The sequence below is a fragment of the Aythya ferina genome (genome assembly GCF_964211825.1).
Source record: "Aythya ferina genome assembly, chromosome: Z".
Taxonomy (NCBI): Eukaryota; Metazoa; Chordata; class Aves; order Anseriformes; family Anatidae; genus Aythya; species Aythya ferina.
In genome coordinates this window covers 85,337,842-85,590,505 of record NC_140299.1, presented here as the reverse complement: position 1 = coordinate 85,590,505, position 252,664 = coordinate 85,337,842, and the positions used below count along the sequence as shown (strand labels likewise).

General features: G+C 48.6%; 9 protein-coding genes, 3 long non-coding RNA genes and 2 pseudogenes across 22 annotated transcripts; 8 read left to right on the top strand and 6 right to left on the bottom strand.

Moving 5' to 3' along the window:
• Window positions 1-23,442: 23,442 nt before the first annotated feature.
• Window positions 23,443-125,049, bottom strand: LOC311427670 (delta-1-pyrroline-5-carboxylate synthase-like). Of its 9 annotated transcripts, XM_084505211.1 has the most exons (6): window positions 125,022-125,049; window positions 124,833-124,892; window positions 100,198-100,321; window positions 99,561-99,705; window positions 95,523-95,800; window positions 95,116-95,418 (listed from the first exon to the last, which is right to left on the bottom strand). In XM_084505211.1, the coding sequence occupies exons 3-6, from the start codon at window positions 100,270-100,272 to the stop codon at window positions 95,167-95,169; spliced, it is 750 nt and encodes a 249-aa protein (XP_084361337.1). In that variant the 5' UTR covers window positions 100,273-100,321; window positions 124,833-124,892; window positions 125,022-125,049; the 3' UTR covers window positions 95,116-95,166. The 9 variants fall into 9 exon arrangements, 7 of the variants coding, with proteins under 7 accessions (XP_084361340.1, XP_084361338.1, XP_084361339.1 ...); XM_084505214.1 differs by lacking the exons at window positions 95,116-95,418; window positions 95,523-95,800; window positions 124,833-124,892; window positions 125,022-125,049 and adding exons at window positions 23,443-23,548; window positions 100,460-100,607 and having other exon boundaries at window positions 99,574-99,705; XM_084505212.1 differs by lacking the exons at window positions 95,116-95,418; window positions 95,523-95,800; window positions 124,833-124,892; window positions 125,022-125,049 and adding exons at window positions 78,693-78,844; window positions 100,460-100,610 and having other exon boundaries at window positions 99,574-99,705.
• On the top strand, window positions 31,329-56,889 carry LOC311427674 (delta-1-pyrroline-5-carboxylate synthase-like). Its single transcript, XM_084505221.1, has 4 exons — window positions 31,329-31,335; window positions 31,660-31,783; window positions 32,276-32,407; window positions 56,672-56,889. The coding sequence occupies exons 2-4, from the start codon at window positions 31,709-31,711 to the stop codon at window positions 56,756-56,758; spliced, it is 294 nt and encodes a 97-aa protein (XP_084361347.1). The 5' UTR covers window positions 31,329-31,335; window positions 31,660-31,708; the 3' UTR covers window positions 56,759-56,889.
• On the top strand, window positions 33,459-36,868 carry LOC311427676. The gene is made up of 3 exons (XR_014687479.1): window positions 33,459-34,746; window positions 36,184-36,410; window positions 36,566-36,868. It is a non-coding gene; the product is annotated as an uncharacterized lncRNA (long non-coding RNA).
• On the top strand, window positions 39,574-42,631 carry LOC311427677. The gene is made up of 2 exons (XR_014687480.1): window positions 39,574-40,895; window positions 41,032-42,631. It is a non-coding gene; the product is annotated as an uncharacterized lncRNA (long non-coding RNA).
• Window positions 51,654-54,613, top strand: LOC311427671 (delta-1-pyrroline-5-carboxylate synthase-like; annotated as a pseudogene). The gene is made up of 4 exons (XR_014698907.1): window positions 51,654-51,800; window positions 51,921-52,105; window positions 52,336-52,457; window positions 54,236-54,613. The product of XR_014698907.1 is annotated as a delta-1-pyrroline-5-carboxylate synthase-like (transcript).
• LOC311426604 (maestro heat-like repeat-containing protein family member 7) lies at window positions 66,561-76,148 on the bottom strand (the record flags this gene model as incomplete). Its single annotated transcript, XM_084503071.1, has 20 exons — window positions 66,561-67,505; window positions 67,683-67,742; window positions 68,060-68,162; window positions 68,365-68,466; window positions 69,218-69,433; window positions 69,546-69,701; window positions 70,202-70,378; window positions 70,907-71,047; window positions 71,178-71,292; window positions 72,056-72,193; window positions 72,282-72,469; window positions 73,048-73,186; window positions 73,298-73,452; window positions 73,644-73,784; window positions 74,273-74,364; window positions 74,926-75,106; window positions 75,215-75,319; window positions 75,485-75,571; window positions 75,817-75,928; window positions 76,045-76,148. The coding sequence occupies 20 exons, from the start codon at window positions 76,146-76,148 to the stop codon at window positions 67,315-67,317; spliced, it is 2,703 nt and encodes a 900-aa protein (XP_084359197.1). The 3' UTR covers window positions 66,561-67,314.
• Window positions 76,161-77,895, bottom strand: LOC311427675. Its single transcript, XR_014687478.1, has 3 exons — window positions 77,408-77,895; window positions 76,822-77,008; window positions 76,161-76,624 (listed from the first exon to the last, which is right to left on the bottom strand). It is a non-coding gene; the product is annotated as an uncharacterized lncRNA (long non-coding RNA).
• Window positions 102,195-142,679, top strand: LOC311427356 (adenylate cyclase type 10-like; the record flags this gene model as incomplete). Its single annotated transcript, XM_084504667.1, has 17 exons — window positions 102,195-102,219; window positions 126,733-126,856; window positions 127,349-127,480; window positions 132,936-133,040; window positions 135,190-135,228; window positions 135,594-135,737; window positions 135,848-136,053; window positions 136,516-136,609; window positions 136,925-137,013; window positions 137,582-137,773; window positions 137,989-138,110; window positions 138,641-138,717; window positions 139,641-139,830; window positions 140,780-140,832; window positions 141,529-141,682; window positions 141,913-142,105; window positions 142,413-142,679. Exons 2-17 carry the CDS (start codon window positions 126,802-126,804, stop codon window positions 142,677-142,679), a joined length of 2,112 nt encoding a protein of 703 aa, XP_084360793.1. The 5' UTR covers window positions 102,195-102,219; window positions 126,733-126,801.
• Window positions 142,680-142,693: 14 nt separating this feature from the next.
• On the top strand, window positions 142,694-150,610 carry LOC311427355 (adenylate cyclase type 10-like). The gene is made up of 10 exons (XM_084504666.1): window positions 142,694-143,239; window positions 143,907-144,043; window positions 144,696-144,827; window positions 145,396-145,650; window positions 145,795-146,133; window positions 146,351-146,402; window positions 146,650-146,872; window positions 147,243-147,350; window positions 147,488-147,669; window positions 148,332-150,610. Exons 1-10 carry the CDS (start codon window positions 143,028-143,030, stop codon window positions 148,510-148,512), a joined length of 1,821 nt encoding a protein of 606 aa, XP_084360792.1. The 5' UTR covers window positions 142,694-143,027; the 3' UTR covers window positions 148,513-150,610.
• Window positions 150,611-159,723: 9,113 nt separating this feature from the next.
• On the top strand, window positions 159,724-170,034 carry LOC311427354 (maestro heat-like repeat-containing protein family member 7; the record flags this gene model as incomplete). Its single annotated transcript, XM_084504665.1, has 22 exons — window positions 159,724-159,751; window positions 160,061-160,152; window positions 160,379-160,489; window positions 160,762-160,847; window positions 161,300-161,411; window positions 161,657-161,743; window positions 161,909-162,013; window positions 162,122-162,302; window positions 162,864-162,955; window positions 163,444-163,584; window positions 163,776-163,930; window positions 164,042-164,180; window positions 164,759-164,946; window positions 165,035-165,172; window positions 165,936-166,050; window positions 166,181-166,321; window positions 166,809-166,985; window positions 167,486-167,641; window positions 168,721-168,822; window positions 169,025-169,127; window positions 169,445-169,504; window positions 169,682-170,034. 22 exons carry the CDS (start codon window positions 159,724-159,726, stop codon window positions 169,870-169,872), a joined length of 2,700 nt encoding a protein of 899 aa, XP_084360791.1. The 3' UTR covers window positions 169,873-170,034.
• Window positions 170,035-181,564: 11,530 nt separating this feature from the next.
• Window positions 181,565-187,813, bottom strand: LOC311427353 (delta-1-pyrroline-5-carboxylate synthase-like; annotated as a pseudogene). Its single transcript has 6 exons — window positions 187,532-187,813; window positions 186,117-186,321; window positions 185,738-185,859; window positions 183,767-183,953; window positions 183,402-183,569; window positions 181,565-182,228 (listed from the first exon to the last, which is right to left on the bottom strand). The product of its transcript is annotated as a delta-1-pyrroline-5-carboxylate synthase-like (transcript).
• Window positions 187,814-188,318: 505 nt separating this feature from the next.
• LOC311427673 (uncharacterized protein) lies at window positions 188,319-199,656 on the bottom strand. Its single transcript, XM_084505220.1, has 5 exons — window positions 199,505-199,656; window positions 199,243-199,366; window positions 198,619-198,750; window positions 190,053-190,193; window positions 188,319-189,922 (listed from the first exon to the last, which is right to left on the bottom strand). The coding sequence occupies exons 1-5, from the start codon at window positions 199,519-199,521 to the stop codon at window positions 189,875-189,877; spliced, it is 462 nt and encodes a 153-aa protein (XP_084361346.1). The 5' UTR covers window positions 199,522-199,656; the 3' UTR covers window positions 188,319-189,874.
• Window positions 199,657-202,361: 2,705 nt separating this feature from the next.
• On the top strand, window positions 202,362-226,658 carry LOC311427669 (adenylate cyclase type 10-like). Its single transcript, XM_084505210.1, has 25 exons — window positions 202,362-202,368; window positions 208,228-208,332; window positions 210,482-210,520; window positions 210,887-211,030; window positions 211,141-211,346; window positions 211,809-211,902; window positions 212,218-212,306; window positions 212,875-213,066; window positions 213,282-213,403; window positions 213,934-214,010; window positions 214,934-215,123; window positions 216,073-216,125; window positions 216,822-216,975; window positions 217,206-217,398; window positions 217,706-217,792; window positions 218,249-218,532; window positions 219,200-219,336; window positions 219,989-220,120; window positions 220,689-220,943; window positions 221,088-221,426; window positions 221,644-221,695; window positions 221,943-222,165; window positions 222,536-222,643; window positions 222,781-222,962; window positions 223,622-226,658. Exons 2-25 carry the CDS (start codon window positions 208,314-208,316, stop codon window positions 223,800-223,802), a joined length of 3,552 nt encoding a protein of 1,183 aa, XP_084361336.1. The 5' UTR covers window positions 202,362-202,368; window positions 208,228-208,313; the 3' UTR covers window positions 223,803-226,658.
• Window positions 226,659-248,461: 21,803 nt separating this feature from the next.
• LOC311427668 (mitochondrial import receptor subunit TOM5 homolog) lies at window positions 248,462-249,398 on the bottom strand. Its single transcript, XM_084505209.1, has 2 exons — window positions 249,178-249,398; window positions 248,462-248,964 (listed from the first exon to the last, which is right to left on the bottom strand). Exons 1-2 carry the CDS (start codon window positions 249,296-249,298, stop codon window positions 248,930-248,932), a joined length of 156 nt encoding a protein of 51 aa, XP_084361335.1. The 5' UTR covers window positions 249,299-249,398; the 3' UTR covers window positions 248,462-248,929.
• Between the last annotated feature and the right edge of the window lie 3,266 nt (window positions 249,399-252,664).

Below are 252,664 nucleotides of genomic sequence, written 5' to 3'. Positions count from 1 at the left end.
CCTCTTATATGATATGGCCACTGATAAGAGAGGAACATAGAAAGAGGCACTGGGGGACTGAAGCCTTATATAAACATTGGATCAGAGAAATTGTAGCAAGGAACCACTGCGAGACAACTGACTCAGCAGTGTGACCTTTGCCTCCAGACTAATCCCAAAAATACTCCAAAATTAGGGATAGGCCAAATTGGAAAAGGTAACGGGCCTGGACAACAATGGCAGATTGAGTTTTTGGAACTCCCAAGAAAAGGGGGGTACCGATACATGCTGGTATTAACTGACACCTTTTCAGGTTGGCCAGAGGCGTTTCCTACCAGAACAGCCAAGGCTAGGGAGGTGGTAAGAATACTAATACAGGAAATAATACCACGTTTTGGGGTACCAGCTACTATATCCTCTGACAGGGGACCGCCTTTTATTTCAAGAATAGTGCAACAAATCAGCCGCCATCTAGGTATAGATTGACAACTTCATACCCCATATCGCCCTCAGTCAAGTGGCCAGGTAGAAAAGACGAACCACTTGATCAAACAACAGATTGTAAAGTTGGGACAGGAAGCGAATCTGGCCTGGCCTCAGTCTCTTCCTTTGGCTCTCTTATGCATACGAACAAGGCCAAGAGCAAAGGAGGGACTGAGCCCTTTTGAAATCCTGTATGGACAACCCTATGGAATACAGAAGGGGATGTCCGCACAAGCAGGAGACAAAATTATGACATCCTATATGGTGGCATTAGGGAAACAATTAGACAAAATTGGAAAACACGTAGCTGGAACCCGGAGTAGCGTTTTGGATAGACCTATACACAATGTACAACCTGGAGATTATACATCTATATATGTAAAGTCTCTTGCAGAAGAAACTTTGGAACCCCAATGGGAAGGACCCTTTCAGGTGCTGCTTACATCATACACCGCAGTAAAAATTAAAGAACAACCTGCTTGGATTCACCACATGAGAATCAAGAAGTCAACGCAAGGTCCATGGACACTTGAAACGATGGGACCCAATAAGTTGAAATTGAAAAGGCAACACGTATGGACTTTGGTCATTGCTTGTAACTATTGTATCAGCTCAAGCATGGAAGGAAAACTCGTATGTAAACATACCTGAAAGAGTCACCCGATCTTTAAATTTATCTGACTGTTGGATATGTACTGCACTTCCGAGGGGCAATATGGAAATCCCGCTATATGGGATACCCTCCAGAAATTGGAACAATGCATTATATAGACTAATCAGACGTGGTCCGCTCAATGTTGGGGAATGGAAAGGGTAAATTATACCCACCCTGAGGGACCGAAATTTGCTTTACAAGCACGGGAAACGTTACTGTTAAAAGTCGGTGTATGGGGGTCAATGATAGCAGCGAACAAAAGATCTTGCGTGATCTGGGGCTTACTTTTGGTCGGGAACCTGACTGTTCAAAAACGGTAAATGCAGGGGGATATATATAATCTAGCCAATTTAAGGTCATTTTGTAATATTACTATCCAAGTAGCATACAACCCTGATAAGGTGTCTGGAGTGGATGGATCTTTGGAAAGTGGGTGAAAATTAGGTATAGGGTATTGGTAGCTATGTGGTGATGGGAGGGCAAGGAAGAATTTACCACCTAATTGGAAGTATTATATATGGAGTGGTAATTCATGTCAAGAAAATGGTTGATATTAATAAAGAAGGGGAAGATTTGGGAGGGTGGCCATGGGGGTTGGAAAGCCCCACACTAGACACTAACACCACCCTAACACTAGACTCTTCTCAATGAGGCCATCAGGAATGTAAATGAGTTTAGAGGGAACAGAGAAGGGTGATTCAGGAGACTGCATGCAGTCTCGGGTTTCTTGTTCTCCAGCCATTGAGGCATGGAAGTTTCTGGGTGTTTACTGTTACTGTTATTTGCAAAGTTGTTTGACCAATGAAAAGTTGTTTTGAAAAGAACTGCTGTGGAGAGAAGGGTATAGGAGGGGAGCCTGCCCTCAAGATAAAAAAAGCAAAAAGGAAGGCAACACGATGTGACGAAGTTATGTCATCAATAAAGAAGCAGAAAGAAGGAATGAAAAGGAGCAGGTTGGCAGAATGGAGACCAGGATAGGAACAGGCACTTTTCTCAGTCGTTCTTCTTGCCATCTCAGGAGTCGGGAGCACTTGGAACAGTCCTTCCCACTCACGTTGCAGCTTCGATTCTTTCCACATTTGCATCAAAACACGGTCTCCTGCTCCGAATGGATGGATCAGGACTTCCAACGCCTCCAACATTACATGCTGTCGCAGTAGGGGATCTCCAAGTGCTGACTCTAAGGAACGGGATGGGGCACAGAGTGGAGTGGAGACACCACGGACAGGCTCTGTGACGAGACGGGGACCTGATGCTCTTGTGCGCACTGTGACCGATAAGCTGCATGATCGCTACCCTGAGCTAATGGCCTGTCATGTTTTTGAGAAAGCGTTGCACTCTAGTGAGAGAACTGGTGTTTCTCTACAAGCAGCAATCCCCATGCTTTTGCTTCAGCTTTGAATATTGAAAGAACAATATGATCAAGCAAGTAACCGAAACTTTTTCAGCTGGAAGTAGCTCAACCTTTCTTTTACACAGGAAGAAAAATCTAGGAGCATAACAGATTACACACCAAAAACAAAAACATGTAAATAAACAATGTAATAATATCACTCGCAGAAAAAAGAAAAAAAAAAAAAAAAAACAAAAAACAACACGGACAGGTGGCGACTCCCCTTCTCCTGGGGGGCAAGACATCAAGCGGTGTCCATCTGTCCCTGCATGGGAAATGGATGCTGGAAGTGGGCTTCTCACTATCGCTGCTTTGGGTAGTTGTGGAGTAATTGCCTTAACTGTTCCCTCATTAATGGAAATGGTTAACCCAACGAAAGTTAGAACAAATGATGGGGATTCTCCCCTCTAAACACAGGCCAAGAGAGCTGGAGTTGTTCATCACGGAGAAGAAAAAGCTCCAGGGAGAGCTAATTGCCGCCTTTCAGTGCCTAAAGGTGGCTTATAAAAAAAGTTGGAGAGCAACTTTTTGCTCAGACAGATAATGACAGGGCAAGGAAGTTTCCAAACTAAAAGAGAAAGAGGGGAGTTAGATTAGATGTTATGAGACCAGGGGAAAGGATAGAGGAAGACAGACACTGAGAAGGGCAGAGGAATCAAAAAAGATCAAGAGACGAGTGGGACAGAGGAAGGAGTAACAGCGGTAGCTGGACAGAGGAATTGCAGGGAACGCTACTGCAGGCGTGCAGTACTGGGTGCTGCAGTATCAGTGCTTTTATCATTGATGGGCAGTACCAGTTGTGGTTGCAGTGCAAGCAGTTGTCACAAAGTCTCAGGAGAGCATAGAAGCACAAGAGGAGCGTGGGGCATAATGGCTTTCTCAGGGTTGCAGAGTAGAGTGCAATGGTCCTAAATGGGTGAGTGCGGTAACATGGCTACCCAGCAGACACCCAGATGCCCGGATAGGTCCTGTGTGCCACTATGTTGGCTCCTGAGTACCACGCACACGCCAGCAGTCAACAAAGCATGCAGAGGCAAGTTAGCAGCAAGAAACGGATGCACAGGAGAGAATGTCCCTGTGCAGGCTGCACCCATCCCACTCCCTGCCCTGCCAGCATTTGCAGTGTGGCACCATTCCACTCCCTCCCCATGCACCTTGACACTCCAACCACCCTGACCTATGGAGGGCTTCCCTGAGCCCTGGCTGCAGCATGCACATGTGAGTTCCTTTGTTCCAGTACGCAAAAGGCAGCATTTATTCAGAGCTTCTTTTAAACTTCAAGGTAGTATTGCATCTGGATGACGGGTTTGGAGGGATTACATTTCACAGAAAACCCATGAGAAATAAATGTCTGGTGGACAGAGGTAACAAAATTCACACTGTATACAGTTGCGCTATTTATCTACAGTTGTCAAAAATACAAGGAAATTAGATAAAAAAGGTTGCTTGGTCAAAACATTAATGAAATATACGTTCCAAACGCATAGGAATCACAGAGTGATCAAACAAAGACAGTAAGTGTCTTAAAGCTTTAGAGCTTTCAAGAGCTGCTGTGGTCACGTGACTAAAGGAAAGTTACCGAGTTTGTTCACCAAGACAGGTGTTCAGATTAAAGACAGGGAAAAAAATTACACTCTACCACCACGCATCTTTGCTGGAGGGGAGCAAGGGCATGAACAGAACGCAGCAGATATTTCAACTTTTCCTTACGGTATCTGTATGTTTTAAAGAAACCTCTCTGGCAAAAGCAAGGTCAGTTTGCAGATACTATCTAAGGAAACAGTAAGAGACAGCAACAAATAATGCGTGTCACGGATGGGATCACTTCATATTCATTGTACTGCACAATGACCAAGAACAATGATCTCAGAGCTGAAAAGCAAATCTCTTTCCCCAAAGAGTACCCTGAAGCCTGAACGTCTTCAATAAACATTTTATTGATGAGTTTTCTCAATGTACTCGGTATTTCTCTGAGGGAGAGGTAGGCTCTCATGGGGCTACTTCATGCTCCCGTGCTCTGAGAAGTCAGAAACAACATGATTGTCCCCTGTCAATAACCACTTTGTAGTTCAGAGTCCTTCAATTCCCACTGGTTCACGTGCATGGATACGAGAAGTACTAATTCCAACTTCATCACCTGTAGAAAACACACAAGGTAAAGGTAGTTGATCCTCAGAAGATATTCAACTTTGTACTATATAGCCCTGCATCTTTATGTAGAAGCAGTCATTCACCTCCCTTCCTTCACTCCTCCCCAAGTGTCAGAAGTTATTTTTACCTGTTCTGATCAGAGGAGCTTTATTCTAAATTGGAATGTTTATACTTCTGTCAGTTTCAGCTTCACTTTTAGAGAGAAAGAAGCCAGAAAGCTACGTGTGTCTTACATACATCGTACATTTGTTTGAGGGTTTACCCTTTGAACAATAAGAACTAAATTAGTCAGGATTCCATTCTTATATCCTTTTTTGTTTTTCTTTTTCCTCTTCTTAAACAGACTATTGCGTGATCTTATAAAACCCTAAACACAATTTTTTAACACACAGAGCACTGCATGTTCAAGCCTGCTACAGCGATTTCTAGTAGTTTCTACCTCAGGAATTAATGTTTCCCTTGTCTTCTGCACTTCCTAGTATGTGCACCTGTTTACTTAGGTAACTGATACTCAGTTTTGTTCCAGTCTTTCCTTCCTCCCACACTGCTGAGGGAGCAAACGGCTTTCACAGAATCACAGAATCACAGAATTTGCTAGGTTGGAAGAGACCTCAAGGTCATCGAGTCCAACCTCCAACCTAACGCTAACAGCCCTCCACTAAACCATATCCCTAAGCTCTACATCTAAACGTCTTTTGAAGACTTCCAAGGATGGTGACTCCACCACTTCCCTGGGCAGCCTGTTCCAGTGCCTCACAACCCTTTCAGTGAAGAAGTTCTTCCTAACATCTAGCCTAAAACTCCCCTGGCTCAACTTAAACCCATTCCCCCTCGTCCTGTCACCAGGCACGTGGGAGAACAGGCCAACCCCCACCTCGCTACAGCCTCCCTTGAGGTACCTAAAAAGAGCGATAAGGTCGCCCCTGAGCCTCCTCTTCTCCAGGCTGAACAAGCCCAGCTCCCTCAGCCGCTCCTCGTAGGACTTGTTCTCCAGGCCCCTCACCAGCTTCGTCGCCCTTCTCTGCACCCGCTCAAGCACCTCGATGTCCTTCTTGTAGCGAGGGGCCCAAAACTGAACACAGTACTCGAGGTGCGGCCTCACCAGAGCTGAGTACAGGGGGACGATCACCTCCCTAGCCCTGCTGGTCACGCTGTTCCTAATACAAGCCAGGATGCCGTTGGCCTTCTTGGCCACCTGAGCACACTGCTGGCTCATATTCAGCCGACTGTCCACCATCACTCCCAGGTCCTTCTCTGCCTGGCAGCTTTCCAACCATTCCTCTCCCAGCCTGTAGCTCTGCTTGGGGTTATTGCGCCCCAGGTGCAGGACCCGGCACTTGGCCTTGTTAAACTTCATGCAGTTGACCTCAGCCCATCGGTCCAGCCTATCCAGATCCTCCTGCAGAGCTTTCCTACCCTCAAGCAGATCGACACACGCACCTAACTTGGTGTCATCTGCGAACTTACTGAGGGTGCACTCGATGCCCTCGTCCAGATCATCGATGAAGATATTAAAGAGGACCGGCCCCAGCACCGAGCCCTGGGGGACGCCACTAGTGACTGGCCTCCAACTGGACTTGGCTCCATTCACCACGACTCTTTGGGCCCGGCTATCCAGCCAGTTTCTAACCCAACGAAGCGTGCGCCAGTCCAAGCCAAGAGCAGCCAGTTTCCCGAGGAGAATGCTGTGGGAGACGGTGTCAAAAGCCTTGCTGAAGTCAAGGTAGACCACATCCACAGCCTTTCCCTCATCCACCCAGCGCGTCACTCTGTCATAGAAGGAGATCAGGTTCGTCAGGCATGACCTGCCTTTCATAAAGCCATGCTGACTGGGCCTGATCGCCTGCTTCCCCTTCAAGTGCTGCATGATGACTCTCAGGAGGATCTGCTCCATGAGCTTTCCTGGCACTGAGGTCAAACTGACAGGCCTGTAGTTTCCTGGGTCTGCCCTCCGGCCCTTCTTGTAGATGGGCGTCACGTTTGCTAGCCGCCAGTCGATTGGGACCTCCCCCGATAGCCAGGACTGTTGATAAATGATGGACAGTGGCTTGGCCAGCTCCTCTGCCAGTTCCCTCAGTACCCTTGGGTGGATCCCATCCGGCCCCATCGACTTGTGCACATCTAAGTGCCGTAGTAGGTCACCAACCAGTTCTTCATGGATAATGAGGGCCACATCCTGCTCCCCATCCCCTTCCACCAGCTCAGGGTACTGGGTATCCAGAGAACATCCGGTATTGCCGCTAAAGACTGAGGCAAAGAAGGCATTGAGCACCTCCGCCTTTTCCTCATCTCTTGTAACTAAGTTTCCCCCCGCATCCAGTAAAGGATGGAGATTCTCCTTAGTCCTCCTTTTTGTGTTGATGTATTTATAGAAACGTTTTTTGTTATCTTTAACGGCAGTAGCCAGATTGAGCTCCAGATGAGCTTTGGCCTTCCTAATTTTGTCCCTGCACAGCCTCGCTACTTCTTTAAAGTCCTCCTTAGTGGCCTGCCCACTTTTCCAAAGCTTATAAACCCTCTTTTTCCTCCTAAGATCAAGCCACAATTCTCTGTTGAGCCAGGCCGGTCTTCTTCCCCGCCAGCTCGTCTTTGGGCACGTGGGAACAGACCGTTCCTGCGCCATTAAGACTTCCCTCTTGAAGAGCGCCCAGCCTTCCTGGACCCCTCTGCCCTTCAGAACCGCCTCCCAAGGGACTCCACCAACCAGTGTCCTGAGCAGCTCAAAGTCAGCCCTCCGAAAGTCCAATACAGCGGTTTTACTGGTCCCCTTCCTGGCCTCGCCAAGAATAGTGAACTCCACCATTGCGTGGTCACTCTGCCCTAGACAGCTCCCGACGATCACGTCCTCCACCAGTCCTTCTCTGTTTGTGAAGAGAAGGTCTAGCGGGGCACCTCCCCTGGTAGGCTCACTAACCAGCTGCGTCAGGAAGCTATCTTCCACGCTCTCCAGAAACCTCCTAGACTGCTTTCTCAGGGCTGTGTTGTGCTTCCAGGATATGTCAGGGAAGTTGAAGTCCCCCACGAGTACAAGAGCTGATGATTTTGCAACCTCTGTCAGCTGCCTGTAGAATTCCTCATCCGTCTCCTCATCCTGGTTCGGCGGTCTATAGCAGACCCCAACCAGGACACTAGCCTTGTTGTCCCTGCCGATCCTAACCCAAAGGGACTCGACCTTGTCATTCCCAACCTCGAGTTCTACAACCTCGAAAGACTCTTTAATATAGAGAGCCACACCACCACCCCTTCTATGCTGCCTGTCCCTTCTATAGAGCTTATAGCCAGGCATTGCAGCACTCCAGTCATGAGACTGGTCCCACCACGTCTCCGTGATGGCAACCAAGTCGTAGCCTGCCTGCCGCACGATGGCTTCCAGCTCCTCCTGTTTGTTACCCATGCTGCGTGCATTGGTGTAGATGCACTTCAGCTGGGCCATTGCCTTATCCTCCGGCCTTGCCATTGTTCCCCCTGGCACAGCCCCAACAATCCTAGCCTCAGCCCCATCCCCCTTCCTACCTAGTTTAAAGCCCTCTCAATGAGCCCTGCCAGTTCCTGGCCCAGGATCCTTTTTCCCCTAAAAGATAGGGACCCGTCTGCGGCCATCAGGCCAGGTGCTGAGTAAAGTGCCCCATGATCAAAAAAAGCACTTTGTGGTGCTTAGCTGCCTGCACACCACAGGCACATACAGAGTACAAATCTCTATCCATCAGAGAATCGGTTACTGGCATTCCAAGCACTGTCCACATGCTGGAGGAAGAACTCCACTGTTTTCTCTGAAAAAGAGGCAGAGAAGAAAATAGGATACAGTACAGAGTGATCATGCAGTCCAATAGGCACAGCCTCATACCGTGAAGAGATACAAGAACAGAACTTTCACCTGCAACATTATCAGACAGTATTTAACAGCCTGGATTAAAGCATGTTCATACACACCTTCTTTGTAATATGTTTATCACATAGACACAACTGTAAATATTACAAGAAGCTTGCAAAGACAAGAAGTGAAAAGATGTCTAATTCTTACTACAGCCTAGACCTCGCAAACAGGGATAGTTGTATGACTGGGAAGAAGTGACAGCAGCCCCGAGCTACATTTTGCAGTCAGACAGTTAAACTACATGTTCAGCTCTACATTATCTCAATGGATACATGGAACTGTTCTATAAAGAACATGGAAAGCCCTATCATAATGGAATTAATGGAAATTAATAGAAAGTCCTATATTAAGTTTATACTGAAAATAGTATTTGGGAAAGAGAATGCCGAAACACCACATGAAGTCAGCTAACTAACCCAGTTCAACACAGAACATGTGAGACTGGAGCAACCTCAAGCAGAGTTGTACGAGCCTTAGTACTCTGGAGGATGCCTTTCTCTGTAAGGCTGTAAGCTGCAAGTCAGTTGCCCAGAGCAATGGGACGAATGCTAAAGATGAACTCTATCTCCAGTACACACCCAAGTAAATCACTAGTGCACCAGGTAGTGGCTTACAGTATCAAATGCATGCCTTTCGGTGCTACTCGTTTAATTTCTGCAGAAGGTACAGAAACAGATGCCTGCTTGAATCTCACACTGATGAGCCACAAATCAAAATGACCTTACTGTAGCTGACTCTCAGAAGTTTTAGCCTTGTATGGAGAGTCATCCTTTGGCTGGGAGCAGTTCTAGCTACGTTTTGAAGTGGCAGAGTGTTCAAACCTCATGCAGAGGAGTGGAAGAAGCACAGAGTGGCGCATAGAAACAGAAGTTCGCGGCATCAAAGGAGCAAGAAACTGGGAACTGAGATACATGCAGCTTTTACGCTACAGATGCGGAACTGGGAAATAAAGGACTGGGAGAGATGGAGAAAAACACTTGTGGTCCTTGTTTGCAAGGCTTAAAAGCAACCTGGGAAGACAAAACGTATATAGTCTGATCTTTCTTACAGCCCATATTCCCTCTATAGAAGCTCACCTCTTCCTCCTTCGGAGGCCTAAAGACATCTCCAGGATTCAGGAGATGTTTCTGCAAAACTGTCTGATGTGGTAAGTCTGTACAATACAGGAACACAAAGCAATCTGCCTGACAAGAGCATGCGTTGACTTGTCGTTGGCCAGTTGCTCAAACACATGCCTTCACCTCCTGGAATAAGGGCACACAACATGTTTTCCTTGAATTAAACACAACTACAGATAGATTTAGCTCATAGGGTTCCAGCTGATTATGCTCACTACAGAACCAAGATAAGAGAAACTACTGCAATGTAAGTAGTTATGCTAATAACAAGATCCCACAGTGAAACCAAAGCAGAAGCTTAAGGGAACAGATTGGTCACAAACCATTCTCGGTGACGGTAACATCCAGGTGAGAACTTCCATACTTGTGGGTATGTTCGACACTCTCTTGTACACTGTCCACAACCTCAATGCAGCTCTCCAGATCCCCATATTCGTCGTGGAGAGATTTCACTTCTGAGGGGTTGAATGGACCCATAGGGCAAGGGTCTGTGCTTGTAAGTCATTGCAGCGGATGGGGCCTTTCAGGATTGATCAGGTCAGGCAGAGATGATGTGTGGGGAGTTCTGTCACGTACAGCGTGAACACGTGCCAGGCAGGGCAGTCCCAGCTTGTTGTCTGTGCTGTGCTGTTGCTCTTGGTGCTCGGCAGGCCCTGGGGAAGCCATCCTGAGGGTATTGAACACTTGACCTCATCGGAATAACGCTGATGTTCAACTGGGAGCTGAGCACCTCTTGTCTTGCAGTAGGAGCTTAAAGGGATCACTTCTTCCGTGCATGTAACTTTTATTTTGTATCGAATGTTTCCTGATATGATCATTATGTGTTACGCGCTCCTCAGGTTTTGATATCCTCATCGCCTTCTTCCACTGGACAGATTAGATGGGCAACTTGGTAGCCACACTAAAGGTCCTAAATGCTTGTTTCGTCATCAATTCTGTGATTCTGTGATCATAGGGCTGATCCAAGCACTTCTTGTCTTGCAGTCACAGCTTAAAGAGCAGATGCGTTTTGGGTCTTGTGCATATTTGGTTTCAGATTGTGTCTGTTTCCATTGTCGCTGTTGTGGAAGTCATCTGGGCTTCACCAGGAGCTCAGGCTTGGGAATTCATTTCTGAAGCGTTATTCTTAAGGGGTTTGCACTGCCCATCCTTCCGGTCTCTTGTCTTAAAGGCAAGCATTCTATGCGTCCATCATCCCAGTTCTGGCGGTCACTTTCAGTCGCAGGTCATGGCATTTGAGTCTGTCCCTGGGGTGGCCACAGATCATCTGTTCTGACTCGCTGTCACTGTAGGGCTTCCCTCTGGGAGTTGTCATTCTGCCTGGTGTCATTCTGTTACGCTCCTAGATTTTTCTTTCTTTGTAAAGAAAGGTTTGAGCTAATTCCAGCTGAAAAGAGTTTTTTGTTTGTTTGTTTTTATCTGAATAGAGTAAAACGATCTATTGATGCTTCCTTAGCTGGGCGTAGTGCCCAAGAATGGGGAGAGAATGAATGGCCTCCTGAAAGAATCATACAGCATTATGGACCAGCTACCTGGAACTTGAATGAGGTAGTATGGGGGCCCGAGAACCTATTTGTAATTTGAATTGAATAATTACGTTGCAAGCTGTCCTTGGAATTGTAACTATATATAGTTACAATATATATAATCATAAACCATAAAATAGCTGAACTGGGAGCTGCAGGGTTGATGTGGGAATGTTGAGGTGAAACTCTGTGGTTTGTAGCACGCAGGAGGTCAAACAAATGTATTGAATGATCTTTGCTGGTCTAAAAGCACACCAATCCCAGCCATGTAAATCCCAGCTGAAGGTATAATAACATGGTAGAGTAGCATGGCTCTGCTCTGAGATGAGACATAATTTGTGGAAGCAGAGCAGAAAAGATGCTTGTGAGTAGATGAATTACTGATCGTTTTGACTCTAGGAATGGATGACTTCAAGGAGGGAGCTCCTTCAGATATCAAGACATTGCTCTCCGAAGTAAGACAAAGGTTTTGTCTGAGAAAAAGGGAACAAAAAGTTAACCATTCATGTGTTTGGGTTTCTGTGTGGTTTGTTGTTGTTTTTTTTTTTTTTTTTTTATGCACATTTAAAATGAAGTGACTGTTTTTGTGCTGGTTACATGTGGTGTCTTTTATATCCATCTAAATTACGTTTACTCTGGGAAAATGTTAGGCAATAATGGAATAATGAAAGTTAAACTTGATTTTGTTGTTACACCAGACTGAAGCATGATTTGAATCAAGTAATTGGAATTACAGTAGGCTAAAATTGCTGAAAAACGAGTTTGGAAAGTTGAAATGCATTTATTTGCTATTAAACCTTAATGAAAACATTTGGTTGTTTTCAGTTAAGAACTACTGGATTCATAAATGCAATACACAAATGAGAACATTTATGAAGTTTAATATTTAAACCATACCATTTTCAAAATACAGAATTGTTAATTTTATTGAACAAGTTTTCCAGTTTTCAAGCAGTGACCTTGCAAACAGTTCAGGTAATCGGTGACCCTTAAAAGCACAAGCCAGTGTTTTCAAAACAAAACAAATCTCCTACTTAAATATCTCTTTTCTAGTGATCTTCTAAGAGGTTAATTACTAACCACCGTTTGCTGCTTATGTTACCATCCTCATCCTCCATCCTTCACTCCTTATCTCTTCTTCTCTTAAACTTCACGTTGCCACTGTTGTTTTCAACCTTTCCTCTTGGATGGATGGAGCAACATGAAACAACTTTTCTAGCCAGAATAGAATAATTTCTGAATTTTATTTATGTGTTAGCATTCTTCATTCTGGTTGTGTCAGTGGTCCGCTGACTTAACTGACCAGCAGCCTGCATTCTCTGCCACCAGCCCCTAACCACCCCCCCAGAACAGAAGAACTGAGCAACCATTCTGGAAGGTTCTGGTGGTGAATGTTGTCATGAATATATGAACGTTCTTTACCCTCTTCCAGTCTTAATCCTATTTGTACTTTTTTTCTTTTTTTTTTTAATAACCTCATTGGAAGAAGTAGCTCTATACATTTGTACGGGGTCACAGCGGCTGCTGCTCAGCAGGCATTGATCTATGGAGGATGGCACTGTTAGCCCACCGTGTTGCTGGAGGGCAGCCACTAAGCGATGACCTATGAACCAGGTCATCACCTACCAACCAGGTGATTGTGATGACCCATGGTGGCAGAGACCAAACTGTCCTTCAAGAAGGCCCCAGGCTCACTGCATCGTCCGGTGCTGAGGGGTCTTCATCTCCTCCCTCCCAGCTGGGCATGGTTGTCTTCTGCTGAGGTACCCCGGTACCACAGGGCACTGACCATAGCATCTGCCTGGGAGGGGAAGTACCCGTACTCTGAGATGGAGAACAGGAGCGTGCTCCTCCCCGATCTTCTTTCTGAGGACTTCACCTGGGACAGCCAGATCCCCAGGCTTATCGTGGGAGTGCTGTTCTTAGCGGATTTTTCAGGTGGGTTGGGCACGGTAGAGCCTCCCCGGAAACGAGCCATTGGGACACACCAGGCCCTCGGGGGCCCTGGCACGTAGATGGCACAGCTATCTTGTCGCTCTTGAGGACTCCTGCTGTGATGGCTAAAGAGCACGGATTGGCTTCTCTTGCGATGCAGCGACTGATAGGCGCTTAGGCTTGGCAGCATGGGACTGGCTGCCAGGCCCTGTGGCCCACGTAGACATGTCCTGATTTCTGCCTGTTCTTCCTGCAGGTTTCACTTCTTTGTCAGAGAAGTGTGTCCAGCAGAGCGGCACAGACAGAGGTGCTGACGAGCTGGCACAAACACTCAATGACTACATGAGCGACGTTTTGGAGGGTAAGAGCCATGCTGCCAGGCTGTTGTATATGGGGCCCTGAGGTTGCTTGCGGAGGGCAGAGGCAGCCTTGCTGCACCAGCTGCTCCTGCCTCCTTGGAAGGGCTGTGGAGCTCACTGTGGCCTGGGGGGACAGTGGGAGCCGTGGGGCTCCCGTGGCAAGGGAGGAGCGCAGCAGGTCTCTTCTGCTGCCCACTGTGATGAGGGAGGCCCCAGTGGACTGCAGGCTGGCAGACGTGCCTCCAGGCAACAGGAAGGGCTGGAAGGACTTTGCAGGGAATTACAGGCCCATCAGCCTGATGTCAGTATCAGGGCAGGTTACAGAGCTGTGTTTGGGATTTAGTATGAGACTAACGTTGGTATCACCCTGATGTTTTAATTGTTGCAGAGCAGTTCTTACACTAAGCCAAGGACTTCTCAGGTTCTTGCTCCGTCCTGCCAGCAGGCAGGCTGGGGTGAAGAAGAAGCTGGGAGGGGACAAACCCAGGACAGCTGACCCAAATTGGCCAAAGGGCTAATCCACACCATATGGCATCATGCTGAACAATTATATGGGGGGCTGGACGGGGTGGGGGGTCTGGCTGCTTAGGGATAGCCTGGGCATCAGTCAGCGGGTGCATTGTACATCACTTGTTTGTACACAGTATTATTAGTTTTCCTCTCCTGTCCCCTTTCTATTCCCTGTATCTTGCAGTTCACTCTCATTCCTTGTCAAGTTAGAACAGTTGGACCTTGGTGCTAATGACCTGGAATTACTGGTAGGTGAGGCATGGTGGGGAGGGAATATGGGTGGTTGGTAGGGGTAGCATCTGTACCTTTTTGGAAGTGTTTCTTGTTTTGTTTTGTCTGAAATGCAAAGAAGTAGACCCTCAGGTTGTTTGGGAAGATTCTGATCTGCCCAGGATGGCCTAGTCATTGTTCCCAGTGTAATGTTTTCTTTGCGTGTTGGCCCTGTTTCACTTTCTACTACCCTTATACACACCTTGCTCTGCTTTTTCCAAGCCCCTTTGCTCTGAGGCATTCTTTGTTGCTATCTAGCTGCCTAAAGATCTTTCCTTTCCAATGAAATTCTTGTCTGGTACTTTATTTCTCTGCTGTGTTTCACTGCCACCAGCTGTCGTTTTTCACTTCTGCTGGGCTGACTTTCTGCATTTCCCTTCGTAATTTATTTTCTCCTTTAGAAAGTACAGGACCATTCCATGTTGTTCCTGACAGTGATGTCAGCCTAGCATGTGGTGTGTGCCCTCTGGATCAGGGTGCCTCCATGGAGGGCTCTAAACCCAAGCCTAAACCTAAGTACGCTGAGAGCCAGTGCATAATCTTGAATTACAGCTCGTCTTGACACTGGGGGAAATCCAGTGATATTTACCTTTGCAGTTGTGGATCAAGTTGTTACCGAACCCTGTTCTTAATGTTCTGAAATGCTTTTTGGCAGAAAGCCAACTAAAATGGGAGACAGAAGAGATTTTGCAGCTTCCTATGCACAAAGCTGCAGCCTGCTTGTGAGAACAGTTGGCTGATGCTTGAACAGCACTCGAGTGGTGCTTTAACTCCTAAACCAAACACTCATCAGTGTGTGTTGTGTTTACAGGTAACAAAAGGAGCAATACTATGAACACGTCTACCGTTGCTGATAGCGCTGCTATATCATGTTGGGATTGTCAGTGTTAACCAAAAGCTTTTATTCATGTCTGGGAGGAGGGGGAGAAAGACACATTTCTACTGTGGGTCCAGCATTTCCAAAACCTTGCTACTGGACAGTCCTTCCTGTTGTCTTCCATGTTTCCTGTTGGGAGCTTCCGCAGCCAGTATGCTAACCCAGACACTTCCAAACATATTTGCTGCAGTATTGTGGCACACCAAAATGTTAGTTTCATAAACCATTTGGTGAATGGTTGTAGGAGGTGTGAAAGCAGTAACATCGAGTTTTGCAGAGTTTTAGTGTGATTTGGAATATCCTAGAGCAGTTTCTCCCCTGGAAAGGACTGACACTGCTACTGCTGTGACACTGCTACTGCCCTGCTCTGTTACAGCCAGATAACTCTGGGAGTGCTACCAAACTTGTGCGAGCTTTGGTTAGACCAGAATGAAGTCCTGTACCCAGCTGCACACTGTAATAGCAGAGAAGTCCACATCAGATTCTGTGACGTTTTGTTCATGTCCAGCTTGGGCTCTAGTGGTCTGATAAAACATGTCATTTGAACTGATTCAATCTTGAGGTATGACACGTATTCCTCTGATTGTTAAATGTCATGCTCTGCATGAGTGCTTTTTCTTCGGTAGGGCCTACAGCGCAGAGAAACCCCTCATCCCAGTGAGCTGAAGGTTATGAAGAAAGTTGTTGAAGTTCCGTGCAATGAGGTACATGCTGCAAAACCTGGCACAGACCTGAATTCACCTAAGTCAGAAGCGAGCGCTGTTCACTAAGAAATGGATAACTGTACAGAACATGTTGCAGATGGGGGAAATGGAGAGGCAGTGTTTGTAAGCTGGACAGAAAGAACTTAACTTTTGGGAAATGTGAGACTGGACTGAGCATGGATTGCTTGCATTTCATGAGTTATAAGCTACCTTGTGGTGTCTGCTAGGACCACTGAGACAGCACAAGATACAGCAAGGATACAGAAAAGGCCATAACGGGGAATGTGTGCCTCAATGCCGCTTCAGTCACAGAAGAGGGAGAGAAAAAGAAGGCTTTGGGAAATGGTGTCAAAAGCCTTGCTGAAGTCAAGGTAGACCACATCCACAGCCTTTCCCTCCTCCACTAAGCACGTCGCTTTGTCATAGAAGGAGATCAGGTTCGTCAAGGAGGACCTGCCTTTCATAAACCCATGCTGAGTGGGCCTGATCGCCTGGTTGCCCTGCAAGTGCTGCGTGAGGACTCTCAAGATAATCTGCTCCATGAGCTTCCCTGGCACTCAGGTCAAACTGACAGGCCTATAGTTCCCCGGGTCTGCCCTCCGGCCCTTCTTGTAGATGGGCGTCACGTTTGCTAGCTGCCAGTCAACTGGGACCTCCCCCGATAGCCAGGACTGCTGATAAATGATGGAAAGCGGCTTGGCCAGCTCCTCCGCCAGTTCTCTCAGTATCCTCGGGTGGATCCCATCCGGCCCCACTGACTTGCACACATCCAAGTGCCGTAGCAGGTCGCCAACCATTTCTTCATGGATAGTGAGGGCCACATTCTGCTCCCCATCCCCTTCCACCAGCTCAGGGTACTGGGTATCCAGAGAACGACCGATATTGCCGCTAAAGACTGAGGCAAAGCAGGCATTAAGCACCTCCGCCTTTTCCTCATCTTTTGTAACAAGGTTTCCCCCCGCATCCGGTAAAGGAAGTCCATTTTGCATTGATGGATTTAGCTACATATATGGTAAAATATCCTAATTATCTGGGATGTAGACGAGAACCTTGTGAGCAGCAGATGTAAAAAGGAAGATATCGCTCAAGGCCAACGGGTGAGGGAAGGATGAACAACTCATTAGGGAAGGATGAACAACTTGTTGGCAGGAAACAAGGCAAAGACAAGCAAAAAAGGCCTACACTGTCCAACAGAAGGTCAAAGTCCACAAAGGTCAAGAGAGCTTAACCTGCTCTTCCTCGTTGCCTTCATCCTGAAAGACCCCTGCCCACGACCACCAGGCTACATTGCGCAGGCGCAGCCGGAAGGAACTAAGGGCAGGCAGTATAGAAATGAGTACTTGGAAGAGGTCCGCCTTTTTGGGGAAATCAATGAATATGTATGAGAGCTCATGTAATATGTAACAGTATTCGTGTATAAAATTGTGAGAGACAAGCGGGCAGGCGCGCACCTTTTTCAGGGAAGCCATTCCCAGTGTGTCCGGTGCACCAGAATAAAGCGTACCTACTTTACAACCTTATGGTTGTGGAGTCTTTTCCGCGCGTCGGTTAGGGCTGTGCTTAGGGGAGAGAGAAAGCTCGGGCTCCCTTTGTAAGTGGAGCTGTGAAATGGCAGCTAAAGGAATTTGTGGACTATGAAAAGCCTTCTGTTGTGAGCACTGTTAACCGCCATCTAACAGTCACTCGCCTGAGGCGATCGGCTCTGGGGCAGATGTATTCCACAGTGGAGTGGGGATCACAGTGTGCAGCCATCAAAGTAGCTGAGGGAACCACCAGAAGCCGGCAGCCCTCACAAGGGCAGCTAATGAGGCTTTGCTGGAGCCAGGAGTGCCCCCCTAAGTCACACAAAGGCAGCCCCTGAGGACTGTGGCTCCTCACCTAAGGCTTGCTGGACAGCACTTGACGGATGGGCATGAGGAGAAGCTAAAGAACATCATCGAGGGAAAGAAAAAGAGCATCATCACCAGCCTGGGAAGGGAGCCGCAGCCAGGGCAGGGGTCTGGCCCTGTGTCCGCGGTGGCGGGCTCTAGAGCCCAGGCCCTAGGGAACAGCCTGCTGGGGTCCCCGTGCGTGGTGTCCCTGGCTGCCTCCTGCCCTGGTGCCTCAGTGACTGCAGCGCTTCACCTGCCTGCTGGCCTTGGCTGCAGATGAGCAGCTCTGGGGGACCTCTGTCCTGCAGCCCCAGCAGCATGAAGTGCCTGAGCTGGTGGTTGCCCCACACCTCTGCCCGAGCACTGAACCCTCTGGCAGATGCCTTCCCCAGCTGCTGCACCTCCCCAGCAAGGGCCAGGTGCAGCACTGCTACCACTCCAGCCCCTGCGGCCACTCCAGCCCAGTACAGGCACCTGTGTGGTGCTTAGCTGCCAGCCGGGTTAAAGGATCGATGGGCCGAGTTCAATCTCGTGCCACTATACAAGGCTAAGTGCTGGCTCCTGCTCTTGGTTCACAGCAACCTAATGCAGCCGCCTAGGCCTGGGGAAGAGTGGCTGGAAGTGTGCCCAGCAGAAAAGGACGTGGGAATGCTGGTTGATGGCTGGCTGAACGTGAGCCAGCAGCGTGCCCAGGTGTCTCATCCTGGACGGCATGAGAACTAGCGTGGCCAGCAGGACTAGGCGGTGAGATCAGAGCACATGATGACACTAGTCACCCCAGGACTCTGAAAATGTGCCATTTCCAGTTCCAAAGCCAAAGTCACAGGTGTTTTCTAATGTCTCCCTATGGGCAGGATTTTTGGATGTGCTCTAAATTGTTCTTGCTCTCTCTGTCTATTGGATGTGTGACCATGTTTTCAGAAGGACGGAAAATGCAATGTAGAGGCTTTTTTGCAAAGCACTTCCTGGCACTGAAAGAGATTTCAGCGTGAGGGAAAGGATGTAAATGTGATATGCCAAAAACTGCAGAAAGTGGGAGAGAGCATCTGTGCCTCACACACTCAGCGGTGTGGCCAGGGTAGTATTATCACAGGAAGGATTAATGATTAGCAAGAGATCACAAAAGAATTGGTAAGTTTTGATACCAACAAAAGAAGTTAGCCGTGATGGCAACACTTGGCAGGATACTAGGGTGCCATCGCCACATCTGCCTCCAAGCTGAAGGCTGACAGTGTTATTTACTCCTATGTGGCACTAGAGAACTTTCTAGATTGCTCAATAGCAACCAGAAGGCACCCTTGTGTGGAGATCACGTTCCTCACAGGCCAAACAACTCAAATTATACAAGTTTCTCTGCAGACCCTGCAGACAGGGGCTTCTCCCTGTTCTAAAAGCTGTGGGGTCAGGGTAGAACAAGCAGGGAAAGTGGCCCAGAAGGTGTCCATGTCCACACTTTCCCAAAGTATATTCACCTTTTCAGACAATGAAGTGCTGTTAGAGCTCCTCCTTTTTGCCCTTATCAGTGGTCGCTCAGGAGGTTTCTGCTTCTTAGGTGCACAGCCAAAGTTCCAAGGGGCCACTTGGGCCTTCTCAAGGATTAGCAGTTTGCAGGCTGACTGGCAGTTGTGTCTGCCAGTGTTTTAGCAGACCTTTGCTGTCAGAATGTCTCCCAGGATTGCCAGGTCACATCCATGGCTGCTCTGGCCACTGAGTGGGAGAGGCAAGGCTCTGGTGTGCCCATGAAGACAAAGGGAGGTCCTTCAGGCACACTGGCGCTCTGGGAAACGCCACAGAGCCACAGGGTGGTCCCAAGAGGGTGTGAGGGCACACAGGTGACGCGTGGAAAAGACTCCACAACCATAGGGTTGTAAAGTAGGTACACTTTATTGCGGTGCACCAGGCGCACTGGGAATGGCTTCCCTGAAAAAGGTGCGCGCCTGCCCGCTTGTCTCTCACAATTTTATACACGAATACTGTTACATATTACATGAGCTCTCATACATATTCATTGATTTCCCAAAAAGGCGGACCTCTTCCAAGTACTCATTTCTATACTGCCTGCCCTTAGTTCCTTCCGGCTGCGCCTGCGCAATGTAGCCTGGTGGTCGTGGGCAGGGGTCTTTCAGGATGAAGGCAACGAGGAAGAGCAGGTTAAGCTCTCTTGACCTTTGTGGACTTTGACCTTCTGTTGGACAGTGTAGGCCTTTTTTGCTTGTCTTTGCCTTGTTTCCTGCCAACAAGTTGTTCATCCTTCCCTAATGAGTTGTTCATCCTTCCCTCACCCGTTGGCCTTGAGCGATATCTTCCTTTTTACATCTGCTGCTCACAAGGTTCTCGTCTACATCCCAGATAATTAGGATATTTTACCATATATGTAGCTAAATCCATCAATGCAAAATGGACTTCCTTTACCGGATGCGGGGGGAAACCTTGTTACAAAAGATGAGGAAAAGGCGGAGGTGCTTAATGCCTGCTTTGCCTCAGTCTTTAGCGGCAATATCGGTCGTTCTCTGGATACCCAGTACCCTGAGCTGGTGGAAGGGGATGGGGAGCAGAATGTGGCCCTCACTATCCATGAAGAAATGGTTGGCGACCTGCTACGGCACTTGGATGTGTGCAAGTCAGTGGGGCCGGATGGGATCCACCCGAGGATACTGAGAGAACTGGCGGAGGAGCTGGCCAAGCCGCTTTCCATCATTTATCAGCAGTCTTGGCTATCGGGGGAGGTCCCAGTTGACTGGCAGCTAGCAAACGTGACGCCCATCTACAAGAAGGGCCGGAGGGCAGACCCGGGGAACTATAGGCCTGTCAGTTTGACCTGAGTGCCAGGGAAGCTCATGGAGCAGATTATCTTGAGAGTCCTCACGCAGCACTTGCAGGGCAACCAGGCGATCAGGCCCACTCAGCATGGGTTTATGAAAGGCAGGTCCTCCTTGACGAACCTGATCTCCTTCTATGACAAAGCGACGTGCTTAGTGGAGGAGGGAAAGGCTGTGGATGTGGTCTACCTTGACTTCAGCAAGGCTTTTGACACCATTTCCCAAAGCCTTCTTTTTCTCTCCCTCTTCTGTGACTGAAGCGGCATTGAGGCACACATTCCCCGTTATGGCCTTTTCTGTATCCTTGCTGTATCTTGTGCTGTCTCAGTGGTCCTAGCACACACCACAAGGTAGCTTATAACTCATGAAATGCAAGCAATCCATGCTCAGTCCAGTCTCACATTTCCCAAAAGTTAAGTTCTTTCTGCCCAGCTTACAAACACTGCCTCTCCATTTCCCCCATCTGCAACATGTTCTGTACAGTTATCCATTTCTTAGTGAACAGCGCTCGCTTCTGACTTAGGTGAATTCAGGTCTGTGCCAGGTTTTGCAGCATGTACCTCATTGCACGGAACTTCAACAACTTTCTTCATAACCTTCAGCTCACTGGGATGAGGGGTTTCTCTGCGCTGTAGGCCCTACCGAAGAAAAAGCACTCATGCAGAGCATGACATTTAACAATCAGAGGAATATGTGTCATACCTCAAGATTGAATCAGTTCAAATGACATGTTTTATCAGACCACTAGAGCCCAAGCTGGACATGAACAAAACGTCACAGAATCTGATGTGGACTTCTCTGCTATTACAGTGTGCAGCTGGGTACAGGACTTCATTCTGGTCTAACCAAAGCTCGCACAAGTTTGGTAGCACTCCCAGAGTTATCTGGCTGTAACAGAGCAGGGCAGTAGCAGTGTCACAGCAGTAGCAGTGTCAGTCCTTTCCAGGGGAGAAACTACTCTAGGATATTCCAAATCACACTAAAACTCTGCAAAACTCGATGTTACTGCTTTCACACCTCCTACAACCATTCACCAAATGGTTTATGAAACCAACATTTTGGTGTGCCACAATACTGCAGCAAATATGTTTGGAAGTGTCTGGGTTAGCATACTGGCTGCGGAAGCTCCCAACAGGAAACATGGAAGACAACAGGAAGGACTGTCCAGTAGCAAGGTTTTGGAAATGCTGGACCCACAGTAGAAATGTGTCTTTCTCCCCCTCCTCCCAGACATGAATAAAAGCTTTTGGTTAACACTGACAATCCCAACATGATATAGCAGCGCTATCAGCAACGGTAGACGTGTTCATAGTATTGCTCCTTTTGTTACCTGTAAACACAACACACACTGATGAGTGTTTGGTTTAGGAGTTAAAGCACCACTCGAGTGCTGTTCAAGCATCAGCCAACTGTTCTCACAAGCAGGCTGCAGCTTTGTGCGTAGGAAGCTGCAAAATCTCTTCTGTCTCCCATTTTAGTTGGCTTTCTGCCAAAAAGCATTTCAGAACATTAAGAACAGGGTTCAGTAACAACTTGATCCACAACTGCAAAGGTAAATATCACTGGATTTCCCCCAGTGTCAAGACGAGCTGTAATTCAAGATTATGCACTGGCTCTCAGCGTACTTAGGTTTAGGCTTGGGTTTAGAGCCCTCCATGGAGGCACCCTGATCCAGAGGGCACACACCACATGCTAGGCTGACATCACTGTCAGGAACAACATGGAATGGTCCTGTACTTTCTAAAGGAGAAAATAAATTACGAAGGGAAATGCAGAAAGTCAGCCCAGCAGAAGTGAAAAACGACAGCTGGTGGCAGTGAAACACAGCAGAGAAATAAAGTACCAGACAAGAATTTCATTGGAAAGGAAAGATCTTTAGGCAGCTAGATAGCAACAAAGAATGCCTCAGAGCAAAGGGGCTTGGAAAAAGCAGAGCAAGGTGTGTATAAGGGTAGTAGAAAGTGAAACAGGGCCAACACGCAAAGAAAACATTACACTGGGAACAATGACTAGGCCATCCTGGGCAGATCAGAATCTTCCCAAACAACCTGAGGGTCTACTTCTTTGCATTTCAGACAAAACAAAACAAGAAACACTTCCAAAAAGGTACAGATGCTACCCCTACCAACCACCCATATTCCCTCCCCACCATCCCTCACCTACCAGTAATTCCAGGTCATTAGCACCAAGGTCCAACTGTTCTAACTTGACAAGGAATGAGAGTGAACTGCAAGATACAGGGAATAGAAAGGGGACAGGAGAGGAAAACTAATAATACTGTGTACAAACAAGTGATGTACAATGCACCCGCTGACTGATGCCCAGGCTATCCCTAAGCAGCCAGACCCCCCACCCCGTCCAGCCCCCCATATAATTGTTCAGCATGATGCCATATGGTGTGGATTAGCCCTTTGGCCAATTTGGGTCAGCTGTCCTGGGTTTGTCCCCTCCCAGCTTCTTCTTCACCCCAGCCTGCCTGCTGGCAGGACGGAGCAAGAACCTGAGAAGTCCTTGGCTTAGTGTAAGAACTGCTCTGCAACAATTAAAACATCAGGGTGATACCAATGTTAGTCTCATACTAAATCCCAAACACAGCTCTGTAACCTGCCCTGATACTGACATCAGGCTGACGGGCCTGTAATTCCCTGCAAAGTCCTTCCAGCCCTTCCTGTTGCCTGGAGGCACGTCTGCCAGCCTGCAGTCCACTGGGGCCTCCCTCATCACAGTGGGCAGCAGAAGAGACCTGCTGCGCTCCTCCCTTGCCACGGGAGCCCCACGGCTCCCACTGTCCCCCCAGGCCACAGTGAGCTCCACAGCCCTTCCAAGGAGGCAGGAGCAGCTGGTGCAGCAAGGCTGCCTCTGCCCTCCGCAAGCAACCTCAGGGCCCCATATACAACAGCCTGGCAGCATGGCTCTTACCCTCCAAAACGTCGCTCATGTAGTCACTGAGTGTTTGTGCCAGCTCGTCAGCACCTCTGTCTGTGCCGCTCTGCTGGACACACTTCTCTGACAAAGAAGTGAAACCTGCAGGAAGAACAGGCAGAAATCAGGACATGTCTACGTGGGCCACAGGGCCTGGCAGCCAGTCCCATGCTGCCAAGCCTAAGCGCCTATCAGTCGCTGCATCGCAAGAGAAGCCAATCCGTGCTCTTTAGCCATCACAGCAGGAGTCCTCAAGAGCGACAAGATAGCTGTGCCATCTACGTGCCAGGGCCCCCGAGGGCCTGGTGTGTCCCAATGGCTCGTTTCCGGGGAGGCTCTACCGTGCCCAACCCACCTGAAAAATCCGCTAAGAACAGCACTCCCACGATAAGCCTGGGGATCTGGCTGTCCCAGGTGAAGTCCTCAGAAAGAAGATCGGGGAGGAGCACGCTCCTGTTCTCCATCTCAGAGTACGGGTACTTCCCCTCCCAGGCAGATGCTATGGTCAGTGCCCTGTGGTACCGGGGTACCTCAGCAGAAGACAACCATGCCCAGCTGGGAGGGAGGAGATGAAGACCCCTCAGCACCGGACGATGCAGTGAGCCTGGGGCCTTCTTGAAGGACAGTTTGGTCTCTGCCACCATGGGTCATCACAATCACCTGGTTGGTAGGTGATGACCTGGTTCATAGGTCATCGCTTAGTGGCTGCCCTCCAGCAACACGGTGGGCTAACAGTGCCATCCTCCATAGATCAATGCCTGCTGAGCAGCAGCCGCTGTGACCCCGTACAAATGTATAGAGCTACTTCTTCCAATGAGGTTATTAAAAAAAAAAAGAAAAAAAGTACAAATAGGATTAAGACTGGAAGAGGGTAAAGAACGTTCATATATTCATGACAACATTCACCACCAGAACCTTCCAGAATGGTTGCTCAGTTCTTCTGTTCTGGGGGGGTGGTTAGGGGCTGGTGGCAGAGAATGCAGGCTGCTGGTCAGTTAAGTCAGCGGACCACTGACACAACCAGAATGAAGAATGCTAACACATAAATAAAATTCAGAAATTATTCTATTCTGGCTAGAAAAGTTGTTTCATGTTGCTCCATCCATCCAAGAGGAAAGGTTGAAAACAACAGTGGCAACGTGAAGTTTAAGAGAAGAAGAGATAAGGAGTGAAGGATGGAGGATGAGGATGGTAACATAAGCAGCAAACGGTGGTTAGTAATTAACCTCTTAGAAGATCACTAGAAAAGAGATATTTAAGTAGGAGATTTGTTTTGTTTTGAAAACACTGGCTTGTGCTTTTAAGGGTCACCGATTACCTGAACTGTTTGCAAGGTCACTGCTTGAAAACTGGAAAACTTGTTCAATAAAATTAACAATTCTGTATTTTGAAAATGGTATGGTTTAAATATTAAACTTCATAAATGTTCTCATTTGTGTATTGCATTTATGAATCCAGTAGTTCTTAACTGAAAACAACCAAATGTTTTCATTAAGGTTTAATAGCAAATAAATGCATTTCAACTTTCCAAACTCGTTTTTCAGCAATTTTAGCCTACTGTAATTCCAATTACTTGATTCAAATCATGCTTCAGTCTGGTGTAACAACAAAATCAAGTTTAACTTTCATTATTCCATTATTGCCTAACATTTTCCCAGAGTAAACGTAATTTAGATGGATATAAAAGACACCACATGTAACCAGCACAAAAACAGTCACTTCATTTTAAATGTGCATAAAAAAAAAAAAAAAAAAACAACAACAAACCACACAGAAACCCAAACACATGAATGGTTAACTTTTTGTTCCCTTTTTCTCAGACAAAACCTTTGTCTTACTTCGGAGAGCAATGTCTTGATATCTGAAGGAGCTCCCTCCTTGAAGTCATCCATTCCTAGAGTCAAAACGATCAGTAATTCATCTACTCACAAGCATCTTTTCTGCTCTGCTTCCACAAATTATGTCTCATCTCAGAGCAGAGCCATGCTACTCTACCATGTTATTATACCTTCAGCTGGGATTTACATGGCTGGGATTGGTGTGCTTTTAGACCAGCAAAGATCATTCAATACATTTGTTTGACCTCCTGCGTGCTACAAACCACAGAGTTTCACCTCAACATTCCCACATCAACCCTGCAGCTCCCAGTTCAGCTATTTTATGGTTTATGATTATATATATTGTAACTATATATAGTTACAATTCCAAGGACAGCTTGCAACGTAATTATTCAATTCAAATTACAAATAGGTTCTCGGGCCCCCATACTACCTCATTCAAGTTCCAGGTAGCTGGTCCATAATGCTGTATGATTCTTTCAGGAGGCCATTCATTCTCTCCCCATTCTTGGGCACTACGCCCAGCTAAGGAAGCATCAATAGATCGTTTTACTCTATTCAGATAAAAACAAACAAACAAAAAACTCTTTTCAGCTGGAATTAGCTCAAACCTTTCTTTACAAAGAAAGAAAAATCTAGGAGCGTAACAGAATGACACCAGGCAGAATGACAACTCCCAGAGGGAAGCCCTACAGTGACAGCGAGTCAGAACAGATGATCTGTGGCCACCCCAGGGACAGACTCAAATGCCATGACCTGCGACTGAAAGTGACCGCCAGAACTGGGATGATGGACGCATAGAATGCTTGCCTTTAAGACAAGAGACCGGAAGGATGGGCAGTGCAAACCCCTTAAGAATAACGCTTCAGAAATGAATTCCCAAGCCTGAGCTCCTGGTGAAGCCCAGATGACTTCCACAACAGCGACAATGGAAACAGACACAATCTGAAACCAAATATGCACAAGACCCAAAACGCATCTGCTCTTTAAGCTGTGACTGCAAGACAAGAAGTGCTTGGATCAGCCCTATGATCACAGAATCACAGAATTGATGACGAAACAAGCATTTAGGACCTTTAGTGTGGCTACCAAGTTGCCCATCTAATCTGTCCAGTGGAAGAAGGCGATGAGGATATCAAAACCTGAGGAGCGCGTAACACATAATGATCATATCAGGAAACATTCGATACAAAATAAAAGTTACATGCACGGAAGAAGTGATCCCTTTAAGCTCCTACTGCAAGACAAGAGGTGCTCAGCTCCCAGTTGAACATCAGCGTTATTCCGATGAGGTCAAGTGTTCAATACCCTCAGGATGGCTTCCCCAGGGCCTGCCGAGCACCAAGAGCAACAGCACAGCACAGACAACAAGCTGGGACTGCCCTGCCTGGCACGTGTTCACGCTGTACGTGACAGAACTCCCCACACATCATCTCTGCCTGACCTGATCAATCCTGAAAGGCCCCATCCGCTGCAATGACTTACAAGCACAGACCCTTGCCCTATGGGTCCATTCACAACCCCAACTCAAACATAGCACTTGCCCCCCCAGCTTAGCTTGGGAATGCTGGGAGGCAGGTTCCATCCTCATCAAGGAACGCAAAGGCTAGCCAGGACACTGCTTCAAGCCTAAGGCTCCTCTTCACCTGCAGAAATAAAGTGCCATCAGGCACCAGCACGCCAGCCAAACTTCTTCCAGGGAAGCACCCTCCTCAGAAACAAAACAGTAGTCAACTGACCTGCTCTGCTACTGAAATCAGATAGACACCCCCTAGACAACTCCCTGCCTCCCCCTGCCAACACACAAGATTTGCCCCTGAACTTAATTCTCAGGGCTCAGAATCCATCCTCAATGTGGACCACAGAGACCAGCTAGGATGTTCCCAGTACCTTCTTCATCCCTGGAAAAGAGGAGTCACCCAGAGGTGGACCAATAGACTACCAAACCAAAAACAATGCCCGTTTTCCAACTTTTCTCCACTCACCTTCCCAACCCACACCCAGCGCTTCCATTCACTGTGCCAAGCCAAGCCCACGGGGCTTAGATCAAGGAGAAAGAACAGACAAACGTGACAATCCATAAAACGGTCTATACCCACTCCTCTTCTTTCATCCCCTACCGCAAGAGCCAAGAAGCCCCAGACCCGTGTTCCCCAGCCCAGTATCACCGCTTTGCCCACCTAACACCCCAAACAGATGCATCTCCAGCATTTCAGGAACTAGAACTGCTGACGTCTGGCGCGCCTCAGAAACGTGGCAGGAGACGTACTCTGCTGTTGCAAGGTAGTTTGCCCAACAGGCAAAGCAGACTAACACAGTCCACTGACCAACTCAGGGCCCACACTGCTGTCCACTCACCCTCGTGCTTCGTTCAAGTTTCCGTGCCCATGCCCTGGGCTACAAGAAACAAAGAGAGAAGGTCATGCCCACGATGGACACGCAAACAGTACAGCTTCTTGCAGAGGACTCAAACACAGAGACCAGAGCCAGAAAAAAAAAAACACACCCTCAAGTCCACAAATGCCAAAAAGCCATGAATGCACAGCAGTCCCAGCAGGGGTAATTACAGACTTATCCTTTACAGATGAAAAAGGTGACCCTGCTCAGTCTCTTCGTACTACTGCGCTTATGCAGTCGAGCCCCTTGCAATGCGTGCTGAAGCTCTTTGTGAATCCTCTGGACAGTGACACAAATGGCTTGATATACCTAAAGATTGAAATGTAACGCCAAAAAATAGGAACCGTACCCCATGATTTCCCAAAAACAAGTTAGCCAGCAACCCCTCCTAAGCATCCCTCTTCTAAGTGAATTCCAAGCTCTTAAAATCTAGAAAGATGCAAGGTCTAAAGACTCAACAGCCAGCAAAACCACAGGCAAAAGCTGCAGAAATATAACAAACTGTCCCTAACCCTGAACAAGATTACACCTTACATGCCTACTGCTGCTGGTTTCAGATACATGCTTACACAGGGAGCTTCGACAATACCTTTCTCCTAAACCCTGCTCCCTCACTTTGCCACCAAGGTTGTAACTTTGATAATATTTGACACACAGGCAAAGACTCACAGTAAGCCCCGTAATTCTGCAAAAATCCTGAGGGACCCAGAACCACTAAGCAAACACACAAACTAACATTATTGTCCTATCCATGAACATGCCATAACAATGACTCACCTGAGAAAGAACTGCATGCAATAAAGGCACCTAGTACTACATTAGTTTATTCTAACAGATCCTACTAGTTGCTACCTTAAAAAGATGTGCGTACCGCTCTCTACTTGGAAACATAACAGTCCGTAGGCTCTGACCCACCTAAAGAGCCCTGCAACTGACTGAAGGAAAAACAAAGCACTTACCCCAAAGAGCAGCCCAGGCAGAAGGAGCTCTCTGATGGCATACCTGGGGCTCATATACCGTTTGGCCGCGCCCAGCACCCAAGCCCAATCACCTGGGAAAGGGAAGGGGCAAAGCACAAGAAAGTAGAAAGAGAGCAGAAGGAGAAGCAGCAGCTGGCGTGTTTTTGTTTGTTTGTTTGTTTTTAATCTGATTTAGCTCAACAGCGAGCAGAGTGCAGACAAGAGAATCGGGCTGTTTCTAGAAGCAACGTTCCGCTTGCTTAGGCTGCAGCTTTTAATCTTGAAAGGACAATATGACCAAGCAAGTAACTGGATTTTTTTCAACTGAAATTAGCTCAAACCTTTCTTTACATAGAAAGAAAAATCCAGGAGCATTAAAAAAAAAAAAAAAAAAAAAAAAAAAAAAAAAAAAGCACAACATGCCAAAGAAAAACAATTCAATGTAATAATATCACTTTATCACTTGCAGGAAAAATCACATACTTGAGTAGGCTATCTGAGAACCAAAAGGCCATGCTGACGGGTCAAAACACACTAAAGGACACTGGGTCCTGGCCCTCCGCTGCACCGACTTGAAACCCATCCCTAACACAGCATGAAAACTTGAAACCCAACCCAAACACAGACACAGCATTTCAGCCTCAACACAGTTTTGGGAACTGCTGGAAAGCAGGCTTCATCCTCAATGAGGTGTGCTCAGGCTACACAGCATGGGGCTTCGGGCACCTCTTCCCCTACGGAAGAAGACCGCCATCAGGAACCGCCACGCAAGACAACCTTTTTCCTCTACAACACCTTTCTCAGGAACAACGCAGCATTCCAGAGACCTGCTTTGCTCCTGTTCCAAGGGCTATCACAGCCCACCTTGCCTGTGGCACCTGATAAACAGAGGAGAAAGCAACCACAGCAGCAAAACCCACAGCAGCCTTTGGACAGTTACTCTCATCCCCTCCTTAACCTCAGCCTCTTACCTGCCCCACGTGGCAGATGCTTCCACCTGTTCTCTTAAGCCACTTAAAGCACCTCTGAAAGGCAAACTGGAATTTTACTCTATTGGATGTAGGAAAATAACTGCAGTGACAACCGCACCCCAAAAACAACTGCTACCTCTGTTCATCACTCACCAGAGTCACTCCAGAGGCAGCTCAGGTCATGACGTCCTGGACTGCACACTGAGTTTCAGCCTGAACAAAGGAAAACACAGCCAGAAGATAAACTTTCAGCTGCCAGCGTTAGCACCCATCCCTCATCAACACAAGCGACTCCATCTTTAATTGTATCCTTTCAAAACAGCGGTCCACTTGCCTCTGTACCTGGAAATTAAGTCCAAGCTCAGAAGGAGTAGACAGCATCACCCATGCCACCTGGGAACACAAAAGGACAAAATGACCACTGTGCTTGCAAACAACCACCTGCCACACTGCTCCTCTATCCCAAACAGCCTCACCTCAGACCCTGAGGGAAACACCTGAGTGTCTTCCGTTCGCTTTGGATAAGGGATGACCAGGCTGAAAACACTCTCACCTTCCCTCACTGCTCCGTGACATGGGGATTTCCCTTCCCTGTCCAAGACTGCACGAAGCACCTGCAGAGACAAGAGAGAAGCACACCCTGAGGCACCTCACAGCCAGAGTGTACCTGCTGCAATACTCTCTCTTCCCAGCTCCGTTACTCCAGCTGCTCACCAGCTTTAACTGAGATTCTTGGCTCACAGCGCCAAAGCAAACTCTGCCCAGGCCACGCAACACACACTACACAAGCTACGTTATTTAAGACACACGAGCTGGAACGTTCCTGCCCAAGAATCAGTCGCATCACACAGGAAAGATGCCGCATGCTCCTAGAAACCAAACCTACCAGTCCTGAACAGCTTCCCTGCCAGACAGCTCCCCACCTCCTCCTGCCAACCACGCTCAGCACACGCACTATTTGCCTCTCAAAAACAACAACAACAAACAAACAAACAAACAAAAACCCACAAAAAGTAAGAACATACACACACAAAAGCGACTGAGCTCCACAGATGCCAAAAAGCCACGCACACACAGCAGCCCGGCAGGGGTAATCACAGACCCTTTACAGATGAAAAAAGGAAACTCTGATACGACCCTGCTCAGTCTCTTAGTAATCCTGTGCCTACGTGGTCAAGCCTCTTGGAGCATGTAATCAAGCTGTTTTTAGTTCTCTGGAGAGTTACACAAGTGATTAAAATATAACTCAAAACCAGAAGTGTATCCCACCATCCCTAAAACCAGTGATCCAGCAACCTCTGCTAAATATCCCTCTATTAAGTGAATTCCAAGCACTTAAAATCTAGAAATCCATAGACTCCAAGCTGCCTAAAGAAGCACCTGTAGAAACAAGAGAAAAAGCACACCCTGAGGCACCTCACAGCCACAGCATACCTGCTGCAACACCTCTCTCTTCCCAGCTCCTTTACCTCAGCTGCTCATTAGCTCTATCTGAAATGTGTGCCCAGGCAGCGCTGCACAAAATTGTGCCATCAGACTTAAAAAAAAAAAAAAAGGCCCACAGCACAACAGCTGCTGCTCCTTCTGTGCTCTCTTTCTACTTTCTTGTGCTTTGCCCCTTCCCTTTCCCAGGTGATTGGGCTTGGGTGCTGGGCGCGGCCAAACGGTATATGAGCCCCAGGTATGCCATCAGAGAGCTCCTTCTGCCTGGGCTGCTCTTTGGGGTAAGTGCTTTGTTTTTCCTTCAGTCAGTTGCAGGGCTCTTTAGGTGGGTCAGAGTCTACGGACGGACTGATGCGTTTCCAAGTAGAGAGCGGTACGCACGTCTTTTTGAGGTGACAGCTAGTAGGATCTGTTAGAATAAACTAATGTAGTACTAGGTGCCTTTATTGCATGCAGTTCTTTCTCAGGTGAGTCACTGTTACGGCATGTTTACGGGTAGGATGTCAATGTTAGTTTGTGTGTTTGCTCTGCTGTGTCTGTGGGGACACGCTGTGCTTGGCTGGGAACCTGGGGCGGAAGTGATGTCAGGGCCTGTCTTCAATCAGGGCGGAAGCACTGTGTGATTGGCTTGGAGGAAGCCAGGGCAGAAGCAGCATGCAGGGCTTGCCGGCGCCATGGGCAGAAGCTGTCGGGGCAGGCCGGGACGCCGAGGAGGGGTGGCGCAACGAGGTTGGTGGTCGGTGGCGCGCCACGGTGGGCTGGATAGGGAGGGGGCGAGGCGGCGGGTGGTTGGTGGCTTCTGTGGAAATGGCCCTTGTGCGGGGTGGGGGCGGTGCATTCAGAGGAACCTTGACAGGCTGCAGATAGGGGCAGGCAGGAACCTTTTGAAGTTCAGGAGAGGGAAATGCCAAGCCCTACCCCTAGGGAGGAACAACTCTATTGAGCAGCACTAGATATCTGGGTACTAAATAAGCATTTCTTCATGGAAGGGGTGGTTAGGCATTAGAACAGGCTGCCCGGGGAAGTGGTAGAGTCCCCATCCTTAGAAGTATTCAAGAGACGTGTGGACATAGCACTTAGGGATATGATTTAGTGGTAGCATTAGGTTGATGCTTGGACTTGATGGTCTTAAGGGCTTCTTCCAACATAAGAATTCCTGTTGAGGATGGGGATTCAACTAACAAGTGCATTTTTGGGAACTGGCTCTCTCCTTCACTGTAGGTGACAGCAGCTTTGTGGGCCCTGCGAGGAGGCACCTCTGCAGTGATTGCAAATGGAGTCCACCCGAAAATCTCGGGTCATGTCATCACAGATATTGTAGAAGGGAAGAAAGTTGGAACTTTTTTTTCAGAGGTAAGACCTGCAGGTGAGTACGGAAGTAATATGTACGCTGGGAGCAGTAGAGATTCCCTGGAAGTTTAGGGTTGAAATTTGGCTAGGCCTGCCTGTTCAACAAATGGGAAACTATGCTCTGCTTGACAAGCGGCTTTGGAAAGGTAAGTTTCAATGTTGGAACGGAACATCTTGAATCCTCTGCTTGGGTTCCTTCCAGCTGATGACTTGCTGCATCTGCCTTGCATTCAAAGAACTAAGTAGAATTTGTCTTGTTTTCAGTCTTAGAGGTTATCGTCTCTTATTGATGATTTCAGGGTGAAAGCATGCATATAGAATGTAGTGCTGAACTAAGATAGTGTGCGGTTTCATTTTTTTATCCTACGTTCTTCTTATGACTCAGTCTTTTGTTACTGTATGTAGCAATGTTTTCCTGCCTGTGTGTTGCTGTGACAATGTAACAAGGGCCGCAGAAAGTCAGGCCAAAGATCTGTGATCTTAGCAGAATAGAACAAGTATAGAGTGATACTCGTGACTTGCACTGTAAGACAAGCAAATGCCTTGGAGTATAAAAATGCTAAATGGATTTCTTGTTAAAATTGGCCATATCCTTTGGACCCAGGTAAACACTTAGCATCCATGGGTCACAGGAGTCACGAGCCTTAACCAGGTATTGTGTGTAAACTCTGGAGCTAGCACTATGTGAAGAACTGCTTGCTTTACTTTGTGTGTGCTTGTGGGCAGGAGGAGTGAAAGTTGCTTCCTGCTAGCTTTTGATGCCCCCACCTTCTGTATGGAAAGAGAACATGGGTGATCGATCTCTGTTCAACTTCTATGATGAGACATTGTCTTTTCCCTCATTGCTTTTTCACATGAAAAAGGTGTTTTCTTAGTCCTTTTCTACAGAAACTGTTCCAAAGATCTGTCGATCCCTGTTTCTCTTGGCTGAAACGGTTTTTATTCTACTGTGACCTTTTCAAGGTGAGCGAAAATAAAAGTTTGTGTAGCGTCCGAGATGCAAGTGAACCTTCAGTTTATGAGGTAGCAAGGCTAACTTTGAGTTTTGATTAGATTGTGGATGGTTTTTGTTGCCTTTCCTAGGCCTTCTCCAAAAGCTTAAACAGGGAAGTTGCTGTTCAACGCTGATGAGCATTGAAGTGATGTTTTCATAGGATTATGTGCACTACCAAGGCCTGATTTCCCCTTTTGTCTCTGCATTGCTTCATGTTTATCTGCTGTGAATTGTACTTGCTATTTTGTTGCATAGTGGCTGCAAAGGAATCACAGGCTGGTTGAGGTTGAAAGGACCTCCAGAGGTCACGTGGTCCAACACCCCTTTTGTGTTCAAAGAACACAAAAATACACGCCACATTATAAAGTATGACCTTGCTTTAAAAAGCTGTTTTAACAGTCCTTCATTAAGTCTTATTAATCAAGTGTCCCCTAGTTCTTTTCTTACGCTTCCCACTATACCTCCTGTTATTTTCCTTACCGTGGGAATTCCTGCTCTGGCAATTTCTGTAGGACACTTCTTGAATAGAAGTCCGGGCATATTAGTCACATGCCAAGTCATCTGTTCTACAGACAATTTCAAGAGTTAAAAGTGAAAACGTAGCTTATCCAGGAGCTCCTTGAGAACTCCTTAGTGAAATGCTGCCTGAGCCTTTTGACTTGTTACTTCAGTTTCTGTTTCAAAACTTGTTCTGTATCATTTCAGTTTGAGATGGATTCTTTGACATCCGTGCCAAGAAAAAAACCTCTCCTCTGTAGGAGCCCTTCAACGTACACAGAGCAGAGAGAGAGCAGCTATTGTGCAAGCTGTTGCTGAGGCTGGTTTTGGCTTCCTGTATTGTTTGCACATTCCCAGGTTGTTTTGCAATCTTTTCTCTTTTCAGTAGTTATGTAATTAAACTTTTTCAAAGGATGCCTTCCTTTTTTTGCAGTAGCCTCCCACTCCCTGAGATGTAGCTGTCCTTGTATTCTTTTGCTCTTTGTCAAGTCTTCTTGATACAGGTTGTATACTTGTTTGTCCCCTACGACATGGATGATCTTACTGAATCTCTGTGATGCCTTGAAAAGGGCTATGCTCGGGGACCGTGGCAGCATTTTGGTATCTGATACAAATTTTCCTGTTGTGGCATACAGTAAACTTCTTTGATATGTCTCTTAAGACCGTACCTGTTTTTCTGCTTTGAGTAAGGAGTTGAAAGTTGAAAGGTTAGTGTTCATTTCCTTCCACCTTTGTCTGCATGTCTTGTGGTTGCGTGTGTGTGTTTGTTTTGGCAGGCCCTACAGTAGAGCAGCAGGGTGGAATGTCTCGAGCCGGTAGCAGGACGCTGGCAGCTCTGCAGCCTGAGCAGGTGAGAGAACAGTATGTTCTCTCTCTTTAAGGCTGTGAACATGTGGCAAGTTTTAAAATACAGGTTTATAACACAAATGGGTCCTGGAAAAAATCAGCTGGCTCCAAGTATTCAGGGCATCAAGCCAGTGAGAAGATGTGTCAGTAGGAATGAGCTGAAGTGAGCCAGATGTCAAACACCATGGAGTTCGTGTAAGAATGCAGTTCAGACACTTTTCTCTTTCAGAGAGCAGAGATTTATTTATTTTTTTTTATCATCTCGGTGACTTACTAACTGATCAGAGAGAAGAAATTCTCTTGGCAAACAAAAAGGACTTAGAAGAAGCTGAAAATAAAGGTAATATTACGGGTCCTTTCATGGAACACCTATTGTCATGAGCTTTTCTGGGCCTCAAAGGAAAGGAGCAGAACAAGAGTAGTCTGTCACCTGCAATTGGATGTTATGGCCGTCACAGATTAGGGAACCCAGGACTTTGAGAGCTTGTCAGTGTAAGCAGCTGCAGCTTCCGTAAGAGCTGTCTCTATCAGAGAAGATGGAGAAAGAGGCCTTTGAAAGCAGCAACCCACAGCATTGTTTAAAAAACTAAAAATAGAACAGTGTTTTCTTTTGCCAAAGGAGGCTCACTTTAGAAATTAAATCTAGCAAGGATCTTCCCTGTTATCATCATGCATGAAATAGCATGAATATTCTCCTGGGCTGGTTAACGTAATGTTTGGCCCCTGTGGGGAAGGTTGTTACTTAAAACTGATGCTTTCCAGAAAGAACCACCTTACCTTCTGACTGAGGAAAGTACAGTTCAGGCAGCACAGACTAAATCCATTCTTTTGTGTAAGAGTGGTGCGTGAGGAAGCTGGTCTTGGGTTAGAAAATGTGTGGAACTGGCGCATCACAAATTGTAAAGTTCAGTAAAAGGCATACGGCAACCATTTTGTACTGAGGAGAATGCCTGGAGGGACATTTCTGAGTAAACTTCCTACCTGAACGTGTTCAGACTAGAAAACTCCGGCAGCTCTTGCCCAATCTGAAATGCTATGCGTTCCTTTGCTCTTTGGGATTTCTATCTGTGAAATAGAAAGAGGCAATTACTGCGCAAACCTTCCAGGAATATTGCAAGGGTAGAAATTGGTAAGAAATTCAGGTACACGGTTGTGTAACGGTACTAGAAATAGGACAAACTTTGTCTTTGCGGATGTTACTTCATATACAAATCATTCATATCGTATTAGGTGTATATGTGATGGTAGGTGAAAGCGTTGTCAAATTGGAGCAGTTTGATTGTAGCTACTAAACTTAATGCTTTACATTGTTCATCTTAGGTAGGTTTCTTGCTGCGGCGTGGGAAACAGCGGCTTTTTTTCCTGGTTTGACCATTAGGTCACTTTTTCTTGAAACTAGCCAGATAAATCTATCTTGAGCGCAATTTTTTCTTTCTTCTAGGAAGATTGGCACTTCCTTTGTTGAAACGTCTCAGTCTGTCTACATCAAAGCTGAACAGCTTGGCTGTTGGGCTCTGTCAGATTGCAGCATCTTCACAGGACAGCGTCGGCAGCATAGTTCGGAGAGCACGCATAGCAAAAGATCTAGAGTTGGAGCAGGTGACAGTGCCTGTTGGGGTCTTTCTTGCGATTTTTTTGAGTCCCGTCCAGACTGACTGTCTTCCACAGGTATGTGAGGAGGGCAGAGAGATCTTTGATAACAAAAGTGTATTTCTACTGGTGAGTTATTGGAAGGCTGCAAGAAGTCTTGCCTCAAAAGACTTCTGCTTGTATTCTTCTGAAATGAATTCTGCTGTCATCCCATTTTTTTTTTTTTTCTACAGAAAACTACAGTCTTCTTGGGACTTGCTTCTGCAATGCTGAGAGTTATTCAGCGTTGGTTTTTGATACCCAACGTAGAGAAGGAGTTAGCTTACATTCAGGTGGTGCAATTTCTGCCCGTGTCTTATCACATAGCTTCCCTGCTTAACTTGCAACTTACAAGGCTCCTACCAATGAGCACTTTTCTGTCCATGCTGACTACAGCTGAATTGCAGGCTACGATTAAACATCAAATGTTTAATATAGGTCGTTAATAACAAGCTGCAACTGTTAAGAATATATGCTGACAAGATCAGCACGAAGTAGAAGTTCTAGGCTCTGAGTGGTCTGTCCCATACTGATACTGCATGTTTGCACTGAGGCAGAATGATATCTTTCCACAAGCGTGTAAAAGCTAAGTCTAGGCTCTTACTGCCGGTATCTTTAGCAAGACTGATTGAGCATTTCTCTAACATATGAGCAAGTATTTGAGGAGCAAGGGATGGGTATGGGCACTTAAAAAGAGACTCCTCGTTTCATACTGAAGGGGAGTCTGCTCTAGGCAAAGTTCATGTGAAAGGAAAAGGCAGTAGTCTCCCTTTCTGCCATTATTGCTTCCTTGCTGCTCGCTCTGTTCTTCACAGAAAACCAGTATGTTTCCTTGCCAAATTCTAGTCTGCCTTCCTAGACTCCAGCCTTTGCCTCCTGGGTGTCTTGCCTTGCCTAGCCAAACTCTCCCATTCTCCTCTTCTTTATCTCATTTGTTTTATGAGGCTGATTCTTACTGGCTTCCCACCCTCAACCCCCCCCCCCCCCAACCTTTCTTTTTTTTTTTTTTTTTCTTTTTTTACAGACTTAGGATGTCTTGTCTTGTTACTTTTCTTCCTGCCAGCCCCCATCCTCAAGTTCTCCGATGTAACTTCAGAGGATCATCTTTGATACCTCTGCATCTGAATAATATGGTTTCTCTCCCATGCTGTAGCTGATAGTAGGATGGACTCTGAGTGCAGAGGAGAGGTTGCTTCCTCCATAGTTTACTATTGCATCTCATACTGGTTTGGGTAAGCAATTACCGAGGAAATTTGACTTCTCCATGGAGTAGTGTGTGCCTGATAGCTAGCTGGAGATAGCATACACGGAATTGAGTCAGTGCTCAGAGTTCAGTCTTGAGTTGCAGTAAAGGTGAAACAATTGCAGACTAACAGTTTACCTTCTAGTGAGCTGCGAAGCGAGTGCGGAGTTCCGATCCGCGGTTCCGTATTCTCCGTGAGGGGAGCGGCCGGAGACGAACGAAGTGCGTGACAGACCAAAAAGAAGTGCTGTTTTCACCAAGTTTTGATTGGTGGTGCCCAATATGTGGGCCTGGCAGTGTATCTTGTGATCCTATTTTTGCTCTTAAATGCTTTGAGTGTGACAAGAAAAAAGGCGGGAGCATTATCTAAGTAACTAACAGTTTAGAAGTGTTGGTGTATTTGCTGTGGCGTTTGGTCAGTTTGCCAAGTACTGGAGAGGTGGAGGGGGCTGACTGATTATCAAAGCGGTAGAACGGAGAGAGTCCTTTCTGTGGTGGTTTGGGCTTGAGCCCTGGCAATTTGGTAAGAAGGGGGAGAGTGAATTTATTTAGGTGTCAATGCCTTTTTAAATGGTATTTATTGACGGATACACAGGAGTGATTCCTTGTTTTGTATGGGCTTATTAACAAAGTGCATGAGAAAACTTGGCATTTGGCTTGAAATTCGGTCCTGTTGAAATGTAAATTTTGTGGAAAAGGTGGTAATGTTTGTCTAGAAGATGAAAGGCTGAGTGCTTCAGCTCTTTTCCTGAAGTTCCATGGATTTATGATTGGAACATGGAACGGGGCTCCTTAATAACCTGAAATAGTAAAGTTTGTATGCGGGAAGAGGCATTTAATCCCAGAGAACTGGGACATTTGGGAAGAAGATTAGGAAAAGATAGTAAAAACCCACAGTAAAAAGGTTTGCGTGGAAATTGAAACAAAGGACAGTAACTAATAAGGAATAGTAATAAATAAATAAAAGGGAATGGAAAATCAAAGGAATGAGTAATATCCAAAACAAAGATGTTTTAAAGAAAGCCTCCTTGGGTGCACACTGGCACATTCAAAGGATATTGTTAGAACTGGGAGCGCAGAAAGGAAGAGGACTTTCACTAAGTATTGCAATCAGTGGTGGCCACTATATAAGCTAAATGGCCACTTTATGGATCAGTCGACTATAACACTATCTGGCAATTCATGTTTTGGAGGAGAGAAGGAAAATAGGATGAAGTGTAGTATACTGATACGTTGTTTCAGCATCTTGGAGAGAAAAGGAGTGGAATTAATTGGCTCTTGACTGAGCCTTTGGTGTTGGTGTGAGAAAAGTACAGGCTGGAGAAAAATAAAGGAAGCGTTAAAAGAGTTGTCCCCGGTGTTAAAGGTGTGGCATGTAGTATTTAACAGAGCCCTTTGAAGTTGAATGAGCAGGGAAGGAGGATGTAGGAATGTTAATAGTTCTGCCTCAGCAGGAAGCTGTGTGTTTTTGTTTTGTTTGGCTATTAAAAAAAAAAAAAAAAAATTACGCAACGTTGCTTAACTTGTCAGAAGATAAATAAGAAAGTGTTTTGACAAGCAGCCACGGGAGGGACAAAAACAGCTTACAGGCCTTTTGAGAAAGTACAAGTTGATTTCACTGAATTGCCCAAGGTAGGGAGGATAAAATATCTATGGGAAATAGCAGATCATTTAACACAATGGGTAGAAGCTTATCCCGTAGCTCGAGCTATGGCACAAATGGTGGTAAAAGCTCTATTAGAACACCTGATACCTAAATATGGGATAATCCAGTACATTGATTTTGATCAGGGCACACACTTTGCTTCTAAAATAATAAAATTATTATGTCAATCATTAGGTATTCAGTGGGAATACCATACTCTGTGGCACCCACAAAGCTCAGGGAAAGTAGAAAGATTGAATCAAACACTAAAACAACACTTGGCTAAATTAATGATCCAGACACAAATGCCCTGGATGAAATGCTTACCATTGGCACTTTTAAACATAAGAACTAAACCACACAGTGAGAGCGGATTATCGCCATATGAAATGTTATATGGTATGCCTTATTCTCAAGGGATGCCTCTAGGAAAAATGTAGTTGAGGAGCGTAGCATCCAGAAATACGTAATTACCATTGGAAGGAGGTTACAAGAGCTAAGAGAAATTGGAATGATGGCTCAAACACCACCTTTAGGATTTGCTATTCATAAGATACAACCAGGAGACAAGGTCTTAATAAAAACCTGGAGGGAAGAATCATTGAGCCCCCGATGGGAGGGACTGTAAGTAGTAAGTTTTACTTACTACTGAAACAGCTGTGAGAACAGCGGAAAGGGGTTGGATCCACAGATCCAGAATAAAAGGACCAGTAACTACCGAAACCTGGAGGGTTGAGTCCACTCCTGGGGAACTGAAACTAAAGCTAAAGAAGAACTCATATTCTGGCAATGAGGCTCTGCATGAATTAAGGACGCCAAAAAAAGGGGACAAGCCTAAAGGGAGGAAAGGGAGAAGGCAAGACCGGGGCAGGCCCCTCCACTGCAGTGTGTATGGTCTACCGAGGGAGGCGATGGGTATTGACTGCCGAGTGAGAGGGCCTCGACCGGACTTCTCCCACACTAAGGTGAGGTTGTCCCGAGAAAATAACGTAAGAACTTTTCTTTTTAAACCCATATAAAATTGTGATTCGTTTTCCAGGAGCTGGATCACCCCGGCAGGCTGAACGGTATCACAAGCCCAAATTGACCCTGAAAGTGGGCCCAACCCCTTGATTGAAGGCGTCTTGCCTATTATGATCCAGCTACATGGGCAGAAGACGGATCCTGGGGCTATAGGACCCCAATATATATGCTTAATAGAATAACTAGGTTACAAGCTGTAATGGAAATAGTTGTAAATAAAACCGGAGGTGCACTTGGCTTAATTGCAAAGCAAAATACCAAGATGAGGACTACTTATCTACTTATGTATCAAAATCGCTTAGCTTTGGATTATTTACTAGCACAAGAAGAAGTCTGTGGAAAATCTAACCTTAGTAATTGCTGTTTAGAGATTAATGATGAAGGTGTTTCTTCCTAGTAGCTGGTAGAATGCTATGTTTTGGTTTAGGATGAGAAGAGCGCTGATAACATGCTGATGTTTTAATTGTTGCAGAGCCATGCTTACACCAAGCCAAGGACGTTTCAGCTTCTCACTGTCCTGCCAGCGAGCAGGCTGGGGGTGCAGCAAGAGCTGGGAGGAGGGCTGGACTGCTCAGGGTTAGGCTGGGCATCAGACAGCTGGGCATCAGCGGTGGTGAGCAATTGCATTGTGCATCACTTGTTTCATACACATGAGTAGTAGTAGAACTATCATCATTATTGTCATTGTCATTATTATTATTTATGATTATTTATTATTGTTATTTTCTTGTCTTTATCTCACCTCACAGGCTTCACTTTCCCATTTCTCTCTCCCATCCCAGAGAGGGAGGGGGTGAGGTGAGTGAATGGCCGTGTGGTGTTTAGCTGCCAGCTGGGTTAAACCACAACAGAAAGAAAAGCTGTAAATGAACTTGTAAAAGAAATGAAGAAGATTGCACACGTCCCAGTTCAAACTTGGAATGGAATCGATCTAAGAAGATTATGGGAGGGGGCTTTATGGGCAGTGATTGTTTTGCTAAAATGAGGCTGGTTGTATTGGGGATATGTGGAGAATTGTTAATAATTCCATGTTTAATACCTTCTATTACCAGGCTGATACACTCCAGTTATACAAGGAATGCAAATATCTGCAGTACCTGTTGTGGGAATAGGAATGTTGTTTTTGCAGAGTTACGTTGTTTAGAGGGCAGGAATGTGGTACTGAGATATGCTTACAGTGATAAGAAAGCTTAGCAGGCGACCTTGTAAAATGCAGACAACCAGACTTCTTAGGACAATTAGGTGAAAATCACGGTGTCAAGTCAGACAAGCGAAGAAACATTACCTCTCCAAGCAGTAAAAATGTCAAAAGAAATTTGAAATTTAACAGGCCGGCAAGTGAAGGCCATGCATTGTTTGTGAAGCATCGGATAGATGGTGAACCTGGATTACCCAGTCAGTGGGGAAACAGGGGAGGGTCCTGTCATCAAAAAGTATATAAACTGTGTTTTGGAACTAGTAGGTGCGCTCTCCTGCTTGTGGGGCGCCCACCATTGCAATCGCGAACAAATTACTTCTTCGCTGAGATCCTCGCCTGAGCCTAATTACTGGCTACAGAGTTTCTCACACTGTTGACCCAGAACCAGGGAGAAGAGAAAACCCATTGCCTGACGATAATAAAAAGAAAAGAATATCCAAAATTGATACCAATTTGGCAAGTATTGACTCGATTGGAAAGGAAAACACGGATCAATACCATGAAAAAGGAGATGGGGGACTGTGAAATATGTTCATCTGATTCGTGTCAATATGGAACAATGCTAGGGCCTCATAATGAAATGTGACCTTCTGTCTTACATCCCCTTGTATAAATAACCACAAGTCCAAGAGAAACAGAGTGGTTAGTGTATATAGTTCTTGTATCTTGCAAAAGAATGGTCTAGCAGTTCGTGTTGATAGAGGGTTTGAAGGGTAAACCTTGAGACTCGGGTCTGGGAGATAAGAGAATAGGGGGGAGTTTTTTGAGATAACTGCTGACTATTGCATGAGACACGACTTTCTGGCATCTGGCCCAGAGACTACTAAATAAGGGGAGGGTGGGGGGAAGCTGAAGAACAACCGAAGGACAAAACTTGTGAGGAAGACTACGAGCCTTCAGTATGAGCGACCCTCAGAGGGACCACTGGAGACTGATACGCATGCATCCGTGGGATGGTTCGGGTTCTGGGAAACTAATTATAATACCCCTGCCTTTTCCAAAAGTGGTGATGAATATGTATTAGCCTAGGAGCATAAAAACCAGCTGCCTGATGTAACTGGTGTGCGTCTTCGTGGAGCAGAGACTCCCAGCGCACCCAGTGCTGTTTGCTTACCTCTGTTCCTTTAATAAATTGTAAACTTTGATTGTAACCCTATTCGGGACTGAGTCATTTATAACAATATACAATAGCATGTTTGTCTCTAGTACTTACAAGGCGAAGTTCTGAGATCATATTTCACAGACTGCTTCTTACAGATTTCAAGAAATCCAATTGTTCTGAAGTACAGCCGTGCTCTATTACTATCTAAAGGGAACAAACTGTTTTCAAACCCATTACAGATTGGATGTTTTTTATTTATTTAAATAAGCTTGTGTCGTGGTTTAACCCGGCTGGCAGCTAAACACCACGCAGCCGTTCGCTCACCCTCCCCCCTCCCTCTCTGGGATGGGGGAGAGAAATGGAAAGTGAAGCCCGTGAGTTGAGATAAAGACAGTTTAATAAGACAGGAAAATAATAATAATAATAATAATAATACAATGATGATAATAGTACTACTACTACTAATATGTACAAACAAGTGATGCACAATGCAATTGCTCACCACCCGCTGACCGATGCCCAGCTTAACCCTGAGCAGTCCGGCCCCCTCCCCCGGCTAGCCACCCCTATATTTTGTTTAGCATGACGTCAGATGGTATGGAATACCCCTTTGGCTAGTTCGGGTCACCTGTCCTGGGTCTGTCCCCTCCCAGCTCTTACTGCACCCCCAGCCTGCCTGTTGGCAGGACAGAACAAAAGGCTGAGATGTCCTTGGCTTGGTATAAGCACGGCTCTGCAACAATTAAAACATCGGGGTGTTATCAGCACTCTTCTCATCCTAAGCCAAAACACAGCATTCCACCAGCTACTAGGAAGAAAATTAATTCTGTTCTAACTGAAACCAGGACATCTATCCACCCCTTATTCCATACCACTTATGTCATGCTCAGATTACACTCTTTTCCATACCTTCTAATTAGTCACCTATAGTAGTCATGGTAGTGGTAACATACAGTATTATATAGTAATTAACATGGTACAATTCAGTTCATGGGCTATTCTCACCCAGTATTAAATCTCCTTGAGGTACACACCGGACCTCTCCGTTCTTTTGCATCACCCACCAAGTGTATCCAGGTCCCTGAGCGAAAACAATTCCACGAATGGGTTTGCCTTTTCCTGAGGCAGGAGTAGCCCAGACTGTTTTACCCAGCATATTTTTTACATGCACTACAGGAACTTTATCCCCATCTACAGTACGTAACAGGTTTGATTGGGCAGGTCCAGCTCGGTTGGCAGATCCCCTAGTATTGACTAGCCAGGTGGCCTTTGCCAAATGCGTATCCCAGTTTTTGAATGTCCCAGCGCCCATTGCTTTCAATGTAGTCTTTAACAGTCCGTTGTATCGTTCAACTTTCCCGGAGGCTGGTGCATGATAGGGGATGTGATACACCCACTCAATACCATGTTCTTTGGCCCAAGTGTCTATAAGGTTGTTTCGGAAATGAGTTCCATTGTCTGACTCTATTCTTTCTGGGGTAGCATGTCGCCATAGGACTTGCTTTTCAAGGCCCAGGATAGTGTTCCGGGCGGTGGCATGAGGCACAGGATATGTTTCCAGCCATCCGGTGGTTGCTTCCACCATTGTAAGTACGTGGCACTTGCCATTGCGAGTTTGAGGGAGTGTGATGTAATCAATCTGCCAGGCCTCTCCATATTTATATTTCAGCCATCGTCCTCCATACCAAAGAGGCTTTGACCGTTTGGCTTGCTTGATTGCAGCGCATGTTTCACAGTCATGAATAACCTGTGCTATAGCGTCCATGGTCAGGTCCACCCCTCGATCACGAGCCCATCTGTATGTTGCATCTCTACCTTGATGGCCTGAGGTGTCATGGGCCCATCGGGCTATAAATAATTCACCTTTATGCTGCCAATCCAGATCCACCTGAGCTACTTCAATCTTAGCAGCCTGATCCACCTGCTGGTTGTTCTGATGTTCTTCAGTAGCCCGATTCTTGGGCACATGAGCATCTACGTGACGTACTTTCACAGCCAGGTTCTCTACCCGAGCAGCAATATCTTGCCACAATGCAGCAGCCCAGATGGGTTTGCCCCTGCGCTGCCAGTTGTTTTGCTTCCATTGCTGTAACCATCCCCACAGGGCATTTGCTACCATCCATGAATCGGTGTAGAGATAGAGAACTGGCCATTTTTCTCGTTCAGCAATGTCTAAAGCCAGCTGAATGGCCTTCACTTCTGCAAACTGACTCGATTCACCTTCTCCCTCAGCAGCTTCTGCAACTCGTCGTGTAGGACTCCATACAGCAGCCTTCCATCTCCGATGCTTCCCCACAATACGACAGGACCCATCAGTGAACAGGGCATATTTCTTTTCATTTTCTGGTAACTGGTTGTACAGTGGGGCTTCTTCAGAACGACCCACCTCCTCCTCTGATGATATCCCAAAGTATTTACCTTCTGGCCAGTCCATAATCACTTCCAATATTCCTGGACGACTGGGGTTTCCTATTCGAGCCCGCTGAGTAATCAGTGCAACCCACTTGCTCCATGTAGCATCAGTTGCATGATGCGTAGAAGAGACCCTTCCCTTGAACATCCAGCCTAGTACCGGCAATCGGGGTGCTAGGAGGAGCTGCGCTTCAGTACCGACCACCTCTGAAGCAGATCGAACTCCTTCATATGCTGCCAGTATCTCCTTTTCAGTTGGAGTATAGCGGGCCTCAGACCCTCTGTATCCCCGGCTCCAAAACCCCAGGGGCCGACCTCGAGTTTCCCCAGGTTCTTTCTGACAGAGGCTCCAGGTGGGGCCGTTCTCCCCGGCTGCAGTGTAGAGCACATTCTTTACATCTGGTCCTGTTCGAACTGGCCCAAGGGCTACTGCATGGACTATTTCCTGCTTAATTTGTTCAAAGGCTTGTCGTTGTTCAGGGCCCCATTCAAACTCATTCTTCTTACGGGTTACTTGGTAGAGCGGGTTTACAATCAGACTGTAATTTGGGATGTGCATTCTCCAAAACCCCACAACACCTAGGAAAGTCTGTGTTTCTTTTTTGTTAGTTGGTGGAGACATAGCTGTTATTTTGTTGATCACATCCATTGGGATTTGACGACGTCCATCTTGCCATTTTATTCCTAAAAACTGGATCTCTCGTGCAGGTCCTTTGACTTTATTTTGTTTTATGGCAAAACCGGCTTTCAGAAGGATTTGGACTATTTTCTTCCCTTTCTCGAAAACTTCCTCTGCTGTGTCACCCCACACAATAATGTCATCGATGTACTGCAGGTGTTCAGGAGCTTCCCCCTGCTCCAGTGCAGACTGGATCAGTCCATGGCAAATGGTAGGGCTGTGTTTCCACCCCTGGGGCAGTCGATTCCAAGTATATTGGACTCCCCTCCAAGTGAAAGCAAACTGTGGCCTGCACTCTGCTGCTAGAGGGATGGAGAAAAATGCATTAGCGATATCAATTGTGGCGTACCACTTGGCTGCCTTCGATTCAAGTTCGTACTGAAGTTCCAGCATGTCCGGCACTGCAGCACTCGGTGGCGTCACTTCGTTCAGGCCATGATAGTCCACTGTTAGTCTCCACTCGCCATTAGACTTTCGCACTGGCCATATGGGACTATTGAAAGGTGAATGAGTCTTGCTGATCACTCCTTGGCTCTCCAATTGACGAATTAGCTTATGGATGGGAATCAGGGAGTCTCGGTTAGTGCGATATTGCCGCCGGTGCACAGTTGTGGTAGCGATTGGCACTTGCTGTTCTTCGACCCTCAGCAACCCCACAACAGAGGGGTCCTCTGAGAGACCAGGCAAGGTAGATAATTGTTTAATGCCCTCTGTCTCTAAGGCAGCTATACCAAAAGCCCACCGGAACCCTTTTGGGTCCTTGCAATATCCTCTTCTGAGATAGTCTATGCCAAGGATACATGGAGCATCCGGGCCAGTCACAATATGGTGCTTTTCCCACTCATTCCCAGTCAGACTCACTTCAGCCTCCAATACAGTCAACTGCTGAGATCCCCCTGTCACTCCACAAATATAGATGGGCTCTGGTCCTTTATAGCTCGATGGCATTATAGTGCATTGTGCACCGGTGTCTACTAAAGCCTTATACTTCTGTGCGTCTGATGTGCCAGGCCATCGAATCCACACAGTCCAATAAACTCGATTGTCCCTTTCCTCCCCCTGGCTGGAGGCAGGGCTCCCCTAATCCTGGTCAGAATCTTCTTCGTTTCTGTGTTTGAAGGACTGTCTGCTGGAAGTTGGAGCAGCAAACTTTTCAGAGAACCCCTTTTTCCTGATTGTTTTCTTTTGCAACTCACGTACCCGTGCCTCTAGGGTTGCAGTAGATTTTCCATCCCATTTTCTCATGTCCTCTTCATGGTCTCGTAAGTAAAACCACAGGGTGGCACGGGGTGAGTACCCACCATATCGTCTTCCTTGTGTGGATGAACGACTACCCCGATAGCTGAGACACTGCTCTGTACAGGTACGGAGGAGAATAATCTCTCTTCAAGTTGGTGAACCTTTTCAGAAAGTTTCTCCACAGTGTTCTCTTTTAGTCGGTGGACACTGGTTGGTTCAGGTGGGGATGAAGATAGATTCTCTTTAAGTTGGTGGAACTCTTCAGAAAGTTTCTCCACAGCTGAGACGCAGGCCTGTAAGGAAGAGGAGAGACTTTCTTCGTACTGCCGGAGTTGTTTAGCCACTTCATCCACTGTGGGTTCCTCATCCTCTTTCCAGGCCATTATTGCCAATGAGCTGGCACATGATGATGGTGCACTCCGTACAAACTTCCGCCACATGGGTCGCGTACACCTGACTTCATCTGGATCTTTGGATGTTTGTCTGAGGTCTGGATCCTCATAAATCACTACCTGTACGGCTAATTCCCTCAGGTACTGGATTCCCTTCTCCATAGTGGTCCACTTGCCTGGTAGACATAAAAGTTCTTCCTTGAAGGGATACCTTTCCCTCACAGCTGAGAGGAGACGCCTCCAGAGGCTGTGAGATTGTGCTCCATCTGCAATTGCTTTGTCAATGCCTGCATCTCTAGCAAGGGATCCCAGTCGCTTGGCTTCCCTGCCGTCTAATTCCACACAATTGGCTCCAGAGTCCCAGCATCGGAGCAGCCAGGTGACAAGCTGCTCACCTATACAGCGACCAAAATCTTTTCGCACATCTCGTAACTCACGCTCGTTTAGGCTTCGGGTAGTTACTGTTGATTTTTCGGCATCCTCATCTTCCTCCTCCTGAACCCTTGATGGCCCAGCGTCGTCGTCGTCTCTGTCGTCTCTATACCTAGATTTGGCAGAAGATTCTCTGCGTTCTAAACGACCTGAATCTCTATACCATTTTTTCACCTTCTCTACAGGGGCAGCTTGCACTGCTACTGCTCGTTTCTCTGACCTTGTTACAGGGTCTGCCACAGAGGTTGGAATACCCTCCGCAGGGTCAACTTGCACTGCTACAGCTCGTTTCTCTGACCTTGTTATAGGGTCTGCCACAGAGGTTGGAATACCCTCTGCAGGGTCAACTTGCACTGCTACAGCTTGTTTCTCTGACCCAGCTACAGGAGCTGGAGCGGCTGCAGGAGCTGGAACTGGAGCAGCTGCAGGAGCTGGGACTGGAGCGGCTGCAGGAACTGTGACTGGAGCGGCTTCAGGAGCTGGAACTGGTGCGGCTGCAGGAGCTGGGACTGGAGTGGCTGCAGGAGCTGGGACTGGAGCAGCTTCAGGAGCTGGGACTGAAGCGGCTGCAGGAGCTGGGACTGGAGCGGCTGCAGGAGCTGGGACTGAAGCGGCTGCAGGAGCTGGGACTGAAGCGGCTGCAGGAGCTGGGACTGGAGTGGCTGCAGGAGTTGGGACTGAAGCGGCTGCAGGAGCTGGGACTGGAGCGGCTTCAGGAGTTGGAACCGGAGTGGCTGCAGGAGCTGGGATTGGAGCATCTGCAGAAGCTGGGACTGGAGTGGCTGCAGAGTCCACCGTAGGGGTCACAGTGACCGTTGGATCTGTCACGGGACTTGGAGTGGCCGCAGGGTCTGTCACTAAGTTGATAGCAGTATCCATGGCAGCTCGATAGGCATGAGCCAGGCCCCAGCATGTTACGATGATTTGTGTTACTTTGGAACTTCCCGAATCGCGACACCTTTTTTTCAAGCATTCTGCCAGTTTTTGAGGATTTTGCACTTGTTCAGGGGTGAATTTCCAAAACACTGGGGGTGCCAACTGGTCTAGATGCCTGCCCATATCCTCCCATACTCCCTGCCACCCACAACTATACTGCCTCCGGGCAGATCTCCGGATGAGCTTCCTAAGTAGTTGTTTAACTTTAAGCAGAATCTGAAGCGCATTCAGGAGGCAGAACAACAGGACTATGCTGGTCTGAGTATCCCAAGGATATTCAATATCTTGGAGAGCTATTGTAATAAACTCGGAGGATAAGAGGGTGGTGAAGGAGGAAGGGAGAGTGATCAAGGAGGGTACAGGGGTGGTGAAGGAGAAAGGGAGAGTGATCAAGTAAGAAAAATTATCTTCCCCTTTCCCCTCCACAGATTGACTCCCTAATGAAAAAAGGCAACAGATACAATTGCTAATAGTTTCCAAAATACAGTTTCCAAAGTATAGAATCGAAGATGTTACTAAGTACAAATACCAGGTTAGAGTCATGGCCAGATATTTCATCATCTCATAAGCCACTGATACAACACACAGTACCATAATGGTCTGAAACCAGGGCCCGGAGAGGATAAACAACATGACAGAGAGCACATACGGAAAATAGCGTGCTATAATACTCAATTTGGAAAACAGGCGCAGCACAGTTGAGATTAAAGCAATCAGCATTATGACAAGTGACTATTAAGCAGGTCTAATACTTACACCAATTTTAGTTTAACACACTCTGGTCAGATCTGCCGTTATGTCAACCTTTCGAGCCCCACGTTGGGCGCCAAAAAGACTGTCGTGGTTTAACCCGGCTGGCAGCTAAACACCACGCAGCCGTTCGCTCACCCTCCCCCCTCCCTCTCTGGGATGGGGGAGAGAAATGGAAAGTGAAGCCCGTGAGTTGAGATAAAGACAGTTTAATAAGACAGGAAAATAATAATAATAATAATAATAATAATAATAATAATAATAATAATAATAATAATAATACAATGATGATAATAGTACTACTACTACTAATATGTACAAACAAGTGATGCACAATGCAATTGCTCACCACCCGCTGACCGATGCCCAGCTTAACCCTGAGCAGTCCGGCCCCCTCCCCCGGCTAGCCACCCCTATATTTTGTTTAGCATGACGTCAGATGGTATGGAATACCCCTTTGGCTAGTTCGGATCACCTGTCCTGGGTCTGTCCCCTCCCAGCTCTTACTGCACCCCCAGCCTGCCTGTTGGCAGGACAGAGCGAAAGGCTGAGATGTCCTTGGCTTGGTATAAGCACTGCTCTGCAACAATTAAAACATCGGGGTGTTATCAGCACTCTTCTCATCCTAAGCCAAAACACAGCATTCCACCAGCTACTAGGAAGAAAATTAATTCTGTTCTAACTGAAACCAGGACAGCTTGTCTCTGCAGCTTTCCTTCGTGATGCTGATCTTTGGAGAGGCAGATTGTTAACAAGATACAATCAAATTGCATTTTAATGTCTAGTTTTGTATGTTAAAGACACACAGTATCTGGGTACAGCAAGGTTCCACTAAATGACAAGGATCTTTCTGAAGTCTTCCTTATTTTTTCAGTATTCTTTTCAAATTGTGGACAGCAGGATGAGGTAGAATATCAAACACGGTGACTGTTTTTTACCCAGAGGACACTAGTAGGGAAAAGGAGTTGGTCTGAGTTGACCTTGACATGCTTAAGGGGTTGGCACATGAGAACCTCGTGAAGTTCAAGAAGGCTAAGTGCAAGGTTCACCACCGTCATCAAGGCACTCCCAAGAATGAATGCAGGCTGGTTGATGAGTGGATTGGGAGCAGCCCTGCAGAGAAGGACTTGGGAGTGTTGATGGATGAAAAGCTCTACATGAGCCAGCGATGTGCAGTTGCAAACCAGAAAGCCAGCCGTATCGTGAGCCACATCAAAAGTATGACCAGAAGGTCCAGGGAGGTGATTCTCGTTCTCTACTCCACTCCTGTGAGGCCCCACCTGCAGTGCTGCATTCAGCTCTGGGGACTCTAACATAAGAAATAAATGTGTTAGAGCAGGTCCAGAGCAGGGCCACGAAGTTGATGAGGGCTGGAGGACCTCTCCTATGAAGACAGGCTGAGAGAACTGGGGTTGCTTAGCCTAGAGAAGAGAGGGCTCTGAGGAGACCTTATAGTGGCCCTCTAGTACCTGAAGCAGGCTTCGGGTAAGCTGGGGAGGGACTTTTTGTCAGGGAGTGTAATGACAGGACAAGGAGTAATGGCTTTAAACTAAAAGGGTAGATGTAGATTAGAATAAAGGAAGAAATTGTTTACTATGGGTGGTGAGGCACTGGAACAGGCTGCTTGGGGAAGTTGTGAATGCCCCATCCCTGGAAGTATTTAAGGCCAAGTTGGATGGGGCTTTGAGCAATCTGGTCTAGTGGGAGGTGTCATAGAATCATAGAATGATTTGTGCTGGAAGGGAACTTGAAGGTCATCTACTCCCCCCTGCCATAGGCAAGGACACCTTCTGGTTATAAACGTAAAATCAGCGTGATAAAACAAAAGGCTTCTCTATAAGAGAGCACAAGTAAAATGTTCGTCGTAGGAAGAGCTCATTAGCTACTTCCAGCCAGAATGATTAGGGATAAGAGTTCTTGCATCTGAAATAGTTTTATACAGCTAGCGAATTTGTGCCAGAGCCTATGTTCAGGGTTTCCTTTGACTTACTGCAGTCTCCCTTTGCCAGTAGTACCCTGAAGCTCAAGTTTGTTTCTGAAACGTTAAGATACTTCATTTCTGGAGTTACACGTTCTGACTCGGAAAAAATTCTTGGTGCTGTATATTAATATTGAGTAAGTCAGCAGAATGCAAAATCCTGTTCTTACTCTATTTTGCAGATGTTATTCTCCCAGAGGAGTCAGATCACTTTGTTGTTGTCGTTGTTGTTGTTGTTGTTGTTTTAATTCCCTTCTGACAGGTGTCTTCTTTGGCCATAGCTAGCGGAAATGGCTTGCTAATAAAAGGAGGGAAAGAGGCAGCATACAGCAATCAAATCCTTCATCATCTGACTCAAGAAGCACTCTCCATTCATGGAGTCAAAGATGCAGTGCAAGTAGTAAGTGTCTAGAATTAAAGCAACAACTTTTGTGCTGTAGCATGTAGAAAAAGCACAGGCAGAGCTTGAGAATTCAGGCCATTGACTGTTTGTGTCACAACTTTCACGTGTGAATACAAGCAAGGAAGTGGAAGATGTCTGCCATTTGGAGAAGCTGGTAGATCTAATCATTCCACATGGGTCATCCCAGCTAGTCAGGAATATCCAGAAAGCTGCTAAGGGAATTCCAGTGATGGGACACGGTGAATGGATCTGTCATGTGTATGTGGACACAGATGCCAGCGTGGAGAAGGCCACATGAATAAGTAAGCTGTGAGAGGGTGACTTGGATACCATGAGTGTAACTGAACTACACATTTGGAATATGTGGTATGGTTATAATATTATTATTATTATTATATTATATTAATATATTATTATTATATTAATATATATATTAATATACTGTTATAACCATACGTAATAATAATTCACATGCTCTTCAAATTCTTTGTCATAAATGTTACGTAACCAATTGTTTACTCTTAAACCTCAGTCAGAGACTCAAAGTGTGAATATACTGCTGCCTGTGATGCTCGGGAAACACTCCTAATTCACTGAGACCTGCTGAGAACCCCGTTGTTTGATCAGATCATAGACACGTTGAGAGTAGAACAGGTTAGTCATTTATACTTGTGTTGGCTTTTGTTTTGTTTTATTTACTTGTTGTTCATTTTAGGAGCCCTTGGTCTTGCTGACATAGCCCTATGTAGTTTTATGATAACATAGCACTTACGTTACCCACGTCTCTTTGTACACCTTTGTACTCTTTTTGGAGAGCTTTCTTGGCTTCTCCATGCAACCCCAAGCTTTTCCATAGAAACGATCTGCAAGCAGCTTCTTTGGGGTGGCTGCATGCCATTGCTGAAATACGACTACTTCCTTTTACATAGAAAAAAATCATTCTCTGCCTTGGAAGAGCATTTCCCCAACCCTTTCTCTACTACTCTTAATTCTGACTTCCTGGCTGGCAACCTCCCGGACCCAAATACTATTCTGATTAAATCTATTAACTTACCTTCTTACCTCAGTCGTTTCCCATTTTATGTTTCTCCTCCTCTAATCTGCTTCATCCACATATTTTGAACATTTTGTCTCACTTGCCTTTATTCCCACCCATTTTCCCGCCCATTATTTCCCCCTCCCACTGTTCCACAGGAACAAAGGCCACTGTCCTACATAGTTGCTTTGACATGCGTAATGTTTTGTAGCAGAGATGCATCACGAGAGAAATATTTGTGAAGTACTTAAATTACACTTAAAACATGGATTTTTCACATAGCATTTCCATTTGGCAAATAGTGTATACAAGCAGTGATTGATGCAGGAAAACATGGTAAAATAGGTCATGTTCCGATAATGTTAAAGTCATATTAAGAGAAGCTTGCCAGATAGCTAGTCAGGAGCAAGTCCTCACTCGCTTGTGTTTTCTTTTTGTCTTTGTTTTTTTTTTTTAATGTCTGGTTTGGTTGTGTTTTGTTTTGTGTTTTTTTTTTTTTTCATAGAATACCCTGAGTTGCAAAGGACCCATGAGGACTACCAAGTTCAACCCCTAGCTCCACACAGGACCACCCAGAAATCAGACCATGCATCTTGGAGCGTTGCCCAAACACTTCTTGAATTCCAGCAGGCTCAGTGCTGTGACCACTGTCCTGGGAGCCTGTTCCAGTGCCCTGCCACCTCTTGGTGCAGAACCTTTCTCTAACGTCCAGCCTGACCCTCCCCTGTCACAGCTCTATGCCATTCCCTTGGGTCCTGTCGCTGTCACCTGAGAGAAGAGATCAGCACCTGCTCCTCCACTCCTCCCTCTCATTGTTAAGGTGTCTTAGCTGCTACGATTAAATTCAGAGATTGACGATGCATTAGATCTTCTTCATCAGGATCGTAAAATAACTGAAAGTCCTTGCCTTGTTTTGGGCCCAGTAACTCTTTTGTGTCTGAAACATACACTTTGGAGAGGGCTGGTGTCAGTTTACAAAAGAAAAGGATAAAAACAGGTAAAGTCTTTTGTAGGGGAGACTTGCAAACCTGGAAGTATCTGCCTTCCTCGAAACTCCCCTCCCCTCATTTTATATTGCTGACTTTGACATTATATGGCATAGGCTATCCCTTTGGTTAAGTTTGAATCGGTTGTGGGTATGTGCTCTCCTAACTTTTAGCAGACCCTCGACCTTCTCACTGTGGGGGGAGAAGAGAAAGCCTTGGAACTGTGTGAGCACTGTTTAGCAACAGCCAAAACAGTGGTTTGTTTAAGGCAAAAATCCAAAATGTAGCAGTATAGGGACTGCTATGAAAAAAATTAACTCTATCCTAGCTATACCCAGAACAACAAGCTGCACTTTTCACCTGTTACGCACTGGTACAATCTACAGCACAAAATACTTCTGGTATTGCAGGTGAAGATTCATGCTGGCCCAAAGTTTGCCTCTTACTTGACATTCAACCCCTCAGAAGTGAAATCTCTCCACGACGAATATGGGGATCTGGAGAGCTGCATTGAGGTTGTGGACAGTGTACAAGAGGGTGTCGAACATATCCACAAGTATGGAAGTTCTCACCTGGATGTTACCGTCACGGAGAATGGTTTGTGACCAATCTGTTCCCTTAAGCTTCTGCTTTGGTTTCACTGTGGGATCTTGTTATTAGCATAACTACTTACATTGCAGTAGTTTCTCTTATCTTGGTTCTGTAGTGAGCATAATCAGCTGGAACCCTATGAGCTAAATCTATCTGTAGTTGTGTTTAATTCAAGGAAAACATGTTGTGTGCCCTTATTCCAGGAGCTGAAGGCATGTGTTTGAGCAACTGGCCAACGACAAGTCAACGCATGCTCTTGTCAGGCAGATTGCTTTGTGTTCCTGTATTGTACAGACTTACCACATCAGACAGTTTTGCAGAAACATCTCCTGAATCCTGGAGACGTCTTTAGGCCTCCGAAGGAGGAAGAGGTGAGCTTCTATAGAGGGAATATGTACTGTAGGAAAGATCAGACTATATACATTTTGTCTTCCCAGGTTGCTTTTAAGCCTTGCAAACAAGGACCACAAGTGTTTTTCTCCATCTCTCCCAGTCCTTTATTTCCCAGTTCCGCATCTGTAGCGTAAAAGCTGCATGTATCTCAGTTCCCAGTTTCTTGCTCCTTTGATGCCGCGAACTTCTGTTCCTATGCGCCACTCTGTGCTTCTTCCACTCCTCTGCATGAGGTTTGAACACTCTGCCACTTCAAAACGTAGCTAGAACTGCTCCCAGCCAAAGGATGACTCTCCATACAAGGCTAAAACTTCTGAGAGTCAGCTACAGTAAGGTCATTTTGATTTGTGGCTCATCAGTGTGAGATTCAAGCAGGCATCTGTTTCTGTACCTTCTGCAGAAATTAAACGAGTAGCACCGAAAGGCATGCATTTGATACTGTAAGCCACTACCTGGTGCACTAGTGATTTACTTGGGTGTGTACTGGAGATAGAGTTCATCTTTAGCATTCGTCCCATTGCTCTGGGCAACTGACTTGCAGCTTACAGCCTTAGAGAGAAAGGCATCCTCCAGAGTACTAAGGCTCGTACAACTCTGCTTGAGGTTGCTTCAGTCTCGCATGTTCTGTGTTGAACTGGGTTAGTTAGCTGACTTCATGTGGTGTTTCGGCATTCTCTTTCCCAAATACTATTTTCAGTATAAACTTAATATAGGACTTTCTATTACTTTCCATTAATTCCATTATGATAGGACTTTCCATGTTCTTTATAGAACAGTTCCATGTATCCATTGAGATAATGTAGAGCTGAACATGTAGTTTAACTGTCTGACTGCAAAATGTAGCTCGGGGCTGCTGTCACTTCTTCCCAGTCATACAACTATCCCTGTTTGCGAGGTCTAGGCTGTAGTAAGAATTAGACGTCTTTTCACTTCTTGTCTTTGCAAGCTTCTTGTAATATTTATAGTTGTGTCTATGTGATAAACATATTACGAAGAAGGTGTGTATGAACATGCTTTAATCCAGGCTGTTAAATACTGTCTGATAATGTTGCAGGTGAACGTTCTGTTCTTGTATCTCTTCACGGTATGAGGCTGTGCCTATTGAACTGCATGATCACTCTGTACTGTATCCTATTTTCTTCTCTGCCTCTTTTTCAGAGAAAACAGTGGAGTTCTTCCTCCAGCATGTGGACAGTGCTTGGAATGCCAGTAACCGATTCTCTGATGGATAGAGATTTGTACTCTGTATGTGCCTGTGGTGTGCAGGCAGCTAAGCACCACAAAGCCGTTTGCTCCCTCAGCAGTGTGGGAGGAAGGAAAGACTGGAACAAAACTGAGTATCAGTTACCTGAGTAAACAGGTGCACATACTAGGAAGTGCAGAAGACAAGGGAAACATTAATTCCTGAGGTAGAAACTACTAGAAATCGCTGTAGTAGGCTTGAACATGCAGTGCTCTGTGTGTTAAAAAATTGTGTTTAGGGTTTTATAAGATCACGCAATAGTCTGTTTAAGAAGAGGAAAAAGAAAAACAAAAAAGGATATAAGAATGGAATCCTGACTAATTTAGTTCTTATTGTTCAAAGGGTAAACCCTCAAACAAATGTACGATGTATGTAAGACACACGTAGCTTTCTGGCTTCTTTCTCTCTAAAAGTGAAGCTGAAACTGACAGAAGTATAAACATTCCAATTTAGAATAAAGCTCCTCTGATCAGAACAGGTAAAAATAACTTCTGACACTTGGGGAGGAGTGAAGGAAGGGAGGTGAATGACTGCTTCTACATAAAGATGCAGGGCTATATAGTACAAAGTTGAATATCTTCTGAGGATCAACTACCTTTACCTTGTGTGTTTTCTACAGGTGATGAAGTTGGAATTAGTACTTCTCGTATCCATGCACGCGAACCAGTGGGAATTGAAGGACTCTGAACTACAAAGTGGTTACTGACAGGGGACAATCATGTTGTTTCTGACTTCTCAGAGCACGGGAGCATGAAGTAGCCCCATGAGAGCCTACCTCTCCCTCAGAGAAATACCGAGTACATTGAGAAAACTCATCAATAAAATGTTTATTGAAGACGTTCAGGCTTCAGGGTACTCTTTGGGGAAAGAGATTTGCTTTTCAGCTCTGAGATCATTGTTCTTGGTCATTGTGCAGTACAATGAATATGAAGTGATCCCATCCGTGACACGCATTATTTGTTGCTGTCTCTTACTGTTTCCTTAGATAGTATCTGCAAACTGACCTTGCTTTTGCCAGAGAGGTTTCTTTAAAACATACAGATACCGTAAGGAAAAGTTGAAATATCTGCTGCGTTCTGTTCATGCCCTTGCTCCCCTCCAGCAAAGATGCCTGGTGGTAGAGTGTAATTTTTTTTCCCTGTCTTTAATCTGAACACCTGTCTTGGTGAACAAACTCGGTAGCTTTCCTTTAGTCACGTGAGCACAGCAGCTCTTGAAAGCTCTAAAGCTTTAAGACACTTACTGTCTTTGTTTGATCACTCTGTGATTCCTATGCGTTTGGAACGTATATTTCATTAATGTTTTGACCAAGCAACCTTATTTATCTAATTTCTTTGTATTTTTGACAACTGTAGATAAATAGCGCAACTGTATACGGTGTGAATTTTGTTACCTCTGTCCACCAGACATTTATTTCTCATGGGTTTTCTGTGAAATGTAATCCCTCCAAACCCGTCATCCAGATGCAATACTACCTTGAAGTTTAAAAGAAGCTCTGAATAAATGCTGCCTTTTGAGTACTGGAACAAAGGAACTCACGTGTGCATGCTGCAGCCAGGGCTCAGGGAAGCCCTCCATAGGTCAGGGTGGTTGGAGTGTCAAGGTGCATGGGGAGGGAGTGGAATGGTGCCACACTGCAAATGCTGGCAGGGCAGGGAGTGGGATGGGTGCAGCCTGCACAGGGACATTCTCTCCTGTGCATCCGTTTCTTGCTGCTAACTTGCCTCTGCATGCTTTGTTGACTGCTGGCGTGTGCGTGGTACTCAGGAGCCAACATAGTGGCACACAGGACCTATCTGGGCATCTGGGTGTCTGCTGGGTAGCCATGTTACCGCACTCACCCATTTAGGACCATTGCACTCTACTCTGCAACCCTGAGAAAGCCATTATGCCCCACGCTCCTCTTGTGCTTCTATGCTCTCCTGAGACTTTGTGACAACTGCTTGCACTGCAACCACAACTGGTACTGCCCATCAATGATAAAAGCACTGATACTGCAGCACCCAGTACTGCACGCCTGCAGTAGCGTTCCCTGCAATTCCTCTGTCCAGCTACCGCTGTTACTCCTTCCTCTGTCCCACTCGTCTCTTGATCTTTTTTGATTCCTCTGCCCTTCTCAGTGTCTGTCTTCCTCTATCCTTTCCCCTGGTCTCATAACATCTAATCTAACTCCCCTCTTTCTCTTTTAGTTTGGAAACTTCCTTGCCCTGTCATTATCTGTCTGAGCAAAAAGTTGCTCTCCAACTTTTTTTATAAGCCACCTTTAGGCACTGAAAGGCGGCAATTAGCTCTCCCTGGAGCTTTTTCTTCTCCGTGATGAACAACTCCAGCTCTCTTGGCCTGTGTTCAGAGGGGAGAATCCCCATCATTTGTTCTAACTTTCGTTGGGTTAACCATTTCCATTAATGAGGGAACGGTTAAGGCAATTACTCCACAACTACCCAAAGCAGCGATAGTGAGAAGCCCACTTCCAGCATCCATTTCCCATGCAGGGACAGATGGACACCGCTTGATGTCTTGCCCCCCAGGAGAAGGGGAGTCGCCACCTGTCCGTGTTGTTTTTTTTTTTTTTTTTTTTTTTTGTTTGTTTGTTTTTTGTTTGTTTTTTTTGTTTGTTTGTTTGTTTTTGTTTTTTTCTTTTTTTCTGCGAGTGATATTATTACATTGTTTATTTACATGTTTTTGTTTTTGGTGTGTAATCTGTTATGCTCCTAGATTTTTCTTCCTGTGTAAAAGAAAGGTTGAGCTACTTCCAGCTGAAAAAGCTGGAAGTTCGGTTACTTGCTTGATCATATTGTTCTTTCAATATTCAAAGCTGAAGCAAAAGCATGGGGATTGCTGCTTGTAGAGAAACACCAGTTCTCTCACTAGAGTACAACGCTTTCTCAAAAACATGACAGGCCATTAGCTCAGGGTAGCGATCATGCAGCTTATCGGTCACAGTGCGCACAAGAGCATCAGGTCCCCCTCTCGTCACAGAGCCTGTCCATGGTGTCTCCACTCCACTCTTTGCCCCATCCCGTTCCTTAGAGTCAGCACACGGATATCTCCTACTGCGACAGCATGTAATGTTGGAGGCGTTGGAAGTCCTGATCCATCCATTCGGAGCAGGAGACTGTGTTTTGATGCAAATGTGGAAAGAATCGAAGCTGCAACGTGAGTGGGAAGGACTGTTCCAAGTGCTCCCGACTCCTGAGATGGCAAGAAGAACGGCTGAGAAAAGTGCCTGTTCTCGTCCTGGTCTCCATTCTGCCAACCTGCTCCTTTTCATTCCTTCTTTGTGCTTCTTTATTGATGACATAACTTCGTCACATCGTGTTGCCTTCCTTTTTGTTTTTTTTTATCTTGAGGGCAGGCTCCCCTCCTATACCCTTCTCTCCACAGCAGTTCTTTTCAAAACAACTTTTCATTGGTCAAACAACTTTGCAAATAACAGTAACAGTAAACACCCAGAAACTTCCATGCCTCAATGGCTGGAGAACAAGAAACCCGAGACTGCATGCAGTCTCCTGAATCACCCTTCTCTGTTCCTTCTAAACTCTTTTACATTCCTGATGGCCTCATCGAGAAGAGTCTAGTGTTAGGGTGGTGTTAGTGTCTAGTGTGGGGCTTTCCAACCCCCATGGCCACCCTCCCAAATCTTCCCCTTCTTTATTAATATCAACCATTTTCTTGACATGAATTACCACTCCATATATAATACTTCCAATTAGGTGGTAAATTCTTCCTTGCCCTCCCATCACCACATAGCCACCAATACCCTATACCTAATTTTCACCCACTTTCCAAAGATCCATCCACTCCAGACTCCTTATCAGGGTCGTATGCTACTTGGATAGTAATATTACAAAATGACCTTAAATTGGCTAGATTATATCCCCCTGCATTTACAGTTTTTGAACAGTCGGGTTCCCGACCAAAACTAAGCCCCAGATCACGCAAGATCTTTTGTTCGCTGCCATCATTGACCCCCATACACCGACTTTTAACAGTAACGTTTCCCGTGCTTGTAAAGCAAATTTCGGTCCCTCAGGGAGGGTATAATTTACCCTTTCCACTCCCCAACATTGAGCGGACCACGTCTGATTAGTCTATATAATGCATTGTTCCAATTTCTGGAGGGTATCCCATATAGCGGGATTTCCATATTGCCCCTCGGAAGTGCAGTACATATCCAACAGTCAGATAAATTTAAAGATCGGGCGACTCTTTCAGGTATGTTTACATTCGAGTTTTCCTTCCATGCTTGAGCTGATACAATAGTTACAAGCAATGTCCAAAGTCCATACGTGTTGCCTTTTCAATTTCAACTTATTGGGTCCCATCGTTTCAAGTGTCCATGGACCTTGCGTTGACTTCTTGATTCCCATGTGGTGAATCCAAGCAGGTTGTTCATTAATTTTTACTGCGGTGTATGATGTAAGCAGCACCTGAAAGGGTCCTTCCCATTGGGGTTCCAAAGTTTTTTTCTGCAAGAGACTTTACATATATAGATGTATAATCTCCAGGTTGTACATTGTGTATAGGTCTATCCAAAATGCTACTCCGGGTTCCAGCTACATATTTTCCAATTTTGTCTAATTGTTTCCCTAATGCCACCATATAGGATGTCATAATTTTGTCTCCTGCTTGTGCGGACATCCCCTTCTGTATTCCATAGGGTTGTCCATACAGGATTTCAAAAGGGCTCAGTCCCTCCTTTGCTCTTGGCCTTGTTCATATGCATAAGAGAGCCAAAGGAAGAGACTGAGGCCAGGCCAGATTCGCTTCCTGTCCCAACTTTACAATCTGTTGTTTGATCAAGTGGTTCGTCTTTTCTACCTGGCCACTTGACTGAGGGCGATATGGGGTATGAAGTTATCAATCTATACCTAGATGGCGGCTGATATGTTGCACTATTCTTGAAATGAAATGAATATCCTGTCAGAGGATATAGTAGCTGGTACCCCAAAACGTGGTATTATTTCCTGTATTAGTATTCTTACCACCTCCCTAGCCTTGGCTGTTCTGGTAGGAAACGCCTCCGGCCAACCTGAAAAGGTGTCAGTTAATACCAACATGTATCGGTACCCCCCTTTTCTTGGCAGTTCCAAAAACTCAATCTGCCATTGTTGTCCAGGCCCATTACCTTTTCCAATTTGGCCTATCCCTAATTTTGGAGTAGTTTTGGGATTAGTCTGGAGCCAAAGGTCACACTGCTGAGTCAGTTGTCTCGCAGTGGTTCCTTGCTACAATTTCTCTGATCCAATGTTTATATAAGGCTTCAGTCCCCCAGTGCCTCTTTCTATGTTCCTCTCTTATCAAGGGCCATATCATGTAAGAGGGAATAATCATTTTCCCTTGGGGTAAGAGCCCACCCTTCCTCATTATAGGAACCTGCTAGATCAGTAATTAATTTCTGATCTTCCTTGGTATATTTGGGCTTACCTTCTAGGGAGATTTGCCCACTGGGGATCAGGGCCCCTTCTGTTTTTACCTCCCTTTTGGCTGCATGTTTTGCCTCTCTGTCTGCCAGCTCATTTCCTTTTTCCAATTCTGAGTTTGCTTTTTGGTGTGCTCTGATGTGCACGATTGCCACTTTCTCAGGGAGTTGAAGTGCTTCCAACAACTTCAAGATTACTTTTGCATGCTTGATATTTTTGCCATGCAAATTCAGTAATCCCCTCTCCTTCCAGATCACTCAATACGCATGTACAACCCCAAAGGCATATTTTGAGTCTGTATAGACGTTTTTGATTTTGTCTTGGGCCAATTCCAAGGCTCGGGTCAGATCAATTATTTCCACCTTTTGTGCAGAGGTGTTCGCAGGTAAAGGCCCGGATTCTACTGCCTCTTTACAAGTGGTAGCTGCATAACCATTGTGTCGTTTGCCACTTACGACTTAGCTGCTCCCATAAGTGAACCAGTTTTCTGTGTCTTCCATAGGATTGTCTTTCAGATCTGGACGGCACGAATATACTGCTTTGATGGTTTCCAGACAGTTGTGATGCACTGGGTCCCTTGTGTTCCCACTGAGAAAAGAAGCTGGATTGACAATGTTGGTGACTACAATTTCCACATCATCCTGTTCCACCACTGTAGCCTGATATTTCAAAACTCTTTGTGGGGAGAGCTAATGTCCACCTTTTGCTTCCAGTACTGCAGATACCGTATGGGATGCTAACACGGTTATTTTCTGGCCCAAGGTAAATTTTTGGGCCTCCTGGATGTTTAGTACTATGGCCGCAACCGCTCACAAACATCCAGACCATCCCTTTGCAGTTGTGTCCAATCGTTTGGAGAAATAAGCAACTGCCCTACGGTATGGGCCCAGGTCTTGTGCTAATATTCCCAGGGCAATCCCCTGCTTCTCGTGGGAAAAAAGGTAAAATGGCGTACTCACATCTGGGAGTCCCAAAGTTGGAGCTGACATCAGGGCCTTCTTCAGTAGCTTGAAAGCTTGTATTGCTTCCTTGTTCCATTGAAGGCATTTCTGTTCAGTAGTCGTGAGTGCATACAGGGGTTTAACAAGCAGTCCGTAATTCTAAATCCATAGATGGCACCACCCGCTCATACCCAAAAAGGTCCATAGTTCCTTCACTGTTTGTGGTCTTGGAGTTTGGAATATTGCCTCTTTTCGAGCCTGTCTCAAGGTCCTTTCCCCAGCACTGATTTCATATCCCAAATAGGTTACCTGTTCTTGTACTACTCGGGCCTTTTTCTTAGATACCCTGTACCCTTGGAGTCCGAGAAAGTCTGGCAGATTCACCGCCCAAGTCAGGCAGGTGTCCCTTGTTCTAGCAGCAGTCAGAATATCATCAACATATTGCAGCAATTTCCCTTCTCCTGGTGGGGCCTCCCAGGATTCAAGATCTTTCGCTAACCGATTTCCAACTATTGTGGGGCTATTCTTGAAGCCTTGGAGTAACACCGTCCAGGTGAGTTGGGTCCTACGCCCACTCCTGGGGTTTTCCCATTCAAATGCAAATCTTTTCTGGCTGGCTTCATGGAGAGGGAGGCAAAAGAAGGCATCCTTTAAGTCAAAAACTGTAAACCAGGCTAGTTCTGGTGTTAATACAGTTATTTATTGCCCGTAGATCCTGGACCACCCTATATGACTCATCCGGCTTGTGGACAGGTAATATAGGGGTATTAAAATTGGATTCACATTCCCTCAACAATCCTACTTACACTTTTATTATTGGTCAAATTCCTTCCCTATCTTCCTGCTTTAGAGCGTACTGTTCGATCCTCACTGGCTGCTTTCCCTCCTTGAGTCGAATCTCAACACGTGGGGCATTTTTAGCTCTCCCAGGTTCATCAGTAGCCCATACGCCTGGGTATACCTGGTTTACGACTTCTTCATTAACTTGTCCTTCCATTGGCAGGTTGACTAGGGCTAAACTCATTACCTGTATATATTGTTGATCCTTTACCTCCAGAGTAATCTCCCCTTTTTCAAATTTTATTACTGCTCCTAATTGCTCTAATAAATCTCTACCTAAGAGTGCCCTTGGGGAGTTAGGCATATATAAAAATCTGTGTATGCCCCATTGTTTCCCTAACTTGTACTTCAAAGGTTGACAAAAATAAGCCTTTTCAGGTCGATCGGTTGCACCTTTTACCCTAACATAATCATTCCCTAAAGCCATTAATGCTTGATTTAGAACTGAATATGTTGCCCCCATACCAATAAGAAAGTTCACTTCCGTTTCTCCCCTATCTTCATTATAACCAGTGGAGGATCCGTTAGGGTAGATTCCCCAGGTCCCCGTTATTTCTGCCAAAATCAGGGGCTGATTACCCTAGGAAAAGGCTAGTCAGTTTGTTCTCTGAATCCGAGAGATCTGGGTCCGAATTTTTTTTATTTTTTTTTTTTTTCCATTACATTTCAAAGTTGGTCCAAAAATTCCATGGGGGTTTCTTTTGGACCTTGTTGGAAGCATATTCTCAATTCCCAATTCAAACAGATTCGAGTATTAACTTAACTTCATAATTTTCGGGATGATTAGGGTCTCAGTGGGGTCGGTCAGGGGAATGCAATTGTCAACAGTTCCCTGAGCGGTCCCATTGGCAATCTGAGCTTGCACATGAACTCAGGTTGTTTTAAGAGTTAACTGCTTTTCTGTTTCCATAACAACTCTCAGGGACCCATCATGATCCCTTTGCCCCAGAGGGCTAACACCTGTGATTTTGAGATCTCAGCCTGGGGCTGAGACAGAGCTTTTAAAATTCCTGCATCCTCTTTCCCTGCTCATTCAACTTTAAACACCTTTAACACCTTCAACAACCCTTTTATCACTTCCTTTATCTTTCTCCAGCCTGTACTTTTCTAATGCCAACACCAAAGGCTCAGTCAAGGGCCAATTAACTCCGCTCCTTTTCTCTCTAAGATGCTGAAACAACATATTGTATACTACATTTCATCCTATTTTCCTTCTCTCCTCAAAGGACTTTATTGACTGTAATAAAGGACATATTGACCGTAATATGGTGTTATGATTAATAGTTCCATTGTGGGGCCACTCCTCTCCATCCTCTAGTTTATAAAGTGGCCACCACTGATTACAATATTTGATAACAGTTCTTTTACTCTCTGTCCCCCCTCTTCCCATTATATCCCTCCAATGTGTTAGTATACATTCTAGGGGGCTTTTCCGCGGGATTTCTTTGCTTTGACCTTTTCCCATTCTAATCTATAGCAGTTAATATTGCACCATTTTCCTAGGAGCTCTTTACTAGTCAATCCCAATCCCTCCAAAATCCACAATATATAGAGATACACAAGTAAAATCAGACCACTGTAAATTAACTGCCTGTAGACAATTACACTGAGGACATTTAAACCCGACGAGCAGATAATATGCCTGGGCAAATTTCGTTCCCTTAGGCATACACCTCAATGGCAGTTCTTATATTATATTTACATATTCACATATTAACATATGTTTAAAAGAACACTTTAACAAAAATGCCCGGGCCTTTACATATACAACATACAGTTATTATTCCAATTAGAATTATTCCCCAGCAGCTGCAAACATTATGCCAGTTACCATTAAAGCTCGCCTACCCTCCTCCCGTCTCTTCTATGATCTTCAGGATGTTCCTTGTGGTTCCTAGAACCAGGGTATGGCAGCTTCTACTCAAAACCCCTTTTGGCCGCTCTATCGGCCACCTCCGTTTGGCCACTCTACCGGCCACCTCCCAAGACGCCTTCAGGGTTCGTGTTGCATGCTAGACATCTCTATGCGGCTTATCGACCTCCCCGGCCAATTGGCTTACCTTAATTAAGGTGTACCGTTTGCCCGCAACCACAGGAACTTCCTGTATCCCTGCAGTGAGCGGCTGGGAGAGGAGCTCCTCTGAGAGAGAAAAAGGGGCTCGGGGCGCGCCTAGGAGGTCTGCTCCACAGTCGATCCTGCAGCCGAACAGAGTCCTCCTGCCTGGCTCGCCAAACTCATGCGCAGAAAAGACTCCACAACCATGGGGTTGCGATCCTGGGGTGTCATGGCATACCGCTACTTGTGTTTGGGGAGCTGGTCAGAGCACCCACCTCCATTTCTGTTTATGGTGGCTGAGTTTGTTCAAGTAATCCCTGACTTGATACCTGTCCCCTGCTGGTGGTTCTGCGGAGTCCTGCCTTTAGGCACAAAGACCCAGGACCAGCCCTTCAGAAACCCACACTGATCCCTCACTGATCCACTTCTGATCCCTCCGTTGTCCCGCATGTCAGCTGCAGCGCCTTCCCTGGCCCAGGCTCAGTGCTCATCACAGCAATGGCTGACATCCCAGCAGAAGCCAGCCTGCTCTCTTTGGGCGCTACCTCAATGCATGACTTTGCTCACTTTGGCCCCTCCAGCTCTCTCCCCACTCCCGGTGCAAGGACGGAGTGAGAGAGCAGCTGTGTGGTGCTCAGCTGCCCACTGGGCAGCCAGCATGGGGCACGAAGGATTTGAGATAACAGCATCACTGGCGATCACCTGATTTTCACCTACATAGAAGCAAGCAGCTCCAACGCAGCCGTGTACCTACTGCTCCATGGGATGCTACTATGCAGTCTAACCCCTCATGGTTCTGAACTACCCCTGCTGATAAGGATGTGACCTCCTGTAGCGCTGAGGTGATAGAATCTGCCGGAACATTAGTAATTTGCTCCACTGTAGCAGACGTTTAGTAAAGCATGTTGTGTTAAAGGATAAGGAAGTTTGGCAGGACCTAAACCCCCTTGCGTTCCAACTTGTCCTCAGATATCAGAGGGGCTGGGGGTGGCTGGGTTTGGATTCTGAGCGATGCCCTGTTTGGAACTATAAATCCAGTTGTATTCAATAGACTAAATTATCGTGATCATGGATGCACATATCGTGTAATACACTTTCAGTCTAGTAAATGACTGGTGTAGTTTATTGGAGCAACACGAGCACAGGTTCTTTTGGATTGCCGCTGATGAAGACTCTGTCTGCAAAGCACGTGCAAATACCAAGACTATGACTAACGCAACCAGCTGCATATACGTTAACTTGTGGAACAACTCTATAGAGAATGTTAGGTTTCCCAGGGAAGCACTCGCTGTAACTGAGGGTTCAGACCTCACCCTGTAGGCATCCCTGTAGGGGGGAAGAGAGGTTCAGCACGGCAGCCTTCGGCTGATGCCAGGAGTCAGCGACGTCCTCCCTACTTGTCTGTGGTGGTGTCTTCCCCAACATTTTCCTCTCTTGAGCCCTTTTTTTACTATGTTCCTGCTTTTAGGTAGTGAGCGACTCAAGTCATATGCGCCTTTGTTGTGACTGGTATACATTTTCCTGGCTTTTGTTTTTGCTCAGGGAAATTCAGAGCGTGTGCTCAGTGAGAGGTAGTTGCACCTTGGAGGCGGGTAGCCTTGGGGATGGAGGTGTATTTTGGCACTGTAGTGAGATTATAATGAGCAAAGTTCATCCAGAGGACATGAGTAGGTTGTCAGTTAGACTCAGGGCTGGTCATGTAATCTCTCAGTTCCGTACCATCAGGCTCACTCTAAAATCACGCTGTTCCTAGCAAAATGGCCCGACGCCCAGGAAGGACGAGGCAGTGGGTTGCTCTAACACGCTGTGGCCAGGGAAGCAAAAGCTTTCCTTCCTCTTGGTTTCACAGCCTAGCAGAGCAGCTTGGTGCCGTGGAGTTTTCTAACCATTCAGTTTTCACACAAAAAAATGACACGTTCAAGCAGTGAAGAAAGAGGGCTGTTTCTTTGGGGAAAGTCCAGCAGAGAGGTTACTCGGCGGGGCCCGAGGGCTGGAGCTGGGCTCAGCACTGAGCACAGCTGCAGCAGCATAGCCAGCCAGCTCTCGGGACACGGGGCCTCCTCTCCCACACCCTCCGGAGCCGGTAACGTAGTGCTTGCAGGCTGAATGTGGAGGAAGTTCTCAGGACCAGGATGGTTTCAGTCACCAGGGAGGAGACCGAAGGGCTGCTGTAGCCCTCCATGCTTCTCAGGGCTGACATGGAAAGGAACAGAGGGCAGCTCAGAGCCTGTATCACTGGGAAGCATGCCCAGGAACCCCTCCTGCCAAGCCCACCCCACCTCCTCAGCTGGGGCAGGGGTCGCAGCTCACTGCCCAGGGTCTTTTCTCCTCCCAGCCAGTTCGTGCTGATACCCCACTGCCCTCACTCACCCTCGATGATGTTCTCTAGCTTCTCCTTGCGCCCATCCACCAAGTGCTGCCCGGCAAGCCCTAGGTACACACAGCCCATCACAGATCCCGCTGGCCAGCTCGCCCCAGACACAGTCCCCCCCTCAACATCCCTGCCGGCTTGGCCATGTGTGCCCAAGTGTGACACCACCCAAGGAGGCTGCGAGGCACTCGCTAAGCTTCCCACCAGCAACCACTGCATGGGCAGGGGGTGGCCGAGGGCAGCAGGGAGCCCCCACAGGCACTCCAGGCCCACTCTGAGCCGGCAGTGCTCTGCAGCCACGTGGCTGATTCAGCAGCAGCTGGGGCTGCGGCCAAGCTGCTGTGGGGCACAGAGGGCCCATGGGGTTGTGACTCACCAATGAACCTGATGGCCGCCTCTTGCAGGGGCTCCTGGGGGCTCCACAGGTATGGCAGGCTCTGGCACAGGTAGTCATCCACTCTGCTGCTGTGCCCCACCAGCTGGAAGAGAATAGTACATGTGGATGGGGCTGGTGCAGCCTCGCCCCTTGGCCAGGCCAGCCCTGTACGTGGGACTGGCTTCCCCTGCTGGGATAGCCTGATGCAGTGGCTAGAGGCAAGGGTAGCCACCCTGCACCCTGGGCCAGGGCTGGCAGGCCTTGTCTGGGCCAGGTTTTGGGAGCCCTCGGGCAGTTGTCCTTACCAGGCACTTGCCAATCCTCTGTGGCTGCGCTGTCTCCAGCAGGTTCCTGAGCTGCTTCCACTTCAGGAGCTTGGCAGCACCAAGGAGGGCGTCCTGAGAGGCCTGCAGAGCAGCAGAGAGTGGGAGATGAAACCACTGCGCATTGGACAGGCCCTGGTTGTCCTGCACCTTGGCGAGGCTTGGGGGCTTTTCTGGCCCTTGCTGGGGAGGTGCAGCAGCTGGGGAAGGCATCTGCCAGAGGGTTCAGTGCTCGGGCAGAGGTGTGGGGCAACCACCAGCTCCGGCACTTCATGCTGCTGGGGCTGCAGGACAGAAGTCCCCCAGAGCTGCTCATCTGCAGCCAAGGCCAGCAGGCAGGTGAAGCGCTGCAGTCACTGAGGCACCAGGGCAGGAGGCAGCCAGGGACGCCACGCATGGGGACCCCAGCAGGCTGTTCCCTAGGGCCTGGGCTCCAGAGCCCGCCACCGCGGACACAGGGCCAGACCCCTGCCCTGGCTGTGGCTCCCTTCCCAGGCTGGCAGCCATGCTGGCTCCTGCAACCCCTGGCAGGGGCTGCACCCTTCTGCGTGGCCCAGGGCAGCCTGCAGGCCAGGGTTTCTGCAGTGAGCACGCTGGCGGCTCCAGGGTGCTCATGCCCAAGAGAGCAAAGGAGCATTCAGCCTAGGCATCTGGCGGGTCCCTGTGCATAACATGGGGTCGACAGCTGTTGGGCACCTCACCACTGGCCTCAGACACCTGCAGGCACAGCTGGGATGCCCGTGAAAGCTCTAGTGCCTAGGTATCTGTGGCTACGCAGCACTGCTGAGCACAGCTGGGAGCAGGCAGGGCAGGTCTGGAAAATGTCCGTGCCCACCTTCTTGGCCCCTGACAGCTCTGGGGCTGCAGGAAGCCTCCCAGTGGGCTTTTCTGTGGAGGGCTGCATGCGGGGCTGGATGTGGGGCAGGGAGACGCCCCTCCGCTCTGGCCCTCTGTGCAGGCGGAGGTGTAGTAGGGGCAAAATGGCTGTGGTGGGCCTGGTGCAGGCACAGAGGGGCTCTGCACCTTTCTTTTGGATTCGGGAGCTTTGGCCCTGAGGTGAGGCACATTCAGAGGGAGCCTTGCTAACAGCCCATGCCCCTAATGCTCAGGCCCTCCTGAGGGGTGTTGCCCCCTCAAGTGAATGCTCAGCTTAGTGTCCCCACCTCAGCCACACGCTGGTCCTGGTCATGCAGGTGGAAGAAGAGGGGGAGGATGGTGCTCTGCACTTGCTTCTTCATCTCCATCTTATGGGTGCCCTCTGCAACCTCCATGGCATCCTTGCAGAGAAGGATGGAGAGCTCTCTCATGCAGCTGCACTCCTGGTGAGACAGAACAAGGGAGGACCTCAGTCCAGGCTCTTCCGAGCTCACAGTGAGCAAGGGGTCGGTGTGGCAGACAGGGAGACACACGCTCCTGGCTCTCACTCTGCAGTGAGCTGTGGCAGGTAGGCCAAGTGTGTGGGCAGTGCAAAATGGCTCAAGACACAGGAAGGGCAAGGCAGTGGGTTGCAGATGGTCCACCCTGGGGCTGGCAAGGGGACACATGGCAAGGGGAGAAGCGGCCATGGGCAGCAAGGGGCCGAGGAGAAGTTGCCATTGTGGAGCACACATCTGCAGGGCTCTGCACAGGGAGGGGCTGCCCCAGCAGGAGAGCCCAAGAAGCACCAAGCAAAACGTTTCCAGCACGTGCCCAGGGATCGTGGTGGGCGAAGAATTCGCAGGCCCGTGAGACACGCGGAGAGGGACGCACCACCCCCAGGCCACATTCACGTGCCCCGTGGCCACGCTAGCCAAACCTCCTGCTTGCCCACCAGTCTTACGTTTTCAAAGAGGGGCAGGAGCCTGTCAGGCAGCTGCAGAGCGATGGGGCCAGCCACTTGCCCATCTGCTAGGCGCAGAGTGTTGCGGAGGACAGTCACGGCCTTCATACTGATGTCGCTGTTGGCATCCTGCAGTTGCTGCACGACCTCTGGCAGCAGGTCTTGCAGAGTTACTGCCTACGTGAAACACAGCAGTTCTGTTTCAGAAACACCGAAGACCATCCTGGCAGAAGCCCTTTGCTTACAGCAGGCACAGCCCAGAGCAGAGGTCTGTCTCCAGGAGCGTGCTGAGGCCCCTTCAGACAGAAGGCTGCTGCCTTGGGTTGCAGAAGTAGCCACTTGTGTCAGCCTGGCCCCGTGCGGGGCCTCATCTTCCCAACCTCAGCAGGATGACTGCTCTGGGTAGAGTGCTCCTGCAGCTGAGGCAGCCCTGCGCTGGCTGGCCTGGGGCCTGGCATTGACCTCTTTCTGGCACAGCAGGAGGTGCCTTTGAGCGGACACTGGTGCCGCTCTCCTCGTGCTGCACAGTCCAGGCAGGGGCTGCCCAGAAGCGCTCAGGGGCTGATGAAGAAGGCAGTGAGAGCAGTGGAGCCACTACCGCCCCTCCCGATTCTTGGCAAAGTCCAAGCAAGCCTCTGCGGGCAACAGCACCTGCAGCCCAGCCCCAGGCGGATGCCGCCACTTGGCCCAGATGCCCCCACTCACCATCTTGGGTCTCGTAGACAGCGTGACGAGGCTTGTAACCGCCATCCTACGCAGCACCGAGGACTGACTGCGCAGGTGTGAATGAAGAATGTCTGGGATGCAGGCATTGACAAGCTGCTCAAAGTCTACGCAGTCCAGCAACTGAAAGACACCCAGCAGCCCAGTGAGAGCCTGGCCCAGCCGGCAGGACTCCTGGCAGCACGCTGAATCTGCCAGAGAGCCCAGAGTTTCAAGGCACCTTGGAGAGGCACCGCTTGCTGCTAGGCCCTACCTCCATGAAGACAGCCATGGCGGTGATCTCCTTGTGCTTCTGTCTCTGGCGGAGACATATGACTGCCTCTTCAAACGCCGAGGCACCGAAGAGCGGTGCTTTGCTTCGCAGAGCCCTGGCCAGGGGAAGAACGCATTGGTAGTACCAAGCTGGGCAAACAAACCTCCTTGGGACTGTGCTTTCAGCGCTAGCTGTTATCCCATGGGCCAGACCAGGGCAAGGCTTGCATTTCTGCACTCTGCTTCAGCAGCTGGTGCCATCCACTTGAGGAGAGGCCGCCCGCCCTTCACCACATACCTTGCCTTTGCAAACATGGAGGGTGACGAGCACAGATGTGCTCGATTCACTGAGGGATGCCCTGCCTACACACAAGTTGTGGCCTTCCAACAGATGCCATTTCCTGACCACTTTGGATCCCCAGGCCACTGAGCCTTCCCGCGCTCTCTGGCCACCCTTTCGGCTGCTCTGCCACACAGCTCCAGTGCAGGCTGTGGCATTGCCTGCAGAGCCAGCCCCAGCACTCTCCTGCACCACTGGTCCCTGAGGAAGGAGTGCATTGGAAGGTGACAGGTCCTGCGAGTCCTCCTCTTGCACTGGGCAAGAGCAGCCCTTCACCAAGGAGCTCTCAGAGGCAGCAGCATGGAAATCATAGAATGAATCGTAGAATGGCTCGGGTTGGAAGGGACCTTAAAGATCAAAGAGGCCACTTCCCCTGCCGGTCTCTCCTGAGATCCCTCAGTCACCAGCACTGAGGGTCAACGCTGTCCCTCGGACCCCTGGGGACACCTCACCAGCCACGAGGAAGGGGATCACGTGGGGCCCTCCACCTCTGGGGGAAGAGTGCCAGGGGAGACAAGGACAACTGATGAGGCGCTCACCTAGTCAGCACAGCAACACCTGTGTGGAAGGTCTCATGTCTTAAAAGCGTGTCCCAGCCACCCTGCGTCTGGATGTCTTCAACCAAAGTGGCACCCCCCACGTGTTGGAAAAGAGCTCTCATGGTCATCACCGCAGTCCTGCATGCAGAGCACAATGCGCGTCACATGTGGCGCCCCAGCGCTGGCTCCGGCCTGGGGCACAGACCTGGCAGAGGGGATGGAGCACCTGAGAAAGATGCCTGGAGGCCACATGCACTCCCCCATCTGACTGCTGCTCCTGCTGAAGTCCTGCAGTGTGCACTCATGGATGAAGGAGATCTGGAAGAGCACGGCAATGTAGAGCTTGTGGAAAAGTGAGTGCGCAATGTTTTTGCTGGAGGGCAGCTGGAAGATCTTGTTCATGGCACTGGTTACCTGCAGAAAACAGTCAGGTGCAGCTCTCAGTGCACAGGTGTCCCTGCAGCACTGCCAGAGCTTGCGGGTTGGGGGGTGAGGGAGGTGGGGGTGAGGCGTCGCTCTGAGCTGATGGAGGCACCGGGCCAGAGCCCGCTGCCTGGCTGCCTGGCCTGGGGCCCAGCCCCAGCGGCTCCCTGGGTTCGTCTCTGCTTTGTGGCATGGGCAAGCCAGCTTTTCGTGTCCAGAGCAAAGGGCCCAGCAGGCCCCGGGGGTCTTGCCAGCTGTCCTCAGCTCCCTGGGCCAAACCTTGCAGCCTGCTTGGGCCAGGCAGCCGCCCTGCCCGGGGCTGCCCAGCAAGGCAGGAGCAGGCGGGGAGGGAGGAGGACAGAGAGCGGCAGGGCAGGGGTGGGCTGCGTGCCTGTGCGCAGTGGGGCCCCAGCAGTGCATGTGGCCCTGCTGGGCTCTGGCTCCCAGCCCCCCTGACTGGGGAGCCCCAGGGAAGGCTGGCGTTTGGGGACAGAGGAAGAGGGAAGGAGGGGATGGGGAGGGGAGTGCAGCCCCACTGGGGGTGAGCGAGGCCTGGTCCAGGAACTCACAGCCCAGGAACGGACACAGTTGTGGTGTGGGCCAAAGCCATCGTGCCCAGGCCCTATGCGTTGCATCAGCAGCTTTCTCAGCACGTCCTCTGCAACGCAGGGCTCGGAGACCATCGTCTGCCACATGGCCGTGGCAACCCTGCAGAGACAAAGCATGCTGTCGATGGGGCCACCCCAGCCACTGCCCCTTGGCCTGTGCCGGCCCTGAGGGTCCTGAGCTGTGCCAGAGGTGGGTGGGGGGGCCCTGTACCTATCGCACCACGGGAAGACCTCCAGCAGGCCCTGGACCGCGTGCTCAGGGTGCAAGGAGGTGATCTGGAAAAGGGTCCTCTTCAGGATGTCCAGGAGTGATTCCTTGCTGACCGACGCCAGGCGGTCATGGATGATCTGCATGACCCGTGGCACCTGGAGGAGAGACGAGGGAGAATGGAGCGGAGCACAGCCATGGCCCCAGCTGCCACCAGCAAATGCTTCCCTCCTGTGGCTCTTTGCCAGCCCGAATGGCTGTCGGGGACTCCCAAGCCCTGGACCCGGGCCAGGGAGAACGGCCCCCGAGAGGGCAACAGCACAGGGCAATCTGTCTGCAAACTGCTAACCTCCTCCATCTGTGAGTCTGTGATCATATCCAACACGCGGGCAACCACCTTTGTGTCAGAGACCCTGGGGTGTGTCATGCCCTCCAAGATGGTGAGGATGAAGTCCGTCCTCTCGACAGGGAAGAGGAAGCTGCCAAATACCTGCGAGAGGGAAGACATGTCACACAGCCTGCCTTGGTGGCGGGCTGCAGCTGAGCAGCGAGGGCAGCTCTGGAGAGAGAGCCAGGGCAGTGCTGGCACTGTGCCCCCAGCACAGGCAGGAGCAAGAGCTGGCGTGGGCTTGCAAGGGCCGGCCTGGGCTGGGATGACTGTAGCCTCAGTGGCTGCGGAGAGGGAACTGCCCCGCAGGGTGAAGGCAGGTGGTGGAGGTCAGGGTCAGGGCACACTTGGTGGTGTGTAGGCAGCCAGGCCTTGTGGGTGGCCAGGACAGCTGGACCTGCAGTGCTGACGCTGGCCACTGACATTAGCCTTTGGCTGCTCCCTGCTGAGATATGGTGGGACCCTGCAGCCGGCTTGCTGGGAGGCCGTGACGGACCCTGCCTCCTGCCCGCAGTTCTTGGGGCACTGGTTCATCCAGGTCTCCTGTCAACCTCACAGCCAAGAATCCCAGGAAGGGAGGGGCTCATTACCGTTGGTTCGTTAGCAGCGTCCTTGGGCAGGAAGGTGCTTGGGCATTCCCGCTCCAGAAAGAGATACGGATAGGTAGGTGTCATCAGGTGGCCTGGGCAGCAAGGCAAACAGAGAGTGGGTGAGTGGTAGGAATGATGCAGAAGCTGCTGCTTGGAGAAGACAGCTGAGAACACCAAGCAGAGCTCTGATTGTGGCAGGGCGCTGTGTCTGTCAAAGAGGGGCACTCTGTGTTGGGTGGAGGGTAGGGGGTGGGGACAGGAGACATGCCAGGGAGGAAATGGGTCTTCTGTTGCAAGGGGGAGGAGGGCAAACCGCCTCGCAGTCTGCAGAAAGGCCAGAGAGTCTGGTCCGGCTTTCTGCTCTGAAGCAGGAGAGAAGCCCCACGATGCTGCTACTGCTACAGGCTCTCCAGTGCACTGGTTCTCAGGAGGGCTACTAAGCCACTGCCCCAGGGGACATCCTGCTGCTCCAATAGGGGCTGGGGGAGCCCCCTAGGGTTGGTGCAGCACGGCTGCTCCCCTGCTCCACCCTTGGAGGAATGTGCTGCTCTTTCCTCTAGCTGGGGAGGGCGGACAAAGCGGCGTATCACCATGCCTGGTCTTGACCGGGCCCTCGTGTCTGGAAGGTGCTAGCCCACCCCAGCCTCTCTTACTCTGTCGCACCATCACGATCCTGTGGATGGCGTGAAGAGCCTCTGCAGACCCACAGCTGATGTTCTTGTCCTCCTCGGCACAGCACAGGGTGAGGCACCCCATCAGCTGCCCCAGGAGTGGCACAGGCTTCGTCTGGAAGGTGCGAACGCTGACCGTGCCCACTCTGTTTGTGAACGAGTCCTGGGGTTGAGAGGATGGACAGTGGCAGCTTGGCTGAGCTAGTGCACTTGAGACAGCAGGAAGGGGTGAGGGAGTGCTTAGAGGTTGCCTGAACCACCAGCTCCTTACCTGCATCAGAGAAGTGGGGATCAGGGCCTCGCTCAGACTGGCAATCCTCCCCACGGCATACCGACGCTTTGCCACTTTCTCGGATCTTGTGAGGGGCAGCAGGGCCTGAGAAGAGAAAAGCTGCTGGTTTGCCTTGGGATGCAGTGGCAGCTCCCGTAGCGGCAGCTCTGCCAAGCGCCGGGCAGGGTTTACACAGCGTGCCCAGGCTTCTCCTGAACAAGAGAAGAGCCTGGAAAGGGGGTATAGCCCGTCGCGGCCTTGGGGACAGACCCGCAAGATGATCTCCAGCGTAGCGGCAGTGTAGTCCGATGAAGTACACACCAGCACTTCCAGCACGCTGTCCAGAGATTTCAGAATCTGTAAGGAAGACAGAGCGGGTGGTGCTTTTTTGTTGGTCCTTCCTCATGGGAAGCTGGCTTGAATGCCTGCTGCCTGAGGCAGGCCTCAGCTGCCCAGTGGTGCCAGCAACCTGCCCAGTGGTGTCTCAGGATCTCCGTTGTCTTTCTGTTTCTCCCGTGGTCTTTCAGCAGCCAAAGCTAACTAGGAAAAAGTGCGCAGGAACTGACTGGCAGCAGGCTCTCTGTAGCTCACTCGCTGCTTACCTCAGCATAAAGTGAAGCATCCAACTTGCCCCTCTCCGTCTCTGAAGCAAGAGAGCCAATGGCGTTGATGCAGGGGCCGAGGTGCTGTGACAGCAGTGCTAGGTTCTCTTTGCTGCAAGGAGAGGAGAGAAGGTGCCCATTGGAGGCTGGCACTAGGAGCAGTGCCCAGATGCCCTGGGAAGGTGACCGTAGATGTCAGGGCCTGGGGTCACCAGGTGGGTCCTGTACTGGGTGAGCAAGGCTTGTGAGGAGCCTTGTACTGATGAGCCACAAATCAAAATGACCTTACTGTAGCTAACTCTCAGAAGTTTTAGCCTTGTATGGAGAGTCATCCTTTGGCTGGGAGCAGTTCTAGCTACGTTTTGAAGTGGCAGAGTGTTCAAACCTCATGCAGAGGAGTGGAAGAAGCACAGAGTGGCGCATAGGAACAGAAGTTCGCGGCATCAAAGGAGCAAGAAACTGGGAACTGAGATACATGCAGCTTTTACGCTACAGATGCGGAACTGGGAAATAAAGGACTGGGAGAGATGGAGAAAAACACTTGTGGTCCTTGTTTGCAAGGCTTAAAAGCAACCTGGGAAGACAAAACGTATATAGTCTGATCTTTCCTACAGCCCATATTCCCTCTATAGAAGCTCACCTCTTCCTCCTTCGGAGGCCTAAAGACGTCTCCAGGATTCAGGAGATGTTTCTGCAAAACTGTCTGATGTGGTAAGTCTGTACAATACAGGAACACAAAGCAATCTGCCTGACAAGAGCATGCGTTGACTTGTCGTTGGCCAGTTGCTCAAACACATGCCTTCACCTCCTGGAATAAGGGCACACAACATGTTTTCCTTGAATTAAACACAACTACAGATAGATTTAGCTCATAGGGTTCCAGCTGATTATGCTCACTACAGAACCAAGATAAGAGAAACTACTGCAATGTAAGTAGTTATGCTAATAACAAGATCCCACAGTGAAACCAAAGCAGAAGCTTAAGGGAACAGATTGGTCACAAACCATTCTCCGTGACGGTAACATCCAGGTGAGAGCTTCCATACTTGTGGATATGTTCGACACCCTCTTGTACACTGTCCACAACCTCAATGCAGCTCTCCAGATCCCCATATTCGTCGTGGAGAGATTTCACTTCTGAGGGGTTGAACGTCAAGTAAGAGGCAAACTTTGGGCCAGCATGAATCTTCACCTGCAATACCAGAAGTATTTTGTGCTGTAGATTGTACCAATGCGTAACAGGCAAAAAGTACAGCTTGTTGTTCTGGGTATAGCTAGGATAGAGTTATTTTTTTTCATAGCAGTCCCTATACTGCTACATTTTGGATTTTTGCCTTAAACAAACCACTGTTTTGGCTGTTGCTAAACAGTGCTCACACAGTTCCAAGGCTTTCTCTTCTCCCCCCACAGTGAGAAGGTCGAGGGTCTGCTAAAAGTTAGGAGAGCACATAACCACAACCGATTCAAACTTAACCAAAGGGATAGCCTATGCCATAGAATGTCAAAGTCAGCAATATAAAATGAGGGGAGGGGAGTTTCAAGGAAGGCAGATATTTCCAGGTTTGCAAGTCTCCCCTACAAAAGACCTTACCTGTTTTTATCCTTTTCTTTTGTAAACTGACACCAGCCCTCTCCAAAGTGTATGTTTCAGACACAAAAGAGTTACTGGGCCCAAAACAAGGCAAGGACTTTCAGTTATTTTACGATCCTGATGAAGAAGATCTAATGCATCGTCAATCTCTGAATTTAATCGTAGCAGCTAAGACACCTTAACAATGAGAGGGAGGAGTGGAGGAGCAGGTGCTGATCTCTTCTCTCAGGTGACAGCGACAGGACCCAAGGGAATGGCATAGAGCTGTGACAGGGGAGGGTCAGGCTGGATGTTAGGGAAAGGTTCTGCACCAAGAGGTGGCAGGGCACTGGAACAGGCTCCCAGGACAGTGGTCACAGCACTGAGCCTGCTGGAATTCAAGAAGTGTTTGGGCAACGCTCCAAGATGCATGGTCTGATTTCTGGGTGGTCCTGTGTGGAGCTAGGGGTTGAACTTGGTAGTCCTCATGGGTCCTTTGCAACTCAGGGTATTCTATGAAAAAAAAAAAAACACAAAACAAAACACAACCAAACCAGACATTAAAAAAAAAAAAAAGACAAAAAGAAAACACAAGCGAGTGAGGACTTGCTCCTGACTAGCTATCTGGCAAGCTTCTCTTAATATGACTTTAACATTATCGGAACATGACCTATTTTACCATGTTTTCCTGCATCAATCACTGCTTGTATACACTATTTGCCAAATGGAAATGCTATGTGAAAAATCCATGTTTTGAGTGTAATTTAAGTACTTCACAAATATTTCTCTCGTGATGCATCTCTGCTACAAAACATTACGCATGTCAAAGCAACTATGTAGGACAGTGGCCTTTGTTCCTGTGGAACAGTGGGAGGGGGAAATAATGGGCGGGAAAATGGGTGGGAATAAAGGCAAGTGAGACAAAATGTTCAAAATATGTGGATGAAGCAGATTAGAGGAGGAGAAACATAAAATGGGAAACGACTGAGGTAAGAAGGTAAGTTAATAGATTTAATCAGAATAGTATTTGGGTCCGGGAGGTTGCCAGCCAGGAAGTCAGAATTAAGAGTAGTAGAGAAAGGGTTGGGGAAATGCTCTTCCAAGGCAGAGAATGATTTTTTTCTATGTAAAAGGAAGTAGTCGTATTTCAGCAATGGCATGCAGCCACCCCAAAGAAGCTGCTTGCAGATCGTTTCTATGGAAAAGCTTGGGGTTGCATGGAGAAGCCAAGAAAGCTCTCCGAAAAGAGTACAAAAGTGTACTCTTTTGTTTTCTACATGCTACAGCACAAAAGTTGTTGCTTTAATTCTAGACACTTACTACTTGCGCTGCATCTTTGACTCCATGAATGGAGAGTGCTTCTTGAGTCAGATGATGAAGGATTTGATTGCTGTATGCTGCCTCTTTCCCTCCTTTTATTAGCAAGCCATTTCCGCTAGCTATGGCCAAAGAAGACACCTGTCAGAAGGGAATTAAAACAACAACAACAACAACAACAACAAAGTGATCTGACTCCTCTGGGAGAATAACATCTGCAAAATAGAGTAAGAACAGGATTTTGCATTCTGCTGACTTAATATTAATATACAGCACCAAGAATTTTTTCCGAGTCAGAACGTGTAACTCCAGAAATGAAGTATCTTAACGTTTCAGAAACAAACTTGAGCTTCAGGGTACTACTGGCAAAGGGAGACTGCAGTAAGTCAAAGGAAACCCTGAACATAGGCTCTGGCACAAATTCGCTAGCTGTATGAAACTATTTCAGATGCAAGAACTCTTATCCCTAATCATTCTGGCTGGAAGTAGCTAATGAGCTCTTCCTACGACGAACATTTTACTTGTGCTCTCTTATACAGAAGCCTTTTGTTTAATCACGCTGATTTTACGTTTATAACCAGAAGGTGTCCTTGCCTATGGCAGGGGGGAGTAGATGACCTTCAAGTTCCCTTCCAGCACAAATCATTCTATGATTCTATGACACCTCCCACTAGACCAGATTGCTCAAAGCCCCATCCAACTTGGCCTTAAATACTTCCAGGGATGGGGCATTCACAACTTCCCCAAGCAGCCTGTTCCAGTGCCTCACCACCCATAGTAAACAATTTCTTCCTTTATTCTAATCTACATCTACCCTTTTAGTTTAAAGCCATTACTCCTTGTCCTGTCATTACACTCCCTGACAAAAAGTCCCTCCCCAGCTTACCCGAAGCCTGCTTCAGGTACTAGAGGGCCACTATAAGGTCTCCTCAGAGCCCTCTCTTCTCTAGGCTAAGCAACCCCAGTTCTCTCAGCCTGTCTTCATAGGAGAGGTCCTCCAGCCCTCATCAACTTCGTGGCCCTGCTCTGGACCTGCTCTAACACATTTATTTCTTATGTTGGAGTCCCCAGAGCTGAATGCAGCACTGCAGGTGGGGCCTCACAGGAGTGGAGTAGAGAGCGAGAATCACCTCCCTGGACCTTCTGGTCATACTTTTGATGTGGCTCACAATATGGCTGGCTTTCTGGTTTGCAACTGCACATCGCTGGCTCATGTAGAGCTTTTCATCCATCAACACTCCCAAGTCCTTCTCTGCAGGGCTGCTCCCAATCCACTCATCAACCAGCCTGCATTCATTCTTGGGAGTGCCTTGATGACGGTGGTGAACCTTGCACTTAGCCTTCTTGAACTTCACGAGGTTCTCATGTACCAACCCCTTAAGCATGTCAAGGTCAACTCAGACCAACTCCTTTTCCCTACTAGTGTCCTCTGGGTAAAAAACAGTCACCATGTTTGATATTCTACCTCATCCCGCTGTCCACAATTTGAAAAGAATACTGAAAAAATAAGGAATTGTAGTTGGTTTACATGGCAAGGTTTTGGTAGCAGGGAGCCATAGGGGTGGTTTCTGTGAGAAAGATCTAGAAGCTGCCCCATGTTCGGGAAGGGCCTTATTGTTTTCCAGATCTGAGCCAATAAGCGATGTTGTTTTGTGCCTCTGTCCATGCATACTTAAGACAGGGAAAAAAACGCTGCGCCACACAGCAGCCGGGAGAGTGAAGGGAGTGAGAAAACAGCCTTGCACGTGCCAAGGTCAGTGTAGAAGGAGGGGGAGAGGTGCTCCAGGCGCCGGAGCAGAAGTCCCCTGCAGCCTGTGGTGAGGACCATGGTGAAGCAGGATGTCCCCCTGCAGCCCATGGAGTACCACGGTGGAGCAGGGTTCCACGCTGCAGCCCGTGGAGGAGACCACGGTGGAGCAGGTGGCCCTGCACAGACGGAGGCTGCCACCTGTGGAAGACCCCTGCCGGAGCAGATTCCGGGCCGGACCTGTAGCCCGTGAAGAGGAGACCACGCAGGAGCAGGTGACCTGGCAGGAGCTGCTGCCCGTAGGGGAGCCAGGTTGGAGCAGTTTTCTCCTGAGGGATGGACCCCATGGTACAGACCCATATCTGGAGCAGTTCTGGAAGAGCTGCTGCCTGTGGGAAGCCCATGCTGGATCAGTTCATCAAGGACTGCATCCCGTGGGTGGGACCCCACAGCACAGGGGACGAGAGTGACCGAGAAGGAGCGGCAGAGAAGAAGTGCTGTAGACTGACCATAACCCCCATTCCCCCGTGCTGCTCGGGGAAGGAGGTGGAAGAGAGTGGATGGGGGGAGAAGGTGCTTTTGGTTTCTTTCCATTGTTTCTCATTTCTCTAGCTTGTTAGTAATGAGCAATAAATCTTACTATCTTCTTATGCTGAGTCTGTTTTGCCCGTTACAATAATTATTGCGTGATTTTCTCATCCTTATCTCAACCCTTGAGCCCTTTTCACGTATTTTCTCCCCATTCCTCTTTGAGGAGGGGGAGTGAGAGAGCGGCTGTGGTGGAGCTCGGCTGTCCACTCGAGCGGAACCACGACAGGAATACTTCAGAAAGATCCTTGTCATTTAGTGGAACCTTGCTGTACCCAGATACTGTGTGTCTTTAACATACAAAACTAGACATTAAAATGCAGTTTGATTGTATCTGGTTAAGAATCTGCCTCCCCGAAGATCAGCATCACAAAGAAAAGCTGCAGAGACAAGCTTATTTAAATAAATAAAAAACATCCAATCTGTAACGGGTTTGAAAACAGTTTGTTCCCTTTAGATAGTAATAGAGCACGGCTGTACTTCAGAACAATTGGATTTCTTGAAATCTGTAAGAAGCAGTCTGTGAAATATGATCTCAGAACTTCGCCTTGTAAGTACTAGAGACAAACATGCTATTGTATATTGTTATAAATGACTGAGTCCCAAATAGGGTTACAATCAAAGTTTACAATTTATTAAAGGAACAGAGGTAAGCAAACAGCACTGGGTGCGCTGGGAGTCTCTGCTCCACAAAGACGCACACCAGTTACATCAGGCGGCTGGTTTTTATGCTCCTAGGCTAATACATATTCATCACCACTTTTGGAAAAGGCAGGGGTATTATAATTAGTTTCCCGGAACCCGAACCATCCCACGGATGCATGCGTATCAGTCTCCAGTGGTCCCTCTGAGGGTCGCTCATACTGAAGGCTCGTAGTCTTCCTCACAAGTTTTGTCCTTCGGTCGTTCTTCAGCTTCCCCCCACCCTCCCCTTATTTAGTAGTCTCTGGGCCAGATGCCAGAAAGTCGTGTCTCATGCAATAGTCAGCAGTTATCTCAAAAAACTCCCCCCTATTCTCTTATCTCCCAGACCCGAGTCTCAAGGTTTACCCTTCAAACCCTCTATCAACACGAACTGCTAGACCATTCTTTTGCAAGATACAAGAACTATATACACTAACCACTCTGTTTCTCTTGGACTTGTGGTTATTTATACAAGGGGATGTAAGACAGAAGGTCACATTTCATTATGAGGCCCTAGCATTGTTCCATATTGACACGAATCAGATGAACATATTTCACAGTCCCCCATCTCCTTTTTCATGGTATTGATCCGTGTTTTCCTTTCCAATCGAGTCAATACTTGCCAAATTGGTATCAATTTTGGATATTCTTTTCTTTTTATTATCGTCAGGCAATGGGTTTTCTCTTCTCCCTGGTTCTGGGTCAACAGTGTGAGAAACTCTGTAGCCAGTAACTTAGGCTCAGGCGAGGATCTCAGTGAAGAAGTAATTTGTTCGCGATTGCAATGGCGGGCGCCCCACAAGCAGGAGAGCGCACCTACTAGTTCCAAAACACAGTTTATATACTTTTTGATGACAGGACCCTCCCCTGTTTCCCCACTGACTGGGTAATCCAGGTTCACCATCTATCCGATGCTTCACAAACAATGCATGGCCTTCACTTGCCGGCCTGTTAAATTTCAAATTTCTTTTGACATTTTTACTGCTTGGAGTGGTAATGTTTCTTCGCTTGTCTGACTTGACACCGTGATTTTCACCTAATTGTCCTAAGAAGTCTGGTTGTCTGCATTTTACAAGGTCGCCTGCTAAGCTTTCTTATCACTGTAAGCATATCTCAGTACCACATTCCTGCCCTCTAAACAACGTAACTCTGCAAAAACAACATTCCTATTCCCACAACAGGTACTGCAGATATTTGCATTCCTTGTATAACTGGAGTGTATCAGTCTGGTAATAGAAGGTATTAAACATGGAATTATTAACAATTCTCCACATATCCCCAATACAACCAGCCTCATTTTAGCAAAACAATCACTGCCCATAAAGCCCCCTCCCATAATCTTCTTAGATCGATTCCATTCCAAGTTTGAACTGGGACGTGTGCAATCTTCTTCATTTCTTTTACAAGTTCATTTACAGCTTTTCTTTCTGTTGTGGTTTAACCCAGCTGGCAGCTAAACACCACACGGCCATTCACTCACCTCACCCCCTCCCTCTCTGGGATGGGAGAGAGAAATGGGAAAGTGAAGCCTGTGAGGTGAGATAAAGACAAGAAAATAACAATAATAATCATAAATAATAATAATGACAATGACAATAATGATGATAGTTCTACTACTACTCATGTGTATGAAACAAGTGATGCACAATGCAATTGCTCACCACCGCTGATGCCCAGCTGTCTGATGCCCAGCCTAATGATTAAGGAGGTATTGGGGAGGCATTGGGGAGGCAAGGACAATCCCCAGACATGGACTGTATATCTCGAAACAAGACACTGGAACTCATGATAAGGAAGCGGCAGACGGACAGAGAAACAAACGTAAGGACTATAAATCTCAAAACTGGACATTGGAATTCATTATAAAGATACAACAAACGGAAGAATTAGCAACAACCAGCTCTTGCAATTAAGAAACCTGCCAATTCAGCAAATTCCTGACCAAAGGTGAAAAGTACACTGTGAGGAAGACTCGGGGTCTTCCTCCCAAAGACCCCTGCCCACGTCCCAAAGACCCCTGCCCACAATTCTTGGAAGGCTCTACGCAGGTGCAAGGTGCCAAAAGGCTAATTAGCATAAGAAGCGAGGGAAGGCGGGGATAGGTAATGCATATGTATAGGTGCTTGTAGAATATTGATAGATTGATTGTATAAATTCAAGACTGCTTTCCGCTTTAGGTATGCACGATAGGTGGAGAGATCCCCCGTGCATCCAGCGCTGCAATAAAGAATATACCACTTAAAGGAATTACGGCTTCGATCTTTGAATCAATCTGGCACCCCAGATGGGACGACCTCTCTGCCGGACCGCAGGACCCGCTGGGGACAGGACTCCCTAGGGTACCCCCGGGATTTCCCGGAGGGACTCCTCGACTCACCGGATCACTGCAGAGGCAGACAAGGACCCCATCATTGTAAGTGAGTATATTCTTTATTCTGGTTTGGTTTTCTGGTAGACCGGTCATCTGGGACTGTCCAGTAAGTCGGAAGGTGACTTCTGCAGGACAGTATTTGGTATATACTTTGTGGTTAGTACCACAAGTATATCTGGGGACCTTGGGGTCCATCTGTATCTGGAACTGTCTGTAAGTCAGAAGGTGATCTTCTGCGAGGCAGTGTTTGGTATATACTTTGTGGTAAGCACCAAAAGTATATTTGGGGACCTTAAGGAAAGAGCTCGCTTTAAGGTCCATCTGGAATTGTGTTGTCTATTTCGGTTTTCTGACTCATGGAGTATGGTATTTAACTTTGGTTATTGTTACTGTGATTTTGGCTATTTTTCTGGTGGTAATAGTAGGTTCGTGGCATTGTTATAAGAGAGATATCGTTACGGTGTTACACAGTTCGGTTTTCTGACTTATCGCATGTGGAATTTGACTCTGACTATTGTTATTGTGATTTTGGCAATATTGCTGGTAATAGTAGTTTTGTGACATCGCTACTGAAAGATAATGCGTGCCCGTATTTTTGTGAGTGATACGTTTTGTGATACGCTTTTGCAAGTAACATGTGTATTCTGAAACTGTAAACTGGAAAATGGGGGGGCAAACAAGCAGTGAAATTTTAAAGAAAAGTGTGTTAGGATGTGTTTTAAGTCATTGGAAGGATATTGGAGGATCTGCCGGTGGAAGTGTGAACAGGAAAACATTGATAAAATATCGTAATCAGTGGTGGCCGCTTTATAAGCTGGAATGTGGAGAAAAGTGGCCCCTAAATGGAACTTTAAACTATAATATTTTGCTACAGTTAATGTTGTTTTTTGAGAAGCAGAACAGGATGAAATGCTGTATACTGATGTTTCAGCATCTTGGTGGGAAAAGGTACGGAATTAAGTTGGCCCCTGACTGAGCCTTTGATGATGGCATTAGAGAAGTACAGGCTGGAGAAAGATAAAGGAAGTGTTAAAAGGGTTGTTGAAAGTGTTAAAGGTGTTTGAAGTTGAATGAGCAGGGAAAGAGGATGTAGGAATGATAATAGTTCTGCCTCTGCCCGAGGCAGAGATCTTAAAATCATGGGTGTTAGCCCTTTGGGGCAAAGGGACCATGACGGGTCCCAGAGAGTTGTCACAGAAACAGAAAACCAGTTAACTCTTAAAACAACCTGAGTTCATGTGCGAGCTCAGATTGCCGATGGGACCGCTCAGGGAACTGTGGACAATTGCATTCCCCTGACCGACCCCCACTAAGACCCTAATCATCCCGAAAATTATGAACGGTTAAGTAAATACTAAAATCTGGATGAATTGGGAATTGAGAATATGCTTCCAACAAGGTCTAAAAGAAACCCCTATGGAATTTTTAGACCAACTCTGAAATGTAATGAAAATAAATAAATAAATAAATAAAACAAAACGGTTTGGACCTGGCTTTGGAGGACAAATTGACTAGCCTTTTCCTAGGGTAATTGACCCCTGATTTCAACAGGAATAATGGGGACCTGGGGAATCTACCCTAGCGGATCCTCCACTGGTTATAATGAAGTTAGGGGAGGAATGGAAGTGAAATTTCTTATTGATATGGGGCAACGTATTCAGTTCTAAATCAAGCATTAATGCCTTCACAGAATTATTATGTTAGGGTAAAAGGTGTGTTGTGGTTTAACCCGGCCGGCGGGGAGAGAGATGGGGGGTGAGGCCCGTGAGTTGAGATAAAGACAGTTTAATAAGACAAAATAATAATAATAATAATAATACAATGATGATAATGGTACCACTGCTAGTGGTGTGTGCAAACAGGTGATGCACAATGCAATTGCTCGCCACCCGCTGACCGATGCCCAGCCTAGCCCCGAGCAGTCCGGCCCCCTCCCCCTGGCTAGCCACCCCTATGTATTGTTTAGCCTGACGTCAGATGCTATGGAATACCCCTCTGGCTGGTTTGGGTCACCTGTCCTGGGTCTGTCCCCTCCCAGCTCTTACTGCACCCCCAGCCTGCCTGTTGGCAGGACAGGGCAAAAGGCTGAGATGTCCTTGGCTTGGTATAAGCACTGCTCTTTAACAATTAAAACATTGGGGTGTTATCAGCACTCTTCTCATCCTAAGCCAAAACATAGCATTCTACCAGCTACTAGGAAGAAAATTAACTCTGTTCTAACTGAAACCAGGACAAGGTGTAACCGAAAAGGCTTATTTTTGTGAACCTTTGAAGTACAAGTTACGGAAACAATGGAGCATACACAGATTTTTATATATGCCTAACTCCTCATGGGCACTCTTAGGTAGAGATTTATTAGAGCAAGTAGGAGCAGAAATTGTTTTTGAAAAAGGGAAAATGGAATTAAGTATAGGAGAAGAACAACTAACAAATGTGTTAAGTTTGGCACTAATACAAACTGACCCTAAAAGTGAAATACCTTTAGAGATCACAGATCAAGTATGTCCAGGAGTTTGGGCTACTGAAACCCCTGAAAGAGGTAAAAATGTGACCTTAATAATTATTAAATTAAAGCCAGGAGAGAAACCCATTAAGGTTAAGTAATATCCTTAGAGGATAGAAGATAGGAAAGGAATTAAAGAGATAATTGATCAATTTTTACAGTATGGATTATTGATTGAATGCGAATCAGAATACAATGCACGCATATTGCCAATTAAAAAGGCAGATGAAAAAGCTATAGGCTAGTTCAGGATTTGAGGGCCATAAATAAAATCACTGAGGATATACATCCAGTAGTGGCAAACCCTTATACTTTGCTGACTAAATTAAAGAATAGTCAAGTCTGGTTTACCGTACTGGATTTAAAAGATGCCTTCTTCTGCCTAGGCTTAGCCACAGAAAGCCAAAACCTATTTGCCTTTGAATGGGAAAATCCCGATTCAGGCAGAAAGACGCAGCTTACGTGGACATTACTACCTCAAGGATTCAAGAATAGCCCCACTATTTTTGGAAACCAATTAGCAAGGGAACTCGAAACATGGATGCCTCCGGACACTGAAGGTGCTTTGTTACAATATGTAGATGATCTCTTAATAGCTACTGAGACTAAAGGGAGTTGTATTCAATGGACTATAAGTCGTCTTAATTTTCTGGGTTTAAATGGATATCAAGTCTCTTGACAGAAAGTCCAGCTGGCTCAACAAAGTGTGACCTATCTGGGATTTGAAATTTCGGAAGGACAACGAGAACTAGGAACTGAACATAAGGAAGTCGTTTGCCAGACTCCAGAACCTCAAATGGTAAAGGAGCTACAAACCTTTTTAGGAATGACAGGTTGGTGTCGCCTTTGGATTTATAATTATGGACTATTGGTAAAGCCTCTATGTGAATTGATAAAGATTAACCAGTCAAAGTTAGTCTGGACTGGAGAAGCACAAAAAGTCTTTAAACAACTTAAACAAGAATTGATGATTTTGAAATATCGAGCAATATTGGTAGAACAGGACAACGTGGAAATTGTGATAACTAATATTGTGAATCTAGCCTCTTTTCTTAGTGATGCTCCGGCACAGCCTGTGATTCACGATTGTTTAGAAACTATAGAGACTGTGTATTCCAGCTGACCAGACCTTAAGGAGGAGCCCATGGAAGATGCGGAAGAAACTTGGTTCACGGATGGGAGCAGTTTTGTTATGCAAAGACAACGTAAAGCTGGATATGCTATAACAACTACTCAGCAGGTAATCGAGTCTAAGCCTTTACCCCCCGGAACATCAGCTCAAAAGGCGGAGATAGTTGCTCTCACGAGAGCATTGGAACTGGCAGCGGGAAAAAGGGTAAATATTTGGACAGATTCTAAATATACATTCGGCGTGGTACATGCTCATGGAGCAATTTGGAAAGAACATGGATTGCTGACCGCTCAGTGAAAACACAAAGTATGCTGAAGAAATTTTAAAATTGTTAGAGGCTGTAAAACAACCAGAAAATGTAGCTATCATGCATTGTCAGGGACACCAAAAGGGGAACACCGATTTTGAAATTGGAAATCGATTGGCAGAGGCTAAGCAGGCAGCTGAAATAACTGAGGTGAAGGCATTGTCTTTGATACCAGACGGTAAAATCCAAACTATATCCAAATTATACAAAAGAAGACTTAAAATTAATTGAAGATTTGAAAGGTAAAATGAAGCCAGATGGATGAGTATATTTAAAAGATAACCACATAGTAATAGCCTCTAGTTTGACATGGCCCAGAGTTCTTACAGAACACAATAAAACGCACTGGGGAGCTGGCACACTGCATAAGAGCCTGAGTCAGACATTAGTGGGACGATATGATAAAACAAGTAACTCAACAATGTAGCATTTGCTTACACAATAACCCCAATACCAAGAATAGAATAAAATTTGGAATAATCGGTAAAGGAAATTATTCGGGGCAACAGTGGCAAATTGATTTTTCAGAACTCCCTAGAAAAGGGGGGTATCATTATTACTGGTTCTGACTGACACGTTTTCAGGAAGGCCTGAAGCCTTTCCCTGTCGAACAAACAAAGCAAGAGAAGTGGTTAAAGTCTTGTTAAATGAAATAATACCATGCTTTGGGATTCTAGTAGCAATGTCTTCTGATAGAGGTTCACATTTTTGTGCACAAGTGGTACAACAGATAAGTAAGATTCTAAAGATAGATTGGCAACTGCATACCCCTTATAGACCACAGGCAAATGGACAGGTAGAAAAAATGAACCATTTAATTAAACAATAAATAGCTAAAATTGGATAAGAAGCTAATTTGTCATGGCCTCAATCCCTCCCTTTAGCATTACTTGGAATTAGAGTTAAACCTAGAATAAAAGGGAATTTGAGTCCCTTCAAAATCTTATATGGAAGGCCATAGCAATTTCTATTTAGTGGAGAGGACCTAACGCAGTTAGGATCAGAATATTTATATGCTTATATAACTGAACTTCAGAAACAATTAAATAAAGTACATAAATTTGTTTTAGGGACCAGGGCTAGAGGGTTGGATCAACCAATCCACCCCTTTAAGCTCGGGAATTATATATATATATAAAGACTTTTTCAGGACAACCCCTACAGGAAAAATGGAAGGAAAGTGGATGGGACCATACCAAGTATTACTGACAACACACACCGCCATTAAGATTAAGAAGCAAGCAGCTTGGATCCACAATTCAAGGGTGAAGAAGGTCCTGGCGAGAATATAGACCACCACTCCAATTGGACCAACAAAATTACGGTTTTCCAGATCCTAATGATTGCAGGGGTGCGGTTCTCGGATTCGGGGTGGGCAACTTGGGATGAGAACTTACACCTGACCTTAATACAAACAATTTCTCAAGTAACTAATAAGACGAACTGTTGGGTATGCACCCATCTGCCACAGCATGGGAATAAGGGTGTATCGTTAATCGGGATTCCGTTGCCTGCAAACTTATCTTGGACTAATTTGTGGGAAAACACATCTTGGGGTTGAAAATATTAAGAAGTTTTGGAACTAGAAGTGAGTAGCTTCATGCCGTTAGAATCCTATTATGTATGTGTACAAAGGTGTAACTCGCCTAAGGGTATAGGAAAACAGCATTGTATAAATACGGATACTACTTATGTGGGAAATCAGACATCTTGTAATTGAACAATTGATATTAGTACGACTAGCAGTTGGGCAAATCCAACCAGCTGGCCAGTACCAGAAGGAAAAGGGTGGTATTGGCTATGCAATGATACAGCCTGTAAGGTCTTGCCTGAGAATTGGAAGGGAACTTGCACTCTTGGAGCGGTAGTCCCCAATATGACAGTACATGATGTAGTGCCTCGAGGTTACTTGAGAAATCATATGCAGAGAATCAGACAAAAAATTAACAATCCATTGATAGAGAGACACACCGCTTTTCATAGTTTTGTTTGATGGTTTATCCCATGGTTAGGAGTGAGTGAATTGGAAAAGGCAATAGTTAATATTTCTGCAATTATAGAGAAGTTAGAAAACAAAACTCTGGATACTATAAAGGCTCAACAAGAAGAGATATCTAGTTTATCACAGGTAGTATTACAAAATCGGATGGCCCTAGACTTGTTACTGGCCGCTCAAGGGGGAGTCTGTACAGTAATAAACACAAGTTGTTGTGTGTATGTAGATCAGAGTGGAAGGATCTCTACCGACCTGGAAGAAACATGGAAGCAGACAAGGGTCCTACATGAGATCAGTAAAGATGATCTTTCGTGGAGTTTTAGTGAAATATGGAATAAGTTAACCTCCTGGTTGCCCAATTTTCAATGGTTGAAACAAGTGTTCATTGCTCTAATCGCATTAGTAGTATTAGGAATATTTGTGTGCATGTTGTTTAGATGCCTGCTTTGTTGTGTTACTGTAAATAATGAAAGTATCTGATGCAAAAGAATTTGCATGGGAAAAGAAAAGGGGGGATTGATTAAGGAGGTATTGGGGAGGCATTGGGGAGGCAAGGACAATCCCCAGACATGGACTGTATATCTCGAAACAAGACACTGGAACTCATGATAAGGAAGCGGCAGACGGACAGAGAAACAAACGTAAGGACTATAAATCTCAAAACTGGACATTGGAATTCATTATAAAGATACAACAAACGGAAGAATTAGCAACAACCAGCTCTTGCAATTAAGAAACCTGCCAATTCAGCAAATTCCTGACCAAAGGTGAAAAGTACACTGTGAGGAAGACTCGGGGTCTTCCTCCCAAAGACCCCTGCCCACGTCCCAAAGACCCCTGCCCACAATTCTTGGAAGGCTCTACGCAGGCGCAAGGTGCCAAAAGGCTAATTAGCATAAGAAGCGAGGGAAGGCGGGGATAGGTAATGCATATGTATAGGTGCTTGTAGAATATTGATAGATTGATTGTATAAATTCAAGACTGCTTTCCGCTTTAGGTATGCACGATAGGTGGAGAGATCCCCCGTGCATCCAGCGCTGCAATAAAGAATATACCACTTAAAGGAATTACGGCTTCGATCTTTGAATCACTAACCCCGAGCAGTCCAGCCCTCCTCCCAGCTCTTGCTGCACCCCCAGCCTGCTCGCTGGCAGGACAGTGAGAAGCTGAAACGTCCTTGGCTTGGTGTAAGCACGGCTCTGCAACAATTAAAACATCAGCATGTTATCAGCGCTCTTCTCATCCTAAACCAAAACGTAGCATTCTACCAGCTACTAGGAAGAAACACCTTCATCATTAATCTCTAAACAGCAATTACTAAGGTTAGATTTTCCACAGACTTCTTCTTGTGCTAGTAAATAATCCAAAGCTAAGCGATTTTGATACATAAGTAGATAAGTAGTCCTCATCTTGGTATTTTGCTTTGCAATTAAGCCAAGTGCACCTCCGGTTTTATTTACAACTATTTCCATTACAGCTTGTAACCTAGTTATTCTATTAAGCATATATATTGGGGTCCTATAGCCCCAGGATCCGTCTTCTGCCCATGTAGCTGGATCATAATAGGCAAGACGCCTTCAATCAAGGGGTTGGGCCCACTTTCAGGGTCAATTTGGGCTTGTGATACCGTTCAGCCTGCCGGGGTGATCCAGCTCCTGGAAAACGAATCACAATTTTATATGGGTTTAAAAAGAAAAGTTCTTACGTTATTTTCTCGGGACAACCTCACCTTAGTGTGGGAGAAGTCCGGTCGAGGCCCTCTCACTCGGCAGTCAATACCCATCGCCTCCCTCGGTAGACCATACACACTGCAGTGGAGGGGCCTGCCCCGGTCTTGCCTTCTCCCTTTCCTCCCTTTAGGCTTGTCCCCTTTATTTGGCGTCCTTAGTTCATGCAGAGCCTCATTGCCAGAATATGAGTTCTTCTTTAGCTTTAGTTTCAGTTCCCCAGGAGTGGACTCAACCCTCCAGGTTTCGGTAGTTACTGGTCCTTTTATTCTGGATCTGTGGATCCAACCCCTTTCCGCTGTTCTCACAGCTGTTTCAGTAGTAAGTAAAACTTACTACTTACAGTCCCTCCCATCGGGGGCTCAATGATTCTTCCCTCCAGGTTTTTATTAAGACCTTGTCTCCTGGTTGTATCTTATGAATAGCAAATCCTAAAGGTGGTGTTTGAGCCATCATTCCAATTTCTCTTAGCTCTTGTAACCTCCTTCCAATGGTAATTACGTATTTCTGGATGCTACGCTCCTCAACTACATTTTTCCTAGAGGCATCCCTTCAGAATAAGGCATACCATATAACATTTCATATGGCGATAATCCGCTCTCACTGTGTGGTTTAGTTCTTATGTTTAAAAGTGCCAATGGTAAGCATTTCATCCAGGGCATTTGTGTCTCGATCATTAATTTAGCCAAGTGTTGTTTTAGTGTTTGATTCAATCTTTCTACTTTCCCTGAGCTTTGTGGGTGCCACGGAGTATGGTATTCCCACTGAATACCTAATGATTGACATAATAATTTTATTATTTTAGAAGCAAAGTGTGTGCCCTGATCAAAATCAATGTACTGGATTATCCCATATTTAGGTATCAGGTGTTCTAATAGAGCTTTTACCACCATTTGTGCCATAGCTCGAGCTACGGGATAAGCTTCTACCCATTGTGTTAAATGATCTGCTATTTCCCATAGATATTTTATCCTCCCTACCTTGGGCAATTCAGTGAAATCAACTTGTACTTTCTCAAAAGGCCTGTAAGCTGTTTTTCTCCCTCCCGTGGCTGCTTGTCAAAACACTTTCTTATTTATCTTCTGACAAGTTAAGCAACGTTGCGTAATTTGTTTGGCTATTAAAAAAAAAAAAACAAAAACAAAAACACACAGCTTCCTGCTGAGGCAGAACTATTAACATTCCTACATCCTCCTTCCCTGCTCATTCAACTTCAAAGGGCTCTGTTAAATACTACATGCCACACCTTTAACACCGGGGACAACTCTTTTAACGCTTCCTTTATCTTTCTCCAGCCTGTACTTTTCTCACACCAACACCAAAGGCTCAGTCAAGAGCCAATTAATTCCACTCCTTTTCTCTCCAAGATGCTGAAACAACGTATCAGTATACTACACTTCATCCTATTTTCCTTCTCTCCTCAAAAACATGAATTGCCAGATAGTGTTATAGTCCACTGATCCATAAAGTGGCCATTTAGCTTATATAGTGGCCACCACTGATTGCAATACTTAGTGAAAGTCCTCTTCCTTTCTGCGCTCCCAGTTCTAACAATATCCTTTGAATGTGCCAGTGTGCACCCAAGGAGGCTTTCTTTAAAACATCTTTGTTTTGGATATTACTCATTCCTTTGATTTTCCATTCCCTTTTATTTATTTATTACTATTCCTTATTAGTTACTGTCCTTTGTTTCAATTTCCACGCAAACCTTTTTACTGTGGGTTTTTACTATCTTTTCCTAATCTTCTTCCCAAATGTCCCAGTTCTCTGGGATTAAATGCCTCTTCCCGCATACAAACTTTACTATTTCAGGTTATTAAGGAGCCCCGTTCCATGTTCCAATCATAAATCCATGGAACTTCAGGAAAAGAGCTGAAGCACTCAGCCTTTCATCTTCTAGACAAACATTACCACCTTTTCCACAAAATTTACATTTCAACAGGACCGAATTTCGAGCCAAATGCCAAGTTTTCTCATGCACTTTGTTAATAAGCCCATACAAAACAAGGAATCACTCCTGTGTATCCGTCAATAAATACCATTTAAAAAGGCATTGACACCTAAATAAATTCACTCTCCCCCTTCTTACCAAATTGCCAGGGCTCAAGCCCAAACCACCACAGAAAGGACTCTCTCCGTTCTACCGCTTTGATAATCAGTCAGCCCCCTCCACCTCTCCAGTACTTGGCAAACTGACCAAGCGCCACAGCAAATACACCAACACTTCTAAACTGTTAGTTACTTAGATAATGCTCCCGCCTTTTTTCTTGTCACACTCAAAGCATTTAAGAGCAAAAATAGGATCACAAGATACACTGCCAGGCCCACATATTGGGCACCACCAATCAAAACTTGGTGAAAACAGCACTTCTTTTTGGTCTGTCACGCACTTCGTTCGTCTCCGGCCGCTCCCCTCACGGAGAATACGGAACCGCGGATCGGAACTCCGCACTCGCTTCGCAGCTCACTAGAAGGTAAACTGTTAGTCTGCAATTGTTTCACCTTTACCGCAACTCAAGACTGAACTCTGAGCACTGACTCAATTCCGTGTATGCTATCTCCAGCTAGCTATCAGGCACACACTACTCCATGGAGAAGTCAAATTTCCTCGGTAATTGCTTACCCAAACCAGTATGAGATGCAATAGTAAACTATGGAGGAAGCAACCTCTCCTCTGCACTCAGAGTCCATCCTACTATCAGCTACAGCATGGGAGAGAAACCATATTATTCAGATGCAGAGGTATCAAGGATGATCCTCTGAAGTTACATCGGAGAACTTGAGGATGGGGGCTGGCAGGAAGAAAAGTAACAAGACAAGACATCCTAAGTCTGTAAAAAAAGAAAAAAAAAAAAAAAAAAGGTTGGGCGGTGGGGGGGGGTTGAGGGTGGGAAGCCAGTAAGAATCAGCCTGATAAAACAAATGAGATAAAGAAGAGGAGAATGGGAGAGTTTGGCTAGGCAAGGCAAGACACCCAGGAGGCAAAGGCTGGAGTCTAGGAAGGCAGACTAGAATTTGGCAAGGAAACATACTGGTTTTCTATGAAGAACAGAGCGAGCAGCAAGGAAGCAATAATGGCAGAAAGGGAGACTACTGCCTTTTCCTTTCACATGAACTTTGCCTAGAGCAGACTCCCCTTCAGTATGAAACGAGGAGTCTCTTTTTAAGTGCCCATACCCATCCCTTGCTCCTCAAATACTTGCTCATATGTTAGAGAAATGCTCAATCAGTCTTGCTAAAGATACCGGCAGTAAGAGCCTAGACTTAGCTTTTACACGCTTGTGGAAAGATATCATTCTGCCTCAGTGCAAACATGCAGTATCAGTATGGGACAGACCACTCAGAGCCTAGAACTTCTACTTCGTGCTGATCTTGTCAGCATATATTCTTAACAGTTGCAGTTTGTTATTAACGACCTATATTAAACATTTGATGTTTAATCGTAGCCTGCAATTCAGCTGTAGTCAGCATGGACAGAAAAGTGCTCATTGGTAGGAGCCTTGTAAGTTGCAAGTTAAGCAGGGAAGCTATGTGATAAGACACGGGCAGAAATTGCACCACCTGAATGTAAGCTAACTCCTTCTCTACGTTGGGTATCAAAAACCAACGCTGAATAACTCTCAGCATTGCAGAAGCAAGTCCCAAGAAGACTGTAGTTTTCTGTAGAAAAAAAAAAAAAATGGGATGACAGCAGAATTCATTTCAGAAGAATACAAGCAGAAGTCTTTTGAGGCAAGACTTCTTGCAGCCTTCCAATAACTCACCAGTAGAAATACACTTTTGTTATCAAAGATCTCTCTGCCCTCCTCACATACCTGTGGAAGACAGTCAGTCTGGACAGGACTCAAAAAAATCGCAAGAAAGACCCCAACAGGCACTGTCACCTGCTCCAACTCTAGATCTTTTGCTATGCGTGCTCTCTGAACTATGCTGCTGACGCTGTCCTGTGAAGATGCTGCAATCTGACAGAGCCCAACAGCCAAGCTGTTCAGCTTTGATGTAGACAGACTGAGACGTTTCAACAAAGGAAGTGCCAATCTTCCTAGAAGAAAGAAAAAATTGTGCTCAAGATAGATTTATCTGGCTAGTTTCAAGAAAAAGTGACCTAATGGTCAAACCAGGAAAAAAAGCCGCTGTTTCCCACGCTGCAGCAAGAAACCTACCTAAGATGAACAATGTAAAGCATTAAGTTTAGTAGCTACAATCAAACTGCTCCAATTTGACAACGCTTTCACCTACCATCACATATACACCTAATACGATATGAATGATTTGTATATGAAGTGACATCCGCAAAGACAAAGTTTGTCCTATTTCTAGTACCGTTACACAACCGTGTACCTGAATTTCTTACCAATTTCTACCCTTGCAATATTCCTGGAAGGTTTGCGCAGTAATTGCCTCTTTCTATTTCACAGATAGAAATCCCAAAGAGCAAAGGAACGCATAGCATTTCAGATTGGGCAAGAGCTGCCGGAGTTTTCTAGTCTGAAGACGTTCAGGTAGGAAGTTTACTCAGAAATGTCCCTCCAGGCATTCTCCTCAGTACAAAATGGTTGCCGTATGTCTTTTACTGAACTTTACAATTTGTGATGCGCCAGTTCCACACATTTTCTAACCCAAGACCAGCTTCCTCACGCACCACTCTTACACAAAAGAATGGATTTAGTCTGTGCTGCCTGAACTGTACTTTCCTCAGTCAGAAGGTAAGGTGGTTCTTTCTGGAAAGCATCAGTTTTAAGTAACAACCTTCCCCACAGGGGCCAAACATTACGTTAACCAGCCCAGGAGAATATTCATGCTATTTCATGCATGATGATAACAGGGAAGATCCTTGCTAGATTTAATTTCTAAAGTGAGCCTCCTTTGGCAAAAGAAAACACTGTTCTATTTTTAGTTTTTTAAACAATGCTGTGGGTTGCTGCTTTCAAAGGCCTCTCTCTCCATCTTCTCTGATAGAGACAGCTCTTACGGAAGCTGCAGCTGCTTACACTGACAAGCTCTCAAAGTCCTGGGTTCCCTAATCTGTGACGGCCATAATATCCAATTGCAGGTGACAGACTACTCTTGTTCTGCTCCTTTCCTTTGAGGCCCAGAAAAGCTCATGACAACAGGTGTTCCATGAAAGGACCCGTAATATTACCTTTATTTTCAGCTTCTTCTAAGTCCTTTTTGTTTGCCAAGAGAATTTCTTCTCTCTGATCAGTTAATAAGTCACCGAGATGATAAAAAAATAAATAAATCTCTGCTCTCTGAAAGAGAAAAGTGTCTGAACTGCATTCTTACACGAACTCCATGGTGTTTGACATCTGGCTCACTTCAGCTCATTCCTACTGACACATCTTCTCACTGGCTTGATGCCCTGAATACTTGGAGCCAGCTGATTTTTTCCAGGACCCATTTGTGTTATAAACCTGTATTTTAAAACTTGCCACATGTTCACAGCCTTAAAGAGCGAGAACATACCGTTCTCTCACCTGCTCAGGCTGCAGAGCTGCCAGCGTCCTGCTACCGGCTCGAGACATTCCACCCTGCTGCTCTACTGTAGGGCCTGCCAAAACAAACACACAGACGCAACCACAAGACATGCAGACAAAGGTGGAAGGAAATGAACACTAACCTTTCAACTTTCAACTCCTTACTCAAAGCAGGAAAACAGGTACGGTCTTAAGAGACATATCAAAGAAGTTTACTGTATGCCACAACAGGAAAATTTGTATCAGATACCAAAATGCTGCCACGGTCCCCGAGCATAGCCCTTTTCAAGGCATCACAGAGATTCAGTAAGATCATCCATGTCGTAGGGGACAAACAAGTATACAACCTGTAACAAGAAGACTTGACAAAGAGCAAAAGAATACAAGGACAGCTACATCTCAGGGAGTGGGAGGCTACTGCAAAAAAAGGAAGGCATCCTTTGAAAAAGTTTAATTACATAACTACTGAAAAGAGAAAAGATTGCAAAACAGCCTGGGAATGTGCAAACAATACAGGAAGCCAAAACCAGCCTCAGCAACAGCTTGCACAATAGCTGCTCTCTCTCTGCTCTGTGTACGTTGAAGGGCTCCTACAGAGGAGAGGTTTTTTTCTTGGCACGGATGTCAAAGAATCCATCTCAAACTGAAATGATACAGAACAAGTTTTGAAACAGAAACTGAAGTAACAAGTCAAAAGGCTCAGGCAGCATTTCACTAAGGAGTTCTCAAGGAGCTCCTGGATAAGCTACGTTTTCACTTTTAACTCTTGAAATTGTCTGTAGAACAGATGACTTGGCATGTGACTAATATGCCTGGACTTCTATTCAAGAAGTGTCCTACAGAAATTGCCAGAGCAGGAATTCCCACGGTAAGGAAAATAACAGGAGGTATAGTGGGAAGCGTAAGAAAAGAACTAGGGGACACTTGATTAATAAGACTTAATGAAGGACTGTTAAAACAGCTTTTTAAAGCAAGGTCATACTTTATAATGTGGCGTGTATTTTTGTGTTCTTTGAACACAAAAGGGGTGTTGGACCACGTGACCTCTGGAGGTCCTTTCAACCTCAACCAGCCTGTGATTCCTTTGCAGCCACTATGCAACAAAATAGCAAGTACAATTCACAGCAGATAAACATGAAGCAACGCAGAGACAAAAGGGGAAATCAGGCTTTGGTAGTGCACATAATCCTACGAAAACATCACTTCAATGCTCATCAGCGTTGAACAGCAACTTCCCTGTTTAAGCTTTTGGAGAAGGCCTAGGAAAGGCAACAAAAACCATCCACAATCTAATCAAAACTCAAAGTTAGCCTTGCTATCTCATAAACTGAAGGTTCACTTGCATCTCGGACGCTACACAAACTTTTATTTTCGCTCACCTTGAAAAGGTCACAGTAGAATAAAAACCGTTTCAGCCAAGAGAAACAGGGATCGACAGATCTTTGGAACAGTTTCTGTAGAAAAGGACTAAGAAAACACCTTTTTCATGTGAAAAAGCAATGAGGGAAAAGACAATGTCTCATCATAGAAGTTGAACAGAGATCGATCACCCATGTTCTCTTTCCATACAGAAGGTGGGGGCATCAAAAGCTAGCAGGAAGCAACTTTCACTCCTCCTGCCCACAAGCACACACAAAGTAAAGCAAGCAGTTCTTCACATAGTGCTAGCTCCAGAGTTTACACACAATACCTGGTTAAGGCTCGTGACTCCTGTGACCCATGGATGCTAAGTGTTTACCTGGGTCCAAAGGATATGGCCAATTTTAACAAGAAATCCATTTAGCATTTTTATACTCCAAGGCGTTTGCTTGTCTTACAGTGCAAGTCACGAGTATCACTCTATACTTGTTCTATTCTGCTAAGATCACAGATCTTTGGTCTGACTTTCTGCGGCCCTTGTTACATTGTCACAGCAACACACAGGCAGGAAAACATTGCTACATACAGTAACAAAAGACTGAGTCATAAGAAGAACGTAGGAAAAAAAATGAAACCGCACACTATCTTAGTTCAGCACTACATTCTATATGCATGCTTTCAGCCTGAAATCATCAATAAGAGACAATAACCTCTAAGACTGAAAACAAGACAAATTCTACTTAGTTCTCTGAATGCAAGGCTGATGCAGCAAGTCATCAGCTGGAAGGAACCCAAGCAGAGGATTCAAGATGTTCCATTCCAACATTGAAACTTACCTTTCCAAAGCCACTTGTCAAGCAGAGCATAGTTTCCCATTTGTTGAACAGGCAGGCCTAGCCAAATTTCAACCCTAAACTTCCAGGGAATCTCTACTGCTCCCAGCGTACATATTACTTCCGTACTCACCTGCAGGTCTTACCTGTGAAAACAAAGTTCCAACTTTCTTCCCTTCTACAATATCTGTGATGACATGACCCGAGATTTTCGGGTGGACTCCATTTGCAATCACTACAGAGGTGCCTCCTCGCAGGGCCCACAAAGCTGCTGTCACCTACAGTGAAGGAGAGAGCCAGTTCCCAAAAATGCACTTGTTAGTTGAATCCCCATCCTCAACAGGAATTCTTATGTTGGAAGAAGCCCTTAAGACCATCAAGTCCAAGCATCAACCTAATGCTACCACTAAATCATATCCCTAAGTGCTATGTCCACACGTCTCTTGAATACTTCTAAGGATGGGGACTCTACCACTTCCCCGGGCAGCCTGTTCTAATGCCTAACCACCCCTTCCATGAAGAAATGCTTATTTAGTACCCAGATATCTAGTGCTGCTCAATAGAGTTGTTCCTCCCTAGGGGTAGGGCTTGGCATTTCCCTCTCCTGAACTTCAAAAGGTTCCTGCCTGCCCCTATCTGCAGCCTGTCAAGGTTCCTCTGAATGCACCGCCCCCACCCCGCACAAGGGCCATTTCCACAGAAGCCACCAACCACCCGCCGCCTCGCCCCCTCCCTATCCAGCCCACCGTGGCGCGCCACCGACCACCAACCTCGTTGCGCCACCCCTCCTCGGCGTCCCGGCCTGCCCCGACAGCTTCTGCCCATGGCGCCGGCAAGCCCTGCATGCTGCTTCTGCCCTGGCTTCCTCCAAGCCAATCACACAGTGCTTCCGCCCTGATTGAAGACAGGCCCTGACATCACTTCCGCCCCAGGTTCCCAGCCAAGCACAGCGTGTCCCCACAGACACAGCAGAGCAAACACACAAACTAACATTGACATCCTACCCGTAAACATGCCGTAACAGTGACTCACCTGAGAAAGAACTGCATGCAATAAAGGCACCTAGTACTACATTAGTTTATTCTAACAGATCCTACTAGCTGTCACCTCAAAAAGACGTGCGTACCGCTCTCTACTTGGAAACGCATCAGTCCGTCCGTAGACTCTGACCCACCTAAAGAGCCCTGCAACTGACTGAAGGAAAAACAAAGCACTTACCCCAAAGAGCAGCCCAGGCAGAAGGAGCTCTCTGATGGCATACCTGGGGCTCATATACCGTTTGGCCGCGCCCAGCACCCAAGCCCAATCACCTGGGAAAGGGAAGGGGCAAAGCACAAGAAAGTAGAAAGAGAGCACAGAAGGAGCAGCAGCTGTTGTGCTGTGGGCCTTTTTTTTTTTTTTAAGTCTGATGGCACAATTTTGTGCAGCGCTGCCTGGGCACACATTTCAGATAGAGCTAATGAGCAGCTGAGGTAAAGGAGCTGGGAAGAGAGAGGTGTTGCAGCAGGTATGCTGTGGCTGTGAGGTGCCTCAGGGTGTGCTTTTTCTCTTGTTTCTACAGGTGCTTCTTTAGGCAGCTTGGAGTCTATGGATTTCTAGATTTTAAGTGCTTGGAATTCACTTAATAGAGGGATATTTAGCAGAGGTTGCTGGATCACTGGTTTTAGGGATGGTGGGATACACTTCTGGTTTTGAGTTATATTTTAATCACTTGTGTAACTCTCCAGAGAACTAAAAACAGCTTGATTACATGCTCCAAGAGGCTTGACCACGTAGGCACAGGATTACTAAGAGACTGAGCAGGGTCGTATCAGAGTTTCCTTTTTTCATCTGTAAAGGGTCTGTGATTACCCCTGCCGGGCTGCTGTGTGTGCGTGGCTTTTTGGCATCTGTGGAGCTCAGTCGCTTTTGTGTGTGTATGTTCTTACTTTTTGTGGGTTTTTGTTTGTTTGTTTGTTTGTTTGTTGTTGTTGTTTTTGAGAGGCAAATAGTGCGTGTGCTGAGCGTGGTTGGCAGGAGGAGGTGGGGAGCTGTCTGGCAGGGAAGCTGTTCAGGACTGGTAGGTTTGGTTTCTAGGAGCATGCGGCATCCTTCCTGTGTGATGCGACTGATTCTTGGGCAGGAACGTTCCAGCTCGTGTGTCTTAAATAACGTAGCTTGTGTAGTGTGTGTTGCGTGGCCTGGGCAGAGTTTGCTTTGGCGCTGTGAGCCAAGAATCTCAGTTAAAGCTGGTGAGCAGCTGGAGTAACGGAGCTGGGAAGAGAGAGTATTGCAGCAGGTACACTCTGGCTGTGAGGTGCCTCAGGGTGTGCTTCTCTCTTGTCTCTGCAGGTGCTTCGTGCAGTCTTGGACAGGGAAGGGAAATCCCCATGTCACGGAGCAGTGAGGGAAGGTGAGAGTGTTTTCAGCCTGGTCATCCCTTATCCAAAGCGAACGGAAGACACTCAGGTGTTTCCCTCAGGGTCTGAGGTGAGGCTGTTTGGGATAGAGGAGCAGTGTGGCAGGTGGTTGTTTGCAAGCACAGTGGTCATTTTGTCCTTTTGTGTTCCCAGGTGGCATGGGTGATGCTGTCTACTCCTTCTGAGCTTGGACTTAATTTCCAGGTACAGAGGCAAGTGGACTGCTGTTTTGAAAGGATACAATTAAAGATGGAGTCGCTTGTGTTGATGAGGGATGGGTGCTAACGCTGGCAGCTGAAAGTTTATCTTCTGGCTGTGTTTTCCTTTGTTCAGGCTGAAACTCAGTGTGCAGTCCAGGACGTCATGACCTGAGCTGCCTCTGGAGTGACTCTGGTGAGTGATGAACAGAGGTAGCAGTTGTTTTTGGGGTGCGGTTGTCACTGCAGTTATTTTCCTACATCCAATAGAGTAAAATTCCAGTTTGCCTTTCAGAGGTGCTTTAAGTGGCTTAAGAGAACAGGTGGAAGCATCTGCCACGTGGGGCAGGTAAGAGGCTGAGGTTAAGGAGGGGATGAGAGTAACTGTCCAAAGGCTGCTGTGGGTTTTGCTGCTGTGGTTGCTTTCTCCTCTGTTTATCAGGTGCCACAGGCAAGGTGGGCTGTGATAGCCCTTAGAACAGGAGCAAAGCAGGTCTCTGGAATGCTGCGTTGTTCCTGAGAAAGGTGTTGTAGAGGAAAAAGGTTGTCTTGCGTGGCGGTTCCTGATGGCGGTCTTCTTCCGTAGGGGAAGAGGTGCCCGAAGCCCCATGCTGTGTAGCCTGAGCACACCTCATTGAGGATGAAGCCTGCTTTCCAGCAGTTCCCAAAACTGTGTTGAGGCTGAAATGCTGTGTCTGTGTTTGGGTTGGGTTTCAAGTTTTCATGCTGTGTTAGGGATGGGTTTCAAGTCGGTGCAGCGGAGGGCCAGGACCCAGTGTCCTTTAGTGTGTTTTGACCCGTCAGCATGGCCTTTTGGTTCTCAGATAGCCTACTCAAGTATGTGATTTTTCCTGCAAGTGATAAAGTGATATTATTACATTGAATTGTTTTTCTTTGGCATGTTGTGCTTTTTTTTTTTTTTTTTTTTTTTTTTTTTTTTTTTTTTTAATGCTCCTGGATTTTTCTTTCTATGTAAAGAAAGGTTTGAGCTAATTTCAGTTGAAAAAAATCCAGTTACTTGCTTGGTCATATTGTCCTTTCAAGATTAAAAGCTGCAGCCTAAGCAAGCGGAACGTTGCTTCTAGAAACAGCCCGATTCTCTTGTCTGCACTCTGCTTGCTGTTGAGCTAAATCAGATTAAAAACAAACAAACAAACAAAAACACGCCAGCTGCTGCTTCTCCTTCTGCTCTCTTTCTACTTTCTTGTGCTTTGCCCCTTCCCTTTCCCAGGTGATTGGGCTTGGGTGCTGGGCACGGCCAAACGGTATATGAGCCCCAGGTATGCCATCAGAGAGCTCCTTCTGCCTGGGCTGCTCTTTGGGGTAAGTGCTTTGTTTTTCCTTCAGTCAGTTGCAGGGCTCTTTAGGTGGGTCAGAGCCTACGGACTGTTATGTTTCCAAGTAGAGAGCGGTACGCACATCTTTTTAAGGTAGCAACTAGTAGGATCTGTTAGAATAAACTAATGTAGTACTAGGTGCCTTTATTGCATGCAGTTCTTTCTCAGGTGAGTCATTGTTATGGCATGTTCATGGATAGGACAATAATGTTAGTTTGTGTGTTTGCTTAGTGGTTCTGGGTCCCTCAGGATTTTTGCAGAATTACGGGGCTTACTGTGAGTCTTTGCCTGTGTGTCAAATACTATCAAAGTTACAACCTTGGTGGCAAAGTGAGGGAGCAGGGTTTAGGAGAAAGGTATTGTCGAAGCTCCCTGTGTAAGCATGTATCTGAAACCAGCAGCAGTAGGCATGTAAGGTGTAATCTTGTTCAGGGTTAGGGACAGTTTGTTATATTTCTGCAGCTTTTGCCTGTGGTTTTGCTGGCTGTTGAGTCTTTAGACCTTGCATCCTTCTAGATTTTAAGAGCTTGGAATTCACTTAGAAGAGGGATGCTTAGGAGGGGTTGCTGGCTAACTTGTTTTTGGGAAATCATGGGGTACGGTTCCTATTTTTTGGCGTTACATTTCAATCTTTAGGTATATCAAGCCATTTGTGTCACTGTCCAGAGGATTCACAAAGAGCTTCAGCACGCATTGCAAGGGGCTCGACTGCATAAGCGCAGTAGTACGAAGAGACTGAGCAGGGTCACCTTTTTCATCTGTAAAGGATAAGTCTGTAATTACCCCTGCTGGGACTGCTGTGCATTCATGGCTTTTTGGCATTTGTGGACTTGAGGGTGTGTTTTTTTTTTTCTGGCTCTGGTCTCTGTGTTTGAGTCCTCTGCAAGAAGCTGTACTGTTTGCGTGTCCATCGTGGGCATGACCTTCTCTCTTTGTTTCTTGTAGCCCAGGGCATGGGCACGGAAACTTGAACGAAGCACGAGGGTGAGTGGACAGCAGTGTGGGCCCTGAGTTGGTCAGTGGACTGTGTTAGTCTGCTTTGCCTGTTGGGCAAACTACCTTGCAACAGCAGAGTACGTCTCCTGCCACGTTTCTGAGGCGCGCCAGACGTCAGCAGTTCTAGTTCCTGAAATGCTGGAGATGCATCTGTTTGGGGTGTTAGGTGGGCAAAGCGGTGATACTGGGCTGGGGAACACGGGTCTGGGGCTTCTTGGCTCTTGCGGTAGGGGATGAAAGAAGAGGAGTGGGTATAGACCGTTTTATGGATTGTCACGTTTGTCTGTTCTTTCTCCTTGATCTAAGCCCCGTGGGCTTGGCTTGGCACAGTGAATGGAAGCGCTGGGTGTGGGTTGGGAAGGTGAGTGGAGAAAAGTTGGAAAACGGGCATTGTTTTTGGTTTGGTAGTCTATTGGTCCACCTCTGGGTGACTCCTCTTTTCCAGGGATGAAGAAGGTACTGGGAACATCCTAGCTGGTCTCTGTGGTCCACATTGAGGATGGATTCTGAGCCCTGAGAATTAAGTTCAGGGGCAAATCTCGGGTGTTGGCAGGGGGAGGCAGGGAGTTGTCTAGGGGGTGTCTATCTGATTTCAGTAGCAGAGCAGGTCAGTTGACTACTGTTTTGTTTCTGAGGAGGGTGCTTCCCTGGAAGAAGTTTGGCTGGCGTGCTGGTGCCTGATGGCACTTTATTTCTGCAGGTGAAGAGGAGCCTTAGGCTTGAAGCAGTGTCCTGGCTAGCCTTTGTGTTCCTTGATGAGGATGGAACCTGCCTCCCAGCATTCCCAAGCTAAGTTGGGGGGGCAAGTGCTATGTTTGAGTTGGGGTTGTGAATGGACCCATAGGGCAAGGGTCTGTGCTTGTAAGTCATTGCAGCGGATGGGGCCTTTCAGGATTGATCAGGTCAGGCAGAGATGATGTGTGGGGAGTTCTGTCACGTACAGCGTGAACACGTGCCAGGCAGGGCAGTCCCAGCTTGTTGTCTGTGCTGTGCTGTTGCTCTTGGTGCTCGGCAGGCCCTGGGGAAGCCATCCTGAGGGTATTGAACACTTGACCTCATCGGAATAACGCTGATGTTCAACTGGGAGCTGAGCACCTCTTGTCTTGCAGTAGGAGCTTAAAGGGATCACTTCTTCCGTGCGTGTAACTTTTATTTTGTATCAAATGTTTCCTGATATGATCATTATGTGTTACGCGCTCCTCAGGTTTTGATATCCTCATCGCCTTCTTCCACTGGACAGATTAGATGGGCAACTTGGTAGCCACACTAAAGGTCCTAAATGCTTGTTTCGTCATCAATTCTGTGATTCTGTGATCATAGGGCTGATCCAAGCACTTCTTGTCTTGCAGTCACAGCTTAAAGAGCAGATGCGTTTTGGGTCTTGTGCATATTTGGTTTCAGATTGTGTCTGTTTCCATTGTCGCTGTTGTGGAAGTCATCTGGGCTTCACCAGGAGCTCAGGCTTGGGAATTCATTTCTGAAGCGTTATTCTTAAGGGGTTTGCACTGCCCATCCTTCCGGTCTCTTGTCTTAAAGGCAAGCATTCTATGCGTCCATCATCCCAGTTCTGGCGGTCACTTTCAGTCGCAGGTCATGGCATTTGAGTCTGTCCCTGGGGTGGCCACAGATCATCTGTTCTGACTCGCTGTCACTGTAGGGCTTCCCTCTGGGAGTTGTCATTCTGCCTGGTGTCATTCTGTTACGCTCCTAGATTTTTCTTTCTTTGTAAAGAAAGGTTTGAGCTAATTCCAGCTGAAAAGAGTTTTTTGTTTGTTTGTTTTTATCTGAATAGAGTAAAACGATCTATTGATGCTTCCTTAGCTGGGCGTAGTGCCCAAGAATGGGGAGAGAATGAATGGCCTCCTGAAAGAATCATACAGCATTATGGACCAGCTACCTGGAACTTGAATGAGGTAGTATGGGGGCCCGAGAACCTATTTGTAATTTGAATTGAATAATTACGTTGCAAGCTGTCCTTGGAATTGTAACTGTATATAGTTACAATATATATAATCATAAACCATAAAATAGCTGAACTGGGAGCTGCAGGGTTGATGTGGGAATGTTGAGGTGAAACTCTGTGGTTTGTAGCACGCAGGAGGTCAAACGAATGTATTGAATGATCTTTGCTGGTCTAAAAGCACACCAATCCCAGCCATGTAAATCCCAGCTGAAGGTATAACAACATGGTAGAGTAGCATGGCTCTGCTCTGAGATGAGACATAATTTGTGGAAGCAGAGCAGAAAAGATGCTTGTGAGTAGATGAATTACTGATCGTTTTGACTCTAGGAATGGATGACTTCAAGGAGGGAGCTCCTTCAGATATCAAGACATTGCTCTCCGAAGTAAGACAAAGGTTTTGTCTGAGAAAAAGGGAACAAAAAGTTAACCATTCATGTGTTTGGGTTTCTGTGTGGTTTGTTGTTGTGTTTTTTTTTATGCACATTTAAAATGAAGTGACTGTTTTTGTGCTGGTTACATGCGGTGTCTTTTATATCCATCTAAATTACGTTTACTCTGGGAAAATGTTAGGCAATAATGGAATAATGAAAGTTAAACTTGATTTTGTTGTTACACCAGACTGAAGCATGATTTGAATCAAGTAATTGGAATTACAGTAGGCTAAAATTGCTGAAAAACGAGTTTGGAAAGTTGAAATGCATTTATTTGCTATTAAACCTTAATGAAAACATTTGGTTGTTTTCAGTTAAGAACTACTGGATTCATAAATGTAATACACAAATGAGAACATTTATGAAGTTTAATATTTAAACCATACCATTTTCAAAATACAGAATTGTTAATTTTATTGAACAAGTTTTCCAGTTTTCAAGCAGTGACCTTGCAAACAGTTCAGGTAATCGGTGACCCTTAAAAGCACAAGCCAGTGTTTTCAAAACAAAACAAATCTCCTACTTAAATATCTCTTTTCTAGTGATCTTCTAAGAGGTTAATTACTAACCACCGTTTGCTGCTTATGTTACCATCCTCATCCTCCATCCTTCACTCCTTATCTCTTCTTCTCTTAAACTTCACGTTGCCACTGTTGTTTTCAACCTTTCCTCTTGGATGGATGGAGCAACATGAAACAACTTTTCTAGCCAGAATAGAATAATTTCTGAATTTTATTTATGTGTTAGCATTCTTCATTCTGGTTGTGTCAGTGGTCCGCTGACTTAACTGACCAGCAGCCTGCATTCCCTGCCACCAGCCCCTAACCACCCCCCCAGAACAGAAGAACTGAGCAACCATTCTGGAAGGTTCTGGTGGTGAATGTTGTCATGAATATATGAATATTCTTTACCCTCTTCCAGTCTTAATCCTATTTGTACTTTTTTTCTTTTTTTTTTAATAACCTCATTGGAAGAAGTAGCTCTATACATTTGTACGGGGTCACAGCGGCTGCTGCTCAGCAGGCATTGATCTATGGAGGATGGCACTGTTAGCCCACCGTGTTGCTGGAGGGCAGCCACTAAGCGATGACCTATGAACCAGGTCATCACCTACCAACCAGGTGATTGTGATGACCCATGGTGGCAGAGACCAAACTGTCCTTCAAGAAGGCCCCAGGCTCACTGCATCGTCCGGTGCTGAGGGGTCTTCATCTCCTCCCTCCCAGCTGGGCATGGTTGTCTTCTGCTGAGGTACCCCGGTACCACAGGGCACTGACCATAGCATCTGCCTGGGAGGGGAAGTACCCGTACTCTGAGATGGAGAACAGGAGCGTGCTCCTCCCCGATCTTCTTTCTGAGGACTTCACCTGGGACAGCCAGATCCCCAGGCTTATCGTGGGAGTGCTGTTCTTAGCGGATTTTTCAGGTGGGTTGGGCACGGTAGAGCCTCCCCGGAAACGAGCCATTGGGACACACCAGGCCCTCGGGGGCCCTGGCCCGTAGATGGCACAGCTATCTTGTCGCTCTTGAGGACTCCTGCTGTGATGGCTAAAGAGAGCACGGATTGGCTTCTCTTGCGATGCAGCGACTGACAGGCGCTTAGGCTTGGCAGCATGGGACTGGCTGCCAGGCCCTGTGGCCCACGTAGACATGTCCTGATTTCTGCCTGTTCTTCCTGCAGGTTTCACTTCTTTGTCAGAGAAGTGTGTCCAGCAGAGCGGCACAGGCAGAGGTGCTGACGAGCTGGCACAAACACTCAATGACTACATGAGCGACGTTTTGGAGGGTAAGAGCCATGCTGCCAGGCTGTTGTATATGGGGCCCTGAGGTTGCTTGCGGAGGGCAGAGGCAGCCTTGCTGCACCAGCTGCTCCTGCCTCCTTGGAAGGGCTGTGGAGCTCACTGTGGCCTGGGGGGACAGTGGGAGCCGTGGGGCTCCCGTGGCAAGGGAGGAGCGCAGCAGGTCTCTTCTGCTGCCCACTGTGATGAGGGAGGCCCCAGTGGACTGCAGGCTGGCAGACGTGCCTCCAGGCAACAGGAAGGGCTGGAAGGACTTTGCAGGGAATTACAGGCCCGTCAGCCTGATGTCAGTATCAGGGCAGGTTACAGAGCTGTGTTTGGGATTTAGTATGAGACTAACGTTGGTATCACCCCGATGTTTTAATTGTTGCAGAGCAGTTCTTACACTAAGCCAAGGACTTCTCAGGTTCTTGCTCCGTCCTGCCAGCAGGCAGGCTGGGGTGAAGAAAAAGCTGGGAGGGGACAAACCCAGGACAGCTGACCCAAATTGGCCAAAGGGCTAATCCACACCATATGGCATCATGCTGAACAATTATATGGGGGGCTGGACGGGGTGGGGGGTCTGGCTGCTTAGGGATAGCCTGGGCATCAGTCAGCGGGTGCATTGTACATCACTTGTTTGTACACAGTATTATTAGTTTTCCTCTCCTGTCCCCTTTCTATTCCCTGTATCTTGCAGTTCACTCTCATTCCTTGTCAAGTTAGAACAGTTGGACCTTGGTGCTAATGACCTGGAATTACTGGTAGGTGAGGGATGGTGGGGAGGGAATATGGGTGGTTGGTAGGGGTAGCATCTGTACCTTTTTGGAAGTGTTTCTTGTTTTGTTTTGTCTGAAATGCAAAGAAGTAGACCCTCAGGTTGTTTGGGAAGATTCTGATCTGCCCAGGATGGCCTAGTCATTGTTCCCAGTGTAATGTTTTCTTTGCGTGTTGGCCCTGTTTCACTTTCTACTACCCTTATACACACCTTGCTCTGCTTTTTCCAAGCCCCTTTGCTCTGAGGCATTCTTTGTTGCTATCTAGCTGCCTAAAGATCTTTCCTTTCCAATGAAATTCTTGTCTGGTACTTTATTTCTCTGCTGTGTTTCACTGCCACCAGCTGTCGTTTTTCACTTCTGCTGGGCTGACTTTCTGCATTTCCCTTCGTAATTTATTTTCTCCTTTAGAAAGTACAGGACCATTCCATGTTGTTCCTGACAGTGATGTCAGCCTAGCATGTGGTGTGTGCCCTCTGGATCAGGGTGCCTCCATGGAGGGCTCTAAACCCAAGCCTAAACCTAAGTACGCTGAGAGCCAGTGCATAATCTTGAATTACAGCTCGTCTTGACACTGGGGGAAATCCAGTGATATTTACCTTTGCAGTTGTGGATCAAGTTGTTACCGAACCCTGTTCTTAATGTTCTGAAATGCTTTTTGGCAGAAAGCCAACTAAAATGGGAGACAGAAGAGATTTTGCAGCTTCCTATGCACAAAGCTGCAGCCTGCTTGTGAGAACAGTTGGCTGATGCTTGAACAGCACTCGAGTGGTGCTTTAACTCCTAAACCAAACACTCATCAGTGTGTGTTGTGTTTACAGGTAACAAAAGGAGCAATACTATGAACACGTCTACCGTTGCTGATAGCGCTGCTATATCATGTTGGGATTGTCAGTGTTAACCAAAAGCTTTTATTCATGTCTGGGAGGAGGGGGAGAAAGACACATTTCTACTGTGGGTCCAGCATTTCCAAAACCTTGCTACTGGACAGTCCTTCCTGTTGTCTTCCATGTTTCCTGTTGGGAGCTTCCGCAGCCAGTATGCTAACCCAGACACTTCCAAACATATTTGCTGCAGTATTGTGGCACACCAAAATGTTAGTTTCATAAACCATTTGGTGAATGGTTGTAGGAGGTGTGAAAGCAGTAACATCGAGTTTTGCAGAGTTTTAGTGTGATTTGGAATATCCTAGAGCAGTTTCTCCCCTGGAAAGGACTGACACTGCTACTGCTGTGACACTGCTACTGCCCTGCTCTGTTACAGCCAGATAACTCTGGGAGTGCTACCAAACTTGTGCGAGCTTTGGTTAGACCAGAATGAAGTCCTGTACCCAGCTGCACACTGTAATAGCAGAGAAGTCCACATCAGATTCTGTGACGTTTTGTTCATGTCCAGCTTGGGCTCTAGTGGTCTGATAAAACATGTCATTTGAACTGATTCAATCTTGAGGTATGACACGTATTCCTCTGATTGTTAAATGTCATGCTCTGCATGAGTGCTTTTTCTTCGGTAGGGCCTACAGCGCAGAGAAACCCCTCATCCCAGTGAGCTGAAGGTTATGAAGAAAGTTGTTGAAGTTCCGTGCAATGAGGTACATGCTGCAAAACCTGGCACAGACCTGAATTCACCTAAGTCAGAAGCGAGCGCTGTTCACTAAGAAATGGATAACTGTACAGAACATGTTGCAGATGGGGGAAATGGAGAGGCAGTGTTTGTAAGCTGGACAGAAAGAACTTAACTTTTGGGAAATGTGAGACTGGACTGAGCATGGATTGCTTGCATTTCATGAGTTATAAGCTACCTTGTGGTGTCTGCTAGGACCACTGAGACAGCACAAGATACAGCAAGGATACAGAAAAGGCCATAACGGGGAATGTGTGCCTCAATGCCGCTTCAGTCACAGAAGAGGGAGAGAAAAAGAAGGCTTTGGGAAATGGTGTCAAAAGCCTTGCTGAAGTCAAGGTAGACCACATCCACAGCCTTTCCCTCCTCCACTAAGCACGTCGCTTTGTCATAGAAGGAGATCAGGTTCGTCAAGGAGGACCTGCCTTTCATAAACCCATGCTGAGTGGGCCTGATCGCCTGGTTGCCCTGCAAGTGCTGCGTGAGGACTCTCAAGATAATCTGCTCCATGAGCTTCCCTGGCACTCAGGTCAAACTGACAGGCCTATAGTTCCCCGGGTCTGCCCTCCGGCCCTTCTTGTAGATGGGCGTCACGTTTGCTAGCTGCCAGTCAACTGGGACCTCCCCCGATAGCCAGGACTGCTGATAAATGATGGAAAGCGGCTTGGCCAGCTCCTCCGCCAGTTCTCTCAGTATCCTCGGGTGGATCCCATCCGGCCCCACTGACTTGCACACATCCAAGTGCCGTAGCAGGTCGCCAACCATTTCTTCATGGATAGTGAGGGCCACATTCTGCTCCCCATCCCCTTCCACCAGCTCAGGGTACTGGGTATCCAGAGAACGACCGATATTGCCGCTAAAGACTGAGGCAAAGCAGGCATTAAGCACCTCCGCCTTTTCCTCATCTTTTGTAACAAGGTTTCCCCCCGCATCCGGTAAAGGAAGTCCATTTTGCATTGATGGATTTAGCTACATATATGGTAAAATATCCTAATTATCTGGGATGTAGACGAGAACCTTGTGAGCAGCAGATGTAAAAAGGAAGATATCGCTCAAGGCCAACGGGTGAGGGAAGGATGAACAACTCATTAGGGAAGGATGAACAACTTGTTGGCAGGAAACAAGGCAAAGACAAGCAAAAAAGGCCTACACTGTCCAACAGAAGGTCAAAGTCCACAAAGGTCAAGAGAGCTTAACCTGCTCTTCCTCGTTGCCTTCATCCTGAAAGACCCCTGCCCACGACCACCAGGCTACATTGCGCAGGCGCAGCCGGAAGGAACTAAGGGCAGGCAGTATAGAAATGAGTACTTGGAAGAGGTCCGCCTTTTTGGGAAATCAATGAATATGTATGAGAGCTCATGTAATATGTAACAGTATTCGTGTATAAAATTGTGAGAGACAAGCGGGCAGGCGCGCACCTTTTTCAGGGAAGCCATTCCCAGTGCGCCTGGTGCACCGCAATAAAGTGTACCTTCTTTACAACCCTATGGTTGTGGAGTCTTTTCCGCGCGTCACCTGTGTGCCCTCACACCCTCTTGGGACCACCCTGTGGCTCTGTGGCGTGTCCCAGAGCGCCAGTGTGCCTGAAGGACCTCCCTTTGTCTTCATGGGCACACCAGAGCCTTGCCTCTCCCACTCAGTGGCCAGAGCAGCCATGGATGTGACCTGGCAATCCTGGGAGACATTCTGACAGCAAAGGTCTGCAAAACACTGGCAGACACAACTGCCAGTCAGCCTGCAAACTGCTAATCCTTGAGAAGGCCCAAGTGGCCCCTTGGAACTTTGGCTGTGCACCTAAGAAGCAGAAACCTCCTGAGCGACCACTGATAAGGGCAAAAAGGAGGAGCTCTAACAGCACTTCATTGTCTGAAAAGGTGAATATACTTTGGGAAAGTGTGGACATGGACACCTTCTGGGCTACTTTCCCTGCTTTTTCTACCCTGACCCCACAGCTTTTAGAACAGGGAGAAGCCCCTGTCCGCAGGGTCTGCAGAGAAACTTGTATAATTTGAGTTGTTTGGCCTGTGAGGAACGTGATCTCCACACAAGGGTGCCTTCTGTTTGCTATTGAGCAATCTAAAAAGTTCTCTAGTGCCACATAGGAGTAAATAACACTGTCAGCCTTCAGCTTGGAGGCAGATGTGGCGATGGCACCCTAGTATCCTGCCAAGTGTTGCCATCACGGCTAACTTCTTTTGTTGGTATCAAAACTTACCAATTCTTTTGTGATCTCTTGCTAATCATTAATCCTTCCTGTGATAATACTACCCTGGCCACACCGCTGAGTGTGTGAGGCACAGATGCTCTCTCCCACTTTCTGCAGTTTTTGGCATATCACATTTACATCCTTTCCCTCACGCTGAAATCTCTTTCAGTGCCAGGAAGTGCTTTGCAAAAAAGCCTCTACATTGCATTTTCCGTCCTTCTGAAAACATGGTCACACATCCAATAGACAGAGAGAGCGAGCACAATTTAGAGCACATCCAAAAATCCTGCCCATAGGGAGACATTAGAAAACACCTGCGACTTTGGCTTTGGAACTGGAAATGGCACATTTTCAGAGTCCTGGGGTGACTAGTGTCATCATGTGCTCTGATCTCACCGCCTAGTCCTGCTGGCCACGCTAGTTCTCATGCCGTCCAGGATGAGACACCTGGGCACGCTGCTGGCTCACGTTCAGCCAGCCATCAACCAGCATTCCCACGTCCTTTTCTGCTGGGCACACTTCCAGCCACTCTTCCCCAGGCCTAGGCGGCTGCATTAGGTTGCTGTGAACCAAGAGCAGGAGCCAGCACTTAGCCTTGTATAGTGGCACGAGACTGAACTCGGCCCATCGATCCTTTAACCCGGCTGGCAGCTAAGCACCACACAGGTGCCTGTACTGGGCTGGAGTGGCCGCAGGGGCTGGAGTGGTAGCAGTGCTGCACCTGGCCCTTGCTGGGGAGGTGCAGCAGCTGGGGAAGGCATCTGCCAGAGGGTTCAGTACTCGGGCAGAGGTGTGGGGCAACCACCAGCTCTGGCACTTCATGCTGCTGGGGCTGCAGGACAGAGGTCCCCCAGAGCTGCTCATCTGCAGCCAAGGCCAGCAGGCAGGTGAAGCGCTGCAGTCACTGAGGCACCAGGGCAGGAGGCAGCCAGGGACACCACGCACGGGGACCCCAGCAGGCTGTTCCCTAGGGCCTGGGCTCTAGAGCCCGCCACTGTGGACACAGGGCCAGACCCCTGCCCTGGCTGCGGCTCCCTTCCCAGGCTGGTGATGATGCTCTTTTTCTTTCCCTCAATGATGTTCTTTAGCTTCTCCTCATGCCCATCCGTCAAGTGCTGCCCAGCAAGCCTTAGGTGAGGAGCCACAGTCCTCAGGGGCTGCCTTTGTGTGACTTAGGGGGGCACTCCTGGCTCCAGCAAAGCCTCATTAGCTGCCCTCGTGAGGGCTGCCGGCTTCTGGTGGTTCCCTCAGCTACTTTGATGGCTGCACACTGTGATCCCCACTCCACTGTGGAATACATCTGCCCCAGAGCCGATCGCCTCAGGCGAGTGACTGTTAGATGGCGGTTAACAGTGCTCACAACAGAAGGCTTTTCATAGTCCACAAATTCCTTTAGCTGCCATTTCACAGCTCCACTTACAAAGGGAGCCTGAGCTTTCTCTCTCCCCTAAGCACAGCCCTAACCGACGCGCGGAAAAGACTCCACAACCATAAGGTTGTAAAATAGGTACGCTTTATTGCGGTGCACCGGACACACTGGGAATGGCTTCCCTGAAAAAGGTGCGCGCCTGCCCGCTTGTCTCTCACAATTTTATACACGAATACTGTTACATATTACATGAGCTCTCATACATATTCATTGATTTCCCAAAAAGGCGGACCTCTTCCAAGTACTCATTTCTATACTGCCTGCCCTTAGTTCCTTCCGGCTGCGCCTGCGCAATGTAGCCTGGTGGTCGTGGGCAGGGGTCTTTCAGGATGAAGGCAACGAGGAAGAGCAGGTTAAGCTCTCTTGACCTTTGTGGACTTTGACCTTCTGTTGGACAGTGTAGGCCTTTTTTGCTTGTCTTTGCCTTGTTTCCTGCCAACAAGTTGTTCATCCTTCCCTAATGAGTTGTTCATCCTTCCCTCACCCGTTGGCCTTGAGCGATATCTTCCTTTTTACATCTGCTGCTCACAAGGTTCTCGTCTACATCCCAGATAATTAGGATATTTTACCATATATGTAGCTAAATCCATCAATGCAAAATGGACTTCCTTTACCGGATGCGGGGGGAAACCTTGTTACAAAAGATGAGGAAAAGGCGGAGGTGCTTAATGCCTGCTTTGCCTCAGTCTTTAGCGGCAATATCGGTCGTTCTCTGGATACCCAGTACCCTGAGCTGGTGGAAGGGGATGGGGAGCAGAATGTGGCCCTCACTATCCATGAAGAAATGGTTGGCGACCTGCTACGGCACTTGGATGTGTGCAAGTCAGTGGGGCCGGATGGGATCCACCCGAGGATACTGAGAGAACTGGCGGAGGAGCTGGCCAAGCCGCTTTCCATCATTTATCAGCAGTCCTGGCTATCGGGGGAGGTCCCAGTTGACTGGCAGCTAGCAAACGTGACGCCCATCTACAAGAAGGGCCGGAGGGCAGACCCGGGGAACTATAGGCCTGTCAGTTTGACCTGAGTGCCAGGGAAGCTCATGGAGCAGATTATCTTGAGAGTCCTCACGCAGCACTTGCAGGGCAACCAGGCGATCAGGCCCACTCAGCATGGGTTTATGAAAGGCAGGTCCTCCTTGACGAACCTGATCTCCTTCTATGACAAAGCGACGTGCTTAGTGGAGGAGGGAAAGGCTGTGGATGTGGTCTACCTTGACTTCAGCAAGGCTTTTGACACCATTTCCCAAAGCCTTCTTTTTCTCTCCCTCTTCTGTGACTGAAGCGGCATTGAGGCACACATTCCCCGTTATGGCCTTTTCTGTATCCTTGCTGTATCTTGTGCTGTCTCAGTGGTCCTAGCAGACACCACAAGGTAGCTTATAACTCATGAAATGCAAGCAATCCATGCTCAGTCCAGTCTCACATTTCCCAAAAGTTAAGTTCTTTCTGTCCAGCTTACAAACACTGCCTCTCCATTTCCCCCATCTGCAACATGTTCTGTACAGTTATCCATTTCTTAGTGAACAGCGCTCGCTTCTGACTTAGGTGAATTCAGGTCTGTGCCAGGTTTTGCAGCATGTACCTCATTGCACGGAACTTCAACAACTTTCTTCATAACCTTCAGCTCACTGGGATGAGGGGTTTCTCTGCGCTGTAGGCCCTACCGAAGAAAAAGCACTCATGCAGAGCATGACATTTAACAATCAGAGGAATACGTGTCATACCTCAAGATTGAATCAGTTCAAATGACATGTTTTATCAGACCACTAGAGCCCAAGCTGGACATGAACAAAACGTCACAGAATCTGATGTGGACTTCTCTGCTATTACAGTGTGCAGCTGGGTACAGGACTTCATTCTGGTCTAACCAAAGCTCGCACAAGTTTGGTAGCACTCCCAGAGTTATCTGGCTGTAACAGAGCAGGGCAGTAGCAGTGTCACAGCAGTAGCAGTGTCAGTCCTTTCCAGGGGAGAAACTGCTCTAGGATATTCCAAATCACACTAAAACTCTGCAAAACTCGATGTTACTGCTTTCACACCTCCTACAACCATTCACCAAATGGTTTATGAAACTAACATTTTGGTGTGCCACAATACTGCAGCAAATATGTTTGGAAGTGTCTGGGTTAGCATACTGGCTGCGGAAGCTCCCAACAGGAAACATGGAAGACAACAGGAAGGACTGTCCAGTAGCAAGGTTTTGGAAATGCTGGACCCACAGTAGAAATGTGTCTTTCTCCCCCTCCTCCCAGACATGAATAAAAGCTTTTGGTTAACACTGACAATCCCAACATGATATAGCAGCGCTATCAGCAACGGTAGACGTGTTCATAGTATTGCTCCTTTTGTTACCTGTAAACACAACACACACTGATGAGTGTTTGGTTTAGGAGTTAAAGCACCACTCGAGTGCTGTTCAAGCATCAGCCAACTGTTCTCACAAGCAGGCTGCAGCTTTGTGCATAGGAAGCTGCAAAATCTCTTCTGTCTCCCATTTTAGTTGGCTTTCTGCCAAAAAGCATTTCAGAACATTAAGAACAGGGTTCGGTAACAACTTGATCCACAACTGCAAAGGTAAATATCACTGGATTTCCCCCAGTGTCAAGACGAGCTGTAATTCAAGATTATGCACTGGCTCTCAGCGTACTTAGGTTTAGGCTTGGGTTTAGAGCCCTCCATGGAGGCACCCTGATCCAGAGGGCACACACCACATGCTAGGCTGACATCACTGTCAGGAACAACATGGAATGGTCCTGTACTTTCTAAAGGAGAAAATAAATTACGAAGGGAAATGCAGAAAGTCAGCCCAGCAGAAGTGAAAAACGACAGCTGGTGGCAGTGAAACACAGCAGAGAAATAAAGTACCAGACAAGAATTTCATTGGAAAGGAAAGATCTTTAGGCAGCTAGATAGCAACAAAGAATGCCTCAGAGCAAAGGGGCTTGGAAAAAGCAGAGCAAGGTGTGTATAAGGGTAGTAGAAAGTGAAACAGGGCCAACACGCAAAGAAAACATTACACTGGGAACAATGACTAGGCCATCCTGGGCAGATCAGAATCTTCCCAAACAACCTGAGGGTCTACTTCTTTGCATTTCAGACAAAACAAAACAAGAAACACTTCCAAAAAGGTACAGATGCTACCCCTACCAACCACCCATATTCCCTCCCCACCATCCCTCACCTACCAGTAATTCCAGGTCATTAGCACCAAGGTCCAACTGTTCTAACTTGACAAGGAATGAGAGTGAACTGCAAGATACAGGGAATAGAAAGGGGACAGGAGAGGAAAACTAATAATACTGTGTACAAACAAGTGATGTACAATGCACCCGCTGACTGATGCCCAGGCTATCCCTAAGCAGCCAGACCCCCCACCCCGTCCAGCCCCCCATATAATTGTTCAGCATGATGCCATATGGTGTGGATTAGCCCTTTGGCCAATTTGGGTCAGCTGTCCTGGGTTTGTCCCCTCCCAGCTTCTTCTTCACCCCAGCCTGCCTGCTGGCAGGACGGAGCAAGAACCTGAGAAGTCCTTGGCTTAGTGTAAGAACTGCTCTGCAACAATTAAAACATCGGGGTGATACCAACGTTAGTCTCATACTAAATCCCAAACACAGCTCTGTAACCTGCCCTGATACTGACATCAGGCTGACGGGCCTGTAATTCCCTGCAAAGTCCTTCCAGCCCTTCCTGTTGCCTGGAGGCACGTCTGCCAGCCTGCAGTCCACTGGGGCCTCCCTCATCACAGTGGGCAGCAGAAGAGACCTGCTGCGCTCCTCCCTTGCCACGGGAGCCCCACGGCTCCCACTGTCCCCCCAGGCCACAGTGAGCTCCACAGCCCTTCCAAGGAGGCAGGAGCAGCTGGTGCAGCAAGGCTGCCTCTGCCCTCCGCAAGCAACCTCAGGGCCCCATATACAACAGCCTGGCAGCATGGCTCTTACCCTCCAAAACGTCGCTCATGTAGTCATTGAGTGTTTGTGCCAGCTCGTCAGCACCTCTGCCTGTGCCGCTCTGCTGGACACACTTCTCTGACAAAGAAGTGAAACCTGCAGGAAGAACAGGCAGAAATCAGGACATGTCTATGTGGGCCACAGGGCCTGGCAGCCAGTCCCATGCTGCCAAGCCTAAGCGCCTGTCAGTCGCTGCATCGCAAGAGAAGCCAATCCGTGCTCTCTTTAGCCATCACAGCAGGAGTCCTCAAGAGCGACAAGATAGCTGTGCCATCTACGGGCCAGGGCCCCCGAGGGCCTGGTGTGTCCCAATGGCTCGTTTCCGGGGAGGCTCTACCGTGCCCAACCCACCTGAAAAATCCGCTAAGAACAGCACTCCCACGATAAGCCTGGGGATCTGGCTGTCCCAGGTGAAGTCCTCAGAAAGAAGATCGGGGAGGAGCACGCTCCTGTTCTCCATCTCAGAGTACGGGTACTTCCCCTCCCAGGCAGATGCTATGGTCAGTGCCCTGTGGTACCGGGGTACCTCAGCAGAAGACAACCATGCCCAGCTGGGAGGGAGGAGATGAAGACCCCTCAGCACCGGACGGTGCAGTGAGCCTGGGGCCTTCTTGAAGGACAGTTTGGTCTCTGCCACCATGGGTCATCACAATCACCTGGTTGGTAGGTGATGACCTGGTTCATAGGTCATCGCTTAGTGGCTGCCCTCCAGCAACACGGTGGGCTAACAGTGCCATCCTCCATAGATCAATGCCTGCTGAGCAGCAGCCGCTGTGACCCCGTACAAATGTATAGAGCTACTTCTTCCAATGAGGTTATTAAAAAAAAAGAAAAAAAGTACAAATAGGATTAAGACTGGAAGAGGGTAAAGAACATTCATATATTCATGACAACATTCACCACCAGAACCTTCCAGAATGGTTGCTCAGTTCTTCTGTTCTGGGGGGGTGGTTAGGGGCTGGTGGCAGGGAATGCAGGCTGCTGGTCAGTTAAGTCAGCGGACCACTGACACAACCAGAATGAAGAATGCTAACACATAAATAAAATTCAGAAATTATTCTATTCTGGCTAGAAAAGTTGTTTCATGTTGCTCCATCCATCCAAGAGGAAAGGTTGAAAACAACAGTGGCAACGTGAAGTTTAAGAGAAGAAGAGATAAGGAGTGAAGGATGGAGGATGAGGATGGTAACATAAGCAGCAAACGGTGGTTAGTAATTAACCTCTTAGAAGATCACTAGAAAAGAGATATTTAAGTAGGAGATTTGTTTTGTTTTGAAAACACTGGCTTGTGCTTTTAAGGGTCACCGATTACCTGAACTGTTTGCAAGGTCACTGCTTGAAAACTGGAAAACTTGTTCAATAAAATTAACAATTCTGTATTTTGAGAATGGTATGGTTTAAATATTAAACTTCATAAATGTTCTCATTTGTGTATTGCATTTATGAATCCAGTAGTTCTTAACTGAAAACAACCAAATGTTTTCATTAAGGTTTAATAGCAAATAAATGCATTTCAACTTTCCAAACTCGTTTTTCAGCAATTTTAGCCTACTGTAATTCCAATTACTTGATTCAAATCATGCTTCAGTCTGGTGTAACAACAAAATCAAGTTTAACTTTCATTATTCCATTATTGCCTAACATTTTCCCAGAGTAAACGTAATTTAGATGGATATAAAAGACACCGCATGTAACCAGCACAAAAACAGTCACTTCATTTTAAATGTGCATAAAAAAACAAACAAACAAACAAAAAAAACCAACAACATACCACACAGAAACCCAAACACATGAATGGTTAACTTTTTGTTCCCTTTTTCTCAGACAAAACCTTTGTCTTACTTTGGAGAGCAATGTCTTGATATCTGAAGGAGCTCCCTCCTTGAAGTCATCCATTCCTAGAGTCAAAACGATCAGTAATTCATCTACTCACAAGCATCTTTTCTGCTCTGCTTCCACAAATTATGTCTCATCTCAGAGCAGAGCCATGCTACTCTACCATGTTATTATACCTTCAGCTGGGATTTACATGGCTGGGATTGGTGTGCTTTTAGACCAGCAAAGATCATTCAATACATTCGTTTGACCTCCTGCTTGCTACAAACCACAGAGTTTCACCTCAACATTCCCACATCAACCCTGCAGCTCCCAGTTCAGCTATTTTATGGTTTATGATTATATATATTGTAACTATATATAGTTACAATTCCAAGGACAGCTTGCAACATAATTATTCAATTCAAATTACAAATAGGTTCTCGGGCCCCCATACTACCTCATTCAAGTTCCAGGTAGCTGGTCCATAATGCTGTATGATTCTTTCAGGAGGCCATTCATTCTCTCCCCATTCTTGGGCACTACGCCCAGCTAAGGAAGCATCAATAGATCGTTTTACTCTATTCAGATAAAAACAAACAAACAAAAAACTCTTTTCAGCTGGAATTAGCTCAAACCTTTCTTTACATAGAAAGAAAAATCTAGGAGCGTAACAGAATGACACCAGGCAGAATGACAACTCCCAGAGGGAAGCCCTACAGTGACAGCGAGTCAGAACAGATGATCTGTGGCCACCCCAGGGACAGACTCAAATGCCATGACCTGCGACTGAAAGTGACCGCCAGAACTGGGATGATGGACGCATAGAATGCTTGCCTTTAAGACAAGAGACCGGAAGGATGGGCAGTGCAAACCCCTTAAGAATAACGCTTCGGAAATGAATTCCCAAGCCTGAGCTCCTGGTGAAGCCCAGATGACTTCCACAACAGCGACAATGGAAACAGACACAATCTGAAACCAAATATGCACAAGACCCAAAACGCATCTGCTCTTTAAGCTGCGACTGCAAGACAAGAAGTGCTTGGATCAGCCCTATGATCACAGAATCACAGAACTGATGACGAAACAAGCATTTAGGACCCTTAGTGTGGCTACCAAGTTGCCCATCTAATCTGTCCAGTGGAAGAAGGCGATGAGGATATCAAAACCTGAGGAGCGCGTAACACATAATGATCATATCAGGAAACATTCGATACAAAATAAAAGCTACACGCACGGAAGAAGTGATCCCTTTAAGCTCCTACTGCAAGACAAGAGGTGCTCAGCTCCCAGTTGAACATCAGCGTTATTCCGATGAGGTCAAGTGTTCAATACCCTCAGGATGGCTTCCCCAGGGCCTGCCGAGCACCAAGAGCAACAGCACAGCACAGACAACAAGCTGGGACTGCCCTGCCTGGCACGTGTTCACGCTGTACGTGACAGAACTCCCCACACATCATCTCTGCCTGACCTGATCAATCCTGAAAGGCCCCATCCGCTGCAATGACTTACAAGCACAGACCCTTGCCCTATGGGTCCATTCACAACCCCAACTCAAACATAGCACTTGCCCCCCCAGCTTAGCTTGGGAATGCTGGGAGGCAGGTTCCATCCTCATCAAGGAACACAAAGGCTAGCCAGGACACTGCTTCAAGCCTAAGGCTCCTCTTCACCTGCAGAAATAAAGTGCCATCAGGCACCAGCACGCCAGCCAAACTTCTTCCAGGGAAGCACCCTCCTCAGAAACAAAACAGTAGTCAACTGACCTGCTCTGCTACTGAAATCAGATAGACACCCCCTAGACAATTCCCTGCCTCCCCCTGCCAACACACGAGATTTGCCCCTGAACTTAATTCTCAGGGCTCAGAATCCATCCTCAATGTGGACCACAGAGACCAGCTAGGATGTTCCCAGTACCTTCTTCATCCCTGGAAAAGAGGAGTCACCCAGAGGTGGACCAATAGACTACCAAACCAAAAACAATGCCCGTTTTCCAACTTTTCTCCACTCACCTTCCCAACCCACACCCAGCGCTTCCATTCACTGTGCCAAGCCAAGCCCACGGGGCTTAGATCAAGGAGAAAGAACAGACAAACGTGACAATCCATAAAACGGTCTATACCCACTCCTCTTCTTTCATCCCCTACCGCAAGAGCCAAGAAGCCCCAGACCCGTGTTCCCCAGCCCAGTATCACCGCTTTGCCCACCTAACACCCCAAACAGATGCATCTCCAGCATTTCAGGAACTAGAACTGCTGACGTCTGGCGCGCCTCAGAAACGTGGCAGGAGACGTACTCTGCTGTTGCAAGGTAGTTTGCCCAACAGGCAAAGCAGACTAACACAGTCCACTGACCAACTCAGGGCCCACACTGCTGTCCACTCACCCTCGTGCTTCGTTCAAGTTTCCGTGCCCATGCCCTGGGCTACAAGAAACAAAGAGAGAAGGTCATGCCCACGATGGACACGCAAACAGTACAGCTTCTTGCAGAGGACTCAAACACAGAGACCAGAGCCAGAAAAAAAAAAACACACCCTCAAGTCCACAAATGCCAAAAAGCCATGAATGCACAGCAGTCCCAGCAGGGGTAATTACAGACTTATCCTTTACAGATGAAAAAGGTGACCCTGCTCAGTCTCTTCGTACTACTGCGCTTATGCAGTCGAGCCACTTGCAATGCGTGCTGAAGCTCTTTGTGAATCCTCTGGACAGTGACACAAATGGCTTGATATATCTAAAGATTGAAATGTAACGCCAAAAAAAGGAACCGTACCCCATGATTTCCCAAAAACAAGTTAGCCAGCAACCCCTCCTAAGCATCCCTCTTCTAAGTGAATTCCAAGCTCTTAAAATCTAGAAGGATGCAAGGTCTAAAGACTCAACAGCCAGCAAAACCACAGGCAAAAGCTGCAGAAATATAACAAACTGTCCCTAACCCTGAACAAGATTACACCTTACATGCCTACTGCTGCTGGTTTCAGATACATGCTTACACAGGGAGCTTCGACAATACCTTTCTCCTAAACCCTGCTCCCTCACTTTGCCACCAAGGTTGTAACTTTGATAGTATTTGACATACAGGCAAAGACTCACAGTAAGCCCCGTAATCCTGCAAAAATCCTGAGGGACCCAGAACCACTAAGCAAACACACAAACTAACGTTATTGTCCTATCCATGAACATGCCATAACAATGACTCACCTGAGAAAGAACTGCATGCAATAAAGGCACCTAGTACTATATCAGTTGCTTTACTCTACCAGATCCTACTAGTTGCTACCTTAAAAAGATGTGCGTACCGCTCTCTACTTGGAAACGTATCAGTCCGTCCGTAGACTCTGACCCACCTAAAGAGCCCTGCAACTGACTGAAGGAAAAACAAAGCACTTACCCCAAAGAGCAGCCCAGGCAGAAGGAGCTCTCTGATGGCATACCTGGGGCTCATATACCGTTTGGCCGCGCCCAGCACCCAAGCCCAATCACCTGGGAAAGGGAAGGGGCAAAGCACAAGAAAGTAGAAAGAGAGCAGAAGGAGAAGCAGCAGCTGGTGTGTTTTTGTTCGTTTGTTTGTTTTTAATCTGATTTAGCTCAACAGCAAGCAGAGTGCAGACAAGAGAATCGGGCTGTTTCTAGAAGCAACGTTCCGCATGCTTAGGCTGCAGCTTTTAATCTTGAAAGGACAATATGACCAAGCAAGTAACTGGATTTTTTTCAACTGAAATTAGCTCAAACCTTTCTTTACATAGAAAGAAAAATCCAGGAGCATTAAAAAAAAAAAGAAAAAAAAAAAAAAAAGCACAACATGCCAAAGAAAAACAATTCAATGTAATAATATCACTTTATCACTTGCAGGAAAAATCACATACTTGAGTAGGCTATCTGAGAACCAAAAGGCCATGCTGACGGGTCAAAACACACTACAGGACGCTGGGTCCTGGCCCTCCGCTGCACCGACTTGAAACCCATCCCTAACACAGCATGAAAACTTGAAACCCAACCCAAACACAGACACAGCATTTCAGCCTCAACACAGTTTTGGGAACTGCTGGAAAGCAGGCTTCATCCTCAATGAGGTGTGCTCAGGCTACACAGCATGGGGCTTCGGGCACCTCTTCCCCTACGGAAGAAGACCGCCATCAGGAACCGCCACGCAAGACAACCTTTTTCCTCTACAACACCTTTCTCAGGAACAACGCAGCATTCCAGAGACCTGCTTTGCTCCTGTTCCAAGGGCTATCACAGCCCACCTTGCCTGTGGCACCTGATAAACAGAGGAGAAAGCAACCACAGCAGCAAAACCCACAGCAGCCTTTGGACAGTTACTCTCATCCCCTCCTTAACCTCAGCCTCTTACCTGCCCCACGTGGCAGATGCTTCCACCTGTTCTCTTAAGCCACTTAAAGCACCTCTGAAAGGCAAACTGGAATTTTACTCTATTGGATGTAGGAAAATAACTGCAGTGACAACCGCACCCCAAAAACAACTGCTACCTCTGTTCATCACTCACCAGAGTCACTCCAGAGGCAGCTCAGGTCATGACGTCCTGGACTGCACACTGAGTTTCAGCCTGAACAAAGGAAAACACAGCCAGAAGATAAACTTTCAGCTGCCAGCGTTAGCACCCATCCCTCATCAACACAAGCGACTCCATCTTTAATTGTATCCTTTCAAAACAGCGGTCCACTTGCCTCTGTACCTGGAAATTAAGTCCAAGCTCAGAAGGAGTAGACAGCATCACCCATGCCACCTGGGAACACAAAAGGACAAAATGACCACTGTGCTTGCAAACAGCCACCTGCCACACTGCTCCTCTATCCCAAACAGCCTCACCTCAGACCCTGGGGGAAACACCTGAGTGTCTTCCGTTCGCTTTGGATAAGGGATGACCAGGCTGAAAACACTCTCACCTTCCCTCACTGCTCCGTGACATGGGGATTTCCCTTCCCTGTCCAAGACTGCACGAAGCACCTGCAGAGACAAGAGAGAAGCACACCCTGAGGCACCTCACAGCCAGAGTGTACCTGCTGCAATACTCTCTCTTCCCAGCTCCGTTACTCCAGCTGCTCACCAGCTTTAACTGAGATTCTTGGCTCACAGCGCCAAAGCAAACTCTGCCCAGGCCACACAACACACACTACACAAGCTACGTTATTTAAGACACACGAGCTGGAACGTTCCTGCCCAAGAATCAGTCGCATCACACAGGAAGGATGCCGCATGCTCCTAGAAACCAAACCTACCAGTCCTGAACAGCTTCCCTGCCAGACAGCTCCCCACCTCCTCCTGCCAACCACGCTCAGCACACGCACTATTTGCCTCTCAAAAACAACAACAACAAACAAACAAACAAACAAACAAAAACCCACAAAAAGTAAGAACATACACACACAAAAGCGACTGAGCTCCACAGATGCCAAAAAGCCACGCACACACAGCAGCCCGGCAGGGGTAATCACAGACCCTTTACAGATGAAAAAAGGTAACTCTGATACGACCCTGCTCAGTCTCTTAGTAATCCTGTGCCTACGTGGTCAAGCCTCTTGGAGCATGTAATCAAGCTGTTTTTAGTTCTCTGGAGAGTTACACAAGTGATTAAAATATAACTCAAAACCAGAAGTGTATCCCACCATCCCTAAAACCAGTGATCCAGCAACCTCTGCTAAATATCCCTCTATTAAGTGAATTCCAAGCACTTAAAATCTAGAAATCCATAGACTCCAAGCTGCCTAAAGAAGCACCTGTAGAAACAAGAGAAAAAGCACACCCTGAGGCACCTCACAGCCACAGCATACCTGCTGCAACACCTCTCTCTTCCCAGCTCCTTTACCTCAGCTGCTCATTAGCTCTATCTGAAATGTGTGCCCAGGCAGCGCTGCACAAAATTGTGCCATCAGACTTAAAAAAAAAAAAAAAAGGCCCACAGCACAACAGCTGCTGCTCCTTCTGTGCTCTCTTTCTACTTTCTTGTGCTTTGCCCCTTCCCTTTCCCAGGTGATTGGGCTTGGGTGCTGGGCGCGGCCAAACGGTATATGAGCCCCAGGTATGCCATCAGAGAGCTCCTTCTGCCTGGGCTGCTCTTTGGGGTAAGTGCTTTGTTTTTCCTTCAGCCAGTTGCAGGGCTCTTTAGGTGGGTCAGAGTCTACGGACGGACTGATGCGTTTCCAAGTAGAGAGCGGTACGCACGTCTTTTTGAGGTGACAGCTAGTAGGATCTGTTAGAATAAACTAATGTAGTACTAGGTGCCTTTATTGCATGCAGTTCTTTCTCAGGTGAGTCACTGTTACAGCATGTTTACGGGTAGGATGTCAATGTTAGTTTGTGTGTTTGCTCTGCTGTGTCTGTGGGGACACGCTGTGCTTGGCTGGGAACCTGGGGCGGAAGTGATGTCAGGGCCTGTCTTCAATCAGGGCGGAAGCACTGTGTGATTGGCTTGGAGGAAGCCAGGGCAGAAGCAGCATGCAGGGCTTGCCGGCGCCATGGGCAGAAGCTGTCGGGGCAGGCCGGGACGCCGAGGAGGGGTGGCGCAACGAGGTTGGTGGTCGGTGGCACGCCACGGTGGGCTGGATAGGGAGGGGGCGAGGCGGCGGGTGGTTGGTGGCTTCTGTGGAAATGGCCCTTGTGCGGGGTGGGGGCGGTGCATTCAGAGGAACCTTGACAGGCTGCAGATAGGGGCAGGCAGGAACCTTTTGAAGTTCAGGAGAGGGAAATGCCAAGCCCTACCCCTAGGGAGGAACAACTCTATTGAGCAGCACTAGATATCTGGGTACTAAATAAGCATTTCTTCATGGAAGGGGTGGTTAGGCATTAGAACAGGCTGCCCGGGGAAGTGGTAGAGTCCCCATCCTTAGAAGTATTCAAGAGACGTGTGGACATAGCACTTAGGGATATGATTTAGTGGTAGCATTAGGTTGATGCTTGGACTTGATGGTCTTAAGGGCTTCTTCCAACATAAGAATTCCTGTTGAGGATGGGGATTCAACTAACAAGTGCATTTTTGGGAACTGGCTCTCTCCTTCACTGTAGGTGACAGCAGCTTTGTGGGCCCTGCGAGGAGGCACCTCTGTAGTGATTGCAAATGGAGTCCACCCGAAAATCTCGGGTCATGTCATCACAGATATTGTAGAAGGGAAGAAAGTTGGAACTTTGTTTTCACAGGTAAGACCTGCAGGTGAGTACGGAAGTAATATGTACGCTGGGAGCAGTAGAGATTCCCTGGAAGTTTAGGGTTGAAATTTGGCTAGGCCTGCCTGTTCAACAAATGGGAAACTATGCTCTGCTTGACGAGCGGCTTTGGAAAGGTAAGTTTCAATGTTGGAATGGAACATCTTGAATCCTCTGCTTGGGTTCCTTCCAGCTGATGACTTGCTGCATCAGCCTTGCATTCAGAGAACTAAGTAGAATTTGTCTTGTTTTCAGTCTTAGAGGTTATCGTCTCTTATTGATGATTTCAGGCTGAAAGCATGCATATAGAATGTAGTGCTGAACTAAGATAGTGTGCGGTTTCATTTTTTATCCTAGGTTCTTCTTATGACTCAGTCTTTTGTTACTGTATGTAGCAATGTTTTCCTGCCTGTGTGTTGCTGTGACAATGTAACAAGGGCCTCAGAAAGTCAGACCAAAGATCTGTGATCTTAGCAGAATAGAACAAGTATAGAGTGATACTCGTGACTTGCACTGTACTAGGTGCCTTTATTGCATGCAGTTCTTTCTCAGGTGAGTCACTGTTATGGCATGTTCATGGACAGGACAATAATGTTAGTTTGTGTGTTTGCTTAGTGGTTCTGGGTCCCTCAGGATTTTTGCAGGATTACGGGGCTTACTGTGAGTCTTTGCCTGTATGTCAAATACTATCAAAGTTACAACCTTGGTGGCAAAGTGAGGGAGCAGGGTTTAGGAGAAAGGTATTGTCGAAGCTCCCTGTGTAAGCATGTATCTGAAACCAGCAGCAGTAGGCATGTAAGGTGTAATCTTGTTCAGGGTTAGGGACAGTTTGTTATATTTCTGCAGCTTTTGCCTGTGGTTTTGCTGGCTGTTGAGTCTTTAGACCTTGCATCCTTCTAGATTTTAAGAGTTTGGAATTCACTTAGAAGAGGGATGCTTAGGAGGGGTTGCTGGCTAACTTGTTTTTGGGAAATCATGGGGTACGGTTCCTTTTTTTGGCGTTACATTTCAATCTTTAGATATATCAAGCCATTTGTGTCACTGTCCAGAGGATTCACAAAGAGCTTCAGCACGCATTGCAAGGGGCTCGACTGCATAAGCGCAGTAGTACGAAGAGACTGAGCAGGGTCACCGTTTTCATCTGTAAAGGATAAGTCTGTAATTACCCCTGCTGGGACTGCTGTGCATTCATGGCTTTTTGGCATTTGTGGACTTGAGGGTGTGTTTTTTTTTTTCTGGCTCTGGTCTCTGTGTTTGAGTCCTCTGCAAGAAGCTGTACTGTTTGCGTGTCCATCGTGGGCATGACCTTCTCTCTTTGTTTCTTGTAGCCCAGGGCATGGGCACGGAAACTTGAACGAAGCACGAGGGTGAGTGGACAGCAGTGTGGGCCCTGAGTTGGTCAGTGGACTGTGTTAGTCTGCTTTGCCTGTTGGGCAAACTACCTTGCAACAGCAGAGTACGTCTCCTGCCACGTTTCTGAGGCGCGCCAGACGTCAGCAGTTCTAGTTCCTGAAATGCTGGAGATGCATCTGTTTGGGGTGTTAGGTGGGCAAAGCGGTGATACTGGGCTGGGGAACACGGGTCTGGGGCTTCTTGGCTCTTGCGGTAGGGGATGAAAGAAGAGGAGTGGGTATAGACCGTTTTATGGATTGTCACGTTTGTCTGTTCTTTCTCCTTGATCTAAGCCCCGTGGGCTTGGCTTGGCACAGTGAATGGAAGCGCTGGGTGTGGGTTGGGAAGGTGAGTGGAGAAAAGTTGGAAAACGGGCATTGTTTTTGGTTTGGTAGTCTATTGGTCCACCTCTGGGTGACTCCTCTTTTCCAGGGATGAAGAAGGTACTGGGAACATCCTAGCTGGTCTCTGTGGTCCACATTGAGGATGGATTCTGAGCCCTGAGAATTAAGTTCAGGGGCAAATCTCGGGTGTTGGCAGGGGGAGGCAGGGAGTTGTCTAGGGGGTGTCTATCTGATTTCAGTAGCAGAGCAGGTCAGTTGACTACTGTTTTGTTTCTGAGGAGGGTGCTTCCCCGGAAGAAGTTTGGCTGGCGTGCTGGTGCCTGATGGCACTTTATTTCTGCAGGTGAAGAGGAGCCTTAGGCTTGAAGCAGTGTCCTGGCTAGCCTTTGTGTTCCTTGATGAGGATGGAACCTGCCTCCCAGCATTCCCAAGCTAAGCTGGGGGGGCAAGTGCTATGTTTGAGTTGGGGTTGTGAATGGACCCATAGGGCAAGGGTCTGTGCTTGTAAGTCATTGCAGCGGATGGGGCCTTTCAGGATTGATCAGGTCAGGCAGAGATGATGTGTGGGGAGTTCTGTCACGTACAGCGTGAACATGTGCCAGGCAGGGCAGTCCCAGCTTGTTGTCTGTGCTGTGCTGTTGCTCTTGGTGCTCGGCAGGCCCTGGGGAAGCCATCCTGAGGGTATTGAACACTTGACCTCATCGGAACAACACTGATGTTCAACTGGGAGCTGAGCACCTCTTGTCTTGCAGTAGGAGCTTAAAGGGATCACTTCTTCCGTGCGTGTAACTTTTATTTTGTATCGAATGTTTCCTGATATGATCATTATGTGTTACGCGCTCCTCAGGTTTTGATATCCTCATCGCCTTCTTCCACTGGACAGATTAGATGGGCAACTTGGTAGCCACACTAAAGGTCCTAAATGCTTGTTTCGTCATCAATTCTGTGATTCTGTGATCATAGGGCTGATCCAAGCACTTCTTGTCTTGCAGTCGCAGCTTAAAGAGCAGATGCGTTTTGGGTCTTGTGCATATTTGGTTTCAGATTGTGTCTGTTTCCATTGTCGCTGTTGTGGAAGTCATCTGGGCTTCACCAGGAGCTCAGGCTTGGGAATTCATTTCCGAAGCGTTATTCTTAAGGGGTTTGCACTGCCCATCCTTCCGGTCTCTTGTCTTAAAGGCAAGCATTCTATGCGTCCATCATCCCAGTTCTGGCGGTCACTTTCAGTCGCAGGTCATGGCATTTGAGTCTGTCCCTGGGGTGGCCACAGATCATCTGTTCTGACTCGCTGTCACTGTAGGGCTTCCCTCTGGGAGTTGTCATTCTGCCTGGTGTCATTCTGTTACGCTCCTAGATTTTTCTTTCTATGTAAAGAAAGGTTTGAGCTAATTCCAGCTGAAAAGAGTTTTTTGTTTGTTTTTATCTGAATAGAGTAAAACGATCTATTGATGCTTCCTTAGCTGGGCGTAGTGCCCAAGAATGGGGAGAGAATGAATGGCCTCCTGAAAGAATCATACAGCATTATGGACCAGCTACCTGGAACTTGAATGAGGTAGTATGGGGGCCCGAGAACCTATTTGTAATTTGAATTGAATAATTATGTTGCAAGCTGTCCTTGGAATTGTAACTATATATAGTTACAATATATATAATCATAAACCATAAAATAGCTGAACTGGGAGCTGCAGGGTTGATGTGGGAATGTTGAGGTGAAACTCTGTGGTTTGTAGCACGCAGGAGGTCAAACGAATGTATTGAATGATCTTTGCTGGTCTAAAAGCACACCAATCCCAGCCATGTAAATCCCAGCTGAAGGTATAATAACATGGTAGAGTAGCATGGCTCTGCTCTGAGATGAGACATAATTTGTGGAAGCAGAGCAGAAAAGATGCTTGTGAGTAGATGAATTACTGATCGTTTTGACTCTAGGAATGGATGACTTCAAGGAGGGAGCTCCTTCAGATATCAAGACATTGCTCTCCAAAGTAAGACAAAGGTTTTGTCTGAGAAAAAGGGAACAAAAAGTTAACCATTCATGTGTTTGGGTTTCTGTGTGGTTTGTTGTTGTGTTTTTTTATGCACATTTAAAATGAAGTGACTGTTTTTGTGCTGGTTACATGCGGTGTCTTTTATATCCATCTAAATTACGTTTACTCTGGGAAAATGTTAGGCAATAATGGAATAATGAAAGTTAAACTTGATTTTGTTGTTACACCAGACTGAAGCATGATTTGAATCAAGTAATTGGAATTACAGTAGGCTAAAATTGCTGAAAAACGAGTTTGGAAAGTTGAAATGCATTTATTTGCTATTAAACCTTAATGAAAACATTTGGTTGTTTTCAGTTAAAAACTACTGGATTCATAAATGCAATACACAAATTAGAACATTTATGAAGTTCAATATTTAAACCATACCATTTTCAAAATACAGAATTGTTAATTTTATTGAACAAGTTTTCCAGTTTTCAAGCAGTGACCTTGCAAACAGTTCAGGTAATCGGTGACCCTTAAAAGCACAAGCCAGTGTTTTCAAAACAAAACAAATCTCCTACTTAAATATCTCTTTTCTAGTGATCTTCTAAGAGGTTAATTACTAACCACCGTTTGCTGCTTATGTTACCATCCTCATCCTCCATCCTTCACTCCTTATCTCTTCTTCTCTTAAACTTCACGTTGCCACTGTTGTTTTCAACCTTTCCTCTTGGATGGATGGAGCAACATGAAACAACTTTTCTAGCCAGAATAGAATAATTTCTGAATTTTATTTATGTGTTAGCATTCTTCATTCTGGTTGTGTCAGTGGTCCACTGACTTAACTGACCAGCAGCCTGCATTCCCTGCCACCAGCCCCTAACCACCCCCCCAGAACAGAAGAACTGAGCAACCATTCTGGAAGGTTCTGGTGGTGAATGTTGTCATGAATATATGAATGTTCTTTACCCTCTTCCAGTCTTAATCCTATTTGTACTTTTTTTTCCTTTTTTTTTAATAACCTCATTGGAAGAAGTAGCTCTATACATTTGTACGGGGTCACAGCGGCTGCTGCTCAGCAGGCATTGATCTATGGAGGATGGCACTGTTAGCCCACCGTGTTGCTGGAGGGCAGCCACTAAGCGATGACCTATGAACCAGGTCATCACCTACCAACCAGGTGATTGTGATGACCCATGGTGGCAGAGACCAAACTGTCCTTCAAGAAGGCCCCAGGCTCACTGCATCGTCCGGTGCTGAGGGGTCTTCATCTCCTCCCTCCCAGCTGGGCATGGTTGTCTTCTGCTGAGGTACCCCGGTACCACAGGGCACTGACCATAGCATCTGCCTGGGAGGGGAAGTACCCGTACTCTGAGATGGAGAACAGGAGCGTGCTCCTCCCCGATCTTCTTTCTGAGGACTTCACCTGGGACAGCCAGATCCCCAGGCTTATCGTGGGAGTGCTGTTCTTAGCGGATTTTTCAGGTGGGTTGGGCACGGTAGAGCCTCCCCGGAAACGAGCCATTGGGACACACCAGGCCCTCGGGGGCCCTGGCCCGTAGATGGCACAGCTATCTTGTCGCTCTTGAGGACTCCTGCTGTGATGGCTAAAGAGAGCACGGATTGGCTTCTCTTGCGATGCAGCGACTGACAGGCGCTTAGGCTTGGCAGCATGGGACTGGCTGCCAGGCCCTGTGGCCCACATAGACATGTCCTGATTTCTGCCTGTTCTTCCTGCAGGTTTCACTTCTTTGTCAGAGAAGTGTGTCCAGCAGAGCGGCACAGGCAGAGGTGCTGACGAGCTGGCACAAACACTCAATGACTACATGAGCAACGTTTTGGAGGGTAAGAGCCATGCTGCCAGGCTGTTGTATATGGGGCCCTGAGGTTGCTTGCGGAGGGCAGAGGCAGCCTTGCTGCACCAGCTGCTCCTGCCTCCTTGGAAGGGCTGTGGAGCTCACTGTGGCCTGGGGGCACAGTGGGAGCCGTGGGGCTCCCGTGGCAAGGGAGGAGCGCAGCAGGTCTCTTCTGCTGCCCACTGTGATGAGGGAGGCCCCAGTGGACTGCAGGCTGGCAGACGTGCCTCCAGGCAACAGGAAGGGCTGGAAGGACTTTGCAGGGAATTACAGGCCCGTCAGCCTGATGTCAGTATCAGGGCAGGTTACGGAGCAGGTGATCCTGAGTGCTGTGACATGGCACATGCCTCCAATGGAGGGATCAGAAGCAGCTGGCGTGGGATTTTGAAGGCTAGGTGCCTCCTGACTACCCTGATCTCCTACGACAAGGTGACCCACTTGGTAGAGGAGGGAGAGGCTCTGGTCATTGTCTGCCTGGCTTTTTATAAAGCGTTTGACACTGCTGCCCACAGTATTCTCCCAGAGAGACTGGCTGCTCAGGGCTTGGGCAGACATACTGTTTGCTGGGTAAAGAAGTGGCTGGACGGCTGGGCTTAAGGAGTCCTAGCAAGCGGAGTTCAATCCAGGTTCAATCCAGTTGGTGTCTGGACACCAGTGGCCTTCTCCAGGGCACTCTACCAGGGCCTTTTTTGTTTAACATTTTCATCAGTGACCAGGAGGGAGGAGGGGATTGAATGCACCCTCCATCAGTAAGTTTGCAGACAATTCCAAGTTAGGCGGGACAGTTGACTGGCTTGAGGGTGGGAAGGCTTTGCTGAGGTAGGCTGGGCCAAGTCCAGTCACATGCCACTGAACCAGGCTAAGTGGTGGGTCCTGCGCTTGGCACACAGCAACCTAATGCAGCCACATAGGCCTGGGGGAAGGGTGGCTGGAAATGTGCCCAGTAGAAAAGGATGTGGGGTTGCTGCTTGGCGGCCAGCTGAACATGTGCAAGCAGCGTGCCCAGGTCTCTAGAAAGGTCGATGGCATTCTGGCCTGCATGAGAACTAGTGTGGCCAGCAGTGCTAGGGAAGTGATAGCTCTTGGACACGGCAGTGGTGAGCCCACACCTCGAATATTGCATTCAGTTCGGGGCCCCTGACCACGAGAAGGATGTCTGAGTTGCTTGCGTGTGTACAGAGAAGATCATCAAAGCTGCTGAAGGGTCTAGAAAACAAGAGTTACGAGGAGCAGCTGAGGGCATTGTGGTTGTTTAGTCTGGAGAAGAGGAGGCTGAGGGGAGACCTCATTGCGCTTCCCACCTCCCTGCAAGGAGGCTGCAGCGCAGAGGCAGTCGGTCTCTTTTCTCAGGTGACAAGAGAGAGGCCATGAGGAAAGGCTCTCGATTTGGGGCAGGCTGTGCTTGGGTTGGGTACTGGGAAGAATTTCTTCAAGGAGGTTGTGGTTGAGCACTGGAGCAGCCTGCCCAGTTAAGCGATGGAGCCCCAGTCCCTGCAGCTATTTAAGAGATGTGTGGACATGGCACTAAGGTAGATGGTTTAGTGATGGGGACTCAGTAGGCTAGGTGGATGGTCGGACTTGATGATCTTGAAGGCCTTTTCCAGCCTAGATCATTCTCTGATTGTATGAGCAAGGGGACACCTGCTTTCTCAGCATCTGTCTCTGTGCTTGCAGAGAGACCGTTCCAGTTCCACGATGGAACACCGCTTTGGTGCCATTAGGACCGCAGGCAGGCTGGGGGCATCCAGTGAGTGCCAGCGTGCCAGTGACCTAGGGAGGCTCGCACTGACATCTGTGTGTGGCCCTCCTGAGCCCCTTATCCCGGGGGACGTCTCTGACCGTGAGCATGTGGTGGCCACCACTTTGGCAGCATTTGCAAGTGTCCCCGCTCAGAGATCTTCACCAGGCGTCTGGACGTGGCCCCGGGCAGGTGGCTCTGAGTGGCTCGGCTTGAGTGGAGACGGGGTGCGGGACTGGAGCAGATACTCTCCAGAGGTGCCTTCCAGCTTGCACCGTACTGTGCTTGTGTGGCCTCCCAACTCGCTGTACAGGGGCCAGGGCTGTGGCTACAGGTGGCTTGCCCCACGGATTCCGGAAGAAGGTGCCCCATAACTCTGCCTTCCCTTCTTTCTCCACAGTTGTGCTGGATTTTGGAGGAGACATCCTGAAGTTTGGAGGTATGTCCTTAGGAGGAGGCTGCTTCCATGTCCTGCTGCTGTGCAGTGTTTCCCGCGGGAGCCGCTTGCTCTGTGCTCTGGCCTGATGGAGCAGCTCTCTGGCCACGCAGCAATCCCTCCGGTGGTGTCCCTGGGCTGCTGCAGCTGCGGAGGAGTGCTGGGCAGAGGGTCCCCCCGCCACCCACCCTCTTGCCCTGCTGCCCTGGCTGGTGCTGTGGCTGGTCTGGCAGAGGGGAGGGGTGTTGTGGCCAGGGCGCTGTCCTTCAGGAGGATGCCCTCCCACAAGCCCGTCCTCCTCTGCACGCCGGCTGGCCACTTGCTGCTGTCCCTCAGGAGAGCCTTCCCCTTCCCCTCACTTTCCCCAGGGGATGCTGTGCTGGTGCTGTGGAGAGCATCAGAAGCTCAGCTGCCTCAGACCATCAGCCTGGTGCTGCAGTGTTGCCAACAAATCCAGAAGAAGCATGGCAGTCGTGACACACACGTGGGTCAGAAGCTCCACCTGAAGATAGGTATGGGCGCTGCAGGGTCAGCTGTGCCACGTGCACAGCCCTGGCACTCTCCAGTGCTGCTGACTGCTTCTGCTCCCCGGTGTCAATGCTGCTTCTTGCTCTCTCCCCAGGGATCTCCGCAGGGCAAATGACCGTACTGGCTGCTGGAGACAGGTACCATCAGCAGTACTTCATCTGCAGCCAGGCCCTGGAGGAAGTTATGAACGCCCAAAACCTTGCGGTTAAAAGTGAAGTGATTGTCTCGCCCACCTGCTGGAAGCTGTGTGAGCAGGAAAAGATCCAGACCAGGCTTCTTGGTGGCAAACGGGTTCTGAAGGTAGGTGGACGGGTTGGCCTCTAGAGCCTCTCTGAAGACCTGCACCTGAGAGGGAAGGAGGCAGGTGCCAGAAGGCTGAGGCGCTGGACGTGGAGAGAGTTGTAGCTGTAAGGGTTGGTAGAGAGCTGAAGCAGTTGCCCTTCCACCTCAGGGGTAGCTCTGGGTAGTGCTTGCTTGGTGTGACTGGCCAAGGGAAGCACAGGAAGGGTGTGGGCCCCACCAGCAATGTCCCCCGTGGGTCGCGCAGCTGTCCTGGAGAGCTGGGGCATGCTTGGGTGATGCCTGCGTGGCTCTGGTCCTTCTGAGGAGGCACTTCTGTCCCAGCTGAAAATCCAGAGAGGTGGGCTTGCTGCACCAAGAGGTTCTGCCCTTCTCTGGAAAGTGAGAGTGGAGGGGCGGGCTGTGTCTCCCGGGGCTCCTTGGGGAGGCCAGTGGCAGAACTTTTGTTCTGCGTGTCTGCAGGTTCAGAGGATGGAGCACATGTCTGGGTCAGAATGCCAAGATGCTGCAGGCCAGTTTGAGCAACACGCAAAGATGCAGCGTTTGGAAAGGATAGGTGAGTCCCTGCTTCACCGTGTTCTGAGACTGGCTGGAAAAATGGGGCCTGCCTGCTTCAGAGTTCCAGGGAGGAACTCCCCCTGCCCTCTTCCACCTTTCAGTCAGCATTCGTGCCTTTGTCCCTCCTGTGCTTCAGCTGAGGCTGTCGCTGCCATCCCCTCCTTCCAGGGGATGGCTCTGGCCAAGCAGCTGCAGAGGGGAGCAGGAGGAAACGCCAAAGAATCTTTGCTCTGCTTTGCCCAGTGCCAGCCCCGTCTTTCAACCCCCTTGTAGTCCCGTCCTGCCAGTGAAGGCCTGCGTTTGCTTCCCTTAGGGCACCTAAGGCCAGCTTTTCTCGTGTCCAATGGTCCTAAAGTGGCAGCAGAGATGCAGAAGTACATACCAGCAGCTCCTCTCAGGAAGGTAAGGCCACTGCTGCTGGAGGCTGCATTTTGGGAGGGCAGAAGAAGGTGTGCATTGCATGGGTGGAGCTCTCGTGAAAACAGACAAATGGAAGAAAAAGCACCCTGGGGCGGGAACCCAGGGGACCTGATGGCAGGCTTACTGGTGCTGCACGTGCCAGGCAACTGCCCATTTTGTGCTGCTCCTCAAAGAGGCACGGGTGGCAGGAGGTGGACTTGCCTCTGTCTTTTCCATGACTCTTGCTCTGGACGTGCTGTGGGCACGAGGCGAGGACAAGGGGGCGAGTCTGCTCAAGTCCCTGGGACGTGCCAGAGGGTCGCCCCTCGCATCCGTACTTGCCACAAGATGCAGTGTTGCTGGAACATTCCCCTCTGTCGTTTGTGCTATGACTCTGCTATGACCTGCCTGCCGCAGGCTGGCCTGCGATTGGCACCGAGCAGGGGACTTACCCTTCCTCCAGTAGTACCTGGTATTGCCAACATGCCTGCTCTCCCTCGGTACGTGGCACGGGCCCAGAGGAACCGCCGGGAGAACAGGCTGGCAAAGCTGTCGTGCTCTTCACTTCCAGCTGGACGTGGATATGCCGCTGCACCTGTGGTCTGAGCTACGGCCAGTCACCAGCCTCTTTATCCAGCTGCAGTTTTCTGCAGAGGCCAGGTTACTGGATCTTCAGAGGGGCCTCCGTGATGCCAACAGGATGATTTCAACAATCATCAGTCCTCACAAGGGTGAAATCAACAAAAGCCTTCTGTTTGATAAGGTGAGCGTGGGGGAGCAATCCCACCCCCAGAGGGTGGCCTGTGTCTGTTTAGTGGAGAGGGACTGAGGAGCAGCTCTGCCTTGCTGGTGGGATCAGTCCTCTGTGGCTTTGTATTGACCTGCAGCTCTACTGGTCTCCCTGGCGACTGCAATGAAACGGCATTAGCTGCTGGCCATAGGCACTGTAACCAGATGTGTTGCATCTGTCCTCTGCAGGGCTGTACATTCCTCTGTGTGTTCGGAATGTCTGGAGCAAAGCTGCGTGACGAGAGCACCCGTGCCTTGGACAGCGCTCTTCAGATCTTCAGCACGTGCTCCAGATCATTGAGGAAACTTGAGTGAGTGTGTGGCGGTGTTGCAGGGCATGCGTGCTGCCTGGGACAGCGCAAGGGGGCTGACCAGCAAGAGACGTGGCCTCCTGGCTTGGCCTCCTTTGTCCCTGGCAGGATTGAGGCAGCACCCTGAGAGGCAGCAGGTAGCCCCTGGGCTTAGCTCACGGCAGCCAGGCGCAGTCCCTCCAAGCACAGCCTGCCAGGAACAGGGCTCTGGCCTAATCTCAAAGTCGCTGGCATTGTAGGTGCTCTGTGGGTAGCACCTGCTTTCCTCCACTAGTGAGAGGGGCTGTGGCCTGCTGCAGGTCACAGCCATCGGGCCTCAGGGGAAGGGTCCAAGCCGTCTTGCGTGCACCCTCCCCACGTCCCTTGTGTGTGGTGCCCCGAGCTCTCCAAGTCCCCGAGGCACACACCGGCTGTGGGACAGCAGGTGTCCCTGGTTGGTGCCAAGGAGAGACGTGGGAAGTGGCAGAGCGGGGTGAGCAGGACTGCGCCTGGGGCACCACTGAATTTGCACTTCTCTCCCTGTGTGCCAGGGCAATGTCTATTGGGGTCACCAGCGGGACGATGTTCTACGGCCTCTGTGGCCATCCGGAGAGGGCTGAACATACAGGTACCGCACCTTAGTCTGAAGAGTGGGAGGCTGGCGTGGGTGTGCTTAAGCACACCTGTCACACACACATCAGTCATGAAGAGATGGGAAGGCTGGGGCAAGCACATATGCTACAGCCTGCCGAGAGCAGCCCAGATGTCACAGGTCTCGACCTGAGGTGGGAGAATGGGCTCAGAGACTTGCGGTTCCCGCTGGGTCAGCTTGCCCTGCTGCGGGGTTGACCTGTGCCTGAGGGTGTAGTCCCAAAGCTGGGAAAAACAAGGAAACCTTGAAGAATATAGAGAGTCCTGTAGCTTGTGTAGTATTTCTATAGCTTGTATAGTCTTTTAGGTGAGAGAATAAGGGAACAGAGAGACAGGTAGCCTTGAGCTAGCAGCAGCAAGGGAGATAAGGGACAAAAGGTGAAAACAAGGAGGAGAACAACAGCTCCAGACTAATCTGTAGTAACCTTTTGCTCATTAAGGGTCATAAACGTATTAAAAATCATACCCATCAAAATGCTAACGTATGCTAATGTGGGATTTGATGTGTCCCCACTTCCCCAGCCCCCACTCTTTCTCTGTAATGTGCAAACTCAGGAGACATAAGTTAGGTGAGCTGTAATAGCCAATCAGAAGTACCCAAAGAGATAGCTTTCACAAGTTTGCTGTGTACAAGTAACGGTGATTCAAGTCAGAGGTGTGCTGGCTTTGCGGAAGATCGCCAAGCACCTGACTCTGCAGAGTTATATAATAAAATATTTAATTATAATATATATATATATTTATATAATGAATTAATTAAAAGATCTTTGCTGTGTGTGCTCATTGGTGCAGTGCACTAGGCATGCACCTATGGACAACAAGGGGAAGTAGCCCTTGGCCTTAAAGGGTGGGGCAAGACTGCTTTCCTCACCATGTCAATGTGTTCTCTCTCCATGGCAGTGATTGGCCATAAGGTGAATTTGGGTGCCCGCTTGATGGTGCACTACCCCAGGCTGGTGTCCTGTGATGAAGACACCTACAAGGCCTCTCGCCTGCCCAGTTACCTCTTCAAGGAGTTGCCGAAGACAAAGTTGAAAGGTGTTACAGATCCCGGCGCTATCTATCAATATGTGGGGATCACCGACAAGTGGTGAGTGTCTTCTGAGCCATCTGGATGGGGCCACAAGGGGAAGCCAAGGGTGCAACCTTGACCAGTAAAGAGGAGCTGTGCAGCAAGAGACCAGCCTGGCCTCCCACAGACATCCCTTCCCTGTGGCCAAGAAGATCCAAAGGCCTGGCATGGGTCTGCTTTGTGCCTTTCTGCCCTTGTGTCTCCTGCTGCTAAGAGAGCTGCAAGTGACGCCAGTGGGGTGCAGAAGGTTGTCCTGGCTTTGGAGACGCACGCTAGCCATGCAGGCTTTGTCCAAGCGGCTTTCCGCTGGGCTCCCTCCCTGCCCTGTGTTTGCTCCACTATGTGCAAGGCTAAGGCAGAGGTCATTCTGATGCAAGGAGGAATTTTTTCCCAGCTCCTTCTGCGCAGGAAGCTTTGGGTCAGTCATGTCGCCTTGGGGAAAGGTGGGCCACTGGGCCACTCTTCCTCCTGTCTGCCTGCTCAGTTCTCAGCTGTCCCTCCGGGCCAGGGTTGGAGGACCTTTTGGATGTTAACGTTGCTGTCTCTTGAAAACTATCAAAAGACTTGAGCCAAAGGTGCCAGGTGCTTGGTGTCCTGAGCCACTAAGTGACACAGGTCCTCCTTTCCAAGAGGCTTCTTTTGCTTGTCCAGGGTGGCAGAGCAGTCTACTAGCCAACAGCACACCCTGGCTTCTTTGCCGCATCTGGGCTTTCTTTGGTTTTGGCCTCTGGCGAGGGACTCCCAACACCTTCTGCTGTCCCGCCATGGCTGCTGGCCTTCTTCGTGCTTGAAGCTGTCCTGGCATGTCCACTCGAACGTTGGCCGGGGAGCATGCTCCAGACAGCATGCTGCTGGAAAGAAAAGCAGTTACCTGCGGCGGGTCTCCTCCCCTAACACAGCAGGCTCTATATTCCCTGGCTTCTGAACAACTAAGTGAAACTCATGTTTTGTCTTCTCCCGCTTCTAGCATCTTTGACATGGGTCTTACCAAGAAGAGGTCGGACTATGGCCCCTTGCTGGGTAGGTAGAGAAGTCCTCGCTCTTCAGAACCCCAGCTGCTTCCCTTTGCCCAAAGCAGTGCACCTTGCTGGAGGTTAACCCCGGTAGGCAGCTGAGCCCCACACAGCCGCTCGCTCCCTTCCTCCCTCCTCTAGCCTGCTGGCTGGTGGGGCAGCATGAGAAACTGCAGAGGCCTTGACACTGTGCCAGCACTGCTCGGCAAGAGTTCAGTGTGTTCTCGGCGTTCCTTTGGTGGCAAGTCCACCAAATCACAGCACACTCCAAGCTCCTGTGAAGACAAGGAGCTGTATCGCAGCCAAAACCACAACAGACCCGAAGACGCCACCTTAGCTACAGGGTGCTGGCAAGAGCTCTGGGGCTCAGGGTGCAGTGAGATGTTTGGCATGCCTTTTGGGCGCAGCTGCCTGCAGTGCCTCAAAGTGTGCCCTCCAGTCTTGGGCTGGATCAGTGTGGGGAGCTGCGTCCAGCTGGCTGAATCTCATTGCCTGTGGGAGGAGAAGCAGAGGGGAAAGAGCTCCTAGGAGCTGCGCCGTGTGGCCAGCAGGCAGGCGGCTCTGAGATGAGGGGCTTGGAAGGAGGCCTGGGTGTAGGCAGGCTTGCTGACGTGGTGGAGGGAAGCCGCCGTGCCAGCAAAAGGGAATGCTGCCCTGCTTTTCAGCATGCTGCAACAGCTTGTTTCCTGGTTGGTCTTCACAGGTCGGGAGGTGGAGATTGACCTCTTTGAACGCAGCTTGAAGGCCTATGAGACTTTGGGACAGCCGCGCATCCTGGCGTACGCAGGCATTCTGGGCTCTGGAAAGAGCCACTTACTTACTGAGCTGGCCTTTCTGGGCCAGGCCACTGGGCACAGGTAAGTGGGTTTTTTGAGACCCTTCCCATGCCCGTCCCCTGACGTTCGTGGAAGACTGCGATGCCTCTGCCCTGTGCCTGGCCCTCCGCCCACACCCCCGGGACTGTGTACCCTGCGTTCCTTTGCAGTAAGAACCAGGCAGCGTGAGTCTCTAACTCTCCTGTCTAGGCAGGCGTGGGCTACTGGGGGCCTTTTCTGCAGCTCAACTGCCTTTTGCTTTTGCACCGCAGGGTTGTCACCATGGAACTGACCAAGGCCAACATGAGGCAGCCCTTCTCTGCCGTCTGTATGCTGGTGGCCAGGGCCCTGGGACTGCAGGCGGGTGAAACGTGCGAGGACCGGCAGCGCACCCTGCAGGCCAAGCTCCAAGGGGCGATAGAAGAGAGCAGTTACTGCCTCCTCAACAACATTTTCCTCGTCAAGGTGAGAGCGAGAGGGAGGCCTCCTGAGGTAGTCTGGTGGTTGTTTGGGTGTTCTGCTGGGCTGGGAGTTGCAGTGCTCATAGCACCCCGTTCTGATTCCTGGGTCCAGGGAGGCTCCTTGTCTGTGGTGACTTCATGTCCTGTGCATGTGCCAGGTGTCTTGGTCAGCGCCCTGGAAAGGCCAGTGAAGAGAGGCTTGCGCTGACCTCATGCAAAAGCAGAGGCGCTTTGCTCTGCCGTCTAGCTTGGTGGATAGGCATGCCTGGTCCCAGGATGATGTTTCTTTCTGACTCTGCTTTCCTGTCCAGTTTGCCATCTCAGACGAGGTTTGCAAGATGCATGACCTTCAAAGGAAAAGGGAGTTGCAGAAGACTTGTAGGAAAGTGCTACGGAAGGTGAGCGTTCCTCCTTCTACCTGGGTCAGAGAAAGAAAACAACCCTGCCCGCTGCAGGCTCCACATCAGAATAGCCTGAGTGGGCAGCAGGACGATGTGCCAGGGTCACCGCCCTTCAGGGCCCAGGAGCCCCTCCTCCCAGAAGCCCCTCTCACACCCTCCCCATATGCCTCGTCGTAGCTTGCCTCCTGTTAAGTTGGAGGGTATGTGCCCTGGAGGAGGATTGACGCCTTCTGCATTCCTTTGCCCAAGCTCCCTTCTTCAGAAGGGCAAGTGATGTTCCAGGAGGCCTTAAAGTCTCGCAGAAATGAAAAGCCAGTAAGCTTCTGAAGAGGGAAGCGGCTGGGGAGAGACTTCTGAGTATTCTCCGTCTCCGGAGAGAGAGGCTGCATCTCCTCCCCTAGAGGATGCTTGAGAATCCGCCAGACTCCACACAGATCCATCTGCTTTTTTCAGACCCTTGGAGGAGAATTTGGCATATTTGTCATCGACAACGCCCACTTCATCGACCCTGCCTCCTGGACTGTCATGTGGCCCGTGCTCCAAAGCGTCACGCTCTTTATGGTGATGAGCTTAGCTCCTGGCCACGAGAGAACGGAGAGCTTTTTCAAAGCTGCAGCAGACAGCACAACGTCCCAGAGAATCAGCTGTCTTCATCTGGAAGAGCTGAAACCTGCAGCTGTGGTGCAGAAAGTCTGCCAGGACCTTGGAGTGGTCAGCGTCCCCAGGGATCTAGCAAGGTATGTTGCAGGCCACGGAGCTCTTCCGGAGGGGTTGGACCTATGCTGCCACGGAAGGAAGTCGCCCCGCAGGAAAGGAAGCACGGGGCCTTCTGGCAGCATCCTTGACTCCAGCAAGGACCTGGGTTTCTCCTTAAGACTCACCACAGCAGGTGTGAGCTAAAAATAGGCAGCTCCCAGGACGCAGCACGTGGGCAGTGACAGCCCTTTGCTGTTGCAGAGGAGGGAGGGCAAGGCAGGGAGGAAAAGAGAGAGAAGAGGAGAGAGGAGAGCAGAGGGAGATGGGTACCCAAGCCTCAGCGTGGCTGAGGTGTGAAAAAGGCTTTGACCAATGTAGCCAGGCTGCAGTAGGGATTCCCAGGAGCAGGGGTCCAGCCAGCTGCCAGAGCAGATCTGGGCTCCTGAGGACAGGGAAGATCAGGCTTGCTGTGTTGTGCTTTGGACATTGCCCACGACCATTTCCCCATGGACTCCAGCAAACAGTGTAGGGTCAGGGGTCCCAAACGCCCAAGCCAGTGGGAGGACCGCCCCCTTCTGAAGTGAGACGTAGCTGTGACAAAGAGGCTGGTTACCCTGTGAGGCCTGAGTGACTCGCCACCCACCCATCAGAACTGTGTTGCACCATACTTCCCTGGTGTTGGTCACTGCTGGGTCTGCTCCTGCCCAGGTTCCTGATCCAAAGAAGCTCTGGCATCCCATATTACTGTGAGGAACTGCTGCGCTGCCTGCGTCGCAACAACATGCTCTTGTTCAGCACTGGGAGGCAGGACAAAATAGTAGAGGACAACTGGGAGGGCTTGATCGGTAAGCACTCTTGTTGCGGACTGGCTAGATGCTGTTGCACGTCACCCCCCCCACACACACACACACACACGACCGTGTCCTGTGGCTTTCCAGTGAGTCTGGGCAGAGTCCGATCTGGCAGCAGGACAGAACTTGATCTGGCTGAGGTGTGGGCTCCTGCACACCTTGCTGTCACCTTGGCAAGCCACCAGCTCCCTCGAGAAGAAAGCCCTTCTGCAGGAGAGGGTCAGACCTGGGAAAGTGTAATCCAAAACCAGAAATGCCCGCAAAGGCGCTGGGAACTGAGGAGCTTGGCAGTAACGCAAGAGCAGTAATGGCAAGAGCAATGCCAAGCAGAGTGCTGTTGCCCTGGGGACAGCCTGCATGGGCTTTGCCTTTTGGATTATCACTGGCAATTTCCCTGGCTGTGGGAGGGAGCGCTGTCAAAGGTAGCAACCGCTGCGTTCTGTTGCGGGATATTCGTTCAGTACAGCTGGGCAGCTGGTCCAAAGGCAGAAAAAGAGTTGCAAGGGCAATGCAGACAAAACCATTGCAGTGGAAACCGGTTTGCCCTGCTCACTGACCGCATTCGGTGCGGGCCATGAAGCGCACCCAACCGTGACAGGTTGGACTTGCCCCACCTTGTTCATGCTCTCTCTCTCTCTCTTCCCAGCTTCTGCAGTCGAGGCTTCACCCATTGTCTCAGCCACATCAAGCTCCAGTGCTGGGAATAACAGTGGCAGGGTCTGCACCGTCAGAGCAGATGTCAGCCTGGAGACCACCGTGCTGCCGGCTGCCTTGAAAGGTGAGGGGCTGAGTTCGCGGCTGTGCTGGGGTCCTTTCCTGGGGTGCATGTGAGAGAGGGGCTGGGCATCAGCATGCTGCAGAAGCACCCTCTCAGCCTGGGGGGCCCTGCCAGGAAGGCGACTCTGGTCTGAGCAGACAGAGCTCTGTGCTTAAGGACACAGATGTCCCCCTCCGGGCTGTGGGCCGGCTGTGAGGCCCACAGCAGTTGTGGGGAGCTCCAAGTCCAGCTCTGAGGTGGTGAAAGCGCTCTCTGCTCTCTGTGTGCGCTGCTGGGCATCAGCCTAGTTCAGCTCCGGTAGGTCGCATCACGGGTCGCATGTACCCGCAGGATCGTGCCCTCCCCATCCGTGGTGGAGGAGCTCTTATCCCTGGGCCTTGTGGCCTGTGGTTGCAAGAGGAGTGGAGCCATCTTGAAGACATTCCCCTGGGCTCCAATTGCCCACCAGGTGCCACCCTGAGGAAGAGAGGCCAAAGTCTACCCTGTTTCCTGTGGTGGAACTGTCCAGCCTCTCCAAGCTCAGGCTCCGGGACACAAAAGAGAGAGACGATTTGCTTCTTCTTGACAGAGATTGCACTGGCTGAGCTGGACCGGATCACGCTGCAGAAGCAGATGGTTTTGAAGTTTGCAGCCATCATAGGGCCAGTGTTTACCACCCAGCTGCTGGCTCACATCCTTCCCAGTTGCACCAGGCAGCAGATGAATTATTTGTTGGACATGCTGGTGAGCGACAACATCCTTAAGTGGCTGAAGGACACAGGGGTGCCCAGAGACATCCAAGATGCTCGAGAGGGGCCGGCCACCTCTCAGCAGGCAGGGAGCGGTAAGTGGTGGCAGTAACGTAGACCCAGGAGCGCTGTAGCTGAAGGAGGCCTTCCCCCACCAGCTTTGTGCAGAGGGAAATTCCCAGCGGCTGTTGGGAATGTCTCTACCACTCTGGCTGAGGCCACCATCCATTGCCTTGCAGGGGTGGAGAGGCCGTCTACAAGCAAGGAGACCACGGAGCAGCAGGCTGGCGTTCTGGCCTTCTGTGCCCCGCTGCTGCGGGAGGCAGCCTACGAGCTGTGGCCCAAGAGACAGAGGGCCAGCACACAGCGCAAGTGTGCTGCCTTCCTGGAGAAGCACGCGCACAAATGCTGGAGCTGCCACGGAGGGGACTTTGTGGCCTTCCACCGCTTCGCCGTCCCCAGTCCCCAGGATGGGGAAAACTGCCAGGGCTCTGCTGACGAGGATGACTGGCACAGCTGGGAGGCCTTGGTGCTCGCTGGAGAACACCTGAAGAAGGACAGGACTCACACCCCTGAAGGTAGGCTGTGTGCCGTGCAGCGGAGCCCCCTCCCCCTGGAAGTCCAGGCCCATGCAGGCTGGGGCCCACCGGGTCCCCAACACCAGGGATAAGCCAGGGGACAAGGACGATCACCGCAGCTCTTGTGCCCTGGGTCTGCTCGACAGGACCCTTGCAAGCCTGCAGCTCTTAGCCCGGGCTACGTGGGGAGTCCCTTGACACGCTCTCTTCTTCCCAGGTAGTGCAAATGCCCTGCAGCCGCAGCAGGCTTTCTCGGAGGAGGAGTTCAGGTGAGGAGACAAGGTTCTGATGATTGTGGAAACGAGCGAGCTCCAGAGGAGACAGATGGAGCTCTGCCATTTGGCTGCTGGCTGGGACTCCAGCTTTGGGAGGAGGAGGCTGGCTGTGGGGTGGGAGCTGGGATGAGACAGCAGGAAATAGGGGTTTGTTGCTACCCGTAGGGAGAGCAGGGTCATCTCAGGTGATGCTCATCTGCTCTTTGCTCTCTTCTTTTCCTGGCAACCTGCCTCTGACCAGAGCGTCAGAGCGGTTTCCACCAGAGGGCAAATGGACAAGTGTGCAGCCCAGCAGGACCAAAGAGAAGGATGGTGGCGAGTGTTCCTGCAAATGCGAAGCCGTCATTGAATCAGTGCTTATGCCTTTGGCTCGCCACTATGTGGCAACAGGCAATGCTTCCCGAGCCTTCTACTACCTGCTGGAGTGTGCGGCTGCCTACCTGCACGTCTCCAACAGCTACATGGTGAGTGACCCTGCTTGCCAGCACGCATTGCACCTGGAGTCCACTGCAACAGGACACGCCCGCTGAGGGGCCTCCCAAAAGAAACAGTGGGGGCAGAGCCGGACTGTTTCCTGCGCTTTGCCTCTCCCACAGCAAGAGACGCGGGGCACTGAAGCAGGCCCGTCAGCACAAGCTGCAGTACCTGGGAGGCAGTCTGAAGGCTCCCTTGGTGCCTGAGCTCTGAGCCCACGGGGCACTGTGCTAGGGCAGGGATCACATGGGGAGATGCGGGCCCTCCTAAGGCAGGTGCCACAGGAGGCAAGAGGGAAGGGTGGAGCTAGCTGGGGGCTCTGCACCGATGCTCACCTGCTGCCTGTGTGCTTGCTCAAAGGCCCTTATGAAGCTCAACGAAGCGGAGGTCCTGAGGAACTCCATGGGGAAGACAGCAACTGTGTTAGACTGCTTTGAGGAGGCGACCTTCTTCAGCCTCAAAGCGGAGGTAAAGCGGCAGGGTGACGCCCTTCTTGCAGGGGGTGTCCCTGCTATGGCCAGCCCCTTATACATTTCTGCAGCCTCTGCAGGAGGAGAGGCTTGGGAAAGCGGTCCATGTCTGCATGGCTTCCTCTTCCTGTGCAGGTCTGCTGTAATCTAGGACGCGTGGGGCTGGCCAAGAAAACGACCAGGCAGGCGCTGAGCCTTCTGAAAAAGCGATTCCCTCAGACACGCGCCGGAGCCTTTGTCAAGTCTCTGTGGGAAAGGTTTCAGGGTGCTCTTTGTGCCACAAACAGAAGAACACCCTCTCTTCCGCTAGAGGCTCGGTAAGCAGCAGAAGGGAGAGCGTGGGAAAGGAAGAGTATTCTGGTGCCAGGCATTCAGGCCCAGGCCTGCCTGGACTTCAGGCCACGCCTAAGCTGTGCCATAGCTCATTAGCAGGACCGAGGCATTAAGGCACGACACGTGGGTCAAACAGGGGCCAGTGCAGCCTCACGCTGCCCCCCTGTGCAGTCCCTGGGCCTTTGCGTAGAAAGCAGCTTGTGCCGAGGGATGCACCTGCTGGCACGTTTCGGATGAGGCTGGGGTGGCTGGGAACAGAGAAGAGATGTGAACAGGGAGGACGGGCTTAACAGGGGAAGGAAGGCAGTGACCTCAAGGGATGGGATGGGGTTGGGTTAAGGTTGGGGGGGGGAGGGTGTGATGAGGAGAAGGCTCAGAGTTGCGATAGTCCTTCTCCTGCTGGTGCCTGGCATCACTTCCCCCCCCCCCCCCGTGCTGTAGTGCCAGCACACCCTCTGTAGCGGTTGGCTGTCCCTGGCAGCACTTCTTCATTTGCCCACTTCCGTGCCGGCAGCCCTTCCAGCACCAGCTCCCTTCCTCTGAGGAGGTGTACGTGTCTCAGCTGCCACCCCACTTTCCCCTGCCCAGTCTGGTTTGGTGCTCTACAGCCGCGCCTCTGGGCTCAGCAGTTTCTCTTGTGTGTCAGGAGGAAGAAGCTAGCCTGGATGCTTCAGCAGACCCGCTGCCTCTCCTTACTGGGGCACCTCTACAGCCTGGAGGGCACATCAGCAGGACGGAGGTTCTCCCGCCTGGCAGCTCGCATGAAAGCCAACGTGGACAGGAGAATGGACTCCTCTCAGGAAGAAGACTCCCACCCCGACAACTGACTTTCCATCCCTGCTTTTCTCAGTGTGTCTTAGTAAAACATCTGTTCTCTTATGGTGGTGGTTGTCAGGCCTTGCCAGGGAAGGTTCAGGTTGGAAATAAGAAGCAAGTTCTTCTCAGAAAAGGAGAGCTTGCTCCCCCAGCAAGAGACGCGGGGCACTGAAGCAGGCCCGTCAGCACAAGCTGCCTTACCAGGGAGGCGGTCTGAAGGCTCCCTCGGAACCTGTGTGGGCACCTGGAGAGAGACAGCATGGGCAGTTTGGGACGGTGGAAGCTGCCATAGTGCAGAGCGAGCAGAGGAGGGGAGGGCCACGGTGGGGGGGCGTTCCAGAGTCCCCGCAGGGTCAGGTGGGCTGCTCCGTCCCGAGGCGTGCCCACATGGGCTCCGGGGTGCTGGCCCAGGTCCTTGCTGCGCTTGATCGTTGGGCTGCTCCTCGTTGTGAAACATGGGATTAGAAATTAGAGAGCGATGGATTAAGAATGAATATGTAGGCAACACTCCTTGCTTCAAATGTGCTACTGAGATGGGGAAGATGCTAAAACTTCTCCGAATTAATATTTACAGAATCGCAGAATTTCTAGGTTGGAAGAGACCTCAAGATCATCGAGTCCAACCTCTGAGCTAACACTAACAGTCCTCCGCTAAATCATATCCCCAAGCTCTAAGCTAGATTCCCTTTTTGAGTGGGTTTGTGAAAATTCTGCCAAAGAAGGTCAAGGACTATCAAGAGGTTTCTGTTGTGAGCACTATTTTATGGGAGCCTAGGTGGGGTGGGTATTGGAAGAGGGTGTTGACTAGGGCACTGCCTAGGGTTAGGATTAAGGTTTTGAGAGAGAAAGGTCAAACTCTCTCTAGGACTAAGGTTGTGAAAGGGCTGCCAAAGGAAGTTGAGGGCTACCAAATGCTTCAGATGGGAACACTTTTTCATGGGAGCTCTTGCTAGGACGAATGTTTGACCTGGGAGCTGTCTTAGCCCTGTCCTTATGTTTGGAAAGAAAGGAAGCACAGACTCCCCTTGTGACTGAAGTTGTGAGAGTGCTGCCAAAGCAAGTGGAGGGCTACCAAAAGATTCTGTTGCGAGCAATTTTTCTTGGGAGCACTAGGTGAAATGTTTCTTGGATCTAGGCAATGTCTAGGGCTAGGGTTAGGGTTTAGAGAGAGACAGAGAAAGTCCAGACTCCCATTGTGAGCAATTTCATTAAAAGGCTGCCAAAGGAAATCAAGGGCTACTAAATAAATTGCTTCCACTGCAAGCAGCATTTCATGGAAGTGCTGTGTGTGGTGTGTGTTGGACGTGGGCACTGTCTAGAGTTAGGCTTAGGGTTTGGAGAGAGAGAAAACACAGACTCCCATTGTTAGTGTGACTGTGAAGGGACTTTCAAAGGATGTGCCTTTGGGGTTGGGGACACAGCAGCACACATCTTGTGGTTGTGAGCTGAGTGCAGACCAGAGCCAGTCCCACTATGATATGCCAGCAGGGCTCTTGGAGCCTTGGGGCACGTGGGGCCCTGCTGTATGGGCAGCACTTTGGAATCAGTCAAAGTCCACAAATTGTTTTGTTTCACAGAAAGTTCAGAGTTAGGGTTAGGATTTGGAGACAGAGAGAGTACAGACTTCCGTTGTGAGTGAGTGTGTGAAAAGGCTGCTGTGAGAAACTAAGTTGTGTTTTTGCAGTAGAGAACTAGTTTTCTGTATTCAAAGGTAGTTGTGGAGTCATAACAAGGAGAAATGCAAAGTAGGTAAGTGGACAGTAGAAGGCCCCTCACTGTTCCAGAACAAGGTAGAAGCTTGAGAAAAATAGGATGAGCAGTGTGAGAATAGTAAAACAAAGATCACAAATTCTCAAAACATAAGAAAGGAGAAATTAAAGGGTTGGAGAAAAAAAAAAAAAAGAAAGAAAGAAAGGAAAATCGTACATATATGCTATAGAGGAGTGTTGAGTAGCTTGTGAACCTGTAGTACTCAGTCAATGAGGAAACAGGGGAGGTGATCAGGCGTCGGGTAATAGGGAATAAAAGGTTATGATTTGTTTACTAAAATGCACTCTTAATTGACAGGACTTCCGCCATTCCAATCACAAATAAAATAGCTTTGCAGAAGATCCTGTCTGAAGAAAATTAATTGAGATTTTTCTCACACTGCCAAAGGAAGTAGAGATATACCATGAGATATAAAATGGCTTCTGTTGTAAATAACTTTTTGTGGGAGACCTAGGTGGAGTGGGAGTAGGATCTGTGTCACATTAAAAGGTGCCTATCAAAGTCAAACACTTGCCTGTTTAAGAGCCCTGCCAACAACTTTCACTGAGACAGTTTCACAAAGTTGAAAACTTCTAATAAGGTGACAGATGGGACTGGACTAGATGATCTTAGAGGTGTTTTCCAACCTGGATGATTCTATGATTCTATTTTCTATATGAGATTTGGAATTGTTTTTGATAAACACCCTTTCTGCAATAGCGCTCATATCTGATAACAGTGCTAGCAAAATGCTATCTCAGGTATTCCTCTCCAAAAGATGAAGGTGCAGAGCTTACCAACAAGGCATCCCTGTCTTGGTGGAGACGAAGGAGCCCAGCCTTTCACCTACCTCTTCCAGCTTTCCAATCTCTTCTTTCTCCCCCCAGCTCTTTTATGACATTCCTCTCACTTTATCAACTAATGCTAACACCAACGCTTTTTCCTAACACTAAAACCATTTCCTTTATATCCTTACATTATCTGTTCCCTTCCCTGGAGTGATGTCTAGCATGATTTGTGCGGAGAGTCAAATAGTAAAGATATGTATGTTTAGCATGTATTTCATTAAGATTCATTTTACAAATAATCAAATGAAAGGTTTCACTCCAGGCACCATGGCCTTCAAGATTCTCTTCTGCTGCCAGATAAGGACCATCCTCATATGGCAAGACACCGTCCCTCAGTAGCCTCTCATACCAAGCCTACAGACCTCCATCCACAACATCTGTATAAGAGAGAAGTGGAAGCAGGCTGCTCAACTCCCACCTTGCCCAAGGCCAGTGCTTATCAGAGACACTAGCAAGTCTGACTATTCTCTGCATCTACCTCCCGCGATTCCTCTCTCCCACTCCTTTACCCAAACCATTCACCTGCCCCAAGGATAATTCTCCCACACTGAGGACTGGGCATCACCTGTAATACCCAAACGGGAAATACTTAAAACTGCCACACCAGTCCCTCAAATAAATAACCTCTGTTTCAACATGGTGGTCATCACTTAACTTGCTCAGGTAGGCTCTGGTGCTGACATTCCACTTCATGCCCTGCTTTGCATCTTCACAGAATCACACAGAATCACAGAATTTCTAGGTTGGAAGAGACGTCAAGATCATCGAGTCCAACCTCTGACCTAACACTAACAGTTCCCACTAAACCATATCCCTAAGCTCTACATCTAAACGTCTTTTCAAGACTTCCAGGGATGGTGACTCCACCACTTCCCTGGGCAGTAGACCCTCAGGTGGTTTGGGAAGATTCTGATCTGCCCAGGATGGCCTAGTCATTGTTCCCAGTGTAATGTTTTCTTTGCGTGTTGGCCCTGTTTCACTTTCTACTACCCTTATACACACCTTGCTCTGCTTTTTCCAAGCCCCTTTGCTCTGAGGCATTCTTTGTTGCTATCTAGCTGCCTAAAGATCTTTCCTTTCCAATGAATTTCTTGTCTGGTACTTTATTTCTCTGCTGTGTTTCACTGCCACCAGCTGTCGTTTTTCACTTCTGCTGGGCTGACTTTCTGCATTTCCCTTCGTAATTTATTTTCTCCTTTAGAAAGTACAGGACCATTCCATGTTGTTCCTGACAGTGATGTCAGCCTAGCATGTGGTGGGTGCCTCCATGGAGGGCTCTAAACCCAAGCCTAAACCTAAGTACGCTGAGAGCCAGTGCATAATCTTGAATTACAGCTCGTCTTGACACTGGGGGAAATCCAGTGATATTTACCTTTGCAGTTGTGGATCAAGTTGTTACTGAACCCTGTTCTTAATGTTCTGAAATGCTTTTTGGCAGAAAGCCAACTAAAATGGGAGACAGAAGAGATTTTGCAGCTTCCTATGCACAAAGCTGCAGCCTGCTTGTGAGAACAGTTGGCTGATGCTTGAACAGCACTCGAGTGGTGCTTTAACTCCTAAACCAAACACTCATCAGTGTGTGTTGTGTTTACAGGTAACAAAAGGAGCAATACTATGAACACGTCTACCGTTGCTGATAGCGCTGCTATATCATGTTGGGATTGTCAGTGTTAACCAAAAGCTTTTATTCATGTCTGGGAGGAGGGGGAGAAAGACACATTTCTACTGTGGGTCCAGCATTTCCAAAACCTTGCTACTGGACAGTCCTTCCTGTTGTCTTCCATGTTTCCTGTTGGGAGCTTCTGCAGCCAGTATGCTAACCCAGACACTTCCAAACATATTTGCTGCAGTATTGTGGCACACCAAAATGTTAGTTTCATAAACCATTTGGTGAATGGTTGTAGGAGGTGTGAAAGCAGTAACATCGAGTTTTGCAGAGTTTTAGTGTGATTTGGAATATCCTAGAGTAGTTTCTCCCCTGGAAAGGACTGACACTGCTACTGCTGTGACACTGCTACTGCCCTGCTCTGTTACAGCCAGATAACTCTGGGAGTGCTACCAAACTTGTGCGAGCTTTGGTTAGACCAGAATGAAGTCCTGTACCCAGCTGCACACTGTAATAGCAGAGAAGTCCACATCAGATTCTGTGACATTTTGTTCATGTCCAGCTTGGGCTCTAGTGGTCTGATAAAACATGTCATTTGAACTGATTCAATCTTGAGGTATGACACGTATTCCTCTGATTGTTAAATGTCATGCTCTGCATGAGTGCTTTTTCTTCGGTAGGGCCTACAGCGCAGAGAAACCCCTCATCCCAGTGAGCTGAAGGTTATGAAGAAAGTTGTTGAAGTTCCGTGCAATGAGGTACATGCTGCAAAACCTGGCACAGACCTGAATTCACCTAAGTCAGAAGCGAGCGCTGTTCACTAAGAAATGGATAACTGTACAGAACATGTTGCAGATGGGGGAAATGGAGAGGCAGTGTTTGTAAGCTGGACAGAAAGAACTTAACTTTTGGGAAATGTGAGACTGGACTGAGCATGGATTGCTTGCATTTCATGAGTTATAAGCTACCTTGTGGTGTCTGCTAGGACCACTGAGACAGCACAAGATCACAGAATCACAGAATCACAGAATTTTCTAGGTTGGAAGAGACCTCAAGGTCATCGAGTCCAACCTCCAACCTAACGCTAACAGCCCTCCACTAAACCATATCCCTAAGCTCTACATCTAAACGTCTTTTGAAGACTTCCAAGGATGGTGACTCCACCACTTCCCTGGGCAGCCTGTTCCAGTGCCTCACAACCCTTTCAGTGAAGAAGTTCTTCCTAACATCTAGCCTAAAACTCCCCTGGCTCAACTTAAACCCATTCCCCCTCGTCCTGTCACCAGGCACGTGGGAGAACAGGCCAACCCCCACCTCGCTACAGCCTCCCTTGAGGTACCTAAAAAGAGCGATAAGGTCGCCCCTGAGCCTCCTCTTCTCCAGGCTGAACAAGCCCAGCTCCCTCAGCCGCTCCTCGTAGGACTTGTTCTCCAGGCCCCTCACCAGCTTCGTCGCCCTTCTCTGCACCCGCTCAAGCACCTCGATGTCCTTCTTGTAGCGAGGGGCCCAAAACTGAACACAGTACTCGAGGTGCGGCCTCACCAGAGCTGAGTACAGGGGGACGATCACCTCCCTAGCCCTGCTGGTCACGCTGTTCCTAATACAAGCCAGGATGCCGTTGGCCTTCTTGGCCACCTGAGCACACTGCTGGCTCATATTCAGCCGACTGTCCACCATCACTCCCAGGTCCTTCTCTGCCTGGCAGCTTTCCAACCATTCCTCTCCCAGCCTGTAGCTCTGCTTGGGGTTATTGCGCCCCAGGTGCAGGACCCGGCACTTGGCCTTGTTAAACTTCATGCAGTTGACCTCAGCCCATCGGTCCAGCCTATCCAGATCCTCCTGCAGAGCTTTCCTACCCTCAAGCAGATCGACACACGCACCTAACTTGGTGTCATCTGCGAACTTACTGAGGGTGCACTCGATGCCCTCGTCCAGATCATCGATGAAGATATTAAAGAGGACCGGCCCCAGCACCGAGCCCTGGGGGACGCCACTAGTGACTGGCCTCCAACTGGACTTGGCTCCATTCACCACGACTCTTTGGGCCCGGCTATCCAGCCAGTTTCTAACCCAACGAAGCGTGCGCCAGTCCAAGCCAAGAGCATCCAGTTTCTTGAGGAGAATGCTGTGGGAGACGGTGTCAAAAGCCTTGCTGAAGTCAAGGTAGACCACATCCACAGCCTTTCCCTCATCCACCCAGCGCGTCACTCTGTCATAGAAGGAGATCAGGTTCGTCAGGCATGACCTGCCTTTCATAAAGCCATGCTGACTGGGCCTGATCGCCTGCTTCCCCTTCAAGTGCTGCATGATGACTCTCAGGAGGATCTGCTCCATGAGCTTTCCTGGCACTGAGGTCAAACTGACAGGCCTGTAGTTTCCTGATACAGCAGGAATACGGAATATAGATACAGCAAGGATACGGAAAAGGCCATAATGGGGAATGTGTGCCTCAATGCCGCTTCAGTCACAGAAGAGGGAGAGAAAAAGAAGGCTTTGGGAAATGGTGTCAAAAGCCTTGCTGAAGTCAAGGTAGACCACATCCACAGCCTTTCCCTCCTCCACTAAGCACGTCGCTTTGTCATAGAAGGAGATCAGGTTTGTCAAGGAGGACCTGCCTTTCATAAACCCATGCTGAGTGGGCCTGATCGCCTGGTTGCCCTGCAAGTGCTGCGTGAGGACTCTCAAGATAATCTGCTCCATGAGCTTCCCTGGCACTCAGGTCAAACTGACAGGCCTATAGTTCCCCGGGTCTGCCCTCCGGCCCTTCTTGTAGATGGGCGTCACGTTTGCTAGCTGCCAGTCAACTGGGACCTCCCCCGATAGCCAGGACTGCTGATAAATGATGGAAAGCGGCTTGGCCAGCTCCTCCGCCAGTTCTCTCAGTATCCTCGGGTGGATCCCATCCGGCCCCACTGACTTGCACACATCCAAGTGCCGTAGCAGGTCGCCAACCATTTCTTCATGGATAGTGAGGGCCACATTCTGCTCCCCATCCCCTTCCACCAGCTCAGGGTACTGGGTATCCAGAGAACGACCGATATTGCCGCTAAAGACTGAGGCAAAGAAGGCATTAAGCACCTCCGCCTTTTCCTCATCTTTTGTAACAAGGTTTCCCCCCGCATCCGGTAAAGGAAGTCCATTTTGCATTGATGGATTTAGCTACATATATGGTAAAATATCCTAATTATCTGGGATGTAGACGAGAACCTTATGAGCAGCAGATGTAAAAAGGAAGATATCGCTCAAGGCCAACGGGTGAGGGAAGGATGAACAACTCATTAGGGAAGGATGAACAACTTGTTGGCAGGAAACAAGGCAAAGACAAGCAAAAAAGGCCTAAACTGTCCAACAGAAGGTCAAAGTCCACAAAGGTCAAGAGAGCTTAACCTGCTCTTCCTCGTTGCCTTCATCCTGAAAGACCCCTGCCCACGACCACCAGGCTACATTGCGCAGGCGCAGCCGGAAGGAACTAAAGGCAGGCAGTATAGAAATGAGTACTTGGAAGAGGTCCGCCTTTTTGGGGAAATCAATGAATATGTATGAGAGCTCATGTAATATGTAACAGTATTCGTGTATAAAATTGTGAGAGACGAGCGGGCAGGCGCGCACCTTTTTCAGGGAAGCCATTCCCAGTGTGTCCGGTGCACCGCAATAAAGCGTACCTATTTTACAACCTTATGGTTGTGGAGTCTTTTCTGCGCGTCGGTTAGGGCTGTGCTTAGGGGAGAGAGAAAGCTCGGGCTCCCTTTGTAAGTGGAGCTGTGAAATGGCAGCTAAAGGAATTTGTGGACTATGAAAAGCCTTCTGTTGTGAGCACTGTTAACCGCCATCTAACAGTCACTCGCCTGAGGCGATCGGCTCTGGGGCAGATGTATTCCACAGTGGAGTGGGGATCACAGTGTGCAGCCATCAAAGTAGCTGAGGGAACCACCAGAAGCCGGCAGCCCTCACAAGGGCAGCTAATGAGGCTTTGCTGGAGCCAGGAGTGCCCCCCTAAGTCACACAAAGGCAGCCCCTGAGGACTGTGGCTCCTCACCTAAGGCTTGCTGGGCAGCACTTGACGGATGGGCATGAGGAGAAGCTAAAGAACATCATTGAGGGAAAGAAAAAGAGCATCATCACCAGCCTGGGAAGGGAGCCGCAGCCAGGGCAGGGGTCTGGCCCTGTGTCCGCGGTGGCGGGCTCTAGAGCCCAGGCCCTAGGGAACAGCCTGCTGGGGTCCCCGTGCGTGGTGTCCCTGGCTGCCTCCTGCCCTGGTGCCTCAGTGACTGCAGCGCTTCACCTGCCTGCTGGCCTTGGCTGCAGATGAGCAGCTCTGGGGGACCTCTGTCCTGCAGCCCCAGCAGCATGAAGTGCCGGAGCTGGTGGTTGCCCCACACCTCTGCCCGAGTACTGAACCCTCTGGCAGATGCCTTCCCCAGCTGCTGCACCTCCCCAGCAAGGGCCAGGTGCAGCACTGCTACCACTCCAGCCCCTGCGGCCACTCCAGCCCAGTACAGGCACCTGTGTGGTGCTTAGCTGCCAGCCGGGTTAAAGGATCGATGGGCCGAGTTCAATCTCGTGCCGCTATACAAGGCTAAGTGCTGGCTCCTGCTCTTGGTTCACAGCAACCTAATGCAGCCGCCTAGGCCTGGGGAAGAGTGGCTGGAAGTGTGCCCAGCAGAAAAGGACGTGGGAATGCTGGTTGATGGCTGGCTGAACGTGAGCCAGCAGCGTGCCCAGGTGTCTCATCCTGGACGGCATGAGAACTAGCGTGGCCAGCAGGACTAGGCGGTGAGATCAGAGCACATGATGACACTAGTCACCCCAGGACTCTGAAAATGTGCCATTTCCAGTTCCAAAGCCAAAGTCACAGGTGTTTTCTAATGTCTCCCTATGGGCAGGATTTTTGGATGTGCTCTAAATTGTGCTCGCTCTCTCTGTCTATTGGATGTGTGACCACGTTTTCAGAAGGACGGAAAATGCAATGTAGAGGCTTTTTTGCAAAGCACTTCCTGGCACTGAAAGAGATTTCAGCGTGAGGGAAAGGATGTAAATGTGATATGCCAAAAACTGCAGAAAGTGGGAGAGAGCATCTGTGCCTCACACACTCAGCGGTGTGGCCAGGGTAGTATTATCACAGGAAGGATTAATGATTAGCAAGAGATCACAAAAGAATTGGTAAGTTTTGATACCAACAAAAGAAGTTAGCCGTGATGGCAACACTTGGCAGGATACTAGGGTGTCATCGCCACATCTGCCTCCAAGCTGAAGGCTGACAGTGTTATTTACTCCTATGTGGCACTAGAGAACTTTCTAGATTGCTCAGTAGCAACCAGAAGGCACCCTTGTGTGGAGATCACGTTCCTCACAATCCAAACAACTCAAATTACAGAAGTTTCTCTGCAGACCCTGCAGACAGGGGCTTCTCCCTGTTCTAAAAGCTGTGGGGTCAGGGTAGAACAAGCAGGGAAAGTGGCCCAGAAGGTGTCCATGTCCACACTTTCCCAAAGTATATTCACCTTTTCAGACAATGAAGTGCTGTTAGAGCTCCTCCTTTTTGCCCTTATCAGTGGTCGCTCAGGAGGTTTCTGCTTCTTAGGTGCACAGCCAAAGTTCCAAGGGGCCACTTGGGCCTTCTCAAGGATTAGCAGTTTGCAGGCTGACTGGCAGTTGTGTCTGCCAGTGTTTTGCAGACCTTTGCTGTCAGAATGTCTCCCAGGATTGCCAGGTCACATCCATGGCTGCTCTGGCCACTGAGTGGGAGAGGCAAGGCTCTGGTGTGCCCATGAAGACAAAGGGAGGTCCTTCAGGCACACTGGCGCTCTGGGACACGCCACAGAGCCACAGGGTGGTCCCAAGAGGGTGTGAGGGCACACAGGTGACGCGCGGAAAAGACTCCACAACCATAGGGTTGTAAAGTAGGTACACTTTATTGCGGTGCACCAGGTGCACTGGGAATGGCTTCCCTGAAAAAGTGCACACCTGCCCGCTCGTCTCTCACAATTTTATACACGAATACTGTTACATATTACACGAGCTCTCATACATATTCATTGATTTCCCCAAAAGGCAGACCTCTTCCAAGTACTCATTTCCATACTCCCCGCCCTTAGCTCCTCCCGGTTGCACCTGCGCAGCGTAGCCTGGTGGTCGTGGGCAGAGGTCTTTCAGGTTGAAGGCAGTGAGGAAGAGCAGGTTAAACTCTCTTTACCTTTCTGGACTTGGACCTGCTGCTGGACAGCATGTAGAAGTTTTTTGTTTATCTTTGCTTTCTTTCCTGCCAACAAGTTGTTCGTCCTTCCCTCACCCGTTGGCCTTGAGCGATATCTTCCTTTTTACATCTGCTGCTCATAAGGTTCTCATCTACATCCTTATAATTAGGATATTTTACCATATATGTAGCTAAATACTAATTTGGATAAGTTTTAGTATCTTCCCCATCTCACAGCGGCCTTGTGGCATCTGAGAGGAGTCAGGTGCCTGGGCCTCACGCCCTCCGCCCTGGAGACAGCGTCCCCCTTTTGTCCTGGGTGACATCACAGCAGAGCCCTTTTTGACTCACCCCTGGGACAGCTACAACTACCCAGCACCAGCAGGGCAGCCCCACAGTGTCCACGAGGATTACAATGGGACAGTGCACGAGTCGTGCGGCTCCTTGCCAAAGGGGCACTGACGATTTTGCCCTGGCGGGGCTGCTATTACTTGTCCCCGAGATCCTGAATGCTGAGAAGGATAGCAGATCTGCTGCATATTCTACGTGGGAGACCCATGTGCTTCAGAGGGGTAAGTACGCAGGCACTGCTGGGCCCGTCCAGCCTGGCCCCAGGCTCCAGGCTCACCAGCAGGCTGGAGTCGGGGCTCCACCAGGGACGGGTGCCACAGCATGGCACTGCCATGCCACTGCCACAACTGAGGAAGCCAAGCGAGCGAGGGTCCCCAGCGGGCTGGACGGGACCAAAGTCAGCGAGTGCACCCTGTTCTGCAGCAGGAGCCCGTTTCCCTGGAACATCAGCAGAGGGGTACAGCCGGCGGGGGGCATGCCGGTTCCTGAAGGGCAGGGCAGCTGTGAGCCAGGAGCCAGCCCCAGCACAGCCTCCCCTGGCAGCAGGGGAGGCTCCCAGCGGGAGAGAGTGGAGGGGACCCAGCTCTTGCTGTGGGGACAGGCAGCAGAAGGCTGCTCACCCGGCAGGAGTGCTGCAGGACAGGGACCTTTCCTGCTCTGCTGCCAGCGGCAACCTTGAGGAACGGGGGCATCAGTGCTCCGACCCAGGGCTTGCAGTCGGCAGGGCGGTGGGCACAGGGCTCAAGAGAGGGCATGGCTCTTCCCTCTGCCTCCTGCCCCGCCTACAGCTCTGTCCATTCTTTTTTAATCAGATGATGCTTCTGATGCCTCTGTCATGTCTCCGGAGCCCAAGGACGTGGAAGCCTGTGACTACTTCTGGGCTGTTCTCACTGGCACCAAAATGGTAACTGCAGACTTTGTCAGTGCGTGAGGCTCAGCCTGCTTCTCCCAGCTGGGGGCTGCCGTGTTTGCTGCCCACACACAGGCTTTTGGAGGGCTGCTGGCTGTGCTGAGCTGCTGCCCTCCTGGCCCCTTGTACCATCACTGCACCCCTGTGGTGCAGTGGCCCTGCTGGCCATGTCGCCGCCCTCTCACCCTCCCTATTTGTCTCTCTGCTCCCTGACTGTCAGGAAGAGGACTGGAAGCTGAAGTTTCTGGCCTCGATCCGCACCATCTGCAGCACCAGGATGGAGAGGACATACATGTACCTGCCCAGCGACGAGCTGGGAGTGGAGAAGAAGGTGAGGGGATACCCAGTGGGGCGGGGAGGGGGGAAGGGTGAGCTGTCCGGGCACCAGCCCAGCAGTCAGAACAGCACAGGGGTTTCTGCACACAGGGGAGGGTGGGACGGGCCTCTGTGGGCACAGAGCAGCCTGGCCTGTGCCCCCCTTAACCCCCCGGGTCTTGACGCCAATGCTGGTATAGTGCCAGCAACGCTCTGCCTGCCCTGCAGATCAGTGCCAGCCCCTGGCAGCTTCCCGTGTCCCATCCTGACCATGTTGTCTCTCTCCAGATGCAACTGCCTAAGTCTCCCTTCGACCACCTGCGCACTGTGATGCTCCTGGGCTGGCAAGCTGCGTATGCCATCACTGAAAGGAGGTACCTGCCCCATACCCTGGCTTGGCCAGGGCCTCTCCACAGCATGGGCCTGACAGCAGCGGGCTTCCCCGACCCGGGCAGGACTTTGGTGCTCTGTCTTAGGGCCTCAGCTCTCCCCTGCACCAGATAGGAGGGCAGAGGGTGCCATGCCAGCAGAGCCAGCCGGCAGTGCCGGCAGGGGCTCTCCATTGTCTCCCTTCCCAGCTTTCTTCCCTGAAGGGAGAGAGGCAGGAGCTGGAAAGGGCTTTGTGCACTGCATGCCATGACTGCCCTCTATCCCTGGCTCAGCAGCACGGGAGAGGGAGAAGATGCCTCCACACAAGCCTTGCCCACCCAGTACGGGTCCCACCTGGTGACCCCAGGCCCTGACATCTACGGTCACCTTCCCAGGGCATCTGGGCACTGCTCCTAGTGCCAGCCTCCAATGGGCACCTTCTCTCCTCTCCTTGCAGCAAAGAGAACCTAGCACTGCTGTCACAGCACCTCGGCCCCTGCATCAACGCCATTGGCTCTCTTGCTTCAGAGACGGAGAGGGGCAAGTTGGATGCTTCACTTTATGCTGAGGTAAGCAGCGAGTGAGCTACAGAGAGCCTGCTGCCAGTCAGTTCCTGCGCACTTTTTCCTAGTTAGCTTTGGCTGCTGAAAGACCACGGGAGAAACAGAAAGACAACGGAGATCCTGAGACACCACTGGGCAGGTTGCTGGCACCACTGGGCAGCTGAGGCCTGCCTCAGGCAGCAGGCATTCAAGCCAGCTTCCCATGAGGAAGGACCAACAAAAAAGCACCACCCGCTCTGTCTTCCTTACAGATTCTGAAATCTCTGGACAGCGTGCTGGAAGTGCTGGTGTGTACTTCATCGGACTACACTGCCGCTACGCTGGAGATCATCTTGCGGGTCTGTCCCCAAGGCCGCGACGGGCTATACCCCCTTTCCAGGCTCTTCTCTTGTTCAGGAGAAGCCTGGGCACGCTGTGTAAACCCTGCCCGGCGCTTGGCAGAGCTGCCGCTACGGGAGCTGCCACTGCATCCCAAGGCAAACCAGCAGCTTTTCTCTTCTCAGGCCCTGCTGCCCCTCACAAGATCCGAGAAAGTGGCAAAGCGTCGGTATGCCGTGGGGAGGATTGCCAGTCTGAGCGAGGCCCTGATCCCCACTTCTCTGATGCAGGTAAGGAGCTGGTGGTTCAGGCAACCTCTAAGCACTCCCTCACCCCTTCCTGCTGTCTCAAGTGCACTAGCTCAGCCAAGCTGCCACTGTCCATCCTCTCAACCCCAGGACTCGTTCACAAACAGAGTGGGCACGGTCAGCGTTCGCACCTTCCAGACGAAGCCTGTGCCACTCCTGGGGCAGCTGATGGGGTGCCTCACCCTGTGCTGTGCCGAGGAGGACAAGAACATCAGCTGTGGGTCTGCAGAGGCTCTTCACGCCATCCACAGGATCGTGATGGTGCGACAGAGTAAGAGAGGCTGGGGTGGGCTAGCACCTTCCAGACACGAGGGCCCGGTCAAGACCAGGCATGGTGATACGCCGCTTTGTCCGCCCTCCCCAGCTAGAGGAAAGAGCAGCACATTCCTCCAAGGGTGGAGCAGGGGAGCAGCCGTGCTGCACCAACCCTAGGGGGCTCCCCCAGCCCCTATTGGAGCAGCAGGATGTCCCCTGGGGCAGTGGCTTAGTAGCCCTCCTGAGAACCAGTGCACTGGAGAGCCTGTAGCAGTAGCAGCATCGTGGGGCTTCTCTCCTGCTTCAGAGCAGAAAGCCGGACCAAACTCTCTGGCCTTTCTGCAGACTGCGAGGCGGTTTGCCCTCCTCCCCCTTGCAACAGAAGACCCATTTCCTCCCTGGCATGTCTCCTGTCCCCACCCCCTACCCTCCACCCAACACAGAGTGCCCCTCTTTGACAGACACAGCGCCCTGCCACAATCAGAGCTCTGCTTGGTGTTCTCAGCTGTCTTCTCCAAGCAGCAGCTTCTGCATCATTCCTACTACTCACCCACTCTCTGTTTGCCTTGCTGCCCAGGCCACCTGATGACACCTACCTATCCGTATCTCTTTCTGGAGCGGGAATGCCCAAGCACCTTCCTGCCCAAGGACGCTGCTAGCGAACCGACGGTAATGAGCCCCTCCCTTCCTGGGATTCTTGGCTGTGAGGTTGACAGGAGACCTGGATGAACCAGTGCCCCAAGAACTGCGGGCAGGAGGCAGGGTCCGTCACGGCCTCCCAGCAAGCCGGCTGCAGGGTCCCACCATATCTCAGCAGGGAGCAGCCAAAGGCTAATGTCAGTGGCCAGCGTCAGCACTGCAGGTCCAGCTGTCCTGGCCACCCACAAGGCCTAGCTGCCTACACACCGCCAAGTGTGCCCTGACCCTGACCTCCACCACCTGCCTTCACCCTGCGGGGCAGTTCCCTCTCCGCAGCCACTGAGGCTACAGTCATCCCAGCCCAGGCCGGCCCTTGCAAGCCCACGCCAGCTCTTGCTCCTGCCTGTGCTGGGGGCACAGTGCCAGCACTGCCCTGGCTCTCTCTCCAGAGCTGCCCTCGCTGCTCAGCTGCAGCCCGCCACCAAGACAGGCTGTGTGACATGTCTTCCCTCTCGCAGGTATTTGGCAGCTTCCTCTTCCCTGTCGAGAGGACGGACTTCATCCTCACCATCTTGGAGGGCATGACACACCCCAGGGTCTCTGACACAAAGGTGGTTGCCCGCGTGTTGGATATGATCACAGACTCACAGATGGAGGAGGTTAGCAGTTTGCAGACAGATTGCCCTGTGCTGTTGCCCTCTCGGGGGCCGTTCTCCCTGGCCCGGGTCCAGGGCTTGGGAGTCCCCGACAGCCATTTGGGCTGGCAAAGAGCCACAGGAGGGAAGCATTTGCTGGTGGCAGCTGGGGCCATGGCTGTGCTCCGCTCCATTCTCCCTCGTCTCTCCTCCAGGTGCCACGGGTCATGCAGATCATCCATGACCGCCTGGCGTCGGTCAGCAAGGAATCACTCCTGGACATCCTGAAGAGGACCCTTTTCCAGATCACCTCCTTGCACCCTGAGCACGCGGTCCAGGGCCTGCTGGAGGTCTTCCCGTGGTGCGATAGGTACAGGGCCCACCCACCCACCTCTGGCACAGCTCAGGACCCTCAGGGCCGGCACAGGCCAAGGGGCAGTGGCTGGGGTGGCCCCATCGACAGCATGCTTTGTCTCTGCAGGGTTGCCACGGCCATGTGGCAGACGATGGTCTCCGAGCCCTGCGTTGCAGAGGACGTGCTGAGAAAGCTGCTGATGCAATGCATAGGGCCTGGGCACGATGGCTTTGGCCCACACCACAACTGTGTCCGTTCCTGGGCTGTGAGTTCCTGGACCAGGCCTCGCTCACCCCCAGTGGGGCTGCACTCCCCTCCCCATCCCCTCCTTCCCTCTTCCTCTGTCCCCAAACGCCAGCCTTCCCTGGGGCTCCCCAGTCAGGGGGGCTGGGAGCCAGAGCCCAGCAGGGCCACATGCACTGCTGGGGCCCCACTGCGCACAGGCACGCAGCCCACCCCTGCCCTGCCGCTCTCTGTCCTCCTCCCTCCCCGCCTGCTCCTGCCTTGCTGGGCAGCCCCGGGCAGGGCGGCTGCCTGGCCCAAGCAGGCTGCAAGGTTTGGCCCAGGGAGCTGAGGACAGCTGGCAAGACCCCCGGGGCCTGCTGGGCCCTTTGCTCTGGACACGAAAAGCTGGCTTGCCCATGCCACAAAGCAGAGACGAACCCAGGGAGCCGCTGGGGCTGGGCCCCAGGCCAGGCAGCCAGGCAGCGGGCTCTGGCCCGGTGCCTCCATCAGCTCAGAGCGACGCCTCACCCCCACCTCCCTCACCCCCCAACCCGCAAGCTTTGGCAGTGCTGCAGGGACACCTGTGCACTGAGAGCTGCACCTGACTGTTTTCTGCAGGTAACCAGTGCCATGAACAAGATCTTCCAGCTGCCCTCCAGCAAAAACATTGCGCACTCACTTTTCCACAAGCTCTACATTGCCGTGCTCTTCCAGATCTCCTTCATCCATGAGTGCACACTGCAGGACTTCAGCAGGAGCAGCAGTCAGATGGGGGAGTGCATGTGGCCTCCAGGCATCTTTCTCAGGTGCTCCATCCCCTCTGCCAGGTCTGTGCCCCAGGCCGGAGCCAGCGCTGGGGCGCCACATGTGACGCGCATTGTGCTCTGCATGCAGGACTGCGGTGATGACCATGAGAGCTCTTTTCCAACACGTGGGGGGTGCCACTTTGGTTGAAGACATCCAGACGCAGGGTGGCTGGGACACGCTTTTAAGACATGAGACCTTCCACACAGGTGTTGCTGTGCTGACTAGGTGAGCGCCTCATCAGTTGTCCTTGTCTCCCCTGGCACTCTTCCCCCAGAGGTGGAGGGCCCCACGTGATCCCCTTCCTCGTGGCTGGTGAGGTGTCCCCAGGGGTCCGAGGGACAGCGTTGACCCTCAGTGCTGGTGACTGAGGGATCTCAGGAGAGACCGGCAGGGGAAGTGGCCTCTTTGATCTTTAAGGTCCCTTCCAACCCGAGCCATTCTACGATTCATTCTATGATTTCCATGCTGCTGCCTCTGAGAGCTCCTTGGTGAAGGGCTGCTCTTGCCCAGTGCAAGAGGAGGACTCGCAGGACCTGTCACCTTCCAATGCACTCCTTCCTCGGGGACCAGTGGTGCAGGAGAGTGCTGGGGCTGGCTCTGCAGGCAATGCCACAGCCTGCACTGGAGCTGTGTGGCAGAGCAGCCGGAAGGGTGGCCAGAGAGCGCGGGAAGGCTCAGTGGCCTGGGGATCCAAAGTGGTCAGGAAATGGCATCTGTTGGAAGGCCACAACTTGTGTGTAGGCAGGGCATCCCTCAGTGAATCGAGCACATCTGTGCTCGTCACCCTCCATGTTTGCAAAGGCAAGGTATGTGGTGAAGGGCGGGCGGCCTCTCCTCAAGTGGATGGCACCAGCTGCTGAAGCAGAGTGCAGAAATGCAAGCCTTGCCCTGGTCTGGCCCATGGGATAACAGCTAGCGCTGAAAGCACAGTCCCAAGGAGGTTTGTTTGCCCAGCTTGGTACTACCAATGCGTTCTTCCCCTGGCCAGGGCTCTGCGAAGCAAAGCACCGCTCTTCGGTGCCTCGGCGTTTGAAGAGGCAGTCATATGTCTCCGCCAGAGACAGAAGCACAAGGAGATCACCGCCATGGCTGTCTTCATGGAGGTAGGGCCTAGCAGCAAGCGGTGCCTCTCCAAGGTGCCTTGAAACTCTGGGCTCTCTGGCAGATTCAGCGTGCTGCCAGGAGTCCTGCCGGCTGGGCCAGGCTCTCACTGGGCTGCTGGGTGTCTTTCAGTTGCTGGACTGCGTAGACTTTGAGCAGCTTGTCAATGCCTGCATCCCAGACATTCTTCATTCACACCTGCACAGTCAGTCCTCGGTGCTGCGTGGGATGGCGGTTACAAGCCTCGTCACGCTGTCTACGAGACCCAAGATGGTGAGTGGGGGCATCTGGGCCAAGTGGCAGCATCCGCCTGGGGCTGGGCTGCAGGTGCTGTTGCCCGCAGAGGCTTGCTTGGACTTTGCCAAGAATCGGGAGGGGCGGTAGTGGCTCCACTGCTCTCACTGCCTTCTTCATCAGCCCCTGAGCGCTTCTGGGCAGCCCCTGCCTGGACTGTGCAGCACGAGGAGAGCGGCACCAGTGTCCGCTCAAAGGCACCTCCTGCTGTGCCAGAAAGAGGTCAATGCCAGGCCCCAGGCCAGCCAGCGCAGGGCTGCCTCAGCTGCAGGAGCACTCTACCCAGAGCAGTCATCCTGCTGAGGTTGGGAAGATGAGGCCCCGCACGGCGCCAGGCTGACACAAGTGGCTACTTCTGCAACCCAAGGCAGCAGCCTTCTGTCTGAAGGGGCCTCAGCACGCTCCTGGGGCTTCTGCCAGGATGGTCTTCGGTGTTTCTGAAACAGAACTGCTGTGTTTCATGTAGGCAGTAACTCTGCAAGACCTGCTGCCAGAGGTCGTGCAGCAACTGCAGGATGCCAACAGCGACATCAGTATGAAGGCCGTGACTGTCCTCCGCAACACTCTGCGCCTAGCAGATGGGCAAGTGGCTGGCCCCATCGCTCTGCAGCTGCCTGACAGGCTCCTGCCCCTCTTTGAAAACGTAAGTCTGGTGGGCAAGCAGGAGGTTTGGCTAGCATGGCCACGGGGCACGTGAATGTGGCCTGGGGGTGGTGCGTCCCTCTCCGCGTGTCTCACGGGCCTGCGAATTCTTCGCCCACCACGATCCCTGGGCACGTGCTGGAAACGTTTTGCTTGGTGCTTCTTGGGCTCTCCTGCTGGGGCAGCCCCTCCCTGTGCAGAGCCCTGCAGATGTGTGCTCCACAATGGCAACTTCTCCTCGGCCCCTTGCTGCCCATGGCCGCTTCTCCCCTTCCCATGTGTCCCCTTGCCAGCCCCAGGGTGGACCATCTGCAACCCACTGCCTTGCCCTTCCTGTGTCTTGAGCCATTTTGCACTGCCCACACACTTGGCCTACCTGCCACAGCTCACTGCAGAGTGAGAGCCAGGAGCGTGTGTCTCCCTGTCTGCCACACCGACCCCTTGCTCACTGTGAGCTCGGAAGAGCCTGGACTGAGGTCCTCCCTTGTTCTGTCTCACCAGGAGTCCAGCTGCATGAGAGAGCTCTCCATCCTTCTCTGCAAGGATGCCATGGAGGTTGCAGAGGGCACCCATAAGATGGAGATGAAGAAGCAAGTGCAGAGCACCATCCTCCCCCTCTTCTTCCACCTGCATGACCAGGACCAGCTTGTGGCTGAGGTGGGGACACTAAGCTGAGCATTCACTTGAGGGGGCAACACCCCTCAGGAGGGCCTGAGCATTAGGGGCATGGGCTGTTAGCAAGGCTCCCTCTGAATGTGCCTCACCTCAGGGCCAAAGCTCCCGAATCCAAAAGAAAGGTGCAGAGCCCCTCTGTGCCTGCACCAGGCCCACCACAGCCATTTTGCCCCTACTACACCTCCGCCTGCACAGAGGGCCAGAGCGGAGAGGCCTCTCCCTGCCCCACATCCAGCCCCGCATGCAGCCCTCCACAGAAAAGCCCACTGGGAGGCTTCCTGCAGCCCCAGAGCTGTCATGGGCCAAGAAGGTGGGCACGGACATTTTCCAGACCTGCCCTGCCTGCTCCCAGCTGTGCTCAGCAGTGCTGCGTAGCCACAGATACCTAGGCACTAGAGCTTTCACGGGCATCCCAGCTGTGCCTGCAGGTGTCTGAGGCCAGTGGTGAGGTGCCCAACAGTTGTCGACCCCATGTTATGCACAGGGACCCGCCAGATGCCTAGGCTGAATGCTCCTTTGCTCTCTTGGGCATGAGTACCCTGGAGCCGCCAGCGTGCTCACTGCACAAACCCTGGCCTGCAGGCTGCCCTGGGCCATGCAGAAGGGTGCAGCCCCTGCCAGGGGTTGCAGGAGCCAGCATGGCTGCCAGCCTGGGAAGGGAGCCGCAGCCAGGGCAGGGGTCTGGCCCTGTGTCCGCGGTGGCGGGCTCTGGAGCCCAGGCCCTAGGGAACAGCCTGCTGGGGTCCCCGTGCGTGGCGTCCCTGGCTGCCTCCTGCCCTGGTGCCTCAGTGACTGCAGCGCTTCACCTGCCTGCTGGCCTTGGCTGCAGATGAGCAGCTCTGGGGGACTTCTGTCCTGCAGCTCCAGCAGCATGAAGTGCCAGAGCTGGTGGTTGCCCCACACCTCTGCCCGAGCACTGAACCCTCTGGCAGATGCCTTCCCCAGCTGCTGCACCTCCCCAGCAAGGGCCAGAAAAGCCCCCAAGCCTCGCCAAGGTGCAGGACAACCAGGGCCTGTCCAATGCGCAGTGGTTTCATCTCCCACTCTCTGCTGCTCTGCAGGCCTCTCGGGAAGCCCTCCTTGGTGCTGCCAAGCTCCTGAAGTGGAAGCAGCTCAGGAACCTGCTGGAGACAGCGCAGCCACAGAGGATTGGCAAGTGCCTGGTAAGGACAACTGCCCGAGGGCTCCCAAAACCTGGCCCAGACAAGGCCTGCCAGCCCTGGCCCAGGGTGCAGGGTGGCTACCCTTGCCTCTAGCCACTGCATCAGGCTATCCCAGCAGGGGAAGCCAGTCCCACGTACAGGGCTGGCCTGGCCAAGGGGCGAGGCTGCACCAGCCCCATCCACATGTACTATTCTCTTCCAGCTGGTGGGGCACAGCAGCAGAGTGGATGACTACCTGTGCCAGAGCCTGCCATACCTGTGGAGCCCCCAGGAGCCCCTGCAAGAGGCGGCCATCAGGTTCATTGGTGAGTCACAACCCCATGGGCCCTCTGTGCCCCACAGCAGCTTGGCCGCAGCCCCAGCTGCTGCTGAATCAGCCACGTGGCTGCAGAGCACTGCCGGCTCAGAGTGGGCCTGGAGTGCCTGTGGGGGCTCCCTGCTGCCCTCGGCCACCCCCTGCCCATGCAGTGGTTGCTGGTGGGAAGCTTAGCGAGTGCCTCGCAGCCTCCTTGGGTGGTGTCACACTTGGGCACACATGGCCAAGCCGGCAGGGATGTTGAGGGGGGGACTGTGTCTGGGGCGAGCTGGCCAGCGGGATCTGTGATGGGCTGTGTGTACCTAGGGCTTGCCGGGCAGCACTTGGTGGATGGGCGCAAGGAGAAGCTAGAGAACATCATCGAGGGTGAGTGAGGGCAGTGGGGTATCAGCACGAACTGGCTGGGAGGAGAAAAGACCCTGGGCAGTGAGCTGCGACCCCTGCCCCAGCTGAGGAGGTGGGGTGGGCTTGGCAGGAGGGGTTCCTGGGCGTGCTTCCCAGTGATACAGGCTCTGAGCTGCCCTCTGTTCCTTTCCATGTCAGCCCTGAGAAGCATGGAGGGCTACAGCAGCCCTTCGGTCTCCTCCCTGGTGACTGAAACCATCCTGGTCCTGAGAACTTCCTCCACATTCAGCCTGCAAGCACTACGTTACCGGCTCCGGAGGGTGTGGGAGAGGAGGCCCCGTGTCCCGAGAGCTGGCTGGCTATGCTGCTGCAGCTGTGCTCAGTGCTGAGCCCAGCTCCAGCCCTCGGGCCCCGCCGAGTAACCTCTCTGCTGGACTTTCCCCAAAGAAACAGCCCTCTTTCTTCACTGCTTGAACGTGTCATTTTTTTGTGTGAAAACTGAATGGTTAGAAAACTCCACGGCACCAAGCTGCTCTGCTAGGCTGTGAAACCAAGAGGAAGGAAAGCTTTTGCTTCCCTGGCCACAGAGTGTTAGAGCAACCCACCGCCTTTGCCTTCCTGGGCGTTGGGCCATTTTGCTAGGAACAGTGCGATTTTAGAGTGAGCCTGATGGTACGGAACTGATAGATTACATGGCCAGCCCTGAGTCTAACTGACAACCTACTCATGTCCTCTGGATGAACTTTGCTCATTATAATCTCACTACAGTGCCAAAATACACCTCTATCCCCAAGGCTACCCGCCTCCAAGGTGCAACTACCTCTCACTGAGCACACGCTCTGAATTTCCCTGAGCAAAAACAAAAGCCAGGAAAATGTATACCAGTCACAACAAAGGCGCATATGACTTGAGTCGCTCACTACCTAAAAGCAGGAACATAGTAAAAAAAGGGCTCAAGAGAGGAAAATGTTGGGGAAGACACCACCACAGACAAGTAGGGAGGACGTCGCTGACTCCTGGCATCAGCCGAAGGCTGCCGTGCTGAACCTCTCTTCCCCCCTACAGGGATGCCTACAGGGTGAGGTCTGAACCCTCAGTTACAGCGAGTGCTTCCCTGGGAAACCTAACATTCTCTATAGAGTTGTTCCACAAGTTAACGTATATGTAGCTGGTTGTGTTAGTCATATTCTTGGTATTTGCACGTGCTTTGCAGACAGAGTCTTCATCAGCGGCAATCCAAAAGAACCTGTGCTCGTGTTGCTCCAATAAACTACACCAGTCATTTACTAGACTGAAAGTGTATTACACGATATGTGCATCCATGATCACGATAATTTAGTCTATTGAATACAACTGGATTTATAGTTCCAAACAGGGCATCGCTCAGAATCCAAACCCAGCCACCCCCAGCCCCTCTGATATCTGAGGACAAGTTGGAACGCAAGGGGGTTTAGGTCCTGCCAAACTTCCTTATCCTTTAACACAACATGCTTTACTAAACGTCCGCTACAGTGGAGCAAATTACTAATGTTCCGGCAGATTCTATCACCTCAGCGCTACAGGAGGTCACATCCTTATCAGCAGGGGTAGTTCAGAACCATGAGGGGTTAGACTGCATAGTAGCATCCCATGGAGCAGTAGGTACACGGCTGCGTTGGAGCTGCTTGCTTCTACGTAGGTGAAAATCAGGTGATCGCCAGTGATGCTGTTATCTCAAATCCTTCGTGCCCCATGCTGGCTGCCCAGTGGGCAGCTGAGCACCACACAGCTGCTCTCTCACTCCGTCCTTGCACCGGGAGTGGGGAGAGAGCTGGAGGGGCCAAAGTGAGCAAAGTCATGCATTGAGGTAGCGCCCAAAGAGAGCGGGCTGGCTTCTGCTGGGATGTCAGCCATTGCTGTGATGAGCACTGAGCCTGGGCCAGGGAAGGCGCTGCAGCTGACATGCGAGAAAACGGAGGGATCAGAAGTAGCCAGTGTGGGTTTCTGAAGGGCTGGTCCTGGGTCTTTGTGCCTAAAGGCAGGACTCCGCAGAACCACCAGCAGGGGACAGGTATCAAGTCAGGGATTACTTGAACAAACTCAGCCACCATAAACAGAAATGGAGGTGGGTGCTCTGACCAGCTCCCCAAACACAAGTAGCGGTATGCCATGACACCCCAGGATCGCAACCCTATGGTTGTGGAGTCTTTTCTGCGCATGAGTTTGGCGAGCCAGGCAGGAGGACTCTGTTCGGCTGCAGGATCGACTGTGGAGCAGACCTCCTAGGCGCGCCCCGAGCCCCTTTTTCTCTCTCAGAGGAGCTCCTCTCCCAGCCGCTCACTGCAGGGATACAGGAAGTTCCTGTGGTTGCGGGCAAACGGTACACCTTAATTAAGGTAAGCCAATTGGCCGGGGAGGTCGATAAGCCGCATAGAGATGTCTAGCGTGCAACACGAACCCTGAAGGCGTCCTGGGAGGTGGCCGGTAGAGTGGCCAAACGGAGGTGGCCGATAGAGCGGCCAAAAGGGGTTTAGAGTAGAAGCTGCCATACCCTGGTTCTAGGAACCACAAGGAACATCCTGAAGATCATAGAAGAGACGGGAGGAGGGTAGGCGAGCTTTAATGGTAACTGGCATAATGTTTGCAGCTGCTGGGGAATAATTCTAATTGGAATAATAACTGTATGTTGTTGTATATGTAAAGGCCCGGGCATTTTTGTTAAAGTATTCTTTTAAACGTATGTTAATATGTGAATATGTAAATATAATATAAGAACTGCCATTGAGGTGTATGCCTAAGGGAACGAAATTTGCCCAGGCATATTATCTGCTCGTCGGGTTTAAATGTCCTCAGTGTAATTGTCTACAGGCAGTTAATTTACAGTGGTCTGATTTTATTTGTGTATCTCTATATATTGTGGATTTTGGAGGGATTGGGATTGACTAGTAAAGAGCTCCTAGGAAAATGGTGCAATATTAACTGCTATAGATTAGAATGGGAAAAGGTCAAAGCAAAGAAATCCCGCGGAAAAGCCCCCTAGAATGTATACTAACACATTGGAGGGATATAATGGGAAGAGGGGGGACAGAGAGTAAAAGAACTGTTATCAAATATTGTAATCAGTGGTGGCCACTTTATAAACTAGAGGATGGAGAGGAGTGGCCCCACGATGGAACTATTAATCATAACACCGTATTACGGTCAATATGTCCTTTATTACAGTCAATAAAGTCCTTTGAGGAGAGAAGGAAAATAAGATGAAATGTAGTATACAGATATGTTGTTTCAGCATCTTAGAGAGAAAAGGAGCGGAGTTAATTGGCCCTTGACTGAGCCTTTGGTGTTGGCATTAGAAAAGTACAGGCTGGAGAAAGATAAAGGAAGTGATAAAAGGGTTGTTGAAGGTGTTAAAGGTGTTTAAAGTTGAATGAGCAGGGAAAGAGGATGTAGGAATTTTAAAAGCTCTGTCTCAGCCCCAGGCTGAGATCTCAAAATCACAGGTGTTAGCCCTCTGGGGCAAAGGGATCATGATGGGTCCCAGAGAGAGTTGTTATGGAAACAGAAAAGCAGTTAACTCTTAAAACAACCTGAGTTCATGTGCAAGCTCAGATTGCCAATGGGACCGCTCAGGGAACTGATGACAATTGCATTCCCCTGACCGACCCCACTGAGACCCTAATCATCCCGAAAATTATGAAGTTAAGTTAATACTCGAATCTGTTTGAATTGGGAATTGAGAATATGCTTCCAACAAGGTCCAAAAGAAACCCCCATGGAATTTTTGGACCAACTTTGAAATGTAATGGAAAAAAAAAATAAATGAAAAATATTCGGACCCAGATCTCTCGGATTCAGAGAACAAACTGACTAGCCTTTTCCTAGGGTAATCAGCCCCTGATTTTGGCAGAAATAACGGGGACCTGGGGAATCTACCCTAACGGATCCTCCACTGGTTATAATGAAGATAGGGGAGAAACGGAAGTGAAATTTCATATTGGTATGGGGGCAACATATTCAGTTCTAAATCAAGCATTAATGGCTTTAGGGAATGATAATGTTAGGGTAAAAGGTGCAACCGATCGACCTGAAAAGGCTTATTTTTGTCAACCTTTGAAGTACAAGTTAGGGAAACAATGGGGCATACACAGATTTTTATATATGCCTAACTCCCCAAGGGCACTCTTAGGTAGAGATTTATTAGAGCAATTAGGAGCAGTAATAAAATTTGAAAAAGGGGAGATTACTCTGGAGGTAAAGGATCAACAATATATACAGGTAATGAGTTTAGCCCTAGTCAACCTGCCAATGGAAGGACAAGTTAATGAAGAAGTCGTAAACCAGGTATACCCAGGCGTATGGGCTACTGATGAACCTGGGAGAGCTAAAAATGCCCCACGTGTTGAGATTCGGCTCAAGGAGGGAAAGCAGCCAGTGAGGATCGAGCAGTACGCTCTAAAGCAGGAAGATAGGGAAGGAATTCGACCAATAATAAAAGTGTAAGTAGGATTGTTGAGGGAATGTGAATCCAATTTTAATACCCCTATATTACCTGTCCACAAGGCGGATGGGTCATATAGGGTGGTCCAGGATCTACGGGCAATAAATAACTGTATTAACACCAGAACTAGCCTGGTTTACAGTTTTTGACTTAAAGGATGCCTTCTTTTGCCTCCCTCTCCATGAAGCCAGCCAGAAAAGATTTGCATTTGAATGGGAAAACCCCAAGAGTGGGCGTGGGCGTAGCACCCAACTCACCTGGACGGTGTTACTCCAAGGCTTCAAGAATAGCCCCACAATAGTTGGAAATCGGTTAGCGAAAGATCTTGAATCCTGGGAGGCCCCACCAGGAGAAGGGAAATTGCTGCAATATGTTGATGATACTCTGACTGCTACTAGAACAAGGGACACCTGCCTGACTTGGGCGGTGAATCTGCCAGACTTTCTCGGACTCCAAGGGTACAGGGTATCTAAGAAAAAGGCCCGAGTAGTACAACAACAGGTAACCTATTTGGGATATGAAATCAGTGCTGGGGAAAGGACCTTGAGACAGGCTCGAAAAGAGGCAATATTCCAAACTCCAAGACCACAAACAGTGAAGGAACTATGGACCTTTTTGGGTATGAGCGGGTGGTGCCATCTATGGATTTAGAATTACGGACTGCTTGTTAAACCCCTGTATGCACTCACGACTACTGAACAGAAATGCCTTCAATGGAACAAGGAAGCAATACAAGCTTTCAAGCTACTGAAGAAGGCCCTGACGTCAGCTCCAACTTTGGGACTCCCAGATGTGAGTACTCCATTTTACCTTTTTTCCCACGAGAAGCAGGGGATTGCCCTGGGAATATTAGCACAAGACCTGGGCCCATACCGTAGGGCAGTTGCTTATTTCTCCAAACGATTGGACACAACTGCAAAGGGATGGTCTGGATGTTTGTGAGCGGTTGCGGCCATAGTACTAAACATCCAGGAGGCCGAAAAATTTACCTTGGGCCAGAAAATAACCGTGTTAGCATCCCATACGGTATCTGCAGTACTGGAAGCAGAAGGTGGACATTAGCTCTCCCCACAAAGAGTTTTGAAATATCAGGCTACAGTGGTGGAACAGGATGATGTGGAAATTGTAGTCACCAACATTGTCAATCCAGCTTCTTTTCTCAGTGGGAACACAAGGGACCCAGTGCATCACAACTGTCTGGAAACCATCAAAGCAGTATATTCGTGCCGTCCAGATCTGAAAGACAATCCTATGGAAGACACAGAAAACTGGTTCACTTATGGGAGCAGCTAAGTCGTAAGTGGTAAACGACACAATGGTTATGCAGCTACCACTTGTAAAGAGGCAGTAGAATCCGGGCCTTTACCTGCGAACACCCCTGCACAAAAGGTGGAAATAATTGATCTGACCCGAGCCTTGGAATTGGCCCAAGACAAAATCAAAAACATCTATACAGACTCAAAATATGCCTTTGGGGTTGTACATGCGTATTGAGTGATCTGGAAGGAGAGGGGATTACTGAATTTGCATGGCAAAAATATCAAGCATGCAAAAGTAGTCTTGAAGTTGTTGGAAGCACTTCAACTCCCTGAGAAAGTGGCAATCGTGCACATCAGAGCACACCAAAAAGCAAACTCAGAATTGGAAAAAGGAAATGAGCTGGCAGATGTAGTGGGTTTACGTGGCAAGGTTTTGGTAGCAGGGAGCCATAGGTGTGCTTTCTGTGAGAAAGATCTAGAAGCTGCCCCATGTTCGGGAAGGGCCCCATTGTTTTCCAGATCCGAGCCAATAAGCGATGTTGTTTTGCGCCTCTGTGAGAGCATATTTAAGACAGGGAAAAAACGCTGCGCCACACAGCAGCCGGGAGAGTCAAGGGAGTGAGAGAACAGCCTTGCACGTGCCAAGGTCAGTGTAGAGGGAGGGGGAGAGGTGCTCCAGGCGCCGGAGCAGAAGTCCCCTGCGGCCTGTGGTGAGGAGCATGGTGAAGCAGGATGTCCCCCTGCAGCCCATGGAGTACCACGGTGGAGCAGGGTTCCACGCTGCAGCCCGTGGAGGAGACCACGGTGGAGCAGGTGGCCCTGCACCGACGGAGGCTGCCGCCTGTGGAAGACCCCTGCCGGAGCAGATTCCGGGCCGGACCTGTAGCCCGTGGAGAGGAGCCCACGCAGGAGCAGGTGACCCAGCAGGAGCTGCTGCCCGTAGGGGAGCCAGGTTGGAGCAGTTTTCTCCTGAGGGATGGACCCCGTGGTACGGACCCATATCTGGAGCAGTTCTGGAAGAGCTGCTGCCTGTGGGAAGCCCACGCCGGATCAGTTCATCAAGGACTGCATCCCATGGGTGGGACCCCACAGCACAGGGGACGAGAGTGACCGAGAAGGAGCGGCAGAGAAGAAGTGCTGTAGACTGACCATAACCCCCATTCCCCCGTTCCCCTGTGCCGCTCGGGGGGAGGAGGTGGAAGAGGGTGGATGGGGGGGAAGGTGCTTTTGGTTTGCTTTTTCCTTTGTTTTCTCACTTCTCTCGCTTGTTAGTAATAGGCAATAAATCTTACTATCTCCTTATGCCGAGTCTGTTTTGCCCGTTACAATAATTACTGCGTGATTTTCTCATCCTTATCTCAATCCTTGAGCCATTTTCACATGTTTTCTCCCCATTCCTCTTTGAGGAGGGGGAGTGAGAGAGCGGCTGTGGTGGAGCTCGGCTGCCCACTCGAGCTGAACCACGACAGCAGACAGAGAGGCAAAACATGCAGCCAAAAGGGAGGTAAAAACAGAAGGGGCCCTGATCCCCAGTGGGCAAATCTCCCTAGAAGGTAAGCCCAAATATACCAAGGAAGATCAGAAATTAATTACTGATCTAGCAGGTTCCTATAACGAGGAAGGGTGGGCTCTTACCCCAAGGGAAAATGATTATTCCCTCTTATATGATATGGCCCTTGATAAGAGAGGAACATAGAAAGAGGCACTGGGGGACTGAAGCCTTATATAAACATTGGATCAGAGAAATTGTAGCAAGGAACCACTGCGAGACAACTGACTCAGCAGTGTGACCTTTGCCTCCAGACTAATCCCAAAAATACTCCAAAATTAGGGATAGGCCAAATTGGAAAAGGTAACGGGCCTGGACAACAATGGCAGATTGAGTTTTTGGAACTCCCAAGAAAAGGGGGGTACCGATACATGCTGGTATTAACTGACACCTTTTCAGGTTGGTCAGAGGCGTTTCCTACCAGAACAGCCAAGGCTAGGGAGGTGGTAAGAATACTAATACAGGAAATAATACCACGTTTTGGGGTACCAGCTACTATATCCTCTGACAGGGGACCGCCTTTTATTTCAAGAATAGTGCAACAAATCAGCCGCCATCTAGGTATAGATTGACAACTTCATACCCCATATCGCCCTCAGTCAAGTGGGCAGGTAGAAAAGACGAACCACTTGATCAAACAACAGATTGTAAAGTTGGGACAGGAAGCGAATCTGGCCTGGCCTCAGTCTCTTCCTTTGGCTCTCTTATGCATACGAACAAGGCCAAGAGCAAAGGAGGGACTGAGCCCTTTTGAAATCCTGTATGGACAACCCTATGGAATACAGAAGGGGATGTCCGCACAAGCAGGAGACAAAATTATGACATCCTATATGGTGGCATTAGGGAAACAATTAGACAAAATTGGAAAATACGTAGCTGGAACCCGGAGTAGCGTTTTGGATAGACCTATACACAATGTACAACCTGGAGATTATACATCTATATATGTAAAGTCTCTTGCAGAAGAAACTTTGGAACCCCAATGGGAAGGACCCTTTCAGGTGCTGCTTACATCATACACCGCAGTAAAAATTAAAGAACAACCTGCTTGGATTCACCACATGAGAATCAAGAAGTCAACGCAAGGTCCATGGACACTTGAAACGATGGGACCCAATAAGTTGAAATTGAAAAGGCAACACGTATGGACTTTGGTCATTGCTTGTAACTATTGTATCAGCTCAAGCATGGAAGGAAAACTCGTATGTAAACATACCTGAAAGAGTCGCCCGATCTTTAAATTTATCTGACTGTTGGATATGTACTGCACTTCCGAGGGGCAATATGGAAATCCCGCTATATGGGATACCCTCCAGAAATTGGAACAATGCATTATATAGACTAATCAGACGTGGTCCGCTCAATGTTGGGGAATGGAAAGGGTAAATTATACCCTCCCTGAGGGACCGAAATTTGCTTTACAAGCACGGGAAACGTTACTGTTAAAAGTCGGTGTATGGGGGTCAATGATAGCAGCGAACAAAAGATCTTGCGTGATCTGGGGCTTAGTTTTGGTCGGGAACCTGACTGTTCAAAAACGGTAAATGCAGGGGGATATAATCTATAGCCAATTTAAGGTCATTTTGTAATATTACTATCCAAGTAGCATACGACCCTGATAAGGAGTCTGGAGTGGATGGATCTTTGGAAAGTGGGTGAAAATTAGGTATAGGTTATTGGTAGCTACGTGGTGATGGGAGGGCAAGGAAGAATTTACCACCTAATTGGAAGTATTATATATGGAGTGGTAATTCATGTCAAGAAAATGGTTGATATTAATAAAGAAGGGGAAGATTTGGGAGGGTGGCCATGGGGGTTGGAAAGCCCCACACTAGACACTAACACCACCCTAACACTAGACTCTTCTCAATGAGGCCATCAGGAATGTAAATGAGTTTAGAGGGAACAGAGAAGGGTGATTCAGGAGACTGCATGCAGTCTCGGGTTTCTTGTTCTCCAGCCATTGAGGCATGGAAGTTTCTGGGTGTTTACTGTTACTGTTATTTGCAAAGTTGTTTGACCAATGAAAAGTTGTTTTGAAAAGAACTGCTGTGGAGAGAAGGGTATAGGAGGGGAGCCTGCCCTCAAGATAAAAAAAGCAAAAAGGAAGGCACCATGATGTGACGAAGTTATGTCATCAATAAAGAAGCAGAAAGAAGGAATGAAAAGGAGCAGGTTGGCAGAATGGAGACCAGGACAGGAACAGGCACTTTTCTCAGTCGTTCTTCTTGCCATCTCAGGAGTCGGGAGCACTTGGAACAGTCCTTCCCACTCACGTTGCAGCTTTGATTCTTTCCACATTTGCATCAAAACATGGTCTCCTGCTCCGAATGGATGGATCAGGACTTCCAACGCCTCCAACATTACATGCTGTCGCAGTAGGGGATCTCCAAGTGCTGACTCTAAGGAACGGGATGGGGCACAGAGTGGAGTGGAGACACCACGGACAGGCTCTGTGACGAGATGGGGACCTGATGCTCTTGTGCGCACTGTGACCGATAAGCTGCATGATCGCTACCCTGAGCTAATGGCCTGTCATGTTTTTGAGAAAGCGTTGCACTCTAGTGAGAGAACTGGTGTTTCTCTACAAGCAGCAATCCCCATGCTTTTGCTTCAGCTTTGAATATTGAAAGAACAATATGATCAAGCAAGTAACCGAAACTTTTTCAGCTGGAAGTAGCTCAACCTTTCTTTTACACAGGAAGAAAAATCTAGGAGCATAACAGATTACACACCAAAAACAAAAACATGTAAATAAACAATGTAATAATATCACTCGCAGAAAAAAGAAAAAAAAAAAAAAAAAAAAAAAAAAAACACCACGGACAGGTGGCGACTCCCCTTCTCCTGGGGGGCAAGACATCAAGCGGTGTCCATCTGTCCCTGCATGGGAAATGGATGCTGGAAGTGGGCTTCTCACTATCGCTGCTTTGGGTAGTTGTGGAGTAATTGCCTTAACTGTTCCCTCATTAATGGAAATGGTTAACCCAACGAAAGTTAGAACAAATGATGGGGATTCTCCCCTCTAAACACAGGCCAAGAGAGCTGGAGTTGTTCATCACGGAGAAGAAAAAGCTCCAGGGAGAGCTAATTGCCGCCTTTCAGTGCCTAAAGGTGGCTTATAAAAAAAGTTGGAGAGCAACTTTTTGCTCAGACAGATAATGACAGGGCAAGGAAGTTTCCAAACTAAAAGAGAAAGAGGGGAGTTAGATTAGATGTTATGAGACCAGGGGAAAGGATAGAGGAAGACAGACACTGAGAAGGGCAGAGGAATCAAAAAAGATCAAGAGACGAGTGGGACAGAGGAAGGAGTAACAGCGGTAGCTGGACAGAGGAATTGCAGGGAACGCTACTGCAGGCGTGCAGTACTGGGTGCTGCAGTATCAGTGCTTTTATCATTGATGGGCAGTACCAGTTGTGGTTGCAGTGCAAGCAGTTGTCACAAAGTCTCAGGAGAGCATAGAAGCACAAGAGGAGCGTGGGGCATAATGGCTTTCTCAGGGTTGCAGAGTAGAGTGCAATGGTCTTAAATGGGTGAGTGCGGTAACATGGCTACCCAGCAGACACCCAGATGCCCGGATAGGTCCTGTGTGCCACTATGTTGGCTCCTGAGTACCACGCACACGCCAGCAGTCAACAAAGCATGCAGAGGCAAGTTAGCAGCAAGAAACGGATGCACAGGAGAGAATGTCCCTGTGCAGGCTGCACCCATCCCACTCCCTGCCCTGCCAGCATTTGCAGTGTGGCACCATTCCACTCCCTCCCCATGCACCTTGACACTCCAACCACCCTGACCTATGGAGGGCTTCACTGAGCCCTGGCTGCAGCATGCACACGTGAGTTCCTTTGTTCCAGTACGCAAAAGGCAGCATTTATTCAGAGCTTCTTTTAAACTTCAAGGTAGTATTGCATCTGGATGACGGGTTTGGAGGGATTACATTTCACAGAAAACCCATGAGAAATAAATGTCTGGTGGACAGAGGTAACAAAATTCACACTGTATACAGTTGCGCTATTTATCTACAGTTGTCAAAAATACAAAGAAATTAGATAAAAAAGGTTGCTTGGTCAAAACATTAATGAAATATACGTTCCAAACGCATAGGAATCACAGAGTGATCAAACAAAGACAGTAAGTGTCTTAAAGCTTTAGAGCTTTCAAGAGCTGCTGTGGTCACGTGACTAAAGGAAAGCTACCGAGTTTCTTCACCAAGACAGGTGTTCAGATTAAAGACAGGGAAAAAAAATTACACTCTACCACCAGGCATCTTTGCTGGAGGGGAGCAAGGGCATGAACAGAACGCAGCAGATATTTCAACTTTTCCTTACGGTATCTGTATGTTTTAAAGAAACCTCTCTGGCAAAAGCAAGGTCAGTTTGCAGATACTATCTAAGGAAACAGTAAGAGACAGCAACAAATAATGCGTGTCACGGGTGGGATCACTTCATATTCATTGTACTGCACAATGACCAAGAACAATGATCTCAGAGCTGAAAAGCAAATCTCTTTCCCCAAAGAGTACCCTGAAGCCTGAACGTCTTCAATAAACATTTTATTGATGAGTTTTCTCAATGTACTCGGTATTTCTCTGAGGGAGAGGTAGGCTCTCATGGGGCTACTTCATGCTCCCGTGCTCTGAGAAGTCAGAAACAACATGATTGTCCCCTGTCAATAACCACTTTGTAGTTCAGAGTCCTTCAATTCCCACTGGTTCACGTGCATGGATACGAGAAGTACTAATTCCAACTTCATCACCTGTAGAAAACACACAAGGTAAAGGTAGTTAATCCTCAGAAGATATTCAACTTTGTACTATATAGCCCTGCATCTTTATGTAGAAGCAGTCATTCACCTCCCTTCCTTCACTCCTCCCCAAGTGTCAGAAGTTATTTTTACCTGTTCTGATCAGAGGAGCTTTATTCTAAATTGGAATGTTTATACTTCTGTCAGTTTCAGCTTCACTTTTAGAGAGAAAGAAGCCAGAAAGCTACGTGTGTCTTACATACATCGTACATTTGTTTGAGGGTTTACCCTTTGAACAATAAGAACTAAATTAGTCAGGATTCCATTCCTATATCCTTTTTTGTTTTTCTTTTTCCTCTTCTTAAACAGACTATTGTGTGATCTTATAAAACCCTAAACACAATTTTTTAACACACAGAGCACTGCATGTTCAAGCCTGCTACAGCGATTTCTAGTAGTTTCTACCTCAGGAATTAATGTTTCCCTTGTCTTCTGCACTTCCTAGTATGTGCACCTGTTTACTTAGGTAACTGATACTCAGTTTTGTTCCAGTCTTTCCTTCCTCCCACACTGCTGAGGGAGCAAACGGCTTTGTGGTGCTTAGCTGCCTGCACACCACAGGCACATACAGAGTACAAATCTCTATCCATCAGAGAATCGGTTACTGGCATTCCAAGCACTGTCCACATGCTGGAGGAAGAACTCCACTGTTTTCTCTGAAAAAGAGGCAGAGAAGAAAATAGGATACAGTACAGAGTGATCATGCAGTCCAATAGGCACAGCCTCATACCGTGAAGAGATACAAGAACAGAACTTTCACCTGCAACATTATCAGACAGTATTTAACAGCCTGGATTAAAGCATGTTCATACACACCTTCTTTGTAATATGTTTATCACATAGACACAACTGTAAATATTACAAGAAGCTTGCAAAGACAAGAAGTGAAAAGACGTCTAATTCTTACTACAGCCTAGACCTCACAAACAGGGATAGTTGTATGACTGGGAAGAAGTGACAGCAGCCCCGAGCTACATTTTGCAGTCAGACAGTTAAACTACATGTTCAGCTCTACATTATCTCAATGGATACATGGAACTGCTCCAGATGGAAAGTCCTATAATAATGGAATTAATGGAAATTAATGGAAAGTCCTATATTAAGTTTATACTGAAAACAGTATTTGGGAAAGAGAATGCCGAAACACCACATGAAGTCAGCTAACTAACCCAGTTCAACACAGAACATGCGAGACTGGAGCAACCTCAAGCAGAGTTGTACGAGCCTTAGTACTCTGAAGGATGCCTTTCTCTGTAAGGCTGTAAGCTGCAAGTCAGTTGCCCAGAGCAACGGGACGAATGCTAAAGATGAACTCTATCTCCAGTACACACCCAAGTAAATCACTAGTGCACCAGGTAGTGGCTTACAGTATCAAATGCATGCCTTTCGGTGCTACTCGTTTAATTTCTGCAGAAGGTACAGAAACAGATGCCTGCTTGAATCTCACACTGATGAGCCACAAATCAAAATGACCTTACTGTAGCTGACTCTCAGAAGTTTTAGCCTTGTATGGAGAGTCATCCTTTGGCTGGGAGCAGTTCTAGCTACGTTTTGAAGTGGCAGAGTGTTCAAACCTCATGCAGAGGAGTGGAAGAAGCACAGAGTGGCGCATAGGAACAGAAGTTCGCGGCATCAAAGGAGCAAGAAACTGGGAACTGAGATACATGCAGCTTTTACGCTACAGATGCGGAACTGGGAAATAAAGGACTGGGAGAGATGGAGAAAAACACTTGTGGTCCTTGTTTGCAAGGCTTAAAAGCAACCTGGGAAGACAAAACGTATATAGTCTGATCTTTCTTACAGCCCATATTCCCTCTATAGAAGCTCACCTCTTCCTCCTTCGGAGGCCTAAAGACATCTCCAGGATTCAGGAGATGTTTCTGCAAAACTGTCTGATGTGGTAAGTCTGTACAATACAGGAACACAAAGCAATCTGCCTGACAAGAGCATGCGTTGACTTGTCGTTGGCCAGTTGCTCAAACACATGCCTTCACCTCCTGGAATAAGGGCACACAACATGTTTTCCTTGAATTAAACACAACTACAGATAGATTTAGCTCATAGGGTTCCAGCTGATTATGCTCACTACAGAACCAAGATAAGAGAAACTACTGCAATGTAAGTAGTTATGCTAATAACAAGATCCCACAGTGAAACCAAAGCAGAAGCTTAAGGGAACAGATTGGTCACAAACCATTCTCCGTGACGGTAACATCCAGGTGAGAACTTCCATACTTGTGGATATGTTCGACACTCTCTTGTACACTGTCCACAACCTCAGTGCAGCTCTCCAGATCCCCATATTCGTCGTGGAGAGATTTCACTTCTGAGGGGTTGAATGTCAAGTAAGAGGCAAACTTTGGGCCAGCATGAATCTTCACCTGCAATACCAGAAGTATTTTGTGCTGTAGATTGTACCAGTGCGTAACAGGTGAAAAGTGCAGCTTGTTGTTCTGGGTATAGCTAGGATAGAGTTAATTTTTTTCATAGCAGTCCCTATACTGCTACATTTTGGATTTTTGCCTTAAACAAACCACTGTTTTGGCTGTTGCTAAACAGTGCTCACACAGTTCCAAGGCTTTCTCTTCTCCCCCCACAGTGAGAAGGTCGAGGGTCTGCTAAAAGTTAGGAGAGCACATACCCACAACCGATTCAAACTTAACCAAAGGGATAGCCTATGCCATATAATGTCAAAGTCAGCAATATAAAATGAGGGGAGGGGAGTTTCGAGGAAGGCAGATATTTCCAGGTTTGCAAGTCTCCCCTACAAAAGACTTTACCTGTTTTTATCCTTTTCTTTTGTAAACTGACACCAGCCCTCTCCAAAGTGTATGTTTCAGACACAAAAGAGTTACTGGGCCCAAAACAAGGCAAGGACTTTCAGTTATTTTACGATCCTGATGAAGAAGATCTAATGCATCGTCAATCTCTGAATTTAATCATAGCAGCTAAGACACCTTAACAATGAGAGGGAGGAGTGGAGGAGCAGGTGCTGATCTCTTCTCTCAGGTGACAGCGACAGGACCCAAGGGAATGGCATAGAGCTGTGACAGGGGAGGGTCAGGCTGGACGTTAGAGAAAGGTTCTGCACCAAGAGGTGGCAGGGCACTGGAACAGGCTCCCAGGACAGTGGTCACAGCACTGAGCCTGCTGGAATTCAAGAAGTGTTTGGGCAACGCTCCAAGATGCATGGTCTGATTTCTGGGTGGTCCTGTGTGGAGCTAGGGGTTGAACTTGGTAGTCCTCATGGGTCCTTTGCAACTCAGGGTATTCTATGAAAAAAAAAAAAAAACACAAAACAAAACACAACCAAACCGGACATTAAAAAAAAAAAAAAGACAAAAAGAAAACACAAGCGAGTGAGGACTTGCTCCTGACTAGCTATCTGGCAAGCTTCTCTTAATATGACTTTAACATTATCAGAACATGACCTATTTTACCATGTTTTCCTGCATCAATCACTGCTTGTATACACTATTTGCCAAATGGAAATGCTATGTGAAAAATCCATGTTTTGAGTGTAATTTAAGTACTTCACAAATATTTCTCTCGTGATGCATCTCTGCTACAAAACATTACGCATGTCAAAGCAATTATGTAGGACAGTGGCCTTTCACTGTTCCTGTGGAACAGTGGGAGGGGGAAATAATGGGCGGGAAAATGGGTGGGAATAAAGGCAAGTGAGACAAAATGTTCAAAATATGTGGATGAAGCAGATTAGAGAAGGAGAAACATAAAATGGGAAACGACTGAGGTAAGAAGGTAAGTTAATAGATTTAATCAGAATAGTATTTGGGCCCAGGAGGTTGCCAGCCAGTAAGTCAGAATTAAGAGTAGTAGAGAAAGGGTTGGGGAAATGCTCTTCCAAGGCAGAGAATGATTTTTTTTCTATGTAAAAGGAAGTAGTTGTATCCCAGCAATGGCATGCAGCCACCCCAAAGAAGCTGCTTGCAGATCGTTTCTATGGAAAAGCTTGGGGTTGCATGGAGAAGCCAAGAAAGCTCTCCGAAAAGAGTACAAAGGTGTACAAAGAGACATGTGGGTAACGTAAGTGTTATGTTATCATAAAACTACATAGGGCTATGTCAGCAAGACCAAGGGCTCCTAAAATGAACAACAAGTAAATAAAACAAAACAAAAGCCAACACAAGTATAAATGACTAACCTGTTCTACTCTCAACGTGTCTATGATCTGATCAAACAACGGGGTTCTCAGCAGGTCTCAGTGAATTAGGAGTGTTTCCCGAGCATCACAGGCAGCAGTATATTCACACTTCGAGCCTCTGACTGAGGTTTAAGAGTAAACAATTGGTTACGTAACATTTATGACAAAGAATTTGAAGAGCATGTGAATTATTATTACGTATGGTTATAATAATATATTAATATATATATTAATATAATATAATATAATATAATAATAATAATAATAATAATAATAATAATAATAATAATAATAATAATAATAATATAACCATACCACATATTCCAAATGTGTAGTTCAGTTACACTCATGGTATCCAAGTCACCCTCTCACAGCTTACTTATTCATGTGGCCTTCTCCACGCTGGCATCTGTGTCCACATACACATGACAGATCCATTCACCGTGTCCCATCACTGGAATTCCCTTAGCAGCTTTCTGGATATTCCTGACTAGCTGGGATGACCCATGTGGAATGATTAGATCTACCAGCTTCTCCAAATGGCAGAGATCTTCCACTTCCTTGCTTGTATTCACACGTGAAAGCTGTGACACAAACAGTCAATGGCCTGAATTCTCAAGCTCTGCCTGTGCTTTTTCTACATGCTACAGCACAAAAGTTGTTGCTTTAATTCTAGACACTTACTACTTGCACTGCATCTTTGACTCCATGAATGGAGAGTGCTTCTTGAGTCAGATGATAAAGGATTTGATTGCTGTATGCTGCCTCTTTCCCTCCTTTTATTAGCAAGCCATTTCCGCTAGCTATGGCCAAAGAAGACACCTGTCAGAAGGGAATTAAAACAACAACAACAACAACAACGACAACAACAAAGTGATCTGACTCCTCTGGGAGAATAACATCTGCAAAATAGAGTAAGAACAGGATTTTGCATTCTGCTGACTTACTCAATATTAATATACAGCACCAAGAATTTTTTCCGAGTCAGAACGTGTAACTCCAGAAATGAAGTATCTTAACGTTTCAGAAACAAACTTGAGCTTCAGGGTACTACTGGCAAAGGGAGACTGCAGTAAGTCAAAGGAAACCCTGAACATAGGCTCTGGCACAAATTCGCTAGCTGTATAAAACTATTTCAGATGCAAGAACTCTTATCCCTAATCATTCTGGCTGGAAGTAGCTAATGAGCTCTTCCTACAACGAACATTTTACTTGTGCTCTCTTATACAGAAGCCTTTTGTTTTATCACGCTGATTTTATGTTTATAACCAGAAGGTGTCCTTGCCTATGGCAGGGGGGAGTAGATGACCTTCAAGTTCCCTTCCAGCACAAATCATTCTATGATTCTATGACACCTCCCACTAGACCAGATTGCTCAAAGCCCCATCCAACTTGGCCTTAAATACTTCCAGGGATGGGGCATTCACAACTTCCCCAAGCAGCCTGTTCCAGTGCCTCACCACCCATAGTAAACAATTTCTTCCTTTATTCTAATCTACATCTACCCTTTTAGTTTAAAGCCATTACTCCTTGTCCTGTCATTACACTCCCTGACAAAAAGTCCCTCCCCAGCTTACCCGAAGCCTGCTTCAGGTACTAGAGGGCCACTATAAGGTCTCCTCAGAGCCCCCTCTTCTCTAGGCTAAGCAACCCCAGTTCTCTCAGCCTGTCTTCATAGGAGAGGTCCTCCAGCCCTCATCAACTTCGTGGCCCTGCTCTGGACCTGCTCTAACACATTTATTTCTTATGTTGGAGTCCCCAGAGCTGAATGCAGCACTGCAGGTGGGGCCTCACAGGAGTGGAGTAGAGAGCGAGAATCACCTCCCTGGACCTTCTGGTCATACTTTTGATGTGGCTCACGATACGGCTGGCTTTCTGGTTTGCAACTGCACATCGCTGGCTCATGTAGAGCTTTTCATCCATCAACACTCCCAAGTCCTTCTCTGCAGGGCTGCTCCCAATCCACTCATCAACCAGCCTGCATTCATTCTTGGGAGTGCCTTGATGACGGTGGTGAACCTTGCACTTAGCCTTCTTGAACTTCACGAGGTTCTCATGTACCAACCCCTTAAGCATGTCAAGGTCAACTCAGACCAACTCCTTTTCCCTACTAGTGTCCTCTGGGTAAAAAACAGTCACCGTGTTTGATATTCTACCTCCTCCTGCTGTCCACAATTTGAAAAGAATACTGAAAAAATAAGGAAGACTTCAGAAAGATCCTTGTCAATTAGTGGAACCTTGCTGTACCCAGATACTGTGTGTCTTTAACATACAAAACTAGACATTAAAATGCAATTTGATTGTATCTTGTTAACAATCTGCCTCTCCGAAGATCAGCATCACGAAGGAAAGCTGCAGAGACAAGCTTATTTAAATAAATAAAAAACATCCAATCTGTAATGGGTTTGAAAACAGTTTGTTCCCTTTAGATAGTAATAGAGCACGGCTGTACTTCAGAACAATTGGATTTCTTGAAATCTGTAAGAAGCAGTCTGTGAAATATGATCTCAGAACTTCGCCTTGTAAGTACTAGAGACAAACATGCTATTGTATATTGTTATAAATGACTGAGTCCCGAATAGGGTTACAATCAAAGTTTACAATTTATTAAAGGAACAGAGGTAAGCAAACAGCACTGGGTGCGCTGGGAGTCTCTGCTCCACGAAGACGCACACCAGTTACATCAGGCGGCTGGTTTTTATGCTCCTAGGCTAATACATATTCATCACCACTTTTGGAAAAGGCAGGGGTATTATAATTAGTTTCCCGGAACCCGAACCATCCCACGGATGCATGCGTATCAGTCTCCAGTGGTCCCTCTGAGGGTCGCTCATACTGAAGGCTCGTAGTCTTCCTCACAAGTTTTGTCCTTCAGTCGTTCTTCAGCTTCCCCCCCCCCTCCCCTTATTTAGTAGTCTCTGGGCCAGATGCCAGAAAGTTGTGTCTCATGCAATAGTCAGCAGTTATCTCAAAAAACTCCCCCCTATTCTCTTATCTCCCAGACCCGAGTCTCAAGGTTTACCCTTCAAACCCTCTATCAACACAAACTGCTAGACCATTCGTTTGCAAGATACAAGAACTATATACACTAACCACTCTGTTTCTCTTGGACTTGTGGTTATTTATACAAGGGGATGTAAGACAGAAGGTCACATTTCATTATGAGGCCCTAGCATTGTTCCATATTGACACGAATCAGATGAACATATTTCACAGTCCCCCATCTCCTTTTTCATGGTATTGATTCGTGTTTTCCTTTCCAATCGAGTCAATACTTGCCAAATTGGTATCAATTTTGGATATTCTTTTCTTTTTATTATCGTCAGGCAATGGGTTTTCTCTTCTCCCTGGTTCTGGGTCAACAGTGTGAGAAACTCTGTAGCCAGTAACTTAGGCCCAGGCGAGGATCTCAGTGAAGAAGTAATTTGTTCGCGATTGCAATGGCGGGCGCCCCACAAGCAGGAGAGCGCACCTACTAGTTCCAAAACACAGTTTATATACTTTTTGATGACAGGACCCTCCCCTGTTTCCCCACTGACTGGGTAATCCAGGTTCACCATCTATCCGATGCTTCACAAACAATGCATGGCCTTCACTTGCCGGCCTGTTAAATTTCAAATTTCTTTTGACATTTTTCCTGCTTGGAGTGGTAATGTTTCTTCGCTTGTCTGACTTGACACCGTGATTTTCACCTAATTGTCCTAAGAAGTCTGGTTGTCTGCATTTTACAAGGTTGCCTGCTAAGCTTTCTTATCACTGTAAGCATATCTCAGTACCACATTCCTGCCCTCTAAACAACGTAACTCTGCAAAAACAACATTCCTATTCCCACAACAGGTACTGCAGATATTTGCATTCCTTGTATAACTGGAGTGTATCAGTCTGGTAATAGAAGGTATTAAACATGGAATTATTAACAATTCTCCACATATCCACAATACAACCATCCTCATTTTAGCAAAACAATCACTGCCCATAAAGCCCTCTCCCATAATCTTCTTAGATCGATTCCATTCCAAGTTTGAACTGGGACGTGTGCAATCTTCTTCATTTCTTTTACAAGTTCATTTACAGCTTTTCTTTCTGTTGTGGTTTAACCCAGCTGGCAGCTAAACACCACACGGCCATTCACTCACCTCACCCCCTCCCTCTCTGGGATGGGAGAGAGAAATGGGAAAGTGAAGCCTGTGAGGTGAGATAAAGACAAGAAAATAACAGTAATAAATAATCATAAATAATAATAATGACAATAATGATGATAGTTCTACTACTACTCATGTGTATGAAACAAGTGATGCACAATGCAATTGCTCACCACCGCTGATGCCCAGCTGTCCGATGCCCAGCCTAACCCCGAGCAGTCCAGCCCTCCTCCCAGCTCTTGCTGCACCCCCAGCCTGCTCGCTGGCAGGACAGTGAGAAGCTGAAACGTCCTTGGCTTGGTGTAAGCACGGCTCTGCAACAATTAAAACATCAGCATGTTATCAGCGCTCTTCTCATCCTAAACCAAAACATAGCATTCTACCAGCTACTAGGAAGAAACACCTTCATCATTAATCTCTAAACAGCAATTACTAAGGTTAGATTTTCCACAGACTTCTTCTTGTGCTAGTAAATAATCCAAAGCTAAGCGATTTTGATACATAAGTAGATAAGTAGTCCTCATCTTGGTATTTTGCTTTGCAATTAAGCCAAGCGCACCTCCGGTTTTATTTACAACTATTTCCATTACAGCTTGTAACCTAGTTATTCTATTAAGCATATATATTGGGGTCCTATAGCCCCAGAATCCGTCTTCTGCCCATGTAGCTGGATCATAATAGGCAAGACGCCTTCAATCAAGGGGTTGGGCCCACTTTCAGGGTCAATTTGGGCTTGTGATACCGTTCAGCCTGCCGGGGTGATCCAGCTCCTGGAAAACGAATCACAATTTCATATGGGTTTAAAAAGAAAAGTTCTTACGTTATTTTCTCGGGACAACCTCACCTTAGTGTGGGAGAAGTCCGGTCGAGGCCCTCTCACTCGGCAGTCAATATCCATCGCCTCCCTCGGTAGACCATACACACTGCAGTGGAGGGTCCTGCCCCGGTCTTGCCTTCTCCCTTTCCTCCCTTTAGGCTTGTCCCCTTTATTTGGCGTCCTTAATTCATGCAGAGCCTCATTGCCAGAATATTAGTTCTTCTTTAGCTTTAGTTTCAGTTCCCCAGGAGTGGACTCAACCCTCCAGGTTTCGGTAGTTACTGGTCCTTTTATTCTGGATCTGTGGATCCAACCCCTTTCCGCTGTTCTCACAGCTGTTTCAGTAGTAAGTAAAACTTACTACTTACAGTCCCTCCCATCGGGGGCTCAATGATTCTTCCCTCCAGGTTTATATTAAGACCTTGTCTCCTGGTTGTATCTTATGAATAGCAAATCCTAAAGGTGGTGTTTGAGCCATCATTCCAATTTCTCTTAGCTCTTGTAACCTCCTTCCAATGGTAATTACGTATTTCTGGATGCTACGCTCCTCAACTACATTTTTCCTAGAGGCATCCCTTCAGAATAAGGCATACCATATAACATTTCATATGGCGATAATCCGCTCTCACTGTGTGGTTTAGTTCTTATGTTTAAAAGTGCCAATGGTAAGCATTTCATCCAGGGCATTTGTGTCTGGATCATTAATTTAGCCAAGTGTTGTTTTAGTGTTTGATTCAATCTTTCTACTTTCCCTGAGCTTTGTGGGTGCCACGGAGTATGGTATTCCCACTGAATACCTAATGATTGACATAATAATTTTATTATTTTAGAAGTAAAGTGTGTGCCCTGATCAAAATCAATGTACTGGATTATCCCATATTTAGGTATCAGGTGTTCTAATCAGGTGTTCATATTTAGGTATCAGGTAAAAGTTCTAATAGAGCTTTTACCACCATTTGTGCCATAGCTCGAGCTACAGGATAAGCTTCTACCCATTGTGTTAAATGATCTGCTATTACCCATAGATATTTTATCCTCCCTACCTTGGGCAATTCAGTGAAATCAACTTGTACTTTCTCAAAAGGCCTGTAAGCTGTTTTTGTCCCTCCCGTGGCTGCTTGTCAAAACACTTTCTTATTTATCTTCTGACAAGTTAAGCAATGTTGCGTAATTTGTTTTGCTATTTCAAACAAAAAAAAAAAAAAAAAAACACACAGCTTCCTGCTGAGGCAGAACTATTAACATTCCTACATCCTCCTTCCCTGCTCATTCAACTTCAAACGGCTCTGTTAAATACTACATGCCACACCTTTAACACCAGGGACAACTCCTTTAACGCTTCCTTTATCTTTCTCCAGCCTGTACTTTTCTCACGCCAACACCAAAGGCTCAGTCAAGGGCCAATTAATTCCACTCCTTTTCTCTCTAAGATGCTGAAACAACGTATCAGTATACTACACTTCATCCTATTTTCCTTCTCTCCTCAAAAACATGAATTGCCAGATAGTGTTATAGTCCACTGATCCATAAAGTGGCCATTTAGCTTATATAGTGGCCACCACTGATTGCAATACTTAGTGAAAGTCCTCTTCCTTTCTGCGCTCCCAGTTCTAACAATATCCTTTGAATGTGCCAGTGTGCACCCAAGGAGGCTTTCTTTAAAACATCTTTGTTTTGGATATTACTCATTTCTTTGATTTTCCATTCCCTTTTATTTATTTATTACTATTCCTTATTAGTTACTGTCCTTTGTTTCAATTTCCACACAAACCTTTTTACTGTGGGTTTTTACCATCTTTTCCTAATCTTCTTCCCAAATGTCCCAGTTCTCTGGGATTAAATGCCTCTTCCCGCATACAAACTTTACTATTTCAGGTTATTAAGGAGCCCCGTTCCATGTTCCAATCATAAATCCATGGAACTTCAGGAAAAGAGCTGAAGCACTCAGCCTTTCATCTTCTAGACAAACATTACCACCTTTTCCACAAAATTTACATTTCAACAGGACCGAATTTCGAGCCAAATGCCAAGTTTTCTCATGCACTTTGTTAATAAGCCCATACAAAACAAGGAATCACTCCTGTGTATCCGTCAATAAATACCATTTAAAAAGGCATTGACACCTAAATAAATTCACTCTCCCCCTTCTTACCAAATTGCCAGGGCTCAAGCCCAAACCACCACAGAAAGGACTCTCTCCATTCTACCGCTTTGATAATCAGTCAGCCCCCTCCACCTCTCCAGTACTTGGCAAACTGACCAAACGCCACAGCAAATACACCAACACTTCTAAACTGTTAGTTACTTAGATAACGCTCCCGCCTTTTTTCTTGTCACACTCAAAGCATTTAAGAGCAAAAATAGGATCACAAGATACACTGCCAGGCCCACATATTGGGCACCACCAATCAAAACTTGGTGAAAACAGCACTTCTTTTTGGTCTGTCACGCACTTCGTTCGTCTCCGGCCGCTCCCCTCACGGAGAATACGGAACCGCGGATCGGAACTCCGCACTCGCTTCGCAGCTCACTAGAAGGTAAACTGTTAGTCTGCAATTGTTTCACCTTTACTGCAACTCAAGACTGAACTCTGAGCACTGACTCAATTCCGTGTATGCTATCTCCAGCTAGCTATCAGGCACACACTACTCCATGGAGAAGTCAAATTTCCTCGGTAATTGCTTACCCAAACCAGTATGAGATGCAATAGTAAACTATGGAGGAAGCAACCTCTCCTCTGCACTCAGAGTCCATCCTACTATCAGCTACAGCATGGGAGAGAAACCATATTATTCAGATGCAGAGGTATCAAAGATGATCCTCTGAAGTTACATCGGAGAACTTGAGGATGGGGGCTGGCAGGAAGAAAAGTAACAAGACAAGCCATCCTAAGTCTGTAAAAAAAGAAAAAAAAAAAAAAAAAAAAAGAAAGGTTGGGGGGGGTGGGGGGTTGAGGGTGGGAAGCCAGTAAGAATCAGCCTGATAAAACAAATGAGATAAAGAAGAGGAGAATGGGAGAGTTTGGCTAGGCAAGGCAAGACACCCAGGAGGCAAAGGCTGGAGTCTAGGAAGGCAGACTAGAATTTGGCAAGGAAACATACTGGTTTTCTGTGAAGAACAGAGCGAGCAGCAAGGAAGCAATAATGGCAGAAAGGGAGACTACTGCCTTTTCCTTTCACATGAACTTTGCCTAGAGCAGACTCCCCTTCAGTATGAAACGAGGACAAACACTCACAAAATTCAGTTGTGAAGCTGCCCTTCGGCAGTCTCTTTTTAAGTGCCCATACCCATCCCTTGCTCCTCAAATACTTGCTCATATGTTAGAGAAATGCTCAATCAGTCTTGCTAAAGATACCGGCAGTAAGAGCCTAGACTTAGCTTTTACACGCTTGTGGAAAGATATTCTGCCTCAGTGCAAACATGCAGTATCAGTATGGGACAGACCACTCAGAGCCTAGAACTTCTACTTCGTGCTGATCTTGTCAGCATATATTCTTAACAGTTGCAGTTTGTTATTAACGACCTATATTAAACATTTGATGTTTAATCGTAGCCTGCAATTCAGCTGTAGTCAGCATGGACAGAAAAGTGCTCATTGGTAGGAGCCTTGTAAGTTGCAAGTTAAGCAGGGAAGCTATGTGATAAGACACAGGCAGAAATTGCACCACCTGAATGTAAGCTAACTCCTTCTCTACGTTGGGTATCAAAAACCAACGCTGAATAACTCTCAGCATTGCAGAAGCAAGTCCCAAGAAGACTGTAGTTTTCTGTAGAAAAAAAAAAAATGGGATGACAGCAGAATTCATTTCAGAAGAATACAAGCAGAAGTCTTTTGAGGCAAGACTTCTTGCAGCCTTCCAATAACTCACCAGTAGAAATACACTTTTGTTATCAAAGATCTCTCTGCCCTCCTCACATACCTGTGGAAGACAGTCAGTCTGGACGGGACTCAAAAAAATCGCAAGAAAGACCCCAACAGGCACTGTCACCTGCTCCAACTCTAGATCTTTTGCTATGCGTGCTCTCCGAACTATGCTGCCGACGCTGTCCTGTGAAGATGCTGCAATCTGACAGAGCCCAACAGCCAAGCTGTTCAGCTTTGATTAGACAGACTGAGATGTTTCAACAAAGGAAGTGCCAATCTTCCTAGAAGAAAGAAAAAATTGCGCTCAAGATAGATTTATCTGGCTAGTTTCAAGAAAAAGTGACCTAATGGTCAAACCAGGAAAAAAAGCCGCTGTTTCCCACGCCGCAGCAAGAAACCTACCTAAGATGAACAATGTAAAGCATTAAGTTTAGTAGCTACAATCAAACTGCTCCAATTTGACAACGCTTTCACCTACCATCACATATACACCTAATACGATATGAATGATTTGTATATGAAGTAACATCCGCAAAGACAAAGTTTGTCCTATTTCTAGTACCGTTACACAACCGTGTACCTGAATTTCTTACCAATTTCTACCCTTGCAATATTCCTGGAAGGTTTGCGCAGTAATTGCCTCTTTCTATTTCACAGATAGAACTCCCAAAGAGCAAAGGAACGCATAGCATTTCAGATTGGGCAAGAGCTGCCGGAGTTTTCTAGTCTGAACACGTTCAGGTAGGAAGTTTACTCAGAAATGTCCCTCCAGGCATTCTCCTCAGTACAAAATGGTTGCCGTATGTCTTTTACTGAACTTTACAATTTGTGATGCGCCAGTTCCACACATTTTCTAACCCAAGACCAGCTTCCTCACGCACCACTCTTACACAAAAGAATGGATTTAGTCTGTGCTGCCTGAACTGTACTTTCCTCAGTCAGAAGGTAAGGTGGTTCTTTCTGGAAAGCATCAGTTTTAAGTAACAACCTTCCCCACAGGGGCCAAACATTACGTTAACCAGCCCAGGAGAATATTCATGCTATTTCATGCATGATGATAACAGGGAAGATCCTTGCTAGATTTAATTTCTAAAGTGAGCCTCCGTTGGCAAAAGAAAACACTGTTCTATTTTTAGTTTTTTAAACAATGCTGTGGGTTGCTGCTTTCAAAGGCCTCTCTCTCCATCTTCTCTGATAGAGACAGCTTTTACGGAAGCTGCAGCTGCTTACACTGACAAGCTCTCAATGTCCTGGGTTCCCTAATCTGTGATGGCCATAATATCCAATTGCAGGTGACAGACTACTCTTGTTCTGCTCCTTTCCTTTGAGGCCCAGAAAAGCTCATGACAACAGGTGTTGCATGAAAGGACCCGTAATATTACCTTTATTTTCAGCTTCTTCTAAGTCCTTTTTGTTTGCCAAGAGAATTTCTTCTCTCTGATCAGTTAATAAGTCAGCGAGATGATAAAAAAATAAATAAATAAATCTCTGCTCTCTGAAAGAGAAAAGTGTCTGAACTGCATTCTTACACGAACTCCATGGTGTTTGACATCTGGCTCACTTCAGCTCATTCCTACTGACACATCTTCTCACTGGCTTGATGCCCTGAATACTTGGAGCCAGCTGATTTTTTCCAGGACCCATTTGTGTTATAAACCTGTATTTTAAAACTTGCCACATGTTCACAGCCTTAAAGAGCAAGAACATACCGTTCTCTCACCTGCTCAGGCTGCAGAGCTGCCAGCGTCCTGCTACCGGCTCGAGACATTCCACCCTGCTGCTCTACTGTAGGGCCTGCCAAAACAAACACATACACACAACCACAAGACATGCAGACAAAGGTGGAAGGAAATGAACACTAACCTTTCAACTTTCAACTCCTTACTCAAAGCAGGAAAACAGGTACGGTCTTAAGAGACATATCAAAGAAGTTTACTGTATGCCACAACAGGAAAATTTGTATCAGATACCAAAATGCTGCCACGGTCCCCGAGCATAGCCCTTTTCAAGGCATCACAGAGATTCAGTAAGATCATCCATGTCGTAGGGGACAAACAAGTATACAACCTGTATCAAAAAGACTTGACAAAGAGCAAAAGAATACAAGGACAGCTACATCTCAGGGAGTGGGAGGCTACTGCAAAAAAAGGAAGGCATCCTTTGAAAAAGTTTAATTACATAACTACTGAAAAGAGAAAAGATTGCAAAACAACCTGGGAATGTGCAAACAATACAGGAAGCCAAAACCAGCCTCAGCAACAGCTTGCACAATAGCTGCTCTCTCTCTGCTCTGTGTACGTTGAAGGGCTCCTACAGAGGAGAGGTTTTTTTCTTGGCACGGATGTCAAAGAATCCATCTCAAACTGAAATGATACAGAACAAGTTTTGAAACAGAAACTGAAGTAACAAGTCAAAAGGCTCAGGCAGCATTTCACTAAGGAGTTCTCAAGGAGCTCCTGGATAAGCTACGTTTTCACTTTTAACTCTTGAAATTGTCTGTAGAACAGATGACTTGGCATGTGACTAATATGCCCGGACTTCTATTCAAGAAGTGTCCTACAGAAATTGCCAGAGCAGGAATTCCCACGGTAAGGAAAATAACAGGAGGTATAGTGGGAAGCGTAAGAAAGAACTAGGGGACACTTGATTAATAAGACTTAATGAAGGACTGTTAAAACAGCTTTTTAAAGCAAGGTCATACTTTATAATGTGGCGTGTATTTTTGTGTTCTTTGAACACAAAAGGGGTGTTGGACCACGTGACCTCTGGAGGTCCTTTCAACCTCAACCAGCCTGTGATTCCTTTGCAGCCACTATGCAACAAAATAGCAAGTACAATTCACAGCAGATAAACATGAAGCAATGCAGAGACAAAAGGGGAAATCAGGCCTTGGTAGTGCACATAATCCTATGAAAACATCACTTCAATGCTCATCAGCGTTGAACAGCAACTTCCCTGTTTAAGCTTTTGGAGAAGGCCTAGGAAAGGCAACAAAAACCATCCACAATCTAATCAAAACTCAAAGTTAGCCTTGCTATCTCATAAACTGAAGGTTCACTTGCATCTCGGACGCTACACAAACTTTTATTTTCGCTCACCTTGAAAGGGTCACAGTAGAATAAAAACCGTTTCAGCCAAGAGAAACAGGGATCGACAGATCTTTGGAACAGTTTCTGTAGAAAAGGACTAAGAAAACACCTTTTTCATGTGAAAAAGCAATGAGGGAAAAGACAATGTCTCATCATAGAAGTTGAACAGAGATCGATCACCCATGTTCTCTTTCCATACAGAAGGTGGGGGCATCAAAAGCTAGCAGGAAGCAACTTTCACTCCTCCTGCCCACAAGCACACACAAAGTAAAGCAAGCAGTTCTTCACATAGTGCTAGCTCCAGAGTTTACACACAATACCTGGTTAAGGCTTGTGACTCCTGTGACCCATGGATGCTAAGTGTTTACCTGGGTCCAAAGGATATGGCCAATTTTAACAAGAAATCCATTTAGCATTTTTATACTCCAAGGCATTTGCTTGTCTTACAGTGCAAGTCACGAGTATCACTCTATACTTGTTCTATTCTGCTAAGATCACAGATCTTTGGCCTGACTTTCTGCAGCCCTTGTTACATTGTCACAGCAACACACAGGCAGGAAAACATTGCTACATACAGTAACAAAAGACTGAGTCATAAGAAGAACCTAGGATAAAAAATGAAACCGCACACTATCTTAGTTCAGCACTACATTCTATATGCATGCTTTCACCCTGAAATCATCAATAAGAGACGATAACCTCTAAGACTGAAAACAAGACAAATTCTACTTAGTTCTTTGAATGCAAGGCTGATGCAGCAAGTCATCAGCTGGAAGGAACCCAAGCAGAGGATTCAAGATGTTCCATTCCAACATTGAAACTTACCTTTCCAAAGCCGCTCGTCAAGCAGAGCATAGTTTCCCATTTGTTGAACAGGCAGGCCTAGCCAAATTTCAACCCTAAACTTCCAGGGAATCTCTACTGCTCCCAGCGTACATATTACTTCCGTACTCACCTGCAGGTCTTACCTCTGAAAACGAAGTTCCAACTTTCTTCCCTTCTACAATATCTGTGATGACATGACCCGAGATTTTCGGGTGGACTCCATTTGCAATCACTACAGAGGTGCCTCCTCGCAGGGCCCACAAAGCTGCTGTCACCTACAGTGAAGGAGAGAGCCAGTTCCCAAAAATGCACTTGTTAGTTGAATCCCCATCCTCAACAAGAATTCTTATGTTGGAAGAAGCCCTTAAGACCATCAAGTCCAAGCATCAACCTAATGCTACCACTAAATCATATCCCTAAGTGCTATGTCCACACGTCTCTTGAATACTTCTAAGGATGGGGACTCTACCACTTCCCCGGGCAGCCTGTTCTAATGCCTAACCACCCCTTCCATGAAGAAATGCTTATTTAGTACCCAGATATCTAGTGCTGCTCAATAGAGTTGTTCCTCCCTAGGGGTAGGGCTTGGCATTTCCCTCTCCTGAACTTCAAAAGGTTCCTGCCTGCCCCTATCTGCAGCCTGTCAAGGTTCCTCTGAATGCACCGCCCCCACCCCGCACAAGGGCCATTTCCACAGAAGCCACCAACCACCCGCCGCCTCGCCCCCTCCCTATCCAGCCCACCGTGGCGCGCCACCGACCACCAACCTCGTTGCGCCACCCCTCCTCGGCGTCCCGGCCTGCCCCGACAGCTTCTGCCCATGGCGCCGGCAAGCCCTGCATGCTGCTTCTGCCCTGGCTTCCTCCAAGCCAATCACACAGTGCTTCCGCCCTGATTGAAGACAGGCCCTGACATCACTTCCGCCCCAGGTTCCCAGCCAAGCACAGCGTGTCCCCACAGACACAGCAGAGCAAACACACAAACTAACATTGACATCCTACCCGTAAACATGCCGTAACAGTGACTCACCTGAGAAAGAACTGCATGCAATAAAGGCACCTAGTACTACATTAGTTTATTCTAACAGATCCTACTAGCTGTCACCTCAAAAAGACGTGCGTACCGCTCTCTACTTGGAAACGCATCAGTCCGTCCGTAGACTCTGACCCACCTAAAGAGCCCTGCAACTGACTGAAGGAAAAACAAAGCACTTACCCCAAAGAGCAGCCCAGGCAGAAGGAGCTCTCTGATGGCATACCTGGGGCTCATATACCGTTTGGCCGCGCCCAGCACCCAAGCCCAATCACCTGGGAAAGGGAAGGAGCAAAGCACAAGAAAGTAGAAAGAGAGCACAGAAGGAGCAGCAGCTGTTGTGCTGTGGGCCTTTTTTTTTTTTTTTAAGTCTGATGGCACAATTTTGTGCAGCGCTGCCTGGGCACACATTTCAGATAGAGCTAATGAGCAGCTGAGGTAAAGGAGCTGGGAAGAGAGAGGTGTTGCAGCAGGTATGCTGTGGCTGTGAGGTGCCTCAGGGTGTGCTTTTTCTCTTGTTTCTACAGGTGCTTCTTTAGGCAGCTTGGAGTCTATGGATTTCTAGATTTTAAGTGCTTGGAATTCACTTAATAGAGGGATATTTAGCAGAGGTTGCTGGATCACTGTTTTTAGGGATGGTGGGATACACTTCTGGTTTTGAGTTATATTTTAATCACTTGTGTAACTCTCCAGAGAACTAAAAACAGCTTGATTACATGCTCCAAGAGGCTTGACCACGTAGGCACAGGATTACTAAGAGACTGAGCAGGGTCGTATCAGAGTTTCCTTTTTTCATCTGTAAAGGGTCTGTGATTACCCCTGCCGGGCTGCTGTGTGTGCGTGGCTTTTTGGCATCTGTGGAGCTCAGTCGCTTTTGTGTGTGTATGTTCTTACTTTTTGTGGGTTTTTGTTTGTTTGTTTGTTTGTTGTTGTTGTTTTTGAGAGGCAAATAGTGCGTGTGCTGAGCGTGGTTGGCAGGAGGAGGTGGGGAGCTGTCTGGCAGGGAAGCTGTTCAGGACTGGTAGGTTTGGTTTCTAGGAGCATGCGGCATCCTTCCTGTGTGATGCGACTGATTCTTGGGCAGGAACGTTCCAGCTCGTGTGTCTTAAATAACGTAGCTGTGTAGTGTGTGTTGTGTGGCCTGGGCAGAGTTTGCTTTGGCGCTGTGAGCCAAGAATCTCAGTTAAAGCTGGTGAGCAGCTGGAGTAACGGAGCTGGGAAGAGAGAGTATTGCAGCAGGTACACTCTGGCTGTGAGGTGCCTCAGGGTGTGCTTCTCTCTTGTCTCTGCAGGTGCTTCGTGCAGTCTTGGACAGGGAAGGGAAATCCCCATGTCACGGAGCAGTGAGGGAAGGTGAGAGTGTTTTCAGCCTGGTCATCCCTTATCCAAAGCGAACGGAAGACACTCAGGTGTTTCCCTCAGGGTCTGAGGTGAGGCTGTTTGGGATAGAGGAGCAGTGTGGCAGGTGGTTGTTTGCAAGCACAGTGGTCATTTTGTCCTTTTGTGTTCCCAGGTGGCATGGGTGATGCTGTCTACTCCTTCTGAGCTTGGACTTAATTTCCAGGTACAGAGGCAAGTGGACTGCTGTTTTGAAAGGATACAATTAAAGATGGAGTCGCTTGTGTTGATGAGGGATGGGTGCTAACGCTGGCAGCTGAAAGTTTATCTTCTGGCTGTGTTTTCCTTTGTTCAGGCTGAAACTCAGTGTGCAGTCCAGGACGTCATGACCTGAGCTGCCTCTGGAGTGACTCTGGTGAGTGATGAACAGAGGTAGCAGTTGTTTTTGGGGTGCGGTTGTCACTGCAGTTATTTTCCTACATCCAATAGAGTAAAATTCCAGTTTGCCTTTCAGAGGTGCTTTAAGTGGCTTAAGAGAACAGGTGGAAGCATCTGCCACGTGGGGCAGGTAAGAGGCTGAGGTTAAGGAGGGGATGAGAGTAACTGTCCAAAGGCTGCTGTGGGTTTTGCTGCTGTGGTTGCTTTCTCCTCTGTTTATCAGGTGCCACAGGCAAGGTGGGCTGTGATAGCCCTTAGAACAGGAGCAAAGCAGGTCTCTGGAATGCTGCGTTGTTCCTGAGAAAGGTGTTGTAGAGGAAAAAGGTTGTCTTGCGTGGCGGTTCCTGATGGCGGTCTTCTTCCGTAGGGGAAGAGGTGCCTGAAGCCCCATGCTGTGTAGCCTGAGCACACCTCATTGAGGATGAAGCCTGCTTTCCAGCAGTTCCCAAAACTGTGTTGAGGCTGAAATGCTGTGTCTGAGTTTGGGTTGGGTTTCAAGTTTTCATGCTGTGTTAGGGATGGGTTTCAAGTCGGTGCAGCGGAGGGCCAGGACCCAGTGTCCTTTAGTGTGTTTTGACCCGTCAACATGGCCTTTTGGTTCTCAGATAGCCTACTCAAGTATGTGATTTTTCCTGCAAGTGATAAAGTGATATTATTACATTGAATTGTTTTTCTTTGGCATGTTGTGCTTTTTTTTTTTTTTTTTTTTAATGCTCCTGGATTTTTCTTTCTATGTAAAGAAAGGTTTGAGCTAATTTCAGTTGAAAAAAATCCAGTTACTTGCTTGGTCATATTGTCCTTTCAAGATTAAAAGCTGCAGCCTAAGCAAGCGGAACGTTGCTTCTAGAAACAGCCCGATTCTCTTGTCTGCACTCCGCTCGCTGTTGAGCTAAATCAGATTAAAAACAAACAAACAAACAAAAACACGCCAGCTGCTGCTTCTCCTTCTGCTCTCTTTCTACTTTCTTGTGCTTTGCCCCTTCCCTTTCCCAGGTGATTGGGCTTGGGTGCTGGGCACGGCCAAACGGTATATGAGCCCCAGGTATGCCATCAGAGAGCTCCTTCTGCCTGGGCTGCTCTTTGGGGTAAGTGCTTTGTTTTTCCTTCAGTCAGTTGCAGGGCTCTTTAGGTGGGTCAGAGCCTACGGACTGATACGTTTCCAAGTAGAGAGCGGTACGCACATCTTTTTAAGGTAGCAACTAGTAGGATCTGGTAGAGTAAAGCAACTGATATAGTACCAGGTGCCTTTATTGCATGCAGTTCTTTCTCAGGTGAGTCATTGTTATGGCATGTTCATGGATAGGACAATAATGTTAGTTTGTGTGTTTGCTTAGTGGTTCTGGGTCCCTCAGGATTTTTGCAGGATTACAGGGCTTACTGTGAGTCTTTGCCTGTATGTCAAATATTATCAAAGTTACAACCTTGGTGGCAAAGTGAGGGAGCAGGGTTTAGGAGAAAGGTATTGTCAAAGCTCCCTGTGTAAGCACGTATCTGAAACCAGCAGCAGTAGGCATGTAAGGTGTAATCTTGTTCAGGGTTAGGGACAGTTTGTTATATTTCTACAGCTTTTGCCTGTGGTTTTGCTGGCTGTTGAGTCTTTAGACCTTGCATCCTTCTAGATTTTAAGAGCTTGGAATTCACTTAGAAGAGGGATGCTTAGGAGCGGTTGCTGGCTAACTTGTTTTTGGGAAATCATGGGGTACGGTTCCTTTTTTTGGCGTTACATTTCAATCTTTAGATATATCAAGCCATTTGTGTCACTGTCCAGAGGATTCACAAAGAGCTTCAGCACGCATTGCAAGGGGCTCGACTGCATAAGCGCAGTAGTACGAAGAGGCTGAGCAGGGTCACCGTTTTCATCTGTAAAGGATAAGTCTGTAATTACCCCTGCTGGGACTGCTGTGCATTCATGGCTTTTTGGCATTTGTGGACTTGAGGGTGTGTTTTTTTTTTTCTGGCTCTGGTCTCTGTGTTTGAGTCCTCTGCAAGAAGCTGTACTGTTTGCGTGTCCATCGTGGGCATGACCTTCTCTCTTTGTTTCTTGTAGCCCAGGGCATGGGCACGGAAACTTGAACGAAGCACGAGGGTGAGTGGACAGCAGTGTGGGCCCTGAGTTGGTCAGTGGACTGTGTTAGTCTGCTTTGCCTGTTGGGCAAACTACCTTGCGACAGCAGAGTACGTCTCCTGCCACGTTTCTGAGGCGCGCCAGACGTCAGCAGTTCTAGTTCCTGAAATGCTGGAGGTGCATCTCTTTGGGGTGTTAGGTGGGCGAAGCGGTGATACTGGGCTGGGGAACACGGGTCTGGGGCTTCTTGGCTCTTGCGGTAGGGGATGAAAGAAGAGGAGTGGGTATAGACCGTTTTATGGATTGTCACGTTTGTCTGTTCTTTCTCCTTGATCTAAGCCCCGCGGGCTTGGCTTGGCACAGTGAATGGAAGCGCTGGGTGTGGGTTGGGAAGGTGAGTGGAGAAAAGTTGGAAAACGGGCATTGTTTTTGGTTTGGTAGTCTATTGGTCCACCTCTGGGTGACTCCTCTTTTCCAGGGATGAAGAAGGTACTGGGAACATCCTAGCTGGTCTCTGTGGTCCACATTGAGGATGGATTCTGAGCCCTGAGAATTAAGTTCAGGGGCAAATCTCGGGTGTTGGCAGGGGGAGGCAGGGAGTTGTCTAGGGGGTGTCTATCTGATTTCAGTAGCAGAGCAGGTCAGTTGACTACTGTTTTGTTTCTGAGGAGGGTGCTTCCCTGGAAGAAGTTTGGCTGGCGTGCTGGTGCCTGATGGCACTTTATTTCTGCAGGTGAAGAGGAGCCTTAGGCTTGAAGCAGTGTCCTGGCTAGCCTTTGTGTTCCTTGATGAGGATGGAACCTGCCTCCCAGCATTCCCAAGCTAAGCTGGGGGGGCAAGTGCTATGTTTGAGTTGGGGTTGTGAATGGACCCATAGGGCAAGGGTCTGTGCTTGTAAGTCATTGCAGCGGATGGGGCCTTTCAGGATTGATCAGGTCAGGCAGAGATGATGTGTGGGGAGTTCTGTCACGTACAGCGTGAACACGTGCCAGGCAGGGCAGTCCCAGCTTGTTGTCTGTGCTGTGCTGTTGCTCTTGGTGCTCGGCAGGCCCTGGGGAAGCCATCCTGAGGGTATTGAACACTTGACCTCATCGGAATAACGCTGATGTTCAACTGGGAGCTGAGCACCTCTTGTCTTGCAGTCGGAGCTTAAAGGGATCACTTCTTCCGTGCGTGTAACTTTTATTTTGTATCGAATGTTTCCTGATATGATCCTTATATGTTACGCGCTCCTCAGGTTTTGATATCCTCATCGCCTTCTTCCACTGGACAGATTAGATGGGCAACTTGGTAGCCACACTAAAGGTCCTAAATGCTTGTTTCGTCATCAATTCTGTGATTCTGTGATCATAGGGCTGATCCAAGCACTTCTTGTCTTGCAGTCACAGCTTAAAGAGCAGATGCGTTTTGGGTCTTGTGCATATTTGGTTTCAGATAGTGTCTGTTTCCATTGTCGCTGTTGTGGAAGTCATCTGGGCTTCACCAGGAGCTCAGGCTTGGGAATTCATTTCTGAAGTGTTATTCTTAAGGGGTTTGCACTGCCCATCCTTCCGGTCTCTTGTCTTAAAGGCAAGCATTCTATGCGTCCATCATCCCAGTTCTGGCGGTCACTTTCAGTCGCAGGTCATGGCATTTGAGTCTGTCCCTGGGGTGGCCACAGATCATCTGTTCTGACTCGCTGTCACTGTAGGGCTTCCCTCTGGGAGTTGTCATTCTGCCTGGTGTCATTCTGTTACGCTCCTAGATTTTTCTTTCTATGTAAAGAAAGGTTTGAGCTAATTCCAGCTGAAAAGAGTTTTTTGTTTGTTTGTTTTTATCTGAATAGAGTAAAACGATCTATTGATGCTTCCTTAGCTGGGCGTAGTGCCCAAGAATGGGGAGAGAATGAATGGCCTCCTGAAAGAATCATACAGCATTATGGACCAGCTACCTGGAACTTGAATGAGGTAGTATGGGGGCCCGAGAACCTATTTGTAATTTGAATTGAATAATTATGTTGCAAGCTGTCCTTGGAATTGTAACTATATATAGTTACAATATATATAATCATAAACCATAAAATAGCTGAACTGGGAGCTGCAGGGTTGATGTGGGAATGTTGAGGTGAAACTCTGTGGTTTGTAGCACGCAGGAGGTCAAACGAATGTATTGAATGATCTTTGCTGGTCTAAAAGCACACCAATCCCAGCCATGTAAATCCCAGCTGAAGGTATAATAACATGGTAGAGTAGCATGGCTCTGCTCTGAGATGAGACATAATTTGTGGAAGCAGAGCAGAAAAGATGCTTGTGAGTAGATGAATTACTGATCGTTTTGACTCTAGGAATGGATGACTTCAAGGAGGGAGCTCCTTCAGATATCAAGACATTGCTCTCCAAAGTAAGACAAAGGTTTTGTCTGAGAAAAAGGGAACAAAAAGTTAACCATTCATGTGTTTGGGTTTCTGTGTGGTTTGTTGTTGTGTTTTTTTTATGCACATTTAAAATGAAGTGACTGTTTTTGTGCTGGTTACATGCGGTGTCTTTTATATCCATCTAAATTACGTTTACTCTGGGAAAATGTTAGGCAATAATGGAATAATGAAAGTTAAACTTGATTTTGTTGTTACACCAGACTGAAGCATGATTTGAATCAAGTAATTGGAATTACAGTAGGCTAAAATTGCTGAAAAACGAGTTTGGAAAGTTGAAATGCATTTATTTCCTATTAAACCTTAATTAAAACATTTGGTTGTTTTCAGTTAAGAACTACTGGATTCATAAATGTAATACACAAATTAGAACATTTATGAAGTTTAATATTTAAACCATACCATTTTTGTGAGGAATGTTTTAACAATTCGTGTCCATAAAGAACAATTCTGTTTGAATCCTGTCTGCCTCTGGGCCCTGCACTGGCAATTTAATTCTTGAACCACAGATGCAGTGTGTCCCAGTCTCCCCCTCATTCTAGTCAATTTATCACTTCTTAAATTTATGAACCTGTTTGCTTTTGTTATTCCGGACTTCTATTTCTAACACTGCTATAGATGTGTCTGTGAATGGCTGGGGAAGAATGTTTTAATTACTCGTGTGTCTGGGAGTTTCAGAACAACTGATAACAACTAGTGACTGTTATGGGATACTATGTGGATCTTTGGTATCTGGTTAGGGGGGGCCGAGAGATAAAGAGGAAGGAGAAAGAAGCTGAAGGACGGCTGGGAGACAAGACTTGAAGAGGATGTTCTATAAACTTGGCATGGTGCCCAGGAAGTACAAAGGGGGAGAGGAAGACTACGAGCCTTCAGCATGAAAGACTCCTAGAGACCCCCAGAAGAGACCCCAGAGGAGACTGCGCATGCTCCAGTAGGAGGGACTGCACCCCGGAAGCTAATTTTAATAATCTATTTTTTTTAGAAGTAGTAATGAATATGTATTAGTCTAGGAGCATAAAAATCAGCTGCTTGATGTAACTGGTGTGCGTCCTGGTGGAGCGGAGACTCCCGGTGCACCCAGCGCTGTTTGCTTACCTCTATTCCTTTATATTCTTTCAATAAATCCTATTTTTTTATGTAATCCTAATTTGAATCCTGAGCCATTTATAACAATTTTCAATATACAGAATTGTTAATTTTATTGAACAAGTTTTCCAGTTTTCAAGCAGTGACCTTGCAAACAGTTCAGGTAATCGGTGACCCTTAAAAGCACAAGCCAGTGTTTTCAAAACAAAACAAATCTCCTACTTAAATATCTCTTTTCTAGTGATCTTCTAAGAGGTTAATTACTAACCACCGTTTGCTGCTTATGTTACCATCCTCATCCTCCATCCTTCACTCCTTATCTCTTCTTCTCTTAAACTTCACGTTGCCACTGTTGTTTTCAACCTTTCCTCTTGGATGGATGGAGCAACATGAAACAACTTTTCTAGCCAGAATAGAATAATTTCTGAATTTTATTTATGTGTTAGCATTCTTCATTCTGGTTGTGTCAGTGGTCCGCTGACTTAACTGACCAGCAGCCTGCATTCCCTGCCACCAGCCCCTAACCACCCCCCCAGAACAGAAGAACTGAGCAACCATTCTGGAAGGTTCTGGTGGTGAATGTTGTCATGAATATATGAATGTTCTTTACCCTCTTCCAGTCTTAATCCTATTTGTACTTTTTTTCCTTTTTTTTTAATAACCTCATTGGAAGAAGTAGCTCTATACATTTGTACGGGGTCACAGCGGCTGCTGCTCAGCAGGCATTGATCTATGGAGGATGGCACTGTTAGCCCACCGTGTTGCTGGAGGGCAGCCACTAAGCGATGACCTATGAACCAGGTCATCACCTACCAACCAGGTGATTGTGATGACCCATGGTGGCAGAGACCAAACTGTCCTTCAAGAAGGCCCCAGGCTCACTGCACCGTCCGGTGCTGAGGGGTCTTCATCTCCTCCCTCCCAGCTGGGCATGGTTGTCTTCTGCTGAGGTACCCCGGTACCACAGGGCACTGACCATAGCATCTGCCTGGGAGGGGAAGTACCCGTACTCTGAGATGGAGAACGGGAGCGTGCTCCTCCCCAATCTTCTTTCTGAGGACTTCACCTGGGACAGCCAGATCCCCAGGCTTATCGTGGGAGTGCTGTTCTTAGCGGATTTTTCAGGTGGGTTGGGCACGGTAGAGCCTCCCCGGAAACGAGCCATTGGGACACACCAGGCCCTCGGGGGCCCTGGCCCGTAGATGGCACAGCTATCTTGTCGCTCTTGAGGACTCCTGCTGTGATGGCTAAAGAGAGCACGGATTGGCTTCTCTTGCGATGCAGCGACTGACAGGCGCTTAGGCTTGGCAGCATGGGACTGGCTGCCAGGCCCTGTGGCCCACGTAGACATGTCCTGATTTCTGCCTGTTCTTCCTGCAGGTTTCACTTCTTTGTCAGAGAAGTGTGTCCAGCAGAGCGGCACAGACAGAGGTGCTGATGAGCTGGCACAAACACTCAATGACTACATGAGCGACGTTTTGGAGGGTAAGAGCCATGCTGCCAGGCTGTTGTATATGGGGCCCTGAGGTTGCTTGCGGAGGGCAGAGGCAGCCTTGCTGCACCAGCTGCTCCTGCCTCCTTGGAAGGGCTGTGGAGCTCACTGTGGCCTGGGGGGACAGTGGGAGCCGTGGGGCTCCCGTGGCAAGGGAGGAGCGCAGCAGGTCTCTTCTGCTGCCCACTGGGATGAGGGAGGCCCCAGTGGACTGCAGGCTGGCAGACGTGCCTCCAGGCAACAGGAAGGGCTGGAAGGACTTTGCAGGGAATTACAGGCCCGTCAGCCTGATGTCAGTATCAGGGCAGGTTACGGAGCAGGTGATCCTGAGTGCTGTGACATGGCACATGCCTCCAATGGAGGGATCAGAAGCAGCTGGCGCGGGATTTTGAAGGCTAGGTGCCTCCTGACTACCCTGATCTCCTACGACAAGGTGACCCACTTGGTAGAGGAGGGAGAGGCTCTGGTCATTGTCTGCCTGGCTTTTTATAAAGCGTTTGACACTGCTGCCCACAGTATTCTCCCAGAGAGACTGGCTGCTCAGGGCTTGGGCAGACATACTGTTTGCTGGGTAAAGAAGTGGCTGGACGGCTGGGCTTAAGGAGTCCTAGCAAGCGGAGTTCAATCCAGGTTCAATCCAGTTGGTGTCTGGACACCAGTGGCCTTCTCCAGGGCACTCTACCAGGGCCTTTTTTGTTTAACATTTTCATCAGTGACTAGGAGGGAGGAGGGGATTGAATGCACCCTCCATCAGTAAGTTTGCAGACAATTCCAAGTTAGGCGGGACGGTTGACTGGCTTGAGGGTGGGAAGGCTTTGCTGAGGTAGGCTGGGCCAAGTCCAGTCGCATGCCACTGAACCAGGCTAAGTGGTGGGTCCTGCGCTTGGCACACAGCAACCTAATGCAGCCACATAGGCCTGGGGGAAGGGTGGCTGGAAATGGGCCCAGTAGAAAAGGATGTGGGGTTGCTGCTTGGCGGCCAGCTGAACATGTGCAAGCAGCGTGCCCAGGTCTCTAGAAAGGCCGATGGCATTCTGGCCTGCATGAGAACTAGTGTGGCCAGCAGGGCTAGGGAAGTGATAGCTCTTGGACACGGCAGTGGTGAGCCCACACCTCGAATATTGCATTCAGTTCGGAGCCCCTGACCACGAGAAGGATGTCTGAGTTGCTTGCGTGTGTACAGAGAAGATCATCAAAGCTGCTGAAGGGTTTAGAAAACAAGAGTTACGAGGAGCAGCTGAGGGCATTGTGGTTGTTTAGTCTGGAGGAGAGGAGGCTGAGGGGAGACCTCATTGCGCTTCCCACCTCCCTGCAAGGAGGCTGCAGCGCAGAGGCAGTCGGTCTCTTTTCTCAGGTGACAAGAGAGAGGCCATGAGGAAAGGCTCTCGATTTGGGGCAGGCTGTGCTTGGGTTGGGTACTGGGAAGAATTTCTTCAAGGAGGTTGTGGTTGAGCACTGGAGCAGCCTGCCCAGTTAAGCGATGGAGTCCCAGTCCCTGCAGCTATTTAAGAGATGTGTGGACATGGCACTAAGGTAGATGGTTTAGTGATGGGGACTCAGTAGGCTAGGTGGATGGTCAGACTTGATGATCTTGAAGGCCTTTTCCAGCCTAGATCATTCTCTGATCGTATGAGCAAGGGGACACCTGCTTTCTCAGCATCTGTCTCTGTGCTTGCAGAGAGACCGTTCCAGTTCCACGATGGAACACCGCTTTGGTGCCATTAGGACCGCAGGCAGGCTGGGGGCATCCAGTGAGTGCCAGCGTGCCAGTGACCTAGGGAGGCTCGCACTGACATCTGTGTGTGGCCCTCCTGAGCCCCTTATCCTGGGGGACGTCTCTGACCGTGAGCATGTGGTGGCCACCACTTTGGCAGCATTTGCAAGTGTCCCCGCTCAGAGATCTTCACCAGGCGTCTGGACGTGGCCCCGGGCAGGTGGCTCTGAGTGGCTCGGCTTGAGTGGAGACGGGGTGCGAGACTGGAGCAGATACTCTCCAGAGGTGCCTTCCAGCTTGCACCGTACTGTGCTTGTGTGGCCTCCCAACTCGCTGTACAGGGGCCAGGGCTGTGGCTACAGGTGGCTTGCCCCACGGATTCCGGAAGAAGGCGCCCCATAACTCTGCCTTCCCTTCTTTCTCCACAGTTGTGCTGGATTTCGGAGGAGACATCCTGAAGTTTGGAGGTATGTCCTTAGGAGGAGGCTGCTTCCATGTCCTGCTGCTGTGCAGTGTTTCCCGCGGGAGCCGCTTGCTCTGTGCTCTGGCCTGATGGAGCAGCTCTCTGGCCACGCAGCAATCCCTCCGGTGGTGTCCCTGGGCTGCTGCAGCTGCGGAGGAGTGCTGGGCAGAGGGTCCCCCGGCCACCCACCCTCTTGCCCTGCTGCCCTGGCTGGTGCTGTGGCTGGTCTGGCAGAGGGGAGGGGTCCCTGTGGCCAGGGTGCTGTCCTTCAGGAGGATGCCCTCCCACAAGCCCGTCCTCCTCTGCACGCCGGCTGGCCACTTGCTGCTGTCCCGCAGGAGAGCCTTCCCCTTCCCCTCACTTTCCCCAGGGGATGCTGTGCTGGTGCTGTGGAGAGCATCAGAAGCTCAGCTGCCTCAGACCATCAGCCTGGTGCTGCAGTGTTGCCAACAAATCCAGAAGAAGCATGGCAGTCGTGACACACACGTGGGTCAGAAGCTCCACCTGAAGATAGGTATGGGCGCTGCAGGGTCAGCTGTGCCACGTGCACAGCCCTGGCACTCTCCAGTGCTGCTGACTGCTTCTGCTCCCCGGTGTCAATGCTGCTTCTTGCTCTCTCCCCAGGGATCTCCGCAGGGCAAATGACCGTACTGGCTGCTGGAGACAGGTACCATCAGCAGTACTTCATCTGCAGCCAGGCCCTGGAGGAAGTTATGAACGCCCAAAACCTTGCGGTTAAAAGTGAAGTGATTGTCTCGCCCACCTGCTGGAAGCTGTGTGAGCAGGAAAAGATCCAGACCAGGCTTCTTGGTGGCAAACGGGTTCTGAAGGTAGGTGGACAGGTTGGCCTCTAGAGCCTCTCTGAAGACCTGCACCTGAGAGGGAAGGAGGCAGATGCCAGAAGGCTGAGGCGCTGGACGTGGAGAGAGTTGTAGCTGTAAGGGTTGGTAGAGAGCTGAAGCAGTTGCCCTTCCACCTCAGGGGTAGCTCTGGGTAGTGCTTGCTTGGTGTGACTGGCCAAGGGAAGCACAGGAAGGGTGTGGGCCCCACCAGCAATGTCCCCCGTGGGTCGCGCAGCTGTCCTGGAGAGCTGGGGCATGCTTGGGTGATGCCTGCGTGGCTCTGGTCCTTCTGAAGAGGCACTTCTGTCCCAGCTGAAAATCCAGAGAGGTGGGCTTGCTGCACCAAGAGGTTCTGCCCTTCTCTGGAAAGTGAGAGTGGAGGGGCGGGCTGTGTCTCCCGGGGCTCCTTGGGGAGGCCAGCGGCAGTACTTTTGTTCTGCATGTCTGCAGGTTCAGAGGATGGAGCACATGTCTGGATCAGAACGCCAAGATGCTGCAGGCCAGTTTGAGCAACACGCGAAGATGCAGCGTTTGGAAAGGATAGGTGAGTCCCTGCTTCACCGTGTTCTGAGACTGGCTGGAAAAATGGGGCCTGCCTGCTTCAGAGTTCCAGGGAGGAACTCCCCCTGCCCTCTTCCACCTTTCAGTCAGCATTCGTGCCTTTGTCCCTCCTGTGCTTCAGCTGAGGCTGTCGCTGCCATCCCCTCCTTCCAGGGGATGGCTCTGGCCAAGCAGCTGCAGAGGGGAGCAGGAGGAAACGCCAAAGAATCTTTGCTCTGCTTTGCCCAGTGCCAGCCCCGTCTTTCAACCCCCTTGTAGTCCCGTCTTGCCAGTGAAGGCTTGCGTTTGCTTCCCTTAGGGCACCTAAGGCCAGCTTTTCTCGTGTCCAATGGTCCTAAAGTGGCAGCAGAGATGCAGAAGTACATACCAGCAGCTCCTCTCAGGAAGGTAAGGCCACTGCTGCTGGAGGCTGCATTTTGGGAGGGCAGAAGAAGGTGTGCATTGCATGGGTGGAGCTCTCGTGAAAACAGACAAATGGAAGAAAAAGCACCCTGGGGCGGGAACCCAGGGGACCTGATGCCAGGCTTACTGGTGCTGCACGTGCCAGGCAACTGCCCATTTTGTGCTGCTCCTCAAAGAGGCACGGGTGGCAGGAGGTGGACTTGCCTCTGTCTTTTCCATGACTCTTGCTCTGGACGTGCTGTGGGCACGAGGCGAGGACAAGGGGGCGAGTCTGCTCAAGTCCCTGGGATGTGCCAGAGGGTCGCCCCTCGCATCCGTACTTGCCACAAGATGCAGTGTTGCTGGAACATTCCCCTCTGTCGTTTGTGCTATGACTCTGCTATGACCTGCCTGCCGCAGGCTGGCCTGCGATTGGCACCGAGCAGGGGACTTACCCTTCCTCCAGTAGTACCTGGTATTGCCAACATGCCTGCTCTCCCTCGGTACGTGGCACGGGCCCAGAGGAACCGCCGGGAGAACAGGCTGGCAAAGCTGTCGTGCTCTTCACTTCCAGCTGGACGTGGATATGCCGCTGCACCTGTGGTCTGAGCTACGGCCAGTCACCAGCCTCTTTATCCAGCTGCAGTTTTCTGCAGAGGCCAGGTTACTGGATCTTCAGAGGGGCCTCCGTGATGCCAACAGGATGATTTCAACAATCATCAGTCCTCACAAGGGTGAAATCAACAAAAGCCTTCTGTTTGATAAGGTGAGCGTGGGGGAGCAATCCCACCCCCAGAGGGTGGCCTGTGTCTGTTTAGTGGAGAGGGACTGAGGAGCAGCTCTGCCTTGCTGGTGGGATCAGTCCTCTGTGGCTTTGTGTTGACCTGCAGCTCTACTGGTCTCCCTGGCGACTGCAATGGAACGGCATTAGCTGCTGGCCATAGGCACTGTAACCAGATGTGTTGCATCTGTCCTCTGCAGGGCTGTACATTCCTCTGTGTGTTCGGAATGTCTGGAGCAAAGCTGCGTGACGAGAGCACCCGTGCCTTGGACAGCGCTCTTCAGATCTTCAGCACGTGCTCCAGATCATTGAGGAAACTTGAGTGAGTGTGTGGCGGTGTTGCAGGGCATGCGTGCTGCCTGGGACAGCGCAAGGGGGCTGACCAGCAAGAGACGTGGCCTCCTGGCTTGGCCTCCTTTGTCCCTGGCAGGATTGAGGCAGCACCCTGAGAGGCAGCAGGTGGCCCCTGGGCTTAGCTCACGGCAGCCAGGCGCAGTCCCTCCAAGCACAGCCTGCCAGGAACAGGGCTCTGGCCTAATCTCAAAGTCGCTGGCATTGTAGGTGCTCTGTGGGTAGCACCTGCTTTCCTCCACTAGTGAGAGGGGCTGTGGCCTGCTGCAGGTCACAGCCATCGGGCCTCAGGGGAAGGGTCCAAGCCGTCTTGCGTGCACCCTCCCCACGTCCCTTGTGTGTGGTGCCCCGAGCTCTCCAAGTCCCCGAGGCACACACCGGCTGTGGGACAGCAGGTGTCCCTGGTTGGTGCCAAGGGGAGACGTGGGAAGTGGCAGAGCGGGGCGAGCAGGACTGCGCCTGGGGCACCACTGAATTTGCACTTCTCTCCCTGTGTGCCAGGGCAATGTCTATTGGGGTCACCAGCGGGACGATGTTCTACGGCCTCTGTGGCCATCCGGAGAGGGCTGAACATACAGGTACCGCACCTTAGTCTGAAGAGTGGGAGGCTGGCGTGGGTGTGCTTAAGCACACCTGTCACACACACATCAGTCATGAAGAGATGGGAAGGCTGGGGCAAGCACATATGCTACAGCCTGCCGAGAGCGGCCCAGATGTCACAGGTCTCGACCTGAGGTGGGAGAATGGGCTCAGAGACTTGCGGTTCCCGCTGGGTCAGCTTGCCCTGCTGCGGGGTTGACCTGTGCCTGAGGGTGTAGTCCCAAAGCTGGGAAAAACAAGGAAACCTTGAAGAATATAGAGAGTCCTGTAGCTTGTGTAGTATTTCTATAGCTTGTATAGTCTTTTAGGTGAGAGAATAAGGGAACAGAGAGACAGGTAGCCTTGAGCTAGCAGCAGCCAGGGAGATAAGGGACAAAAGGTGAAAACAAGGAGGAGAACAACAGCTCCAGACTAATCTGTAGTAACCTTTTGCTCATTAAGGGTCATAAACGTATTAAAAATCGTACCCATCAAAATGCTAACGTATGCTAATGTGGGATTTGATGTGTCCCCACTTCCCCAGCCCCCACTCTTTCTCTGTAATGTGCAAACTCAGGAGACATAAGTTAGGTGAGCTGTAATAGCCAATCAGAAGTACCCAAAGAGATAGCTTTCACAAGTTTGCTGTGTACAAGTAACGGTGATTCAAGTCAGAGGTGTGCTGGCTTTGCGGAAGATCGCCAAGCACCTGACTCTGCAGAGTTATATAATAAAATATTTAATTATAATATATATATATATTTATATAATGAATTAATTAAAAGATCTTTGCTGTGTGTGCTCATTGGTGCAGTGCACTAAGCATGCACCTATGGACAACAAGGGGAAGTAGCCCTTGGCCTTAAAGGGTGGGGCAAGGCTGCTTTCCTAACCATGTCAATGTGTTCTCTCTCCATGGCAGTGATTGGCCATAAGGTGAATTTGGGTGCCCGCTTGATGGTGCACTACCCCAGGCTGGTGTCCTGTGATGAAGACACCTACAAGGCCTCTCGCCTGCCCAGTTACCTCTTCAAGGAGTTGCCGAAGACAAAGTTGAAAGGTGTTACAGATCCCGGCGCTATCTATCAATATGTGGGGATCACCGACAAGTGGTGAGTGTCTTCCGAGCCATCTGGATGGGGCCACAAGGGGAAGCCAAGGGTGCAACCTTGACCGGTAAAGAGGAGCTGTGCAGCAAGAGACCAGCCTGGCCTCCCACAGACATCCCTTCCCTGTGGCCAAGAAGATCCAAAGGCCTGGCATGGGTCTGCTTTGTGCCTTTCTGCCCTTGTGTCTCCTGCTGCTAAGAGAGCTGCAAGTGACGCCAGTGGGGTGCAGAAGGTTGTCCTGGCTTTGGAGACGCACGCTAGCCATGCAGGCTTTGTCCAAGCGGCTTTCCGCTGGGCTCCCTCCCTGCCCTGTGTTTGCTCCACTATGTGCAAGGCTAAGGCAGAGGTCATTCTGATGCAAGGAGGAATTTTTTCCCAGCTCCTTCTGCGCAGGAAGCTTTGGGTCAGTCATGTCGCCTTGGGGAAAGGTGGGCCACTGGGCCACTCTTCCTCCTGTCTGCCTGCTCAGTTCTCAGCTGTCCCTCCGGGCCAGGGTTGGAGGACCTTTTGGATGTTAACGTTGCTGTCTCTTGAAAACTATCAAAAGACTTGAGCCAAAGGTGCCAGGTGCTTGGTGTCCTGAGCCACTAAGTGACACAGGTCCTCCTTTCCAAGAGGCTTCTTTTGCTTGTCCAGGGTGGCAGAGCAGTCTACTAGCCAACAGCACACCCTGGCTTCTTTGCCGCATCTGGGCTTTCTTTGGTTTTGGCCTCTGGCGAGGGACTCCCAACACCTTCTGCTGTCCCGCCATGGCTGCTGGCCTTCTTCGTGCTTGAAGCTGTCCTGGCATGTCCACTCGAACGTTGGCCGGGGAGCATGCTCCGGACAGCATGCTGCTGGAAAGAAAAGCAGTTACCTGCGGCGGGTCTCCTCCCCTAACACAGCAGGCTCTATATTCCCTGGCTTCTGAACAACTAAGTGAAACTCATGTTTTGTCTTCTCCCGCTTCTAGCATCTTTGACATGGGTCTTACCAAGAAGAGGTCGGACTATGGCCCCTTGCTGGGTAGGTAGAGAAGTCCTCGCTCTTCAGAACCCCAGCTGCTTCCCTTTGCCCAAAGCAGTGCACCTTGCTGGAGGTTAACCCCGGTAGGCAGCTGAGCCCCACACAGCCGCTCGCTCCCTTCCTCCCTCCTCTAGCCTGCTGGCTGGTGGGGCAGCATGAGAAACTGCAGAGGCCTTGACACTGTGCCAGCACTGCTCGGCAAGAGTTCAGTGTGTTCTCGGCGTTCCTTTGGTGGCAAGTCCACCACATCACAGCACACTCCAAGCTCCTGTGAAGACAAGGAGCTGTATCGCAGCCAAAACCACAACAGGCCCGAAGACGCCACCTTAGCTACAGGGTGCTGGCAAGAGCTCTGGGGCTCAGGGTGCAGTGAGATGTTTGGCATGCCTTTTGGGCGCAGCTGCCTGCAGTGCCTCAAAGTGTGCCCTCCAGTCTTGGGCTGGATCAGTGTGGGGAGCTGCGTCCAGCTGGCTGAATCTCATTGCCTGTGGGAGGAGAAGCAGAGGGGAAAGAGCTCCTAGGAGCTGCGCCGTGTGGCCAGCAGGCAGGCGGCTCTGAGATGAGGGGCTTGGAAGGAGGCCTGGGTGTAGGCAGGCTTGCTGACGTGGTGGAGGGAAGCCGCCGTGCCAGCAAAAGGGAATGCTGCCCTGCTTTTCAGCATGCTGCAACAGCTTGTTTCCTGGTTGGTCTTCACAGGTCGGGAGGTGGAGATTGACCTCTTTGAACGCAGCTTGAAGGCCTATGAGACTTTGGGACAGCCGCGCATCCTGGCGTACGCAGGCATTCTGGGCTCTGGAAAGAGCCACTTACTTACTGAGCTGGCCTTTCTGGGCCAGGCCACTGGGCACAGGTAAGTGGGTTTTTTGAGACCCTTCCCATGCCCGTCCCCTGACGTTCGTGGAAGACTGCGATGCCTCTGCCCTGTGCCTGGCCCTCCGCCCACACCCCCGGGACTGTGCACCCTGCGTTCCTTTGCAGTAAGAACCAGGCAGCGTGAGTCTCTAACTCTCCTGTCTTGGCAGGCGTGGGCTACTGGGGGCCTTTTCTGCAGCTCAACTGCCTTTTGCTTTTGCACCGCAGGGTTGTCACCATGGAACTGACCAAGGCCAACATGAGGCAGCCCTTCTCTGCCGTCTGTATGCTGGTGGCCAGGGCCCTGGGACTGCAGGCGGGTGAAACGTGCGAGGACCGGCAGCGCACCCTTCAGGCCAAGCTCCAAGGGGCGATAGAAGAGAGCAGTTACTGCCTCCTCAACAACATTTTCCTCGTCAAGGTGAGAGCGAGAGGGAGGCCTCCTGAGGTAGTCTGGTGGTTGTTTGGGTGTTCTGCTGGGCTGGGAGTTGCAGTGCTCATAGCACCCCGTTCTGATTCCTGGGTCCAGGGAGGCTCCTTGTCTGTGGTGACTTCATGTCCTGTGCATGTGCCAGGTGTCTTGGTCAGCGCCCTGGAAAGGCCAGTGAAGAGAGGCTTGCGCTGACCTCATGCAAAAGCAGAGGCGCTTTGCTCTGCCGTCTAGCTTGGTGGATAGGCATGCCTGGTCCCAGGATGATGTTTCTTTCTGACTCTGCTTTCCTGTCCAGTTTGCCATCTCAGACGAGGTTTGCAAGATGCATGACCTTCAAAGGAAAAGGGAGTTGCAGAAGACTTGTAGGAAAGTGCCACAGAAGGTGAGCGTTCCTCCTCCTACCTGGGTCAGAGAAAGAAAACAACCCTGCCCGCTGCAGGCTCCACATCAGAACAGCCTGAGTGGGCAGCAGGACGATGTGCCAGGGTCACCGCCCTTCAGGGCCCAGGAGCCCCTCCTCCCAGAAGCCCCTCTCACACCCTCCCCATATGCCTCGTCGTAGCTCGCCTCCTGTTAAGTTGGAGGGTATGTGCCCTGGAGGAGGATTGACGCCTTCTGCATTCCTTTGCCCAAGCTCCCTTCTTCAGAAGGGCAAGTGATGTTCCAGGAGGCCTTAAAGTCTCGCAGAAATGAAAAGCCAGTAAGCTTCTGAAGAGGGAAGCGGCTGGGGAGAGACTTCTGAGTATTCTCCGTCTCCGGAGAGAGAGGCTGCATCTCCTCCCCTAGAGGATGCTTGAGAATCCGCCAGACTCCACACAGATCCATCTGCTTTTTTCAGACCCTTGGAGGAGAATTTGGCATATTTGTCATCGACAACGCCCACTTCATCGACCCTGCCTCCTGGACTGTCATGTGGCCCGTGCTCCAAAGCGTCACGCTCTTTATGGTGATGAGCTTAGCTCCTGGCCATGAGAGAACGGAGAGCTTTTTCAAAGCTGCAGCAGACAGCACAACGTCCCAGAGAATCAGCTGTCTTCATCTGGAAGAGCTGAAACCTGCAGCTGTGGTGCAGAAAGTCTGCCAGGACCTTGGAGTGGTCAGCATCCCCAGGGATCTAGCAAGGTATGTTGCAGGCCACGGAGCTCTTCCGGAGGGGTTGGACCTATGCTGCCACGGAAGGAAGTCGCCCCGCAGGAAAGGAAGCACGGGGCCTTCTGGCAGCATCCTTGACTCCAGCAAGGACCTGGGTTTCTCCTTAAGACTCACCACAGCAGGTGTGAGCTAAAAATAGGCAGCTCCCAGGACGCAGCACGTGGGCAGTGACAGCCCTTTGCTGTTGTAGAGGAGGGAGGGCAAGGCAGGGAGGAAAAGGGAGAGAAGAGGAGAGAGGAGAGCAGAGGGAGATGGGTACCCAAGCCTCAGCGTGGCTGAGGTGTGAAAAAGGCTTTGACCAATGTAGCCAGGCTGCAGTAGGGATTCCCAGGAGCAGGGGTCCAGCCAGCTGCCAGAGCAGATCTGGGCTCCTGAGGACAGGGAAGATCAGGCTTGCTGTGTTGTGCTTTGGACATTGCCCACGACCATTTCCCCATGGACTCCAGCAAACAGTGTAGGGTCAGGGGTCCCAAACGCCCAAGCCAGTGGGAGGACCGCCCCCTTCTGAAGTGAGACGTAGCTGTGACAAAGAGGCTGGTTACCCTGTGAGGCCTGAGTGACTCGCCACCCGCCCATCAGAACTGTGTTGCACCATACTTCCCTGGTGTTGGTCACTGCTGGGTCTGCTCCTGCCCAGGTTCCTGATCCAAAGAAGCTCTGGCATCCCATATTACTGTGAGGAACTGCTGCGCTGCCTGCATCGCAACAACATGCTCTTGTTCAGCACTGGGAGGCAGGACAAAATAGTAGAGGACAACTGGGAGGGCTTGATCGGTAAGCACTCTTGTTGCGGACTGGCTAGATGCTGTTGCACGTCACCCCCCCCACACACACACACACACGACCGTGTCCTGTGGCTTTCCAGTGAGTCTGGGCAGAGTCCGATCTGGCAGCAGGACAGAACTTGATCTGGCTGAGGTGTGGGCTCCTGCACACCTTGCTGTCACCTTGGCAAGCCACCAGCTCCCTCGAGAAGAAAGCCCTTCTGCAGGAGAGGGTCAGACCTGGGAAAGTGTAATCCAAAACCAGAAATGCCCGCAAAGGCGCTGGGAACTGAGGAGCTTGGCAGTAACGCAAGAGCAGTAATGGCAAGAGCAATGCCAAGCAGAGTGCTGTTGCCCTGGGGACAGCCTGCATGGGCTTTGCCTTTTGGATTATCACTGGCAATTTCCCTGGCTGTGGGAGGGAGCGCTGTCAAAGGTAGCAACCGCTGCGTTCTGTTGCGGGATATTCGTTCAGTACAGCTGGGCAGCTGGTCCAAAGGCAGAAAAAGAGTTGCAAGGGCAATGCAGACAAAACCATTGCAGTGGAAACCGGTTTGCCCTGCTCACTGACCGCATTCGGTGCGGGCCATGAAGCGCACCCAACCGTGACAGGTTGGACTTGCCCCACCTTGTTCATGCTCTCTCTCTCTCTCTCTTCCCAGCTTCTGCAGTCGAGGCTTCACCCATTGTCTCAGCCACCTCAAGCTCCAGTGCTGGGAATAACAGTGGCAGGGTCTGCACCGTCAGAGCAGATGTCAGCCTGGAGACCACCGTGCTGCCGGCTGCCTTGAAAGGTGAGGGGCTGAGTTCGCGGCTGTGCTGGGGTCCTTTCCTGGGGTGCATGTGAGAGAGGGGCTGGGCATCAGCATGCTGCAGAAGCACCCTCTCAGCCTGGGGGGCCCTGCCAGGAAGGCGACTCTGGTCTGAGCAGACAGAGCTCTGTGCTTAAGGACACAGATGTCCCCCTCCGGGCTGTGGGCCGGCTGTGAGGCCCACAGCAGTTGTGGGGAGCTCCAAGTCCAGCTCTGAGGTGGTGAAAGCGCTCTCTGCTCTCTGTGTGCGCAGCTGGGCATCAGCCTAGTTCAGCTCCGGTAGGTCGCATCACGGGTCGCATGTACCCGCAGGATCGTGCCCTCCCCATCCGTGGTGGAGGAGCTCTTATCCCTGGGCCTTGTGGCCTGTGGTTGCAAGAGGAGTGGAGCCATCTTGAAGACATTCCCCTGGGCTCCAATTGCCCACCAGGTGCCATCCTGAGGAAGAGAGGCCAAAGTCTACCCTGTTTCCTGTGGTGGAACCGTCCAGCCTCCCCAAGCTCAGGCTCCGGGACTCAAAAGAGAGAGACGATTTGCTTCTTCTTGACAGATATTGCACTGGCTGAGCTGGACCGGATCACGCTGCAGAAGCAGATGGTTTTGAAGTTTGCAGCCATCATAGGGCCAGTGTTCACCACCCAGCTGCTGGCTCACATCCTTCCCAGTTGCACCAGGCAGCAGATGAATTATTTGTTGGACATGCTGGTGAGCGACAACATCCTTAAGTGGCTGAAGGACACAGGGGTGCCCAGAGACATCCAAGATGCTCGAGAGGGGCCGGCCACCTCTCAGCAGGCAGGGAGCGGTAAGTGGTGGCAGTAACGTAGACCCAGGAGCGCTGTAGCTGAAGGAGGCCTTCCCCCACCAGCTTTGTGCAGAGGGAAATTCCCAGCGGCTGTTGGGAATGTCTCTACCACTCTGGCTGAGGCCACCATCCATTGCCTTGCAGGGGTGGAGAGGCCGTCTACAAGCAAGGAGACCACGGAGCAGCAGGCTGGCGTTCTGGCCTTCTGTGCCCCGCTGCTGCAGGAGGCAGCCTACGAGCTGTGGCCCAAGAGACAGAGGGCCAGCACGCAGCGCAAGTGTGCTGCCTTCCTGAAGAAGCACGCGCACAAATGCCGGAGCTGCCACGGAGGGGACTTTGTGGCCTTCCACCGCTTCGCCGTCCCCAGTCCCCAGGATGGGGAAAACTGCCGGGGCTCTGCTGACGAGGATGACTGGCACAGCTGGGAGGCCTTGGTGCTCGCTGGAGAACACCTGAAGAAGGACAGGACTCACACCCCTGAAGGTAGGCTGTGTGCCGTGCAGCGGAGCCCCCTCCCTCTGGAAGTCCAGGCCCATGCAGGCTGGGGCCCACCGGGTCCCCAACACCAGGGATAAGCCAGGGGACAAGGACGATCACCACAGCTCTTGTGCCCTGGGTCTGCTCGACAGGACCCTTGCAAGCCTGCAGCTCTTAGCCCGGGCTATGTGGGGAGTCCCTTGACACGCTCTCTTCTTCCCAGGTAGTGCAAATGCCCTGCAGCCGCAGCAGGCTTTCTCGGAGGAGGAGTTCAGGTGAGGAGACAAGGTTCTGATGATTGTGGAAACGAGCGAGCTCCAGAGGAGACAGATGGAGCTCTGCCATTTGGCTGCTGGCTGGGACTCCAGCTCTGGGAGGAGGAGGCTGGCTGTGGGGTGGGAGCTGGGATGAGACAGCAGGAAATAGGGGTTTGTTGCTACCCGTAGGGAGAGCAGGGTCATCTCAGGTGATGCTCATCTGCTCTTTGCTCTCTTCTTTTCCTGGCAACCTGCCTCTGACCAGAGCGTCAGAGCGGTTTCCACCAGAGGGCAAATGGACAAGTGCGCAGCCCAGCAGGACCAAAGAGAAGGACGGTGGCGAGTGTTCCTGCAAATGCGAAGCCGTCATTGAATCAGTGTTTATGCCTTTGGCTCGCCACTATGTGGCAACAGGCAATGCTTCCCGAGCCTTCTACTACCTGCTGGAGTGTGCGGCTGCCTACCTGCACGTCTCCAACAGCTACATGGTGAGTGACCCTGCTTGCCAGCACGCATTGCACCTGGAGTCCACTGCAACAGGACACGCCCGCTGAGGGGCCTCCCAAAAGAAACAGTGGGGGCAGAGCCGGACTGTTTCCTGCGCTTTGCCTCTCCCACAGCAAGAGACGCGGGGCACTGAAGCAGGCCCGTCAGCACAAGCTGCAGTACCTGGGAGGCAGTCTGAAGGCTCCCTTGGTGCCTGAGCTCTGAGCCCACGGGGCACTGTGCTAGGGCAGGGATCACATGGGGAGATGCGGGCCCTCCTAAGGCAGGTGCCACAGGAGGCAAGAGGGAAGGGTGGAGCTAGCTGGGGGCTCTGCACCGATGCTCACCTGCTGCCTGTGTGCTTGCTCAAAGGCCCTTATGAAGCTCAACGAAGCGGAGGTCCTGAGGAACTCCATGGTGAAGACAGCAACTGTGTTAGACTGCTTTGAGGAGGCGACCTTCTTCAGCCTCAAAGCGGAGGTAAAGCGGCAGGGTGACGCCCTTCTTGCAGGGGGTGTCCCTGCTATGGCCAGCCCCTTATACATTTCTGCAGCCTCTGCAGGAGGAGAGGCTTGGGAAAGCGGTCCATGTCTGCATGGCTTCCTCTTCCTGTGCAGGTCTGCTGTAATCTAGGACGCGTGGGGCTGGCCAAGAAAACGACCAGGCAGGCGCTGAGCCTTCTGAAAAAGCGATTCCCTCAGACACGCGCCGGAGCCTTTGTCAAGTCTCTGTGGGAAAGGTTTCAGGGTGCTCTTTGTGCCACAAACAGAAGAACACCCTCTCTTCTGCTAGAGGCTCGGTAAGCAGCAGAAGGGAGAGCGTGGGAAAGGAAGAGTATTCTGGTGCCAGGCATTCAGGCCCAGGCCTGCCTGGACTTCAGGCCACGCCTAAGCTGTGCCATAGCTCATTAGCAAGACCGAGGCATTAAAGCACGACATGTGGGTCAAACAGGGGCCAGTGCAGCCTCACGCTGCCCCCCTGTGCAGTCCCTGGGCCTTTGCGTAGAAAGCAGCTTGTGCCGAGGGATGCACCTGCTGGCACGTTTCGGATGAGGCTGGGGTGGCTGGGAACAGAGAAGAGATGTGAACAGGGAGGACGGGCTTAACAGGGGAAGGAAGGCAGTGACCTCAAGGGATGGGATGGGGTTGGGTTAAGGTTGGGGGGGGGAAGGGCATGATGAGGAGAAGGCTCAGAGTTGCGATAGTCCTTCTCCTGCTGGTGCCTGGCATCACTTCCCCCCCCCCGTGCTGTAGTGCCAGCACACCCTCTGTAGCGGTTGGCTGCCCCTGGCAGCACTTCTTCATTTGCCCACTTCCGTGCCTGCAGCCCTTCCAGCACCAGCTCCCTTCCTCTGAGGAGGTGTACGTGTCTCAGCTGCCACCCCACTTTCCCCTGCCCAGTCTGGTTTGGTGCTCTACAGCCGCGCCTCTGGGCTCAGCAGTTTCTCTTGTGTGTCAGGAGGAAGAAGCTAGCCTGGATGCTTCAGCAGACCCGCTGCCTCTCCTTACTGGGGCACCTCTACAGCCTGGAGGGCACATCAGCAGGACGGAGGTTCTCCCGCCTGGCAGCTCGCATGAAAGCCAACGTGGACAGGAGAATGGACTCCTCTCAGGAAGAAGACTCCCACCCCGACAACTGACTTTCCATCCCTGCTTTTCTCAGTGTGTCTTAGTAAAACATCTGTTCTCTTATGGTGGTGGTTGTCAGGCCTTGCCAGGGAAGGTTCAGGTTGGAAATAAGAAGCAAGTTCTTCTCAGAAAAGGAGAGCTTGCTCCCCCAGCAAGAGACGCGGGGCACTGAAGCAGGCCCGTCAGCACAAGCTGCCTTACCAGGGAGGCGGTCTGAAGGCTCCCTCGGAACCTGTGTGGGCACCTGGAGAGAGACAGCATGGGCAGTTTGGGACGGTGGAAGCTGCCATAGTGCAGAGCGAGCAGAGGAGGGGAGGGCCACGGTGGGGGGGCGTTCCAGAGTCCCCGCAGGGTCAGGTGGGCTGCTCCGTCCCGAGGCGTGCCCACATGGGCTCCGGGGTGCTGGCCCAGGTCCTTGCTGCGCTTGATCGTTGGGCTGCTCCTCGTTGTGAAACATGGGATTAGAAATTAGAGAGCGATGGATTAAGAATGAATATGTAGGCAACACTCCTTGCTTCATATGTGCTACTGAGATGGGGAAGATGCTAAAACTTCTCCGAATTAATATTTACAGAATCGCAGAATTTCTAGGTTGGAAGAGACCTCAAGATCATCGAGTCCAACCTCTGAGCTAACACTAACAGTCCTCCGCTAAATCATATCCCCAAGCTCTAAGCTAGATTCCCTTTTTGAGTGGGTTTGTGAAAATTCTGCCAAAGAAGGTCAAGGACTATCAAGAGGTTTCTGTTGTGAGCACTATTTTATGGGAGCCTAGGTGGGGTGGGTATTGGAAGAGGGTGTTGACTAGGGCACTGCCTAGGGTTAGGATTAAGGTTTTGAGAGAGAAAGGTCAAACTCTCTCTAGGACTAAGGTTGTGAAAGGGCTGCCAAAGGAAGTTGAGGGCTACCAAATGCTTCAGATGGGAACACTTTTTCATGGGAGCTCTTGCTAGGACGAATGTTTGACCTGGGAGCTGTCTTAGCCCTGTCCTTATGTTTGGAAAGAAAGGAAGCACAGACTCCCCTTGAGACTGAAGTTGTGAGAGTGCTGCCAAAGCAAGTGGAGGGCTACCAAAAGGTTCTGTTGCGAGCAATTTTTCTTGGGAGCACTAGGTGAAATGTTTCTTGGATCTAGGCAATGTCTAGGGCTAGGGTTAGGGTTTAGAGAGAGACAGAGAAAGTCCAGACTCCCATTGTGAGCAATTTCATTAAAAGGCTGCCAAAGGAAATCAAGGGCTACTAAATAAATTGCTTCCACTGCAAGCAGCATTTCATGGAAGTGCTGTGTGCGGTGTGTGTTGGACGTGGGCACTGTCTAGAGTTAGGCTTAGGGTTTGGAGAGAGAGAAAACACAGACTCCCATTGTTAGTGTGACTGTGAAGGGACTTTCAAAGGATGTGCCTTTGGGGTTGGGGACACAGCAGCACACATCTTGTGGTTGTGAGCTGAGTGCAGACCAGAGCCAGTCCCACTGTGATATGCCAGCAGGGCTCTTGGAGCCTTGGGGCACGTGGGGCCCTGCTGTATGGGCAGCACTTTGGAATCAGTCAAAGTCCACAAATTGTTTTGTTTCACAGAAAGTTCAGAGTTAGGGTTAGGATTTGGAGACAGAGAGAGTACAGACTTCCGTTGTGAGTGAGTGTGTGAAAAGGCTGCTGTGAGAAACTAAGTTGTGTTTTTGCAGTAGAGAACTAGTTTTCTGTATTCAAAGGTAGTTGTGGAGTCATAACAAGGAGAAATGCAAAGTAGGTAAGTGGACAGTAGAAGGCCCCTCACTGTTCCAGAACAAGGTAGAAGCTTGAGAAAAATAGGATGAGCAGTGTGAGAATAGTAAAACAAAGATCACAAATTCTCAAAACATAAGAAAGGAGAAATTAAAGGGTTGGAAAAAAAAAAAAAAAAAGAAAGAAAGAAAGAAAGGAAAATCGTACATATATGCTATAGAGGAGTGTTGAGTAGCTTGTGAGCCTGTAGTACTCAGTCAATGAGGAAACAGGGGAGGTGATCAGGCGTCGGGTAATAGGGAATAAAAGGTTATGATTTGTTTACTAAAATGCACTCTTAATTGACAGGACTTCCGCCATTCCAATCACAAATAAAATAGCTTTGCAGAAGATCCTGTCTGAAGAAAATTAATTGAGATTTTTCTCACACTGCCAAAGGAAGTAGAGATATACCATGAGATATAAAATGGCTTCTGTTGTAAATAACTTTTTGTGGGAGACCTAGGTGGAGTGGGAGTAGGATCTGTGTCACATTAAAAGGTGCCTATCAAAGTCAAACACTTGCCTGTTTAAGAGCCCTGCCAACAACTTTCACTGAGACAGTTTCACAAAGTTGAAAACTTCTAATAAGGTGACAGATGGGACTGGACTAGATGATCTTAGAGGTGTTTTCCAACCTGGATGATTCTATGATTCTATTTTCTATATGAGATTTGGAATTGTTTTTGATAAACACCCTTTCTGCAATAGCGCTCATATCTGATAACAGTGCTAGCAAAATGCTATCTCAGGTATTCCTCTCCAAAAGATGAAGGTGCAGAGCTTACCAACAAGGCATCCCTGTCTTGGTGGAGACGAAGGAGCCCAGCCTTTCACCTACCTCTTCCAGCTTTCCAATCTCTTCTTTCTCCCCCCAGCTCTTTTATGACATTCCTCTCACTTTATCAACTAATGCTAACACCAACGCTTTTTCCTAACACTAAAACCATTTCCTTTATATCCTTACATTATCTGTTCCCTTCCCTGGAGTGATGTCTAGCATGATTTGTGCGGAGAGTCAAATAGTAAAGATATGTATGTTTAGCATGTATTTCATTAAGATTCATTTTACAAATAATCAAATGAAAGGTTTCACTCCAGGCACCATGGCCTTCAAGATTCTCTTCTGCTGCCAGATAAGGACCATCCTCATATGGCAAGACACCGTCCCTCAGTAGCCTCTCATACCAAGCCTACAGACCTCCATCCACAACATCTGTATAAGAGAGAAGTGGAAGCAGGCTGCTCAACTCCCACCTTGCCCAAGGCCAGTGCTTATCAGAGACACTAGCAAGTCTGACTATTCTCTGCATCTACCTCCCGCGATTCCTCTCTCCCACTCCTTTACCCAAACCATTCACGTGCCCCAAGGATAATTCTCCCACACTGAGGACTGGGCATCACCTGTAATACCCAAACGGGAAATACTTAAAACTGCCACACCAGTCCCTCAAATAAATAACCTCTGTTTCAACATGATGGTCATCACTTAACTTGCTCAGGTAGGCTCTGGTGCTGACATTCCACTTCATGCCCTGCTTTGCATCTTCACAGAATCACACAGAATCACAGAATTTCTAGGTTGGAAGAGACGTCAAGATCATCGAGTCCAACCTCTGACCTAACACTAACAGTTCCCACTAAACCATATCCCTAAGCTCTACATCTAAACGTCTTTTCAAGACTTCCAGGGATGGTGACTCCACCACTTCCCTGGGCAGCCTGTTCCAATGTCTAGCAACCCTTTCAGTAAAGAAGTTCTTCCTAAGATCCAACCTAAAACTCCCCTGGCGCAACTTTAGCCCATTCCCCCTCATCCTGTCACCAGGCACGTGGGAGAACAGACCAACCCCCACCTTGCTACAGCCTCCTTTGAGGTACCTGTAGAGAGCTTCCAAACAAGCAAAAACTATTTTCATGTAGTCACCAACTGTAGTGCCTTCCCTCCAACACTATACACTAGATCACCTTTACAGAGAACTCCACTGCATCCATTACCCTGTAGCACATACCTCATCCCTCCACATCTGCAAAAACAATATAAAAAATCACCTGGATGCTGATCAATAGCTCAACTATTCTAGAGCTATTCTTGAATGAATAGCTCACTGGAAAAAGAGATGCAAACCTCCCTGGGCTGAAAAGTTATCCATATACCACTCATGAGTTTCAGCCTCATCAAAATTATGACTTTCTCAGGCTTTCTCAAAAACAAAACAAAACAACAACAAAACCAAGCTAAACCAAACCAAACCAACCAATAAACCATCCAACCAAAACCAAAAGCCAAAATATAAAATTAATCAGATAACTAGATTTATAAACATTTATAAACTTTATAATCCTTTGGGTCTGGTACTAGCTTGGTATACTGCTAATTACATCATTAGCTATATCCTATTTCATAGACCTCTGTTCCTTCTCCCCTGCCAGGAAGACTGTTTTCTAAAGTGCAGTGAGTAGGATTCTGATATATAAAAAATGAATATGTTATAAATGAAGTGCAAAGGGATGATGAAAGCTAAGTAATGTGAAAAGCAGACCAATTGGCCTGAAAAGAATTTGAAATCACTAGCAGTGAAAATCAGGGCAACAATTTTAACATAAGTGGCTGCATACTCTTTGCTTTTAACCTAGAGAAATGCTCTGAATTCTAATTAACTGGAGAAAAGCAATCCTGTAGTCATGCACCTTCATGAACATCATATTGAGTATGGAAATGAAACTGAGGTGAATATTGTAAAAGTTCACATGAAATGTGTTCATTAGTCCATAAATCACCCACCTTGACAAATATAGAAGAAGCATGAGATGTAATTTAATATTGTCTTAGGTCTCAAGAGAAATAAGTTACATGACTACTGAGTGACATACTAACTGTTAACATGAAATACGAAATGAAGGGACCATAATTTGATGGCCTGTTATATTCACAGAGAGGTAGATATTAGTGCTATGGACTTCAGGGTGCTTGTAACATCATATGTAAGCCCACAATGACTACCTGTGTGACGGTTTGGAGGGTAAGAGCCATGCTGCCAGGCTGTTGTATATGGGGCCCTGAGGTTGCTTGCGGAGGGCAGAGGCAGCCTTGCTGCACCAGCTGCTCCTGCCTCCTTGGAAGGGCTGTGGAGCTCACTGTGGCCTGGGGGGACAGTGGGAGCCGTGGGGCTCCCGTGGCAAGGGAGGAGCGCAGCAGGTCTCTTCTGCTGCCCACTGTGATGAGGGAGGCCCCAGTGGACTGCAGGCTGGCAGACGTGCCTCCAGGCAACAGGAAGGGCTGGAAGGACTTTGCAGGGAATTACAGGCCCGTCAGCCTGATGTCAGTATCAGGGCAGGTTACAGAGCTGTGTTTGGGATTTAGTATGAGACTAACGTTGGTATCACCCTGATGTTTTAATTGTTGCAGAGCAGTTCTTACACTAAGCCAAGGACTTCTCAGGTTCTTGCTCCGTCCTGCCAGCAGGCAGGCTGGGGTGAAGAAGAAGCTGGGAGGGGACAAACCCAGGACAGCTGACCCAAATTGGCCAAAGGGCTAATCCACACCATATGGCATCATGCTGAACAATTATATGGGGGGCTGGACAGGGTGGGGAGTCTGGCTGCTTAGGGATAGCCTGGGCATCAGTCAGCGGGTGCATTGTACATCACTTGTTTGTACACAGTATTATTAGTTTTCCTTTCCTTTCCTTTCCTTTCCTTTCCTTTCCTTTCCTTTCCTTTCCTTTCCTTTCCTTTCCTTTCCTTTCCTTTCCTTTCCTTTCCTTTCCTTTCCTTTCCTTTCCTTTCCTTTCCTTTCCTTTCCTTTCCTTTCCTTTCCTTTCCTTCCTTCTTTCCTTCCTTCTTCCTTCCTTCCTTCCTTCCTTCCTTCCTTCCTTCCTTCCTTCCTTCCTTCCTTCCTTCCTTCCTTCCTTCCTTCCTTCCTTCCTTCCTTCCTTCCTCTCTCTCTCTCTCTCTCTCTCTCATTCTCTCTTCCTCTTCCTCTTCCTCTTCCTCTTCCTCTCTTTTCCCCTTTATATTCCTTGTATCTTGCAGTTCACTCTCATTCCTTGTCAAGTTAGAACAGTTGGACCTTGGTGCTAATGACCTGGAATTACTGGTAGGTGAGGGATGGTGGGGAGGGAATATGGGTGGTTGGTAGGGGTAGCATCTGTACCTTTTTGGAAGTGTTTCTTGTTTTGTTTTGTTTTGTTTTGTTTTGTCTGAAATGCAAAGAAGTAGACCCTCAGGTTGTTTGGGAAGATTCTGATCTGCCCAGGATGGCCTAGTCATTGTTCCCAGTGTAATGTTTTCTTTGCGTGTTGGCCCTGTTTCACTTTCTACTACACTTATACACACCTTGCTCTGCTTTTTCCAAGCCCCTTTGCTCTGAGGCATTCTTTGTTGCTATCTAGCTGCCTAAAGATCTTTCCTTTCCAATGAAATTCTTGTCTGGTACTTTATTTCTCTGCTGTGTTTCACTGCCACCAGCTGTCGTTTTTCACTTCTGCTGGGCTGACTTTCTGCATTTCCCTTCGTAATTTATTTTCTCCTTTAGAAAGTACAGGACCATTCCATGTTGTTCCTGACAGTGATGTCAGCCTAGCATGTGGTGGGTGCCTCCATGGAGGGCTCTGAACCCAAGCCTAAACCTAAGTACGCTGAGAGCCAGTGCATAATCTTGAATTACAGCTCGTCTTGACACTGGGGGAAATCCAGTGATATTTACCTTTGCAGTTGTGGATCAAGTTGTTACTGAACCCTGTTCTTAATGTTCTGAAATGCTTTTTGGCAGAAAGCCAACTAAAATGGGAGACAGAAGAGATTTTGCAGCTTCCTATGCACAAAGCTGCAGCCTGCTTGTGAGAACAGTTGGCTGATGCTTGAACAGCACTCGAGTGGTGCTTTAACTCCTAAACCAAACACTCATCAGTGTGTGTTGTGTTTACAGGTAACAAAAGGAGCAATACTATGAACACGTCTACCATTGCTGATAGCGCTGCTATATCATGTTGGGATTGTCAGTGTTAACCAAAAGCTTTTATTCATGTCTGGGAGGCGGGGGAGAAAGACACATTTCTACTGTGGGTCCAGCATTTCCAAAACCTTGCTACTGGACAGTCCTTCCTGTTGTCTTCCATGTTTCCTGTTGGGAGCTTCCGCAGCCAGTATGCTAACCCAGACACTTCCAAACATATTTGCTGCAGTATTGTGGCACACCAAAATGTTAGTTTCATAAACCATTTGGTGAATGGTTGTAGGAGGTGTGAAAGCAGTAACATCGAGTTTTGCAGAGTTTTAGTGTGATTTGGAATATCCTAGAGCAGTTTCTCCCCTGGAAAGGACTGACACTGCTACTGCTGTGACACTGCTACTGCCCTGCTCTGTTACAGCCAGATAACTCTGGGAGTGCTACCAAACTTGTGCGAGCTTTGGTTAGACCAGAATGAAGTCCTGTACCCAGCTGCACACTGTAATAGCAGAGAAGTCCACATCAGATTCTGTGACGTTTTGTTCATGTCCAGCTTGGGCTCTAGTGGTCTGATAAAACATGTCATTTGAACTGATTCAATCTTGAGGTATGACACGTATTCCTCTGATTGTTAAATGTCATGCTCTGCATGAGTGCTTTTTCTTCGGTAGGGCCTACAGCGCAGAGAAACCCCTCATCCCAGTGAGCTGAAGGTTATGAAGAAAGTTGTTGAAGTTCCGTGCAATGAGGTACATGCTGCAAAACCTGGCACAGACCTGAATTCACCTAAGTCAGAAGCGAGCGCTGTTCACTAAGAAATGGATAACTGTACAGAACATGTTGCAGATGGGGGAAATGGAGAGGCAGTGTTTGTAAGCTGGGCAGAAAGAACTTAACTTTTGGGAAATGTGAGACTGGACTGAGCATGGATTGCTTGCATTTCATGAGTTATAAGCTACCTTGTGGTGTCTGCTAGGACCACTGAGACAGCACAAGATACAGCAAGGATACGGAAAAGGCCATGATGGGGAATGTGTGCCTCAATGCCGCTTCAGTCACAGAAGAGGGAGAGAAAAAGAAGGCTCTGATATACTGAATAAAGATTGATGGGAATAGAGTACTGGGGGATGTTGCCTTGCTGCCCAGGTGTGATATTGACAATAAATGCCCACATAGATGGTGAAACGGGTAGAGCTAGGATGGTAGTGGGCAACTTGAAAAAGCTGGTTCTGTTGGCAGTGGACCATACCCCACCCTGCACCAATCAGATTATACCGATACATTTCCTACTTTGGTTTCCGTCTTGATTTTTGTAATCTATCATCTTCCCAGGAGAAAGACTGAGTGCCACATCAAATCACAGTGAGGACTCCCACCTTTCTAACAGCACCACCTCTTGCTGACCTTAGGGGAGAGGAGCAGGGAGAAGAGGGACAAAGGAGCTGGCCAGATGGGCAGCTGTCTGAGATGCAGGAGCTGGAGAAGGTTGTAAAGCCAAAAGCTGAAGAAGAGCATAAAGAAGCAGCTGTCCAAGAGGAGGAAGATGTAGAAGTAGAATACAATGAGGTAGGAATCTAGGAACTGCATCAGGGTTATGTTAAAAAGTGGAAGGATTTGAAAGTTTCTGAGAAAATTATAAATGGATTTACAGAGTATGATTTGGGCATTGCTGGAGGCAAGTAAAGGCGCTGGAAGCTAACTGCAAGGAGAGATTCAGGGAGCGTGGTGGAACAGGGTCCATCAAAGACTAGGAAAAATAACATGGGAATGAGGCAGGGACTGTGCAAAAGTCAGGGTTACAGGTTTGAGTGCCCATGAAGCTGACAGATGTGTCTAGGTGAAGGAGTTGATATGGGAGATGGGGCGAAAACAAGTATAGGGAAATTGGGGTATGTATTCCTGCATCTTCTTTAACATTAAAGCGGAAATGCTGGCTTTGCATGTGTTGGTAGTAGAGGGACAGCAGATTTATGTGCTGCCTGCAGCTATGGCTGTTATCTGAGGCTCACAGTCTTTCTGGGGCTTTGCCATTGCAGCCCACTGTACACTTTACTGAGGACATATTAATAAGGAGTGAAGATGAGGATGAAGATGAAAAGTGACCATTCCCAGTGGAGAAACAGAGGCTTATCCACAAGGACACACCCCATTATAAGAAACACTTTAAGATAACTAAACTGCCCAAGCCAGAGGTAGTGGTGGCACTCCTGCAGGGGCTGAACATTGATGGATTCCTAAAAGAGGAAGAGGAGCTGGGAAATCGCAATAACAATGCAGAGCCTGAGGATCAAGAGGAAGCATGGGATGAAGATAACAGAAAAAATGTAGCTTTATCTGCTCAGCCACTGGTGAAGATAAGGTCTTGAGGGGATGGGGAAAGGTCAGAGGGGTGCCAGACCACCCTTCTGCTGCTTTGAACTACCAGCCAGGTTGATGCAGTACAAATGAAAATGTTCTCAAGAGGCTCCAGCACTTCAGGAGAAACATGCTGAGGTCAGGAGAACTGAAGTTCTTTGTGGGGCTTATACAATTGTCCAAGAGCTGTGCCATGTTGCTTATGTCTGACTTCTCATGCTATGTCCAAATGCTTGCATGCTCCCCTTATGTGTGATGTTGTGATCTGTGCTGCAAGAACGGTTCTTTTGTCCCATCACTGACAGGTTTTTTCATTCCTTTCAAAAAATGACCTCCTTGCTTGCTAGTTGTTGCACCTCGTTTGCTACAGAATGAGCAGAATGAGCCATGTCTGTGGATGGATCTAATGTCCTCAGGCTTATGTTCAGGCTGCTTACAGTTGCTTTTCTGCCATGGTTCAGGTCCTGAAGAGGAGTACTAGTGAGAGCAGTTAGGAGCATGCCATTCTCATTGGTTCTACCCAGTGCCTGCCCCAGAACAGGTGCAGTCTGATGAAATGTGTATAGGGACTCAAGAGAGCCTGTTTTATGAAGTTCTGCCATTGCCATGGGGCCACAATGAGCCTTTCTGGTCATGATTGGGGCTGATGAGTTAAAAGGTCCTTGGCTCTACTCAGGTGAATCCCCATGTTTCATCAGGGACATCCAGATTCTTGCTTGAGGAAGATGCTCGCAGTAGAATAGGAATATAATTACGAGGGACATTGCCTGAGGTCAGACCAGTTCTTACTGAAATTGGTGATGAAACTGATGATTTTGTGAGGTGTACTTAACAGGCAGGGATTAGGATGCAGTTGAATCTACATTATCTATCTACATTATATAGAGTATGACACCAGCAAATCTTATGGGAGGTCTCTGAACTGGCGTAATATGCTGGAGTAAAACCTATTCTTGCTGTTACTGCACACACTCCAGACTATTGGGATCTTTCCAACCTGAGCTGGAGTTCAGATTGCAGAGGGAAAGTTCTTGCACTCAAGTTTCCATCGGAGCCTTTCCTTCAGTGGATGCTTGCCTTGATGTATCTGAGCTGATATTTGATCCCTAGGGATGAGACATGCAGTTTCCTTACTATTTGCAAAGTTCTTCAGAGTGAAAATGCATTGTTGCTGCTGCTTGTAAGAGTGTGTGAAGCCATCCTAAATCCCCTGTATCTAAGACCTGCCGTACATGTGAAATGCCCTGACCCAAAAGGCTCCTGTCCTAACAGAGGGTGTCGTTCGATCAAGCCAATAATTTTAGTGTACGACTCAAAGCCAAGGACACACTGACCCACACTGTAAAAACCTGTGAAGGTGTTGCACCCATAGGTGTTGAGACCATGGGTTTGGTATCGCTGTTAAAATAGTTGTCCTTATTAGAGGCTAAACCTTCTGCCTGGAAATAACAGTTCTCCTTTTCTTGGGACTGGGTTGAATGCTTGCTCCATGAAGACATGTTTATTAGCTTGCCTCCTGAGCTGTCCTCCAGAAGTAGGAATGTGGGGAGCAATGTCCCCACAGAGTTTCAAGTGAGGAATTCAGTATACATTCATAAGTAAGATGGTAGGACAAGGTGTGCAGGAGGCTTAGTCCTTAAATCAGAGTGTTTTTGTTTTGTTTTGTTTTGTTTTGTTTTGTTTTGTTTTGTTTTTCCCAAAGAGAGTTGGTTTTCAACAGAAATTCTAAGATTTCCTGTATTCGGGAGCAGGATGACTGAGCATGTGACACTTCCACGGGAGGCATTTCCCTTCACAGGAGGGACCAGTGAAGTTTGATTTGGAACAGCTGCATTCCTGTGCGGCAGCTAGGTGGCACCAGAGGGCCCTCTGCAGTTTTCTTCCGTGTTGATTGCTCCTTCTTCCTTCACTCAAAGACCCGGTACAGAGTTGGTAAAACCGGCTAATGGTGTTTAGCTTGTGAGCGTGATGGTCACAGCCTCAGTGCGTCAACACAGACAAAATATGCCCTTTAAGATGTGACAAGCTCCCAACCGACCCTGAATGTGTGCGGGATTTGCTGCTCCACCTGGATCCATACAAGTCCATGGGTCCGGATGGGATCCATCCCAGAGTGCTTAAAAAGCTGGCTGATGTCATCATGGGACCTCTCTCAATTATTTTTCAACAATTTTGGGAATCTGGAGAGGTCCCAGTGTAATACACAATAAATGTTTGTTCATTGTCTTTTGTATTATAAAAACAAGGAGTTCCGTTTGAGGAGCGGGAGTTGCGAAAGCTCCCTGCTGAAGTAAGGAGCTGTATAATACTTGGCTAGACACTATGAAAATTATAACACCATAATACAGTCAATGTTGTTTTTGTGGAAAGAAGAAAACAGGATGAAATGTTGTATATTGATGTTGTTTCAGCATCTTGGAGGGAAAAGGTACGGAATTAAGTTGGCCCCTGACTGAGCCTTTGATGTCGGCATTAGAAAAGTAAAGGCTAGAGAAAGATAAAGGAAGTGTTAAAAGGTTTGTTGAAAGTGTTAAAGGTATTCGAAGTTGAATGAGCAGGGAAAGGTGATGTAGGCATTATGTAAGTAAAGGTCTAGAAGTTTTGGTATATTTGCTGTGGTGTTTGTTCAGTTTCCCAAGCATCGCGGAGGGGGAAACAGCCTGCTCCACCAGGGGCCTCTCCAGCGGCCGCAGGGGGGCTTCGGCTCCAGCGCCTGGAGCGCCTCCTCCCCCTCCTTCTGCACTGACTTTGGTGTCTGCGGGGGGGTTTCTTGCTGTCCCAGCTGCTGTTGAGCAGCAGGTTTTTGTTTGTTTGTTTGTTTGTTTTCGTGGATGTGCTCTCTCAGAGGCACTGACTGTGTTGCTATGGCTCTGGGCAGCAGTGGGCCCCTTTAGGGCCAGATGAAATTGTCCCTTACCTGCCACGAGGAGGTTTCTGGTTTTTTTGTTTGTTTGTTTGTTTGTTTTTGTTTGTTTGTTTGTTTGTTTGTTTTCACGGGGGCTGCCACTGCAGTTTCCCACCCCCACACCCCTCACACCCCCCGAACCTTGCCATCAAACCCAATACACTGGGGCAGCTAAGTCATTACTGACTTGTAAAGTATCAGGGATTAAATTAACTAACGAAACCCTAAATGTGATGGGGGTAGAAGGGAGTGGGATAACAGTGCCACTTTTGGGGGATACCAAGCTGAGACCAGGGGATAAAATGATCACTGGGCAATTATTGTATGTATCCAAGACAGAGACTAACTTGTTGGGAAGGGATTTGATGATTAAATTGGGCATTGAACTAGTAAATTGTTAGACTGGAATAACAGTGTTATTAATGGAGTGCTCTCTGGCCCTGAGAGCAAACATACATGGATATTCACCTCTGACTGGAAAGACCCTGAAATGGGGGCGGAAGCAACAATATAGGTGGACAATTTTACCTCAGGGGTTTACAGGGCCACCTATCTGTTTGGGTAAATTCTAAAAAAGATTTTGGAGCAATTACAACCTCCCAAGGAGGTATTAATGTTACAAATATGTGGATCGTTTTAAGGAAAATCGATACTCCCTGATGGGAGAGAAATGCTGAATAAAGTGATAATGAGGCAAATATTAACTGTTTTACAACAGAAGAGTAATTGAGAGGTGCAAGCAATGTATGATGTTGTTCTAAGAAAGCATGTCTGTGTAGGAATATATACTTTAGGGAAGCACACATGCAGAGGATGTACTACTATATGTCAAAGGGTAAATAAAAAGGTCTTCTGTAACCTATCTAGAGGGGGACGGGAGCCAGGGCTTTGACCTTTCCAAAGTATACAGGTAGACTTTACTGAGTTACTTGTCTGTCCTAATTGACCATGTGACTGAATGGGTGTAAAGCTTTACTGCAAGGATTAAAGCAGGCCTTAGAGATTGAGTGGGATTTTCACAGCCCCTGGCAACCCCCTTTCCTCTTCTGGAAAGGTAGAGCGAATGAATGGTGAAATTAAGAAACAACTAACAAAACTTGTGCTGGAAACCAAGGCTTCTTGGGTAAAATGCTTACCCCTTGCACTGTTAAACATATGGACGCAGCCCAGAACTGATGTAGGAATTTCTCCTTTTGAAATGCTATATGGTATGCCCTATGACTTGGAATTGCCACTTGATCACTCTCAATTCTAATTAAGACTTGGAAAGAGTCTTCTTTAACACCACGATGGGGAAGGCCCCTATGTTGTTTTGCTTACCACAGAAACGGCTATTTGAACTGCGGAGAAAGGATGGACGCATGCCAGCCGTGTGAAAGGACCAATCCGGGAAGGTAAATGGGAGGCAGCTCCAGGCCCTGATGACTTGAAGCTGACACTAAGACGGACTTGATAAGTATTGTATATTATCTGTGTATCATGGGAAGGGGAGGAGGCCCTGTTTTGAAGGCTCCCTAGTAGGTTCCTCTGAAGAAAACTGCTGCTGCCAAGAAGAACCGATACCTTGTAGTTCGCTGCAACCGAACTGACAAGCGAGGCAGAGAAGTGAAAATGGTGGGGGACTGAGGGGCCGACAATTTAGATGGGCTCCGACCACCTCCTACGATACATGAGAGTCAGTATCATCGTTTTGGTCAGCTATGGGTCTGCGCATCCCCACCAGCCTTTTAAATGGAGCTTGATCAGATGGAAGGATCAATTCATCATCCAGCAAACAACGACAGCGGGTGCTCCCAGTTTCCACATCACATTATGTGACCTGGTGTCAGTGCAGCCATGCTTTAACCGATCAGGATTTTATTTCTGCCCAAGTTCTAACCCGGGAAAGGGGTACTGTAATTACCCAAATGTGTATTATTGTGCATACTGGGGGTGTGAAACCATTGCTACGGACTGGACCAAATTATTCTATTAAGTATATATACTGGGGTCCTATAGCCCCAGGATCTGTCTTCTGCCCACGTAGCTGGATCATAATAGGCAAACGCCTTCCGTCAAGGAGTTAGGCCCGCTTTCAGGGTCAATTCAGGCTTGTGTTACCGTTCGGCCTGTCAGGGTGATCCAGCTCCTGTAAAATGATCACAATTTTATATAGGTTTAAAAAAGAGGTTTTTTATGTTATTTTCTCGGGACAACCTGATCTTAGTGTGGGAGAAGTCCGGTCGAGGCCCTCTCACTCGGCAGTAAATACCCATAGGGGTTGCCTCCCTCGGTAGACCATACACACCGCAGTGGAGGGTCCTGCCCCGGTCTTGCCTTCTCCCTTTTCTCCCTTTAGGCTTGTCCCCTTTATTTGGCATCCTTAATTCATGCAGAGCCTCATTGCCAGAATATTAGTTCTCCCTTAGCTTGAGTTTCAGTTTCCCAGGAGCGGACTCAACCCTCCAAGTTTCAGTAGTTACTGGTCCTTTTATTCTGGATGCGTGGGTCCCTTTCTGCAGTTCTCACAGCTGTTTCAGTAGTCAGTAAAACAAGGTACAGTCCCGCACATCGAGGGTTCAGTGATCCTTCCCTCCCGTGGCTGCTTGTTGAAACACTTTCCTTTTTATCTTCTGACAAGTTTAATAACAGTTATCTAATTTGCTTTGCCGTATGGCCCTTTCCAGGTTCCTGTAGCAGGATTCATCTGATAGCCTTTCAGGTTGATACAGATTTGACTACAGATACCAGGGTTTTGGCATTCATCACTATCTCCACAGTTTCCCAGTTGGACAGTCACATTCATTTATGTTGCATTCCTTTAGGGGCTCATCACCCCAGTCCTTGCAGTCTCTCTGCTGGTTGCACACTTTATTGATATCTATGCATTCTCCACTTCTGCACTTGAATTTGCCAGGTCCCAGGCACTGAATAACATTGTTACATTTTGCTTCATCAGTGCCATCCAGACAGTCTCTCACACCACTGCACTGCCTTCTCCTATGGCCACAGTTCCCATCTTCACATCTGAACTGGTCTGGCCTGCAGGTCCAGGAAGGGCAGTTAATTTCATCACTTCCATCCTTACAATAAGGATCTCTGTCACATCGCCACAATTCTCTTCATCTTCTCCACTGTCACAGTCTTTTTCACCATCACATTTCCATGACACTGTTCTCATATGACACAGCTCAGCACTTTCGTCAGACCCATCTTCACAATCCGGATCCCCATCACACTGCCATCTGTTTGGCACACACTCACCACTGTTGCACACAAAGTCAGATTCAGCACGCATCTTCTTCACACATCTTCTTCACACAAGCACTCTCATCACTGCCATCTGAGCAGTCTTCACATTTTACTCTAGCACCGTCGGCAGCAGTGCACAGTCAGGCGAGGGCGAGCAGCAGGCAGAGTGCCCTGCACCGTCACCTGTGTCACTTATACTACTCCTATTACCCATGCTGTTAGTGTCAGTGGCATCCTCCTTGTACCGTTTCTGTCTTTGTCTCCCCCCTTTTCTTTTTGCCACTGGCCATTCACCACAAATGGATAAGACACATGATTACTACTTAGGAAAGAGAGTGTAACATCTGCTATACGGCTGCAGGCAGTGCCAGCTGCAACCTTAGGTTTGTGAAAGAGCCTGCCGGTGGTCATTTGGCAGTGTAATCTGCGTCTCTGCACTCCTGCCCTGCAATAGAGCTAAGTCGTCATTAGTAATAGCTATAACACCGATCTGGGGACTAACAGTCTTTTTTGCATTGCAAGATAAACCTTTTATAAAAAGAATGCTAGAGAGAAGCAGCACAGCCGCTGCTGCCACTGCCTCCATGGTCACATCAGACAGGCTGCAGGGTCCTGATGTCCGCCCCTCTGCTCTGAGCCGACTCGCCACACGGTGAGGGTCGGCTACCGGTGTCCACTGACGCCTCTGGTCTCCCGTAGCAACTCGATCTCGGATGTTCCGCAATTACTTCAATTTCCCTGTGTTTTGCAGCTTCTGTCAGGTCTATTCTGTGTCTCTCAGAGCCGTCCGTGGCTCTGCAGCGTCTCTCAGGGCTCTCTCCGTCCAGCGGTAGTCCCTCCGTAGTGTCTCGGGTCTCCCAGCGCCGCTCCAGTCTCTCGATGCCGCTCCGGTCTCTTGGCCTGTTCAGGTCTCAGCGAGTCCAGGTCTCGGCCTGTGCAGGCCTCATGTGTTGCAGGAAGCATGTCATATCATGCTCCTGCCTTTTTCTTGTCACAGTCAAAACATTTAAGAGCAAAAATAGGATACACAAGATACACAAGATACACCGGGCCCATATATTAGGCACCACCACTCAAAACTTGGATAAAACAGCACTTCTTTTCAGTCTGTCAAGCACTTCGTTCGTCTCTGCCCGCTCCCCTTGCGGAGAGTACGGAACAACAGATCGGAACTCTGCAATCGCTTTGCAGCAACGCTGCGTCTCACTCACACAGCACAATCGCACACGGAGGCCTCCAGCACATCTCATTCATACCACAGGAATATAATTTAGAATGATAACCAAATAAGTATTGTCTCTGACTGTGTTCTTCGTGAAGTGACTTGTAACACTTTGTTTCAAACCCTTACACTTACACAAATACTTTCAACACAAAATACATACAATATGCAAATATTACAATATACAAAATTTCAACACAAAATACATACATAAAAACACATACAATTATTAACACTCCAGTTAGTATCCCTCCAGCAGCTGAAAACGTACCGTTTATCTGCAGTTTCAGGAGATCTTTGCTCCTGCGGTGAGCAGCCGAGAGTGGAGTCCCCTCCGAGCAAAACGCTCCGGGTGCACCTAGGGGCGTCCACGCTGCAGCCGATCCCACAGCCGAGCAGAGTGTCTCCTGCCTGGCTCACCAAAATGACTCACAGAAAGCTGACTCCACAATCAGTAAGATTGTAAAGTAGGTATGTTTACTCAGTTCCATGCAGCACAGGGCGGTTAGTCCCACCAAAGTCATGCACGCCTAATGTGGCAAATTGCTTTAGTAAAGAGTTACATATACATGAACATTCCTATACATATACATATTCCTAACCTGTCCCTTTGTGAACAGTCCTCCTTATCTCAGATCCCTTGATTAAAGTCTGTACCATGAGGTTGTTTTTGATCTGGTTCTCGGGGTCCGAGAGGCTCCTGTTATCTGGTGCAGCACACGCACAAATGTAGCACATATTCATTCTTAATCAATTGCTCTCTAGTTTCTAATTCCAATGTTTCAGCTTGCTCTTTTCCGGATCCACGGGTATTCTACTATTAATGTTCAAAGCCTGACAGACCCCATCCTCCGTGGATCAAAATACATGGGGTCTTAAGGGTTCTTTTGGTCATTCTATCATAAAATACTGGATCATTTTCAATTTACTCTTTAATTTTCTGGGGCCCCTATTGTTCCAATTTCTAATCATTATTCGTAATGGACTTTTTGGTCATATATCTGGTAATTTGCTCCCTTTCTGGTCCTTGGTCTTTGATTTTATCTGACCCATCCGGGAATTTTACTAGTGGCAATTCCCACAGCCCTTGGTTGCCCCCAGTGAGAGTGTCTTGCAGGGGGTTTAGGACCTATCACCCACCTGCATATGACTCCCTTCACCGGCCCAGCCCCCCCACAGGAGATTAGAACCGGTGAGAAAACAAAAAGACCTCCACGCTGACTTTAGAAGTCTCAGTTACACTCTCACACACACAAACACTGGCAACCGCACCTTTACCCAACCGGACGGTATCTTACGAATCAGTCGTCTTCGTCCGGAATCCAACCGGACGGTATCCACAAGCATCTCTGCTGTCTTCGTCTGGGATCGAACCAGACGGTATCCAAACAACTGTCGTCTTCATCCGGTTCGATTCCGGACACCAGAATCCAACCGAACGGTATCCAAACGACCCTGTCGTCTTCGTCCGGATCTTTGCGCACAGAATTACGGGCAAAAAACAGCCGGCAAGGGAGCTCAAAAAAAAATCAAATTCTTTGCTTACCTTTATTCAGGTTCAGGATGGCATTAGTCCCGATCTGACTCAAACAGGAGCCACCAAATGGTGGGGTGCCTCTCCTAGATTAAATCAGAATTCAGGAACTATAGCCATCCCGGACGAGCCCCCAAATTGTTATAAATGTCTCAGGATTCAAATTAGGATTACATAAAAAAATAGGATTTATTGAAAGAATATAAAGGAATAGAGGTAAGCAAACAGCGCTGGGTGCACCAGGAGTCTCCGCTCCACCAGGACGCATACCAGTTACATCAAGCAGCTGATTTTTATGCTCCTAGACTAATACATATTCATTACTACTTCTAAAAAAATAGATTATTATAATTAGCTTCCGGGGTCCAGTCCCTCCTACTGGAGCATGCGCATCAGTCTCCTCTGGGGGTCTTTCATGCTGAAGGCTTGTAGTCTTCCTCTCCCCCTTTGTACTCCCTCGGCACCATGCCAAGTTTATAGAACATCCTCTTCAAGTCTTTTCTCCCAGCCGTCCTTCAGCTTCTTTTTCCTTCCTCTTAATCTCTCGGCCTCCTAGCCAGATACCAAAGATCCGCATAGTATCCCATAACAGTCACTAGTTGTTATCAGTTGTTCTGAAACTCCCAGACATCAAACACAAACAGGTTTCTTATTTGACGCTTCACGAGTAATTAAAACATTCTTCGCCAGCCATTCACAGACACATCTATAGCAGTGTTAAGTAAATCTCGAAGAAGACAGGAAAAAAAAGGCTGTAACTGTTAGAAATAGAAGTCTGGAATAACAAAAGCAAACAGGTTCATAAATTTAAGGAGTGTTTTCTGAAGACGTAATAAATTGACTAGAATGAGGGGGAGACTGGGACACACTGCATCTGTGGTTCAAGAATTAAATTGCCAGTGCAGGGCCCAGAGGCAGACAGGATTCAAACGAAATTGTTCTTTATGGACACGAATTGTTAAAACATTCCTCACAGTGCCAACCCTTAGCAGCCCTATGAGCTCACGTAAAGCCGAGAATGATAACATAGCTGAGAATAACATATGGGGGGGTCATGAATGCCAGCTACCAATTATTAAACAAAACAAACCCAAATGTGACAAAACACTGTTGATTATGCTTTAGTATAAGGCCTTCATATTATGATGCTATCGGGGATCCTGGGGAGCCCACCCACACAAACGAGAACAGCCCTCTACAATGCAGTTGGGGAAAAGACATAAGGGTAACACTAACACAAGTCACTGGAGGTGGTAGGTGTGTGGGCAGGGTTCCTAGTGGGAAGTGTCACCTATGTAATATCACGGAGAATGGAAAACAATCAGCTGAGTGGTTAATCCCAGCCAACAATGCTAGCTGGGTTTGTTCGTCGGTGGGTGTAACTCCTTGTCTATCACTAAAACTCTTTAATGCATCTTGTGATTTTTGTATACAGGTGATAATTATACCAAGGATTCTATACCACCCTGAGGATTATATGTACACTCAGACACAGTGGAAAGTCATCATCTGGAAAAACGGGAACCATTCACGGCTCTAACTTTGGCCACCCTAGTAATCCTGGGAGGAGCTGGAGTGGGGACCAGGGTAGCTTCATTGGTTAAACAAAATCAAGGATTTACTTCCTTACGCATTGCTGTGGACGAGGACCTGACCCAAATTGAACAATCCATCTCGGCCCTGGAAAATCTATCAGGTCGCTTTCAGAGGTAGTGTTAAAAATTGTAGGGGATTAGATTTGGTATTTTTTTTTACAGCAGAGCGGGCTGTGTGCAGCCCTGAAAGAGGAATGCTGTGTGTATGCTGATCACACTGGAGTGGTAAGAGATACAATGGCAAGACCCAGGGAAGGGTTGGAAAAAAGGAAACAGGAGAATGAAGCCCGACAGAGCTGGTACGAGTCTTGGTTTAATTATTCACCTTGGCTTACTACTTTATTATCAACAATAACAAGACCTTTGTTGTTATTAATAATAGCACTAACTTTTGGACCATGTATTTTTAATAAATTGATTGCGATTGTAAAGGGACGTTTAGAAGCGGCACATCTAATGCTCATAGATGCCAAATACGAGCCAATAAGGACCAACAAAGGAATCGAGGAAACATTAGTTCTTAGTAGCCAGGCATTGCAGAGATTCAATGAACAAAATGAGTAACTTAAAGAAAAACGAGGGATTGTAATACACAATAAATGTTTGTTCATTGTCTTTTGTATTACAAAAACAAGGAGTTCCGTTTGAGGAGCGGGAGTTGCGAAAGCTCCCTGCTGAAGTAAGGAGATGTATAATACTTGGCTAGACACTATGAAAATTATTTTGCTTAATGTAACAAAAAAGAGAACCCCCTCCCCTTCTCTCCTTCTGCATCTCAGTTGCCTCTTGTTCAAAGACACTGCTGCAAAGTTCATGTAACCATCTCCTGATAAGTTGCTAAACTACTGTATCAACATCCTGCCTTCCTGTCTCACGCTGGGCCAACATGACCAAATAAAAAAAGAAGTTGAACCACAACGCTGAGGAAGACTACGGCCTTCATCTTCACGACCACCAGAGGGACAGAGACGACCCCCTAGCAACAGTGCGCGCAGTCGCAGAATATACCAGGATGTGCTGTGTAATCCTGGAATTACCAAGATATAAAAAGGGACCCTGGCGGGGGTGAGGTGCGCGCCGTTGGCGGAGCTGAGACTCCCCGGCCGCCCAGCGCTGTTTTGCTTGCTGTTGCTTACTCAATAAATTCCTTTCTATTATTAATGCAATGCTCTCTGAAAATTAATTAAGGGGGCAACTTATAACAGCAGTAGACTGGAAGCTGGCAAGTGTTGTCCCAATTTTTCAAGAAGGGTAAGAAAGAAGACCCTAGCAATTAAAGGCCTGTCAGTCTCACGTCAGTGCCTGGTAAAATTATGAAGAAGATGATTCTTGAGGTTGTTGAGGCATATCCAGGGGACAATGCAGTCATTGGTCCCAGCCAACATGGGTTCATGAGGGGTAGGTCCTGCCTAACAAATCTGATTTCCTCTTATGATAAGATCTGGTTGACACATCTAGTTGACCAAGGGAAACCAGCTAATGTGATTTTTTTGAACTTCAGCAAGGCTTTTGACACAGTTTCCCATAGGATCCTACTGGAAAAAATGTCCAGCATACAGCTAAACAAAAACATCATGCGATGGGTGAGCAATTGGTTGACGGGCAGGGCTCAAAGGGTTGTGGTAAATGGGGCCACATCAGGCTTGTGGATGGTCACAAGTGGGGTCCCTCAAGGCTCCATTTTAGGGCCAATCCACTTCAATGTTTTTATAAATGATTTGGGCTGGAAGGTGCTTTGAGCAAATTTGCCAATGACACCAAACTTGGAGGAGTTGTGGACTCTGATGAGGGTGGAAAGGCCTTGCAGAGAGATCTGGACAGATTGGAGAGCTGGGCGATCATCAACCACATGAAGTCTAACAAGAGCAAGTGCCAGGTCCTGCACCTGGGAAGGGGCAACCGTGGCTATATATACAGACTGGGCGATGAGATGCTGGAGAGCAGCCCCACAGAGAGGGATCTGAGGGTTGTGGCTGACAGCAAGTTGAATATGAGCCAGCAGCGTGCCCTGGCAGCCAGGATGGCCAACCGTATCCTGGGGTGTATCAAGCACGGCATCACTAGTTGGTTGAGGGAGGTGATTGTCCCACTCTACTCTGTGCTAGTCCCGCCTCACCTCGAGCACTGTGTGCAGTTCTGGGCACCACAGTACAAAAAGGATGCAAAACTGTTGGAGAGTGTCCAGAGGAGGACGATGAAGATGGTGAAGGGACTAGAGGGGAAGATGTATGAAGAGTGTCTGAGGTCACTTGGCCTGTTCCTCCTGGAGAAGAGGAGGCTGTGGGGGGACCTCGTCACAGCATACAACTTCCTAGCGAGGGGGAGTGCAGAGGCAGGCACTCACCTATTCTCTGTAATCACCAGTGGTAGGACCCGTGGGAATGGTGTCAAGTTAAGCAGGGGAAGTTTAGGCTGGACATCAGGAAGAGGTTCTTCACCGAGAGGGTGGTCACACACTGGAACAGGCTCCCCAGGGAACTAGTCACTGCACCAAGCCTGTCAGAATTTAAGAAGTGATTGGACTGTGCTCTTAGTCACATGGTCTAAACTTTCAGGTAGACCTGTGTGGTGCCAGGAGTTGGACTTGATGATCCTTATGGGTCTCTTCCAACTCGGGGTATTCTATGATTCTAATTTTGACAGTCTCTTTTCATGTTTAAACATCAGAAATTGCAAATCACCTAGTTCTGGTTCACAAGAATGTGAGCTTCCCTGGCAGCTGAGTTGAAAGCCCAAGCTATTTCTGCCAGTAGATGATTTCACACCCCGCCCGCCTGCACAAAGACAGCTTGCCTGGTGCATCAGCCATAACACGGGGAGAATGCTAGCCATGCCAGGTAGCCACATCACCTCTAGGTAAGTGTTTAGTTTCTTCCAGCTCCTGTGCTCATTCCGTTACCGAAGAAAATTCACAATGTCACGGGGGCCTGGCCATATCTATCCCATGAACTGAATAAAGTGCCCACTCCTGGCATCACTTGGAGAAAGGTATGAGTAGGAACTTGTACAGGAAGACCACTTCAAGCATTTTAAAGCAGACATGGCTCTGCATTCCCACGCTTAGGTTCTCTATTGTCATACTGCATTTCAGGTAACTTAGTTCACTATCTGTTTCCTTGCTGATAGCAATGTAGGGACAGCTTCTTCCAACACTTCTTAAGTTTGGAGTACCCATCTGCCACCTGTTGGGGGTGGGTCTTGTCCTCATCTCTCTGAAGGGTCTCATGAATGCCAGCATTTTTCTCACATTAGTTTAAGACAATGGACTATGTCAGAGTCCCTTATGAAGTACTGTGAATGAGAGAGGGCCTTAGAATCATACCATAGAACGGCTTGGGTTGACAGGGACCATAGACTATCCAATTCAAATCCCCCTGCCATAGGCGGGGATGCCACCCACTAGATCAGGCTGCTCAGGGCCTTGTCCAACCTGGTTGTGAACACCTCCAGGCATGAGGCATCCACAGGTTCCTTCTCTGGCCAACCTGTTCCGGTGCCTCACCATGCTTACAGTGATGAATTTCCTCCTAACCCCTAATCTAAGTCTCCCCTCTCTTAGTTTAAAAAAGGGTCCTCTTTTCCATCCTTTTTAAAAATGGGAGTGATGTTTCCCTTTTTCCTGTCACCAGCTACTTCACCTGACTGCCAAGACTTTTCAGGTAGGATGGAGAGAGGCTTGGCAACGACATCAGCCATTTCCCTCAGGATCCTGAGATGCATGTCATCAGGCCCAACAGACTTCATAGAATCATAGAATCTTAGAATATTTGAGTTAGAAGGGACCCACAAGGATCAAGTCCAACTCCTGGCTCCCCAAAGAGCCACTCAAAATAATAACAAAATAGTGAAATAATAATAATATAAGATCAGATCATGCACCTGAGAGCACTGTCCAAGCGCTTCTTCAATTCTGGCAGGCTCGGTGCTGTGACCACTTCCCTGGGGAGCTTGTTCTAGTGCGTGACCACCCTCTCGGTGAACACTGACATTCCCTCAGGTCTTGTTGCTGGTCACCAGAGCAGAGACCAGTGCTTGCCTCTCCTCTCCCCTTGTGAGAAAGCTGCAGACCACAATGAGGTCTCCTGCTGTCTCCTCCAGGCTGAACAATCCAAGTGACTTATCTGCTTCTCCTACATCTTCCCCACTAGACCCTTCTCCATCTTTATTGCCCTACTTTGGACACTGTCCAACAGTTTTATGTCTTTCTTCCTTATACTCTGGTGCCCAGAACTGCACACAGTACTTGAGGTGAGGCTGCACCAGCGCAGAGCAGAGTGGGACAATCCCCTCCCTTGGCCAGCAAGCGATGACGTGCTTGATGCACCCCAGGGTATGGTTGGCCCTCCTGGCCACCAAGGCACACTGCTGGCTCATGTTCAGCTTGCTGTCAACCAAAAACCCCAGATCACTTTCTGCAGGGCTGCTCTCCAGCCTCTCATCCCCCACTCTACGTATAACCAGGGTTGCCCCTTCCCAGGTACAGGATCTGGCACTTGCTCTTGTTAAACTTCATACTGTTGGTGATTGTCCAGTTCTCTTAATTTGTCCAGATCTCTCTCCAAGGCCTCACCACCCTTGACAGAGTCAACAACTCCATCCAGTTTGGAATCATTTGTGAACTTGCTCAAAAATCCTTCAAGTCCTTCATCCAGATCGTTTATGAAAACACTGAAGAGGACTGGTCCTAAAATTGAGCCCTGGGGAACCCCACTAGTGATAGATCACCAGCCTGATGTAACCCCATTTACAAGAGCCCTCTGGGTCTCACCTGTCAGCCAATTGTTCACCCATCTTACTATGATTTTATCTAACTGTTCTCTGGTCATTTTGTCCAGACAAGTTCTGTGAGACAGTATCGAATGCTTTAGTGAAATCCAGAGAGACTACATCAGCTGGCTTCCTTGGGTCAGATAGCTGGACTTTTCAAATAGGATGGAGAGAGGCTTGGCATCTGCATCAGCTTGTTCTATCAGGACCTTGGGATGCACATCATCAACCCCCCAGACTTGTACCTGTTCAGTTTGATCAGGTGGTATCAATCCTTCTTTTTGCTTACTATGGGAGTGACTTTGCTCCCCCTGGGAGACTTTATAAATAAATCAGTACCAGAGTTGTTCATTAATTGATAGGACTGCTCTTCCATTTACTTAAAATCAACTTTCTGACTTGGATTAACAACCTAATTTCTCATACAGACAGGTTCAGTAATATTAATAGCTATGCGGCAATTTAGAGGCAGATGCATAACAAAGCAACGTCCTAGCACTTTATACAAAAAGAAGATGGAGGTGTTTTTGTTGTTGTTGTTGTTTTTTAAACAGTACCAGAAGTATTCCATCATAACATACTGCTTCCTGTAGTACAGAGTACTCTGCGACCAGAAGTCAGCTGCAGGAAAAACAGACATCTTCCCCACACTCCCAACCAAGCTATCATTTTCAGGTCAGATATGCTTAAATGTCAATTTTTAAAACCATTTAGGACTGTCTCTTGCACAGCGTTTAATTAACAACAAAGGGAAAGCAGCTACAGTTCATTTAATGTTTTCAGAAGCCGCGTCTTCTTTGCAACTCGTACACTGTTCATACACCGTCCAGCTTCTTCAGGATGAAAGGAGCTGAAAAGAGAAAACAGAAGGAGCATCAACGAGCCTGCCGCGAAGCTGCAGCGCACCTCAACCACCCAGACGGGCTGCGTCTCCGCCACCCAGCTCCCTCCCCCCGACCTGGCGCCGCTCCTCTGACCGCCGAGGCCCCCGCCCGCCCGGCCCCGCCGCAGCGCGCAGCCCGCCAGCAGCAAGGCCCGGCCCGGCGCGGTGCCGCGCACTCACTGATCCGCAGCAGCGCCACGTAGATGAGGAAGTTGCGCACGGAGGCGAGGACGTCGCGGCGCATCTTCCGCCGCAGCTCCTCCGGGTCCATCTTGGGCCCCAGCCCCTCGATGCGGAACATGCCGCCGGCCCCGCGCCGCTACGGCTGCCGGCCAGGGACAGGCGGCAGCGGGGCGGGCTCCGAGCATGCGCACGGAGGGCGGCGGCGTTACCGGCGCCCTGCGGCGGGGCGGGGCGGGGCGGGGCCGCGGGGGCGGGGGGCGGCTGAGGCGGAGGGCGCGCGGGCGGCTGCCTGTTTGTGCCGGTGGGTTCGGGGGCTCATTGCATCCCTGCCGCCTGGGGAAGCTGCTCTGCCCTTAGGTGCTACCACAGGAACCCTGACTTTGGCAGAGGATAGCCGAGGAGGAGCCTTCCCAAACCACCCTACTCCGAACGGGGACTTTGCCCAGCTTGCAGGACACTCGCTTGCAGTCCCTAGTCCGAATGAATGGGCAGCCCTTCCTCATTACCGCAGCTGAAAGGCTGTCCTCCCGAGAGTTTTAGGGCAAGGCCCTAAAAGAAAGTACAACAGATCTAATCATCTGAGATCTCAAGCGCTTCTGTGGGGGAAAAGGAACTTGACAAGACACCTTGATCCTCCTTAATGAGGATGCTTTGTGAAGTGGACCTGCACACACTGTTCTGGGGTGTTTCTCCAGGGCTGCTCCAACATCCAGGAGATGGCTCATCAGCCACCTGAAAGGACAGCACACCTTCCCTTTAGGCAAGGCAACAATAGCTTTCTCTAGCCCCTTGAGCACCTGCTAATAAGATACAGAGAAGTACCAGAAACCTTCACTGCTGGAGTCAGATCAGGATGTTTATCACTGATGCATACCAAAGAGGTTTCAGAGACCCAGGGGAAGACTTGCAGAAGCACAAGGGGGAGGCAAAGTAGATAAGGCTGGAGCCTTTGTGCTACCTACTATGTTGACCCTTTCGCCCCATCAAAAGGATCAATATTGATACATACACTAATGGCAGTGTTTACCTTTGTGAAAGCAAAAAGAATTTGTCTGTCTTCATCTGGCCAATAAATTTCAGTTCTGTAATCTCTCTCTATGGGCTCCGCACAGTCAGTCAGACTGTGCAAAGATACATTTTCTGCGTTTCATTAAGCCAGCCTGAAAACAAATGAATGTCAGTGCTGTTTCAAGTTGAAGGGACAGTTCCCATCCACTCTACTGATGCCTCCCCGCTTCTCAGGCTTGGTTTACGGCCATGCCACCTCTCCATGTGTGTTTTGAGTCTAGGGCTGATGCATATACAATGGGCTTACATGGCAATGTTTTGGTAGTGGGAGAGGCTGCAGGGTTGGCATGGATGAGCAAAGCCCAGCAGCTGCCCCATGTCAGATCAGAGCCAGCTCCAGCCAGCTCCAAAATAGACCTGCCACTGGCCAGAGCCGAGCCAGTGAGTGATGCTGGTTGTGCCTCTGGGAGGTGTTTAAGAACAGTTAAAAAATAAAAAATAAAAATGCTGCATTGTAGCAGCTGGAAGAGGGGACTGAGAAACTGAGAGAGAAGAAACCCTGTTGCCACCAAGATCAGTGTAGAAGGAAGGAAGGAGGTGCTCCAGACGCCCTGCAGAGAATGACCTGCAGCCTGTGGAGAAGAGACCACACAGGAGCAGGGGATCTGGGGGTAGTTGCTGCCCACGGGAGACCCATGTTGCAGCATTTTGCTCCTGAGGGATGGACCCCATGATACAGACCCATATTGGAGATGTTCCTGAAGAGCTCCCACTTCCTGTGGGAAGCCCACGTAGGATCAATTTGGGAAGGATGGCATCCCATGGGAGGGACCCCACATGGCGCATGGGCAGAGAGTGACCGTGAAGAAGTATGTGACTGGTGCTCCCTGCTCCTGATCCCTGACAGTATGGTTAGCATGACAAAGAATATGTGAAATATCCATAATATTCTAGAAAACAAGTCTAATGTGGAGTGGCTAAGGGAGCTGGCATTGTTTAGCCTGGAGAAGGGGATGCTCAGGGGAGACCTTAGTGTACTTCACAGTTCCCTTAAAGGAGGCTATGGCGAGGTGGGGATCAAGCTCTTCTCCCAAGCACCAAGTGATGAGACAAGGGGAAATGACCTCAAGTTGTGCCAGGGAAGGTCTAGGTTGGATATTAGGAATTCCTTCACTGAAAGGCTTATGCAGCATTGGAACAGGCTGCCCAGGGAAGCAGTTGAGTCACCATCCCTGGAGGTCTTAATGAAATGTGTAGATGTAGAACTTAGTAGCATAGGTTAGCATGGGTTCTGGTTCAGGGAAGCGTAACAGCACCAGGAGCACTGTCTGCCAGCAGGCTACCAGCCCTAAGGGGGTCTTAAACTGGAGCTGCTGCTGGGTGGCAAAACCTGTGGTCTCTCAGTGGACAGGGGCACCTCTGCTGTTGTCTTCTTCCTCTGAGCAGTGACTGAGTGACTCCTGTTCTTTTATGTAAATCCCGAGTCTAGGTTATGCTTGTATCTTGCACCGGTTGATAAGATTTTGACCCAATCTGCAGGGGTCCAGGTGACTGAAAAGCCTGTGTAACTAGTAATTCTACTGTAGTTCTAGAAATTCTGTGCAGCTAGGTGCTGGAAATTGTAGATAATAAAATATGTTAATTGTTAATCTCTTTATATATATATATATGTATAATTATAACCACAAACCTGTGGCCAGTCCTCATTCTGCCAAAGGTCCCTGAAGAACCTGCCTGTCCTCTGTAGTGTTGGGTGAGAGAGCAACAAAATATTCTGGACTGACCACAACCTCCATTCCCCGTTCCTCTGCACTGCTTGGGCAGAGAGGTAAAAGAGAGTGGGTGATAGGAAGGTGGGTTTAGGTTGCTTTTAGTTCTCACTGCTTTAGTCTATTAGTAATTGGCAATAAATTAAATGAGTCTTCCCCAAGCTGAGTCTGTTCTGCACATGCCAGTAATGAGTGAGCAATCTCCCTGTCCTTATCTCAACCCACTTTTTTTTTTTTTTTTTTTTTTTTTATATCATATTTTCTCCCTCTGTTCTTCTGAGAAGGGGGAGTGAGAGAGTGGCTGTGTGGTTTTTAGCTACTCACCAGTGTTAAACTACAGCATGTATCTTCTGCAGACAATACTGCACAGGCACATGGGAAGATACAGGTATCTAAGCCAGCCTGTGGCAGACCCTCCCAGACAGGATGGCACTGGCAGAATTGCCTCTGAGGCTTGGTCTGCCATGTCATTGTGCAAGCTCTTTTCTTTTGGGCCAGTCAATATTGGATAGCTTTCTTATTAATTGCATTTGTTTTCCATGGAAGATGACAATGGCTATTATGTAGGGATTCTGCAAGTTTCTAGCCAGTGTATCTACTCAAATGGTGCACATGTAAATCCAGACATTGTACATGGTGTGTCAGGGGCAGCTGTACAGCAACATCAGTGTCCAGTCAGTGTTCACAGCAGTCATACCATCCAGGGC

Excerpts from the sequence above, each read along its gene's own strand:
- LOC311427674 (XM_084505221.1), top strand. The coding sequence starts at position 31,709 with ATGCAGGGCTTGCCGGCGCCATGGGCAGAAGCTGTCGGGGCAGGCCGG. Across the intron at positions 31,784-32,275 it reads AGGAGGGGTGGCGCAACGAG|GTGACAGCAGCTTTGTGGGC; the intron begins GTTGGTGGTCGG and ends CCTTCACTGTAG. Across the intron at positions 32,408-56,671 it reads TTGGAACTTTTTTTTCAGAG|GTGATGAAGTTGGAATTAGT; the intron begins GTAAGACCTGCA and ends TGTTTTCTACAG.
- LOC311427670 (XM_084505211.1), bottom strand. The coding sequence starts at position 100,272 with ATGCAGGGCTTGCCGGCGCCATGGGCAGAAGCTGTCGGGGCAGGCCGG. Across the intron at positions 99,706-100,197 it reads AGGAGGGGTGGCGCAACGAG|GTGACAGCAGCTTTGTGGGC; the intron begins GTTGGTGGTCGG and ends CCTTCACTGTAG. Across the intron at positions 95,801-99,560 it reads TTCACAGGTAAGACCTGCAG|GAAGATTGGCACTTCCTTTG; the intron begins GTGAGTACGGAA and ends TCTTTCTTCTAG.
- LOC311427355 (XM_084504666.1), top strand. The coding sequence starts at position 143,028 with ATGTGGCCCGTGCTCCAAAGCGTCACGCTCTTTATGGTGATGAGCTTA. Across the intron at positions 146,403-146,649 it reads TTCTCGGAGGAGGAGTTCAG|AGCGTCAGAGCGGTTTCCAC; the intron begins GTGAGGAGACAA and ends GCCTCTGACCAG. Across the intron at positions 147,670-148,331 it reads TCTCTTCCGCTAGAGGCTCG|GAGGAAGAAGCTAGCCTGGA; the intron begins GTAAGCAGCAGA and ends CTTGTGTGTCAG.
- LOC311427673 (XM_084505220.1), bottom strand. Across the intron at positions 190,194-198,618 it reads TTGGAACTTCGTTTTCAGAG|AGCCGTGCTTACACCAAGCC; the intron begins GTAAGACCTGCA and ends TAATTGTTGCAG. Across the intron at positions 189,923-190,052 it reads ACAGCTGGGCATCAGCGGTG|GCTTCACTTTCCCATTTCTC; the intron begins GTGAGCAATTGC and ends CTCACCTCACAG.
- LOC311427669 (XM_084505210.1), top strand. Across the intron at positions 213,404-213,933 it reads AGATCATTGAGGAAACTTGA|GGCAATGTCTATTGGGGTCA; the intron begins GTGAGTGTGTGG and ends CCTGTGTGCCAG. Across the intron at positions 217,399-217,705 it reads ACAACATTTTCCTCGTCAAG|TTTGCCATCTCAGACGAGGT; the intron begins GTGAGAGCGAGA and ends TTTCCTGTCCAG.
- LOC311427668 (XM_084505209.1), bottom strand. The coding sequence starts at position 249,298 with ATGTTCCGCATCGAGGGGCTGGGGCCCAAGATGGACCCGGAGGAGCTG. Across the intron at positions 248,965-249,177 it reads CGTGGCGCTGCTGCGGATCA|CTCCTTTCATCCTGAAGAAG; the intron begins GTGAGTGCGCGG and ends TTCTCTTTTCAG.